Below are 231,053 nucleotides of genomic sequence, written 5' to 3' on the forward strand. Positions count from 1 at the left end.
CCATGTCTAATTGTCTGGCCTTGATTTCTTGTGCTTGCTGTGATTTTCCACATCACCAAAAGAGAATGGAGTGGCCTGTGAACTCCTGTTTGGTCTTTTTTGGGCATCAGGCCGTTGTGTTATACGCAGTAAATTACTTATCATCTCAGGGGGAAACTCTTATTTGGATTTTGATCTTGGCCCCAAACTGAGATTTCTGCTTTTACATGGATTTGGAACATTTGGAGTTAGCAGGAAAGTGATTTCCCTCTCTGGGACCAAAGCGTGGTGCCAGACAGGGAAGTTTCTGATCTAAGTTTTTGATCTAACAGGGGAAGACTTTGATCTGAGAAGCTGTACATTCTTAGATCAAATCCTTATAAAATCAGGCAGCTGGATGCTGCAAAATTAGAAAAAAAAAAAAAGTGGGTTTTTTTTGTTTGTTTGGGGTTTTTTTTTTGTGGTTTGTTTTATTTTTTCTTTTTGTTTGTTTGTTTTGCTTTGGTTTTGGGTTTTGTTTTTTGTTTTTTTGTTTGTTTGTTTGTTTTTATCCCTGTACTCTTTCTATAAAAAGATAAAAAGACGGTGCCCCCTTTGTTCGATTTCTGTACGAGCACGACGGGGCCTCCGTAAATTTAACCTAAAAACCACTTGGCCTTGAGAGCTCATGAAAAACTTGCACTCAGATGATCCAGGGAGGATGCAACATAGAAAACACAGAGTTCACCAGCCCTAGATGCTCTCTGGGTAAAACACTATTTTCAGACAAAAAGCAAAATGGTGCCCAAGCTGCAGCACACTCAGGAGAAAGCAGATGATATTTCTGAGTTTTTACAACAGACACGGTTCTTGGTAATTCCTGTGTTCAATTTGCAACACCCAGAACCTTGACCTGAAAGCAGAAGTCAAAATTAAGATAATTAACATTGAAGGGGAGACTGGCTGCAGGACAGTTTAAGGGTGTCTTTATTCCCACTGCTTGCTTTAAATTCTGCTCAGAATTAATCATTTGAACTTCGTTTTTCCAGGTGACATGTGTGTGCCTCGGGCTGACTGTAATTATGAGGAAAATACCTGCTTGGGTTTTCTTTTTCCAAAACCAAGAATGAATAAAAGCATATTATTTTGTTCTTGCTGGAAGGAATCCTGGCAGATATTTCTCTGAGAATTTGCAGCAATCTGAGTGCTGGCAGCAAAACCTCCTTTCACGATGCACTTTTTTTGAAAAGCTTTTATTAATTATAAGCATTTTAAAGAGATTGTTAGTATAACTCTGGAAATTATGGAGATACTTTTCCATGCTGGACCTGGCAAAGCCAAGAACTCAGCAGGACTTCTGTTGGAATTTCACCTCTAATCCTCTATACAGCTGGATTTTGGTTAAACAGATATAAAATTGTATTATATTAATTATTATATATAATTATATCATTATATGCATTATAATATTATATATAATATATTATCATATTATATATAATATATTATTATATTATATATTATATATTATATATTATATATTATATATTATATATTATATATTATATATTATATATTATATATTATATATTATATATTATATATTATATATTATATTATATATTATATATTATATATTATATATTATATATTATATATTATATATTATATATTATATATTATATATTATATATTATATATTATATATTATATATTATATTATATATTATATATTATATATTATATATTATATATTATATATTATACTATATATGATATTATATATTAATATATAATATTTTATTATATATAATATTATATATTAACAAATAATTAGTATATTATTATATATATTATATATTATATGTTATATGTTATATGTTATATATATTTTATTATTCTTGTTATTATTATTATCATTATTATTATTATTATATTCTATACAGAATGATAAAATTAAGGGGAGACTCTCTGCTGTGATTCCTTGATGTGCTTCAGCACTTCCAGGGACTGGTGGATGTGGATGGTGATGTAAAAGTGCAAATAAAAATGTTGATAAGGAGCCCAGGAAGGAGGGGATGGAGTTGGGAAAGTGAAACAGTGAAAGGGAATTGGATCAGGAAGTCAGCGGGTAAGAAGGGATTAGGAAAGGAGTGGGAAAGGTGACTCAGGTCCAGACTGGGCAACAAAAAGGCTGAATCTGCCATGGTATGGAAGGGGAGAAATGTGGATGATGAGGGCCAAAGGCAGATGGAAAACAAAAAAGAATTTAAAAAATCAGGATATGTTATATTTTATATATGTTTTATATATGTTATATTTTATATATATATTTATATATTTTATATATATAGGACATAATATTATGTTATTATTATAGGATATAATAATTGTATATATAATATTATTAATGTGTTTAATATTATTATATATAATATTACATTATATTGTAAGGTATATATTCTATCACAATGTATGGGATAATAATAATAATAATAATAATAATGGTAATAATAGTAAAAATAATAATAATAAATGAGATTATATCATATCATATAACATAACATAACTAACATAACATAACACAACATAACATAACATAACATAACATATAATATAATATAATATAATATAATATAATATAATATAATATAATATATTATATTATATTATATTATATTATATTATATTATATTATATTATATTATATTATATTATGGATAGGTAATAAGTTTTTGATGGTGCAAAGTTGCTTTAAGGACACTAGTATTACTCATAGCATCTTGTATATTATTGTAGATCCTCCTAAACTCAACCTAAGTTGGTGTTACGGTTAAGGAATATGTGAAACCATAATCTTGCTCTAGATAATCAGAGCTGTGAGATTTCTAAAAAAGCCATTTATCTGATGGAAAACTGTAGCACAGAGAGAGGCCCAGTTTTATCAGGGAAAAAACCCCAACATTGTTCACATTAAAGCATTAGTGTGTTACTGTAAAGGCTTACATGTCATGGGGAGGTTGTTACAACTCCATTAATTAAATGCTGAAATAATTAATTTGCCTGACTGGGAAAAAAAAAAAAAAACAACAACAAAAAAAAAAAAAAAAACCAAAAAAAAAAAAAAAAACCAAACCAAACAAAACAAAACAAAACAAAAAAAAAAACAAAAAAAAAAAAACAAAGCAAAGCATCCAACCCAGGGCAGGATCCACAGCCCCACAGCAAGAATTTCAGCTGGAACAGCAAAGGGAAACAGCACTGCTGTCCAATCACTCAGCAAAACTCAGCCCAGGTTAATCCTTACTGTGATTTTCTTTTTTTCTTCTGAAACAGGAAGAGGTTGACTCTGCAGGCTACTCAGATAAAAATTAAATAAATAATACTGATGAAATAAAAATAAAATAAAATAAAATATAAAATAAAATAAAGTGAAGTAAAATAAAAAATAACATAAAATATAAAATAAAATAAAGTAAAATAAAATAAATAATAAAATAAAGTAAAATAAAATAAAGTAAAATAAAATTAAAAATAAAATAATGTAAAATAAAATAAATTTCATTTTATATTTTATTTTATTTTATATGTTATTTGATTTTTAATTTTTTTATAATTTATTTTATAAATAATAAAATAAAATAATAAATTAAAATAATAAAATAATAAAATAATAAAATTTAAAGTAAAATAAAATATAAAAAGTAAAATAATGTAAAATAAAATAAATAATAAAATAAAAAAAAACATAATAAAATATAAAAAAGTAAAATAAAATAAAATAAAATAAAATAAAATAAAATAAAATAAAATAAAATAAAATAAAATAAAATAAAATATACTGATAAAACTGCATGTGCAAGCAGAAAATACCACTCCATTGCCATGGAGATGGGTCTCCTCTGGCCACTTCACCTACTCCTCCCCCTGCTTATTTCTGCTGGTGATAGATATCTGTTTCTCTGGGATTTTTTTGTCACCTACGTCACCAAAGCCACTCATATCTGAAAATCTGGCCTGAAAAATCTCTGTTACCTGTGTCCTGCTGCTCAGCAGACTAAAATACACTAAAGGAAGCCCTACACCCATTAGGGAAAGGAAGGGAGAGAGGGGGCAGAAAAGATTCCTGTCCCCAAATATAAAGCTCAGGAAAAAATGGGCAATATTTTGGGATATTTTGTCTGAAATATCCCAACTTGTTTGTGCTTCCTCCTACCTTGCTCCCAGTCCTCTCAGTCCTCCCCAGCTGCTGCCAGTGCTCAGCACTCAAAATCCAGGCAAGAATTTGGGATAGACTGTCAATGACAGCATTACTTGTCTAGACACCAGTGATTAAATCAAACTGTTAAATGTTCTTGATGGGCTAGGAGGAGTGTAACAAACTTCTCAAAATTAAAGGAAAAAACAAAAAAAAAAACCCACCTCTCCAAACCCAACAAAAACCGTTTGATATCAAAGCAAATTAATCTCGTGGTGGGCCACAGATGAAACGAGCAAATTTAATTTGTGGGGGAAAAACCCAAATGACACAATTTCACTTTGTTTTGCCTGCCATGGCCTCAGTGGGACCATTCCCTTTTTCCAGGGACCACCAGAAGAGACCACTGGTTTCCTCATCAAGCCTGTGCTGTGAATCTGACTCCCCGAGTGGCTCCTGAGAGTCACTGGCAGTTGTCTGCCTCAATAAATCTCTGGAAAAGGAAAACAAAGATGCATTGTTTGAACATGCACTGTCACCAAGGAGTAAATAAGCACGATTAATGCTTTACTTTAGAAAACGTCTGGTTTCTGTACCCAGGGAGAAAAAAAAAAAAAAACACCAAAACCTGGAGTGTATCTGTTGTTCAGCTGAAATGTAATAATACAAATTGGTTATAAAGAAAGCTGTTTATACAGCTTTCTTTCTGCCATTATTCCTTTCCTCTCTTCTCTGCTGTTATTTATTTTAAATTCCAGTTTAAGTGGATTACGTTTCATCCGTAACCAGTATGTGACTACGTGCTGCCACAATGCCAGCTCCTGCTAGGACCTCACTGAAAACAGCAGCTCCCCACGCTCCTTCTGGATCTACAAGAGGCTTTCCAGGGTTTTCCTTTCTAAAAATGATTAGGAAGGCGTTCTGGTTTCATTACACTGAATTTCTAAAGGGGTATTTCGCAACCAGTATCAAATCACCTGTGCATTGCACAAACCTGCTGTAAAATAACATCAGCCAGGTTTTGTGCTCAAAGGTGGGCAAAAGAAGGGTTCATTTACACAGTCTGAGCCTCTGATTAGAGGCATAATTAATATCAGCATTCTATCCCCACTCTCCAAGAAGAACTTCTGATGAGGCTCAGACCTGGGGAGGAAAATCAAGTTTGAAACATGACATCCCTCCTCTGTGTGAGTGAGTCACTGCGCTGGGGCCTTTCCAGCCCCTGAGCTGCCTGCCTTGCCCTGCAGCTCAGCCTCTCCCTTCCCACCCTCTTTGTCATCACAGCTTTCCACTCCCGGAATAAGACATAATATATATTATATATGTATTTTATTATTTTGTATATATTTTTATTCATTATTATATATTTATTATTATATATTGTATTGTTTATTATAAATTATATTACATTATATATTATATTATATTATATTAATACATTATATATAATGTATTATATATATTATATATAATATATAGAATATATAGAATATATTCTATATATAATATATATTATATAATTATATATAACATAATTATAATTAAATAATATAATTATAAATTATATATAATTTATAATTCTATATTATAAAATATTATATTATTATATAATATTTTTCATCATATATAAATATTATTTATGCACAATAATAAAACCAAACAATGCTTTATAAAAGAAGCCTTTTTCTGGATGGAAGACCAAAAGCATTGGTCTTCATGTGCATTACCTGCAAAGCAAAAGGAGAAAAAATTTGGCCCTCAGGCAATTTTCTGTAGAAAAACACTGCTAGCAAAGTATGAATAAGCCAATTACAATAATTAAAATACTTTAATTTTGAATTTTTTCTTTACAAAAATAAAGAGAAATAAACCAATAATTTTTATGTGTTACAGTATTCCCTAAAACTGCTGTTGCCTATAGAGAGAATTTGAAATTAGTTCACTTTTCACACAGAACAGCACTCAAAGCCTAGTGTTAACAATGAATTTTTTATGTTTTAAATTCTTCTGAGCTGTGGTGAAATGACTGACAGACCCTACTGGTATGGCTGCAACCCTGGAAATATTTTGTTTTATTTTCCCCTGAATCACATGCAGAGAGGAGTTACTTTCACTCCCTCCCACGTTAGCCCAAATAAACTTTAAGAGCTTCCTGTTCTGATACTGTGAGCTGCTTGGGCTAAGTCCTGGGTAACATTTATCTGGTTTGGAGCTTTTTCTGAAGGCTCTTAAATGCTAAATCTCGGGTCCTATTTCATGTATTTAATTTTAGGGTGTTCCCTGGGCCTCAGGAGCCTGACAGTGGAATTTTTAGTCACTGTGAGAGTAATCAGGAATTGTATAATCACTTTTTATTGCAATTTATATTGTATGTCACTTTATATTATGTTATATAAAGTGATATCATATATCCCTTTATATAATATATATTTTATATTATTTTATATTATGTTTTATAATAACTATTTTATATAATATTTTAAATTAAAATTGCAATAACTTTATATTATATATTTTTCTAATAACTTTATATTTATATTACTTTATATTATATGGTCTCTATTTGGCCATGCCTCTTTTATCTCAGCTGAGTGGCACCCAACAGCTCCCCATCTTTAATTTCGTTTGGTAGGCTGGCACAAGGGAATTCAAACCAAAACTGAATTAATTTGGCTTGGCAGCTTGGATTTGGATTGTTAGGAGTAATAAAAGGAAGTAATAAAGAAAGTAAAGTAATAAAGTCAGTAAAAAAGGAAGTAAAGTAATAAAAGGGAGTGACAAAAAGGAACGATTGTCTGTGGGGCTGGAAGATCCATGGGATCCATGGGATTGCCATGGAATCTGAGGGTCCTGTTTGGATGCAAAAGTTCTAAAAAAGCCATTTTGTACGTCCAGTCATAAATAACTTCACAGGGTTGTAAGTGTTTACTATAAATTCACTCTATGTAACTGATTCTTCTGGAGATCTGTGGGATTTAATCCTCATTGTTTTGTAACCTGGGACAGCAATATTCGAAACCTAATTGTTCTGTTTTTGTTATAACCAGGGTGCAGGGAGAGGTAAAACACTCCTATATCCACATCCAATTCTTCCCCTTGATCTGTGTGTGAATATTTTCCTTAAGTCCTTAGGACTGAACCTGGTGCCTCTCATGACACCAATTTTGCAAGAGGAATTTTCATTTGTGATTTTAGGGGCACACATTTAAGAGGAAGAATTTATTTTTCATACATTTATATATTTTTAATATGCATATTTTGGTTCTTGATACAGTCATGATTATTCCCTGCCTCAATCAATAATGAATACACACAGTAAATCAGTAATTTATTTAATGGTTTTATAAACGCTTTGATTAGCTCAGCACTGCCTTGCAAAATAAAGTTCATGCTTGTGGTGGATGGAATGGGATAAGGGATAAATTTCACAGTAAAATTGATACTTTTTATCCTAAAGGTAGCATAACCATCAAAATTCTTGGTGCCAAATTGTTTCCTTTGCATAAAGAACTTCAGGATAGTTATTTGCAGAGGGACAAAAGCCAGTGATGGGTGAAGGGACCTATTTATTCCACAAATATCAATAAAATTACCCAATGTCTTGTGGGACTGCACCATTTTGGTCACTCTGACTGCAGAATTCCTGTTGGTTTAAACTTATTTTAGGTTTGCCAAGGGGAATACAACACAGATGAGGATGGGGTGTGAAGGGCCCAGCAGTCTCCCTCCTGCAAAACATTTCCATTTTAAAACCTGTGAAAAGGACAGTGCTCACATATTTCAAAAAACTATAGGAAAAATGGTGAGGGTTTTCTTGGTTTGTTTAGTTTGTTTTAGTTTGGCTTGGTTTTTTTGATGGTTGTTGTTTTGTTGTTGCAGTTTGGTTGGGTTTTTTTCCCCAAACTGTACACTAGAGTGCGATTATTGCAGGAAATGGTACTAAAGCTCATCCAAAATTATTCTGGAGGGGTTTGATGCAGGCAGAGCACGCTGGCTCACCTGGAGCCACCTCACAGAGCAGCAGAGCAGGAGCTTTTCCCAAGCAGGGAATTCTCACCTGGATATTGATGCTGGAAAGGCCAGGGGGGAAGTGGGTTAGGGCTCCATGTGCTGCCTCTGCTGTGTGTGGGTGTCAGCTGGGACACCAGAGACAGGGTCTGATATCTGTCAAAAATAAAAATAAAAAAGCTAAGTTTTAAGATGGGATTGTGCTGGTGTCACTTTATAGACACATCTTTGGGAACCTGCTGTGTCAGGTTGAAAATTTTAGCTGGGGGTGTGTTTTTATTTTATTTTGTTTTGTTTTATTTTATTTTATTTTATTTTATTTTATTTTATTTTATTTTATTTTATTTTATTTTATTTTATTTTATTTTATTTTATTTTATTTTATTTTACTTTTTGTTATTTTATTTTGTATTTGTCACCCGCCAGAGCTGGGGCAGTTCTCTGCTGTCCATGGGGCAGTGTTCTCTATCTCTCCCACAGCCAATCCTCCCTCCAGGAGCTCTCTGCTGTCCACGGCCCATTCATCATTAATCACCTTCTGTCCACGGCCCATTCATCATTAATCACCGTCTGTCCACGGCCAGGGAGTGTCCCTGCAGGGCTGATCCAATCCCAGCATCCCATGGGGAGATGCCCCGCCCAGGGGAGGAGCCAAGCATTCCTGCCTGGATCCAATCTGAGCTTTGGGACAGCCCAGCAGCCTCTGCCCCCTGCCCTGCCAGAGGAGCAGCTTTCTGCTGCCCTGCACGGCCAGAGGGAGCCCAGGCCCATCTGCAGCAGCCCTGGAGCTGCAGAGGAAAACTCCCCCCTGGTGCAGGATCCCTGCTGCAGCAGAGCCACAGCTGGCACTGCAGGAGGGCTGAGCCCCCGTGGCATGGGGCTGGGGCACCGCCCTGGCACTCAGGGGCAGGGACTGTCATCACTCTGGCTGTGGGTTGTTTTTTGTTGTTTGTACTATTTCATTTTTATTTTATTTTTTCCTAGTACAGAACTGTTATTCTCACTCCCATATCTTTGCCTGAGAGCCCCTTAATTTCAAAATTACAGTCACTCAGGGGGAGGGGGTTTGCATTTTCTATTTCAGGGGAGGCTCCTGCCTTCCTTAGCAGACACCTGGCTTTTCAAACCTGCTCAGCTGAGATCACTCAGGGCCCAGCCCTGGGTCCCTGCTCTGCTGGAGCTGCCTGGAGGTCACCCTATTCCCATTCCCATCCCCATTCCCGTTCCCATTCCCATTCCCATTCCCACATCAGGGAATATCTCTGCAGACAAGGCAGATATTTGCAGTGGAAATGTTATTTTGAGCAGATACCCTAATTACCACTGATGGGCTTAGCCCCAACCAATCCCTCTAATCCCTCCTAAAACTGCTCCTGCTCTTGGTCTCTGTGACATCCTGTGGCAGCCAGTACCACAAATATAACACCATGTGACAAAACCAGAACAGACAAAAATCTTGTCATTGTGTTTGGGTTTTTTGGGGTTTTTTTTTTTAGCTCTTCTGAGAAGCTTTACATTTTTTTTCCCTGAAAAATTCCCTAGGTGACCTATCTAACAACTTTCATTTGTGACATGTCCCTCAGCAAACACTTCTTTCCCAGGGATTTTAAAGCTAAAAAATTACAGCAAATCTTTAGATGCTCATCCTTAAATGTCACAGTTTGCTGGTGAGCACAACAGTGCTGGGTTCACAGTGGTGGACTCAAAGACCTTAGAGGTATTTTTCCATCTTAACAGTTATATTATTAAATAATATATTAAACAATAATATAATTAATATTATTTAATTAAATAATAATATAATTAATAACAATACAATCAAAGTTAAAATATTAATATTAATGCAATATTTAATACATTAATATTAATAGTATAATAAACTAAAATTATATATGTATAATAATGTTATGAAATTAGCATTAATTGCTAGATTAGCAGCTCATATAGATGATTTCTAGGTTTTAATAAAGCTTTTTGCAAGATGATTGTTTCTGCAAGGAGCCCTCCATGTAGTTGTCACTTTAAGTAACATTTTGAGGACTTAATAACACACTTTGAAAGAATCAGTTTTGAGCTATCCCAGAATTCATTCTGTGGCTTATAAACATTTAATCTTGCTTTCCAGCTTTTCCTTCTCTTGGGAGTTTATTAAAAACAATGAGACATGCCAAGCTCTCCCATTACAAAGTCAGTAATAAAATGTTGCATGTCCATTGTTGTCACTCCCAAATAATTCAGTAAAATGGGAAAGGAAAGCACTTTATTTTTTGATGAATTTCACTTGTCAATGCTTTGGAGACACTGCTTTTCTAAAAAGAAATTAAACTGGACTAATGACTATAACTGAGATTGCATTTCTCATCAAACAAAAAAGAATCAGAACAGGAGGAGATACAAAGAAATCAAGGTTCCAGCCAGGTTTTCCTGCCTGTGGTGGTTTTTAGCTCCACAGATCCCTTCTTGTACAACAACCTGTGCTTAGGTAAAGCAAATCATCATGATTTGGGCAGAGAAAAATGGAAATTTTCTGTAAAAAAAAAAAAGAAAATGGGAAATTTCTGCCTGTAATGACATCTTATGTTCAAACTTATGGGCACTTTTGCCTCAGAAGAGCTGCCTGGAAAACAACTGCAATGAAAAAAACCCTGCAATTCATATTCAGCGAGAGATGGTACCTGGAAATATTCCAGTTCGTTGCTTGCTATCTACCCCACTACAGGAGGAGAGTAGATATTCCCTTTTTTCCTCATGTATTAGAAAAAGAATTTTTAAATATTCCATTATTTTCCCTGTGATCTTAAAAACAAATAAATGTGTTATAAACAAATTTGCATGCAAATTTCAAGAAACCCATTCTTGCTTGTCTTTTTTTAAAAAGTGCTCAGATAAAACCATTTTGGAGTTTTGAGTGATAATCAGTGAATAGATATTTCTAGGTAAAGGTTCATTTTTGCTGTCATTTGGTGTTAAAACTTCCTGCATTTCCCTGGAGTCCAAAGATTATTTCTTTTCTGTCCTTCCCTTTGACAATTTTTCCTTGGGCTGATGTTGCATAACTACATCATCATGGGGCTAAACAGCATCACAGGCTTTTCAAAATTTGTTTTTCTGTATGTCTTTGTTGGGTTTTTTGTTTTGTTTTTTTTTTTTTTTTTTTTTTTGCTTTTTTGTTTTTTAATAGCAGTAATATACTTTAGGTTTGAAAGCATAGTCTCCTTTTTTAGAAAAAGAGGCAGGAAGTGTTTCAAAAGTAAAACAAACAGAAGAATCTATACGCTATTATCTGCCAGATACATGGGGTTTTTAACCCTTATTGTTGTGCTGTTTTGGAGATGAACAATTTAAGTTTTCTGCCATGAGCAGTGAGCTGGGAGCTGGGGAAATTTGCCCTGATTTTGGTTCCAGTTGGGGTAAAGAGGCTCCCATTCCTGCTGTGCATAAAATAAAGAGCTCAGGACCTCTCCTGTGAAGATTTCAGAGCAGGCCCAGAGTGGCTGCATTTTCAATATCTGAGCCTTGCATTTCAGTGAGAGGTTCAAAGGACACTGATTTTTTTTTTTTTTTAATATAGGTTTTAATGTAGAGTTTGGATTTTCCTTTTGGAGCATCTCTGGGCAGGACTTGGACTGCGAGGCCTGAATATGCAAAATCCCACCTGGGATGGTGATAGGTGAATTAATGCAAAAGACATAAGCAAGGAGTGACAGGAAACATGAGCAAGGTTTCACGTGTGGACCTCCCCAGTACGCCCAAGAAATGAGCTCAAGCTGTGGGCTTGATATGGATTCATATTTCAGCCCTGCAACAGTCCAAAGGCCTTCAGCTCCAGGGATTCCATTTGTGCTGTATCAAAGGCAGAAGTCAATTGAAAAAAAAAAAAAAAAAAAAAGAAAAAGCTAGATCTGGGCTAAAGTTTAAATCTAAACAGTCACACAGTTGAATGGGGCTGGAATTGGGAGCTGTGGCTGGAGGCAGCGTTCACCTCTAAATACAAATTCACTTTCAGTACAACACACACACACACAAAAAGTGAGACACAGCTGAGAAAGAAGCTGCAGCTGAATGAGAAACAGATTTGCAGCTAGCACAAATGAAATTAAGGGGATATGGGTGCAAGCCAGCCAGTGTATTCTGTTGTGAGACAAAATGTTTAATTTCCCATTTGTGGTAACACCGAGGAGCTGAGCAGGGCTGTGCCATGAATGTTCCTTCACGCAGCACTGATTGCCAGGAGCTGGCAGTGCATGAAGCCTTCCCACTGCAGGCTGCTTTCCCCAAAAACCTCCTACCCCTCTGCCTTGACATTGCAGCAGCCCTCTTGAAAACTGCCAGATATGCCTTGAAAAAAAGGGGTCTGAAAGAGAAAATACTGGGATTTTTGTATTTCTGTGTATTTAGGATGCCAGCCACAACATGTGGGCAATTTGCAGTAAGAGTTCTGCATCTCTTTTAGCAGTGGGTGCCTTGAAGTTTCAGATTGCGAAGAGCAGAAGTAAAAATATTTGTCCTAAATGAAAACATTGTTGGACTTTCAAACTGGTAATTTTTAAGTGGTAGAGATTTACCTGACCCTCATTAAGGAGATAATCAGCTTTCAAGCCATAACCAAGAACAAAGGGTGATATTTACTTCATTTTCTTACTCTTGTTTTCTACCCCTCCTTCCATGTTACTCCAACTATTTTTTTTTAATTACTTTTTTTAAACCAGTGATTAGACCAATTGGACTCGATACTTAAACCGCACAGGGTTAAAAGTATAGCTTCCCTTATATTTCTGAACTTTCTTCCATCAAAACCTTGAGGAAGATGATCTCTAATTTCACTTCCTCAGCATGAAAAGCAAAACATCTGCTTGTCTTAGTTTCCCAGCCCTGGCAGCTGACTTTCAAGACAGCGAGTAAGCAATGACATGCCTAAGATTAAAACACAGAAATCTGCTGTGTTCACGCTGGCACGGGAGAGCAGCAGTGCAACAGGGGGGAAAGCACCGAGTTTCTATCACACTCATAATTACAGAGCACAGATAACAGCCTGCACTTAGCACTTTAATATATCCTGGCCCCTGCTCTGTTTTTTCTGGCCATTGCCAGTGGGAAGGGGATGGAAGCAGCTGGTTTGGGATTCCCCTGCAGTGAGCAGAGCCCAGCTGCTGCTCAGGGGTTTTTGTGTCCCCCCCTTTTCACACACACAGACCCCAGACACCTGCCCAGAGCCATGGGGATGGTCAGGATGGAGCCACCAGAAGGGGATTTCAGCAGGAATTTGGCCAGAATTCTCTGGAAATGAACTTTTTAGTGTCCATAGAGCCCTAAAAAAAAGGGAGCTTGGGATGAAGCTCCATGTCTTCCATGCTTTCCACATCTTAGCCAATATCTGGGCCCAGCAGAGGATATTTTCATTGAGAAAAACTGTGAAAATGACAGAATGTGTACTCACATATTTGAAAAAACTATAGGAAGAAATGGTGAGGGTGTTCTTGGTTTTTTAGTTTGTTTTAGTCAATTTCCCCCCTTCATTTTTTGGTTGAAAGTTGGACCTGATGTTCTTGGAGGTCTCAATAATTCTATGATTCTTTTCTATTACCTGTTCCACTCACTTGCACAGTGAAATTGAGCATTTTTCCCTTTCTTATTAATTTTCCATGTTCTCTTCAATGGCCAATATTATTGTGATGATAGATATAAGAGGATGATCTTTCTATTTCAAGTTATTTATTTGTAATGAAGTTCAGCCATACTTCACCTGTGTTCAAAGCCTTTCAGACAGAAATTAGGGATGGAATAGTGGTACAGCTGTTCCATTTCTTTTGTGCAATGGCTGTTAATTTTAAAAAAATAAGTTGAGCTGGGATCCTCTCAGTGGTGTCTTCTGAGCTATTCCTTGCTGACTAAAAAAGTCCTTCTGGTCTCTTCTGGAGTGGAGAATATTCCTCCACTCCTAAGGGGCCTCTCTCAGTTTCCAAGAGCTCTCAAACATGACAGAGAGCAGCCTCAGGAGGGCATTGACTTGGATGAATGTGCTGTCACCCATCCCTTCTCCAGCTCCCCCCTTCACCAGGGAATTAATACAGGCAGGGGCTGGTCTTCATGCTCCACAATACAGCCAAAGAGCCTGCACTTATCCATCATAAAACTCTGTATTTCAAGAGCGTTGAGTGGCACCAGGAATAAATTTGTCTACCCTGCTCTGGTTTATTTCCTTATCTTGCTTATATGTGTGATAATCCAGTCACTCTGGAATTCTACAGGGTCAAGCAAGTAATTTATTAATTGTTTTGCTCTTCCTCCTTTCCCACGTGAATGGTTTCTTAGTTATAAAAATGAGACTTGAAGGCTTTTCTGGTTTTGCACTAATTTCTGCAGGTTCTTACCTCCACAGCTGATGGTATTAGCAGTGATAATAAGATTATTACTAATGATTTTGGTAGCTTTAACATTATGCATCCTCCTGGATCTGCCAGTACACACCAGCATGCTTTGTACTGCATAACTAACCTAGAATGTAGGAAAAATATATTTTAAACTCAGAGATTTTCCTCTTTACTTGTGTTATCTCCTCTGTTTTGATCAAAACCAGAAGCCACCATCAGTCTGAAAGGGAAACTGCAATTACCTATGCTAATTTGTAGCTGAATTGGAAAGTTTGGGGTTTTTTCTTATTATTCCACCATTTTCAATATGCAGGGTGGGTTTGGTGACATAAGTATTGTTCCTCTTCAGTCCAATAAAAATTCTTGATTTATGCAGCCATGCAGTGGGTTTAACATAATGATGGAATTGTAATAAATCCACAGAATAATTTCTTTGTCATTGCTGTCACATTACCTCTAGCCTTCTTATCCAGAGTAAAAATAGACTAATCATGTGAGAAAAGTTGATCTCTGAATTTTTTTTTTTTGTTTTTTTGCAAACCCAGAAATTAAAAACTATGGATTTACTATATCCTCACAGGCTAAAACCCTTTGAATTCATGAGTGTTTTGGCTCAGTTTGCCTAGGCAACAAAACTTTCAGTCCTGACCTAAGCCAGTCTTTCCCTCCCATTGTGATTTGCCATCCCTAATGATAATGTGAGTAGACAATCTAGGACAAAACAGGTTTAAATCCTCTTAAGCTGTAAAAAAGAAAGAGAACCCAGGGATGTCTGGGCTGGTTTCTTCATCAGAGACAGAAGGTACACACCCATCACACAGCAAAACATCTGGACAGCATCAAACTATCTGGGTGGAGGGGGCAAAAGTCTCTGCTGAAGTCTTTCATGAAAGATTAAATCTCTGCCTGGTTTTTTCAAATACAGTTGTTCAAAGGTGCCTTAATTTCATGTTTCCAATTAGTCTGAAAACTTAAGTTACCCATTTTTAGACACGGCTATAAAACACAGATTTGGTTTGGCAACAACATAAAGAAGAGGTTTCAATATTTCATTTTCACTTTGAGGGGGAATGAATTCTAATCTTGAATATCGTGTTGTAGAAAAGCAGGTCTGCAAAAAAACTCATGTCCCCATTGTGATGGCTTCACAAATGGCAAAAACAGAGGTAGGAACAAACGGAGCAATTTGATTTCTGTGAATGAAGAGGGTTTGACCATTATCCTGCTGTACTCAGAATTACACTTTCTTACATTTCTGCTCTGGTCTGTGATGTGGTTTCAGGTGTGGTTTCCCCTGGGGTGGTTTTATTTGGAGTGATTTGGGGTAGCAAGGAGAAAGGGAAGGCTCTGGGGTAGGGGTGACACCCAAGGCACACCCTGGGCTGCTCCCTTCTCTCCCAGGGACGTTCCAAGGATTCATCCCAGCCATCCTAACACACTCTGGCTTTTCCACTGATGGTGAGCAGCACTGGCAATGTGAGTAATGAGGCAAAATAAACCATCTGCCCAGGTCTGGTGTGCTGAGACCTCAGGATTTTGCCTTTTGACCCAAAGATGATTCTGTGTGCTGTAGGGTACCCTCCACGAGTGGCCCAATTTTTCTCAAATAATTTCAGTGCTCCTGCTTCCTGCTTCCTGTGTGGGTGTAAGCCCTGCCTATCAAAGGTTTTCCCAGCTGTGAAGAGGCTTTGCTGCTCCTCCAGGAGGACCTGGACACAGCAGAAGAAATGACCAACCTGGCCATGCTTCCAGTGTGACCTTGGCTTGGGATGTTTAATCTCAGAGAGTTTCCTCTCTCCCCCACAGCCCCAAAAAAAGGGGATAATAATAGCTGCCCATATCATCAGGGGGGTGTGAGGATTAATGAGTTAATGCCTTTAGGGCTCTCTGCTGACAAGGAGCTGCCTGAGTGCCATGACAGAGCACAGGAGCTGGCAGGGCAGGAGTTGTTCATCCACAGTGTTGATTAGGGGGGCAAAAAAACATCCAGGGCAGAGCAGACAGCAGTCATAAAAGCTGAAGGAGCTGCAGAGGCCCAGCAAGGCTAGGAAACGGATTGTGGCCCACTAGATGAAGAGGTTTGTGTTAAAAGTTTCATCCCACACCCAAGGGGGAGGCCTTTGGCACACCCATGTGGCATCCTGCATGGGACAGGAGCAACTCAAGGCAGATCATCCAGGGAAAAGGGGCCAAAACGGTGAGAGGAAAGGGGATGGACTAGCAGAAGGAAAAAAGAGACACATTCTCAAAGTCTGTAGCAACAGGAGTCCCCCAAGGGTTGTGCCTGTATATGCCCAGCCCTCATAAGGGATTTTGGATGCTGAGAAGGTACCAGGGTCAGTTTAGGTCCTGGATTAGAGGCTGTGATTCCTACAGGCACAACCATGTGTCTTTCATTGGCCCACTGTGATTCCCTTTATTTCTTCTGCCAATTAACCCGCTTTTTCTGCTTGAAGTTTTTTTTTCCTTCTTACCTCCTCCCCAGTAACTGATCCTAAAGGGAAAACAAGAACTGAATCCATTAGCAATCAGCAGCATGGAATAATAGTTTAAACTTCATGAGAAATTATTTATATGAAAAATCTCATCTGTCAGAGCATTTGATGTGAATTTCAGCTTTCGCAGTAGGCTTCTGTTGCTCAATTCTCGCAGTTACTGACACATTATTGTATCTGTGTGAGCATGGTCAGGACTTGAGTGAGGTTCTGAGTGATCTAAAGGAGAACATTTGAGAGGTTCTCCTAATGAGGGCACAGACTTCGAGATAGACAGGAGGGTTGGCAAATCTTTATGCTGATAAAAACCCTCGGAATAAGCTGGTAGTGTGTGCTGGGACCCCAAAGCTCCATGCCGGGCCCAGAGCCCGGAGCCCAGAGCCCAGAGCCCAGAGCCCCGTGCCAGGCCCAGAGCCCAGAGCCCCGAGCCCCGAGCCCAGAGCCCCGAGCCCCGAGCCCCGAGCCCCGTGCCCGGCCCAGCCCAGCGGGGGCAGCAGGGCAGGGGCCATTCTGCCCCTCTGCCCCTCAGGCAGAGCCCACCTGCAGAGCTGCCCCAGCCCCGGCCCAGCCCAGCAAGGAGCTGCAGCTGCTGCAGCCGGGCCAGAGGAGGCTCCGGCGCGGGCACGGGGATGGAGCGGCTCCGCCGGCACCAAAGGCTGCCACGGCTGCCGTCGCTCACCCGGGCACCAGAAGCTTTGGCCCGAGCTCGGGGCGGCCTCGCGGGGCCCGAAGGGGCCGCGGCAAAGATGGACACGGACGATTGCCGAGGGCCGCGGGGACGGCGGCCGGGGAACGGCTCCCGGCGCCGGAGGGCAGGGCCGGCCGGGATCTTGGAATCAATGAGGAATTGTGCCCTGGCAGGGTGGGCAGGCCCCGGCACAGGGTGCCCAGAGCAGCTGGGGCTGCCCCTGCATCCCCGGCACTGCCCGAGGCCAGGCTGGACACTGGGACAGTGGGAGATGACCCTGCCATGGCTGGACGGTTTGACAGAGCTGAGCTTTAAGGCCCCTTTCAACCCAAACCCTTCCATGATTCTTCAATACCATTAGATTGTCATTATTAGCTTCTCCAGGTGTTCTTTTCCTGCTCCTTGACAATTTTTTCTGTAACTGCTCAGTAGGATGATGTCCTACTGCTTTTACTATGCTTAGTAAAATCCAGCTTGACCCAGGTGGGACTCAAAGGCATTTTTACAAAAAAACCAAAACAAAACCCAAAAAATTTTTTTAAAAAGCCCCCCCCCCCAAAAAAAAAAAAAAAAACACAAAGAAAAACCAATTAAAAAAACCCCCCAAACAACCCCAAAAATCTCCAAAAAACCAAACCCAACCAAACTAACAAACCAAATACAAAATCAACCAGAAACAACCAAACAATAAAAAACAGCCAAAAAAACCCTCCAAAACCAATCCCCAATGAAAACCAAAAGAAAGAGAGACAAGTTTTAGCATTTAGCTTTAATGACAAATGGCAATTAGACAACTAGTACACTTACTCTCTTTCTAAAGCCTATAAAGATTTTATTTAGAAGGTAACACATTTTAAGGAAACTGTCCATGCTTTCCCTGTGTTCTTGGTTTTGAACATCACTGTAGAAATGCCTCTGCCTCAAGGCAGGGATTGGCTACATCCATCCTGTTGCAATAAAAAACCCTTCTGACTGCAAGTAGGGCAATACCTGTACTTCCCTCAGAAATTCTGCTGCACAAACAAGCTCATTTTATTGTAGAAACAAGGCAGAGCAAACCTTACTTCTTGTAGAACTGCCAAATCTCAGGTGAGTCCCCCACTTTTCATGCCTGAGACTTTATGTCACAACCAAGACCTTTCAAAAGGAAAAGTATTTGTGCAAAGGATACACATCTTCATGGCACGTACCACCACCAAGTGTAATTGCCCATTTTTGTGACTTTCTTCATCTGCTTTACAGCTCTGCGATTCATATCTCCAGGGATATGTATAAATTGCTTCTATCTCTAAAAAAACCAGCCATATGCATTTCAGCATTGCTATCTTTTTGCTCTGGAGACTTCATAATGCAAATAACTCATCAACAGTTGGGTTCCTTCCCATGTAAAGTGTGATAAGAAATTATTAATTCTTATGCCAGAGTCTTCTTTTACTCACATCACAATTTTACAGAAGTTTTGAAAATAATTTTTTTAGCTGAAGCGGTACAGGAACTTAAATACAACATATAGACTGAAGATTAGCATTCTGCCTTCACAGAATTAAGGTTGGAAAACACATTTAAGGTCACCAAACCAAACCACACACCCCAGTAATTGCAGGGGGAGATGTCACAAAGCTACAACTTATTTGGTGGGAATTACTGTCCTTATAGAGGAAAATAAACTCAGGAGGATCCATCCTAATTCACAATGCACCCCACAGGTGTTTGGGAAGCAAAAGCAACAGAAGATATCTTATCTGCACCCTTCTTCAGGGGCTTGGCATGACCATCCCAATGCCCAAAGGTTTTGTGGTAAAAACCTGTGGATTTGTGGATTTTTCCTTTTTTTTTTTTGAGGAAAAATCCCCTCACTCCCATTTCTGTGTTGAGGGGGTGGGGGGTCACTTTTGGGGCAGCAGAGCCCCAAATGCAGAGTGGGTGCTGGAAGATGGGGCGATCAGCAAAGCTGGGGATAAAAGAAAGGAGAAGAGTTGTGACAGGGGAGGGGAGTGGCACCGTTGGTGTGACACAGGACACACTGAGCCAGCCAGGAGCAAGGTCTGGAGACCCTCTGGCCTGCAGCCAGCCTGGAGTTCTCCTGGGTGAGGCCTTTTCTGGCTCATCTAAAAACAGAGGCCAGACAGAACTAAGAGAATAAAAATGGATATATTTAATGAAGGGCCTTCAGGTACACTAAGGGCAGATGAAGCCTCCACAGGGTTACGCTCAAAAATGGACAACAGTCACAAGTTTTTTACACAATTATGAGTTTGGTCCATTTACATATCAGGAGTTAATCCTCCAATTACAGATTCAGGTTATGAAGTCATTTACCCCCAGTTTGCTCCCCCAAGTTCACTTTTGTTTATACTGTCAGGGCCTGAGGCTGTAGGGTATCCTTGGACCACAGGCCCAGAGGAATTGTTTTGTCTGTGAAGAGAGTAACTAACACTCCATACGGAGTTTAGAGTTATACCCTAAAGCAGCACAGGATTTGAAAAATATAAAAACCAAAACCCTAAGGCATCGAGGGGGCTGCTGGCAGCCTGGGGGCACCTGTTGGACACAGCAGGGAAAGGAGCCACGGTGGCAACTGCCAGGGGCTGATCCCCAGCACAGAGCATCCCTTGTAACCCTCACACCCTCGGCCCCATGGAGTGTCCAGCCCCTCCAAATAAGCAGGGCTTGGCCACAGGCACGAGAGTCCCAAAACCTGATCTGTGTGAGAGTGGCCGGCCGCTGGCTGGAGGGCTGCCAGCCCTTCCTGGGATGCTGACCCTGGGTCAGGCTGGGTTTGCAGCCACCACCCCAGCCCTCCAATAAATCCCCCCCTCGGCCAGCAGAGCCTCCCTGGCAGGGTGACAGCCCTGAAATCCCTCTGCCCATCTCCTAACAGCCGTGATGAGGTGCTGAAACACGGGAGCCAAAATCCCGGCGTTATTGTTCTCCAGCCTTGCAAGGGAACACGCATTGGGAACATCTGGTGCTGGGCTGGGAATTAGGAGCAGATATGGGTTTACAATGGCCAGATTATTGCACATGACACCACTGCCTGCAACAGGGAAATCCTTGTTTTAGCTCCTCCAAAAACAAAACAAAAAGCACGTTAATTTATTTCTTTATTTTCCTAGCAAATGCGCGCCTTTGTCTGCATCCCATTCTGGATAAACTGGGGAAAGAATCAATTTTCCGTGATAAGCCTGGAATAAAAATACATTAGGATTTCCTATATCCTGCAGAAATTACATGGCTATGAATGCCAGGGTAGCAGTTAACATTTGCAGTTCTCCCTCCTTCCAAGGCTGGGTCTCTTTACCACCAACAGCTGGGAATGGGAAAGATGACACACACAGAGCTTTCCTCTATTCTGCTTAATGAGTGAGTCTCTAATGAGAACAATTACTCTAACGAGTATCAATGGTCCCTACAGGAAGGAAAGTACTGATTCCTCTTCTCTGTGCTACTACTTCTCAAATAAATAGGGTTAATAGAGAATCTACGTAATACTCTGCACTCTTCCTAAATGGATTTGCACCTTTTTCTTTTAGGTTTCTTCTCTCCTCTCCTCTCCTCTCCTCTCCTCTCCTCTCCTCTCCTCTCCTCTCCTCTCCTCTCCTCTCCTCTCCTCTCCTCTCCTCTCCTCTCCTCTCCTCTCCTCTCCTCTCCTCTCCTCTCCTCTCCTCTCCTCTCCTCTCCTCTCCTCTCCTCTCCTCTCCTCTCCTCTCCTCTCCTCTCCTCTCCTCTCCTCTCCTCTCCTCTCCTCTCCTCTCCTCTCCTCTCCTCTCCTCTCCTCTCCTCTCCTCTCCTCTCCTCTCCTCTCCTCTCCTCTCCTCTCCTCTCCTCTCCTCTCCTCTCCTCTCCTCTCCTCTCCTCTCCTCTCCTCTCCTCTCCTCTCCTCTCCTCTCCTCTCCTCTCCTCTCCTCTCCTCTCCTCTCCTCTCCTCTTCTCTTCTCTTCTCTTCCCTTCCCTTTTCTGTCAGGGAGATTTCTGAGTATTGGAGAATTTTCTTTTGTGGGGATGAATTTTTTTTTTAATATTTTTGAGTTTTTTACAGGCATCATCAGCCTTGCTCTGCACAAAGACTGAATCTCTAAACTCTTCAGAATTGACGTCCTTTAGGTGCTTGGATCTTCCCCCTGCCAAGACCTTATCTGATGTTGGGAAAGACTGTCTGACTCTGAGCAAGAAGTTTTCTTTGGAACAAAGGACCTGATATTTATCCTGGAATTATTTTCTGCCTCTGCCTGGTGATTAGCTCATCTACCTCAAACTTTCCCAGTTTTTCCACCTCCTTTCTTGACAGCCTCCCTTGCCCAGCCAGCCTTTCCCACTCCCAACTCTTCCCAGAACCCCAGGGCTCAGGGAGGGATGGTGTTGGGAAACGGGAGTGAGTTGCCAAGGCAAAGTTCTTGTCACATAACACGTGTTAGATGTTCCCAGAACTGGGAAATGCATTGGTGCTGAGGAGCTCAGGAGCTGCACTGAGGCCTGAAATGAGGTGTCTCCCCTTTCAGTGACCATCTGGCCCTGAGAGAAATTAAGAATTCTCCCTGAATTAAATTAGCTGGGATTTGTCTAGGAGCCTGTGGGAGACACCAGGGTACAGCTGATACCTGTGGAGGTAATGCCTGTCAAGCCATGAAGGTTTAATGGAAGCAGTGAAATGCTCTGTGGCCAAGCTGAGCCTATTTATATGAATAAATATGAATAAAACAATACAGTATATGCAATATGAAAACCTCAACCCTTTTAAGAGAAGGGTCAGATGAAAGCTGACTCATTTTTGCTCAGTTTTAATTGCTTTGTTCCAATCATGCTACTATCCCATTTATCCTTGCATTACCCGGTCCAAAATTCACCAACAGAGGATTAACAGTAAAATAAAATTCCCATTCTCACTGTCAGTAAAACCTGTGCCACAAAGAGTTTTCGTGCTGACTGAATCAGAACAAAATTCCTCATGTGTGAACTCAGTGATCACAATTAACTCATAGCAGGCCCATCTTCCACCAAGGACAGTGAGCTGATGGGAAGAAATGTCATAAAAAATTCCAAACAATGCATACCTTATGAAAAGGATCACATGCTTTGGGTGAAACCCTGGTTTTTTCCATGAAAATGCCTCTCCTTCTCCCACTCCAGGATTTTACGCTTTAGGAATAAAGGTGAGTTAATTTTTGAATGTTCAGATCAATTTCTGCTCAGGATCAGGTGAAATGGTGAAGAAAAGGGGTGTTGTGGAGGATGACTGTGGATGGGAAAGAAATTTAATTTGTTTATCTTGACTCATGGTGACCATCTACCAATAAAGGCTTCACCCACCGGGAGTGGCACGGAGCAGAATTTGGATTTTGGATTGTGGCACTGGAAAGAATCTCCACAATCCATGAGTGCAACTCCAAAATCAAGGGGGTTTTACAGCAAGCAATTATTCTTCAGAAAAGCTGTGATCAAAGCTGCACACCATACCTCTTCATTTTTTTACTGCATTTTAGTGACAATAAATTGTACAGTACAATTTGATGAGGAGGCAGGGATTTTCCAAGCACACAATGTCTGTGAGTGGCACTACTTCCCATGACATTTCTGTGGGAGTCTTCCAATTCCATCATGATCCTTTATTTTTAACTTTCAGAAACCTGATTTGAAGACACTTTGTAGTGCACTGCTCTATTCCAGTACAATACAAAACGGAGATAAAGAAGTTATAATGTCATTTTAGTTTTGTCTCCAGATTTCTTGTCAAGCATTATTATGCTAAGGAAGAAAAAGAAGACAAAGAAAGAATTAAAAAAAAAAAAGCCCTCAAGAAACTGCTTTTATATGTAATAATACAAAACTTTGATAAAAGATGAAATGAAGTTTCTGTTCAGGGAATAATTTTTAGAAATTACTACTTGGGTATTACATATTGCACAAAATATTAAGAAGCTCAAAGGTGGAATATTTCTCACATGTTTTGGCCTACATGGAGGAACTTTCTTGAGCAAAGTTGGTTAAAATGAGCAAAATAATAATAATTTTTTGGGTTAGGACAAGTTTAAACTGCCAGAGGGCAGGGCTGGATGGGATCTTGGGAATTGGGAATTGTTCCCTGGCAGTGGGAGGTGTCCCTGCCATGGCAGGGGGTAGCACTGGATGGGATTTAGGGTCCCTTCCAGCCCAAACCAGCCTGGGATTCTGAGATTCTTTCATGGCCATAAACTGCTTGAAGACCCAGAGTGGACTTCTGGGAGTTGTTTCGGGGAAAGAAATTTCCTAAATGCAGAAGGCTTCACCCCTGCTGTAAAGTATGGCTGATGTTGAAAAGAAGGTGGTAGTTTTAAGCTTATATTTCTTTAGGCTGCATTGAGATAAAATAGATGAAGATGCATTAAATTTTTTTCACCGTCTTTTCTGAGATGTACCTATACATGAAACCTTGAAGACACAGCAGCTTTTGTAACCCTGAATTAAATGCACATAGTGTTTAGATGAAAAGCAGGCATGCTGCAAGCTTCCCATTTAATTTGTGCAGAGCCTTCACTCCACCAGCTGGGTTTCTTTTCCTGAACATTATAATACTCACTAATGGGAGGGCTGGAGCCAAGAACAGGAAAAATAACTGGCCCAAACAAGCAAGTTATTTAGGCTGAGAAAGGGAAGATATAAATACCTTTTACTGCTGGGTGAGAATCAAGTCAGAGCTGCCTGGGATTGTCCAAGTGTACCACGAATTGACGGCCAAAATTTTATTTCTTTTACCATGTGCATGCCAAAGTTCACCTGTAGGGTTTGGAACCTTTCAGGGGCTCAGGAGTTAGGGAAGGACTGGTGATGTGGATGTAATTCCTGTGGCAAAGGAAGCTCTGGAAGGGCTCAGCCTCCTCTCTCTCTGAACTTTCTGGCGAGCAGCTCAGGTCACGCCTCCCAGCACACCTTTTACTGCTCGTGCACTTGGCCCGCCTGAACCCTTCTGCAGGCACACCAGTGGTTTTAACGGGGGCAAAACTGAGGTAACTCAGTGTGTTTTATCTCCTGCCTGGCTCTGGTGGCACCAGGGGAACTGACCCTGTCACTTTCTATCGCTGGTGCCTGCGGATGCTCGCGCGTCTCCGTCCCTGACCCATGGCCCTGCTGTGCCCTTCCCCTCGTGCCCACGGGGGTCTTATCAGCAGCCTCTTATGAGGGGTCCTGTGAAAGAGCTTCTGACAGTCCAAACAAAAAAACAAAAAAAAATTCCCAGCTAAAACTCCTTTAGGACTTTTTCTGTGCACGAGAAAATGAGTTTCGCCTTTAAAGATGGCGATTTTTCGCTCGCTGTTATGTTTGGAATATTGGAATGTTTTAAGGGCTGTTTCAATTTGCTTGCAGCAATAAGGTAAATCCTGGCACAACATTACTTAATTTCAGACATTTTCTTAGAATCTAAGGCTGAGTCATGTTTTTTAAGTGAGGAAAACCATGCAATTGCCTGTGCTAGTGTGACATCATGGGTGTCAGAGTTAAGAGAACAAAGCTTCATGAAATATCTTTTTTTCCCCTTAAGAGTTTGATTTAAGGGAATTTATTAGGTCTTGCCTAGAAAAAGGTTAGATCTGGACTTGAATTAGACTCTGACTTAGAGTCTTGGCATGGTCTTTTCTCAAACCCTCTCATGAGAGCAGTCCAGTTGACATGGTGGCCACAACAATAATGCAAGTTGCTGAGACACCCTTCTCTGATCAGATGCTAAAAAAACCATGTATCTATTGCTCAGTGAGGAGTTTGGAGCTAGTTGTTTCCACTAACACCTTGTCATTAATTAATAAATGCTCCATACATGACTGAGAAAGCTGTGTCACTGCTGAGAAAGCCAAGAATTATCTCATGAGCCAAAGCCTGAACTCATGCCAAACACATTTGCCTGTAGACTGTAGTAATTTAGGGCAGAAAATTTAAATATTCTAGACATGAAATTCTCCAAAGTAGTTTTTTCCATCTCATACCAGCTAACAATATATTAAAAATCAGTTTATTCACTGACTCAGAGGATCACTGTGCACATGCTAAGAGGTTTCACTGAAAGTAGGCTGGAGAAATCGTGATTAAACTCCCTGTTCCTGCTCCCAAATTGTCTTTTAGATAGAGGGGTTATCTGTTTTCTTCACCAGGAAATATGCTTCATAACAGACAGCCCAAGAACACCATAAAGCAGGTTCAGGCTGCAGATACCTCTGTTTACATCTGATTCATTGCTTTGTACATTTCTGCCCCTTTATTTTTTGAGGCAAACGCTTTAATAAGGCAGATAGAGGTAGTAAGAAAGTAGAGATAGGTTGCAGTTTTAATGAGGACCTGGAATAAGAACAAATAAAAGAATGTAAGCCATGTTTTGTGGTTTTAAGGGGCTGATGAACTTGACAAGAGTAACAAAGAGTAGGTTTTCTTGATAGTTAAGAGTAACTAAATAGTGAAGTTGAGTGTGTGAATAAAAGTTCATCTGCACTGTAAATAAATGGACTTTCAGTGCTGGTATATGAGACTGACACCTTTGTCATCTGACATTACCATTGGCATGAACTTGCATTCTTTTGGGAAAGCTTAAAAAAAATTTTTTTTTGGACACATAAACCTCTGGTAATGTGTCCTAGCGGTGGCTTCACACAATTTTTCACTTTAACTCATACGAAAACATCTCCTCAGACTTTTCCCCAACCAGCAGTTCTGTGGTGGGTTCACTCTAAAGCTCCATATCCTGAAGCTTGCTATAGTGATTTACACTCCAGAATGCTTTTCCTATTGTTTGGAATGGGATTTACTGTAGGAAAATAATTGAGAAAACAATCCACTGCTATAAAAATGGCCATGAAAATGCTGGCAATAGAACAGTGTTAAATTCTGCAGTTTGGGATTACCTGAAGGTTTGTTACACAAGGGGGTTTTTTCCAGTCTTGCTGTGTGCATGTCCTTAAAAGGAAAGGAAAAAGGAAAGGAAAAAAAGCACAAAGTATTCTGGAATTTTCTTTTTTCTTCAAGTGCAGTGTGATCCCAATCCTACCTTATTTCCCTGCACCAGAAATGCCTCTGCTCGACAAAACAGAATTGAAATGGGAATCAAAACTCTGGTTTCACACCACGATTATTGGTATGTTTAGATTTAATATGTCAGCAACTCAGGGCTGAAGCTTGGCTGTCCTGTGGCAAAATCCCACCACAGTAAAACTGAAAAAAAAACCAAAACTGAAAGGTTTTATGATGCAGGTACGGCTCAGATGCTCAATTTCAGTGCTGCTGCCTTGCTCAGGCTGGTTCTGAATGGCAGCTTTCATTCCTGGAGCTCAGCTCCCTGGATATCTGGAATTTCCTGCCAGCCCCGTGCTGCGGGGAGGAAAGGGGCTGTTAGGCACTCTTAGGTGGGGATTCTTTTATGTCAGCAGCATAAATCAGAGCAGCTTTGTTTGTGCTCCTGTATGGATTTGCTGTCCCAAGAAAAGCTGGAGTTTTACCTGTCGCTTTCATTCCTGTTGTTTCCCTTCCCCAGGCACAGGTCTGCATTTTGCAGCTGGGGCAAAAAGTCTGAATTTGATTTTCCTGCAGTCACCCAGACTTTGGGCAATGGCATTTATGAAAAATTACTCTCAAATGTGTGAAAGGTGTCTGAGAGTTCCCCATAAATTTTCTGGAAGTTCTTTTAGGCTTCACTGTGCACCAAGATAAAGCACAGGTGTGACTTCCTGCTGTTCCTCTCCTTCTGCTGAGGACTTGGACCTTGTTCCTCACCACATTCCCCATCAAGACACTCTGCCTTGGGTAATCGAGGTCAAACTAAGGTTTAATTTCAGTGGGATTATTTTTCCTGACTGCTACCTCACCGAAACAGAAGTGGCTTTTCCACTAAAATTCTGTTTTCTCCTTGAAACATTGACCCTGGGAGACTTCCCTATGATTATCCACTTTCCACCCAAAATTGCCAGGTCTCTGGCTTTGTCTGTCTCTTCAGCTGTTCAGATTTTTTTTTTCAGATTATTCCAGTAAACTAACAATTGTATTATAAAAAGGTATTTTTGAACTTTTATTATTACTATAATAAATAAAAGGTTTTTTTCCCAAACTGTTGTTCTACCTCAGAACAAAATACACTTTAGAACACAACTTTTTCCACAGGAAAAGGAAGAAATGTAGTTCTTGTCACCTTAACCATAAATAGTGTTTCATCAGCACCTGCCCTGGTTTGGGACACCTTGTGTGGCTTGTGTTACCCAAATTCCATGTCTTCCCCAGGTTTATTAAGTGGCAGTGGGATTAATTGCTCCCCTTCTATGGAAACCTCTTCTGCTGAAGACTTTCTCTATATCTTTTGCAGTTTATATTGATCTATATTTTCTAGCTGGTCTAACTAGCATTTTCTAAAAATTTTTTACCATTTCCACTATCCCAGGTTGCTCCAACCTGGCCTTGGGCACTTCCAGGGATGGGAATGTTTCTCTGTAGAATCCAGCATTAGCAATTCTACTGGAAACATTTCAGGTTTAAAATATTTCCTAGATACAAAATTCATGGAGGGTTTATGCCAGTTTTGCAGGGTGAGAAACCCTAAAGGAGGGCAGAGTCCTGCTGTAGCTGAGATCTGTGGGAGTTTGGTGAAAATTCTGGGTTTTGTGGTTCCTAATCTGCTGAAACACTTAATCCAAAGTTTTGGTATAATTGTACCTAGTGAAGAACTAGTGGTTTAAGAACTGTGTACTTTGGAAATATGTATGAACTCTTATCTCTGAAATTGTTTGTCCTAATGCCCAGACATCCAGAAAAATGCCTATTATAAGTAAATGTGATATCAATCATAGAACCCCAGAATGGTTTGGGTTGGAAAGGACCCTGAAGATCACCCAGTGCCACCCCTGCCATGGGCAGGGACCCCTTCCACTACCCCAGGGTGCTCCAAGCCCCATCCTACTTGGCCTGGAAAATGTCAAGGCATGTTTTAACTTAAAAATGTGAGGATTGAGGCATCTCTAAAATGACAATTCGCGCTTTTCCCCGAGGGACAGCTGGGGACTTGCCTTCTGAGCTCTCCATGGGAACACCACCATTTGCACATCCTTCATCATTCCGGGGGCAGGTGATGAAAGCTGCTGGCAGCAAAAGGACAAGGTGGCTTGTGTATGGAGAGCAAATCTAAGATTTTTGTCCTGGTTGTGCGCAATGTGGCAGCCAGTTTGCTCTTTGAAAAGAGCCTGGGGCTGGAGAACCAGGGCGAGCCACATTCCCTCTCTCTAAGTGGTGCAAAAGCACCCAGAGCAGCAGAAATTAGATGTTTTTCCTGGGAAAAATATCCTGGCTGTGCCTCTTAACTTTTGCTGTCTTAACTGAAAAAAATGGATGTTTTTTTGCCCTGTGCATGGGCAAGGAAGATGTGCAGAGGTGGCGCTTGGGGGACAGAATTTAGTGCTGCCCTTGGTGGTGCTGTGCTCGTCCTTGAGCTTGATGAGCCTGGAGTCTTTTCCAGCCCGGATGACTCCATGGTTCTTCTGTGGATCACAGAAGCCCCAGTGAGGGAGGAGCTGCTCACTCCAGCCAGGAGTGTGGCCCTGTCAGACTCTGATCAGGGACAAACAGCCTGTGGTGTTTCTTCTCCTGCGTGACTGAATTCTGACAATCAGCCATAACATTTGTGCAGGTTGGCAGCAGCTTTTCCTCATTCGATTCATTCCCTACTACTTCCATAATCATAATCAACCTGGGGTTTTTTTGGTTTTGGTTTTTTTGTTTTTAGTGGAGAACTCCTCTTTCATCTTCATTTTCATGCTTGCCTAGAAAAACATACTCTTTTAAAACCAGATGTGATAGAAAAGAGAAATATCCTCCTGTTTCTAGTTTCTTCACTTTTCTTACCATTACGAAACGGATCTACTTGACTTCTGCAGAACTGACTAGTGATGGATTTAATTAATCCTAGCATTTAAATCACCAAAGCTTTAGAAATGTAAACAGCCTGAGGAAGGGAAGACACTCATTTACTGCTTTGTGTCACTTGCAATGATTCCATTTGATTTCCCTGGTGGCCCCAGAGCCTCCCTGGACTCTTTCTCCCAGGCTGCTTGTGGAAAGGAGCCACCAAGCAGGAGCCAGAAGAACAAGAAAAAACGGTCAAGAAAAACTAACCCTTGAGAAAACAGACCTTTTCTCCAGTTTCTTTTCCCAGAGAACCAAACAGGTTGAGCGTCTATCCACTTTATGCATTTCAACTGCTGACTGGGTTTGGGGTTTTTTTTCCTCAGAAAGGGAGGAAAAATCACTGGGCAAATCACCTGGTAGGTGTGACAATTCTAGGTGAGGTGCTATTTCTGTTAGACTTAGCAGAAATAGTGTTATGTGAGCTATCCTGCAGGAGCAAATGGGCGACAATCCAGTGTCTGAGGAAAAGGGAGTTGTAAGTGAAAAAGAAATTGTGAGGGAACAGAGGCTTCCAAGCTTAAGCATAATGGGCAATTACTATCACAAAATAGAGCACTGTTGTGACAAAATAGCATGAATGATGTTGGGGCAATTTTGGATCAGTTGAAAACAGCCAAGTATGAGGCAATATTAAGACCCAAACAGGGCAAACCATTTTTGTCCTGTTTGGGTCTTAATATTATAAACATTTTTTAGATTAGTTCTCAGTGCCAGTAAGTCTAATTTATGTAGTCCCCAATGGATATAAAGCACCACGGAGGAAACCCCAGAATGTTTTAATTCTGTTTGTGTGTTTTCCATTGACAGGATCCTTCTCCCCTTCAGCAAACACATCCTCTCCCTCCAGTGTGGGATATTTCTCCCTCTCCCTGGTGCACATGCTCTTGCTTGCCAGAAAATGTTGCTAAACTGCTTCCATTAGTGATGCTGTAAATCACAAGGACAGCTGAGATTAGTCTGCACTTTTGGAACAGGGATAATGTCCAGTTGGACACACATCTATTGTCATTCCCTATGAGTATCATCTGGTAGCATCATACACATTAGTGAATTGTAAATTTTGTAGACATTCTGAGGCATTATTCTTTACATTTACATAGAAATCTTTATTTTCCCTCCAAAACAAGAACATTTTATGTTGAAATGGGGGCTAATCATGTCTTTTCTGAGATAGAAAGTTTTGATAAGAGTCTTATTTCTAAGAATAAAGCTTTCAAGAGAATAAAACAGCAGTCTGTTGGAACAGAGGTTTTTGGAAGTAAAGATTATTTAGTCATCCCAAGTGACTTTGTTCCAGGTGGGCATGCAATAGAGAAATAATAGTTTGGAAGGTGGAGAGGGCCAAAATCTGTATCAGCAGCACAGCAGACTTGCACAGGCCTGAGAATTTCAGTTATAATTTGTGATAAATTGATGAAACATCATAGAGATGCTGGAGTTATAGTTATTTATACGACTGAGATCTGGATTGCAGTTTAAATCACTTGGCTGATTTAAAGTCTGAGTAGGTCCCACTCTTTCTGCCTCTACATACAATTTAGTGAACATCCTTCACTATAATTAATAGTTCATCAATAGTCTTGGTTCTCTCAGAACACAAACAGGATAAGGTTTTCCTTATCTGCCCTGAGCTTTTCTCACGTGCTGAATGCTGCTCCCCATAAAGCTGCTGGGTGTTCTGGCATGGTGGAAAGAGACAAGGTCTGTGTTCTCGTCTGGGACATGTCCACAGCTCCATTAGTGAGCAGCTGAGCTGCCCAAGTACCAACAGCATGGTATGCTCTGACCAGGAGTGTTTTTATGCTGAATAATTCTGTCTTCAAAATGCTCTGTATTTCTGTATATCCATTGGTGAGTGCATAAATTACTGGCACTGAGAACTAATCTAAAAAAGGGATGTGACAGACTTAGCAGAACTTATCATTATATCTTGCCTAGATATATTTTTTCCTGGTATTTGCTCTTCATGTTTGAAAGAGATGATTTGACTATGAATGAACAAAAAAAATGCATCCCTGGCAGTGCCCAAGGCCAGGCTGGACACTGGGACAGTGGGAGGTGTCCCTGCCATGGTGGCACTGGATGGGCTTTGGGGTCCCTTCCAGCCCAAACCAGTCTGTGATTATATGAAAGTGAAGGTGATCAAACCAACCAGCCAAGATATGACCTGAAAGCAGCTGCATTTCAAAGGACTTGCTCTTCCTGGTGAGAAGAAGAGGAGGAAACAGTTTTTATTACTTCCAGAAGCCAGGGTGAACTCAGAGATGAAAATCTTTTCCATGCCTCCGGTCTGTGCAGGAGGGGTATCATTAAGTGATCAGACTGATGCCAGAATGTGTCCCTGGGCAGGCAGAAGCATGTTTTCTGCAGGGCAGAGGTTGCGGGGAGAACTCACTGAATCTTTGAGTGTGCTCAAAAACCCCTCTGGAGCAGGGAGCCCCAGCCCCAGGCAGGTCTCCAAGTGATGATGATAATTTCAAGTGCTATCTTTGGTATCAGGGTTTTATGTCCTTAGTAAACGACAAACAATTCAAATGTCAAGAATGCCTTATCACTGGGAAGTTTGTGTTTTTTGGTTTTTTTTTCCTTGTCTCCTGGAGTTTTACCAATCCAATGATCCAAGTTGTCTGAATCAATCGTGAGAATTTGGAGGTAATTTGTTCCAAAGAGACAAGGATCAGTGCATTCCCTTGGCTCCTTATTAGCTGGAAAGGGTGGGGGAAAGAAAATGAGCATGTAGCTTAGTAGGAAATCAAAAATGGTCTGTGAGTGTGTGTCTGGACTGGCTTATTCATGACTGTGATACACTTGTAAAATATGCTGGTGGTGCTGCACAGTCGAGAACACAGCTTGCCAATGCTGTCAAATTACTATTTATTTCCTCTTAATTCCACTGGGTGTGACATTTATACATCCAAATGTCCAAATACATCTATCATTTGGTCGGAGGTTTTGTTAGCCCTGCTACAGCTCTGAAAGGTTATTTAAGTTTTTGCATGTGGGAATGACCAGCTGTGGAGGTTTTGGAATTGAAAAGGGTATTTCTATTTTTTGACCTGACTTGACTTCTTCTCTTTAAAACAAGTCTTTTGTGTTTTAAAACAAGCCCCTACCTTTTCTTTTTCTCCTGGAATAAACAAAGCCATATATAATTTTTCCCTTTTAAAACCTCCGGGTCTTCCTTTGGGGGAAAATACAGTATTTTAACCATTGAGTTTATCAAAGGTAAGAAAATACAGTATTTTAACCACTGAGTTTGTCAAAGCTAAGTGTGGTGTGAATGATGTGATAGGCTACATGAGACAGGGAACAGCTCCTGGAATTTAGGCAAAACCTCTGGACACGGGTGATATCCTGACTGACTAAAACCCACAGGTTTTTCAGTGCCTTGGGCCACACGAGCCCTTCAGGTTTGAAATGGAGTAAAAAAACTTACCACAGAGTACAGGTTAGCTGTGGGACACTGGTCATGTTGCACCTGGGGAGGATTTTCCCCAGTTTTTAGATCCTGCAGAATGAGTATTCCTCCGCACCTTTTGCCTTATGGCCTGGAGGTGTCATGAAAAGAGGTGCTATTTATAAAATAGCCGGGTAAACAATTGAGGCCTCATGCTCAAAACCTGTTTTTCAGCGTGGATCTCCCATGCCTGGCATGCTGATTTCACTGCAGTACAGGAGCTGAGGGGAAACTGCTTCTCCAGGCAGCCAAGTGCCATCAAACACATGTGAAGCCCTCTGACAGATGCTGGGAGAACTCCCCAAACGTGTCTGGAATGAGTAAAAAACAAGAGAAAAGGGGAGGGAAAAGAAACCTGGCTGGAAAACTTTTCTTTGCTGGGAATGTTTGGACTAAATAATGTAAAGTTGCTGCCTGAGTATGAGAAGCAGGTTTACATCACACTTTCCTGGCTTCTGGTGGGTTTCACCATGTTCAGCATTTTAAATCATTAGGAAGATGCTGGTTTTGTTTCCTTTTCTATAAAGATGATTATCAAAGGGAAAAGGAAGGAAGGAATCAATCACGATGAGCCTTCCTAGGCTTCAGAGAGTGGGCGCTGCCCCAGATGCCAGTGGGACAGAACTGGAGACAAACTGGAATAGTAACAGCCTCAGAGCACTAACAGAGCATTTATTCCCTCCATCGCAGAGCAGCCTCACCTCTTGGTGACACTGTATTTCCACTGCTCACTGCTGTGGTCACGGAGGTGGAAAGGGCATTCACAGAACAAGGACATTGTTCCAAGAACAGGAAATCTTCCTGTCATCCTTGGACTCCACTTTGTCTTTCCTCCTCCACCAGCCACGTCTGCCCAGCTGCTTATCAGTCCCTCCAGAGCATCAGACCTTCACTGTGATCCCATCTCTTACTCATGCTTTACTCATTTCCCAACATGGCAATTACTGCTGCTCCATTCAGCCTCCCTAAATCCCTGCTTTGAATATGAGGCCATTTAAAGTGCAGATGTGGATGGAAATTAATATAGTATTAATCCATACCAAGTACATGCAAAGGTATAAAATACTCTGAGTGTTCCAGGAGCAGCACATTGTGTTTCAGATGTTTGGGCATCAACAACATCCACGATGCTGTTTAGGAAAAAAGGATGAAGTCCCAATGTGGAAATACTTTTCAACAGTAGCAGGCACAACTACAGCTTCAGTCACATTTAATCACTGTTCCTTTTGCACAAAGAAATGTGTACAGACCTGCTGTGGGTGCAAACCCTTTTGCAGGACAAAAACAAAGCCAAGAAAGCAAAATGGTTTTAAGATTCTAACCTGGGAAACCAATATTTACTCTATAACTTACTAAAAGACATGAGGTATCAATCCCTTCAAAGCTAAAAACCAAAGACCCTAGTCCTGAGGCAAACACCTGCCTGAAGCAGCAATTTCAGAACTGCCGTTTATCAGTTTAAAGATCTTGTTTCCAGACAGTTTTGTTGAGCAGCCATGCAGTTAGCACCTAATGAACAGCCTGAAGATGTCATTTATGGGGAAAATTTAAAAAAAAAATTCCAACTAAGAAGTATCCATCACCCACATTTAGGCCAAGAGGATGAGATGCCATATAACAAATAAAGTCTGAACAACAAATAACAGCCAGGAAGAGGCCTGTCTGAGTTTCTTGGATGATAAAACCTTAACAGAGAAGGTTTTTGCAACACAGTTCCTCCATATTATTAATTTCAGGCACTCAGAACAAAAAATTTCATTGGGTTCTTTCCTACCTGCAGCTAAACCCCAGGGACTATTAAGAATTCACCTGGCAATTAGAACATCTTGGATGACTAGGAAATGTGTGAGTATCATAAAAATGCCATTATTTATTAAAAGCAGTAATAACTGGAATATAAGTGCTCAACATAAAAAGTTTCCAGATGATTCTCTGCATATTTTGAACAGTCAAAACCCAAGACTTTTTAGGAATCTCCCTTACCCCTCTTGAGGAACAGCTCCTTTGAAACCCAAACCCGAGTTGCTTTGATGCCCTGTTTGGAGCAGCACCCACATGTAAAGTTACAGAGCAGCAGATTGTGCACTCCCCACATCCCCTGCCCAGTCCAGGCTTCTGTGTGTGCACAGCACAGTTACTGTCCTACAGTTCTGCACTGCCAGCGGCATTTACTGGCCCAAATTGGAGAAATCTATCTTTCCCGAACCCAGAATACAAAAGTTTGGATGGCTACTTCTGATGGTGATTTAGATTCGCAGACAACACAAAGGTCATAACTCAAAATCACTTTTTTGCCTAGTTGCAGGATAATTTGGATTGATGAAAATAGGGTTTTCAAACAAGAATGACAACAGGTAACATACCTTTAAGTGTGTTTTACTGTTCAGCTTTGTTCCTTCTGATCACAAGCCTTTCCAGAACACAAATACTGCAAACACACAACTCTCCCACATCCAACCAGTATGAAGTCACACAGGTGTCTGATACAACACACACCTGTCAAGCATTATTGAAGAAGTCGCTAGATCACTGAAAGTGTGCAAAATTAAGAAATATGTGCTAATGGGAGGTATCATTAAAAGTAATTAATCTTGACTACTGGTGAGCATAATTTAGTTGCTTCAACCTTTGTATTATGACATGCAACTTCCTTATCTGCAGCTAACTGTTCATTCTGATAACTGAGAAATCTTTCCATGCATGCAACAGCAGCAGCAGAGCGTTTTCAATCCTTTTCTCAACATTTTGGAATCTCTAAAAATGAATACATGTGGTTTTTTACAGAGAACAATCCAGGTGTCTCAGATCCCCATCTCTGCCTTATCAGCAGCTAATCACACATCACTACAATTATGGTCCCTGCCTTTATTTCACATCTTAACAACAGAAATATTAAGAGTTTATTTGAGAAATTACAAGTTTAGAAACAAATAGCTGAGTGTTACTTAGGTCAGAGGTCATATTTTTAGGATGAGAGTGGAGACATCACTTACAAATCAAGAGGAATTATTTAGGCAGCAAGAACTAAAAATACTTTGATAAACATCCCCTAGAGTCAAAACACTCTTTATTCTTCAAAGGGTGGTCTTATTGCTGTGGCTGATTTACCATTTCAGTGTTTCATTCAACAGGTCTACTGGACAAGAAATTTTGAAGAATTAGAAACAGCAAGCCTTTTCAACTGCATGGTGCTTAAAAAGGAACAAACACAAAGAGCTTCCCTGAAGCTCAGACACACACCAGACACCCTTCCATGAATTACTGCAGGAGTGTCTGTGCTGACCTGGCTGAACAAGCACATCTCATCTGGGTTGTGATCACTAATGCTGGTCCATCTGCAGGGGTGCCCACCAGGAGAGAGGTTATCCATCGTGTGAGAGGAGACTTGCTGAGGCTTCCCATCCTTTCTTGACACAGGATCTGCTGTTGGCTACCCGGGGACACTCTCCAGCTGCTACTGCACAAACAGGATGCTGAAGGCCATCACCACACAGCACACGGCCACGTAGGGGCTCTTCCTCTCACCTGCCAGGAGGGGAGAGAACCCAGAGCAAACAGAAATTCAGGCGTGGTTAAACAGGTTAAACAGACACACCTGCTTCTAGTCCAGTGTAATTCTGCCACAGCACGTGCAAACTAGTATTGAACATTTTCCAGCTGGAGGAAGGCAGGCAGAAGTACAGCTGTGTATTCACAAAGAAATGCAAGGGCAGTGGGGAAACTCGGATGCAGGACACGTTGTTTGATACATAAAAACAGAGTTGGGGCTCTTGGCTTTAAGAGAGGGACTTGTAAACATGGCAGGGAGTGACAGGACTATGGGGAATGGGCTCCGGCTGAAGGAAGGCAGCACTGGATGGGATCTTGGCAATGAGGAATTGTTCCCTGGCAGGGTGGGCAGGCCCCGGCACAGGGTGCCCAGAGCAGCTGGGGCTGCCCCTGCATCCCCGGCACTGCCCGAGGCCAGGCTGGACACTGGGACAGTGGGAGGGGTCCCTGCCATGGCAGGGGTGGCACTGGGTGATTCTGGGTCTCTGTGCCAGGCCCACGTAAAGGCTTCCATCTCACTACAACCCACCTTTTCTGAGGTGCAGTTTTATGCTGCTGCTACCTCCTAGTGCCAAAGTCAGGGGGCAGGCAGTGGAAGGTTGCCAAGGCACCCCATTTTTGCTGGTTCTGCTGTTGTGTGTCAGCTGAGGTGCAGCTGGTGCTGCCTGGTCCCGGTACCTGCCACTTGCAGTGTGAATCTTCTGTGCAGGGCGTCAGGCAGCAGCCAGAGCTGTGAGCTCACAGCTGCCCAGACAGAGCCAGACGCCTTTTTTTACTTTTTTAAGAAGACATAACATTGTTAGCATGTGGAGAGGGTCTGGTCCACAGATTTCCATGATAAAAATTGTCACAGAAGCTGCACAGACACCTCTATTTTCTGACTCTTTCAATTGGTGTCAGAGTTTCCCAGGCCAAACTGTGAAAGAAAGTTAATTTTACTCCACTAATATACTTTTATCTGTGGATGGAAATACACATTAATATACTTTTATCTGGTGGCAAAGGCAATCATGAGAGATCTATTTCCACCCATTTGGTCCAGGACAGAACTTTACAGAGGTCTATTTTTCTTGTTTTTTCAAGAAAAAAAAAAAAATCTTCTCAGGTGGGAAACTGTAACACAACCAGGGGAACATCAGTAATGTTAATCACACTGGTACATGCTTACATGAGCACTTTCTACATTAATTAGCAAGATGTTCTTACACTTAAACTTTATTCTTCATGGTTCCACTGAATTCTGCTTGGAAAATTCAGCCTACAGAACTGCCAGGGAGTGTTAACACTGAAATGTGTCTTTCAAGTGAGAAGATCCCTGTTTCTACACACCCAGGAGTATAAAGACAGAGCTGGGGCTGTTTGGTTTAAGCAAAGTTCAATTTCCCTTTGCTGTGTGAGGTCTTTTGTCTTTACAAACCACCTTATCAGAGACAGTTTTCAGAGAAACATTAAAGAAAAAACCACCAAGGCTCCCAAGTCTAGCATGGTGCAATTTTTATGAAAAAAAGCCTTTTCCTTTACCAGCAGGACCTTTAAACACACAGGGAACAAACTTTCCACAGTAAAAGAAAAATAAAATACTTGCAGTGACACCTCCCATACACAGGATTGACTGTCCAGTGACATTACAAGATTCTGTCATGATCTGGCATATATTTAATTAAACTTCAAATAACTGAACGAATTAATGTCTGCAGTTTCACATCTGTTTAAAATAAATTTTGAGGAAGTCCAACTCCTACGGTTCAGGGTATTACAATTTTCATATGGGTTATGCTTTTCTGCTCTTTATTTTCTTAAAAGAAAAATCACCATGTGGCAGGATTAAACATTATTTTGCACAACTTTGTAAATATGTAACCACTTGCCGGTGATTAAGATCTTATGTACATGTGAAAAGGTTGTTTAAACATACCAGGGATGTGAAATGTAAAGGAAGCCAGTAGACATTTTCATTTTTAAAACCTACACTTTCTACTTGCCTTTGTGACTAACACACATAAAAGGAATCATGTCCAAAGCCCTTTCTTAGTCTACAAGAAAGTCAAAGTGGTCCACTCTAGATTCAAGTTGCAAAAGAAACATAGCTAACTGAAAAAAAATATCCTTGCACTTAACTACAAAGAAGATGGCAATGTAAGGTGAGGTGCTCTCTTCAGCTCTGAACAAACCCTAATGCAGCTGAGTTTTTTACATTTGTTTGCACTGGTATAGCTCAAAATTCATTTCTGACAGCTGCCACCTTCCCAGTATCTTTCAATTACAGCACTGAAATTGGTTCTGCAATGTCTATTATCTAAATAGGACAATATCTGCAATCATTTTAACAACCACTCTTCACCAAAACCCTGTTTTTTGTGTCAATGCTTTTCTGACATCCTGTAAAATGTTCTGCCTGGGAATGCAGAAAGGGAATCATAAAGGCTTTCTTTAGGTTCAGTGACAAGTAGGAAGCTCTAGAATTACAATTTCAAAGTTTCTGCTCTGAATTAACAATGCAATTTGAACACTGATGACGGGTAAGTAGTTTGGTTGTTTTTTTCCTAAATTGTGGATATACCTTAATGTTAAGACTAAACTTCTGTTGCATATTCCAATTTCCTTCTCAAAATAAATTCAGGATAAGGATTAAAATAAATATAAAACCAATGTTATGGGAAAATGTCAAGAATCAGATAGAGCTGATCAGCCTGTGTGCAGATGTCACTTGACACGAACAGCTTTGTGTAACTCAAAAGTGCACAGAAGCTGAGCAAAGAAGGGAAAGGAAGAAAACCACATTTATGCTTAAAGAGAACCTTAATGCATTATGAACTCCACGTTGTTTTATTACTGTAAGGTAAATATCTGGGTTTTTTTAAACAGTCCATTGCAATTTCAAACAGACTGCAGTTTATAAGAAATCATTGACTTCTTTGCATGTTATAAATGCACCCTTGGTTGCTTCACCTGGCAAAAAGTGCAAAAGACTTTTGAAAATGTAACATTGGATATATGAACTGACATGAGAAGATGCAGGATTTCCATTATGCTAATCTAAGAAGGCAATATCCTGCCCTTTATTTCATGGAGGTAAAAACTTGCATTTTTGAAGACAAAGGATGTGTATGGTTTTCATTGCTACATGGCAACATAATCCTAATAAACTGTGGTAGAAATAGGATTGATCTTAAGGATTTTGAAGGAAAAAAAGCCAAAAAACAATTACCAATCCTGGCGCATTTCCAGAATATCCCCAACAGTCTGTAAAGATAAAAATAAATTCATTAGGGTCTTGGTTTAATACATCCAAGTCAACTGATTCTCTTTATGTTAAAATAATCTGAATTGACAGTAATTTGTCAATGTGGTTCCCTCCTGAACACCACAAAACAGCAGATACCTGCACATAAGGGTACAGAGTATGAATTACAGAAGTGGCAAAGTTGTAAGTCTAGCAGAGGTCTTTTTGCATGAAAAAATCCATTTAACTTGTTCTGTGTTCCAGATCTAAAGACTTCACCAGAACCCCATATTTATCTACAATACAGTATCCCAGATAGAAAGTTTTGTGAAGAAAAAAATCTTCCCAATTTTTCTGGTTCTTTCTTATTCCTTTACCAATGTTTACCTTGCTCACATCTCTGCAGTGCTGCTTGCCCAGGACTTTACCTCTCGCAAGTGAAACAGCAGCAGAGAAAAGCAGAATTCAACCCAGGGAACACCCAAAGGGATGTCACAAACCTGTAATTTCTCTGTGTAACTAAAATGATCTCCTGCTGACAGCTCCAGAGGAGCAGGGACTGCTTTAGGGTCTGAGGAAGACAAGGGGAACAACACCGAGGTGTCCTGTGTGAGCAGACAGATTTCAGCCCTTCAACGCTTGTCTGCAGGAAGGTTTCCTTCACACATGGCACAGAACACTGTGGGAGCATGTGGAGAGCTGCCATCCCCCAGGTAGTAAATACAAGCCCACAAATAATGTTCGGAACTCACACCCACAAAGGTTTGATTGTCTTTGCCCTTTTTTGGGCTCTGAGAGCGCCTTACTTCTAACACATCTAAATGCAGACAGGTAGGCTTGGGCCACTTGCCCCTGCATGCTTGAGCAGTCAACATATCTTTTATTTCATTTCTACTTCCATTTTATGTGCTGTTTTATGGTCTTGCTTTACTTCACATCTCTCTGTCCATTTAGCAGCCTCCTCTATTTCTGAGACAAAGACTCAGGCCTGGGCAGGTGAAGACCAAGGGTGGCAGCAAGTGATCGAGGTGTTCAAACTCAAAGTGAAATGCTTTTTGACTTATGTACCCCTTGCTGACCAGTTCATCATGAACAGCATTCCAATTCCATTTTTAGAAAGCAGGCATTTCCATCTGTGCTTCAGATTTTAGTTTTATCTCAAGCAAAATACATATACACACATACATATTTAGGTTTGACTGTATTTCTGTACTGCCACAGCTCTTTTTTTCCTGCTTTTATGCAGCTCCAGAAGCAGAAGTAATGATCCCTGCATATAGAGCACCACACTTTTCCAGGCTAAGAGGTCATACAATAAAGTAACCTGAAGACATTTATGCACTTTTTGAAGATGTGTGCAGGTAGAAAGGCATTCATGTGTAATTCTTAAGTGATCCACTGATAGCACCTCAGGTTCCCAGAACTGTTGTTCACTCTCTGTAAAATTACAATTTACTGATTGCATGCTGCAAAACCAACAGGAAAACTTCCACAGCCCTGCTTGTCATTTTGCCATCTCTCAAAAGCTTCCCCAGGAGCTCAAAGAAACAAAACACTAACATTCTGTCCATATGCTTTTGAAGAATCTTGCATGGGAAAAAGAATATTAACCATTTCAGGCAGCCTAGAAGTCTGTTGAATTTGCCTCACCATCTCAGCAAGGGTATTTTTTCATCTTCTCAGGGATTTGAAGCCACTACTGCACATTTCCCTACAAAGCCCCCTTGGTGAAAACAGAAATTTTTCTGATGTGCCAGTTACAAAACAGAGGATGGGTTTCACCAGCTGTCCTTCACAACTGCAATTAACAATTTATGAGCACTGACCAGCCTTCCCATGATGACACCAGAACATCTTAAGAGGCTTTTGTGCTACTGGAACAGCTCATTACCTCTGTTTGCTCACACAAGCTGCTGCTGAGCAGAAGCAGACTGAATTCTGGACCTTCTGATAATGCACCCTCTGGAAGAACTGGGGAGCTCTCACTGCAGGAAAAGCCTGTGCAGAGCTCCTAACTGCTCCTCTGGTTTTTCCATTAGTGCCCATCTCAGGTCCACAAGAAGGACCTATTCAAATCAAAACCTGCTTATTACAGAAGTGATGCTGCCTTGAGTAACTCTGCTCCAAAACAATTCCTCCTGCAGCAGCTCCTTGGTGTAACTGCACCCTTTGTTCTTCACCCTTTGTGTTCTGCTCCATCCTTGCTTGGAAGCAGGTGAAGGTGTGGATCTGGCTTGGATCCCTGCTCTTTCTGGCACCCACAGCCCAAAAGTGCAGGTCCTGGCTCTCAGTGCTAAATGCTAAAAGCACTCATTGTGAAAAGTGGATGCGGTTACCTGGAGGACAAAAAACCCAAATAAATGGAACCTCTTAAGCAAAGGAGGAGTTGGTGGAGCCTGAGACAACGACTGCTAAGGCTGTGTGTGCTGCAAAATGCCATGTGTTCACCAGGAGAAGCCCAGTGCCACTGCAGGATGGAGTGTGAGACATCCCCAGTGCAACGCTGATGGAAAATCAAAGGGGATCTCTGCTGCACATGAGCTGACACATCCTTCTGGTTAGCAGGGAGGAGAGAATTACATTGTGGTGCACATTCTCCTCTAGTCAGCATGAAACAGTAAATCTCCACTTGCTTTCCCAGCCTTTAACACTGTTGCTCAGGACTAAGCACATGGAAACATTCAGGGAAAATGAAGGTTTAAGATTCTGTTTGGCTTGGTAGGAAAAGACACACTTTGGCAGAAATGAGGGGGAGGAAATACAGGGTTATGAGGATGGGTGACATCACTGTGCAACAGCATCTCTCAAACAACAGAAATACGTTTCTTCACTTATTATTAACAGATCTAAATCCCCAGCAAAGTTACCATTCGCTTAGAAATACAGTGAATAACTATCAACATTCCTCCTCTCCGTCACTTTGGTATTTTATTGCTACTTTTTTATGCCTTTTATTTGGAGCAGGAATGATGAGGTAACAGCATCTCTGCGGCAAAATGAAACATCACTAGAATTTGCTTCATCCCACATGTCCAGACATTTCCACTGGAGCATGGAGTACATTAGAAGAGAGAGAAAGGGGTTTTAGCACCACATGAGCTCCATGTAAACATCTACCATACAGGAAACAACTTTCATTGCTTCCAGGCCAAGGTTTTATTCTTCAGTACAAAGTAGTCTACAGATACATATATATATATAAAACAAAATGGCATGTCCTAGATCTACATAAATACAAACCTACACATCAAACGCTCAACTCCTCCACAGTGTCAGCACCCCTTGGAAACGTTTTATGAAGAGAGTTCTATTGTACTCCAGACAGATTTGCCTCAAGAATAAACAGAGTAGCTCCAGATTAAAGGAAACACTCCTTGCCAAGAACAGCACTAAAATTTTAATCAGTAAAATAAACATTCTTACTTCTTACTGTGTATACCTCATTGACTATTGTGTTATCTTCCACCAGCAGACACCCAAACTCCCCTGGTCCCCCCACTCCCTGTCCTTCATGAAGTCATCCTTTCTTCCATCTTTACTTCCATCCAAAGAAACCTCTCATGTCAGTGACAATTTTGTGGCCTCATATAAAAGGACACAAGTGTTTTCATGATAGTACTCCAAATTAAAAAAAAAAAAAGCTGGTGTAATTTGGGTACCTTACACTGCTAAAATTAAAAAACATGAATAAAACAGCAACCCCAGAGGTTAACTACAAAGAAGGTTTCCAGAAAACAAACACTCAGGTGTTTGGTGTTCTTGGTCACAACACTATTTAAAACTGGACACTTCTGAATTTAAATGCCAAAGTGATGGAAGACACTGAGGGAAGAAGAACATTTTATTTAACAGGAAATGACCTAATGGCAAAAGTGGAGAAGTCAAACACTCATTATACAAAAGCCTGTCTGTTTTTCCACCTAGAATTACCTCCTGCTTCTACAAATATCATCTTCTTTGCACTAACCTGAGGTGACAGCATTACTGAAGTTCTGGGGACAGCCCCAGACATTTCTGTGTCACAAGTGCCCAATGGTTACTCAAAACCCACCACACTTAAATCAGTTCTGCTGATCACTGCTAGCATCCATAAGACTAAAAACCAAAACGTTAGGTTTTAGAAGTTTTCAAAAACTCTTCTAGACATTCCCTCACCTTAGAGAAACACAAAACCATGATTTGAACAGACCACACAAGAGGACTGCGTTGCTTATTTTAAGAAGTATTTTTAGTTTTATTTTAGTTACAGATTATTGCTAAAGCTGTGTTTCAAACTTCTATCTGCAAAACACCTATCTTGAAAACAAGCAAAAAGCCAGTTTCTGCAGGCTCCTTACGCATCCTAGGAATCAAAAATAAATCATTGCAGCAACAGCCACACGTAGGAGAATGTTTTATTTCTGTCTCTCATTTCTATATCTCTAATGAGCATCTAACAACAGAGCTACAAATCTAGAAGATTAATAACACAGTATTAGCAAGGTTAGCAAGCCAATAAATTCTTTCAATAAAATTTCAACTAAGTGCTTGCCAATACCTTATTGCACTCTGTTGTGAGGTACAAAATTAAGATTTTTATCTTTAAAGAGAGAAAATTTTCAAAGCAGGATCTGCATAATCACAGACCTCATCAGGAGATGCTGAAAAGCTGCAGTTGAACGCACACAGCTTGTGGATGTTAGAAATGAATGATCAGGCCACATACCCGGATTTATTTTTGTCCAGCAAGCTGGGAGCCAAGGATCTGATGTAGGCACAGGTACATATGAGCAGCAGGATCACAGTCAGCAGACTCTGGAAGTTGAAGATGGCAGACTGTGGAAGAGAATCAGGGAAAAACAAAGAATTACATCTCTGCAGTGCAGGAACTCCTCTCGGAGTGGAAATTCTGGAAAAAACAGGTGACCCCTCAGACAACACCAAAAATGAAGCCTACAACGAGCCAGAAAACCTTTCCATCGATGGAATAGGGTGGTGGTAGTGAAAATAGAGGTGAGGACTGAGTGGCAAGGAAACCAGTGGTAGCCAAGACAAAAAATTAACACAAAATGTGCAGTAGGTTTGTTAATATACCACTTTTTAAAAGCTACAGGCCAAATTCAACAGATTTGTACAAAGTTAAGCCCACCTGAACTACGATAACTGATTATTTTATTTTCAAACAACGTTCTGATTGTAAATTGAAAACATCTTTACTGTAAATACACTTTCAGAACTGCTAGTTCTTTGGTAAATTCTGAAGAAATTTATGAAATTGCCTTAAGAAAGTTCTGTTGTTGACAGCAAACACTGATCAGCCTAGTGGCAGTGAGAAGAGACAATTCTTGAGAAACTGCTGCAATATCTGGCAATTTACTGAAGTGTGAAATAACACTAATAAGCAGAAACTGCAACCCATAAACTTTTTTTTTTAACCTTTTATTCTTGTTTTTTTTTTTACGGTTTTTGGGTTTCTCTGAAGTGTCTCAACTGACATTCTGGTCAGTGTAACAGCACCAGGTGGTGTAAGAGGCAACTGCTTATTATAAAAAGCTTTATTTTACCTTCATGCTGCTACGCTCATTTGCAAATCTGATTTAGTGTGAGCTCAAAAAAAAAAAAAAACAAACAAAAAAATGTCAAGACAAATGCAAGAAATTCACTCTTTGTTGTTCTGGAATTCTGATGAACTTCTCTCTCCTGTGTTCGTACTGCTCAACCCAGCTCGCCGAGCAGTGGTATTTAATTAAAGGTAAATATTTAGCACTTAGGAAAGGGTAATACATTGGCATTTCCTTCTCCAAGCACATTTTAGGGCACATCGGAGCCTTCATTTCCATGCAGCCTGAGGCACATCTCTGTCGGTGTGCACGTGCTTTCTTCCTATGTCACAAAATTAGAATGTTTTGAATCTATGATGGTCAAATCTATCTAGCTAATGAGAATTATAAAAGAAAACCACACTATTCCAGTTCAGTATGGCACTAATGGAAATTAGGAGAGAAAAATGACAAGTTCTAGTAGAAGGAAAACCACTGGAAGACACACAATTGCTCCAATACTGAGATCAAAACCTGGTGACCAAAACCCACCAAAATCAACAGCAAAACAGAATAAAATACTTTATCTTATTTAGAAGTCTCCATGGATCATATGGACTCCAGAACACGGACAGAGCTGCCAGTCTGAACACATGCTTTAGGTAGGGTTAGCTACCTAAAGCAGTTTAACTTAATCGGGTCCAACAGGCCACTCTGTGAAGAAGAATCATTAGAGGTGCTCTTACTCTGCACCCTGTATAGGAGGGATTTCAGCATCCCTGAAACCCACCCTTTCTGTGATGAGGGAACAGCAATCCCACACCCAGAGCCAGCCTTCCTGTCCCAGCCACGAGGCTGTGCTCGGGTTCCTCCTGCACCACAGCCTTTTGTCAATCAGATTTAATTTAGCATTTCAGCCCAACCAGCCACCCCTTCTTGTGCCCCATCAGGTCACAAATAATGGACAGACCCTTCACCAAGGACAACACGCTGCCATGCCCAGCCTCTGGAGCCTTTGTGCTCAGCAGAAGTTTCTGCCAGCTCCAGCAACCAGGCAAGTCTCAATTCCCTGTGGCTCCTGCGGGTCTAGGAACGCGGCGGGGCCGGATCCAGGAGCGGCTGCTCTCAGCACAGCCAGATACTGCCTATCAACTGATTAACTCCATCAGTCCTGCGGGACAGACAGACAGCTGCTCTGACAGCTCACAGCCCCGCGTTCCCAGGGATGCCTGCAGCTGCTTCCCGAGGCGGCACCGCGCGCTCCGGCACCACAAAATGGCACAAGGGCACACTGCTTCCTCCAAAGCAGGGGCTGTAAACGTATACTCATGAAATGTGCTATCAGCCAGCCAACTGGGGCAGTATATAATTGTATATAATTGTTCTTTGTTGGGGTCTTCACGTGTTTCCCCAGATATTTGTGGCTGTAATTGCATCTGCCCTTCCACGGAAACGCGCTCTGAATGACACGTTTATCTGCACACCCGCTTTCAAAGGGCAGATGTGAGCGTTCCAAAATTTGCCTACAATTTCTGGAAATGAGAATTTATCCCTGAATTAGACGGCTTCGCTCTCCACATCTGAAGTAATTCTCATAGCCCAGCTGAATTCACACAGAGCAGCAACCTACATCTGGCTGCTCCAACTGACGTAATTAAAAGCTGCTGCAAGAATTATACATCACTCAGAATCCTTTTAAAAAACTGCATTCACATAGCAAGCTACTTGCACAATGTAGATGTGATGCTGTTCATTCGTTTAGACTGGGTTGCTCTGATGAAAATGTATTAATTTCAATTTTTGACTTGTGTTGACTGGCCTAGATCCTGTGAGCCTCACTCCCACTACAAAGAGATCTCAGCACATGGAGAAATTGGTGCTCTCTCTTAGGCTGTGTCCCCATGAGGGGGAAATGACAACTAACTTCATCAGACCTATGCTGCAATGCCAAAAAGAACCAGCACTGGCATTTTATTCTGGTTTTAGACAGTGCAAGCTTTAATTCCACACGCTGAAATTTTCTACATCTGCATTTCTGACATAGTGGGGACACCTCAGTTGCTCCATTCTGTCTCATTCCCCCAACGTCCCCTCCTGTGTGGAGCATCACCACATCACCTGCAGCACCAATGAGGTATTGTATTCACCTGAACTTGAAAAAGACAATTTTTTACCAATGTCTTTGGAAATTTAAGACTGTGGACTTCAGCTTTGAGACCTACATGCCCAAAGGCTGTTTTAAATCCTTTCCAAAACCAGGCCTTTAAAAAAAGCCTCAATATTATTTCCTGATCATAACATATCTCAGTAAAAACTACATATAATAAACCATAAAGAATTAGTACTCCTGAAATTTTTATTGTGTTGGGATTAACAGCAGTGGCTTGTACTAAAATAAATACTCATGGGAATATACAGTAGTTGGAAATCCAGTGGTACAGCTAGAGTTGTCTGAATGTACTCTCATCTGAGTATAAACTGAAGTGTTGATTGAAAGTTAAAAGTTACCTGTGTGGCTGTGACAGGGAATCATGACAACAACTGCACAGGTCCTGCAAATCTCATCATAGACAATGCTGTCCCTCAGCATTAAATTTACTACACTTGGGCAGAAGAAGAGGAAAAAAAGCAGCAGCTCAGAGTTGTGGTTAGCAACAGTTCTTGCACTTCACAGGAGTATTTTACTCAATATGCACAAATAACCATAAGAAATGCACTAATTCCAAGCACTTTGCTGCACCGACAGCACCCATAGACAAGACACTGTAATTTATCCATTTCTGCAGTTCTCACTCACTCCCTCAGCCCCATATCCTCTGCTTCAGACACGTTGTTGCTCCCTGTCCTTGCAGGCAGCACCACACTCACAAACCACCTCAGTTACTGACGCAAGCCCTGGGTAGCACAGCAATAAATCACACCCTAGGTTTTGATGAAACTGTCAGTGTCATGAAGGACCTGCTGATTTTCCCCTTATCTAACTGACTTTTGTTTAAAATAAACCACCCTGTATCGTGGTTCCAGGGAAAATGAAACGTGCAGGAGGAGAACACAAACCCTATGCTGCTATCCTTTCAGGCTGGTAGAAAGCCTAACACAAAAGCTCTCTGAGTTTATCTCCGCAGACTTAGCACTGAAACCAAAGCTTAACCTTCCCTAGACTTAAAAAGTATTTACAAAATGATTATTTTATCTCTGATTGCAGCGTGACCATGATGATTTCATCCATCTGTGCTATAAAAGCAAAGACCATTGTAGTGCGAGCAAGCTGCAAAACTTTGCCCTGTGGTTACTATTATAACAACCAATTTATGTAGGCAAACACAGATAAATAACTGGAATATTTTAAAGAAAGTACAATCTCTGTGTAATATGCTTCAGAATATTCAGTCTTTCTACAATGTTTTTTTTTTTTCTCTCCCCAGTATAATAAAATTGATGAATAATTATGTTTTCTGTAATCAAATATGGATACCCAATCATTCAGCTGCCTTCCTCATACTGGAATATGAGCAAGAGCATACATCCTGAAGTTAAACTTTAGTTAGGCAAGAGGTGATAAAAATTTGATCACAGAAAAGTTAAATCAAGCTATGAAATTTTAACGAAGAGGTCCTTACAAAGCTGAAAGAGAAAATGCTTATTATCTACGGTTTCCAATAGACCCTGCAATTCTTATTTTGTCAGTAAAATCAAATTTTTCAGAATACTGAGAAAAATAATAAGATATAAATCACCTAGTACTACTCCCAACCTGAAGGCCAAACCAACTGCTAAAAATTAATTAAAACATGCATCAAACTGTATTATTTTCCAATCTATTAAAAAAATAATTACTTTTCCCACTGCTGCCAAATGCAATCTGATCCAAACAAATGGAAAACAAGCATTTGTAAAACAGGCATGCTAATTAGCATCATAAAAAAATTACAAAAAGTGCAAATTAGTGAAGTTTGTAGCAATTATTGCCAAAAGTACACAACAAAACTAAGCAAGGGCTATTAGTAAGTATCCCAATACCAGCCAGATGCAGTCGTTCCAGCACAAATATGGCTTTTTACTTTGGATTTACAGCATGTTCTCCTCAGTATTTCGTTTCCAAAGAATTTAAGTACTCTATTTAATGTTCATTCAGATTTCTGTCTGTTGTATTTTTGCACTCATGGAATGTAAGCTAAGGCTTGATTAGAGAAATAGGGAATTTTTTTCCCAGTCATTTTCGGGAGAAGCACATTGTCAAGTTTAAATGGCAAGTACAACTAACATGTATGCTTTCCAGTCAACTGAAGATTAATAATACATCTATTTAAACCAATCTCCTTGAGCAATTAAACACTTAATTAAACATATGGACACAGCTGCCCTCCCCTATAAAAAGCTCATTTGACTTTAGCACATTTAGGATTTTTACTGTAATTCAAATCCACAGAACAGCAGTGAGAATACACCTCCAGGCAATGATGCTGAAATTTCACACTTGCTTGAATTCCTCCCTCTTTGCCCCAGTATCTAGTTTGAAAACTGAACTTTTGCTGCAAGCAGCTAGCTGATGCAGCATTTCACCAAAATATCTTACCATAAAAAACAAAGTGACTACTGAAGTCTTTTACTGGGGTCACTGTAGCGCAAAGGTGGGTACGTCCACATATTTACTAAACAATCAAAGAATAATGGTGGATATGTCAGTAAAATCTTAAAATACCTTTACCCCCAGGCCTTCTCTGTACAGTACAGTTTTAAATTTTACAGAGATATTTTTCCTCTTCTGTCTTTCCCCATTAGATAAACGCAGTATTTTAAATAGCCCCTTTTTTTTAAAGAAACTCTCCTGTCTGAAGTTGCACATCACACTGTTTAGTTCACCATAAATTTAGTACTGAAACTGTAAAAAACAGTAAAACCTCTGTGTGTGAATGGAAGAGGCAAGAGTCATACTAAAGCACACTTTGAATCAGGTGACATCCTTACTATAATAAAAGGTGCATGTAAAAATCGGGAGTTTGGAACAGAAGTGCTACAGGAATGTGAACATGGCCATAGAAAGAAGTCTAACGTCTCAAAAAGTAAGATATACTCTAATTTACCTCAAAACTACAAAACAGATCTGTAAATATTTTATGTATACTGTTTACCAAATTTTTTTTTTTTTTCATTCATAGTCAAACCATCTCTTTCAAACATGAAGAACAAATACCAGGAAAAAATATACTTAGTTAAAAAACAATGACAAGTTCTGCTAAGTCTGTCACGTCCCTTGGCCCTGGCAGGTCCACAGCACCTCTGCAAGTCTCTTGTTTGGCAGAGGTTCAGGCGCATGGTTTGAGTATTTAGCATCTGGAAGACAGGTAGTATTTTTCACAGCTGTTCCCACCTTGTTTCCACAGTCACCAGGTTGAAAATCAAAAACTTTTGTTGAGTTTGAACGCCTGGCTCTGCGTATTAGCAGAAAAACATATTCAGAGCTGCAGCTGTTACAGTGAATGTGTGTGGTGTCTAACCAAAAAATTAAATTGTGGCATTCACTTTCTTATGGCACTCAGCTAAGAAATGGTTTCTCATAACCAGCATCATTCTGGGTAAATCTCTTAAAGCAGAGTCACTGCATCCTGCTCTTCCAAAAAGAGACCATCTTACCTTGCCAGAATAATTTCCTCAGTTCAATAATCACAGAAATAAAACACTTACAATGTATTTTCACTTCATCCTCCAAGATGACAGAAGTATCAATACTAAACACTTCAGGTGAAATAAATTCACAATACAAAGATACTTTAAGACTGTAATACAACCTAGAAGATGTTTTTAAACCTATGTACCTTTAGGTCATGATAAATACAAAGCTGCTAGCAAATCTGAATGAGGATGGATTCATTCTTATAATTTTGAATAAGACAAACATAAAAATTAGTACTTGAAGACTCCTGAAAGCTCCTTTTTCAGAGCAGTGTCTTGGGTTCTGGTGTGTTTATATCCGACAGCTTGGTTGAAATAATATTTACTAATGAATGTTTTTACATTTGGCTCTATGAGCAACTCCCTTTCCTTCTATAAACACCACACTAAGAGAGCAACAAAGATTATGACAGAAATGTTTGTCCTCGTGGAAAGTTCCCAAACTAATTTTTGTGCAGTAATGTGGGGCCAGGATCAGCCCCAACCAGAGGGTGACAGGGAAGAAGCCGTTTTTGTCAAGTTTCCTGCGCTTTTTGAAAATAATCTCCATCACCAAATTCTGAGTGTAACTTCACATTTCTGCTATGAAGGAAAGGAGGGGAGAACCCTTCAGGAGGGGAGAACCTCTTCACTCGTTTTAATATTACCTTTGGCTTCTTCCCTCCTTCCTACCAGGCACGTGGAAAACTTTTCAAGCCCACCAGGAAAACTTCTGTCGAACTTCCAGATGCAAAATCCCAAAAGCTGTCAGGACAAACTGACTTGTGGAAGCCAGCAAACAACACACCTTCTCCTAAATAAATGAGGGAGCTGTGCATCCCTTCCATTCCCAGCAAGTTTGGAATCCACTGAGAAGCTTCTGCTGGATTCCATAGATGATTAAAGTTAAAATAGTGAAGGGCTTACATGTATATAAATATATAAATATACATATATATATGTAAATTTTTTTTTCTGCTTGGCAGCAGCTGGCCATTCACCCAGCACAAGTTCTCATCTGCTTAGCCAGGAAGGACATGGTAAGGGATCCTGGAAAACAATGGGATGAAAAGTTTCCAAGGGATAAAGTCCTCTGGAAATCATATTCAGAATAATATAGAATATTCAGAGTGCTGCTAACTTTCCAGAACTGCAGCTCTTACTCTTTGGACAAGGAGAATAAAGTGGAGATGTAGCTCTAATCTTTCCATTTCATGACACACAGACAGCAGTTGTTGCCTCTTTCACAGACAAATGTGAGCTCAAAAATTATCCTTTTTTCCCCTAAAGTGCCTTGACACCAGAGGTGGCATCATGGAGGACCCAAGGTCCTGGAGGGCTGCTGCTCTCTTGAAGAAATTCAAACATCACAGTAAGGCTGAAAGAAACTTATTTTCAACATGAAATCATAAGCAAACCATCCTTACAAGAATGTCTTGCTTCACACAAAGTAAGCAACAGGGACAAGTGGAGAAGATAATCCTGACAGAATCTCATACACTTGCCACAATCTTCTTAAATTTAAACATTAGCTTTGTTTTTAAGTTACCGTTATGTGTTTCTTACATATCTGTAAGAAAATATATAAAATATAAATGTCATAGTGATATAATACTAAATAATTAGTTTCATTTAATCATTACACTGAGCAACCCCAATGTCCCACCAAGTTCTCTTGCCTTTTTCTATCACCTCAAACCCTTTTAAGTACAATAAAAAAGAGTGAGGTTCTGCTGTAATTCTCTATATTCACCTTTCCATGGCACTGATTAGAGATCTCTTGCTTTCTGCACATGTGTTTTAGATCTCCTGAGATAATTTATGCCTCTCATTAATGAAAAAACCTCCTTTGTTTTGTGCTCGGAGCCCCAGACTGAAGCAGGTTGCTCTGAAAGATCTGCCAAGGAATGCTCAGGTGAGCAACTCCCAGCAATTTCCTGCTGGTGACAAGATCTGGAGCCTGGGAACCCTTTTTTGAACTGAGCCATAAGGAACTTCAAGTGATATTGATCTTTTCTGTAAATGCACAGGAAATACAGCAATATTCCATTAAGCTGCACAGCAACCCTGCTGTGATGGATGATCTCTCCATGCTCATGGGAAAGGGGGAACCCAGGTGATCTTCAAAGGTCCTTTCAACCTAAACCACATTCTGATTATTAGAAAAATGCCAAAAATTCCCATCTTAAAAGAAGCTCTGTGCTGAACTTATGGACAAACATGTACTTTGTACAGGAAAAATTTATGTTAATTCAGTAATTCTTTTGGTTTTCCTTTTAATTTTAAGTTCGTGTATCTGCCCTGCTCATACAAATGTCATTGATATATAAATATTTAATGTACAAACCCTGACTAAGAAAAAGCATTTCACTGCTTAGCTTTAACTCTGACAGAATGCAAAACCTTATTTTGTATTACCTGCACAGACTGTAAAAATGGGAAGAAAACAAGAAAAGAAAAAAAAAATGAAACCCCCAATTTGCCTCTTGATAAAGAATGTATATATTAATACACATGTATTATATATATATATATCTAAGCACAGTCTTTATGTGTGTGGTATATAGAAAAAGTATGCTATTAATATATGACACATAATTATTAAAATATTCAATTAAATATTTGCATACACCCATAAAAAATAAGTATCTTTATATCCACAGATATTGGTAATACACATAATATATTCAAACATAGGCCCAGATATTCTATTCCAGATGTACTTACCTGCCTTTTACACATTTATAAAACTAGAAATAAATTTTAAAATACGTATTTATATGGTAAGTTATATTTCATATACTTCTATATTCTTAAAAATTAGAACACGTTGTGAATGTATGAACCTCTAAAAAGACAGGGAAAAGGTAATATATATGTAGACATACATATCAATTTTTCTATACACATACATATCTATAATTTATATATACACATGCATATATATAATTTACATATATGCACACATATATATATGCATCTGTATAATATGTAGTTTTTAATATAATCCAGTTTTCACGAGTAAATGGACCTGGGCCTCTGATGACACCCCTGAAAAGTAGCCAATGACGCGGCTCAGCGCACTGCTCTGAGCATGACGTCGCCTAACACCACCGTGACGTCACGCAACACAGAAATGACGTCAGGAAGCCGTGAGAGAACCGCACAGCACCTGACCGACCTCGCACCAGCTGCTGATGCCCCGCACAGCCACAAAACGAGGCTTTTTTCCTGCCACCAAACACGTGACGCAAACGCGCCCCGCACTACTCCCACCAAAGCCCTGAGGCGGCTCCGCTCCCGCGGCCCGCGGCTTATGGCGTGAGCGACCTCTGTGGGCACCGCCCGGGCCGAGAGGCGCCGCTGGGGACCGTTCCGGGCGGCGGAGGGGCAGGGGAGCGGGGAGGGCCCGGTCCCGGCGCGGCAGGGCCGTGCGGGCCCCGCGCTTACCATCGCGCCGCGCTCCGCCACATCACCTTCCGGCCGCTGCCACGGGCGGAAGCGCGCACCGCGCGCCCTCAGAGCGCGGGGGCGCGGGCACGGCCGCCATTGGCTGGCGACGCCGCAGCGCGTCTCGATTAGTCGGCGGTGCCGGCGCGGGGCGGGACGGAGGGGCGGACGTGGCGCGGATTGGCCGGCGCGGCGCAGGCGGAAGTGGCGGCGCGGGAGGTAGGTCGGGCGGCCTGCCCTGCGCCCGCCGGCACGGCCGGGACTGAGGGGAGCGTGGACGGAGCGGAGGGGCTGTGTCCCGCTGTGGGGATAACGGGATAACGGGATAACCGGGATCGGCCTTGCTCTGACCCCGCCCCGGCACTGAGGGGAGCGTGGACGGAGCGGAGGGGCTGTGTCCCGCTGTGGGGATAACGGGATAACGGGATAACCGGGATCGGCCCTGCTCTGACCCCGCCCGGGCACTGAGGGGAGCGACGTGGGGCTCGTGTCCCGGTGTGGGGATAACGGGATAACCGGGATCGGCCCTGCTCTGACCCCGCCCGGGCACTGAGGGGAGCGACGTGGGGCTCGTGTCCCGGTGTGGGGATAACGGGATAACCGGGATCGGCCCTGCTCTGACCCCGCCCGGGCACTGAGGGGAGCGGCGTGGGGCTCGTGTCCCGCTGTGAGGGCAGCCGGGATAACCGGGGTTCACCCCTTCAGTGGCGGCTCAGTGGGACTGAGGGGAACGAGAGAAGTCCCTGCCGTGTCCCGGTGTGGGGATAACTAGGATAACCGGGATAGCCGGGATCAGCCGTTCAGTGATCCCCTCAGCGGCTCTGAGGGGAGTGAGGGAAACCCCCCGGTCGTGTCCCAGTGCGGGGACAGCCGGGATCACCGGGATAACAGGGATCAGCCCTTCAGTAACCCCCTCTGGGACTGAGGGGAGCCCCGACCGTGTCCCGGTGTGGGGACAGCCGGCATGACCGGGACATCCGGGATCACCGGGATCAATCCCTGGCTGGCCCCGCACCAGCAGTGAGGGGACCTGAGGGGAACTCGTTCCTGGCCTGGTTTGAGGACAATCGGGACAACCAGGATGACCGGGATCAGCCCTTCATTGACCCTGCACCGGGCCATGGGGGCCGCGTGTCTTATTGAGACCAAAAAAAAAAAAAAAAAAACAAAGGCAAAAACAACCAAAAAAACAACAACAACAAAAAAAAAAAACCCCAAAAAAACAACCAAAAGAAAAAAAGAAAAAAGAAAAAAAAAAAAAAACAAAAAACGAGAAAAGCCCCCACAAAGAAACAAAAACATACAAAACCCCCCCACAACAATTGGTTCTTTTGGTGTGTTTTTTAGGTGTTTTTTTCTTGGTTCATTGTTATTCGGCTCCCAGCGCTGTTGCCTCACCCTTGTGTCCCTGAAGTGCGAGCCACCAGCTACCGAAGCCTTAATAACATAAAAAACGCCTTAATAACATCATGAATGCCTTAATGAGGCTATTTCTTAATTAGGGCCCTCTTATTTGTGTAGTTGTATAGGGAGAACCCAGGCTGTCATCCCCTGGTCTATTGTATTTTGGATTTTGTGCTACGGTTTCTCTTGGGGCTTGTCATCATCTTTTCTGTAGCTGCACCTGCCCCAGAATTTCCAACTTTTTTTTTTCCTCCAGGAGATTTTTTTTTTGTTTATTTATTTTGTTTTGTTCATGTGTTTTTTACGGAGTAATCTTTGATGCTGTGAGAGCTCAGTAAAAGGAAGAAGTTGTCACTGTAGAAGAACTTCACAGTGATAACTTTTAGTGTTTAGGTGCCTGTTACTGTAATAACAAACACCTGAACCTGTTTCTCCTTATAAATGTGGTTTTAAAAGCATCACCCCTTCACGAGGTGGTGCCTTGGTTTTTGGGGTCTGTGTCATTTTCTGTGTTTCAGCACCAAATTCGTGCCCTCTGCTGAGTGTGGGACAGTTTCTGCTTTTTTTTCTTTGGTGAGGGTAAACAGATTTTTATTTTTTTTTTCTCTAAAATGACATTTTGAGGTAACATTTGACATGCCTTGTGCAGCTAATGTGGGAGGCTGAGGATTGATGTACGTGTATGAAATGCATTTATCCCATGGAACTGAGGCCATGATTTACTGAAGGAGTTTGGGCTGAATGAGACCTACACAGCCCACTTAAAATGCTGTTTATGTCTTCTACAGAGCAGCTTCCTTAGCAGTAGTAGATTTGGTGACTGTAAATTGACAGATCTCTGTGAAATCGTGGTTTCAGATTCATAATCACCAAAATTTACCAGAATTTACTGGGATGTCACCAGCACGATCAGGTGTAGGGTTTGAGGTGGGTTCTCTTGTGTGACTGTTTTCTATGCTGTGCACTCCAGGCACTGTGTTGATTCTGGATTTGCTCTGATTCTTCTCTAGATTGTTTAGTGCTATAAAGGTTCTTTCCATTGCAGATTTATCCATCTGTCTAACAGGTAGTGTGCTCATTTTCTCACATTCATGCATTATTCCTGTCACTGAATTAAATTTGTTGGATTGGTTTCTTTCCATCACGTGTCCAAGTTTTGGATTTAGAAAAAAAACATTACATTCATAAAGACAATTCTAAAAATAGCCTTTATTACCTAGGATAGCTTCACTTTGAAGTGTTTGAATGATATTACATTGAAGTATGTTTGTAAAGAGAGGTAAATAGTTAGTATAATCACTGACTGGTTCAGCCTCTGATGGTCAACATGATTGAAGATTTTAAAGGCAGGAATACTTTTGAACTTTTCTTTTTTGGAATGCCCGAGATAGAAAGCAAAAACTGGGTTCTTTTGCCTGCTTGGACTCATTTCTGGATGCTCAATATGAATTAGAAACTCAAATTGAAAATACTCTGTAAGGTCCAGGCAGACTCTAGCTGTCAGTCCTTGTTCACACCATAGCCAAGCCTGGTTTCAGGTGGTCATCTAGCTTCCTCTAGTGTAGTTTTGTTTGCAAACATGCCATTTTATGATGGATTTATTACAATTTTTCTACTTTGACAGTTTCTGGCAGGCTCCCACCTGAAACCCATTGGAGATCTTTGCAAAAAATGCTCTTTGTTTACCCTAAACATTTAATTTCCCAGTGAGGTTTCCAGCAGTCTCAGCTATTCAAAAGGGAATTTTTACTGATCATGTGCTGTATTAAAATGATTTCAGGTGAACAATTTGCTGTGGTGGGAAAAATGCCATTTACAGACTTTGTGGGACCCTTGGTGGCATAACTGAAAATATTGGTGCACCTGGCCTGGAAGTGTTTTCTGGGATACTGTGGGATAGGCGTGGGATGTGGACTGGAATATCAGCTTTCAGATGGTGGTGTTCCAGTTTCCCTTGTACTATTTTCCTCCTCCCAACTGATATCTTGTCATGGAGCTGGGCCAGACTGGTTGGTGTTGTCTGCAGGAATGGGCTGGGTGAAAATCAAAAACTAAATCACAAGTTTAAACAGCTACATTGATCTACATAGCAATATTCTACATAGATATTTAAATAAAAGCTTAGGATGAAGACTGGATTTTTTGTTGTTGTTGTTAGGTCTCTTAAGAGCAGTTTTATGGTCATGGCTGTGTTTCCTGGTGTTGAGAAATATTTTAGTGGTGAAAGGTTTTCATACTGCTCTGTAGAGTAGAGCACACCAAGGAATTTGTGTCTACAGTGAAAGGTAAAAAAGGTTTAACCTCTAGGCTGTTCCCACATGCAGGAAGAATTACCACAAAACAATGACAATTGCATGTGGAAGCCTGGTTTTTATCTTCTGTGTGTTTCACCTTTTATCAGGAGGAGGATTGGAGGGAATGGTTTTAAAAATATCACAGGCGGGTGACTGGCAGGTACATCCATATAAATAAGTTTTTCTGCTTAACACATCCATGTGTGTGTATGAGGTGGAAAAAACATTTGAAAATAAGCTATAAATGCAGTCATTTGGGGTTTTTTGAGAAATGCTGGTTTGAGTGACTGGCAAAAAGCTGATACTGCTTTTCTTTTCTTTGGCTTCTGTGTGGTGCCCACATCTGTTATTCCCAGGATCTTCAAACACGGGCGTGAATACTTACAAACTTATTTGCATTTTTGCTACTGCTACAATTTTTTTTTTGCTACTGCTGCAAATTTGCTGTGCTCTCGGTCTGGAGTGAAGAGGCGGTGGAACACGAAGGGTTTGCATTTGGCAGGCAAGCCTGCTGTGGGTAGGTGGTGTTCCCTTTGCTGACAGTGGCAATTGGAGCGTGGTGTTTTGTTTGCTAACATCGTTTTGAAAGGAAAAAAACCCAAAAAACAAACCCAACAACAAGCAAAAGACAATCCCCCATCTACATGTAGGTTTGGCTTCTCTTCATTTCTGCGCCTCTGCCTGTCACCTAGCAGAAGTGCAGGTGATATTCACTGTGGTAGGATGGGTCTCAGTAGCTGTGAAAGGCTTGGAATTTGCAGCTGTTCTGAGCAGGAATGAACCTCATTCTTCATGTCAGGGGTGCTTTGGCCTGGTGTTTCAACCATACATTTAACACAAAGTTATGCACAGGGTGATGCATGTTGGGGAGTGTTCCTACTGCACTGGGAATTCCCGCACCTTAAAATTTCTGCTTTTTGTGGCAGATTTCATGTGTATACAACTGATGGGCTGATGCAAAGGGTACGCCATCACTTAGAAAGATAATCCACATTACAAAAGCACTCAAGGTGAGGTGGCCTTGATGCAGAAATAGTGATGCTGTGCCTGACATGGGTGGCCTCAGTGCCCCTCTGACAGAGACAATCCCTGCTGCTGGTGTAGAGCAACACTGGATGTCTTGCAGTGCTCTGTTTTGACCAAAACCCACCCATTTCTGTACAGATGAGATAATGTAGGTGGTTTTCTATGCTGCACGTTGGCTTCATTAAAGCAGTATAGCAAATATTTGTGCTATGTGCTGTGGGTGTGCCGTGGGCCTTGCAGGGTCACTTGCTGTTTTGTCTCAATGCCTGTTTCTGATGTGCTCGTTATCTTGCAGTGCTGCCACTTGAGGATGAGAAATTTTAATCCCTAACTCTTGTCACCTAGGGCTTAGCAGGAGGTGGAGAATGTTTTTCAGGGGTTGTGTTAGAGCTCGGGAGCCCCAGATGAAAAAGCAGCACACGTCCTTGAGTGAGTGGAACCACCCATAGCTGAGGGTCAGATTTTTCAAGGACTCAAAACCATTATCTGATTCTTCAAGGTTAGTGGGATGCAGCTGTGATTTCTTCACTGTTACATTTGGCAGAAATGCAACACAGTGCTTGCTGATGTGGGGAATGCATAAAATTGTGCATAAATTCTGAACCAACATCACTAAATTACCAAGATTCCACTTTAGACAGCTGTTGTCAAATAGCATTAAATGGTTCTTAAAATCACTTCTTTTTCCACCAAAATGAATATTTTCTCTAGTTGTATCCCTGACTTGAGCTGTGGCCCTTTCCTGGGTCAGGAAACAACGGCCTTCATCTCCTGCTCTTTGTCATCAATGTCTTGTGGATCTCAGTCTTCCCCACATCCTTTCCCTCTGTTTATGAGATGGAAAAAAGGGAAAGGTGGCAGAAACCTCCTGTGAATTTGAATATTATTCATAGAACATAGTATCAGATAGTGCAAATGGTAAGGACTGCTCTCCAAGATATGTCAAGGTACAAAACACTCACTGAATTATGTATGGTGTCATTGTTGACACAAGCTAAGGTGAAATTTAGGAGATAATTACTAAAGAAATTGCTGCTGTTTGCTAATCTAACACAGTCAAATCTGATCAGCGCAAAAGAACATGTCTTATAGTAAAAGTTCCAATTGGAAAAAAAAAAAATCATGCTCAAGTGTGTGTCTTGAGCAAAGGCCTCTGGTGCTACTGCTTTCTAAGGTGTACTGGTGATTGCATAAAACATTTTTTTATTAAATTGTCCAAATTTACAGAGCTTGGAAAAGCCTTGGAATATTTCTGCATCTGCTCTGCAGACTGTTAGGTGGCCTTTCTGGGCAGGGATGTCCTGCAGCAGAGCAGACAGCTAGAGTACAGATTGTAAATAAACAGAAAAAAAAGGAGACTGATCAGATGTGACTTTTAGGAGTGCAGAGACTGAGAACTTTTGTGCCCTTGATCTAGACATCAGCCAAATTGCTTGCTATCTTGGGACAGAAAAATTAATGGAACTAGAGGAAGAGTGAGGCTATATATCCTATCACAGGCTCCGCTTGTTTCTTTTTTGTGCGTGTTTTTTTTTTTTTTTTTTTTTTTTTTTAATAAATGATTCAAATAATTATGAAAGGGATTGTTTGTTAACAGGTCTACAAAGGGGTTTTAGAGGCCACCCTGTTCAGTACAGAAGCTGGACAGGATAGAGGGAGCCTGGGGCTTTCCAAACGCTGTCAGCTGAGTCGGGCTTGGGGTGAAACCTCACAAAATCCCGGGGAGAGATTTGTGCTGGCTGAGCCAAGCAGGGGAGCATCAGACTCTGGTGTGGAGGCTTGTATTAAATTACTCCGGCTGAGAAAATTAACCTTAATTTTCAGAGTCCAGCACACAGCAGGCACGGACTGGGAGATGGGGCAGAAATGGTAATTTCTCTGAAAGCTGACGTGGAGGATAATTGTTTTAGGAAGCAAGAGGCAGGGAACTAACATCTTGTGTGTCATGGAAATACAGTACTTGAGTAATGTTTTATGGTCTCCTGAAGGCAGTATTAGAGGGAAGGGGTTTTTCTCCCTGTGCCTTGGTCAGACAAGTCTATAGATTAAAAATGTGCCTTATATGTTATAAATTTTTTACTCTTGTCTGTTGCAGGGATTTGTTTTATTTGCCCTGATTGTCCTCAAACTAGATGTTTATTTTCCTTTTCTTTAAGTAAAGAGGTAGGGGAGGAATTTTTTAGTATGTAGTCTTAATTTGAGGTTATTGTTTTGAGGGTGCAAAATAAAAGTACTCAAAATCCAATAAAATAATACTGCAAAATCAAAATACTTTTGAAGGTGCAAAATAAATAAGGGCATTTGTAGTGCTGAAAGAGAGGAAGATGCAGAGGCAGGTTCTTTATCTAAAACTGCACTGGAACAGGTTGTTGGAGCTGTGGAGAGGAGACTCCTGTGTTCAAAGGCTGTTTTTGTAATAATCATGTATTTGCATTATTTCAGGGCCGTTGTGTTTGCTCACTGTTGTGTTTCAGGTACTGATGTGCAGCTGCAGTTGGGAGCAAGAAACACAAAGGTGAAGTGCCCCCCTACATAAACTGAGACCTGTTTTTAAAATATTTATCCCTTCTCTGCTGTTTCTGTGCCCCACTCCCCGTGTTTTATGTCGTCATTAACTTACCTGGGAAAGCAACAATTTACCCTGAGACCTCTGTGGTGTTTCACATCTCTGCTTTGTTGCAATCTGAGTGTTAAGATCTCCAGCTTGTGTCTGACTGGTTCAGTGCCAAAGCAGTTCTGTGCTGTATTTTCCTAATGAGTTCTTAATTGCCCTCTCAGCTCAAGTCCCAGTGGCATTTTTGCACTGGTCTGCCCCTGCTGTGCCCTCATCTCAGCCTGCAGGTTTCCTTTCACGCCTGTGCAAGCATTCTTTAGGAGTTGTAAGGGAACACTAATAGTGAAAAGCTGCTTTCCTAGAGCGGACCCCCTGCCTGGCATCAAGTGTCTTGGGTAAGGGTTAAATTTTCCAGTACGGTTTTGTTCTGGTTTTTATTTTGTTTCCAGTCCATAGTAAGAACCAAACCAAAACAAAAAAAAAACAACAAAAAAACCCCCAAAAAAACCCAGAAAACCCCACATGAAAAGAGTCAAGTAAATTGCTTAGAAAAGCAGTGAGCTGATGAGTCTTGAGAGGCTTTTTTTTTTTTTTAATGTACAAAACTTGTGATGCTGAACATAAAAGTGACTCCTGTGAAGGTCTTTGTGCCCTTTTCCCTTTCCAAATGTGGTTTGTAGCACAAACCAGTATATTTGTAAGTGCTGGCTGAGGGTGTAGAGTGAGTGGCTTCAGAATTTTGGGTGGAACTGTGTCCTCATTTATTTTATCTATTTTTTTTTCTTTTTTTTTTTTTAAACAAATCTACTTGCTTGCTCAGAGCTTGGTGAGGTTGTGGGATTTGTGCCCTCCTTGTTAAAATCTTGTCACATGCCATGATAGGAACTAGTGCTTCTGCCCTGCTTTGATTTGTCAGATGTGGATTATCACAAAGCCTGAGCTAAACCCAAGCTGAACCTGTGCCCATGTGTGGAAACAGCTGAAATTGGTGCTCAATATTGGTCTTTTTGCCTTATCTTCAAGCTCAGCCTAATCCATCAGCAGAGTAATTACTGTTGAATGCCAAGTAATAAACATAGCTGGATAAAGAGCTGCAAAATTGAAATTTGGCTGCATTGAAAGTGAATGTCTCAGTTCCTTGGGAATTGTTCTTGTTTTATGAATTATTTTTATGTGAGGGTCAGGTGAAGCAAAATTAATTACAATTCTTAAATTAATAAATTCAAGCCATATGAGCTCTTTGTTTTCAGGGATTTTGGTGTTGCATTTTCTAATAGATAAACAGCAGATGGAAAGAAAAAACATAATAAAACTTGGGTTAAGTGAAGACTGGGTAATGCAGGAATTTTCTTCAAAGAAAATGCCTGAGGAAACTGTTTAGTAAGATAAAGCAATTTGGAGCCTAGGCCTATTTTTTATTATTAATTTGACAGGGACGGGAAATTAAAATAATCCATCTCTTTGAAAAGTCTTGGGTGTAGAGGTGGGAGGAGAGAAAGATATGTAAGCCTTCATATTTATACCTGCCCTTGTCCCACTGAAGTGGCAACATTTGGTGAAACTTGTTTCTCCAGGTTACTGGGCTCAATTTTTCAAAACTCCTCAGAAAATCCTACACACAGAATTACATCCATCCGTATCTACCTGACACTGATTTCTTCGTTTCACTTATCTTTGTGTCAGACTGGGCGCTCTTGCCTGTGGATCTCTTGTGGATTTGACAGTACTAAATTTATTTGACTTTAAAAAGAAGAAAAAAGGGGAAAAGGAGCAAAAAAACCCAACAAACTTAGTGGAATCCGTTGCTCAGTGATGTCAAGTCAGACATTTAGAGAAACACATCAGACTGAGTGGAATTGCATAGGTCTGTGTGGGGACTGAAAAATAGAAAACAAAGGAAATCTGTGCGACAGATTTGTATTGAATATCCTGATAATATTTAATCCTAAAGAAGGCAGTGTTTTGGAAAACAGATGATACCTCAGCCAGACTACGTTGTTATCCAAATATACATCAAAAACACATATGTATTGGGGTATTTTTGGATGGACGAAGGGTAATTAAAACATGCTGCTTTTTTTTTTTGTTTGTTTGTTTGTCCTCCCCCCAGAAATGTCCTCAACTTTACTGTCCTCAAAGGGATGATACTAAGGTACTGAAAACTGCAGAGATGCTTTTAAAAATATGACTAAGAGACTTGGAATTCCCAAATCTTTGTTCTCACTGGCTGTATACATTGGGCTCAAAGGTTGTGGCTGGCACAACTTCTGTTTTCTGTTTTATATCTGCAAAACATACAGCAATTTTAGTGCTGTCTTTTCAGAGAAATTACGTGGAAAATGATATATATTCGGAATGTGTGTCTTTTTTTTTTTTTTTTTTTTTCATTTTTTTGAGGAGGAAGTGAATTATTTTTCTTAATAAGTACCCTGTGGTTTTCAAGTGAAGGCACTGTGCCACCACTGGCTTTGGTAGGACCTTGTAAAGCCAGGGTGTTCTGCTGCCAAGTTGGAATTACAAAGTATTTGTTGGGACTTGCATCTTCCAGGAGCAGCAGAGAAAGGGAGTCTGGGTCTCTGAGACACGCCTTGCTGACTTTTCATCCCAGATCTATCCTCTGCAGGCTGGGCTGGTTGTTGCCTTTGATCTTTGCTGCCTTCCATATGCACTTTTTGGTAAAACTTCACTACTAAAATTCACTTTTTCAACAGGAAACATGACAGTTGCATGACTTATTTTTATTTTATTCTTTTGCAGGTTTGTAACATTCAGTTGGTGTAAGCTGGCTTATCCATGCATCTTGGAAAGTGAGGATTTGCTGTTAGTTTTGGGAAGAATTGTTACAAAAAGGGTGAGAAAAAAAGGGTCTGCCCCTTTTATAAATCTGTCTGCTTACTTGCCAGTATATACTAGTATAATTGCCCACTTTGGTGTTTATTTTAATACACTGAAGGCCTTTTTTTTTAACCTTATTACAGCTTAATGTAGATGGTTGTAAGTGAGCTTGGCAAGGCTAGATGCCTGCAGTGGGTAGTGGGTTAGGCCTGAGACTTCAAGGGGATGAAAGACACCAGGGTGGGCTTTGCCTCCAGGCTACAATTAAGATCAAGGCTTGTTAGTAAGATTCCTACTATAAAGGTTGTTGACTGTCTGCTTCCTTCTGTTTCTCCTCATTTTTCAGCTGGTGACTGTAGTAAATAAGCCTGACAAGGGTTGTTCCTTATCGTGGATTCCAGATCTCCTGTGGCAAATCTTCCATATACTATTGTCCCCATGGAGCCTGACAAGCTCAGAACTAATTTGTTTTTGGTTTTTTGGCTTGGGGTTTCTGTTGTTTCGGGGGGTGACACACACAATTGCACAAAAAGCATGTGCATGTTTCCAATCGTGCTGTGGCTGCCATGAAGCAGTGAGAAGGCAGCAGTGCAAATGGGAGCCATGTGAGCCTCCTCTCTGCACTTGGGCCCATGATCTCCTCATCAAATGTTGCCATGGAGCACTGAATTTCTTAAAAGGCCCACTTACCCCTCTGCGCAGAGTTAGAAAATCATTCAGTCTCTTGCTCATATCCAAGTGCTAGTTTTTTTTTCATTTCTTTTATCTCTAAGACAAAATTGCATTATTGGTGAAATTGTAACCTGTGTGCTTTTAGGACAGAGTAAAGTTAAACAAAAGAGCAAGTAAATATTACTCAGGGTGCATGTAATACAAAAATGTCTTAGGTCCCTAAGTTGCGTTAGGGAACAAAGCTCTTTCTAATTTTTTTTTCTTCTTTGGCTTCCAGATTTATCTGTAAGTTCCACATGAAGGTTATTATTGAACCATGCTTCATTGTCAAACAAGTATTGTGGCCAGAAGAGTGGGAGGATTATTGTGAGATGGGACAGGAAAGATTCTGTGTTATTTGTCTTCATGTTTGTTGGCCCAGTCATGTTCCTCCAAAAAGAAATGAGAAAAGAGGAACTCCCTATTGGATCAGTAGTAGTTCTAAGATTAATGGACTGAGAGTTGAGGTTTTTGTCAGGTATTTTAATGTTCTTACTCCTGAAGTATAGGAGTTAATGGAATTTTAAATTAACACGAGAGAATATCAATTTGTATGAAATATATCACTGGAAATATGCATAAATATAGGCATTATCTTATTTCCTTCTGTTAGAAAATGTGGTAATAGCTAGTTTTAATCTTTGAAAGCAATCTTGAGCTTTTCTTGAGTGGTTTAAATCTCCAATTATCTACTTATGAGAACATGTAGCATCTCCTGAATAGTACCTCTTCCTTGATTATGAATTTACTATTAACTGTCTTCTGATTATTAGGTTATGATCTGTAGTTTGGGCAGTGTCAGAAGGAAGCAAACTGCAGACTATAATAGCAGTGTGTGGTCTTCTATTCTGAACTCCCTGTGGATAGCTCCCATTTTTCCTCAGTAAGAAAGCACTTAGGTTAATTGCTTCATTTCAAAGACATAGTGGCTCTTTCTGGTCTGTAAGTAGCCTTCCAAGCATAGCTGCTGAAGTTTGGAGCACCTGCAGTCCGACCAATTTGGGGAAAAAAAAATAAAAGCCATTAATCTGCATGGGGAAAAAAAGAAAAAAACGAAGTGGTGAAATTCAGAATATTATCAATGATGCTGTGTTGGAGCAGCCTGAAAGATTTGGCTTTTGGTGTATGCCTGGTGCTATCCAAAACAACATATAAAATTCTTTGTGGGCCCATTTTAAGAGTGTCTTGTTCATTCAGAAGGGCCTGTGTGCGCTGTTTGTTCCGAGGGCAGAGGCACCAGCCAACAGCCGATTCCTCCTCAGAGGGAAACATTGCCTAATGGCGCTCACGGGAGCCAGAGAGCACGGGGACAGAGTGCTAAAGATAGACAGCTCAATCCCCGACTGTTCAAAGGCCTCAATGAAGCCTCTGATTTACACATTTGGGGTGGGACCCTGCTGTCCCCACCTGCAGGCTGGCCCCGGGGCCCTGGCGTGGAGAGGGACGGAACACTGCCTTTCTGTGGCCCCAACCCCTGAACTTGCCTGCGGCTTTGCTTTGTCACAACGATGGCAGGGAGAAAGAGCCGGCTGCTCTCGTTTTGTGGAGGTGGTGAATGGGAAGAGCCCACAGGGGCTGGGTGCTGAATGGGACTTGAGGGTGCTCCTGTGGTCTGATGGACTCTGAGGGGCTTTTTAGGCTGCCGTAGTGAGAGGCTGCTTCCAGTAGTTTGGGTAGCAATAAAAATACAGTCTACTTTTGTGCAATGATTGTATTTTACTTTGTTTTAACAAGCTTCACCAACAGCTGGACTGCTGAATTGTGACACTTCAAAAATTCAGGGGGCTGTTTTAACCTTTCTGAGCAGAAACACAGTTCCTACCTTTCTACCCCAAAGATGTGAAAGAGAAAATAAGGTTTCACCTCTTTTATAGTTTTGTCTTTCTTATATAATGAAATTTTTGTCTGGCAGAAGTATTGTGAAAGGTACATAAGCTTGACACATGAATTTAGTGAGTAGGTGGGTGCACTGAGACAGGTTAGTTTGAGGCGATTGTTTTATTTCATCTCTTGAAATACAGAGCAGTGCATCTTTTTTTGGAAATACAGTGCTGTACATCTTTATTAAGATTTGCCTTTAGAATGAATGAAGTGCATGCAGTCACCTTATAGTGAATGAATAAGGAATACGCCCTCGTTTATTGTCTGTATTTTCAATTTCTTTAGTGGTAACTGGTAGTTGTTAAATAAGTAGGGATCTCCTTTGGTCTATTTTGCTGTGTTTATGCTTGAACTGTGTGGGGTTATCCATTTACTGAACACTGCAGTCAAGCCTCTGTTCTCAGGACATGAAAGGGATGAGGGGAAAAGGGATTTGGATTTTTAGTTAGTTGTTGTTGCAGTTGTTTTGCTTTCAAAAAAGCAGTAAGGTACAACATTACTGTTTGCAGTGATGTTTTTTTGTGCTGTGTAGGTCAGACTAATTTTCATGGAGGTGGTTTTCCCCTCCTCTTGAAGAGAAGCATATAATAGGCATTGTACACAGCCAGGAGTCCTTGAGCTTTTGCTGATGGGTTGGAGGAGTTGAGTGCTTTGGAGATGGAGTCCGGCTGAGCTCTTCCAGAGGCACATCCTAAACGTGGACTAATAAGTAATACACTCCTTTGAAAAGGACAGCGAGCACTGTGGAGGAGATGAAAGCTGGGAGAAAAAGCATCTTCATTTTATGCTTCCTTTGAAAATGCTGTTTCTCAGAGCTGCACAATAAAATGTGGAAAAGCAGGAAAACTGTATTTTCCATTTGTTTTGAAGTTCAGGGTATTATTCTTGGTTGTGTCTCCTCGTTCTGTTGAGGTTGTGTTTTACCACAGGGGTACCAATAGTGCTGTCTAAACAGAACTTTCATTTTTAGCTGTGCTACATCACTGTAATGAAATACTGATGCGTGCATGGGAAACTAGCATCACTATATCAAATGAATTTAGTCTCAGGCCTCAGAGACCTTGTTAGTGCATCTTTAAATGCATAAACAGGCTTCTTTCCTCTGCTACTCTTGACCTCGCTTTTTCTGACTCACACTTCATTCGCTTCATCGTTACATAAATAAAAACTGTAATTCTCTTGCTTTGTTTTTCGTTATAAAAAGTCTGGGTTGATAAGAAAGCCTCTAGTGCATGTATTTTTCACTGAATGCTGCTCTACTTTGTGATAAAAATCACATAAAATAAGGAAAACGTTCCTGGTGAACTATACATATATGTGTCAGTACCCTATGTGCTGTCTGTTTGGGTTGTCTGGTACTGCTTTACAGTCTTTAACTGAAATATTTTTAAAAAAATTGTCTTTCTGAGGAGGAATTCTTTGAAAATATTTCACGAGAGACTGTGTTTTACCATAATTAACAAGCAGCAAAAGGGAATCTGGCAGGCAGAGGAGAGTGCATGTATGTGTGCTTGAGCATGCATTGCTTGTGTTTCCTGCTCTGTGCTCATTACTGACCCATGGCCAGGCAGTTAGTGCCCCACAAATATTTAAAATGCCTTAATTTCTGGAGTCACTAATCGCAGAGGCGTTGTTCTAGCTGTCCACACTCAAATATTTAATTTTTTTGTTCTTGCTTACAGGTGCACAGACACACTGTAGATTTTCAGAAATGGCCAGCTGGTTAGTGATGGAACTAGAAAACTTTTTTTTTTTTTTAACTGAGATTAATTTTTCAATGTATGTTTTGGTAACGTTTTCATTTCTGTTGCATTTTCAGGGAATAGAAAGGTGGAGTGTGACATCTGTAACAGTAAACACCATTGTGGTTTAGAGATGTAAATATTAAAGCTTTATGCTTGAAAACCAACACTTAAATTCATATATTTTGCTGCTTTTGAATAGGCATTTTGAAATGTTACGGAGTGCAGAGTTGAGCAAGGGTTAGGAACAGTTCAGTCAACTGCAGTTAAAGCTGCTTCTCCTAACCTTAAAATGCCAATTTTTGGGGAAGCCAAGGTAGTAAAATCTGTTCCTAGATTTATTTCTCCATGTCCAGGAGCAAAGAAAAAGCTTCCTTTTACTCCTGCTTGGAGAGCAGAGTCCCTTCAGGGCCTGAACTGATCCTGGTCAAGATTATTTACTGCTGCACTTGAGATGGAAACCTCCACAGAGCATTTAATCCCTGCCCAAGCACCATTGTACCATTGTACTCAGTGCATGTAGTTTAAATTTAAATGCCTCATCTGGGTTTTTCTTCCTTTTACATGCTATTTTTAGTCTGTGGGTGACCATGTGGCCTTTTCTCAGTCACTTCACTTAGGTTATGTATAAATACATGGGATTCTTGAGAAGATCTTAAGTCAAACACAAGTTGCCAAGTTGCTTTCCCATAGAGCAAAAATATTCCCTGTAACATCATGAATTTTGTTCTCTGCAGAATCCAGTGCTTAAGATACTTACGTTGAGTTGCTGGCATTTGCTGTACCCTCTGCTTTGCTGTGAAGCTTAGTAGCAGCTTTCACGTGGGAGTCTTCCAGATGAATATTGATTATTTTGAATTATGTTAAATATTCTGTACTTTGGGTGATAGCAAGCATTGCGTTAAAAACATGGGGAAGAGCTTGTGTGTAGTAATTTCATGTCCCCCAGCTTCCTGACAGCTTCTTAATTTGAGACGATTCAAATATTTTTAATTGTTGACACTGAAACCTTACGTATTATAATCCAGTTTCCTGTTTGCAAGTATCACCAGTTCTCTGACAAAGTGAATTTGGGGAGGAAAGCAGAATAAAATTACAAGCATGCTTGTATTTGTATATTCCCCACACACAGAAGCCCCAAGCTAGTTATGCAAAGCTGTTAATCACCCCAGTGGTTATAACAAGATTATCTTGCTTTTTAAACAGGTGTTGGGAAGATGGAGAAGGCTTTGAACAGAATTCATCCAGTTTCTGATCCAGAAGCAACCTATTTTGTACAGGTGTCATGGGAAAAGGATTTAGGCACTGGCTTTGGTTTACTTCTCAGTGACTGTCAGTGTGCCTGGACTGGGACAGGTAATGGAAAGAAAAATGCTTTAATTTAAATTATTGCTGCTCTTAATTGCTCCTTTTCAAACTTTCTAAGCTGTGTCCTACAGCTTGTGTGGAAATTCCAGGGGCGTTTTGTCCCCAGTGATGGAGGAGGTGGGGTTCATGATCTTCTGGGATGCGGCCAGAGAACTTTGAAATCTGGAGAGATTGTGTGTCAAAGCTAAAACTAATCCATTCAGCACATGGATATGCAATGTTTTGTTCTTTCTCAAGAATGTATAATTTCTTGGAGTGATGCTGAAGTAACACTTTTTTGTGTTCTCCAGATTCTCAAACAAATGTGTACACAAGTTCCATTTGCAAATTGGAGTCCATAAAGCCTTTAATTGCAGATGTTTTTTAAATATTTTCATGCAGTTCAAATAGACAAAGGTAGCTGTATTTTGTGGTGAAGTGAATTTTTGGGAAGGAAAAGGGACAATAAATTATCAGTAGGAAAAACTCAGCCTGTGGGATTTTTGCCCCCCCCCCCCGAAACCTCCATAAGAGGATGGGTCTTTGCATATGTGCCTGATTCCCCAGTTAGATTTGTGTGTTTCTTGAGAAGTGTCAAATACTTGATCAAAATCCCTTCTCTCAGTAGCAAAAATATTTCAGAGGGAGAAGAGATTGATGTATTTTAAGCAAATTGTAGGCAAAGCTATTTTCTGGACTCCTTGTCTGAATGATAAGAAGTATCTATGTAGCTCCTTTCCTCCTTCCTTCTCCTTACCCAGTGGGTGTTGTTCTTCCTCAGTTCCTGCACAAGCCAAGTTTTCATACAGGTCTGACATTAGATAAATGTAAATTAAAATCAGCACATAAATTAAATCTGCTCTTCCATATTCCTGTTAGCATTTCAAATGCTCCATTGATCAGGGCTTCCTGCACGAAGCACATACATGTATTACAATACTGATTCCTGGAAATGAAAGATTTTTCTTTCTTGCCTTGGCAGGAGTAAAGTCAAGTTATTTTGAAAACAAAAAAAAAAAGGTTGTTAACACTGACAAATATTGTTTTTTTCTGTTTGAAGGATCTTCTCATTCTTACGTGACTTCAGAAATCCCCAGCTTAGAATTCACAAAAAGATGATTCTTATTTCTGCAAGTGAAGGCTTTACCACTGTAGCTGGTAGTGTATAGAAAAAAATAGGTGGACACAGTTCTCATTTTGTTGAGTTCCTGCATCTGGTAGAATGGAGGATAATGATTTCTCAAAACAGAGGGGCAGTGAAAGCAGGATGACCTCACTCCATTACCAAGGAAAGAAAGAAGCCCACAATAGTTCTGCTGTGAGCATTGGATGCTCATCCAAAGTAAAGTTTTTTTCTCTTCTGGAAGAATCTGATCCCTTTCTAATAAATTATTACTGAATTTCTATTTCTATTTTTACTGAATTTCTGAATTCTTACTGAATTTCTTCTATTCAGTCCCTTGAATAATTTCATTGGGTTTGAGGTTGTTGTGCATGAGGCTTTCCTACTGTACTGATCTGTGCTTTCGTTCAACAAAACATTTTGGTCACTTTCTAAAGTTATCACATCATTTTTGAGACTGCTTCCATTTTAAATTCAAAACCTGGAGGGAGGGAAAGCAATGGTCAGAATATTCCTGCTGTGGGAAATCCCTTTCGGGTTTCTCATGCTGTGGATTATTTTCCTTGGCAAGACCTACCAGGGAGAGAGTGAGAGCTGCTGATGGAGTTGTCTTTCATGGGTTTTGTATGTTTAATGTGATGATGAAATGTGTTAGGAGTCATGTTTAAGGAGAGAGGGAAAACAGTGAATGTTGGAGGGGAGGAGAAGCACACAAATACACAATGTAATCTAGTGTGTTACCTTGGTATTGGGTTAAAGAAATACATCTGTGAGGATTTATGCATATCATATTTCCCTAATGATTGATCAGTTCTACTGGTTTTAAATCATAAAGGAACATGCAGCATATACAGGAAAAAAACCCCAAAACCCAACAAACCCACAGTGCTCTGTTGCAATATTTTAGTGTCTTTCTTTTTATTACTTTCTTACTGTTATTAGAAGTTTATCTTCTCAGTATTGAAATTACTGTTCCAGACAAGTGCTTCCTTTATAAATACTTCAGACTTTTCTTTTTCTACTCCTTTTTGTCTTTTTGCTGCAAGGGATTCCACATTTCACTCTGTACTGTTTTGGGTGATTTTAGGCAACTAGAATTGTGGATCAGTAGAATAAGGAAATAATCAATTTTCAAATGGGGAAAAAAGGAGACAGAACTTCTGAAAACCCCAGTATTCCTGCTACATTTCCACCAGTGGAAACGACACACCAATGTGTGTTCAATGGAAAAATAATCTTGTAATATTCCACGAAATCACAGAATTATAGAATGCCTTGGGTTGGAATGGAACTTTAAGGTCATCTAGTCAGTGTGTGTCTGTATATACATATATATATATGTAAATATTTTCTTAAATTATATATATCAATATATATATATATACTTTAGGATATATATATCTTGCACTATGTCTGTGTGTGTATATATATATATATATAGAGTAAATATATAAATAGAGAATTTTATATATATATATATATATATATATGTATGTAAAAGTATATTAATCTATGCTTTGTATGTAATGCATAATGTACATGTTCCCACACATATGGGTATTTGTTCCTCACATGTTTTTTTCTGGTAGTGTCTGAATCAGACATTTCTAGGGAGGCTGCTGACATAGAAATGGACAGAGAAAAATATGTGGAAGAGCTGAGGAAAGCGCTGATAGCTGGAGAAGAGTCAGCTGGCAAATACAACTTTGTGATTTCGAGGGATGAGCAGAATAAGGCCTGTCACTTCTCCTATGAAAGGAACCTGAAAGACGGCTCTGTAAGTAGATAAATGTTTAAATTTAACTGTTAAACCATGAGAATGAAATACATTTTTGTATTTTATTGTGGTCTTTAAAATCAGATGTGCGATACTCACTCCACATTGAATGAGTGTTGTGAGCTCTTGCATGGGCCAAGCTAGAAAGAAAGTGAGTGATTTGTGGTGGATGCTGCCCTTTTCAAATTGTATCCTCCCGTGCACTTTTGTTTTCCTTGTTTCTTTATCCTCTCTGTCTACTACTCACCTAAATTAGAAAAAAAAAAAAAATTCAGGCAAGATTATTTTGAAATGCTCAAACATAATTTTAAAATTAACATAATTTTAAAACTAATGCCTACAAATAAAATTGCCAAAGCAGTTGTAGAGAATTAAATAGTAAAATTAAGTATCAGAAATAGCTTTCAGGTGTGTAATAGAATATGTTCCAAACATTTTGCAAACTCTCTGTGGAAGTATTTGTGATCTCTCTCTTTCAGCACCACATTAGGAAATTAATCTTCCTGGGCTCTGTACATCCAGAGGGCTGATATTCAGCTAAATGTAAATTTAGTGCAGAGGAAGCCTGGAGAAACTCCTCTGCAGCTTAAACGCGACTTAAACTCAGTGCTTATCTATTATCAGTTTAATAATTAACAGTTTTTAGTTTTAAAAAAATGGAAAAACTTCTGAAATGCATTGTCACACTTTGTGGTATAAAATGTTTATTAATCCATGTAAGTAAAAGTTACTGCAAAATCTTTTCATGAAATTGGTATATGGGTGCCTGAGAGTAAATTTTGTAGTCTTAGAAAATCAGTAACATGCCTTGCCTTATTTTTTAGAAACATATGCATGCTTATATACACAAATTTGATTATTTTAATTATTTTTAATGGGACCTGCCTAGAACATGATGCTGATCACCAGCAGTCACCTGTGCCCAGTGATTTCCAGAGCTGAGCTCTGTCATAGTTCTCCATCCCACGTGGGACTAATGACTGGCCAATCTCTGATCTAGATCCTGATTTATTGTTTTCATGGTTGTACCAAACCGTGGTATTTGAAATAAGTTTTACCTTCTTTGTAGCATCTTGCTAAAGCTCTGCTTCCATAAAGTCTAATGATGTGCCAAAACTGTGTTGGGTGGTCTGTAGGAGTGCAAATGAAAATAGTGTGGTGATGTTAAGCAAAGGAAAACATAGGCATATTACTGGGAAATGCTTTCTGATATGGTAATTTGTTTTACTGCCCAGGTGTTTTCTGGCAGAATTGGTGGCAGCCCCAGTGTGCCCCTTGCTTTGAAAGGGACTGGAATGAAAAATGCACTGTAATTATCTGTATTGCCAGTGTAGTACATTTGATAACTTAACAAGGTGTTTGATTCACCTGTTGTTCAGGTAATGAGCAAAGAGGTTCCTTCCATGAACTGTAAAAGGATGTTACACCTACTCCTGCTTTGATGGAATGAAACCAAACCTGTATCTTCATATAATTTAAAATGTGTTTATAATAGTCTGTATATAATAATGATGTGTATGTAAGGTTTATGTAAGGGATGAGTGCTGGTGGTTTGGGTTTTGAATGGATGGAAAACTTCCCCAAGTCATGAAGAATTCCTGTCTGATTTAAAGGGAGCATTGTGTAACATGTTTGTTTTGTAGTGCCCTGTCTGCCTGTAATTCTTAGAAGTAGGAGAATAAGAAAAATAATTTATCTTAAGGAATGTTCATAAGGGTTTTACTACTTATTTATCTTGAAGTGTTGGTCGGGAGAGATAGTGATGCCTGAGCTTTAGAAACACTGGTTCTGGCTGTGCCTCAGGATGTGCAGCTGAGCCTGAGAAGCTGTGCCTTCAAAAATCCCCATGCCTTTGGTGAAAATCCCGACGGGTCCAGTGAAAATCCCGATGTGTTTTTGTGAGAATCCCGGCGCACTGGGTGAAAATCCCGGCGTGTTTGCGATTTACCTCCCTCGGGACGGGTGGGAGCCGTGTCTGGGGTGCCTGGCGTGTCGGGAAGGACCCTGGAATAACAATGTCCGTGGAGCACAGCGGGAATTGAGTGCGGATCCAGCTGCAGCCCCGGCCGGGCCACACACACACACACGGAGACCCCGGCGAGGCTGGTCCAGCTCAGCTGCTGCCACCTAAACAAACACCAGCCGCAGAGGCAGTGATTTACTGCTTGATCTAAGTAGGTGACCACTGGGAAGTAAATCTTTCCAAGTGCTTCAGCGAGTCACTCCACATATAATAAATAATGGAAATCCGGCAAGCTCTTTCTTTTTTTTCTTTTCTTCAGGGCTGGCAATTAAATAGACTAAATAGCCTTTGATAAACAATTATTTGAGTGCTAGCAGTCTCTTTTTTTACAGTAATGTGACAGGCTCTGAGGTTTTTTTTTCCCTTGCCTTTTGCTTAAGTTTGTAAACAGGGAGGGTAAGAGCTTAACAAATTCCACCTTAGATGCAGCACTGTTGCTAATTAGGATGGTGGAAGAGATGCTGTTATTTGTCTCCCCCATTTCCTGTGGCTGCATTTCTCTGGTCAGGCTGTGAGTTCATTGTAAGTTTAGTAAAAGTTGAAAAAAAAAAGCTGGAGAAGCTTGTGCTAACCAAAACTTTTCGCAGCATGCTAACTGAGAGAAATGCAGTTGGTAGAGCTCTTTGTGCTGTCCAAACTATCTTGGTTCAAGGTCTGAGTAGCTACTTTGCTCCAAACCACTGAGGATGTGTTGTTTGGTTTGCAAAGGTCACTGAGAGTTCAGGTTGTTTCCCAGGCAATTCCACCAGCTGAGGAGAGAGGAGGATGAAATGATTAATCCCTGGGTCAGTGTGAAAGTAATGACTCTCATATCACTTCTGTCACTTAATGTCTGTGTACTTCAGGACCCGAGAGTGGACACTTGAATGGATTTCTTGGAAGCCCATTTTAGAAATAGCTGGCTTCTGATGTGCCTTATGTAATAGAAACATTAAGTGTTATCTTGTAAGTAATCTCAGAATTCTGAGTGCCACATGATTTTCCCCATCTCACCTCGGGTGTTCCTTCAGGTATTTCAAGTACACTGGAAATCCAGTGCATCATTTCTGTAGCCTTAAGGTAAGAAAAACAATTTCTGAAAGTGATTCCCTACCATATTAGTAGGTGTGCAATTCACCTACAAGGTGTATCTGTACAAGGTGTGACTGACAGAAGGTGATGAGCTATTTTCCTTGCTTAGCTATTAGATTATGTATTTGATTGCTGCTTCTGATAAGCAGTAGTTTGGAGAAATTAATTTAAAATACTGGCAATTTATGCCTTTAAAACTGGTATTGTTGAAAAAGGAGGAATCAAACACTGTGATGTATAAATTCTCTTCATTTTTTTCTCAACAGGTTAGGATCTGTGTATTTCACTAGACCTATCCAATTGGAGAAAAATGGTAGTTTAAGTGCATTAAGGTGTACTGTAAATTACACTATAAAGGACATCTTTGTATTTCTTGAGTACAATGAGAATCTAAACGTATTTCAAGTATACTTAACGTGTTCATAAAACAACAGATTTGGATTTGTGCAAGAAAAATTGTCAGTTATTCTTTCTCCCTCTTTGTATTATTGTGTCATCTCCCCTCCCTTCTTCTCCTCTCAATTTTTTCAGATTTTCCCTTTTTGGAATACCTGCTGAGCATTTCAAATCCCTGTGAGGACATCAAGACTTGCTTTCATTTGCAAATGCTTTCCTTTTAGGACAAAGAAATCTGTAAATCACAGAATATTGGCAAGCTTTAGTTTCCCAAACACAAATTACAGAGGACAGTAGGTGCTCTGGAAAAGAGATTACTGTGTGTGGGCTGTAAACCTTCACTGCAAGACCCCAGTCCTGTATTTTCTGCGAGGATGAGCAGCAGCCAGGGCCTGGAAACCAATGGGAATCTCACCAGTGGTTTCTCTTCAGAAACTCTCTCACCTCTCACAGCTCTAGAGGAAGCATTCATCTTTCTACCTGCAAAGGCACAGGAGAGCTCTCAACCTCATGTTAACTCTTAGGTTCACTAAAATAACACCTTTTCCACTATATAATATTGAATGGATATGTTTAAACTCAGAGTAACTTCAACACCTCTATTACTTCTGCTGCAGTTACAGAAAATGTCTTTAAATGTAAAAAAAGGGCAAATTCAGGATGTCCTGCATTTTTTAAAAAGTGAAAAATATGGAAATAATGTGAGGTGATGGGATGAAGAAATAAGGGAGCTGCAGAATGTGCAGTGAGGAAAGTGCTGCACTTCCTGTTGATTTCTTTCCTTTTGCTGCAGTGATTTAAAATACACATATCTTTGGTTTTCCACTGTGAAGTCAGTATGTATTAGTAGACACAGATAAAAATGAAATGTTCTTTTAACAGTGAAGACAAGTCTCTAATTTCTGTGTCCAGTGAGGAGAGCAAGATCAGCTCTTTTTCTGGTGGAACTACCAGCACTACCATAAGTTTAGTATGGTAAGCTTACCATACTAACTTTGGTAAGTTTAAAAAACCTAAAAACCCTGTGAGGTGTTGTGCCTGCCCATAGGATCTGAAAAAATGCTAATTACTGCCTGTTACGCGTCAGTATGTGGAATGAGTGTTCTTTATCATGAGGACAAAGTCTAAGCATCTTTGTGTTTTAAACTTTAAACACCAGATTGCACATGGATTTGGAGCTGGTGAGTAGAAGATTCAGTTAGAATTGTTCTGAAATATTTTAGTCTCACTGGAAAATGTGGTTCTCTTGCAAAAAATATGTTTCCTAGAAAGGCAGGTACATCACACAATTTTGAGGGTATGTTTCTGTGTAGTATCATTCCAGGAAAAAGCTCTTCCATAGAAGATTATTTGTTTCATTCTCTTTTCTTGTTCCTCTCAGGTACCTCTGCAAATAATGCCTGACATTTCATTAAAAATTAGATGTCAACCGCTTTGTTGGGTACAAAGTGTAACTGTTTTCTTCTTATTTTTGGAACCCAAATCCTAGTCCTTCTGCATGTGTTTTTCTCAGATAAGTCCCAAGCTTTGGGGTTTTTTAAGAGTTTGAGGTACTGTTTTTTGTTCCATTCATAAAAGCACATTGTCTTTTCAGTTCGTGAATAATACCTGTAGGTTATTCGCTTAACACAGATTTTTAACAGAACATTGTCACTACTCTTAGGGGCTGCAGAGGTGCCAAACACTGGGATTTGGAAGCAGTCAAGTTTTTTTTTTATACCAGTTCTTTGCTCATTTAATTGATGGCTGTACATCTTGAAAAACAATGGGAGATTCATTTCCATTAATTTACACTGAACTTGTTGCCTTGCAGTTGTGTTTTGTACGTGTTCAATTCCAGCTGGAAGGAGAATCTGTTGTTCTATATAGATAATCCATCCCAGGAACATCAGGGATGAATTTTGCTATTTAGTTGGAATAAACCTGACTGTACTCTTTCAGTGTATCCTGAATCCATATTCTCCTCTCAGCTGAATCACTCTCAGGAAAGGGAAGAGAAAAAAAAAAAACAACAAGAAAAGGATTTATCTAATGTAGCTTTTAGAGACTAACTTGAGCTGCTGATTAGCAAGTTCTGATTTAGGTGAGTGGTCTAAGCCTGAGGTGATGTGGGGAAGATACGCAGTTATGAGAAAATGTGAACTTGTCTAGCCTTCACAAGCACTGTTTTATTTCCAGTTTTGGTGAGGTTTTCTTTGCTAATAATTGAAAACAGAAGAATTCACTGTCATCTTTTACTTCCATGGGCTCACAAAGGAGTTAAAATTGTAGTCTTGTTACCTGCTGGGATTTTATAAATCAGCCATTCACCACTGCAGTTTTGGTTGTGCCAGTGTTACTGACTTGGTGGACTGGAATACATTGAGCAATGCAGGTTTCATCTCATTAAGAACTAGTGAGACATTGCCTAGGACATGGGTCAAAACTCAGGAATTAAAATAAGGACTGCATTAATACATACAGTATTTATTTTGGTTTTATATGCACTGATTTGTATGCAAGAAAACTGTTAGGTTTCTGAGACCACCTGAAGGTTTTGCTAGCTGTGATGAGGGGCAAACCCCCATGTTTTCCTTGATGTAAATAACTAAATATGAGTTGTCTCTTCAAGAGATCAGAGAAATAATGAGCCTGCTCTTATGTGGGTGTGCTAGCTTGAAAAGTCAGTAAACTACTATAACTAAGATGTTTTGTTCCAAAAAATCCTTGCAGGCCGTGGGTAAATCACTAAAGATGTTTGGGAAAGGGATTTTAATAGGGCCCTTATGTGGACATGTGGTAGCAGAAATGCTCTGCCAACCAGTGGAAGGGGGGCTGTTATCTCTGTTGGTTACCTGACATAATTACAGTTTAGCAGTTCTCTTTTCAGGGATGTAATCTGGGGATAAAACCAGCATGACTGCAAAAAGGACATTCTTTCTGTGGAAAAGAACTTGCAGATACCAGTCCTTTAATTTTTCCTGTTTGAATGTGGTCCTCCAGGACGTTTTAAAATCAATTTTTCTAAAACAACTATTTTCTTTTGTTGAATGCCAAGATGTAAACTTACAGAGGATAAGACTCACCTTATCCACTATCAGTAAGGGTCTTCATTTGTAGGAAATAATCGGTACAGATAAAATGTGGCGAGAATAAGATAATAAAATAGTATTTTTTTGGATCAGGGTCTAGTAAAAACTGAGCACTCCCCCACTGAAAAACCCAAACACGAGATGAAAGACAGATAACCAGATACTTAATTTTGGGTTTAATTTCTGTGAGACAGGCTAATACCTAAGACTGAGGAGTGTGACATCTATTCACACACCGTTATTACCAACTGTTTTCAGGCCTGGGAGCGGGGAGCTGCTGCCTTTGCCCCTCGTGGCTGAGCTGTGTGTTTTATCTCAAGTTTGTCAGGCCAGGCTTGCAGAACACAAGCTGGGGCTCTGCCAGGGCTGCATGTGCTCATCAAACATTGTTTAGTCACTGCAGCATGTTTATGCCATCTGCAAATGCATGTGCTCCCCTTCCTGAACAATGCTCTTTAATCAAGACCACTATTGTGGAGAGGCTAGCAGGAGCAGTATACATAATCAGCAGGATGCCAAAATTAGAGTTACACGTGCATTCTGCCTAACCCCACCATGTCAGCTCTGGGTAACAAGCTTCCAGAGGGTGCCACTTCTCTGGAATTAGTACCTTTATCCATAATCTCTCCTACTTCTGTGTATATTATTCAGAGTCCAAGTTGTTTAAAGAGCTTTGCGGTAATAATAACAAATCAAGAGTCGTTGTGGAGAATTGTTAAGCCTGTAGGAATTGCCTGCTATCTTTTATTTGTTAGGAGACTCCATTTTCCAGGTCTGTCTAAACAGAAACATCCACTAAACCATTTCACATCTGTTGTGCTCCTTTCTTCATATTACAAAAGCATGAGCTTTTTGTTCCACGTATTTTTCTGAAAAATTTCTTCATTGTGTTAAAGCTTCTGTAACTTCTTGCTGGTCCTTTTTGCTGGGTACGAAAAGAGCTCTTAGAGAAGGCAAATGTGTTTAAGATGGTGTTAATTCCCCCTGGTAAGAGCCAGGTGAAGTGTGCCAGGCAATGGTCTGAGCAAGTGTGTGCTCAGAGATGATGGTCATGCTATTTGAATGATTTAGATATAATTCATGTGTGTATAATGATATATATTCATAAATAACACTCAATTTTATCTTTTTCATTTCTTGCAAAATAATAGAATAATTAGGGCTGGTATGGACCTTAAACACAACTTCTGTTAAATTCTTGTAAATTTTTAATGGCAATTATTAAAGGTGTTTGGCTTTAACAATAACTTGTCTTCTCTTGACGGCTTAATGGTTTGTTGTGGGTTTGCTTGTGGTTTCTTTTTCCTATGAAAGTCAGTAGTGTAGCAGGAGGAAATATCTCTTCTGACAGTGCTGAAGTGCTTGACAAAGCTGAGCTAGTTAATCCCAGTATCCCTAGTGGTGGTGAGACAACCACCCTGGACTTTTCTTCCTTCTCAAACCAATTTTTTTCTTATAAAATATTTTTAGATTTTAAATTTAATCTTTAAATTTTTCTTAATTGCAATTTTAAGGGTTGAAACTAGATTTGGACAAAATATATCTATCTAAACTCAGAGTTTCTCTGCTCCTTCAGGAGTGTTAGAGTTTCCTTATGGAAAAAGAGAAGCTTAAAACTGAGTCAGTGACGTGTCTGTCTGTCTCTCGTAGGTTAAAATTTCACGACACCATCATTTTGTAGTGGAGGCTCTCTCTGTGATTGCACAGCTAATGCAGAGGTCAGCAAAATTCTGCAACTGCTTTTTCTTTCATTTACCACATCTGACATACTTGGTTTTGATTCATCAAAACTGGGTGCAGTGTAACATTTCTCAATTATCCACCAGTTTTGGACTTTAGTCAATTAATTTTCAGTTCTCTGCTGCCTTTACCTGAAGAAACTCTTGTATTTCATGGTGTGTGAGTGACTCGGCAGGTTTTGCTCAGTGACAGTTACAAAACTGGGTATTTTATGTACTTGAGCATGGAAAATGATGTCATTCAACAAATGGCAGCTACTTTAATTAAAAAAGAAATTAAAGTCCCTACATGTCAGATCACATGGTTTAGGAAAATAACATCAATTCCATGACACAGGAGTGTTTTCCTTTCAGCTGCAACTTTAAACCTGATCCAGACCATGACATTGGAAAGAAATATATTTCCATATGGTAAAAGAAATGTAGTAATTCTTGTTGAAAAATTCATGCGGGTTTCTTCATAATGCTGTTAATGCTTCAGTAGTCTGGTGGGTGACAAAAACCCTTTGTTCCTTATTGTTTTAATGCTTTGGAAGAGAAAATGGCAATCGGGGGAGAGTGGTCTTTATCATAGACACTCTTTTTAAAATTAGATATGAAATGTTACAACTTATTGGTATACGATGGCAACCTCAGGTTCTCTAGGCTATATTGAACTCTCTGTAGCCTTAGATTAGGGGGGTGTGCATTGATTTGAAAAGGAAATTTGTATTTTGCTCTAAGGCTACAACAGCAGCTAAGAAAAAATATTCTGAAATTGGTTTTTGAACATTGGGATATGCTGTGGGAAATGCAGGGGAAAATGTGGGAAAGCATTTTTCTTTTTGTGTTTCTTAGAAATCAGCAAAGTAGATTTATAGTGCAGGGGTAACATATAAGTGGTGTCAGTCTGTGATATTTGCTTGAATCCATCATGAGTGTTGTGTAATTACTGTTTTCTGAGTACTGTGTGACAAGATGGAGACTCTATTTGTTCTTAAAACTTTTGGGTAGTACTCAAAAACAGCTTATTGCTGACAAATGGCATAAATTGGCTGCTGCTAACACCCAAGCTACAGAATTTTGGTAGTTTAGGAAATAACCCTGTCTCTTACATTAACACAACTTGGATTGCACAATGACCTTATTAGCTGAAATGTTCTGGTATTTCTACAGGAACCCCACTGGAAACTCACAGCAAGTTTTGAAAAAGTACATTTAACCTGTTAATTGGCTTACATGGCCTTTGTTGAAGGAACATGCCTTCTGAGAAGTGAACATGCATTTTTACTTTAGAAAAAGAAGGTGCCAATAACACCTGAAGTTGTAGGTAAGACATAGTTGACATAGGGCTTTTTTTTGTTTTGTTTTTTTCAGTAATTAGGGATTTCCCAAATGATGTCTGAATGGACTCTTGGTTTTTGCCCTGAAGTTGGGCATTTAATTGGGAGCTCATTCTGTTACAGGTCCCAGCTGCTTTCCTTAGTGAAGAAGAGTGAGTATTCATAGCCCTGGGCTAAGGAGGGTTGTTTGAGAGATAGGATCTGGTTTCCTTCAGTGTTTGTTTTCCAAGGATTATCTTCTGGTTGCAGTAGATGCCCAGCTGTTTAGCAGGTCCTAAATTTTCCATTCATTATCAACTTGACACCTATGGAAGATAGGCAAGATCTTGAGTTTCCATCAGGTCTTTCCCATGGGCATGGAAGCTAATTTTAAAACATTCTGTAGATAAAGCCTTCAAATGATTGTTTCAGAGCATTTTAGGTCATAGAATTCTTTTATTTTACTGTGTGCACCATTGTAATTGGTGGGGATGGTAGCAGTTACAATGGCACTGGCATGGATACTGGATAATTTTATAGTAGGGCTGTTGTAGATATTTCAGTTTGGACACTTCTGTCCAAATAAAATTATCATTTTTTCTGGAAGTTGCACGGGGATTAACACTATGAAAATGCTGGTTTTTCCTGAAATCAGTTTTTCATAGTCCTCTCTCGAAAGTGGTCACTTTAAAAGCTGATCTGTCTGTCTGTTGGCCTTCTCGGAGATTTTGTGTACGTATTCTCTGAAGAATTTCAGCTGTCTTTTTTGTTGTTTTACCTTTTCCAAGTGTTACACGAGCAAGTTCTCACTGCTGAGAGAGAGTGATGTGCAGCACTTAAGTCAGCAGTACAATGGATAGCCAAGAAAAAGAACCTGGAACTTTTAATTTATTTGTCAAACACAATTACAAGTGAGTTTGGGTTTCAGAAATACTATTTATTGTTCAGTCCATTAGCTGGATCCTGTTGGAGCAAACAATCAAACACAGCTGAAGCAGCAGCTTTTCAGTTTGAAGCTTCTAAATTTTGATCATTTCAGCTATGTGGCGTCCTCGTAAGTTGAAAATTATTTCTCAGTGCAACTCAGAAATTTCATTTGTTGAAAGGGGAAGTGTGAGATGTCAAGGGAGGGCTCAGTTCTCATATTTGTGCTAAGCCTTAAAAACTGGCTACTAGGTCAGCCAATTTATGTCTCAATAGCTTTGGGCTTGTACAGCAGTCATTCTTTACTGTGCCTTCACAGTGACTCAGCCCAGGCAGATTTCCATCCCCCTTTTCCACCCCACTCCCCTGGATTAGTCATATGCAATTTAGGAGTATTAGAGAAGCTGTTTCTGGGCTCTCTCTGCAGACAGTTCTTGATTATCATATGACAAAAGGACTTAATTCACAGATAGCTTGGAACTTGGAGACTTCATTCTGAACGGAAGTGAAAGCCCATTCCTTTCCTTAAAAAAAAAAAAAAAGTCACTGTGATAAAATCAGTGTCTGGATTTGTAAAGAAAAACATGATTACATTTTTGCACTAAATTCTGTTAGCACAAAAAACCAGCTAAAAAAATCTCAAAACTGATTCTGTCTCTCATGGTCTGTTTCTAACTTTCATCTTTTTTGCCGTGTTTTCGCTTTAATTTTCTGTCACTTTGCTTTTTTGATTCACTTCCCTGAAGCTTATTGCTGAGTACAGCTATAAAATTATCAAGATGAAGATTAAAACTGCTAAAACGCCGAGTTTGGTGCATGTTACACCTTGGAACTGCACGAGTACATTACAAGCAAAGAATTTCCATGGCTCCCCTTCAGCACCACGGTCTCAGCTGCTCATATGGCATCCATCTGTGGTCTTTTGGCAGCAGCCTGGGCTGCTGCATGGGAGTTTTTGGAGTTCAGAGCTAACCTCATATCTGTCTTCCCATCACTCTGGAAGTCATGAAAATCCTTCATGGCTGCCCTGAAGTGAGGTATTAAAATATTACAGAAACATGAGATGGAATTAATAATGCTGCGAGTTAATAATGGGAATGTAGGCTTGGGGTTTGGTTGGTTTTCTGCTATTTTTTTTTTAAATAACAAAGCCAGTATCTTTGATTTAGCTTCTTTAGCTGTGTGTTCTCTATGTGCAGATTATGGTGGATTTCCTATACACAGATGTAAAGGGTGATTGATTCTTTGTTTGATTAATTTACTTTATGCTGCCTTGCTTTAGAAAAGGTAATAAAGACCATACAGATGGTTGAATTAAGTACATAGATCTATATCAACAAGATTTAAAACATTTAAAGGATCAAAAGTCTCACTGTTTCTTTCTTAAGAAAGCACATTTAAATGAGGCTTTTCCTGCTTAAGTGGGAGTGTCAAAGTACAAAAGACTAGATATAAAAAAGTGAGTTTACAAAAGATAATCAGAATAATATAATGAAAAAAACCTGCAACTGATAAAATTAAGAGAATAAATGCTTTCTTTTTGAAAAACATTCTGCGAATTGTGCTAGGCTTATATTGTTGTTAGGCTTATTGGGTTTCTGAATAATGCTGAAAAAAGTTGCCATCACTTCAGAGCAGACCAAGATGTTCCATTAGTATTTCTCCTCTGAATCTGAGAAGCAAAAATATTTGTGTGTCACAAAGACAATCCATTAGTTACTAGGGAAGATATTACATAGATGAAAACATTTAAATTACCATTCTCCTCAAATAAATTGTGTCCAAGAGAGCAAAAAGAATTGGCTGAACTGACTTCTGGCTTGCTCAAGTCTGGTTTTAATGCTAAATCCATGGGAAGTTATGGAAGACTTGAAAATGTGCTACTGTTCTGTCAGCATGCAGTGGGTATCCTATCCCACTTGTTGGTGTTGAAATCTGAAGCTGCCTGTGCTGTAGTCAGTCTGGAATTAAAGTAATAGGCAAGTCTGCTAAAATACTAAAGGGATTACAGAATGAAAATGTAATTCTGGCTGGTAAATTTCCTTTACAAAAAAAAAAATCCCTCTGCAGGACAGGATCAAGGCTTGCATCCCTATAGTTACTCATGTCCAAAGAAGAGAATGTCAGGATCACTTAGACTGACCTAAAAGTGAAAAAAAAAAAAAAGATGGCATCTGTGGATGAAGAATATCACAGTAGATTTTTTTGAGGTAATGTTGCAGAGGTTTCCATATTCTACATGAAAGCTGGATTTAATTATTTCTATTGAAATGTCTGAGGATTTGAGACTCAGTGAAATAAGTAATGGCTGTGGTTCTTACATCTGTACTTGTTGTTTAAGCCTAAAATAAATGTGGTACGTGTTTCATGTCTACTGTAGATAGAAAGTCTCCATGAAATCTGAGGATTTAATCCCTGCACGTTGTGTCCTTGAGCTATCCACTACTGTGTTTTCATGAGTTCAGAGAATAAAATGTCAGTGAATTCCTACAGTAATTTTTTATATCTTGTGTTATTCTTTGTCTTGGTTCTTGCATTGCTCTGAAATGAGAATCTGCCGTGCAAGTTCTGCATTTCATTCCCCTGTTTTGGTGAGTTAGGTAAGGCAGAATAAAATCCAGGAATGCAAGTTGTATCAGAAACCAAAGATTTTCAGAAGTGCCAGGGCAGTGATGTGGCTCTTGATTCATGTATCTGTGTTTGGGCTTATCATCTGCAGAGTGAAGAAATGAGGTGTCACTTTGAGATGGAGAGCAAAAAAAAAAGTGTCTGAGTGCATTTTCCAAGTGGTGGAAATGGTTATCATGAGGAAACCAGGCAGCTTCTTGATTTTTTTAATAAAAGCGAGTTGAAAGATGTGATCTCTTCAAACCAAAACATGAGAACAACCTTAGAACCTTAGAATTTAGCAGGAAGAGTTGCTGGAAATTGGAGAAATATTTTAAAATGTCTTCAGAGGAACCCTCTTTAAAGGGTTTGAGGGGAGTTTGGGCTCGCAGCTTTTGCCAGCAATTTTCCATATTGGAGAGACTTGAGCAAAGGTCAAAACTTAGACACTGGAAGTGAAATGGGTATGTTTGATGTCTTGAATTTAGTGCTTTTTGAGACTAGGAAACGCAAGTTACTGTTTTCTCCCTGTAAACTTTTGGTGGTGGCAGTTCTGTGAATGAATAAGAATAGTTGTGAGGTTGTAAAATCATGTGAAACATTTTTTTTTTTTTTGATGAAGTGGTTTGTGCCTGTGTGGAGGCTGGAGATGGAGGTGAGAAAAGAAGGACACAAAGCAGGAGACCTCTGGGTGAGATTCATACATTTGGTGAGATAAACTGACACAGGGTCATCAGCCTCTCTCAGGGGGAGATGGGGAGAAGGAGTGGGTTAAGCTGGGCAGTTTATTAAGGCAGAACAGCTGTAACTTGACATTTTGGTGCTCTAAAACTGGGATTGGCCTGAGTTCATTTTGGATCCTTTCGGGTTTTGTGCATTCGGAGTCCTGCGTCTCCTTTGGCCCAGGACCATCAGTGCACATACAGTATAAAGCTGAGAAAATAGTGCCTTGAACAAATGTGCTCTCCATGTCATGTTCAAAACAAACAGGCAGTGTATTGCTGTGGAAACCAGACAATAAACAAGTGAAAAAAGAGTCAATCTCCCTTAAATTCACAGTGTGCGAGCAGTTGGTTCATTTAACAGGATTATCTTCTGCAGCGTGTGATCACCACTTTGTAGCAACACTGAGTATCTGTATAAGTTGTCTGATGTTTCTCAGCCTGCTTTTTATCCCTACAAGTTTATATTTTAATAAAGCTTAAGAAATATTGTGTGAATATTTAGGATGATTGCATAATTAAAGAACAACTCAGCACGAGGTTGGCTCTGATGGTCTTAGAAACTGAACAGAGAATGGTGTCTTGTTTCATTTTTGTTCATTTTTTTTCCCCCTCCAGACATCACTCCAGGTTCACAAACAAGCAAACAAAGGGAGTTCAGCTCAGTCTTTACTCTCTGCCTATGTACCTTAGCAGTGGATTTTGGAGCTGCTGTGGAGCCTGAGCTGGCAGGCGGGGAGGCAGCGCCGGTCCAGGACAGGGTGGTTCCTGCTGGTTACTCACCCACTGGACAATATGCTGGAAAAGCTTGCAGCACTGCTCTTTTCACCAAGTTCCTGAGTTATGAAGGGCTTCTGTTCAGCCCTGCTTGCAGCCCATCACTTTTATTGTGTCTCATTTGTTTCTGGAAGCATCTTTCAGAACTCGCATTGGTGGGTATGCAGTTACTGTAGTGGTCTAATGCAGACTGCTTTGGAAATACTCTGTGGCAATCTTTAAAATAATTTCCTGGGTATTTTTAAGTCTTCTAGCAAATCTTTAGACATCTAAGACTGATCCGTTTCCTCTTCTGAATCTGAAAAGCAAAAATATTTGTATCACGACGACAGTCCATTAGTTACTAAGGAAGATATTACATAGATGAGCGCACTTAAGTTTGTAACGTGTTGAATTTTATCATGGAATCAAGATTATTAGATCAATATGATTTCATCATAATTTTGTTGGCACCTTGTTTTATATAGTAAAAATTATGTTCGCTTCTCAAAAGGAGAAGTGAATGGGTGTATTCACTTCACTTCTCTTTTGTTCCTTCAAAAAAGGCCACATAAGTTGATTAAAACGTTACATATAACTTTTTAAAATTGGTTACAAATTGGTAATATCCTTGCAATGTTCATTAACCTTCCTGGCTCTGTTCCTGCTGATCTGGGTAATGAAGAGAGAAACTTTGAGTGCTCCTTGGGTTGTATTTGCACCAGCTTTATTTATTTGTGAATAAAAGCACAGCAAGGCCTGTGACAGCCCTGTGCTGTAGATGTGGTGTTTCCTCAGCACTGCCAGGCACAGGGTGGGATTGTGGGGGCTGTCCTATGAGGGCCAGAACCAGGACTTGGAAGGGACCCATCAGGATCATCAATCTTGGGATATTCCATGATTCTAATAAAGTCCCAGATGTGGTAGCCCTCCTGGGCCCCTTGCTGTAAGCATGCAGTTCATTTAGGAGTATTGGGTCACTGAATTAATTAGGAAGTAGTCTCAGCTCCATACCCAGACTGTTTTCTCCCTCCTGAGTTGTATGACAAGTGCACAATCTTATGACCCGCAGGAAGGCAACTGTTTTAAATATTAAAAATCGTTATGTAGTTGGTCCAGATTGGAATTGCTTTAAGGCCTTGCCCTCCAGCTATTTCAGTTTCAGGTTGGCAGTCTGAGTGAATAAAACTTCCAGTCTTCCCTTGAAAGGAGTTTCTTTTGACTCTGGTACTAAGGCTCATATAAACTTACATTTTATTTCTTTCTTGGCTCGACTGGAGAACCACAGAGACAGGACTGTGCTCTGAGCCTCAGTGGGGCTGAAATGGGGTGTAACTCCTGAAACCTAACTGCTGTAAATAACAGCTCCAATATAAAGACATTGCTAGTTGTGCGTGAACAATGGAAGCATTGTGTATTTACATCAGTTTTGAAACAGCAACCAAAAAAAACCCCCACACGCAGGAGCGCCATTTTGGTAAGCACAAACATCAAAGTGATGGCTGTATATGGCTTGCTAACAGAAGTGCACATCCCCTGAGCTCACTTCATCAAGAAAGTTGATAATTTTTTTACAGGTATCTGGAATTTTAGGCTGACAGTTGTTTTCCAGCTCAGCCCTGCAAGGACAGCAGTCTCAGTATCTGTGGGCAAATGGAAAGGAGATGTAAAAATAACAGATGCCTTCTGAATAATGACAAGTCTGGACTTGCTGAGGCTTCTTCCACAACCCTACTGGGCAGGAGGTGATTTCTCAGAAGAGTGATTCTGCCAGTCAGGGAGGAGCTGACCCACTGGGAGGGGCAGAGAAAGCTGAGGGGAAGGTCTCAGCTGCATCACAAAAGTTCCACTTTTACAAATCCAGTGATTCACTGGCGCTGCCTGCTGACCTGACTCAGAGCGGGTGGTGACAGCAGCCAGCCCCATAAAAGGCCATTAATTAGCTAATTGCTACTAAAAAGAAAACTGTTAATAGCTCTCACTTTTCATTCAGCCCTACTAAGTGCAGAGAATAATGCAGGCTGAGTAGGAATATTGAGGAAAAATTAATTAATTTTTTGGTTTTTCCGATGTTATTTACAAATTGGATTAAAGCTGCTCAGTGCCACCATATTGTGATGGAAAGGCAAGTAATGGACTTAGGATAAGTTTTCTGATGTTGGTAACTGGATTATTATACAGGAAAAATAGGTTTCAGGCTGTTCTAAGGGGTGAGGATGAATTTAGCTTTACTGGGCTGGCATATGATTGTTGGCACTGAAACTTGTTCTGAAATGAAATGCTACAGAGAAGGAAAAAACTATGAAAAATAATGCTAATTGTAGGGCTTCACTTCCTATAGTTTATAGATTACTTCCTGTATTTGTTCATCCAATATAATTTTAATTACATTTCACATTTTTTGCATGGAGATTCTGTATATATCAGTAGCATCTAGACCCATTTAGGTCATGTCCTTAAGAAAAATAAGTGGTGGTATGGGAAACATCCAATCTAAACAGTAATATACAAGATTTGAAGGCTAAGTGGATGCATTTTACTGATTTTTGAAAAATTATTATTTATTTGATACCTACCACAGTTGTCTAGCTGAGTCAGAATTTTAGCTTTCAGTCAAGTTTTGGCAGTGCCCATTGTGAACATTAGAGGAAAAGCTTAAAAATGCATGGTTTAAAAGCTTAAAAATATCAAAAACCCTATGGAACAGAAGATAACAGTTAATGTATTTTAACCCTATATTATGATTTTGGGACAATGAAAGAGCTTATGATTTTTTTGTGGATGAGTCATTAGAGTTGGAATTTAACTTGACAAAAGCAAACAAGTATTTGTTCTCCTAGTGCCATTACTGACCCCTTCCTTTACATTCCTTTCTGAATGACAGCAGTTTGAAATGTTTAAATTAGAAAGGACAAACCTTAATGACAAATCCTTAAGAGATTGAGGATTTCTGAGTCCAGCGTGTGCAGAATGTGAGTAAAAGCTGGAGAAGTGCTCATTAGCCAAAGGCCAGGAGAAGTGGATGCTGTGCTTTGTTAATATCCCTTTTCAGCAGTGGCTGAGATTGTCTAATCCAATTTTGTGTTATTGGAGGAAAATCTGAAGGCGTGTGAATCGTGGGCCATCTGCACTCAGGAAATGTAGCTTTTAAGTTAAATAATCGTGATTTCTATGTCTCTGGAAAGGAAATGGTGTAAACAACTGATTTGTCACTCAACTGTATACTGCAAAAAAGTGTCTAGCTTCAGGTTGAAATGGATTTGTTCTTGTGTATTGCCACTTTTGCAGGTGTTAGAAAAGAACAAACAGAAGTTGAGAACTACACTTATTTTTTTATTAAATTCTGTTTCTCTGTTCACTTTTCTTTAAAAAAAAAATGAAGTGGCTTCAATTTGAACAATGCTTCAGACAAGTAATCTGAGTTAAAAGAACTACTCTCAACGTTGGACATCCCTCTGTACTGATACAAAAAAATTGATGAAAAATGGGTGGAAGGGAAACAGTCTGTGGCAAAAGGGGTTGAGTTTTGAAGGAAAGGAGAAAAACAGTGGAATAGTGGAAAGGAAAACAGAAGGCAAACTCCTCATTTTTGTGTCTCAGTTCACAGTGAAGTGATTTGTAGCAAAAAGGCACAATGAAGCTCACACTTGGAGAAGAGCATTTGAGTTTTCTGAAGCTTTGTGAGGCCTAGGAAATAGCTGAAGGATGAGAGTTTTATCCATTACAAGATATTTAAACCCACTGAAATTGTGCTGAAATTTGTCATTTGCTGTTTTCTGTTTTATTTTTGCTGAAGACAGAGTTGGCAACTCAGAATACAAGAGGAAAATGTTTTGGGATAGGTGTGATGATGCTGAAAATGAAGTATTTCAATGGGCAGACAAAATGCATTTGTAATGCTCTGACATTAATTTCTGCTCAGTCTGACATTAATTTCTGCTCTGCCATCTTACCAGTTAACACCCTAATAGCTGAAACAGTGTAAGAAAACACAATAACAACTGTCAGTGTGTGACCACACCATTGTCTGGTCACAAATTCAGTAAAACAAAGACAAAACAGTGAAAAACTAAAATTTCCTCATACTAGATGTGAACTTGTAGGCAGTGGTTCTGCTTTTCAAAGCATTGGCCAATACAGACATTGGACTATTCAAAGAAAAGAAAAGGTCAAATGAAGAATAGTTTTTAAATTTGCATTTTATTCCCATTTTCAGAGGATACACTGTAATCCAATTTCCAGTGTTCATCCTTATCAAAATTCTCCTCATACTAATTTCCCCAACCTTTCAATTAACACAGGCAGATGCATAGTTTTTCATCTGTTTCTTCATAGTCCTTTTGGTTGGACAATATGCAAGTGAAAAGGGAAAACACATTTTTTGTTTGTTTTAAAGAAATTGTCACGTTACAGTCAAACAAGAATAGAAACCCTGAGCTGGAGGGTAAAACCACCTTGACATCATTGGAGATCAGTACTATTTAGTCTTTTGAGTGTTATGTAATTGCTTTTAAATTTTTTTTTAATTCACAAGTTTATTTTTTATTTTCCATTAGCAGGAAATATGAAAAAAACAGCTCTGTTAATGGGAAAGAAAAATAAAGGTAAAATGCTGGGTTTGCACAGGTAGTTATACTGTATTTAAAAGGTGCTGTAAGCTTACATGAATGATTAAAAAGAGAGCTTACAGAACTTGAGTATTTGCTGATACTTTGAGTTGTCTGTGAATTGGAGTAGTGCTTGAATTGGAGTAGTGCTTGAATAGTATTCCTTTATTTTCTGTCCATGGTAACCATGACAAATTAACCCAAAACATTCACTGTCACTAGAGAACATAAATCTTTCTTTTCTAACATTTTTGCTGTATGCAATTAAAATAAACAGCTTTATTTCCTGTAAGCCCTTGTGAAATAGCCATTATGAATCAAACATTGAGAGTTTCACTCTCAAGCATGAAAGTCTCTGAACAATGTATATTTTGGTACATATTGAACATTTTCTGTAAGCTCCCATAAATAAATCCAGGAAATGTCGGTCCCTTGAGTACTACCTTCATTAAATCTGGAGCAGCTGTTGTTGAACTTCCACCCAAACATATAATGGAGTCCTTGACATCAAAAACTCTTCCATGGCTGGCATATTATTGTAAGTCTTTGTAAACACGCATTTGTTCTGAAAGAGGGCTGATTCTATCGAAACTACCAACTGGTTCATGCTGTGGAAAATGGAACTCTAAATCCGTAAACCCATTATGCTCTGGAAAATGATTAATGGTAAACAAACTTGAATTAATTGTTTATTTGGGTTTTTTTGTTTGTTTGCTGGGCTGGTTTTTAAATGTTTGTTTGTAGGGATTTTTTTGTTTCTTTTTTTGTTTTTTGTTGTTGTTTGTTTGGTTTGGGTTTTTTTTGTGGGGGGGGTTTTTGGGGTTTGAGGGTTTTTTTTTTTTTTTTTTTTTTTTTTCCTGGTTGTATGGTTTTCTTGGTGATTTTTTGGGTCTTTTGGGGTTTTTTTGTTTGTTTGTTTATTTGGTTTTTTTTTCTTGTTTTGTTTTGAGTTCATTTTTGTTGGTTTTGGGGTGGAAAGGTTTGTTGCCTCAGCATTCTCCAAGATGAGAGAGTGGCAGAGAACCTTGGTGTGATAATGGACAGTGTTAGAAGAGCTTTAAGATACCCAGTTTAGAATTGTAGAGGTAGAAAGTCTTCCCCTGAACTCAGAAGTGTTTTATTTATCACTAGGCAGAAGTTCTCATGTTAGGAGGGATTGTTTCATCTGCTCCAACACTGCAACTTCCCAACTTTTCTGCCAGGAAGTGGCTGCTTTCTGGACAAGTCAGCCATCACGGTTGATTTGTGTTACTGTTTGTTTTACTTACAGCTTATTTAAATACAATATTATATTTAAATATTGCTCCCTATTTATCAAGGAGAAAAGTGAGAGGAGTCATCCTGTTTGGCTTTTGCTTTTCAGTTGCTATTTTTTAACTTGAGAACCAGTGGAAAGGAAAAGGAAGCTTGTGTACATGACTTATGTTACTGGTTTAAAGAAGAGAGGCAATAATCATGGCATGATAGACAACTTATATTTACAAATAAATCCATCCTTAGCTACAATTAATGAACTGAAGTAGAGGAGCACTAAGTATCCTGACCTCTTGCACAATGGGCTCCTCCCAGTGGGTTTTGAAATACAGTATTTGTTTACATAGTAGTTAGGATTCCTCCTCATTTTGACGTGAATTATCTTGCAGCTCTGCAGAGAGCTGTCTTTCCTCTTGGGAGGGGTATGACAAAAGTGTTTTGTTCTCCATTGATGAGATCTGCCTCACTATGTGTGGGGGGAAGAGAATGATGTCCCTAAAAACAGTTTTGCAATTGCACGGTTTAGTCCTATTATTTGTGTAGAAGGCTACCCTAAATTACTAATCTGTGCAATTTATATAAAATAAGACATCAGTTAATTGTTGTAGAATACTGCCCTAAGTTATCAATCTATGAAATTTGTATTAATTAATTCATGAGACTTTGTTAAGATGATAACAGAAGCCTGATTTCCTGGACATGTTTTTTTATAATCTGTAATCTCTAGAGACACAGAGAGTTTATTCAGTTGGTGGTGCATCTTCTTTTCTGGAAGGAGCTCTGTGAATCTCATTCAGACATGACACAGGTGGTCATGACTGTGATATTTTGTGGTAAACTACCTTTAACTTCAGATTTAAGAAAGAGAAATCGTGATTGCTGCAAGCTGTAGCTGCTTAATTCTGCACAGAATAGATGATTCTATGCACACCAGTGTTGGTTCTTGAGATATCTGATAAGATACCTATCTCATAAGATTCTGCTCAAATTTATTTAGAGAGAGGTGAAATAGATTGATTTGCTGCTCTTTGTTTTGTTTTCCCTCACAATCTTCCAAATATAAGTACTCAGATGTGTGAGATACAACCTTTCTGCTAAGAGTGTAAAAACTTGGAGAGGCAACGTCCATTTTCCAGTAACTTTTTAACACCCTTCTCCATTCCATGCATTTTGGAAGTAGCTGATCTGTAGTTCTTGGTGCAGGAATTTTGCATTTTGGGTTAGTCCACTCACTATCTCTGAGCAACCCCAACTTGCTGGAAGTTGGGTTGGGCAGATGGTGGAAGAATCACACTTATTTTTAAAGTTGAACTTCTGGATTTTGAAGACCCAAGTATTTCCAATGTATTTTTAAAGGCTTAACAGTGGAGGTTCCTGCATCTGCTGTGGAAGGCTGTGTTTCTGGTAGATCACAACACATAAAGGTGATGAAATTATTATCAGATCTCTTTTGCTTCTTGGAAATTTCATCCCCACATTCAGTTAGAATGGCCTCATTTTTGTTTTAGTTTCCAGCATATTTGAATTGCTACACTCCAGCAGATAAAAGCAAAATGTAGAGACAATAAACATGCTGCTTTTGCAAGTTTCAGTGTGCTCTGACATAATTAATGTGAACAGAAATTTGCATGGTACTTACCTGTTTTCTTTTGTTCCTTGGTACTATTTGCAAGCAACATTTGCTGGGATTACCATCACCACTTTCCAATGGCTCAAAGTAAAGTGAAAGAAATTATTTAGTAATGTTGAGCATCCTTACTTAACTTTTATTAATTTTAATGATTGTTTAAATGTTAACAAGCCAGAAAAAATCCGGTGAGCTCTGACGTTGGTCTGAGTGGTGTTGGCTACTGGCTGCAGCACTCTGGTCTTGCAAAACATGGAATAATATTCTTAACTCTGCAAGTCAGGCACAGCATAGCGATGTCTCCTGTTGTTTTTTTCCTAATGAACACATCCCAGCATGAATAATCACATCTCATGTTAAGTTTAAACCAGCTGTCCTGGAGCGTGGGATGGTTTCTTTTCAAAAGTCTTCTCGTGCGTTTCCGTGGGCTTTGCGTGCCACAAGGTGGGATTTGCTCACAGGAGCATTTTCCTTGTACGTCCCTAAGGAAACCCTTGTGTCACTCTGGTGGGAAGCAACTCTAGTGATCAATTTTGTAGCTTCAGAAATGGTGGTGGGTCTCTCCTGTTTGCTCAGGCAGGGATGGTTTTAGATGTTATTTGGGGCCAGGTTTTTGCAGGTCTGTGGCTGAGCATGCAGTGCAGGAGGCTGCTGAGAACCCCAGTGAAGTTATATTTAGCAAAGTGCAGATAACTGCTTGCCCGAGGACAGCTCAGACCATGCAAGTAGTTGTTTTATCCTCATCAAAAAAGGAACCTACATGAACATGTCAGGCCTGTTTAGCACTGGACATGCCATTGTCTCACCAAGCACTGTCTGTTTGACAGTGAAATATTGATACAAATTCAGAAAAATGGTAAAATTGTACTTCTCACCACTCTGTCTGTGTACAGGGCTCTCTGTAGGGTGGTCTTGCAGTCAGGTATTGCATCAGGGCTTCCCCAAACCACCAGAACCAGAACCTGCCCTTCAGAATGGCTTCCTGACAGACACATCCCTTTAGATCTTATTTGGCCCATCATTTTAGAATAGTGGGTGTTTTTTTTTTTTTTTTTTTTTTTTTTTTTTTTAATGCTGATAACTGGTGGTTGACGTTTGGCACTGAGACATTTTGTGCTTTAAAGGAAAAGTTATCTCTCTATCTTTACCTTATATTTGCTGTTGTGTATCTTCTTTCCCAGCTTGTTGCTGACAGGAATATATGTTTATTGATTTTTGCCTTTTTTATCATCTCAATTTATGCATTGTTCTCTGGTTGTTGGTTTTTTCATGGGCTTGTTTGTTTGTTTGTTTGTTGGGTTGTTCTTTGCTTTTTGGGTTTTTTTTTGGTTGGTTGGTGGGATTTTTTCTTCTTATCAGTTGTGTTAAACAGCACTAGCTCAACCAGATGTTCTTTAAGGTGATCACACTGCTAGTATTTTATTATTCTGTAGTAAATAAGATAGCAATATTAATATCTTAATATTATATTATTATCCTAATAAGATAATATGAATGTTTAAAAATTGAATGAGCACAAAGCAGAAACCAAAGCCAAACAAAACCACAAAATCCCAGCATTTTCTGGTTCATAAGAAACTTTTAGTTCTACTGCTATAGATTTCAGAAAATCCACAGATTCTCCCTTTTGGGCTGGTTTGCTGGCAAGTAAAAATTAAGAAAATAAAACACGAACAATGATGTTCTCCCTCCACTGAAATGACTGCAAAGATGAAATTAAATTCTGAGGTTCTTTGCCATTTCTATGATAAGTGTTCTGCTCTTGGCCTCTGACAATCTCCTGGGGCCTTCCAGAGGAAGCCTGTCCCTGCCTCTGTGCTGGGAGACTGCAAAATTAAGGACACTTCACTCATTTCACTTGATTCCTTGGAAATTTTTGCCACTGTTTTGTGGCTTTTTGGTGCCTCGTCTGAGCACCTCATGTTCTAACACATGATCCCATGAAGTCTCCAGTTGTGCTCTATAGGATCCTAATGGTGAGAGGAAAAAATGCTTTCCTTCATCCAAGGTTGGCCTGGCTTAAGAAAACATTAATTCTTTAAATACTTCATCACAGAAACTTTTGAAAACGGTATTGTGCAGAAAAGAAAGTCAACGTTTTGTTTGTGTTGCTAGCAACCAGTTTAGTCTAACTGTTTTATCTATGAACTATATTTCTTTTGCAGATGAGAATTATAAGATTTCAGGGAAAAATATTTTCTAATTGAATCCATTCCAGCTTTTCATCTGAGTTGAAACTTCCATTGTAAGAAGACATATTACAATTGTGTTCATTTAAAGCATTAAGTAAGAGATTTAAGAGATTTAAGATAGGAAAGTTTTTTTGTCTTCAGATAGATTCAGGTGATTTGAATTTTCAGAAAATCTATTTTTATTAGAACTATTATTAGAACTTAATATGGGTTTCTTGAAAGCAAGGATTTTGATGCCTTTTATCATTATAATAATCCATATAGAAAAAATTTAAGGCTGCAGTTGAATTTGTAGTGCCCATGAATGAGTCTGACATACAGCTTAATAATCATATTATTCAAGATGAAGTGGCATTTGATCACTCAGGAATGACCTATGATCAGTTAATGCTCTGAAATGGCCTTTACCTATGGAATAAAAATGTCATATTTTAATTATTCTTAAATGATAGAATGTGTAGCTCTGACTGGGGTCCGATAATGGTTCCTCCAGACATTTTTGGGGAAAATGGCCCCGTGGACAATCAGTTTAGAGTTCAAGATGTTCTCCTGCTCCTGCCGAACCTGGGAATGGCTCAAGTTGGAGCTGCCCCCCTGTGTCATTAATTCCATGTTGGGACCACTGTGGTCACAAACACTTCACTAATAACTGTTCTTCAAGGGGTTATTCTTGTGACATAAGAAGGGGCAAAATGCATCCCTCAACCCACCTCCCACCAAATAAGAATCTCTGTTAGCTGTAAAAATATCCATCCTGCTTATTACCAGAGTGTGTAGGCTAGAACAAATGTTTCTTGTCAAATTTCTGCCTCTCTGACAGTGAAACAAAGTGAAGTACTCCTTGATTTTTAAAAATACTCCTTTCATTCTTATTTATCTTAAAGCTTACTTAAAGAGTTCCCTAAGGGGTGGGGGGGATCTTTTTCTGCTGGTGAAATTGAACAATAAGAATAGGGATGTAACAGTAGGGAGAGAGAAATCAGTAAAGTTTTTTTCACCTGCATTGCATTCCTGAAGCTGAAGTTGCACTGATTTCTTTCTATGCAAATAAGAAACTAATGAAAATAAGATTTGGGTTTTCTATGAAAATAAGATTTTGGCCTTTTTTTTTTTCTTTGTAGGTTTCTTTTGGTTCTTGAATGGAAAGAAATGTTCTATTCGTGTCTTGACAATTTATAGAAGTGTTTATGTCCTTCTATGAACTCAGCGCTGCTTGGAATTTTGGCTTTGCTGGAATTTTTTCATACTCAGTACATATTTCTCATGATGCATTGAGTTATTTCCACATTTGTGGGTGGGGCACAGCACACACAGATGTTCAGATTGCTCAGGTTAGGTGAACAGTCTTCAGTATGTTCCTTTTTTTTTTTTTCTGAATGGGATAGAATAACTTCATTCAATGAAGTTTTTATTAAGTAGTTAGGTGTTTGGATATTGAAAGCTTCAGCAAGTGGCTGTCAACATTCTGAAGGGATTTTTTTTTTTCCAAACAAAGGGTAAAATACCATCCTGAAAACAGTCAATGGTTGTTCTAAATGAGTGCAGTGTTATTACTCACACTGGAAAATTATTTGCAGCGCTTAGCTGGGAACACTTTTATATTTTGCCTCGGTCTAGGCATTATCTCATGCTTATTCACGTGGTTATACATTTACTTTCCAAAGACGGGGGGAGAAAGAAAAAAAAGTCATGTGCAATCCTGGAGCTGTTCACTGCCAGCATATTCAGGGGGAATCAGACCCAGATTACTGCAGAATGTTGGCACGTCAGCTCCAAGGGTGTATTCACCCAGCACTTTATAGTTTCCATTACTTCCCAAAGCCTAAAGGTCAAGTGTTTGAAGGGAAGCAGCTCCCAAGACAAGTTGTCTTCATATCTGACAGTTATTACTCCAGACATTTCAGTTGTGCTTTATTATATTTTTTTAAAGGAAAGCTGCAGTCTGGGCTTCACATGTAGGAATAGGATCAGTTGACAGGTAGAATTAAAATACTCCTATTATGCAGCACGTAATGTGGTGGTGTTTTTTTTAATCTTGGAAGTATTAATCATTTATATTTTGTTACCTTGGAACCTTTACTGACAGTAATATCACCAGCACTCCTGCAAGTCTTGCTTTTATTTTGTAGATTTTTGGCTGAAAGCACATATATATGGGTCTACCTTTCAAAATGTTTGTAGAAACTTCTCTGGAGGTTTTTAAAGGCTTGCATGGTGCTTTTTGCAGTGTTTCAGGTTCATACCACATATGCTTTGTGACTGTTCAGAAAAAGAGCTTCACACTGCTCCTTCAAGCATTTTGCTTAAGTTTTTTTAAAAAGCACCAAAATAAGTGGGTTTTTTTCTGGATTAATTTTTTATTTGGAAACCTGAATATAAGTGAAGAAAACAAACAAAACAAACAAACAAAAATGCCATCAAATTAAATTAAAAATCCTTGGCAGGAATCCTTTCATACTTTCAGGGAGGCTCAAGCCTCAAAGTGAAGGAAGGTGCTGTGTGATAAGTTTGTGTGGCAGTTGTTTTATGGTAATGGGCCTATGTTCTGTTCTTTGCCTCTAGGAAATAAATCCTGATAAAAGCTATCTCAGAGGGCTTTCCCTCTGAAATCTAAATTAACACAATTGGGAACTGCTCATGCATTTTAGCCCTGAGATCTGAATCCAGATGTTATGTCTAGAGTCTATTGTATTATTGCCACACTATAAATAACATGAAAAACAAGGAAGAAAACAAGTTTAGATCTGTAAGTAAAGCTGATTTCCTAATTAATTTCGGGCAGGTTTTAAAAATAATAGAAACTGCAAGTGTTTTACCCTGCTTCCCAAGGAAACAAAGCTTACGTGGTCATGCTGTGTGCCTCTGCTGACTGCCAGCCTCTTGCCTCCTCCCTTTCCCCCCAATAACTTCTGAAACTCCTGGACAATTTCAAACAGATTTGACAGGAGTAAAGGTCTCAGAGATATCAGGTTCCTACTAGTTTCATGGAAATAGGTGCCTGGATGGAGAAAAAGAGACCCTATTCATGTGCCTGCTTTGGAAAAAGCTGTGGAATGAGATCAACTGTATTATTAGACACTAGCAAATCCTCATGGGGGAGGAGAGAAGTTATGAATGCATTAAATAAGGGAAAAGCTTTGACTTAATTTCTCACCTTTTTAGACATTAGGGGATCCAGGACAAGAGTCATAGCCGTAGGAAACCAGCCTTCAGCAGTTCCATTGCTCACAGACATTGCTCCTGCTCGGCGAGGTGGGAACACATCTGATCCTGCCTGGAGCCGTGGAATTAATGAGGGAAAAGGTGAAAAAAAATAAAATAAAGGTCCTTTAAGGGTGTGCTGCTTCACTCGTCTTTGTTAGCTCCCTTCAGAGGCAGAGGGGTAGCAGGGAGGTGAATGATGTACAGTATTGCCTGAAGTACAGAAGGGAATGATAAAAAGAGGGGAAGCATACAAGAGGAATGAAAGCATTTGGGGTGCATGCATAAAGTGCAAACCTGATGGTTTTTGCGTGGTGAAATAGTAATTTCAGACCAAATCTAACAAAGTGCTGGAATTGTTGGTTCTTCACAGAATCATGCCATCACTGTTTGTGGAATTATAAGGTATACTTGCCCGTTCCATATTTATTGTTCTAAAAAGTAACTTCTGCACCTGATTTTTATAGATTTTTGCCTCTGGCTTTTTTACTCCTATTGCTTTGATTTTTTTTTTCTTGGTGAAGGGAAACAATTTATGTGATTACCATTGGGGAAAAAAAAAGGAAAAAAGTGGAAGAAATACCTGATGTTACAAGTGCTGAGTATTACCACTGCAGTTCATTTTAGTATTCAGTGTATTTCTAATTTTTAGGGATTCACTTGCACTGTGGTCAAAAAATGGGTGAGTGGGGTGGGGGGAGATTAGGGGCAACTTTCTGTGGCTTAGCACCTTGAGAGATGAGCATTTCTGTGGTGCAAATGCTCTGCAACTTTATTCAGTTCATGCCTTTTTTGGAAATGCATCTCACTTTTGACAAAGATACGATTTGGGTCTTGCAGATATATATACATATATATTTATCTCTGTGTGTGTGTGTGTGTGTGTATAGGTTTAAGGTCAGTTAAGAGGAAGTGCTCTCGAGCAATATTTTTTAGAGTAAGACTGAAAGAAATGGTTCCAGAGCCCTTTGAGGCAGTGGAATCCCAGCCTGGGTAGATCCTGACCAGACCATGCCACAGCTGTCAAAATTCAGTAGCTAAAGACCGTTTCAGCCTGGGTGGGATTAAGCTTCACAGAAGTAGCTGATGGTACAGATATGTGAAATATGGTGTTTCTGAGGAGTGTAGAGATTAAACAAGGAAGTTTTCCAAAGGCTTTAAGGAAAGACATATAGATACAATGTTTTTTATGGAAGACATCCACTAGTTACTTACTCAGTACATGTTTTTGGTACTCTTAACCTATGTACATGGCTTTCTTTTTTTCTTGGAGGGGGGTATTTAAGAATTATCTGATGTTCTTACTATTTTAATTTATCGTTTTTAATTCCAAGACTATCTGGAGAACCAGACATCCTAAAATGTAGGTAATTCCTATATCCTGATGATTCTTACACAGGATACATGTGGCAGAGTTAAAGGAAAGAAATGAAACATTCAAATTGATTTGTGTGACATTTGAACACTATCAGTATTAAAGTCTATGCCTGTTTTCTGTGGATTTTCACTCTCTACTTCAACATAGTTTATATTTGAAATCAAGTGTACAGTTCTGGTCATTCACAGTCAAGAAATGCAACCTGAACTTGAGAGGAAGGTTGTGTGGTATGAGGGATAGAGAAAGTAACGTGTATGTAGCCAAAGCTACATGGAGCTTTAGTCCAACAGAAAAAAATACTGGCTGAGAAATTTATTTATCTATAAGTTATGGAGTCTGAACATGACAGAGGGAAAAGAACACTCTAAGCCAGGGAATAGAGTATGTCCTGGAACAAATGGATACAAATTGGGCATGTGTGTATGTGTTTAGGAGACAAATTAGGAAAAAATATGCAAGCTACACTAAAGAGATGAAGAAAACCTTGTGAAAAGTTATATTCCTCTATGAGGGGGTTTATGTGACACTGTTTGTTGTGATTGCACAGAGCTGCAGGTCCCATGAAAATGATGTTCACACCTCCAGTGCTCCTTCCCAGTCAGTAACTCCATCAAGAGCTTTCAGGATCAGAGCCTGCTGCCCCCGCTGAGCACGGGCTGGATGAGGGGTGGAAGAAGGAACAGAGCCTTCCTTGTCCTTGTGGGGATGGCTATCAGTGTGTTTGAGCACCTGGGGATGCTCCCAATTTCTCTGTGGTTTCCCTCCTTGCACCCCAATCCTTACAGGGCCCGCAGCGCCATGGATGTGTGAGGAACAGTGGAGCACTCTCCAGAAAGTACTTGGGAGCTGCTCCCATGCAAAACAGTGAATCCAGAAAGAATTTAATTTCCAGTGGACATGGAGCTAATAGGATGGCAATTCTGAAGGTTTCTGCAGCGTGTGGTAAAAACCTGAGAGAAATCTCAAATCACGTCAGCTGTTTTGCTCTAACAGTAGATGCAATGCCTTCGTCAGGGGGCAAGTTTGTTGCAGGCAGAGTTTTTGTGTTAAACTTGTTTTTTTGGAGTTGGTGATCATAGTTTTACACCGTCTGATGTAACCTGACAGATTTCCTGGCTTCCATGGTGCCGTGTAATTTTTTCTAGCTTCCTAGAGTCTGCTGTTACAAAAGCAACTTCTGCTTTCACGTTGTCATCACTGTATTGTGCAAGTCTAGTGTACTCGTTTTATTACCACACCCAGGGATGTCATAGTTACTGCTGAATGATTTCCCTTGAGATAATAGTGGCACAGCTTTAAAAAATCAAGACCACTCACTGATTGACTTAAGAAATAAAAATGGTATAATGCTTTCCAGATTCAAGCTTGTAACAATACTTTCTTTGTGTAAGTGTCAGCATCATTCATTTGTAGGTCATATTCTTTAACCCTGTACATGAATTTTCATTAACATTTTTCTCTTTTAAATTCTTAGGTATTTTCATAGTGAAAGCTTATTTTTATTCAGGTGTTGATTCTACCTTATTTCAGAGCTGTGGAGTAGGAGAGGTAGCTGATATTTAACAGGGAATCACAGCCTGTCTGTCTTGCAAGAGCTCCAGTTCTCAACAGAGAAAAGGAAAGTTGCTGTATCTCACAGGCAAGGCACAACTTCCTTTTGTAACAATTCCTCTGGAAATCAATTAATTCCAGTTTAATTATCAGACTCTGTAGTAAAGAATTTGCTTTCAGCACCAGCAGTACACAAAGGTGTTGTAGGGGTTTCAGGGTAGCTCACCTGTACAGCTTTTAACAGCTTCTCTAGCAGCATTTTTCTAGCTGGCCAACAGAGCTGGCGAGCAGGACTGGGGCACCTCTGCTATGAAAACAGGCTGAGAAAATTGAGTTTGTTCACCCTGTGAAGGAGCAGGTTGTGTGGAGACCTGAGAGCACCTTCCAGGACGTGAAGGGGCTGCAGGGAAAGGGCTCTGCGTCGGGAGCTGGAGGGACAGGACAGGGGGCAACGGGTAGAAATTTAAATAGGGGAAATCTAGCTGAGATATTAGGCAGAAATTGTTCCCTGGGATGTCCTGGCACAGGTTCCCAGAGCAGCTGTGGCTGTCCCTGCATCCAAAGCCAGGCTGGACATTGGGTCTTGGAGCAGCCTGGGACGGTGGACGATATCTCTGCCATGGCAGGGGTGGCATTCAGGGTCCCCTCCAACCCTTCACATTCTCTGATTCCGTGATTCTGTGCTCGGAGCAGGGCGGTGACAGAAGGATTTGTTGTTGTGTGGATCTGCAGGGCTTTCCTGCTGCAGCACAGGGGTCACAGCTGCTTCCACAGGCTCCAAGCAGCCGGACAGGGACTGCACAGCTGCTCCACAAATTCCTCTTTGATATTTCCCCGGGGAAAGGACATTGCTTGGGCAATACCTTGCAGGAGGCAGCGTCTGTGTGTGAGGATGTGCTAGCTCAGTCTGAAATGCTGTTTTAGGGGCAGAGCATGGGGGTCTCTGGAATAGGAATAGGAGAAGTTCTCTCTGTCTCACTCAGAAGCAGGAGAAGTGGAAGCTGGGTGAGCTGAGTTAGAGCCTGTAACAGCCTGTGCAAGGTTGGCTTGTGTGATTAAACCTCTGTCATTCAGCTCACACTCTGGGAATATTTTCATTTCAAAATCAGACCTAAGTATCTGTGAAGTGTGCTCTCTCCAAAAATTACTTGTTAAATATTTTTTGAAACAGAGAAGGAAAAATTGAAATACTGTGGGTTAAGATTTAATAGGAGAGAGATATCGCACAAATATAACATATATATCTATCCATACATCTATATCTATATATCTGCTATAACCTGCCAGGACAACAAGCACAGAATCTATCTAATTTCGTGGTAGTACAGAATTCCTTAAATATACTGTGGGTAAAAAAATATTGTTAGAAAAGGTTGTTAGAATATTTTACTAATACAGAGAGAAATCCCAACCAGCAAAGCAGATGTAATGAGAGTTTCCAGAATGATTTCTTTTTTCAAATAGACACAGTGAAAAGTTGTTGTTATTTGAAGTAAACTCACTGTTAGTGTTTAGTTTCAGATTCTGACTTAGAAAAGAGGCATTGCTGTGTGAATGTCTCCTTTCAGTGCATAACTTTTGATAATTATTGCTTTAGATATCATAACTCTCATATTTAGTGAAGTAATGCAAAGATTAAATAGCACATTATGTGTTACTTAATAAAAAATTAAAATTCACTGTCTCTATACAATAATGAAACTTTCAGTTTTGGAATATTGTATGAAAAATGTGTTGTATTATTTTTTAATACCTGTTATTTCCTTATGTGAAGCACATCTTCCCATAAGCATTAGCACCTAGAAGAAAAACTGAGAAACTTTTCAGTTATTTCTGAAATATTTTGTCTTATCATGATGATAATTTCTTTCTTCATCCCTAGAAGGGAAATAGTGGGCAGGGTGAGTGGTCAGGGGAAAATGGGATTTTTTTCATAAGCTTCTAATTCTTGTTTTTATTTCTTAAGCTCAAAATACAAGGTCTGGTGGATACATGATGACTGATTTTTGATTAAGACAACACAGTTTTCTAAATGCTTGTGTCTTCATCTTCTTACACCTTTAAAAAAAAAGATTGAAAAAATAAAATCCCAACAAACAGTAGAACAGATATTGAAAAAATAAAATCCCAACAAACAGTAGAACAGATATTGAAGGGCAGCAGTGTATCAGTCACAGTCAGTCTGTTGTCCCCTGGGACCTCTTCCAGGCCTGCTCCCTCTCTGTATAAATGAAGTGTTTAGTGCTTCAGTGTTTTACATAATGTTTTCTTGAATGATCTGAAAGGGGAAGTAGAAAGCACATTAGTTACATCTGCAGATGATGCAGAGCCAGAGAGCTACAGCAGCTGTAAGGATGGTGAGAAATTTAAATTCATCGGGGGAGCGGCAAAGTGCAGGAATTTACAAAGCTAACAAAAAGAAAAAATTTAAAATTCACCCTTACAAATTTACCAGATCACCTCGGAAACGTGATCCAAACCAAAGACACGTTGCTTGTCAAATTAGCTTAGTGAGGTGTTAATGATGTTTTCTTTCACTCCTGCAGTAAGCAAGAGCTGTTTATCTCGACGTGCCACCCGGTTAACTGTTTGTTGTGGCGTCCTGATCTTTAACCGCTTCCACCGCCTCTCCCTGGAGCTGCTTGCATCTCCCCTGCCGTGGCTTCGGCGGCGAAGGACAAATAACTGGACTGATTGTTGCTTGAGCTGCAAGGAAAGTCTTAGCAGTGTGTGGGGAAAACGAACATCTCCTTTTTAATGATAAACTTTTTCCCCCCACAACACTTAATTTTAATAGAATTTTGTCTGCAATTCACACGCCCGTCCCAAATTCAGAATCCTTGGATGTAAAATAGTGTTATTTGGTCATTTTCTCCTCTACCAGTCCACTTTCCAGTTCAGGATGCCAGCAGGACTCTAGAGCAGAACTGCCTTGAGATTTCTTTTTTTCCTGACGTTGTTTTAGCGCTGCTTTGGGAATTCCGGGGGGCCTTTTTGGCTTATCAGCCTCTCAGCACCGGGCTCCTGGTGGGGCATACACCACTCAGCTGTAATTTGCCGAGATAGCAGCGTTGCTATTGTTAGTGCTGACGTCCCTGCCTGTTAAAGAGCTGGTGTGAAACAATTCCTCGCTGGAAGAACGGCCTCAGGGAAGGGGATTTTGGTGCACTTTGTGTGAGGGAGGCAGAGCACGACCACACAATCCGGGATCACAAGGCACCATAACGCCCATCTCATTCCACTCCTTTCCACGAGCAGGGACACCTTCCACTATTCCAGGCTGTCGCATTAGTTTTGTTTTAATCAGGGCTGCATCCAAACATTCTGTGTTTTCCTGGAGGTAGCTGGATAATGTGCTCCCCACAGCTATCCTAAATTAAGATTAGATGGCTACTGGAGGAGGAGAGATAGAGAAGAACGCTTGTTTTGCAGAAAACCTTACTATTTTTTTTCCTTTTTTTAGTTGATTTGTCAGCACCTGCATGATAAATTTAGGCCTCCTGCTGATGGGCTTGCTCTGCTCACCTTTGTGGTCTTCATGGAAATGGTCCACAGGTTTCAGTGTCCAAGACAGGAGGACAGTAAATTTTATAGTGAGAGAGGAGGTTATAGTCAGTTGCTTCACATGAAGCCTGAGCTCAAGGCTAAATTAAAGATTTAAATGTCAGTTCAAGTCAGTTTAGAAGTCAGTTAAAGTCAAATTAAAGTCAGTGTTGGACTTCAACCCCTACAAAGATGGACACATACTCTGTGTCCCTGTAGCAGTGTTGGGCTTTTTTTTTTATCATTGCAATTGCATTTGCAGTGTCTGCTGTGATTTTGGTTGTGCAGGTTTTCAGAATAATTCAACTGCTACTCTAACTTATTTCAGGATTATGCATTTTTTATTCTTTCTGTGCAGTGAAAACTGCAATTTGTTTATCCTGATCAAATAGATTTGCCTATACCTGATCTCAGTTGAATGTATTAAGGCAGAAGACAAGGATGATGTGCTCTCCTTGCTATTTCCTTCACGGTAAAAGGTTGTGATGCTATTTATCTGTGCTACCGTGCCTCTCTATCTCTGTGAATTCTTTATCCAAATAGCATGGTGGTGGCTTGCAAGTGATGAAAAACAGTTTCCTTTACACAAACGTGCATCTTTGTTACTGCTGTCAGACAGCAAGTGTGATATTCAGGGGGTGCACGCCAATCTGCGGGCTACTGATAGCGTAATCTAATTTCCAAAAATAAATTAAAAGCATCTTTTCATCTGTAGCCATCAGATGCATGCCTGCTAAAGACAACAACGCTTTAGAGACAGCACATGTGAATTTGGTGGCTAATTGGAAATTAAACCTTCGTGTTTTCCACGTTTTCTGATAGGCTGACCTTGCTGAAGGAGGTCAGGGTGGTATCGTGTGTTGGGGCAGAGACTTCCACAGATAAAAGGTCCACGTGGAAGGGCTGTTGCTTGTTTCAAACAATGTCTTTGATAGCTTTGTGAGCAGCTCTTACCGGGCCTTTTTCAGCCAAAACTTATGCATGACGTTAGTGAAACTTGCACTTTAAAAGGGTAACAAGCAATAGGCATTTTTAAATAGGTGTCTTTTATGTAATTTTCCATCCCCTCCCAAGTAAAATAGGGGGAAAATCAAATCAAACTGCATTTCTGTTTTTCATAGGTGAGGTGCCACAACACAGAGTGAACACTTCCCTAGTGTGTACCACTTATATTTCTGCCTTTTTTAAGATGTTATAGCTATGTATTCAAGTTGGAGAGAAGGGTAATATTTCCCTCCATAGGGAAATGCCATAAAATATATGTCAGTCTTTTTGAAGATGAGAGACAACCCCTCCTCCTTCTTCTACTCCCTCAAACTGTTGTGTTGGATATTAATGGGTCTTCACCCAGGCTTGCATGGTTATAGCTCAGCTGGCACTGGTTTCTATGCATGGCTGAGCTATTCTTCCTTTAATATGACTAAAACAACAGTTTTCTGTTGTTTGTCCCAGGCAAAACAAATGTGTTCAGACCTCCTGTATATCCTGTACAGCATCCCCACTGCTGTCACAGTGGTTCATTACAGATCCTTTCACCTCACTGGCTTGATGAGGCTGCCTGTTTAACTGGGGGAGTCCTTTTAAGACTAAGAACTTGCTGTCTGAACCCCGGAGGTGACAATTTACTGGCTAGATTTTTCAGATTAGCTGCATAAATTGCAGACTAACAGAATCCCAGGATATTTGGGATTGGAAGGGGTGTCTGGAGATGATCTGGTGCATCCCACAGGAAGGTTTTCTCCACACAGGGACACTCCAGGGAAATAATTCCCATGTAGATTATTCCACATATTCCTCCATTCTCTGCATGACAAAAGTATTATCTCCCTTTAAACTGGAGAACTGTAAGGTATTTCTTATGCTTATTAAAGGTGTATTCAAGTTTACTGGGAGGAAGCCTCAGTGAAGTTTCTTGTTCAGCTGAAATAATTCGTTCTTTCTTTGTGTCTCAGTTCAGACTTGGATCTCTGAAGCTGCAGGAAGTCCCAAACCCAGCAGAGGTGATCAAAGAACTCATTGGTTACTGCCTGGACAGCCTGGGGAAGCTGCAGGCCAAAACTGAGCATCTGCAGAGGGAAAATGAAAAGCTTTTGAGCAACTGGAGCAAGGCGGAGAAGAGGTGAGTTCCCAGGTAGATTCACAGGTGACACCTGAGAAGCTCAGCAGCAGTGGTCAGAAATTTTTATTCATTTGAGACATGTTTTGAGCTCAGGTAACCACAGCCCATGTGGTTGTAGATCTCCTTCCTTTGATAAAGATGCAACTGATGCAAAAAATTTGCAATTAAAGGTGGTTTTAGCTTCTGTGTTAGAAAAAAGCCCCAAACACCTCAAAATCTGTGGAATTAGCTCCACTTTCCTTAGGAAGCCTTTTCATTAATATTATTTCCTATGAATCTTAGGACTGGCAGTGTAAATTATTTACATTTTTGAGTGGGGAATAAATTACTGTTTCTTTCATCTCTTTTCTTTGTTGAGGAAGCCAGAATTGAAAGATGAGTGCAGCATTATAGGAAAAAGCACCATTATTTTTCAAGAGATTTTTGTAATTGCTGCAGCATTTACAATCTGAGTTGTCTATCATTCTGTAGTGAAATAATCTGTGCTTGTTTCAGTAAGCATATAACTCTTTGAGGGAGATTTGTCTTGCTTTTCTCTAGCTTTACCTGAAAAAATGCACAATCTAGGAAGACTGATGAAAGAATGCAGCTAATTTGCGTTAATTTACCTTGAAAAAGAAAGCCAGCTTTTTGGGAGGAGTTAGTTTTGTTTCCCTCTCATTAAAATGAGTAACAGTTTCTCCTGACAGTCTCCCTGACAAGCAAAGGGCCTCCCTAAGTAGTGTTTTAGTGCTTAACAGTGTAATTGAACAATAGTGTATTGTATAACCTGTGTTCTCTGCTGCATTACATGCTGATGGGTAAGAGGCATTAGTGCTTGTATCAATTTCCATGGTGGGGTGGCAGAGTAACCCCAAAGAAAAGGAGGAATAAGGAAAAAAAAAAAGTCAGAGTTGTGTGACTTTGTTCTCAGTGCAAGCTGGTGGATTTCTTTAGCATGTTTATAGTTTTGAGTAGATGAAAAATTATTTTTCAGAATATACACTGAAGGTTTTATGGTCACCAGTCTTTAGTCATGTCTGTTAAATGCAGAATAAAAATAATCCAGAAATCATTTTCATTCAAGAAGTATTGGGCTTTTTCATTTGGTTCTTTGGGGGTTTTGGGGGATGGTTTTTTGTTTTGTTTGGGAGATCTTTGGTTTTATTTTTTGGTTTTATTTTTTTGTTTTATTTTTTGACTTTTTTTGTTTTATTGTTTGTTTGTTTGTTTGTTTGTTTTGTTGTTTTTTTGTTTTATTTTGATTTTTTAAATTTTTGGTGTGTTTTTTTTTATTCTTTTTCCCACAACCCCGTTCTACCCTGCTGCCTCCCTTTGCTGTTTGAGCTCCAAACACTGCGAGTTGCCCCGAGCTGTACAAAGCTGTGCTTGTCTTTGTTCAGGAGGCAGGAATTCAGGATTTACATCCTGCACCACTCACGGTGCTGAGTGCTGGAACATCAAATACAGAGCACGTGGTGTGCAGAACTGCAGCCAGGGCACACCAGCCCCACAGCCCCTGCAGCTCCCTCTGCTCACAGCCTCTCTCCTCAGGGCTTGGTTAGAATTAAAACATAGCAGGCAGGCTTCTGAGAGCTGCTCCTGTGCCCCTCAGTCGTGGGGCACTGGGTGGAATTATTCAATAATCCCCTTTCCATTTCCCTGTTTGAATTCTGTTGACCATCACGGAGGTTTTGGTGAGCAAGTGGCTGCCTGGATTTGAGTGTGTGTGTCTGTGTGTGTACGACTCAGGGATGGAAGAGTTAAAATATCAGAGCACAACAGCTGTTTTCTTTATTTCTTATAGAAAATTCAAGGCCAATAGCTATTTTCTTTACTTCTTATAGAAAATTCAAGGCAAATTATTTCCAGGCCAAGTTGGACACTGGGGCTTGGAGCAACTTGGGACAGTGGAAGGTGTCCCTGTCCATGGCAGGGTGGGACTGGCTGGAGTTTAAGGCCCTCCAACCCAAACCAGTCTGTGATTCCATGATAATGGAGGTGGCAAATATTAAGTAATAATAACCCGTAGCAAAATAATTCCTTGAACAATACAAATCCAATTTCTGGTTTGGGCGCGGGGTACGCATTTTGGTTTTGGGCGTCCAAAATTTGAGAGACAAGCCAAATTAAAAATAGCTGCCAGTTTATGTTGTGGTCATCTGCTGTGACAGTATATTTAAACCACAAGCAGATTATAAAAATGCAAGCTAGGTACTTTGGGCTTGAAACTGAGTCTTCAGCATTAGCTCATCAACATTCCATACCATTTCCAATGCTGGGGGAAGGGTGAATCTGAAATGCAAGGGAGAGGTGCCGTGGGATCCAGGAATTATTTCAGAGCACTGGCAACAGGGATGAATACCAGAGATGCTGAATTACTTCCTTCATAGTGTTGGACTGTGAAGGTTGCCACTAATAATTAAAGAAAAGCCTTTAAGTTTCATAGCTCACGTTCACCTCTGTAGAGCACATGTGATTGTTCTGTGTTGGGTCAGCACCAGAAATCTTGTTTTTTATAATTAATTTCTCAGTTTGTCATAGTTTGTTTGTCATAGTCCCTAGCAGTGGCTGTTTGACCATTGCCTTTTACTGGTCTCTGCTAAACTATCAGATACGCCATATAAAAGTGTATTTTAAAGGCATATAAGCTGCAAGTACAGCATTAATGTGAAGCTTTTGTAATATTCTGTGTTCTGCCAAATTAATGCCATTCTGTGTGTGGAGAATGTATTTGGATGTGGACAGCTTTGAATAATGGGAGAGAAAAATTAAAAAAAGGTGTTCATGTAAATGAAAACAATCATATAAGATTAACTGATGGCCTACTACTAATTGGTTCTGCCCAGAGGGAAAAGTTAATATTCTAATTCTAATATTCAAGATGCTAATTTTTTTCTCATGAGACTGAAGAAATTGGCTAGTCTTGCAGTTGGTTTCTCCACTGTACTACTCACAGCCCAGGCAGCATCAGCTTCACTTCACTGAAGTTTCCTTTTAAGTGGTTTTTCATCAGGGGATGTCTTTGCAGCACTCAAGGACGTCACTGAAGTTATCTTAAATGGCATTTTTTTGGCCAAGTCAGCCACATTTCTCAATATTTGGACCAGCCTCAACTCCTCCACCACAAACCAGTGCCTTGTCAAAGCAAAGGCAGAGAGCAACCACTTTCCCTGGTTTATGTGTGGGAGAGGGGATTATTCTAAGGGATTTGATACAGACAAGATTAGCATATTTTAGACAAAATCCTTTTCCCCCCCATTTTTATGTATACAGAAATAATTAGTATCAAGCATGTCCAGGCTCTTCTGGGCCTTGCATTAGGGTTTATGGTTCTTTGTGAATTGTCTATTTATTCCCCACTAAACAGTTAACTTCCCTTTTGTAGGTGGGAAGTCTCCTGGTAGTTGATTAGTACCTATGATCTTTCATTTAGGAATTATTGAACTGATCTGTATGGTAATGATGTTCTGCTATTTGCATTTAAATTAGATGAATTATTTATCAACTATCAAGCATATCCCTAAAGCATTGAACAATAGGCTTAATACTTCATGAGATTTCATACATTTCACCGCAACATAAAAATTGTGAGATTTTTTTTTTTTGCTATTGTCTTGCTTCCTACATCATGTATGGTTTTGATCTGTGAACAAAATAATTAGTATTTATGTAGGAAGTCTGTTGAAATCTCTTGCCTTATACATTAATATTTTTAAAGTCTGTTACATGTCTGGGTTTAATAGCATAACAAGCATTCTAAACTTTTTTACAGCCTTGCACAGGCTGGTGAAAAATATGATTTTGACATGACTACTATACTTACTATGATCAGTAAAATTATCAAGATACTTATTTGCTTATTGTGTACACAGCTAATAAAATGTTTGTGGTTCAACCCAAGGACTGAAAGGTTATGAAATACAATAATTAAATACAGAATTACATTTGCCACAAATCACTTGATTTGCTGTGCTCGGGTTTGCTTGTATTCCAGTTTTGCTTATGAGAGTTCAAACACCCATATTCTTAATTTAATACTCCCATTGTGCTTCCTTTTATTGACATTAATCTACCCACGTAGATCAATACTAAATTTTTTTAAAAACCTGAAGTATATTTTCCTCTGAAGATATTAAGAGCTTCTAGGCATTTTTTATATTTTGAAATTTTCTTTTCCTCTTCAAATATATTTCACACCAATGTGTGGCACAGATTTGAAGCCTGTCTAGGTGAATCATATCTGTTTATAATCTCATTATGTGTTTCCTCCTAAGGTGTATGTCCACTGTTGTGATTCAGCATTGAAAATAAAGAACATTTGCCTGTTTAAATTTTAGTTGTCTCGGGTGGAGGTGTGCAAGAACATACCAAAAATAAAAAAAAAGTTCATGAAAAGAAAGGTTCACATCGGGGAACTTCTCCCTTTTGGAAGCAGAGCTCATTGCACTTCTCTGTGGAAAAACAACCAAAAAAAAGCTTATTCAGGCCTGTTTCAGACACAAGGGGCTGGACCAGTCCTGCGTGGTTTGGAGTGGGGATTCCAGGCTGGCCTCAGGACAGAATTGTCTTCTAGGAAACAGAGGAACTGGTGTAACAGTTAATTTTGTGCTGCAGGCTGGAAAAATGCGTGGAAGCCAAAGAGGAGCTGGAGGCAGACCTTTACAAGAGGTTTGTTTTGGTGCTGAATGAAAAGAAGGCAAAGATAAGGAACTTGCAGAAGCTGTTGAGTGAAGCTGAAGAATCCACAGCGGATGCCAAGTGCACCAGGTATTTAATTTCCCTGGGTTTCTTGGTGTGGTGCACATGTGAGTTTATTAGCTCAGTTTCCATCTCCCTGGCCCTGACAGTGAGTGACAGTTCTTCCTGGCTGAGTGCTGGCTTGTCCAAACCAATCCTGCAAGTCAGGGGAGAGGAGGATTCTTCCTGGCATCCCTGCAAGCAGCAGCAGATTGCTGTGGGCGCTGTAGCCAAGAAGTGAGTGTTTGATGGAGCTCTCCTGCTTTCTGCTGGGCTGCAGTTGATTTTCCAATAGGATCATGTCCCTGCCCTTTCCATAGGTGGTGATTTCATACATATTCTCCCTGAATTATTTAATCCCTTTGAGAAACAAAAATACCTTCATTTCTTTCCCTTTCTTTTGTTGTTTTTAGGGATATTATAGCTGCTGCTCAGGTGGTTGTAAAGATGGAAAACAACTATGATGCCCGCACTGATAAGGAAACTGAAAATCCAGCATGGGCCTCGTTGCCATCAAGTAAGACAGAAAGCATTGTCTTTGTGTTATATCACAGACAGGCTTTGTGTGAATAAACCTTAAGGAAGGCAAAATGCTACCTGACAGATTGCTTTGAGCCAGCAAGCCTCAAAAATACCTCTCCTGGAGCAGAGTACAATACTGGCATTTTCAAATCAGGGAGAGGGGAGGTTTAAAAGCATGTTGCACGAGTGAAGGCACTGTCATTTCTTGCAAAGTGACAAATTACACACTTTGCAGAACTAATGACAGTCTAACAGTATCCGAACCATCAACAATTCCATTTTAAATTCTAGGAATCATGATGTGTGTGCCGTGATTGATAAAGTGTAAAAGGTAGCTCCTGACAGTTTCAATAGTGTTTAAAAAGGGGAAAGAGGGGAGGTTTAACAGCTATAAAAAGAGCTGTGTGCATAAATGGAATGAAAGTGTATTTATAGCAGAATCCACTTATTTGTCAGAGAATTTTTGGCCTTGTGAAGATGCTCATGAAACTTAATCTGATGAATTCTTCCAGGACTAGAGCCTTGTAAAGTGTGTGGGATGCAGTGATGGCACATTATACAGTACAAAATATTTAACTGTGAATCAGAATTTTGGCATGTTTGTGATAAACTAGTGGGAATACCCAGGGCAAATGCTATCAAAGTTTCAAAACTGCATTGATAGTTGTAATATCGTTCGTTTATATATATGTATAGATATATACACATATGTGTATAAAAATAGATACAAAAACTTCCCTTAAGGTCTTCAAAGGTTGCTGTGCGTTCTCTCACTGGAGCTTTTTATTTCCACCGCAGGTAAAGGTAATCCAGACAGCAATGTTTTCCTGTAAAATAGCAATTTTGTGTGCTTCCCATTGGGAGCTGGAAGTGTTTGGGACCCTGGTGCCAGTGGCCAACACCGTGGTCACTCATGGGGGTCTGTTTGCAGAGGAATTTCTGGCTTTATATAAAGTGGGCAGAGCTTCAGACAAGTGGAGGAAATTGTGATCACAGAAAGAAATAATTTAATGCTGCACTGGGGTCTCCAGAAGTCTTTGCTGTCAGGCGCTAATTGTTCAGTTCAGGTAACAAGATGAGAAATTTGTTTTGCGAAAAGGCAGGGAAAAGTGGAAGGTGTGGAGTCTTCTTCTAAATTCAGTGGGGCCTAACTAGCTCAGAGGGAGTTTTGAGACAGAGATATGTATTTAATAATGAAAACAACAACTACTGCCCTGCTCAGGCAACCACGAGGGACTGGACTGGAAAATACACCAGCTGTGTTTTTATTTTAGGTGCAAACAAAAAATGTACTTTCTTTTGTCTTTGAGGGATGCAGTCCTCAGGGTTTTGGTCCTGACTGGAAGAGTTCCGATGCAAAATTTGCAGATAACATGAAAAGAACATAAAGTTAATGCTCTGGGTAACACAGTTGAGTTTTTCAAGGCAATGGCACTGCTGGGCCCTCACAGTGAATATCCCTGAGGTCAGTTGCTGCTCCTCCTGTGTGCACAGCTTTCTCTCCCAGTGAACAATGGGAAAGCACAGCTGGGTGATGAATATCTAAAGTCTGTCCTAGAATTTTCACACTCAAAAAGAAGCAGATCATGTCTTTATGCGGAAAACAGCAATTCAGGGATGAATGGAATGAGTGGATAGTGAAGCTCAAAGCTACATGAAGCATCAAGGACTTTTATGTAAGACATAAAAGATAAGACAGATAATATTTGGGATTTTTTTTATGTTTATCTTAGTTTTCCTATATTCTACTTCATCACTGTATTTCTTTCCCTTTTGGACTTGAAATGTCATTGTAGGAGTCAATGAGAATTAGAAGATTATTGAGGTAGTTTCAGTAGATATTGGTGAAACCCACAAAAGAGAGGTCATAATTAAAAAACTTCTTTGAAGGAAAGTGAAAGCATGTGTGTGTATGCACACATAGATGCACAGTAAAAGTGCATTTGTATATGTGCATGTCTAAATAATTCACTATTAATTGAAAAAGCAGCAGTGCTCAGCAAGTGATTGGGTTTGTGTTGGGAGGGGAAAACTTGTGGTGGTTCCATCACAAGATAACTTTGTTCTAGCAGCTCACAGGAATGTTACACAGAAGCTATGAAATTCAGACAAAATAATTTTCAAAATCATGATCGTTTGCAAAATCAGCAAAAAAAAGATCAGGATTTGTTGAACTGCAGAGTTTAAAACTCTGACAGTTTTTCTTAACACCAATAATTGTTCTTCTCCTTGAATTTTTGGGGCATTCAAATGCCAGGGTATTTCAGTGGATATGGAGGAAAAACCTGCTGATGTTTATTGCAAGAAAATTGAATACCTTATTTAGTTATCAGTCTGGTGTTAATCTGATGGAAATACTGTAACAAGATGCACTGAAGAAAAATATTAAGAAAATTAGTAAGAATGATTAATTGCAATCTTTGTAAAAGGTAAGAATCTGGAGCCTAAAAGTTTACCTAAAATTTCTTCTTTTTTTGGCATTTCCGGTGTGATTTGTATGTTTGATTTATGGTTTGCTTTCTCACAACAATTTCCGCTTCCTAGCCTAAAGCAAAGATGAACTGAAACATGGTAGTTTTTGTCTTGCTTACACACTAATGTAGTTAATGCTTGCTAGTGCAAAGGGAGAAATTAAAATGGAATTAGTAAGTATTTTAAAGCACTCAGAAATAAGGCTGATGATAATTACACTCCTTATAAATAGTACAATGTTTATAAATAATAATACATTTATAAATAACACTGTGTGTGATTCTTCACAAGAGCTTTGCCTGCCATGCCATGAGCACGGGAGGAATTTATTTGAAACCTTGCTTAGGGCTGTGAATGTGAGGATGGGACAGGCACAGAGCTCCAGCTCTCACTGCAGTTCAATAAATTCTGAAGCAGCAGCTACAGATGCTGTGCCAGGTCCTTGAAATGCCCGTGAGCTCCTGCTTGAGAGAGGAAGGAGGAGATGAGGGAAATGCTGCTGCTGCTCCTCGTGGATGGAGTGCCAGGAATGTTTCTGGGGAGCAGGACAGGCTTGGTTTGGCTTTGGCTGGTTGAGGTTTTGCTCCGGGGCTGGTGAGATTCCCAAAGTTACCAAATCCAGGTGTTTTCTGTAGTGGTGCTTCAGCAAAGTTCCCCCATCTGGAGCAGAGCTGGAAATCTCTCAGAAGGTGTGGAGTGGGGTAAGGCTGTGATTCCCTTGGTGCGCTGGTGCCAGCTGGACACAATTGTTCTTTAAGGGGGAAAAACCAAACCACAACCCCCAGAAATCACCAGCCTGAGTTCCTCCTGGCCCACAGGAGCGAGTGGGTGACTCAGCAGGATGCTACAAGATGTTTCTGTCATTGTAGGATACAGAAACGCCCATTCTGGTTAGGGACAGCCCAGTTGTTAGAGATTCCTCTTTCTTCCCCTCTGCACTGAGTTATACTGGTTTTGTTTACTGAGCCCTTCCTCCTCGGATCCTGAAATCACAATAGCAGTCTGATAAATCATAATTTGATATCACGGTTGGAAGTAATGGCTTTGCCCTGGAAATCAGCTCCTGTTATTAACTGAAAAATGTTTTAGTGGTTCACCTATCAGGAGGCTTTTAAAACATGAGCAAGGATGGGATAAATGTTCCCCCTCTCTGCTGCCTTCCCAGGAGTTTGAAAGGGAGATGGAGGGTAACAGTTTACTCCTCACAGTGCCTGGAAAGTCACCAGAAAGGAGAATATTATCCCTCCTCCCAGGTATATGACAAAACTGCAGGGAAAGATTTAATTATTTCAATCTATTGTAGATTAGAAGGATAACATAGCAGGTGGGATGTAGGAAGAAATTGTTTAATGATTTATTGTTGTTATTTTATTTTATAAATGCCATTATATGTGTCTGCCTCTGGACAGAACAAGGCTGCTGTGCACCAATTTACAGTCAGCTTGCATCTCGTTTTATTTTCCTTAGTTATATTTCACATTATAATTGGTAGGAGTTACCTCTCCTTAGGGTAAGGAGGGATGTCATGATCTGCCCTGTTGGATCAAATAAAATTTTACGATCTGTGTTTCTTGCCGAGTTGTGTGGAAATATCCCACATTTCCCCAGACATTTAGTGCCCACACTTTTCTGCGTGTTTGATGATGAGGACAGGTTCAGAACTGGTCCTACTAAAATCTCTGCAGAGCGCACAGTAAATAAGAGCGAGCACCTTGCCATCTCCCACTGCCTCACCATGCAAATGTTCTCACCTCTTCCATCCAAGCTCCTGCCTTGGGCATTGTGTGTTATGCCCTCAGGACTTAGTGGCTCTTTAAATTTAATTAGCTCTCCTGTGTAGTCCAAGCCACTGATGGCTCGGTGCTGCTGGTTAATAAGCTTTGATCAAAGTTAATAATAATAAAAAAAGCCTGTTGTAACAGCACCCGGCTGTGCTGTGCAGTTAAAATTCCATCTGTGATGGCCTCTCTTTAAAAGTCTGTTTTTTAGGAGTTTTAGTACTTAGCCATCTTAATTTACCACAGGTTTAAATTATTTCTCTTTTTGTCAGGCTGTAATTGAAAATGGTTCATCCTGAGGAATAATCTCATTCCCCTTTCCCTTAAAGCTGTAGATACCTTTTCTTTTCTTCTCCCTGAAACTTGATACTGATTTTTCCCCTACAACCTGATGGTTTTGTGCCTCTGAAATAGTTGTGGTGGCCAAACTGGTTTCCCTCTGTGTTACAGCAGGTGTCATGGTCAAAATGCATTTGCAGTAAAAGTATCATAATGTTCCATGCCCCTTTAAAAATCCTCTGTGAGTATTGCGCTAAGAGGGATTTACAACACATTACCTTGACATATTTCTATGAAAATTATCAAAATTGCTTCTATCTCTGCATATTCTCTACACACCTTCTTTCTGTTCCTTCTTCAGTATTTACAGTGATGCAGCTGAATGTGGTTTCACCAAAATGAGTCATTATTTGATGAAATTCTGTAATTGACAGAGTCAGATTTATACTTTGTTAAGGCTGTTGAAAGTTTGGTGATTGATCAAAAAAAATTAGAGCAGCTAATGATCACACTGCGCAGTTAGGTGCAACAATATTGATTAATGTAAAATTTAAAAATGATTGTTGTTGTGTAATCCACATACTAATTAATATCACACATGAAGGACCTTTTATTTCCTTGGTGAGTTGTAAAATGTTTTTCAGTGCTATTTAATTTCTGCATAAATCGTCAAATTAACTGCCTTTAGTAGATTTAAGTTAAATTGTAACAGCCTTATTTTAGAATCATTTTGAGACCAAGCTGTTGATTACAATCTTGATGCACATCCATGAATCCAGTGTTGTTTTTTTTCCTGTCCTCAACTGAAAAACCAGGTTAATTTCAACAGTTCAGCAATGTGCACTTTGAACAGAGGTGGAATTATTTCATTTTTGGGGGGGAGGGAGTTAATATGGTCGCGCAAAGGAGAATAAGTGACATAAAGTTCTTGAGTAAATAATTCACAATTAAATCCATCAATGAAGCAGTGCCTTATCGCCTTCCATGAATAATGGAATCATTTCTCAAGCCTATTTTGACGCCTGTTGGTAGAGAATTTAGCTCCCCAGTTGTGAAACTGCAACTTGAGTGGAGCTGGAGCTGTGCCCTGCTCTGCCTCATCCTCCTCCAATGCCCAGCTGAAGAGCCACTGCTCCTCAGGTGAGCAGGAAACTCCTGCCAGGGGCAATCCCCATTCCAGCTTCTGTCTCTGCTTTACTCCACAGTCCCTGCATTTGTTTAGCACCCAGGGTAATGCTCCTTTTGGGATCTGGTGCAATTAAAGGACCTGGCAGGGATTATTTTTATTACACCAAATTATTCTTCAATACTTGTATTATGGACCACAGCAGTGACTGAATTCAGTGCACAGTGAAATGCAAGCCTGCCCAGGAAACCTCTGTCACACAGTTTCATTTTGAACTTTGTCCTCCCGCTGTGCCAGGCTGCCCCAAGCCTTGTCCAGCCTGGCCTTGGGCATTCCCAGGGATCCAGGGGCAGCCCCAGCTTCCCTGGGAATTCCACCCCGTCCCCTGCCCCCCCTTGAGGGGAACAATTCCTTCCCAATTTCCCATCTGATCCTGCCCCCAGCCAGTTGTAATTCAGAAGAAACAGCATCAAAAATATTTTGGCATATTTCATGATATATTGAAAACCAGATAATTGACATGCAGAAAACACAGTGGATTTGCGTTCAGTTTTTGAGGACACTGTCACTTCAGAAGAGTTGACATTTGGTTTAGCACTGTTGGGGGATCCTTTCAACAAGGAGAAGTATTCATTCTTGAGGAAGAAAGGTTCCTGAAAGGGTGGTGATCCTGAACACGGGGATGAAAACCCTTATTTTCAGCTGGGGCTGTCTGTCCGTGGCAGCCAGCAAGCCCTGGACGCTGCAGGTGCTGGCACACCAGGGAGCAGCACATTCCAGCAGAGTCTGCTGTCACCTGTGGCTGTTCCAAGGTCTGTAGCAGCTCCTCTGATGCAGAGCTGGGTGTTTTGCAGGCTGCCTTCTCAAGCTGCCCATTTCTGTGTGTTTTGGGTGGGGAGTCAGGCAGTGGGCAGTTCCCCAGCGCTGGGTGCACACACCAGCTTGTTTTTTATTTGGACTGTGGGGGCATTTGCTCTGGCCACCTGTGCAACACTCACTGCCATAATTACCTTAATGACTTCCCAGCTGCATTACGGTGTCTCATCCCAGCAAACAGCCTGTCTTGATCAAAAGCTGGGTTGCTCAGGATTGCTCTAAGCCTTGTGGCTGTTCCCTTGATTTATTGCTTTTCCAGGTTAAAGCACACATCCCTGTTTTTAAGTGGAAGTTTTCTCAGCCAGGCTGCACCTTGTGAGTCTGGTGGGTCTTGGCTGGATTTGAGAGTTGGTTTCCCTGTTTGGTTCTTTATTGTGTCTTTAAGCCCAGTGGAAACTTGGTGGGAAACAGATTTTACACCTAAGGAAATGTCAAAGTCATCACACTATCTAAAACAAGAATAGACAAAAATGTTTTATTTCAGTGCTTTAAAACACCTTTGAGTAAGAAGAAGGAAATCTCATTGCTTCATCAAAAAATCATGAATGTAATGCACCTGTAAACTTTTTTTTTTAACTTATTCCCTCCTCCTCTTCTCTACTGTCCTGCTTTTACTGGACATTTTTGTTATTTGTGTCCATCTCAGGTAAAAGGTAGTGTCCTAAAGTCACCTTCCCACCTTAAGCTTTTATTTTTAAGGTGGCACATAGATCAATCTAAAAGACACTGAGAATGAGGTGATAAAATTGCACTAGAAAAATTTGCTTTACTCAGTGGAAACCATAAACGATGGCACTAAACTGATACACAAATTCCACATAAATCACTTGGCATGTTGCCATACTTCCTGAAAAGCAGGGTTTTGGTTTTGGGGTTTTTTTTGTTTGTTTGTTTGTTTTTGTTTGTTTGTTTTTGTTTTTTTTGTTTTGTTTTGGTTTTTTTTTTTTTTTTTGGTCAGTCATTGTATTGAAAGGCTGAGAAGTTCCTTTTCATCTTTAGGATGAAAGGCTCTTCTTGAGGACCCTTTTCCTCAATATCCATGATGCTGCATACATCACATGCACAGATTTAATGCAGAATATTAGAAATCTGTGAAACTTGGAAGGGGGAAAATGGCTTCAAAGGGGAAAAATGGCTTCAAAATAATCCAGGCACAATAGGCAAATGCCATCAGTAGTTATTGTTCCAGATTTTGTTGTGCATTTTGCTGCATTCTGCTTGGTTTTGAAGCCTCACCTGAACTTGCTGGTTTATGTACACCAGGCCAGGTGACCTCATAAAGGAGCTCTCGGTTACATATGCTGTGTCCAGGCAGGTCAAACACCAAATCTCACACTCTAAAAGAGAACTTTCACATGTGGCAACTGATAAAGGGGGGATATTTTCACATCTGGAGCTGTCAGCAGCATCTTATCAGCTTGGTTTTTTTTTTGTTTTTTTTTTTCTTTGCTTACTATATAAATTAAAAGGAATAAAGGAAATGATGCCAAAGCAAAAATATTGTAAACTCTGAGTTTTGTTTTTTTTAATTAAGTGCAGAGAGAACTCCAGTATACATGAAACACAGTGTGCATTTCCTCATACAAATATCTCATTTATTATTTACTGGTTTTTTCTTTTTAATATCGGATTAGTTTTATTCTCTTAAGACACACAAAACATGACACTTGATAACCTTACAGAGAGAGTAAAATCCATGAGGTTCACAGCTTTATATTTTTATTTGGAAAAACAGGTGCAAAACCATACTCTGCGCATTCTGAGTATGACGCCCCTATCTTAGAAACAAAGTAGCTAATTTTTGTTTTAGAAAGGTAGATTTAAATAAAAAGAAGCTCGCAGGTGGATTCATTTTCATCTCCATCTCCATTTCACAAGGCTTTACCTAGCTTTGCTCCTGTTCCTGTGAGTTAATAGGTGTGATTGTGATCACCTGGGACCAATCGCACTGAAATCATTGGGCCCTCTTTGAAATTCTTCCCAAATTTAAACCAAATAATTCACTTTTCCAGAAAAGGTATCCCTGTAGTCAAGCTACAAACCTCTTCTTCCGTTGTAGCTTATAAAAATATTAATAATAACTCATTTATAACTCATTACCAATTCTGTCATGTGCAAAGAGGCATAATATCACTCTTGATGCAAACAGAAATTTGGATGCTCTGTGAACAGTTCAGAACATACTGTTCTGGAAATCTGGATATTTAAATGTAAATTAAAAAGAGTGACCATCTTTAATTATCTTTTTTTTTCTCATAGAATAGGGGGTAAAATTTAAACCTTTTTGTGTAGATATCAATTATGTCCAAATTCATCATAAATAAAATGAAACAAAAAAGGTACATTACCATACATATATATGTACCAATATTTTTAAATATTATGAGAATATAATAAGAATTAAAACTTGGCATTGATTCCATGATAGTTTTTCTTAGTCTCTCTTAGGTAGTAACTCCCTCAATCATTTGAAAGCCACAATCAAAATAAATTAATGTTCAGTGTTGATGTGCATGGCAGAAAACCAGTTTACTATGCCTATGTCAAATGGCTTCCAGGGCATTCCTTTGTTCAGTTTGAGAGCAGAGTTTTTGGAGTTTGTGTATTTAATAAGGATATAAAACTTCCTCAACAAAAAAGTGAATAGGCAACTCTTAGGTGACTGTGCTGATAGTTAAAAATCTCAGCTTTCAAGAGTGCCAAAGTAATTTTCATTATTTAATGGGTTAATCCATCAGTAGCTTGGAAGGAAATTTGATGCAACTAGTTCAGGCAAGACCAAAAGTCTTAATTTTTGTCTCTGTAATGAACCTGGTTGTTTCAGGTGGAGAAATAAACTCAGCTTGTAGGAGAACACCTTGGAGCAGGGTTTTGTCTCAGCTGAGACTGGGTCTCACAGGTGTGCTCACCTGGCTGCAACGTTGTCCCAGCTTACACAGCCCCCAGATTTCCCATTGCTGATCCTGCAACTGTCTCCAATTCCATACAGGAAAAGCAGGGTTTATTTGGGATTAGCCATACTGTGAGCTGCTGTCTGAGTCAGGAGAAAAACATCTCTTTAATCTATAGCCAGGTGTTGGATTCTCACAAGGATATTCATTACCTGGGTTCCTGGGAGAGGAGGGTCAGGTCAGGAGTATCTGATTGCCAGCAATTTCCTTGAGACCTTGCCTGGTTAACCTGTCTGTAATCCCCAGGGGTTCTTTCAGGGGCTGATGGTGGCATTCTGGCACTCTCCATGGGTTATTTGAATTTTGTCCCACCATCTTCACGTGGCGTTAATGCACTTCATCTGCTCTAAGCTTCAAAGTAATTAAAAAAAAAAAAAAAAGAGAAATTTCAAATATAAAAAAAAAAGCTGTTTTATACTCCCTACTTGATTGTTTACTTCATTACACCTCAACAAATATTAACTACTTTAGTTAGGCATGAAATCTGGTCTACTTTGGGAACAGTATCATTAACTGAATGGCTCATTAGTATAGCTTGTTGCTCCTTCAGGAAGCATCAAAACACTTTGGGTGCAATCTTTGAATTCTAGCAAGACTCGGAAAATTTTGATGGAGGTGAAATTTTCTTTTGTTGTTTTTGTTGGATTTGTTTTTTCTTTTGTTTTGTTCTAGAGGTGAGGAGAAGAAAGCCAAAAGCAATGCCTTCACTCCATGGAGCTGCCGTGCGGCCCAGGGGAGAGGGAAGGAATATGTGATAGGATTTGGGACACATCTCCCTGAAGGGAGGCAGTGGCTTCTTGCATCATTGAGCAGTGTGTGAGTGAGGGGAATGAGGATGGAGGAGGTGCCAAAATGTGTGTGTTTGTGTTGGAAACAGCATGCACGCAGGGTGTCACCTGACAGAGCCCCTAACACATGCATGGGGTGCAGTAAGCAGCCTTGAGGAAATCTCCTGGGAATGCTGATTTTTCCAAAGCAGTTGCATGTTGTGAACCCATGAATATCACTTGTTAGGTAAGACACTTTGTGCTTGGTTACCAGTGACTCCTGTTTTCCATGTGTGGAAGACTCACAGTGTTTTTTGTTGGGATTTGCAGGAATACCCCCTTGGTGTGGGAAGGAAAAGAAAAAAAACAAAAAAGGAAAAAAATTGATGTGCAAAATGACAAGGATATTTGGTATATAAGTAATTTTCTTGGCCAGTCTCTAAAAGTCCCACATAATCCATGAGATTCACGCAGGGTTGAGTGTAGACCACACAGACTGGTTTGTGTTGGAAGGGACCTTGAGGAGCACCCAGTTCCTTGGCAGGGACACCCTCCACTGCCCCAGGGTGCTCAAAGCCCCAGTGTCCAGCCTGCCAGGGATCCAGGGGCAGCCCCAGCTTCTGTGGGCACCCTGTGCCAGGGTCTCCTCACCCTTCCAGCACCCATGCTTTTCACCTGACTGCTTTTATTGCCATGAATTTCCTCATGGCACATAACAAGCAGTTCATTTTGTGTTCAGTCCTCGTGCTGAACAGAGCCTTTCCTTAGATCAGAATCAGCTTCTCTCCATTTCCTGTGAGACACTGCTTGCCATCAGCTTCCATCTGTGTCCAGAGGTGAATCCTCATTCTCACTCCAGCACTGCTCCTAAGAGCACTGGGCTCATTACCTGTCCTCCACAAAGTCTGTGCCTTGCTCAGCCCTGGCTCTACCCAGCACTGCCTGAAGACAGAGTTCCCCCATTCCCTCACTTGACAACAACAAATCTGAGTCACAATTCCCAGCCATGTCTCCAGGTGTGCTGAGCAAACCTCCCCACAGAACTGGGCTGCCTGTTTGTGTGGCTGCTGCCTGCAAAACGAGCCTTTGTGCAGCAGGTTCAAAACATGTTGATGCTCCAGTGGAGGCTGCTTGTAAACTGCACCTGGGTTGATTTCAGTTCTGTAGAGCAAACAGGTCAATTCCAATATCATCACCTACCTTGGCTGGTGAAGGAAAACAAAATCTGGGGATTGATGTGAAATGTAGATGGACTTTTAGGTTAAATGGATTTTCAATCATTTCACTATACTGTCATTCATTTTTGATGTGAGCTGCTCTATTTTTACTTCACCGTGCTGTTTTTCTGTCCCTCCCATGTCTAAAACTATGTCATTAACCAGTGAAATTTAGGAACATGTTCTGCCAAGCTTCTGTAACTTCTGAGGACATTAACAAATCACTAACCAAGCACAAAATGCCATCAAGATGCAGAAGAAATTTAAATACACCTCCTCTCTGCATGCCCAGGAGGGATAAGCTCCTATTGTGCACTTAGCTTAACTTTTCATCAAAGCAGAGAACAGAGAACTATTTTCTTTCTGGAAATTGTAGTTTAAACTTCCCAGAAATGATTGAGTCTCATAGCTTTTAGGGAAATGTAAAAAGTGCTTCTGCCCACCAAGGACTTCATAACCATTTTTGGCACTTGTGACATGAATGCACCTGTCTTTTCCTTGTGATCGGAAACGGAGGCAGGCTGTGACTGATGGAAATGTGATTTCCAATTCCCCACTTCCCTCTGCCTAAACTGAGTTTTTTTGGGGGTTTTTTTGAGAGACAGAAAAATGAAAGATGTTGCACAGGTAGCCACCAGACTGAGCAGCTGCCCTCAATTATTGCAGGCTGATGACACTGACCACATCACACCAAAGGTAAAATCAGATTTCTGCCATGAGTCCTAACATCTTGGGCGCCTTCCCCATGAAGCAGGGCAGGAATTAGAAGGTTCCCAACAGAGGATTTTTGAGGGCTATGAGTGCTTTCAAGCTATCCTTACGATATTTGAATAATAGGATAGATGGCAGTAATTTCCATGAAGCATCATCAGCAAGCTCAAAGCTGTAATTAGCCTTTGGTTTGTGAGTGAATTATGTCACTTTCTAGGCTACTGAGCTGCTTCCTGATGCTTTATTCTTTACTTGGTTGCAACACTTGGTTCAGGAGCTGCCAAATGAAAAAATCTACTCTCTTTCTAGGCATATGAGCACCAAAAAGCTGTTTCAATAGCTGAAAACCTCCTGGTTAGCTGCATAGCATAGCTGAATTTTGATAATCTGAGGAAAAAATAGGCAGAAAATCACTGGAATCAGGCATCATTCACACTGCACCCTGAGAGAAGGAGGGTCTTGTCCACCTCACAGAAACATGGAATTGCAGATTCATTGATTCCCTAAGATTGGGTGAAACATTGAGTCAGATGGTGAAGCCAGCACTGCCACATCCCTAAACACCACATCCTCACATTTACTGAACACTTTAAAGGATGATTCCACCACTACCCCAGTCAGCCCATCCACCATTTGAAAACTCTTTGTCTGAATAAATTATTCCTAATACCCAAACTAATCCTCCCCTGGTGCAACCTGAGGCCATTTCCTCTTGTCCTGTCTCTTGTCAGGGGACAGAAGAGATCAACCCCCATGTTGTCAACCTCTGAGTTTTGGAGAGCCAAGGAGAGGAGATGGTTTATTTTGGATAAACTAAGGATGGAAGACATGCAGCCATCCCACTGTAGGCACCTTTATGTGCACTGGAGGTATTTCATATGCAGGGGGAGGCCAGCTGTGCCACTGAAGTGTCACAGACACTGGAGGGCTGCACAGAGCATCCAGACAAGCCAGCACTTTCAGGAGATACTTATATTTTATGGCTAAAAGACATTAAATAGTTTCCTAAAGCCCCAGCCCTATTAAGGATGTGTCTGTAGCCTACTGAGGAGAATTTTTACGGCATGAATGATGGAAAATTGCCTTAAAATAAATCACTGGTGAGTTCCCCCTGTTGAGCTTGAGGGAAAGGAATAGGCACAGGAGATGAGCCTTGGTGGGGTAAGGGGATATAATCACAGTTCCTGTCTTCTGATGGGAGAAAAGCTGTTAAATTCATGGTACAGATTAGGGATTTTGCAGCTCTAACGTGGGAACAATGTCTGTTTCACTCTGTGCCGCTCCATCCTTCTGCAGCAATGAGTAGTAGCAGTAAAGGACATAACAAGATGCATTTTCTTTTAATCTTTTTTTCTTTACTTTTTGAAAAATGGGACATCAGACAGGAAGAAGTGGCACTGCATTTTGGTGAGATTAAGGTATTTCCCTCACTTCATTCTCCTCGCTGTGGCTTGCTGGAATTACTGCAGGAGAGATGTGACATTTATTAATGGCAGCCAGTGGCTCAGTCAGTTGGTGACCCTTATCCATATTGCAGTGAATTAACCGTGCTGTGTATCCATGTCCTTAGTCTGGGGTGGGAAACTGGAAGGGAAAGCAGCCCCCAAATCCTTCCTTGCATCAGCCTGGTGTTTCAGAGCTGAGCTTCCCCCAGTGGCCCAGGCTGCTGTTCCCATTCAGGACAACACTGACATTTTTAATTCACGTCTGCTTCTCAGAACAAATCATCCCTTTGTTGCTTATGGGCCTGAGGAACTTTAAAATCCCTGTCTGGCAGACAGGAGGTGGCTTTATTTTCCTTAGATATCCTTGGATAACTAGATCAACACAGTTCTTGTTATCAGCTGGAATAGTTGTTATTAGTGAAAACAGTGTTAGAGGAAATAACAGGTATTTTTGTAGCGAGGGTTCCTGAGGGTAAATAGTGAAGGCACAGAACATTTTCCTTTTTTAAACCACCAAAACAAGAGGCTCTGATGTGTGAGCATGCAGGCTAGCATTAGTGTGTCAGCAGTTTAAAAATGGATGTTTTAGTCATGGTAGTGCTTTTTTCCTGCTACTTCAGGGGAAAGAAAGCAGCAATGGACCTTAAGCTCTTTCATATAATTTAACAAAAAAGAACAAAGCTGCTGTGTGCAGGTTTTGTGGGAGAGGGAATGGTCAAGAAGGATTCTAGGTGTTTCTCAGGTAATGGTATTACTCAGCTGCCTTTTCAGGAAATACAATTTGAAGTGACTGCGTTCATGCCCAGCATGCAATTAGCCTTTTTCTTTGTTTTGTGCATTTCACCAGCAAGCTCCATCCCAGAATAATACCCTGAATTCTCAATTGGTGTAATTCATGATGGTTCCATTAACTTCCAGAGAGGCTGCTCTGGCTTATTCTGGCCCAAAGTGTTCAGTTCTGAACGTGCAATAAAAGTGTTACTCATCTGAGCAGCCGCTATTCACACCAGCACTCTGTGCCCAGTCCTGGAGGTTTTAATGTGTTTTTTGTTGGTCAACAAAGAGGGTGTTGTGTGCACAGGCAAAGATGAGATGTATCTTTCTCTGCTTTTGAGCTCTGCTCTGACGCTTTTCACTCTTCTGCACAGTGCTCTCCTCCACGAGGAGTCAGACCAGACTGGCCTTCCTGGGAGGCAGGCTGCCAAAATAACACCCAGTGCCAGCAACCGTGGGACTGAGGGCAGCACTGTGGGACTCCAACTGGAGCACACTAGGAAAATATTTTTTTAAAAGTCTGATTTGGAACTCTGTGTGATTTCTTTTTTTTTTTTTTTTTTTTTCCCTCCCTCCTCCTTTTTTTTAATTTATTTTTTTTATTTTAGGTATACCAATATAATAATGATTAATCCATTCCGACAAAAGAAAATCGCAGGTTCTCAAACATCTTTTTGGACAAGTATTATGATGGTTAGAAACAATGTTAGTTAAAGGCAAAAATTCTAGCTTTAAATAATATCTGCATTGTTTTTTTCTAAGGATCAGGCTGTCAAACACAGCACTACTCAGGACAGCTGGAGTACTTCTAAGATGGAACCTTTCATTTGGGAAAATGTGATATGAAGATTCTCTGTTGTACTTTTTTTTTTCTGGAAAGAGTGGAAGAAAATCAAATTATGTAATATTTTCTGCTTATAGAACCTTGATATGCCTTTATATCATCCCACACATCACCTGCCTAACCTAGTGACTTTATTCTGCTTTTACTGTTAGTGAGCTTAATCCTTCATGTCTTTGTAGCCTGCCACATCTTTTTTCCTCTTGGTTCTCTAGAAAAATTCACAAAGTAATTCATACTTTCCAACATCTTCAGCAAATTTCTCTGGAAATAACCCACTGACATTCTTCCTTTGACGACATTGTGTTTTTACAGTATTTCATCACTAGGGTTTAGCATGTGGTTTATATCACAGTGATCATCCCTTGATATTTTTTCTGAAGCAAGGTGCCAGAGGAAAAACTCTTTTCAGTCTAAACCAGTCTGTTTTGTTGTGGTGGGAAAAGGAGTGTGTGTTTACACACCCTTTGTATTTAAATCCCATTTTCTCTAAGCTTTATTTAGTTAGAGGGAGACTGTATTACTTTTTGTAATCAAACCTTACCATTACAGTAACTGTTGTTTTGGAGAAATGTCAGGAAGTGTTTAAAATTTCCACAGGGCCTTAATAATTTAAATGAATTTTTGATGGTAAAGGGGCATGAGAATTGCCCAGTGTAATGAAGTTACAAAAGTACATTAAATATAGAAAAGCATTTTCTTCTTGCGTATAGATATTTTGAGCTCGCATGAAATATTAAGCAACCATAAATTATCCCTATATATAGATATATTTTTTTTTAGAATTACAGCACTTTGATGGAGGGGTAGAGGAATTGCATCAAGCTTTGCCAGTCCAGGCTGTGTTTCACCCTTCAGTAATCCCTCAAGCAGCTGATACTCTGCAAATTTCAGCAAAACCTATTGGGGAGACTCTTTATCAGAAGAAAATACCATGTTTCCTGAGCTTGGGTGTTTGGGGCTTGTGTTTCCAAGTGGGTTTGGGGGTTTGGGTGATCAAGCCCCTGTCATTCCCATGTCAATAAACAATTCTCCCGGTGCCTCCTGGCCCTGGAGGCTCGCAGGGACGTGTGCTGGGGGAGGATCTGTGCAACATGAGCACAGCCCAGGGCGTGATCCTGTTTTTTCTCCTGCAGCTTTTGCCATATGGAAAGACTATCCCAGAGTTAGTGGTTCCCAGGGGAGCAGGGCCAGTCCTGTGAGGAGTCTGGCCATCACACACGCTGACCTCACCCTGCATCCTGGCTCTGCAGCCCTGCTGTCTGGCTGACTTGTTTGCCATGGTTTTCTGCCGTCCATCTCCTCCACAGCCCTCCAAAAAATCCCTGAGGATGTCCCAGCTTGTCCATTCCCTGTGCACCACAGGTGTTTTTGAGGTCCTGAAGCTGAGCTCCTTCCTGACTGTGCCCTGTTAATGCTGGGCTTTGCTCATGGTCACAGCCCAGCCCAACCAGGAGAGCCCTGCAGATGTCCAAGGGAAGAAAAACAGCCCAGGTCAGGGTACAAACACAGCTCTGGGCTCCTGCCACAGTCCATTCACAATCAATAATTAACGGTGGCTGTGTGAGTGTTTAAGAGCATCTAAACAGAGGTTGTTACAGTTTAAACCAGCTTCTCCATTCTGATTGAGACCTGGTGATTGATAATTTTCTGTTCGTCGTGTATCAACGCCCGGGCTTCACGTTCATTGTTCAGTAAGTGTTGTAATGAATATTAATGTGTTGCTGCTCTCAAAGTACTTACTGAGATCTTTAAAATTCTTTAAATATGCCCTCAGAGCCTCTTAGGGCAACCAGAATTACCTGTAGCATTTTCCAAAGCAGAATTATCCCGTGATGTTGATTGAGATTGTGCCAGTGCATCTGCCATAAAAACATTAATGTCATGTCTGACTGAGGCACCTTCCATGTTCATCATTTCTGAATCCATTTACAAAGACCTTAGTGGCAGCTGTATATAAAGACATGCCATAATGACATCTTAAATGCTGTCTTTAAATTCACAGCATGAAAAGCCTTTTAGGAATACGGTATGAGAAAAAAAAAAAAAAAAGAAAAAAAAAAAAAGCAGAGAGCTGACAGCAATTTGTAGATAATACTCATGGTATGTCTTTTATTTAGTGGAGGTTTTATATTGATTTCAAGAGAAATAAATGGGTCCAGAAAGGTAATAGTGTAAATAGAACTTTGTTCCTAGTGAATGACATGTGAGACTTCAGTTCAGCTTCCACATTTCACAGGAAATACACGAAAATGCATGGCAGAGTATGGAACTGTATCAGCTGGTTATACAAAATTAAAAAATACACAGTAGAAGTAAAAGATCTAGAGCTTGTTACATTCAGGGGAAAAAAATGTCTATACGTACAAAAAGCACAATATAAATATACCAAAAATCACTTCTACAGCAAAGGTTATTTCGAAAGGGCATGAGCTTCTCATGGAACAGTCTTTGAGAAGGAAGGGGTTTGAAATAATTCTGTCACTTTCTGGGCAATGATCTGCTTTTGCCAGTCACCACAGTCTCCTCAGTTTGTCTCAAAGTTTGCTAAAGGCAGGGAAAGAAAAGGAGAATGGATATAAAAGAAGGCAGTACAAAATCTCACAGGCTTCACACCAATTTTTTGATGTTCGTCACTGAAGAGTGGAGGATGCTGGGGCAAAGTTTGGCCTCCCTGAGGCTGTCATGTTGAACTTCCCGATTTTTCACTTCATTTTTCAAGACATTGAATACTTCGGGCAGTGGTTTAATCTTTAAAATACTTAAAAATTTTGAAAAGGCCAGATCACATTTATGTCTAAATTTGCTTCCTTAATTAGGTCACAATGTCGACGTCACCTTTGGTCCTGTCAGAAGCTCTGTTTGGGGCATGAACTGGGGTTTTCACTTTCAGCATTGGCTGAAGGGTGATGGGCAGGCACACTTTATAATCTTTTGCATGCTGAAGAATCACGTTGGCCATCAGAGTGGCTCGTGGGCCATTAGATCCCAGATTTTCTTGTGTCTGAGCCTTGCTCAACAGCACTGGCCTTCTCCTCGTGCCTACCCACCCCAGGAATCACCACTTCCCTTTTACTCATCCCAACTTTTGTCCTCTGACAATGACATTTTGAGTGGTTGGGCTCTGTGCTGTCATTAATTCTGTGTGTTCACATGTAAGGACAGTTTTAAAGTCGCTGGTTTGTGTTCCAAGGTTAAAGCTGTGTGTTGTTTTGCAGGGGGCACAGGTCTTGTGTCACCGACTTATTTTACAGTGGGTTACTTTAAAGCTTTAAATCTGTCTTTTTCTCTAAAAGATGTAGTGCCACATATTTATGTTGCTATTTTATCTCTAAAATAGCACCACGTATTTATGTTGCTGTATAAATAAGTAGCAAAATCCCTTCTGTTCTGAATGTAGTATTTGTTTAAATATTTTTGTGCTTCCTTACAAATACAGAGTGAAATACAGGCAACCAAAGTTCCTGTTTAAATAGGTTTCTACTTTAGATTTCTTTCATTATTTTAGATTTTTCCACCTGAAATGTTTTCTCTACCTAAAGAAATACCTATAATGCAAAAAACTGTAATGTGTAATACAAGTGAAAAAAATCTTAGGCTTATAAGTACAACATGATCAAATTATTGGTAAAGGTTACAAATTTATCTGCCAAAAAATGCCACATTATGAAAACATAAATTTTCCAGAGTTGTGGCCTCCCTTGAGTTGTATTGATTTCCTCAATGGTTGTTTAATGGGGAAAGAAATCATTCTTGTGGCAGAGGAGTCTGACCTCCAAGGCCCTGGTGGGGATGTCCCGAGTGCAGCTCACACCTGGGTTTTAAGGCTGCCTTTGGTACACAGGGGGAAAGCTCCCAGTCCATTCTCTAGGAATCCCCTGGGGTTCCCAGGGAATTTACTGTCTGTCTGGATAGTGATTCTCCAAACAAGCTCTAATCAGGGAGACCAGGTAGTGCAAAGCCTGCTGAAGCACCAGGGCGACCCAGTGCCTTATCCAAAGGAATAAGAAAATAAATTTAACAAGTGGTGGAATCACAGAATCATTTATTCAGGCTGGAAAATCCCTCCCAGCCCATGGAGTCCCAGCTGCGCCCAGTCCCCACCTTGTCCCCAGCCCAGAGCTCCGAGTGCCACCTCCAGGTGCCACCTGCAGGGCTGGGCACTCCAAACCCCCCCGGGCAGTGCCAAGGCAGCTCCCGAGCCCCCTTTCCATGGGGAAATTCCTGCTGTGCCCACCCTGAGCCGCCCTGGCCCAGCCTGAGGCCGTTCCCTCTGCTCCTGTCCCCGCTCCCCCCGGCTGTGCCCTCCTGGCAGGAGCTGTGCAGAGCCACGAGGGCCCCCTGAGCCTCCTTTGCTCCAGGCTGAGCCCCTTCCCAGCTCCCTCAGCCCCTCCTGGGGCTCCGTTCCCTTCCCAGCTCCGTTCCCCGCCCCGGCCACGCCGCAGCCCCTCCATTGCCCGTGTGAGGGCCCGGAGGTGCCGCAGCCCTCGAGGCGCGGCCTCAGCAGGGCCGGCCCAGGGACGGGCCCTGCCCCGCTCCCGCTGCCGCCCCAGGCCGGCACAGCCCCGGGGCCATCGGCCTCTGGGCACTCTGTGGGCTCAGAAAGTCAAAATAAATAAAGTCAATAGGCTTTCTTGCCTACAGATCTTGCAGCGGCTGTTGTGTGATTCTCTATTCAGGAGAATCACAGCAGCTCTCACTACATGCATGAGGGGTTTGAGGCTTAATTCAGAAGTGTTACACTGTTTATTTTTTAAATAGTGGTCATGAACAAATATGTTACTTACTTTAACATTCCTTATAGCCGCACAGGTGACTGTTACCTGCAGAGGTTGTGGAATCCCCAAAAGGGTCCCAGGCCAGGCTGGACAGGGCTTGGAGCACCCTGGGACAGTGGAAGGTGTCCCTGTCCATGGCAGGGGTGGCACTGGATGAGCTTTAAGATCCATTCCAACCCAAACCATTCCACAATTCTGTGGTTTCATGACTACATAAAGGTTAACAAAATAATCACTTACTGGCTTGAAATCAGTAAATAATGATGATTATTCACGTTCTTCTTTAGGACTGACTTTCAGACCTTGGACTCCACATCCACACAGCCTGAGGTTAGGGATAATACCGATTTCTGACATGTGGGTCAGAAATCTTTAGAGGTGATCATTGGAAGCCCTACAATTGCTGGTGCCAGGGCCTGGATCAGCTGGGTGGGCCAGAGCCACATCAGCTCAGACACCAGAAAATCCAAGTCGAGCAAAAAATGATGGAATTCCAGGCACGAGGTTTATGCTTTACGAGCCTGGTGAGGAATTACTCTGGGCTCCACTACCTCACGTTGAATTGAGACATCACAGCCCAGAAATCTTTCCCAAAGCGGCCTCATGATTTCAGCCCTTGTGTCTGCCTGCTTTGTTGTTTTGCTTACTCGACCTGCGTGGTGCTTCATGCCTCCTGGGAATTATGTCCAGAAGCCTCCTACCTCCACCCTGGGTGGTACAGATGATCCAAACGGGACATCCCGGGAGCCCAGAGGATGACTCCAGCAAACAGGCACACCCGGGACACTGAGCTCATCCAAACCTCTTCAAACCACGACCTTTCTGGTGCTGATGCCTGAGCTTGGATGTGCTTGTGTGCTGGATGACTGCATCCAGCCATGGTGCACAGAAAATTAGCCTTAATTCAGAGGTTTGAGGAGATTCGAGGGCCAGAGAGGGAGGAAAGGTCCGTGCAGTAAATCGGGAATTGCAGTGGATTGTTGAAAAGCTGTTGCTGAGCGGCCCAAAGCTTTGTCCCCAAACAGCCCCTGGCCAAGCCTAAAAGCACCACAGCATCTGAGCCACCAGCTTTGGTGCTGCCTCTGTCAAGCACCCATGGAAAATAAAGCAGGGAAGAAATTGCTAGATTTTTATTAGGGGATTTAGACTGGTAAGGAGATTTTTAGGTGTCAAAATTGAAACTGCAAAATGTTGCCTGCCTGATACACACAAGGAATGATCTGAGCATATCCCAAAGCTTTCTCTTTGTGCTCTGAGTGAGGTGCTAACTTCCAGGAGCTACAGGCACTATAAATTTGTAGTATTTTCAAACAAAATCATAACCTTTAGCAATGCTTGTAAGCAGGGAATTTTTTTTAGAATTATAGTAGTGCTGCATTACTTTTTGGCAAAACACATTGATATGGATTATTGAAAATTAGTATCTCTCCTCCTCAATGTGGTTCATTGAAATTTCCCTTCTTAAGGTATTTTGTAAAAGAGGAATTTCTATGACAGATCATAGTTTTGATGATTAAAATTAATGAGCTCCCTCAGAGTCTCTTGGATATGTGTAAAATGCATTATGTTTTTATCCTCATGTGTTTTGATAGATGGAAAGAGACTTTTTCATGCTTCATGACCAAACCTATTATTTGTGTGTCAAATTTACCCAAATTTTTTTTCCCAATGTAGTTTCAAGACAATCTGAGATGGCAACAGATGAGCGCCTGAGTTATCCCAAATAAATAAGCAATGAGAAGGAAACATTATGGCAAACAGATTTTACCATAACTTGATTGGTTTCCCTGCAGGTGTGAAATGAGGGTGTTTTGTGGGGGATTTTTGTTTGGTTTGTTGTTTATTTGGTTTTATTTATTTTTTTTTTAATAAAACAGTCGTATTTAAAAATATTTTAGAAAAGGGTGATGTCAGGAAAGGAATAGACTTTGCAAATCGAAAACTCAGTGGTAATACAGCCTAGAATGGTGAAATGTAAACTTCCTTACTCAGCTGAATACAATTTATAAATTTTGTATAGCTGGAGCTAAACTTATTGCTGGAGTTGTTTTAAAATGTGTCTTCATAAACACTTCTCATGGAGGTATTCTTTGTAAAAATAAATGTTAATAACCAGCTGACAGAGAATTTATGGAACCTTGGTCTCAGCTGCCTCTTGGCCCCAGGGGATTATGGTACAGTAAACCCAAATTTATACAAAGAATTAAATATACAGTAGGGCAGGACAAAAGGAACAAGGAATGCCTTTCACTATTTTCCTAAAATTAATATAGTGACATATTCCTGTTGCTTTCACTGCAGCAGATGCATGGACTGTAAATAGCAGTGTTTAATATCTCTGAGTGATCTAAACAAGTCAATTTCCCATGAGAAATGCCAGGATCTGTGCACACGGGGTAACTTCAGAGTAGGTAGGAATGGTGTTTCCTCAGCTGCCTGTCAGGAACGACTTCATCCTGCTCTGCAGATATTGCCTCTGCATCCCTGGGATGTGTTAATTTCCATACCCGTTCATTTAGAAGGCTCTGCTGAGACTGTCAGAGAGATGCTAATTATCGTCAGCCACGGTGATCCCTGGGGAATTATGCTGGGATTGAGGAAGCAGGGAACGGCTGGAGTTACAGTCAGGGATTAAAGTGATGAGTTTTGCTTCCTCTCTGCTTTTGCTTTTCTCTGGTGGCTTGGGGGGACAGCTCTCCAGGTGACTCTCAGCCCATTTTGTCTAATATTGGTGCTGATTTTAGGTTAAATCTGCAGCTTTATTAAGGAGCAGAACGTGGGAGTCCAGTTGATTAATTCCATGGAGCAACGCATGCTGCCTGGAGTAAGGCAGAATTCAGCCAGGGAGTTCTGCTCTGCTAACAGGAGGGCTCTAGGAGGAATTTAGGGGAGTTACAATAGTGTTAATGTCTGAAAATCTGAGCAAATTCTCCTAAGTCTGATGAAAAAGCTGAATTTTCATTCAGAAGATTTAAAAAATTGTCAGAATTCTGTGCTGCTGTTGATGAAATCTCCAGGATAGGAGATAATTTTAAATGAAGGTTTTTCTTCAGGATAAATGCCCGTCCTTTAAAAATATTTCCTGTTCTGTACCAATCTGTAGAAGCCCTTTTTCTTTTCTTTTTTTTTTATTTAATAACTGCAAGTTCTTTATTGTGATCAAACTAAGTAATTTCACTTAGTGATGCAGGCTGAAAATGTGAATGTCCTTTGAATCCATTTAATCATTTGTTATATCTTGACTATATAACAGCAAAGTGAGGAGAAGTAATGCCTGTGATTGAGTTTCCTGTAGGTAAAATCAGATTAATTGCAGCTTTTTTTTCTTGCTTGTGGTCCATCACTCATAATTTGAACATCAGGGCTGTGTATTCTGTCTGTGTGAAGTTAGGTCATTGTAGGCAAACAAATTCCTCAATTTTGAAAAACTTCTGCGTGCTTTTTGCTTGCTTTGGTCCCTGTTTATATTTTTTATGGCAAAACAAAGCTTTTGGTGCTGATTTTAGCCCTTTATTGCTGTACTGAGAGGATCTGGATCCTGTTTTCTCAGTGACACTCTCATGAATAATTAGGCAAGGCAAAGCTGTAGGATTTTGCATTAGAGGTGATGGTGTACTCAAATGAAGATTCACAGAGTTATTGCTTTTCTCACACTGAAAGGTGGATATGGCAGATTGGAAGGTTTTTTTTTAAACAATTGACTTCTGTATATAAAAATGAAGTAATGCATAAGTGTATTGTAGAATCTAACAGGACTGCCTGCCTATAACTAGGCTGCAGAAGTTAATTTCTGTACTTTCAGAGATCCTTATGCTGTATTTCCAAATGTCTTATGAGTCCTGACATTTTTCTCTATTAAAGGTATTTTCTGTTTCCTGGTCCCCAGCATTGTGGGGCTGCATTGATTTAATTTCATCCTGGCTCTTCCAAACCAATGACAGCTATTTTTACTTTTCAGTTATTCTCTAGAATGCCCTATTGAAAAACTCCTTCAACCCACCAAATAATATCACTTTTCAAAATTACAAAAAAAGAACCCCCAAAACAACATAAAACCCTCCAACCAGCAGGAGTTTTTATTTAAAGCCTTTTATCTTCTGGGCACAAATATTCTTCTAGTACTTGAACAATCGTTCCCTTCTTGCTCTCTTTATCAATCTCATTTCTTGCAGTTACTCACCTGCAGGAAATGTGTTATCTATTGGGAATATTTTCTTTTCTTAATCAATGTTTGGTGTAGGAGGTTTTATTACTATTTTTCATCTAGCAGTACTCTAGTCTGTGTTTAAATTGCTACCATTCCTCTCAAAGGTATAATCATTCATATTGAATTACATAATATAAAAGTAAGAAATTTAATTTCACAAGGAGTCAAGGAACTTTCCTTCCTTAAAACATTGCTTAAATTTGGACAGAAAATATTTTCAGGATGAAAAGCAAGGCTTGTGCCTAAGACTGTCTCTCATTTTTCCAAAAGATTTTTACACTGAGCAATGAATAACATTTTGCTGAAGCTTTCTTTGGCTTTTAGTCAAGTGCTATAAATGAATTCATTAATGGGAATTATTTTTGGGTAGCAGTAGTGGGTGTGTGTTTAAAGTCCAGTGGTGATGCATGGTACTGTGAGAGTCAAGTGCATTCCATCTTTTCTCCAGCAATTCTGAGAGTTTTAGCTTGGAGGAAAGAAACAAACACAACAAAAATGTGATGGTCAACCCTCACCCATGAGCCAATCTGCTGCTCTTTGTGAGATTGAATTCTGGCCTACTTGAATTCAGTCTTTAAGCCTTTCTTTTGGTATAATTAAAATAAATTGTTTATTTAGAAACAGAAAGAAATTAAGTACTTTTAAAATTAATTTTAGACCCAGAAGAGTTCTGTGTCTCAATAGCAAAAGAACTGCTGAGCACGAGGGCTGTGCTCACCAGTGCACATTGTGCAGGTGAAAACCCAGAGACATTTCTTTACTATGCTAGGAAAATTTAGGTTTTGTATATGAGGCTCACCTCTGGGTCTACTTTTTGGCCAAAATAGAGGGTATGGGAGGAAAACAGCAGAAAGGAAGGACAGGAGTTATGATAGTAAATTTATTCCAATTTGTTGGGTTCTTGACAGAAAACTGTTCTGTGTGTATTCATGATGAAGAGGCCAACTTTGAATAGTGATGTTGAAATATATAAAATAATGTTTATGGAAATGTTGGACACACTGCCCTAGACAGGTAAAGAGTAACTATCATAAATATATTTTCAGCATTTAGCACTGGAAAAGCATGCATATCTGGTTAAAGTTTAGTGTGGAGCTTTAGAATGTCATTTCACCCTTCTCAGCATTTATTGTAGGAATGTATCCTGTTTGTGCTGGACTTTGGAACTTGTTAATTACCTTGTGGCTTGGAAATATGTCAGCTAATACCTGTTGTCACCCTGCAAGTATCTGCAAGTCTGTGATGTGGTGTAGTGCATTCTGGTGAATATTTAATATTAATAAATGTTAGGTTTGTGCTTCACTGAGGGCAGAGGCTCTAGGGAGCCTCTGATTAATTTATCAGTGTTCTTGGCCAGAAACACATATTTCTTTGAGAAATGGTGAAAATGCCACTTGTGGGCTGTGTGTTACCTCCCCGCTTCATTTTCAGTACGCGTGGGTAAGAATTCTGAAAGGAATGGGGAAAAAGGATTCGTTATTTACTTTCTGTGAAAAATGTTTGTCTTGAATCTCAAATTATGGCATCTTTCATCTACGTGAGGATTAAACCACCCTAAAATGCACAGAAATGTAATAAACAGGAAAGTTACCCTAACAGCTTCAGCCTCAGTTACCACATTGTTATTGAATATATTCCAGCTATTTGTGCTGTTCTGGATATCCTTGTCTTGAAAATTATAGGTAATTTATGATTTCATTTTGAAAGCAGGCATACCAAGTGAAAATACACTGCAGGATGTTGATAGCTGGAATTAAAATGTCTGCATAACTTCTGAATGCATTAATAGGGGACTTTTTTTTTCTGTTTTATCCTTCCTTTAGCTTAAGGAAGGATCTGCTTGTCTTGACATTTGAGTTTTGAGTATGTAGTTGTCAAAGTGGAGAGAGGTTTGTTGTTTAAGGGTAGCTAAAGCATATTTTATGAATTTACATGGCAATTTAAATAGTAGATGAACCTGGACAGAGCCTGCTTCACTCAACTTCCGCAAAAGAGGCAGTGAAATTCCAGACAGATTGTCCAGTTTAAGGTTGATGGTGTTTCTCTCCACTGGTTACAAAGGGATGCAGAGGGAAGATTATCTTTCTAGTCTAAATTAAGTCGTTTTGAACATGCCTTTATGTCACAAACTTCACCCAATTCTGAGGCCATTTTGTGACTACAGACATTTTCATAAGAAAGGCACAGAAAATAAATATTTTGAGGCTTGTCTTGAAACACTTCAAATGTCAGATTCCCTTTGACCTTGGCTGTTTTTCCTCTTGGCAGCTCCGGAACGAAGTGATTCCTCCCTGCTGGGCATCCCAGACATTGTGTGCCTAGCTCCCAGGAGAAAACGAAGGCAAAGGATGACAAAACCTGCAGGGACAGGAGCTAAGGTGGCTGCTTGCAAGGCAGAGCAGCCAGCCCAGGAAAAGTAAGTGGGTTTTAAATGTATTGGAATGTTTTTATGCTCACACACCTCATCGGGGTCATGGGACTCCAAACCCATTTTGGCATGGACAGCCTCTGGTTGAGGAGGTTCCAAGCTCACCACCCTGAGATTCTGCCTTTGGGATTCCAGTGCAAAGAAATTACCTCTCAATTCCATCTTTAATAGATTATTTTTTTTCAGGACGTGGAGTCTCCAGGCAGCAAAAAGTTTGCTCTTACAACACAAAGTGGGTCAGGATTTGTAACACTTAAAAGTATTTTTCTTATGTCCATTTCAACTTCTGGAAATCTTTCCAGGTGTTCTGGGAGGTGCTTATAGCTATGCATAGAGTCGCCTCAGAGCTCTGATGGGATTGATAGCATTTTCTTCAAAAACCTGGTTATTTTTCCTAAATACATGGTAAATTACATTTGAAAATACATATTTTCCATTTTTATCTGTAATATTTCATGGATTGTAAACTCCTTGAACAGCCATGGACAGAAGTAGATTACAAAGACGTTTCTCATGATTAGCAAAGATTTCTGTTTAAATCAGCAGGAAAATTATCTTATTTTGACGTAAAAGTTGTGGTTTGACGCCAGCTAGGAATGTTTGAATTTACAATCCTGTTTTATTAGGTTAAAAATTGCATTTTTTTAGGATGGTTTAGAAATATGTCAGGCCTTGCTTTTTTTGTTCTTTTACATCCCAGTCCATTGCAATGGAAAATCCCCTTTCCCCATTGTATTTGGTCAGTTTGATTTTGACAGCCTGCCTGTGCTTGCCTGAAATTCAGGTTCATTTTTTTTCATATTGATTGTTGAAGGAAAACCTATGGAGGCAAAGTATTGCAAATATACAGAGGCCTTGGACTGAGTAATTATCTTTTTATGATATCTGAGTCCTGTGTGTAGGAGGACTAAGAATATAGTGATATTTTTGTTTTAATTCTTTGAAATAAGGGCAAATTGAAGTAGAAACAGAGCAGCATTATGATTTTCATATGTGCGAAGAATTTCTACTCTGCTTACAGTTTGAGTCAAGGTTGAATCTAAAGAGTGGCTCTTCTTATTGGCAACAACATAATTAGTTATATTTTGATACTGGGCATATGGAGCATCCATTCTATCAGTCTCTATCTCCGTTTTTCTTTCCTGCACTTCGTGTGGCGGTGGCAATTCTTGGATTAGATAGGAGCATAGGAAATATTCCTGTTTACCAGCAACCTTACAAAATCTGAGCTGAAATAATTTCCACTTTGCTGGGTATTTTTCTCAACGTCACTGAAGTTTTTGAGCTTCACCTGAAGTCTTTTGCCAGCTGCTAATCAAGTTTTCAGTCAATTTGCTTGGCTAATAATTTTCAGTTGTCTTCAGCCTGTCAAAAGTGGGGAGGTGGAGAATTAGCACGGCCATCCAGTTCACAAATATAGGTGTTCTTTTTGTGGAGTAATTTGTAATTACTCCAGTAATTTGTGCTGATGGAATGCCAAATCCTTGGTGCTGCAAAGGGCTTTATCTTAAGTTGACAGCACATTGGGGTCCTGCCCAAAATGTTTTCCAGTACTGTGTCACTGAGCAAAAACAAAACAAAACAAAAAATTGAAACTTATTTATCCAAGAAGAAGGGGTGTCAGTGGGGGAAGTTAACTTGGAAATTCCTTCAGCTCTGGAAGTGCTCCATCACAAACAGGAGATGGGGAGCATGTTCTGGGATCACGTCTGCAAATGCACCAATGAGTCCTCCCTCCTTCCTGGGCGCTGCTGCTCAGACCTGCAGCCAGGGCTGGCTCCTTAATGCAAATAAAAATGTAAGTGCTTCGAGGCCAAGTCGCACAAAACCCTTCTCCCTCAGTTCTTGCTGTATCAAACAGAGCTTGTTTAGGGTTGTTTCCCATGTGGAATTTCTGGTGACATCAGCAGCGCTCTCCGGGCCAGGGAAGGGCTGCCACAAACCCAACACCTCCAGCCTGATGCTGCCCTAAAGCTGCTGCATCCTGAGTTCCTCGGTGCAAGATCTTAAAACAAAAGACTTAAAAATGTCTCTGCAGCAAAGGAAATCACCCAAGGTTTCATTCTCCCTTTGTCTTTCAGATTGTTTTTTGATAATAAAGTGTTTTTCAGTGTTTTCACGTAAGAAAAGTTGTGTCTTAACTTCCATCTATTTTTCATAAAACTTTACAGTGTGCTAAGAAAGTAGCATTTATCCTAAACTCAAGAACATTAAGTCATCAAAACCTAAAGGATTCTATTTCTGCAAATATTTCAGATTTATGGATGTCGGGGCTAGTTGTGTGGCAATTCTCTGCTCCTTGTAATGAAAATATATTCTTGGATATGACCAAAAATACTCAGAAGAATGCAAATAAAAATCTGTTTGACACAGAAATTAGAGCAGAAGGAGTGCTGCCTTTCTCATGCTTTGTGTGTGGGTGCAGTGGCAGGAAAAGGAGTTGAATTGTATTTATCCATATAGACATCTAGTATTACTGTGGCAATTTATTCAAGGGCTAAATCAACATTTTTAATGAAACTTGGCAATGTGCTTTGGATAATATTAAGCTTAGTGAAAGTAGCCATGAGAGCAGCAAGGAACTGAACTAGGATTTGTGGAACAAGGTCTCTAAATGATCTGTTTAATTATTTGCTGAAATAAAGATGTACTTTAGGATAAAGTAGAAATTTAGAATAATTAGTGGGTTAGCCAACTGCCAAGAATGAGGTTTATCCAGCTCTCTAGGAGGTTGTTCTTAAATCAGAGATATCCAGTGGAAGGAAATGCTTCTTTGGGCAGACAGATGTTACTTTCAATGAATAACATCTGACCTATGGCTCTTAATTTACACATTTTAAAAATACGTAAGGACAAAAAGTAAATCTTACTTTTCAAAACACAATTGAGCCAGGAAGTAAAATAAAATTATTCTGATTCCAATACACCGTGATGGTTTTGGTGCAGCTTTAACTATAACGTAATATCTGGCAATTTCCTAAGGTGCAAGGCAGAGATAATATATAAGTCAAGTTAAGATGCAAATTCTGCTTTTCACAATTTGCATTTCGTAATTGGAGGAGAAAAAAAAAATTAATAAGAGCATTCTCAATCCACAGTTAGAAGTTATGGTTATTGAGGCATTACCCAAATCTCTTTGGGGGCTGCACATGAATGTCACTAATAGCTGTGTGGAATATGCATTCAATATAGAGGCTTAGCTCTATGGCCTGTCAGCCTGAATCCTGTAAATAACTGGATGTTTCCTTAATATTTTCAGTTTAAAAGTGCTGGAACCTACTTGAGAGCAGATAGTACCTACTGAAGAAGGCAATTTTTAAAATATAATTTTAAAAATGGAGTGTAGTCATTGAACAAAACCTGCAGTCAGAGACTACTATGTAACAGAGATGGGGTCTCTATAGCTAAAATAAAAATAAATCAGGAAAAAGCTTCCATTTCTAGTGCAAGTTACATCTTTCCACTTTGATTTATCAAAATTGAGGGGGTGGTTTTTTAATGAGTTAAGACTAACAAAACCTTTTCATTTCTGTCTTTCATTTTTTTCTAATAAAGGATCTTTTATGATCCTCATTCACACATGTGTTTCCTAGGAGAAAGGCTTTGCTGGATAAGGCTCAAAATATCCATAAGTTATTCTGTATATTTCAAAATATAATCCATTCCTGCTGCTCGAGGGTATTCATAATTTCTGTGCTATTTAATGCATGCCTGCTGTTGAGTGGATGTACAATTACAGTAGTGGTTTGGGGAAAGGCATCTTAAATACAGGAAAAACATTCTTATGGATGCAAATACGCTGGATTCTCCTGAGAAAAAGACCAGAAAAATAATTTCAAGAAAAGTTCTTACAAAGGAAGTGTTCCATAATTCTGAGAAGCAAGTGTTAAGAGATACTCTTAATCCAGCTGAGAAGTAACATGTATTTTTTTTTTAAAGAGGAATCCCCTGTTTACAACTAGCATTGTGACTCTGACTTACTAGTTGTTCTGTGTGCCAAAAATTTCAGTTTCATAAGTCTAGCTCAGTCCATTTGATGTCACTGTTACTGCCTTTATTATTTATTTTTTTTTCAATTGAAATTTGACTTTTGCTGGCTTAGTACCTCCTGCTTGAGTGATAGAATGGAGTAACTGTCAGAATCAGGCCTACATTTAAATTGGAGGAAAGAGATATGTTACCTCATTATGTTTGACTTTGCTGAAATTTCAAGGTACAGGTCAATTTGATGGGACCTTTGCTACCAGTAATGAAATTATTTCTTTTTTTTTTTTTTTTTGACACATAAACACTGCTTCTTCAGAGAGCTCTCAGGAACACCCAGAGAAATGTAATCAGGTTTCTGAGAGTGTGTTTGAGGGTCCCAGGAGCTGCTTGTGCCACCTGCCTTGCCATCCCTTGCCCCACCAGAGGCCAAGCAGGGAATGTAATTTTTACTTTAAACACAATTTAAAGTTACGGTGCTCACACTCCCTGTTTGTTCCTGGCTTCAGGGCCCGATTAAACTTAGTCATGTGTGTAATTGTGGGTAGAATGAGCTGCTGCATGGCTTTTACTTGTTAATGATAAATGTGGATTTTTTTATTTTTTTCTTGCCCATTCTTCATGCTCTCCTCCCTTCAAAAGTTTTTTTTCGAGTCTTTGCAGGTATATGTAATTTATTTGGAAAGAAATCCTCCAGCATTGTATCCCAACACTGTAATAAGCTGGACTTGTCTTTTCTTTTGATAAACTTCCACCACCTTAAAAGTTCTTGGAGCCTGTGGTGAGCCCAGGGCTCCCTGGGGATCCTCTCTCTGCATTTGTTTGATTCATTGCTTGCGGTTCACATTTTTTGGAGCTCTAATGCAAAGTTTATTTAAAGTGTGGTCTGCCACCACCAGTGACTCAGGTAGGAGAAACCACAGATCTGTCCTGGAATCTGGCATTCTCAGAGGGTGACAAACCAGACTTTGGGTTTTCTGTCTCACACAACAACTCTTTCTTCTCGTAAAAGTTCAACCAGGCAAAAATTGTCATTTTTCTGCTGAAATTGACACCAGAACCTTCCAGAGGGAGTATGAAGTTCTCACCACAGTTATCTTTTTTAGGGAAAGATGTACTTAAGAGCTCAGGATGACCTGTCACTTTTGTATTCTCCTAAGTGCATTTATTTAATACAATAGGAGAGAACTTTCCTGGACTGGCAAACACTGTGATCACTGTGATCTTCCAGTCAGTCAGTGCAGTGAATGTGTACAGCAGTGAGAAGCTCATTCCTGCCATCATAAATTTATGGAAAGCAATGTTTGGAAAGTTTTTGATGATTACTCGTTCAGGCTAAAATGTAAACAAGTTAAGAAATCTCTTAGAAGTTGATGGTTGGGTTGTATGAGCCTTTAATGTATTACACCAAAAAAATTTAAATACTGAGATAAGACATCTTTGTGATTCATACATGCTTAACATTATCTTCCTTCCTTCCTTCCTTCCTTCCTTCCTTCCTTCCTTCCTTCCTTCCTTCCTTCCTTCCTTCCTTCCTTCCTTCCTTCCTTCCTTCCTTCCTTCCTTCCTTCCTTCCTTCCTTCCTTCCTTCCTTCCTTCCTTCCTTCCTTCCTTCCTTCCTTCCTTCCTTCCTTCCTTCCTTCCTTCCTTCCTTCCTTCCTTCCTTCCTTCCTTCCTTCCTTCCTTCCTTCCTTCCTTCCTTCCTTCCTTCCTTCCTTCCTTCCTTCCTTCCTTCCTTCCTTCCTTCCTTCCTTCCTTCCTTCCTTCCTTCCTTCCTTCCTTCCTTCCTTCCTTCCTTCCTTCCTTCCTTCCTTCCTTCCTTCCTTCCTTCCTTCCTTCCTTCCTTCCTTCCTTCCTTCCTTCCTTCCTTCCTTCCTTCCTTCCTTCCTTCCTTCCTTCCTTCCTTCCTTCCTTCCTCCCTCCCTCCCTCCCTCCCTCCCTCCCTCCCTCCCTCCCTCCCTCCCTCCCTCCCTCCCTCCCTCCCTCCCTCCCTCCCTCCCTTTCTCTCCTTCTTTCTCTCTTTCTCTCTCTCCTTTTCTTTCTTTTCCCTTCCCTAACTTCGCTGAATTTCCCTTCCCTTTCTCCTTTTCCCATCTATTTTTGCTCCTCTCTCCCCTCCTTTGCTGTGACACTGGCAGCTGCAGTGTCCCATCACTCACACCAGACAGGTTTTCCCCACCTGAGCCAACATCAGAAATGTCCCAGCCCCTTTCTGTGCCCAGGGGGAGCTTTGATAAGTGACCCTCATCACCTGAACACTCACCTGCCACTGTTCCAGGCTGGGCTGGGAGGGAGAGCTGTGCTGTGTGACCTGTGCAACAATGGGGGGCTGCCAGAGCAAAGGAAAAAAAATTACACATATATATATATATATATATAAAGGCTTTGATGATAAAATTGCAAAAACTGTATAAGACGTGGATCACTGGGGGGAAAATGTCGTAGCAAAAGATCTAGAGTAATTCTTTCTGCTCAAATGAATAAGGCAGAAATAAATGCAACAAAGCACAGCTGGTTTTCCCTGGTGTTGGTACCTGTGCAATGTCTTTTTAGATAGTAGATCAGTGGATAATTAGGCTTCTGCATCCACGTGGGAAGGGGTGATTTATTTCCATGGGAAGTGGAGGGAATTGGGATCCACCGTTTCTCCCAGCTCCCCAGGGAAGGGTGGGATAATGTGAAGGCTGAAGGGCCAGGGCAGGGAAAAAAATGAGCATTGTCTGCTGACCTCAGAGGCTGCCATTTCTCCCGGGAAAAGTCTCTCAGCTCTCCAGTTGGGAGCACATCTCACAGGTTTTGTCACTGGTAATAGCCCAGTAATTGACTGCTGATGGAGGAGTTATTACTCAGTGAGACTGACAGGACTCTACCCTCTGCTGTCTCAGGGCATGTTCCTTAGGTCAGGGTTTTATTGCTGTGACAAATCTGGTGAGATATGTGTCTCCAGTGATTCATCTATAATGCATTTTGCTGAAACGCTTCCAGAACATTTATTTCATATTTCGGGCTGTGAGATTACAAGAGAAGAGCTTAAAAAATAGAAATACCTTCTTCCTCCATTACCTTTCTGGTAAACTTTTTTTTTATGCTTTTCCCTTGCCTGTTCAAGAAAGGTTTTAACTGGAGTTGTGTTTTACCTGAGCTTTTTTAAAAAGGCCCTCTTAGGTAGGCTGTGGGTTGGAATAGTTTAATTTATCAAACTATGCATTAGTTTTGTTAAATACTGGGAACCTCAATGGGGTGTTTTAATGTGGGAGGCCAAAGAATTTCTCCTCAGAGGTAAATTACACTGAGAAGGAGGGAAGATTGTGTGTGGTTGAGGCAACCAGCAGTGCTGGAACACTTGTTGGCTTTTGAAGTAGACCATGCTCCAACATTTTCAGCCTTTGAGGGTGAAGGGTGGGAAGCTGAGAAAAGGAGACTGTGTTAAAAGCAACAAAGAAGGCAATATTTGAAATTCCACATGCATCCTTGTGATCAGGCTGCAGGAGCAAACGTGCACTTTCTGTGTGAGCGCTTCTGCAAGGGGCTCTTGATGGTGCCATTAAACCTCAATTTCCCAAAGCAGCTTTTCAGGCAGAATTATTTGCACATTATTTGTGATAGGAAGGAGCAGGTACTGCAGGGGCCTGAGATTTTGGTCAGGTGTTGGCAGAAGATTGAGATTAGGCTGATGGATGGCACCTCAGCCCTGGTGTTGAAAATAGCATGGCAGAGAAAAAGAGGAAAGCTTGGCTGTATTAATGACGTAAAGCTGCCTCAAATACCTGTTTCTGCTGTTCTTTGGACTGAACATGAAGTCAAGTCTTCTTTACTGCACTGAATTGGGGTATTCTGTGTAGCTGAACTGTCTGGGAAGGCCAGTAATCCCTGAAATCATAATGGACCCCAGGAAACCTGCTGGAGAAAAACCCTGTGCACAGAAATACACCAAAACTCATGGTCTGGAAATGGATTTCCCCAACTCTTGCAAATGCTGCTTGCTCTGCTGAGGTGAAGTCTCAGTTCAGTGCACTTTTCAAAATTCACGTTTGCTGCACGAAGCTATTAATCTTTCTATTTTTATTTGTCTTCTTCCTTTTTCCTTTACTTAATTTTTTACTTTTTTTTTCCTCCCAGAAATGTCCCACCTCAGCAAAGCAGGGCTAAAAAGCTGCCATTTAGATTGAGCAAGACTTTCTTGAATTTCTTAATGCTAAAAAAACAGTGCTTAATCCTCTGCTTAAAATCCATAGGACTAAATGCATGGGAATTATTTTTCCAGTGGTGAATGTACTGCTCTAGCAGTGATGGCTGTGTCTGTTTTTCTTCACCTGCTTAATTTCACTGATTATTGTTGATTGTGAAGACCTAGGTCCAGCCAATGAGAAATATTTTTTCATATTTGGGTGTCCTTCTAGACCTCTTGTGTGTGATGCATAAGGATGCTCCTGACACTGAAAAGGATACAGATTTTCTATTCCAGAATACTTGAATTCTGTTGGCAAAAACTGAGGAAAAGGGAGAAAAAGGACTTGTACTGAATTTGTTTTAATCCTGCTCCTGCCTCAGGATGGCTTGGAGAAGGAGCAGGGGGAGGTCTGGAGCTCAGAAATGGGTGAGATGTGGCGCTGGACACGTCTGTGAGCAGAGACAGGAGAGGGAATGTGGTGAGAGGCACTGATGGTGCATTTGTTTTCCCATTTACCATGTACCTATGTCTCCCCAAAATCAGTAAATCAAGCCCTTGATGTCCATGGCAATGAATTTCTGATGATATTTAGAGCATCCCCAGATCTGGTCAGAGGGGATAAATATTCATAAATTTATGCACTGTGACTAATACATACGGCCTGAGCAAATGCACTTTCATGGTTGGGTGAGGGGACTCATCTGTTTCTGTCAGGCTGTGTCAGAATTCCTGTGGCATTAATCGGGACCCCTTCCTGATGAGTTCTGCCATCTGTGGCAGGGCACAGAGCCCATACTCATGCATCAGTCCAAAAACTTTGAGAATTAGAGACAGAGTTGCACAAAACAGGTCTCTCTTAAAATTATTTGACTACCTTTCACTCTCCTTGAGCATAAATAAAAATGCCCTTATTAGAAGCTGCAGGAGGTGCAGCATTAGATTAACATGAGCCTTGTTAACACAGAATTTGCTGTCACACTCCCTTGATTGCTTAATAACACTTAAAATAATTCCTTACTTCATTCATCTGTCAAACCATTCATAACAATTGTCATGGAGCTGTTGCATCACTCAAGCTTGAACATACAACCAGCAATTTGGAAGCTAATTGCATGCTTGTGTTTTCCTCAGATGGTTTTCTGCTTATCAGCTGTTATAAGTGGACTGGGTGTAAAACTGAGGGAAAATGGTCAATATTCAAAAATGATCAGCAGCAGAGTCAGTGTTGTACTGAATGCTAAATAGCAGAAGTGAAATAAAATGAAAGGTTCTTTTCAAAATTGTTTTGATGATTCAAAGTACTGAGGTGAATTCAAATCTAACATTGGTGTAGCCACTGGCATCAGTGTTTCATCCTGTACATTCAGAATGAGCAGAATAATAATGACTAAAACTGAGGAAATGGGACAAATGTGCAAGAAAACTCCCCTGTTGGTGAGGGTGAGTTTCATTCCAGGTCTCATGCCAGAAAGAGATGAGATTTCTCATGTGCTTCTTTAAAAGGTGTTAATTATTCAAGAGCATAGAAATAAATATTTTATGTTCCACTTATATAGATCCCCCAAGGAGTATTTGACATCAAAGTAAGAGACCTGTCTGTTAAGTTAAAAAATGGTACCTCTGGCCTTGTGTTTACCTTGAAAAGATAAAGAAGGTATTTAACTTGAGAAAATAATTTATGAGAGGGTTGAAACCTTTGTTGGAAAAGGTGCTAATTGTAGAAAAAGGTTGAAAGAAATTTGTTTTATGTTGTAGAAGCTCACAGAGATGTGATTTTCTAAAGCCATCACAGAGCACAGAGAATATTCACTGAATTCAGCAGGAATATTAAAAATGAGGGGGTTTTTTGTTGGTTTTTTGGGGTTTTTTTACATATTGAGAAGTTCTCCACATAGTAATTAAAATCACCAGGTTCTGAACTATGATTTGGCCACAGGAATAGACTTTCATCACCACCTCGTTCATATTGGGATCTTCCCCACTCCCCAGATTCCTGAGCAACTCTATAAAACATTTTCACAGGGGTTATTTTTTGTTCACAGAGGAAAGTGGTTCATTACTCATCACTTCAGTGTTTTGCCACAACTAAACCTTGAAGTTGCACAAGTGTAAAAACTGGAGTAAAGTGGTGATAAATAATTTGGCTTCTGCTGTGGATGTGAACCATTCAAAGAGTTTCTGCTTTATTCCTTCTGGAGCTGATCCTTGGGTAACTACTGAACTACCTGAACAAAATTCTGCTTTTATTAAGCTATCCTGAAAAAATATATACTTTTACAAAGAAAACCTTAAATCCTTTAGGCTAAAACTCACCCCTGAATAGGAAAACATTTCTCTAAGGAGTGAACCTCCTGGATTTGCTGTATGTCACAAATACAAAATTGTTTTTCTGTTCAAGTGCTGTGTCAGTGTCAAGCTGTTCTGCAGCACCAGGTTAGGAAAGAATATCTTGGTATTAAAACTCCTCTCTAGTTGTATATCTGTGTAGCTGCAGCAGTGACTAAAAATGTTAAATGAAAAAAAAACCAAACAGAAAAACAGATTATACCCAGTTGTGTTGATAAAACTGCTCAGAACCTGAGCAAGTGTTTCAATTGAAGTAAAAACAGATTTGAAGACACAAACCAGAAGGTGTCCAAGTAACAATAAGACATTGTCAGGTTGTGTTGAGTTGCCTGTTGGCTCTTTAAGTGCTTCAGAATATTTTGTGAGCTCCAAAGTTGTAAAAAGAAGCAAAACCATCAAATTGTTATCAATGATACTGAGAGCCATCCTGGAGCAAAATGTGTAAGCAAAATGTCCAGGCAAAATGTCCAAACCAGTGTCCCCCAGGCAGTGATGGTGGTGAGGGAGAGGAGCAAGGGCAAGAACAGGAGGGCAGGAGAGAAAAGCATTTTTTTTTTAGAGATACATGAGGTTTGTGCAGCTTCCCTTTGTGGTGAGTGTTGTCCTTGCCACATCTGGGAACGCCTGGGGTCGTTTGGGAGAACGAGCTCTGCCCGTGGGAGAGCTGAACATAGGGAATGACACAGCAGGAGCTTTGGGAACATTCATGTCAAGGCACCCCTGGAATGAGCAGGGCTGGGACTGTAAGAGCTGGAGGCTTTGAGGTGGTGTGAAATTCAGCTTCGGAGGGATGTGCTGCTGCCCAAGTGAGTCTTCATCCGCTCTTTGGTGTGACCTCTCAGCCTCCTGTTTGCCGTGCCGCTTTCTGCCCTCCAGCACAACGCTTGAGAGGCACAGAACTGAGGCCCCTGCATGCCCGGTGTGCATTTACACCTTTTCTGCTCTAACTGACACCAAATCAGCCATCACATCTCAGGGCAGGGCGAGGAAGGCTCGTCAGGCTGTTTGCTCAGCATGACAGGGCGCAGGATGCTGCCAGAGACCACAGTCCTGCCTCCACAGCTTTCTCTCATGCAATGGTTTGCAAGGTTGAGGTGTTCCTGATGCTGTTATAACCTTTCATTGAGCTAGATTTACAGAAAAAAAGCCATTTTTTCGTGTTACCCTGAGGCAGTGTTAGCCAGACACTCCCCTTCTTCATGGTTTTGTTCACACCACTCCCAGCTCTGCACCAACTCCTGTTTCTTGACGTGTTCTCATTTTGCCAAGCTGAAAATACAGATTCGTTATTTCTGACTTTTCTATTTCTCAGGTCCCTTTGCAAAACCAGCCCACAACTGGGTAGGTCACATTGAAAATGGTGACACTTGTAATTTTCAGACACCACTGGAGTTTCGTGATGCATCAACCAAAATACGTATTTCTATTCCAAAGAGAAATATGCAAGTGAAAGAAAAAAAAATAAGGGAGATTTCTACTACTGAAGTTTCATTACTTAGATGACAGACAGTAAACAGGCTTGGATGTTGTTGGACAGGTGGGTATGCATGTCCTATCCAAGCCTTCCCAATTGCTTGAATCACCCTGAATCTAAGCTGGCTATTCATATTTTTATTTCTCATCTTCCCTTTTGCTTTTAACCAGGTATTCCTGTCTTCAGTAGTATTTGGTGTTTATTTTTAAGCATTTGCTTGATATTTATTTAAACGTCATTACCTTGGCATCAGAAAGTTGAGTCTCAGTTAGGGCTTCCAAATCATTAACCTCAAAACTTGTGTCACACCTGAAATTGCTGTTCCCTAGCAGGGCACCAACATTCCAAATGTAATTGAGTTCTCTGCTTTTACATATATTTCTTGGCTGGATCATGTTGACAAGTGCTTTTCATCTTGAAAACCTTCCAGTTGTTAAGGCTTAGCTAATTTGAGCTGGAATTCAGAAAATGAATCCAGGTAGAGCCCGGTGCTGCCTGCATAGAGGTGCACCTGTGTGGAGGTTCACCTGCCACCGCCTGACATCTCCAAATATTATTCTTCCATTGTGTGTTCTCACAAAAGTAGGTTTTCTCATGTAACAACGTCTCCATTGTCCCCTGGAGCAGAAACGTGACTGCCTCAATGTAGGTGAAGAAAAGAGGAAGAAAAGAGAAATCAGATTGTTTCTTCTGAGCAATTTCACCCAAGCATTTAGACAGAAACATAGGGCCCACAGCTGTAGCGTTTTTTTTTTTTCCCTTGAGGCAATTCACAACCATGGCAGCAGCATCCTGGAATGGGTTTTGGGATGCTCGTGTGGTGTCTAATTCAGGTAATTCCCTCAGCCCAGGTTTGGGTCTGGCAGAGGTGCCGACCTCAGGGTGCTGCAGGACACAACAATTGCAGACATTAATTTGTAGGTTATTGGTTCCAGTGCTGCTTGTGTCACAACAGCCCTGAACTACAAAATTCCAAATGAATAGTGGGGATTATTTGTAAGCTATGGCAAGATCTACAGTCTTGAAAGCCTGGTGCTCTGCCTGCTTAAAAACTCTGTAGCGTAGAAGTTAATTAAGGGCAAGAGAGTGACAGGACATAATCAGGGTCCTCAGTCTTTAATAATTTCTTACAGGCATTATTAACATGTCATTCCTCATTTGTGTTTTTGTGGATCTGTTAATGGAGAAGGATTGGCAATTCTTAGATGGGAAGGTAGATTGTGGGGTTTTGTTTTGTTTTGTTTTGTTTTGTTTTGCTGGGGTTTGTTTTCCAAAGACAGTTTTGCACTATGCAAAATTAATTTTCAGTGAGCCAAGGAAGTAATCAGTGCTTCAGGACAGGATATTACAGGGATATAATTGAAAAATTAAACTTTTATTATAAATGTTCAAGCAAGACACCTCCATAGACTTCTGTCTTTTTCTTCTCAGCAACAGGAAAATTTTAATGTATACTGGTTTTTCTCTTTCCTTATTTTACGTTGTTTTCAATGTGGTGCTATATATTTTTTTTCATTTTCCATCTTTCAGCAAAATGAATTTTCCTGCCACTAACCAAGCTGTCAGATAAATGATAATAAAATTTATTTATTAACCCGAGAAAGAAACCAAAGGAGTAATCCATATTAAAGTAGACAGTAGCAATTCCATATTCCATCTGTATATGAAGCTTATGTGAGAATTCCTTGATAATACCAACTCTGAAGTTACTGTTTTTTTATTTTAACACTCCTTGATTTAACAAGCATTTTGCTGTGGATATTATTGCACAGAAATTAAATGAAACAGTACTTCTCCACTGGGCACATACTGAAGAAAAAATGTAATATGTTGACAATAAATGCCTTTTTAATTAGATAAATAAGACAAGCTCGTGGATGAATGATGACTGATAGGTGATAAAGCTTTCTGGTGTTTAATTATAGATGAACCAACACCATGAGGATAGAGCAGATGTATGAGAAGGGCTTAGGCAGCAGCTTCAGTTTTATTAAAAAGCGCTTCAGAAGAAAGCTTAATTATACACAGGCAGTGGATGGATATAGGCAGGGGACAGAAAAATTCCTGGTCTGTCGAGAGATGGCATTAAGCAAAGTGGCAGCAGGGAAAAGGTTTGGAGAATGATGGTTTTCTGCTCCTTTCCCGCAGCTCAGCATGGAGCTCTCCATCCCTCTCTTCCCACCAGTCCCTGGCACACCTTCCAAAACAAGGCTGTCAATGTTCCACCTCACTGTGAGGCTTCCAAAGTCACAGTTTGTGACAAAATCTGAGAGGTGTCCCCCTTGTACAACCTCATGTTTTCTGGTGCTGTGAAGAGAGCAGGAATATCAGCCCCATCCCCCTTTTCCCAACAGAATTCCTTCTTCTCCCTGCCTGTTTCAGGCAGTATAAATTATATTTATGAATAAACAAACAAATAAATAAATAAATACTCTGTATCAGCTGTAGGCTGTGCTCTGGATTTCTTTGGAGGGCAGGATGATGAGTTTTGTCTGGTTGACAGAAGCCAAGGAACGAGGACTGAGCCGAGCTGTGGCTTGATCTTCTCCCTGCTTGCCAGATCAACTCGAGCTTGGGTGATTTTGGGGCTGAGGAGGTTGGGGCCGTTCAGCCCGGAGAGGACAAATTTGTGTGGAGACCTCACTTGTCCCTTCCAGGACCTGGAGGGCCTGCAGGGGAGATGGAGAGGGGACTCTTCATCTGCAAGTGGAGTGACAGGACCGGCGAGAATGGGGCAGGACCAGAGGGCAGGGCTGGGTGGGATATTGGGAGCTGGCAATGAGGAATTGTGCCCTGGCAGGGTGGGCAGGCCCTGGCACAGGGTGCCCAGAGCAGCTGGGGCTGCCCCTGCATCCCTGGCACTGCCCGAGGCCGGGCACTGGGACAGTGGGAGGGGTCCCTGCCTGTGGAACACATATCCCAACAGGAACTGCATGGATTTGAGGGTCCTTTCCTACCCAGACCACTCTGGGAGTCTGTGATTCTGTGAACTGTAGGGAAATAATCCACTCCATCTTTTTTGTCTTTACCTTTGGCCAGTCAAACCCTCCATCCATCCTGCTAGAGTAGTTCTTAATTCTGAATTAAACTTTATTTTTAAACTGTGAGGCAGTCACTGGAATATTTATGCATTTTCCTTTTTGGCTCATGATCTATTAATTAACAGCATGCACTTTGAAATAGACACTTTTTTTCTTGATTTTCTATTTTAATCCTTATCTCTTCTTCCTCATACCTCCAGCCTGCTGCGTACGCCCACTGCTTCCCCCTGAAGCTAATGTGAGAATTTAAATTTCAAATTACTGACAGAAGTGGATTGCTGTTCAAACAAGGCATCTCAATGTTCTCAAACACCTTGATGAATTATGCATTCAGAGGGCGTTTGATCAATGAAATCTTTAGTGTGTTTTTATTTATAGTCCCTTTCCTATCAGTGGAGTTGCCTTCTACTTAATTGCTGGAAGCCCAGCCTGACAATTGCTGTGGTTGTTGCAGGTATTTTATGCACTTACCTCTGAAATACAAAGAACAGATTAATAAATATTGCATGATAACAGTGGTCCCTGGACTTATTAATCAATATGGAAGGTTAACTGCTTGCATTCAGGAAAACACAGATATTTTCCCTGACAGGCACTGAAGATATCTTAGATTTTATTGTACCATCTATTCAAGTACTCTGTGCAGCTAATTGTGATATTAAATGATGAAAAGCTGTTTTAAAGGTGTCTTTATAGCTTTAAGCAGAAAGATAGATTTCTTAGGCGTCAATTTGATATATTAGTAATGAAAAAAACCCAACCCAACACATTTAGCTCATTATCTGAATAAAATATATACTTAACAGAGTTCTAAGCATAAAAGAATGAGTCTGTAGAAAGGGGATCACTTCGATTGGGGAATAAGTTCTTTATAATGGACATATGATCAATACAGTGTGATTACATGGATGAGTGTAGATATCTACTGAGTCTGAAATAAATATTTTCAGGTGTATGGGCCCAGCCTCCACACTTAGTCTCGTCAATTGCAAAAATCATTTGGAAGTGGGATGGTTTTTTAGCCTTTGAATGGCTTGTTTATGCACTCATCAGTCAGGAGGTACTACAGAGGGCTCACCTGCCAGAGTCCTTCCTCAGGGCCTCCAATTTCCTGCTTTTTTAATCACCCTGTGTCATTGTGTGTGTGGCTTCCTGAGGATTTCAGAAAGAAAGCATGTGAGACTCAAAACTCTAATTGTGGCAGACTGAATTCCCTGGTATTTCAGAAGGCAGCTCTGATGTTGGGCAGCACCTTAGGTACATGGAGCTGCTGTATTTTCACTTTTGTGGGTTAAAAGATAAATTTCCTATTGTACATTCCTCAGGGATTACTTTTGGCAGGTGGCTGTGCCGTGTAAGAAAACATCTGACCAAAACTGTAAATTTGCAGTTCTTGGACAATCTGCAGGGTTTTTGTAAAGATCTCCTTTGATTAGGAATTACAGAATATCCTGAGCTGGGAGAGACCCATCAGGATCATCCAGCCCAACCCCTGCCCCTGCACAGACCTCCCAAAAATCCCACCTTGTGCCTGAGAGCATTGTCCAAACCCTCCTGGGAGCTCTGGCAGTCTTTGCCCTGTTCAAATTCTAAGCAAAATTGCATCTGTTGTTTCTTTTGCATAGCATGAAATTTTTTGTTTGGGAAATAAAAGAAGGCAATTTGGTCTCCAACGTGAAAGAATAATGATGGAAAATGGAATTACTGATCTCCCTTCCTGTTGTCACAGCAATGATCAGGGCTTGCATCAGAAGATAACTTTGTAAAAAGGCAGTCTGCAAAAGCTTAAAGCCGACCCAAAAGGCAGTGGCAACAACATAAATTCATCCCAATCTGGAATTTGGCCTATGGCATCCCTTCAGGTGGGTGGGAAGATGGGAAGTCCCTGTAGGACTGTGAGGGCCCAGGGATGGTGCAGGTTCTGTCTGTGAACAATTGTCTCCATTTCTCTGAAGGCTGATCTGGGCAAGAACGTGTCTCCTCTCCAAGGGAAAGGTTTTGATGGCACAAATATTGAGGCACAGGCTGTGTTTTTGGTGTGGATGGGAGCAGCTGTGGTGACATCCAGGGCAGGAGGATGGGGTGGTGCACGGCGAGGACATCAGCACCCCTGTGATGCTCTGCTGGACCCACCAGCTGGAACTAAACTGGGCTTAAACATTTGCATTGCTGCCTTGGGTCCGTGGAAGCAGAACAAGAAATGCACAAAACATGCTGGTGACAGGCAGGCAATGCTTGTGGTGCAGCTGTGGGGAAGCACTGAGTTCTCAAATATGGATTATCCTTGAATTTGTGCTCGCTGGTAATCCACTGTAATTCCCATTAAACAAGCATTGTGAGCAGCCTGTTGTTTTTAGAGGAGTTAAATTAGGGTTTTAATGAATTAAAAATATACCACATTTATCTGTGGTGGAAAAGCTTTCATCTTCACTCCCTCAGGTCCCAGTGCCCTCTTGGGGGGAATGGTCACCTGCTGAATTGACCAGAATAAAGTGCTGAAAATTGCTTTATAGGAGGAGAAGCAAATTTCGCTAATCTGTTTCAGGCTTGCCAGAGGTGATTTCTCAATCTGAGCTGTGGCTGCTGGAGCTCAGGGGGATGGCAAGCAGAGATGGGCAGGTGGAATTATTCAGCACAAAGCCTGCTTGCCAGGAGCTGCTGCCTTCCTAGCAGGGAGGTCTTGGAAGGCAAAAGTGCTGCTCAGGCTTTTATCTCCCCTTGGCTATCTGTGGAAGGAAGATGTGTAATCACCCATGACTGGCAAATTTAAAAAAAAAAAAAAAAAAAAAAAAACCGAAAAAAAAAAAACCAACAAAACCTCTCTTCCTTCACCTTCCAAACAAACTGTCGGAATAGGAAGTTTGAATTTCAGCAGAGTGAATATAATGAGGTCAGGGCAGCTGCAGAGCACTAATCATTCTTCAGAAAAAGGCCACTCTGTGCTCTCAGTGTGAAACATTTCCCGTCCTCAGACATGCATTTTATCCCCTTTTTGTCTGGCTTTTGCAAGTGGACGGCTTAGTCACCCTGGTATTAACAGTTCTTGTATTCTAGGCCTTGCTATAAGCTTGATTACATAGGCAAATTTTTGCAAAATAAGCTGTTTGTTTAATCAGTGAATTTAAAGGGCAATGGTATTGCACAAGTTCCTGAATTACACTCTGACTCCACAATTATCCCTTTTTATCCTCCCCAGCTCGAGAGGAGGCAAACCCGGACCCTGTGGATCCTCCCTTAGCACAGGGGTCTCCATCTGAGGAATTGTTCTCCTCTTGCTCTTCCTGTGTGTTTGAAAAATGGAAAAGTCTTGACTGTCTCAAGACCTTAGAAAAATGTTATTTTATCCAGTGCATGTCCTGCTCCATTAGCTTTCCAATACTGTTAATTTCTGGGGGGTAGTTCAGCCTGATCAGTTTTGAGAAAAATTGCCTCTGGAACAGAGAAACTTGATAATTTTTCTTGTTGGGAGCCATAGTAATCCGATTTCAACTTTGCTTTATTTCACGGGCTGGGTAACATTAGTAAATTCATCTGGGTTTTGAGTAAACTGTTAGCATGTTTGGCATTCAGCTGTCTGATTCTGTGCTTTTTAATAGTTCTGCAGCTTAGCCCACAGGGTTGTAGCAGCAGCTGAAAGCGAGCAGCAATGTGAAAGGGCAGGATTTGTGGTGCTGCTCAGCCCGTGCGCAGCACAGCTGGAAAATAAAGCGAAAAGTATTGAAATTATTATGGAAAACACGAAGAGCTCTTATGGGAACTGCAGGCTGCTGGAGCACGAGAGGCTGTATCACATGTGGGGCTGGCAGAGAGAGGTTTTTGGGGGAATGTAGCCCTTGGAGGAGCTAATACTGACAGTTTATCAAAGGCATAAAGCGAGACAAACTGGGAAAAGTCAACAGAGCGACAGAGCCGCCTTTGTCGGAACAGGTTTGGGATACAATGGCTGGTGTTGTTGTTGCTTCCTGAGTGATCCTGCCCCATCCCTGCCAGCCAAGAGCTTTTAGTGTGCCTGATTACCCCTCTTTCATCTCGCTGCCCCTCTCCTCCGGTGGGGCACGAAATAACAGAGTCCCGCCCGGAGCCGAGGCTGCTGCGCTGAAAGCTTTTCCATAAATCGCCCATTTTCTGTGCCTGTCTCACAGATGTACCAGAATTCTGGTCAGGACCAGTAAAGCAGGAGGTTCACCAGCCCCTTAAGACTGGCGGTTTAATGGTGTTCCAGTCCTGTGGATGCAAGGAGATGTTTTCTGGGATAGTTGAGTGTGCCTTGGCATGCGAGGCCCCGGGGGGATGATTTGCTGTGCTCACTCAGCCTAGAAGGAAAGAAATAAACCTGCAACATCTGCAGAGTCGTAAACATCTTGAATTTTTAAAAAAAAAATTGTGTTGCTGAGTATCAGGAGTGAAGGTTTCCTTCGCTCCTGTAGGCCTCATCTCACACAGAAATGACTGCAAAGCCTCACATGCCCCCAGAAATGTGCCTGTGGTCCTTTCCAGCCTCTGCACACACATTCTGTAATGGTATCCATTATTACAAATGTTCTGTTCTCGATATAGAAAAGTCCTTTAAAAGGCAGAAAAGAGCAAATTTAGATAAGTGGAAAAAGCCAGCATACATTACATATCATTTACAGATCATCTGGAACATCTTTGCTCACTCCAGCAGGAGTTAAGAAATTTTCTTCCAAATAATTTTGCTGTTGTAAGAATTCTTTCAGGCCATAAAAACCTTGAAAAGCTGCTTGTTCCTATTCTGCCTGCAGGCAAATTACAAAACTTGTTGCTCTGAAGAGAAAGAGGACCTGACACTTTTATACTTTCATGGCTTTGGTAATGGATTGTGTGTGGGGTATGCAGGGAGGATAAAAGGAAGAGGTGCATTTCCATATTTTCTTGTAGAGTTGAAGAGTTGAAAGCAAAAATCTAACATTCTGAGAGTCTGCAAGGCAGAAAGAAAATTTAAATTTTCATTATATTATTAATTTACTTTATTACAAGCTGCAAGAATTGTGGCAAATCCAAAATTCATAAAAAAATCTTGTGCCAAAACGGTTTGCTAGGAGAGCAGGGAGTGCAAGTACTCACAAACTGTAACCTTTGTTTTCTCTGTGGAAAGGTGCTTTGTTTTAGGTTTTTTTGTTTTTAATCTATTGCCTTGAATGTTACCAGCTACTTATAATTAGAAACTCGTATTTGCACAAGCAGTAAATTGAGTGCAACCAGAAAGTGCAGCTCTGGAGGGAGCACCAAGCAAGCAGCAGAATGGAGGTGGGTGATGCTCCAGAGCCCTGTTCTGTTTCCTGGCAGTGCAGGTGGAGGCTGGGAGCTGCCTGCTGCTCCTCTGCCTCCCCAAAGTGCAGCAGCGAGCTGTAAAACCCATCCACTGAAAGCCCTGGAGCTCTGCTGGGCAATCACCAAAACAAAAGGTGCAGTTTTCTTTCAGCACAGCCGGCACAACGTTTCTTTGATTAGACAGCTGAACCTCCGAGTAAATAAAGGAAGAAGATCATCACTTGCTCTTACTTTGGGAGCAATTAATAGTCCTTTGATAACAGACTATTTCCTTTTTTCCGGCTTTTGCATTGCCCTTCCTTTCCTTCTGCTGGTTAAGCACTCTCAATAGAGTTTCCTCTAAAATTGTGGGCAGTTGAAGTCCTGATGGTTTATATCTTTTCCAGGTGATTAATTTTGTTTAGTTTGGTTGGGGTTTTTTTCCTTTTGGTTTTTTCTTTTTTTTCTTTTTTTTTTTTTTTTTTTTTGTGGGACACAAAGGTTACCTTTCTAAAGCAAAAAATATGAAAGGTTTTCTCATGATATTTTTTGTTTTCCTCCCAGACTAACACAATTAGGCTGAAACGTCTTGTATATCCCGGATGGAATATTCAATAATTTCATTTTGTTCCATTAAGCATTTATTTTTATTTCTTTTGACTGTTAGAAAGCTCCTGTGTATCTCAGTTGATTAAGAAAAAAGGAGGGAGGGGGTGAAGGAAGAGAAAATTCCAAGTGGATACGTTTCTGGAATCAAGAATCATTCTGGAAACTACATGTTTTTTCTTTCCAATTGAATGATGGGGTTTTTTTCCTTCAAATTGTGCTTCATATCATGCATTAGAGAATTTCATAATTGCAAGCACCATAAAATTAGATAAATTGTTGTTCTCCTTATTACTGGTGATGACACTACTTTAGCAACAAAATTGATAGTTAGCAATCATGCATAATTAAATTTGTAAGTTTCACTCTGCAGCTGTGCATTTGTTTCCAGTCTTCCTGTCCCATTTAGATACCCATTCCGGGACTATTTTTTTTTTTCCCTTGGAAACATGGGAAATTTTTTTTTCAATGTTTCAAATAACTCTAGAACTGACAAGGTTCTAATCCATTTGCCTACAGCTTAAATTGACTTGGGTGATTTAGACCTGGCATAAGGGCTATTTTCCTCTCATGGTAATGGTGTAGAGTTATAAGCTTTTAATTTATTTCATTGGTTCATTATTTTCCTAACCTTTTTTAATTTTTTGTTAAGGCAGATAGCTCTGAATCTGTAATTCCATGCGGGATACATTTATAAAGTCTTTCTGTTATGTATTTTTATTAAGAGGGAACCATGGAGCAGCCATACACTAACTCTCAGGTTTGTGTCCATGTTGGAACAACGTCAGAAGTGGCAGCTTGTTATTGGTGAGAGGGAAATGCAAGTAAACAAGTCTCTTCAGAGGCAAATTAAACTGTGCTCCTGCCAAAATCCTGAAATTATGCACAGCAGAGCAGCCCTTGGGCTGCAAATGGGCATTTTGTAACCATTTTTGCTCCATTTTGCCATCTTTTTCCTGTGAATTTGTGAATTTTTGGCCATTCTCTCAGTGAGGTGCGCTCCAAGAGTGGAATGTGGTTCCCCCACCACCCTCCTGCAGTTCTTACCTTGCCTGAAGACATGAAGTCACAGAAGCAGTCTGGTTTTCCAAATCAGTAAATATCCATGCTGCAGTGACAAGGCTTTTCACCCAGGGGTCTGGGGTCTGTCCCAGGAGCCAGCTGATGATGCTGAATTTAGCACAAAGTGTGGGGCTTTGGGCTGGCAGGTGATCCAGGTGTGGCTCAAGGCCTGTGCTCAGGTTTGGAGGTGTCCCCTGCCCACTGTTTTTGTGTGCAGGGGCCAAGCAGCTTTTTGAAAAGGTTCACGTCACTCAAGAACATCCACATTGTTCCTCCTCCTTTGCTCATTTATATATATATATTTTTATTTTTTTTTTTTTAATTCCTGTTTCTTAGGCTTTCTGCCTTTACGGCAAAGGGTTTTTAATGTTGCACGGGTTTATTGCTGTGGGATGACTAATGCTGGAGCAGGGCAGGGACCAGATCACCCACTTTGAGGGTAAAGCAGAAGGTGCCTCTCAGTGTCCCCTGCGCCGGCGTGACGGGGCTTTGAGTCACCCTGACTCATCCTTCACCCCCTCAGAAAGCCCAGACCTACAGCACAGGACAGGCAGAATCCCTCGTTTGTTCTATTCCTTCATTACTGATCAGGCCCTGGAGTTACTGGTCCCATAAAAGTAATAATTATAAACAGATTTGTTCCTTCCCGCGGTGAGTGCAGCAAGCCCTGCTGCTGCCGCCCTCGCCTTGTGGCAGGGGTTTAAAACAAAAAAAAAAAAAATCAACACTGAATCCTTCTGGTTTTGGGGGGGGGGGGGGTGACTCCCACCCTGTCTCCTTCTTTCACTAGGACGGAACACAAGCTCTTGCTGATAGCCTTTATCAACTTCATTAGAAGCCTTTCCAAGCAGCTTGCCTTTTTTCCCCCCCTTTTTTTCTTCATTTTTCCCCCCTTTCTTCCTTCCTTTTTCCCCCCCTTTTTTTTTCTTTTTTTTCTTCTTCTTTTTTTTTTTTTTTTTTTTTTTTTTTTTTTATTTTTTTTATTTTGCATGTGTATGTGTGTGTTGGTTTTGCTGTTTCCTGGATTAAACCCCAGCCAGCAGCTTTTAACCAAAAGCCCTGCTTCCCAAACACCATAATTCACCAGCTCATTGCAGTGACACACCGATTTTTGTCGTGTGTTTTTTAATATTTCTTCTGCGAAACAAGGCTCAATTCTTGTCTCTGTTCCTGACAGGTAACATCTGATACCTTCAGGGGATTAAATGGTTCCCTTAATCAAGTGGAAGGAACATTTTTTTAACCGCTGCCACAAAAACTGGGTCTTTAAAAGGATTGAATGCTTCAGGGAAATGCTGGAGCTGGAGGCATATATTTGAATGCCTGATGATATTGAGTTACTGCTGGATGTTATAAATAGCATTTGTTTCAGTGTCCCAAGGTGTTACCCAGCAGCAGTTTTGGTGAGGAAAATTACTGTTTTCTTTAAAACACTGAGCATTTATGAAGCAACTCACAAAGATCAGTGTTGGAGAATTAATTAATTGCGAAGTTTTAAAACTCAAAATTCTGGCAAGGAGTTGATTGTGTGTGTTAATAAGGTCCTGGGGGTGCTGCTTAATTAATATTTCTGAATTTAGGCAGACTGAGGTTTTGTCGCTACTGCGGTGTTTTGATGCTTTCCAGGAAAGACACAACCTGTAAAGATAAGGACTATTCTTGTGTTCCAAAATTCTGTGAAATAAATACAGCACCCTGAGAAAAAACCTATCTTAGCAACTGAGAGGGCATGTTTCACTTGAGATATTCTTCTTCCTTATGGTGGTATCAATAAAATCACCACAAGATCTCCACAATAATATTATATTATCTTTATATGACTGCTTTTCTCTCAATTCTCTGGGTTATTCCCCAGTTTCACATTCAAAAGTTAAGAAGAACATGCTTTCCTAGTCCATAAAAAGGGCAAAGTACACCCAAAATTTTGGTTTTATTTGGTTTTTTGTTTATTTTTCAGGAAATCAGTAGGACTTAGTCCAATCTAAGATTATTTAAAAAAAACCAATAACACTTGTACGGGGTGGGCTTTCTGCACATTCACTGTATCATTTAACATTAATAAGGCTGTCGAGAATATTTAAATTACAGCATGCAATTTATGTACAATCAGCATGGCAGACCTCTAAATGCATCTTGGTTTGGTGGAAGTTTGGTTCTTGCTTGGCACTTTTTATCTCACTTTTCAGCAGGCAAGAAATTTCCCTCTTCTGTTCTTCCTGGGAAGGGACTCCACAGCTCCAGCCCTCCCACTTATCAAATGTGATATCAACATCAGGGAATGTTATTCCCATCTATATTAGGAGCCTTATCAGCAGCTTGTAGTTCTGCTTTTGTCATCATTGATATCTATTTTTTTCTCCAAGTTTTTATTACTGGAAAAGCCTGCAAAAGTAGGTCACTCCTTAGTTTCACAATAAAAACTTTTTCATGAGTGTATAAGAATTTGAAGTAGCTTTGCACTTTTCTAACAATGCCTTTACATGTAAAGTGCTGAGGATTAGTGTAACAGTGGTGGTTCATGCCAGTATTTTGTATTTTCATGCTGAAAGATGAGAAGTATGGAGTGCCTAGAAAGGTGAAATGAAGGTGTTAACAAAACTCATGTCAGTCTGCGCAGGTAATTTGATTTTCAGAGCTGCCATGTTGGTAATACAGGACATTTTTACTTAAATATATTAAAAGAAAGGTCTGTTTTATTTCTATGCCCTCACTGGATCTGATACTTCAGCTGATGTTAATGAGTGGAGCTGACAAGTATATTAATTAGTATCAAATGAATGCCCTAATGTGAATCTTCAAATGAATTAAAAAAAAAAAATACTGGACTAATGAGGCAAGCAGGTAACACAACTTCCAGGCCATTTTATTTTATTTTTTAATATATGGCAAATGGAGACCCCTCCCATGGCAGGGCCTTCAACTGAATAACTAGAATAAAACTCCATTCCAGCCCCAACCATTCCCTAATTCTGTGATAAGTTATTCACAATATTGCACACCTGGCAGCCAGTCAAAACAGATACAGGCATTAATTCCCTCCCTTTTTCTGCTGTACTGTTTTATTTCTTTGATCATCACCCTGCAGGACATTATTAAAATTGCATTTCTTCAATTTGTGTGTTCAATATCTGTGATAAAACTTGGCTTCTTCGTGGTAACTTTCCATCAGTGATGCAGCTGAGGTGCAACACTGAATTTTGGGGCAGTGCACCACATTTTGTATATTATCCCCATCTTTGGGGATAATATAAAGGGAAAATGAAACTTAAATTTCAAGTGAGCAGTATGGTCAGTGACTGTGACTGACAACAGAAATTTCTCTGGTTTCTCATAAGAGTGGAAATACAATTAATCAGGTCACATTACGTATTATAAGGAATTATTGTGTTGCAATCTTCATTGTCTCAGGTTAATGCCATTTACTGTCTGCAGATGTTTTTGAGCATCATTTCCATCCCTCTGAGACCAAAATGTCTATTTCAGTGTGAACAAAGCCCACATCCAGTATAAAAATGCTGTTTAAGGAGAAATTGCCAGTCGTGTTGGTTTGGATAGTTTGTTTTTTTGTTTTTTTTTTGATCTTTAATTTCAATTACCATTGTGCTTTCAATTGACATTTTTTGTAGCATGGAAATATTCAACCATGCTTTCTAGGGTCATGAAGCTTGTATTTAGTAGCAGCACCTCTGGGATTGGGATGAGTGACAGCTCATAAAATTCAGAGTCACTGGAGACCTCTGTGTATGATTGACATGAAAAGCATTGGATTGGTTGATTTTTAAGAGTGTTTTCAGAGGCCCAAGGCACGAGGCTGTGCATTTTTAAACTGGGTTCTCTGATAGACTGTGTGAAAATACTCTTATTTTCATTTCGCTTTACATCACAATCATCTGTATCCCTTGAAATAACTAATGGAAGGGATAAAAGGGGTGTAGACTGCACATATTTCCAGGGGGAGGGGAAGGGGGGAAAAAAAGAAGTGAAAGAAAGAAACTCCCTTGTGGAAGGTGCTTTTTTGTTGTTTTTATTATTCTGGAGTGGGTAATTGTTTCATTACCTGAATTCTGCAACTTCTGTGCTTTGCTGGGCTGTTTTTCCTGGGAGTGACACCTGAGGGGCCTCTGTCCCCCCATCAGAGGCACAGCCTTGGGGAGAAAGAGGTGCTGATGCCTTGGGATTTTCGCTTTTGTAATTTTGTAATTTTATGATTTTGTAATCCTGCGGTTCTTTGGTGCATAACTCCAAACTCCACATTCAGTGTCAGCTGCTGCTGTCCCATTCTGGGCAGACACAACAATTCCTCTCCAGGCCTGGCAGCCAAGGGCACCTCACTGCCCCAGGGCCCAGAAATGCAAACAAAAGTGAGTTGGGTGGGCAAACTTGGGGTAAATGACTTCATTACCTGAGGCTGTCAATGTTAGATTAACCCCCAATGTGCAGGTGGACCAAACTTACAAAAGTCGAAAAAACTTGTCACTGATTGCTCATTTTGGGTGTAGCCTCTGGATGGGCGTTGCCTGCCCAAAATGTACCTGAAGGCCCTTCAGTAAATATAATCAAACACTTTTTATTCCTTTAATTTTGTCTGGCCTTTGTTTTTAGGTGGCCCAAAAAGGTCTGTGTGGATGGAGAGCCTTGGCTGTCTCTGAGCACCCACTGTGCCCAAACCTTCTCCCTCCACCACTTCCTGCAGGACTTTGGGCTGATTCTTCCCTTTTTTTCCCCCCCCAAAATGTGTTCCCACCCTGCTCATGGTTTCCTGACTGTCACAGTGAGCAGTGAGAATCGTGGAAGATGTGCTGCTAAAATAATTTCCAGGTTGAAGGGTCATGGCCAGCTGCTTAAAAACGTCAGCCCTCGTAAGCAAACCCCTGTTTTATGGAGTTTGTCATCCACTGAAATGTCAACAGCAGCAATTCTCATTAGAGACTGTAATGACAGAGACCTGGAAATGTGGTTTTGAGGTTTTTTTTTTTTTTTACTGTCATGGTTCTGTTTTGGTTAGTCTGGATTTGTTGCAGATGCTAAACGTTTGAAAATAAATAAATGCCATGTATTGTCTCACCTGGCCATGTGAAATCTGAGCTGCAGGACACTGCAAAGCTGGCTGTTTATAAAGCCTTTGCCTTAAAATTCTGTGAGAATATCCCCCTTTATCCATGGGTCTTCAGAAATGCAGTGTTTATTCTAAATACTAATATGACAGCAGCTGAATATGTAACAGATCTGTATTGCAGAGCATGTCAGCAGTGGAATTAGTGGGAAAACAGCAACATTTATTTATGTTTGACTCTTCAGAGCTGATATTTGTGAAGGGGGCTGCTGCATTTTGACCCAGCACTGAATTTTCCTCTCTTGGTTGACAAAACCCACTGCCACTGCTGGTCAGGACAGCGCAACGCCAACAAAACTGGGACTTAATTGAGGTGCAGACCACAGCACAGGGAAGAGGAGGATGAAGGAACTCACACTGCCCTTTATTAACTGTGTTTGTTCATTTCAAGTCACTTCACATCTCGAAAAGTTGGGTGGTAGTATAAGGGAAGAAGTTCATCATGTGCAGGAAAGGCTGTTTTGGATTTTGATGGGGTTTTTTTGCTTCATGTAGTACAGAAATTTATGCTTTTTGGAATTTGAAATGGTTTATGATCTATCCTGCCAAGTTACTTTACGGAAAGATACCATCCTAACTACAGCGTGATATCTCAATTTTTTATGTTTTGGACTTTAAAAATCCACCATGTGTTACCTCTATATTAATGATACTTTCCTAGTAGGTGTAAGCAAATTATAAAATCTGTTCCTACAGGGTTTGTGCTTATCAGAAAACAAAATGCAAGAAAATGCATTGTTCCTTTATGCTGGAAACTCAGAGTTTTGTGTAGTTGCTGTTCAGTAAAAGTGCTATAATAAATTTGTGAGGGGAAAAAGCAGAATTGAGGTGAGAATATCAACTTCTGTGGCTACCACATATTCATCTTCCACTTTGGTGAAGTCTTGCTTTCCTGGCCACAGAAATGTTGCAACTAAATCTAGTTTTGTTTGATATGAAAATGAAACAAGTGGAAGAGCCAGAGGTGGGAGAAATACTAAAGCTGCATTTACATGTCCATAGCAAAGTATTTATAACAAAAGATAAATTCACCCCCAAACAGACACCCCATCAATCTTTCTGTATTCCATGCAGTTTCCCATTTTCACATCCCAATATCACTGCAGTCCTGTGGGGAAAATTCAGCTTACTGTGGCACCACAGTAAACTCCAGCTCCATAAAAAGACTTCCAATTCAATGCATTCCTCTTTCAAACATGTTCCATGTCATTTCATGTCATTGCCAAAAGGGAAAAAAAAAAAAGTGAATTAGACCTGCCTGAATGTGTGCTGAAAATGGTTATGTGGCAAAAATTTTGGGTTTTTTTGGTTTGGTTGGTTTGGGTTTTTATTCTTCTAGTTTGTTTTCATTGTTTTTATCACTTAGCTAACAAAAAGAAGCTGTTGAAGAGGAGTTTGCAGGTTGCATTGTGCACCAAAAGCCATTTTGCTGTGAAATTCTGAAATCACTGTCAAGCCCAAAGACAAGCAAACAATTTTGCACAGGTTTTACTGCATTAATACAATCCAGCTGATACACAAACATGAAAATATATTTGCTCTTCAAACCACGGCATAAAAAATAGCCATTTTCAAGACTCTCACCAATTGCCAACATGATGATGCTCCTGCATGTATTATTTCAATTTGTCTGTAGAGGGAAAAAGAGAAAATTGAAGCAAGTTTTAAATAATATTAAATCAGAGTGGTGTAAGTCTTTTGTTTGCAGTGCAGGGAACTACATATAAATGTCTCAGCTTTTTGCAGTTTATGCTGAATATTCCTGCTGCTCCCCTGTTGCTTTCAGGTTTAGCATGGATAAACCTTGCTGTGTGCAGTCTTGACAGGCCTAAATAAACTAATGTTCAATATCAGGTAAATATCAGGTAAAATAATGTTCAATATCACGTGATTCAGCCAGTATAAAAGTTTTTTTTTTTTGCCCCCCAGCGCTGTGCACCCAGTTCATTTTAGGGCATGGGGGAAGGACACCAGTGACCTTAAATAAATAATAAATCAATTACTTCAATCAGGATGAAATTAAGATGTTAGTGCTTCCTATTTGCATGGAAATTACTCAGCCATGAAGGCCACAACATTAATGAGATACGAGACTGTGGCTAATGGTGCCACTGGAATTTATTGTGCTTCCCTTTGTCCAAACTCTCTGATTTTATCCTCATTCTTGTTCTGCAGTGCCTGGAGCAGGGTCAGAGACAACCTGCTCCCACCTGCTCATGGTTCAGATCCCAGCCCACAAATGAGCTATCACTTCTCATTTCTTTAATTTCTCATTCTCATTTATCATTATGACTATCATTTTTCACTTATCGAAACCTTTGCTATTTCTGAACTGCCTCATGAGTGCAGGAAATAAAGGGATTTCTTCCTCATTGCTTTTCTGCAGTAACTTCTTGTTTTCACATCATCTGAGGAAGTTACACAATCACATCTGGTATCAACCACGTAGGGTTCAAAAGGGACAAAAACCATCAAGCAAAAATGTATTGAAATGTCCTACTTGGACTATTTTTTTCCAATTTATGATTGTATTTTATTATCTTTGCTCCTGTATAATCTGATTTTGGAGGGACACATATGAGTTTTAAAATAGTCAGTGGATGAGGCTGCTCCACAGTCTCGCCATCAGTATCTTTTATTTGATTTCAAAAAATGCATTTTTGCGTTTTTAAAAAAATTTACATTTAAATTTTTTTTTTTTTAAAAATACATTTACGTTTTACACTTTTAAAAAATTCTTTAGCACTGGCTGTGAGATCCTCAGAGATTGGTTCTTGAGTGTTTGGCTGGGCAGGATCCCCTGGGCTGGTACAAATAAAGTCCCAGTTCCAATCTGCCTTGCTGAAGTGTCTCTGAGAAACCCCTTGTGACACAGGAGGCAGAAATCAGAGGCACAGCCCAGGAGAAATGAGGTTTTTTTAATAACTTGTGGGGACTTCCTTTGCAAAGATGGCAGGACGAGATGGTTGGATTGCTTCTGGAGCTGCCTTAGGAGAGATCAATATGTGAGCGCCGTTCCCACGACGACTGCAAGGAAAAGTCTTGTAATTAATAATAAAGAAACATTGATTTTTGTGATGGTGGTGGTGGTTTCACACCACAGCTTTCAGGCTGCCCTGTAGGAATAAAGCACTGCAGTGTTTGGTGAGAAAGTCCAGTATTGATTCAGTTTGATAAAATATTTTTCTTTATCTTTGAAATAGGTTTCTCTTGTTGTAGGTAGACGGGAGAGGTAGTGATACAAGGAATTACAATTTCCCATTAACAAACAAACAAAACCCAAAAAACCCAAACAAAACAAAACAAAAAATCCAAAAAAAAACCCTAAAAACCCCCAGAAAGATCTCCTGTAATGCATGTGAAGAGATGCTGGCATGTGTGGTCTGGAATTGTGATTACCTGGATTAATGAGTTTGGAGTTTGAAAACAGAACAAACTTAGCCAAAAAGACACCAAACTGCACTGGTGTTTTTAAACTATATAATCTGAGTTATGGAGACTGATGAAAAGAATCTCCTTGGTGTATGACAGCAAAGATTAGCATGAAAATCACAGATCTGTTTTTATTATCACATTGCAGGATAATATTGGTTTCATCTTAGGGATATTTAGCCCTGTACTTTGGTTCTTGCAGGGAATATTGTTACAGTTTGGGTTTTTTTTCATTTTTTTTAAGAAAAACCATAACTTGGTTATGGGTGGATGTTTAAGTGTTATACAATATGGCTTTAAACTTTTCCTGCAATTAAAGCCTAATCCAAAACACTGAGGCACATTATTAATTTTATGCTTAACTGGAGCATTTTTTTCAACAGGCCTATTCATCTACTTAAAACTAAGCACATGCTTAAGTGCATTGTTGAACTGGGGCCAGAGTTGTTATGCTGAAGCAAAAGAGAGAAAAAAAGGATAAAAAATAAGGCAACACCCCACACACACACGAAAATTACGCCTAGCAGATAATATTCACTTAAACCAGCTCACAGGCAATTTTTTTTTTTTTTTTTTTTTTTTTTTTTTTTTTTTTGCATATGAAGTTCAGCCACATGGGATAAAATTGCTGATTTTAGGGCTTCTTTGTTGTTGTTGTGGACAGGTAGTGACACCAGCAGCAGCAAGAGCACCATGGTGGTAAAATTATTCATGGAATTGGGTTGGGAAGACCTTAAAGCTCATCCCATTCCACCTGCCACCTTTCCACTGCCCCACGTTGCTTTTAGTCAAGAGCTGTAAATTAATTCATTAATGGGAATTATTTTTAGGTAGCAGTAGTGGGTGTGTGTTTAAAGTCCAGTGGTGATGCGTGGTACTGTGAGAGTCAAGTGCATTCCATCTTTTCTCCAGCAATTCTGAGAGTTTTAGCTTGGAGGAAAGAAACAAACACAACAAAAATGTGATGGTCAACCCTCACCCATGAGCCAATCTGCTGCTCTTTGTGAGATTGAATTCTGGCCTACTTGAATTCAGTCTTTAAGCCTTTCATTTGGTATAATTAAAATAAATTGTTCATTTAGAAACAGAAGGAAATTAAGTACTTTTTTTAAATTAATTTTAGACCCAGAAGAGTTCTGTGTCTCAATAGCAAAAGAACTGCTGCGAACACGAGGGCTGTGCTCCCCAGTGCGCGTGTCCAGCCTGGCCCTGGTGGTGGCAGATGCAGAATAAAACGCTGATCGCCGATATTTGTGGGAGCTGAGTGCAGCCCTGAGCAGAGCCCGGCTCCGGAGGAGCAGGATTCCTGCAGGAAACACTGAAAATCAAACCTTTTATTGTAATAGAAGCGCAGTCTGGGAAAGGAGGGCCACCCCAAGCAAACAGATGTTCCTTTTTCGTTTTTACTTTTCCTTCTGTGTTCTCTCCCCTCTTTGTCCCTGGGTTGAGCAGGACACACACAGCGGTCCCCAGCACTGCTTTGGGGCCCCCCAGCTTTAAAGGGAAGGAGGTGTTGAAGTGGTTTGGAGCATCAGGGAGCCCGGGCAAGAGGAGGAAGAGGCTGTTGTGTTGTAAACAGTGCGGTCGCTATGGAAACTGGTGATTCTCAGAAAAATGGAGGGAGGGCAGGGAAGAAAATAGAATTATTACTATTATTATTATTATTTTCCTTTCCTTAATATTTAAATCATATCTGTGATTACTGACCATGCTTCCTGTATTTGTTTGGGTAACGTGGTGGGCAAATATAATTGTTTTGGGAGTGCCAGGAGTCCTTGTGTGTTGTTGCATGCCTTGTCTGTGAGGCAGGGATGCTTGTGCTCAACAATTATCTACTGAAAACAGTTGACCTCATGCTCGTGTATCCTGAGCTATTCTGCAGATTGCCACGGTTCTCATACGGAGCAATGTATGCTGTCTAATGATTTGTTAACTTTTCACTTCTTGGCCCAGGTTTGGCTGTAAAACCACAGTCCTGCTAATTACAAAGAATCCATGTCTGTGTTTTCTTTACTTGGCCGTGTAGGGGAGAAAGAAAAAATTAAATGTTAGGGAGAGGAGTTAGGGTTTTTCAATTTTTTTTTTCTTATTCATATAAAATGTTAAGTGACCTGTGGCAATTTCCAAAGTATTTCAGTGTGTTCTCTGATGTTTAAATTAAACTTTACATCATTTGTTATAGTGACACCTGCTGCCCTTGTAATGGTTAAGTGTATGTGAGTACACAGAACCCACTTTTCAAAAAAATTTATAACTCCACTGTAAAGATTTTATTCTGTGCTGAAACTTGGCACACAGGCTTTTTGACTAGGAACAAATTATTCTTTTTAAAAATGTGTTGGGGAGAAGTTGGTTATTCACAAGAGCTTACTGTGCAGTAAAAGCAAGCTGATTTTACTGACACATTTATCTGTTTGTGCCTCTGTAACTTGAAATATGAGGCTGAAATAGTGCATTTGTCCAGTTTTTCTGTCTTTAAACCTCAATTCAGGCTACTGCCTAGGTCCCTGGTGGAAATAGACCTGATTTTTTTTTTCCTTAGTATTCTTCTTAATATTTCTCTCTGTCGCAGACAATTTGATTAAAGATTGCTCAGCAAGGAGCCCAGATGGTTTTCAGCCAAAGAGGCATTCCTGGATGAAATCTTGGAAAATTCCTTTAAGGCTGTCCCAGTTTCTAGGTCTCTCAAACCTGCTGCTTGTGGAAACAGCAACAGGTGATGTTCTTTCATGTTAAGGCCGGATTTTTAATTTATTTTTTTAATAAATGTTTCCCCCAGTGCTGAAACACCTGGGAAGGTAATCACTGATGATAGGAACGTTTGTTTTATGTAGCATTTTCACCTTTCTAAAATGGCTGTTTGCTGGAGTCACCTCCAACGTGTCTCTGACAAAAATCCCTTGCACACCAACCTCATTGTCTTTCTGGTTGTGTTTTACTGGGAATAGCAATGGGAATAACAACTGCTTTTTTTTGTTTGGGCAATCATGTGAATACAGGAAACATTTCTTTCCAAAGCAGCACTCTATTAGTTTATCTACACAGTGCCAGGAAACAAAACCTGAAGCAAACACATGGGGGGTAATAGTCCAGGACAAGCATTGTATCAGTGTGTAGAAAATGGAGCAAATTGCATTTGTGCAATCAAGGCAATAGAGTGGAACTACAACAGAGCACACTGCACTCCTGAAATTGGCTGCCTGCACCCAGTGAAATGTGCACTTTACATTTTGTGGGTTCACCTAAGTTTCCCTTGTTTCAGTGAAGGAAATCAGGAATTCTGTCCTGAATTACTGCCTTTGCGTCCTGCTGCCGAGGAGATTGGTGTTTTAACACCAATAAAACAGCAATAGCAACAGAGGTGATGCAAACCCTCCCGGTGCTCCAGCTGCCCCTCAGAGGTGAGAAATGCCCAAGGGAACCCCAAGGGAATCTGTGCTGAGATCAGCTGCAGCACCTGCAGGGTGTGAGGGTGCAGCGGATGGATGATCCCTGGGCAAAGATTATCCCAGGGCTTCTCTCAGAGCTGCTCCTCATCCCTGAGCATGGCTGGCATCAATCTGCAGCCCTGTCCCCGTGGTAACTCAGTAACCAGCAGCAGCACCAGCACTGGTGACTGTTTATCCAGAGTCTAGACATTTTATACAAGGTTAAGGGCTCTGTTCTATGTTTTATAAGGGAGGCAAACACAACTTTTTTTTTCTTTTTTTTTTTTTTCCTGGTCTTGTGGTAGCATGACGGGTGCTTTGGCTGTGTGCTGTGCTGCCCAGACCATCTCCAAAGTCAACAACCTGCTGGCTTTTTGGTTTGGGAAACCTGCAGAGTGTGCCCTCCTCCACCTGTGGAAGGGGAGAGTGGAAACTCACCTTGCACCGGGAGCTCAGCATCACCTCTGAGAGCTCAGCAAATGCCATGCAGAAGCATCAGGTGCTTGGATGGAATGGCTTTTTTAAGGTCTTTAGGGGATCAATCTTCTGCTTTGGTGTGATGTTTGTAGAGGGACTCTAGTTCAGATAAAGAGGGAATATGGGAAAATGCCTTGTAGTGAACAGGCTTGTTGGAAAACAGGACAGGTGGCAGTGAAGATCTCCCATCCCCACTGCTCTGGGGCAATTCTGCAGAGAATTTATCACAGAATTTCCTGAGTCCAGGTCGGTACATTTAAAAAAAACAAACTGGGTTAAGTGGTAGGTGAATCCTGGTAGATGCTGATTGTGCTGATCACAACAACAAACAAACATGTAAACGCAGAGATTTAACTTCCATATCTCTGCATAACTCCTCAGAGTTCTGAGGAGTTCTGCAGTGAGTGATTTATTGGACCAGATCCAAGAATGCAGCCTTTTGGAAGAATAAACCTTGCCAGCCTATTTACTGCCTGCTTTAACCAATTATCCGGGTTGGTTTCCTTCCTTTGTGTGCCCCGTGCTCATCGGCCCCTCGGGCTGGTGCTCTGGGACAGAAACCCAAGGGGTTAAAGTGTGCACAAACGTGTTCCACTCCTGTGTGGGACGGAGCGTTGGGAGTGACACCCGGCAGAGTCAAATTTAGGAAATAAGGGCTTTTGTGTTAGTTTTGTTCTTCTGAATGATTAATAGCCAAGCTGCCTGAGCTCACCAAACCTCGTTTCATTCAGTATTGAACAATCCCCCTGCACCAGGGCTTGCTGGGCAGCCAATAACTCAGTGAGACAGTGTTTATACAGCAAAAAAATGGGTGTAAAATACACAGGCAAAGCTGCAAAATGTTCTGAGTTTCTGTTTACATTCAATTCATAAACACCAGAGTGGCTCGGGCCGTGTTTTGTGCGTGCAACACCCACATTGCAGGGCCCAGCTCTTGTGTGTACACAGCCCACACATAAATATTTCCCATTATTGCACCCAGTCAGCAGGGCATTGTCGGAAATCAAGTGCCCATGACCAAGGGCCGTGCACAGAGTGTGTTGATGTGAAGTTTATGTGACAACAGGAATGGGCCACGTTTCCCCATCACAGATAAGGACACTTAATATTTATACAGCTCTTTCCACTTTAAAAGTGTTTTGGAAACATTAATTAGCACCGGGGAATTATTATAGGTTATTATCGGGGGAAAAATTATCCGAGCCACGGATTCCTGAGGGTGAGGGGAACCTTGGAAAGCAGCAACGCCAAAAGGGACTTACAAAAAGTAGTAACTGACAGCAAATTGGGCATGAATTTGGAATGCTGATTTGCCAGCGATGAGGACCAATCCAATTTCAGCCCAATCAGCAGAGGTCCCCTGTCGCTGGGGATGCTGAGGTCTCGTTAGCAGGGAGGCCCTGACAGCTTCAGGGATGGAGGGAACAACTCACTCCGTGCACAGGAAAGGAATTTGGAGCCCGGATTTATGAGGGATGGGTTCAGGTTAAACACATGCAGGCTGGCTGCAGGACAACAAAGGGAAACTTTTGATAAGGCTTGAAGAGTATCAGCGCGGAGCAGAGGATGTAATATGAGAAACGGGATTAGGGAAGATGACTTGAAATGAGAAAGAGCTTTTGGGCAGTATATTAAGGAATTGTCAGTTATATTTATTGGCTTGCAAAATGGTGTTTCCAGAGGAAAAAATGAAGCAGCATCTCTGGCTGAATTTAACAGTGTGCTGCAGAAATGCTAATAATGAGGAGGAGTTCTGGGGAAAATAGATCAGTTTGAGAAACTCCACAGAGCTTGTTTCTCTTCACAGTCCTTTATAAGGTAAATAAAGACCCCGCATCTAATTCTGTACTCTGGAAAACCAGTGTAATTATTTTGTGCATGCAGGAATGCCAGTGCAACCCTAGATCTGTGTACAGATAGATGAGCACTGAATTCTGGTGAATTGCTCTTTATTATCAGGGCATCCTGACTCCTTGTTGAGCACCTTGTTTTCTCAGGAGTTATTTCTATGGATGAAAGGCATGTTTTCCACTGGCATCACCTCATTTTCCCCGTGCCTCTTCCAATCAGGCTTTTATGTCCTGAGATGAGCTGAACGTGCTGCAAGTTGGGATTTCATTAAGGATACCAAGGCAACCAGTTCAAGGGACGCTTATTTTGCTGAGGGATGTCCCCAGCCACACTGAGGAGCAGTTTCAGCTGCAGTGACCTGCTGTGATGGGAGAGCTCATCCTTGGGCTGTGGAGAGGAGCCCTGCAGCGTTCCCAGTGCAGAGCACCTGCTACAGGAATTCTCCACTTGCAGCCACAGCATCTCTGTAGGAGAGCACATTTTGCAAAGCAGGCTGCTTATTTCTTTGAATCTGAGCATTCTGTTTAATTGATTATTCAGATTTTTAGCCATATCTGAGGCAGCGACGTGCTGTGGGGTTCAGATTTCCAGCTCCTGGGTGTTTTTATAAGAGGATCTGGGCTGTGCAGCATCTGTGGGCTGGGCAGGCTGCAGAAGGGAGCACGGCCAGGGATGCCATCGACGCCCCCCAACATCGCAGGGGCTGCCGGAGCACGGGCCGGGCTCTGCTCGGTGCTGCCGGTGCCAGCAGCAGCAGCAGCGGCCATCGAAGAAAGGGCAGCGAGGGGCAGGGCAGCGGGAGGGAGAACTTGTGTGCGTGGAGGGACGGCAGAGCCCTGGAACAGCTGCCCAGGGAGGGCCTGGAGTGTCCCTGTGTGGAGAAAACCTTCCTGTGGGATGCACCAGATCATACCCAGACATCCCCCCAGCCCCAAATATTCCATGGTTTGCAGCTCTTTATGGTGTTACACCCACTGCTTTTACCTCTTTGAACCTCTACAGGTTCCTGCTACCAGGAGTGTTTCTTCCAGCAGGATTGTGATAGTCAAGTCAGGACTAGCAGAATGAGATTCCATCCAAAGTAATTTCTGTTTTATTTTTTCTTCAATGCACAAGATCCTGTTTTGCAGAATTACTTGGATAAAGTCTTGACTTGAAGCGAGTGCTGTAATAAAAGGCTCCGAAGTTGGAGACCTGTTAGTGTGAGGGACCCCACTGACAACACACAAGTGTAATAAAGTAAATAAATGAGAAGAAAAAGAGGAAAAAATTTTGTCCTTCCATGACACAAAAGAACAGGGGGGAAAAAGCCCAAAACAACAAAACAAAGAAACATAGAAGCCAAAGGGAAAAAACCCAGCTGGGTTGCTATTCTGTTTTGGTTTCCTCAGAACAGGTATTTTTCCATCCCTCCGCCCAGGACAGGAGCATTGCTTGGAGAGATACTGGAGGGCTCGCTCAGCCTTGTCACAATTACCAGGGGAAGCTGCTCTGCAGCCATGGCTTGGTCTTGCCTGAGCTCCTCCTGAGGCTCAGCTCTGCTGGAAAGCGCCCAGAGATTCTTTCCTTTCTCAAGTGCCTTCTATGAAAGAGAAAAAAAAAAAAAAAAAAAAAGCTGTGTCTGATGGCAGCAGCAAAATTCCACAAACTCATCCATTCCAGCATCACTCCTGCCAAGCCAGGCACGAGTTTGTGCCTTTCCTGCTTCCAGGGCCTTCAACAATGCACCCACGGGATGCGGGGTGGAAAGCAGCAGCGAGAGCCGAGCGCTGCTGGCAGAGTCCTCGTGTGCCCCGTGCCACGTGCAGCCCCTTGGCTGATTTACTGCCCTCACCTTTCCCTCCTGGAGTCAGCCTGAGTCAATATCTCCCCAGCGAGGGGGCTTCTTCCCGTGTGAGGTGTTGTTTCTTCCCTAACGCCTCGTGGCTGAATGCACAAGAGATTTAGTGGTGGGTTTGACGTGGAAGTGAATTCCTCGCCGTGGTTTGACAATCCCTCGCAGATCCTGCAGTAGCTTTCATTCGTTTAATTGTAAAATCCCATTACAAATACTTTTCATTATCTAGGAAAATATATGTTCTGTGGTTGATTGCCAGAGTTTAAGGCTTTGGGGACAGGAGTTAACTTTTCAAAACTTTTCCTAATTTTTTTTTTTCCTAATAGCCTGAAGAAAATGCGTTGTCCTATTACTTGGCTAATTTCCTTGAAATGTGGAATTGTGGAATGAGGTCTTGTTTAAACAGCTTCAGACTGTGCATTGTGTTAATGCAGAAGATTTTAGGAGGAATAAACTCTGTTCCAGTAAAAACACAGCAATAAAATTTGCAACCTACGACTCCCCTTTGATCACTTGCATTCTTTGGGATTTGATTCCCAGCATTGCAGATTGGGTCAGTAGTTGACAATTCATTGCGCTGCCATATAATTCGTGGGGTTTTGGTTGGATTTTTTTCTTGTTTGTTTTTTTGGGTTTTTTTTTGTTTTTTGTTTTGTTGGTTTTTTTTTTTTTTTGTTTTTGGTTTTTTTTGGGTTTTTTTTTGTTTTTTTTTTGCAAAACCACAGCAGAGGCAGGACTGCCTCCTGGCCAGGGTGAAAGGACTGATTAGGCAACAGGAACTTGGATCCCTGAGCTGCTTCTTCACGCTGGGCTCTCACACTCTTGGCAGGGCCTGGGCTTTGTAATCCTGGCTCAGCTGTCTGAGCAGGGCTGGGATGTGGAAAGCAGCATCAAAGGGGAGGACACTGGGGGAAGGCAGGAATTGGGCAAAAAAAACCCAAATCAGGCTTTTATTTCTTATTTTTGAAGTAAGAAATGAAACCGTCACGATGCCTTTATGGAAAATTAACCAATCCAAGCAAGCTACGAGGGCAATCTGTCTTTATTTCAGTGATAATTCCTTCAATTAAAAACAGGCATTGATTACCATGCCATCAATGCAATGAGACTCTGTGGGCTGCTCTGAGGAAATAGTTATGTCGTTAGAATATGGGTTGGTTTTTGGGTTTGTTTGGTGCTTTTATATTTTTTGGGGTTTTGGGGATTTTTCATTTTGCTTTGCGGTTTTTTTGGCTTTGTTTTTAGTTCTTTTTTGTTTTTCTTTTTTGTTGTTGTTGGTTTTGGAGTTTTTTGAGGGGGAGGGATGTTGGTTTTTTGGTTTTGTTTTTTTTTTGGTGGGGCAAATCTGCCACAGTCTCATTAAAGTATTATTCCACAGAGCTGTAGACAAAGAAATAGCTCATGGTTCAGATCAAATCTGGTAAATCCCAACCTGGAATTACTCATCATTAGCTGTGTTAGCGAGTGCTCGTTTTCCAAAATCAATTCTGTCGTTCTGGATTATTTTCTGTGCACTGTGTGTCACAAGTGTTTATCTCGACAGAAGGCAAGATACACTCCTCTCTGTTCTAAAATTAACTGTTTGAGTTGAAAAATAGCATGTAAGCATGAATTGCTATGATAAATGTATGTGAAGTTATTTTTCCATGTCTTTTGTGGAGGGAACTGTAGACTTGTTGGAAATTTCCATTAAACTTGAAGCCATGGCTGTCCAGATGAGAGGAATTAATATTCATTAAATACCCCTTTGACACCCAAGCATAGAGAGAAAGGCATGTTGGATCATTTGGTTTTAAGGGATTCTTTTAGTGACTTTCTGTCAGAAATTCAGGCCTAAACAATCACTGAACAGAAACAATTATCTTAAAGAAAAGGATTGTCTGGGAAAATGCTCTTTTTCACCTTGCTGTTACTGGTTTAATATTTACCCCTGGACCGTTTTAAGTGTATTCACCCAGAAACAGGAGTTCAGATGAGGGGCAGAAACTGGAAAAGCTGGAAATTCACACTGTCCTGTCCCAGGACTCTTCTCTTCCCCTCACTGGCAAAACCTCTTCAAAAACAAATTTAAATTGGTGCTTAATACTTAACCTTCATACTTAATGCTTAATTTAAATTGGTGCTTGCTATTTTGCCTGGCAAGCACACAAACTAAATGCCTGTCTTTCTACCAAGTGTTAGACAAACCCCAAAACCCAGCTGTGTATCTGGTGTGTCTTAAAAAGGGAAATATAAATATGTTTTCCTGTGGTGGGGAGGACACCTTCAAAAACTCAGGTGCAAAGGGGAACGTAATCTGAATTTCAGGTGGAGTATGTTGCAATATATTATTATATGAATAGAATAGAATTAATATAACATAATATAACTAATATAATATAATATAATATAATATAATATAATATAATATAATATAATATAGAGGTATATATGAATTTCAGGTGGAGTGTGTTGCAATATATTAATATATATATATTATATATAATATATATTATATATTATATATATATAATATATATTATATATATAATAATATATATTAATTTCAGGTGGAGTGTGTTGCAGTATATTAATATATGAATATTCACAAACATATGAATATTTATTAATATTGGATGCAAGGCTTATGCTGGACATACCATTCCATTTTGCAAGCCTTTTATTTTTCCTCTCCCTTCCCAAAAGCGTGTGATGGAAGCTGGAGGGAGCTCCCTGGCCATGTGTGTGGTTTTCCCTGTGGAACAGTCACATCTAAGGCAGAGCAGAGCAGCGCTGGTGACAGGAACATTGCACAACAAATTTCAGGAAGGGCAGCGGGGGTTGCTGAAGCGTTTTATCTGCTGGGAGTAGGAAAAATGCTGTGTGGGGATGAGTGCAATTAGGTCATTGCTTTGTGTGCCCAAAGCCCCAGTTTCTCAATGTTTCTTAGAATTAACGAGGATGTATATTTAAATGTGTGCCTTTTATTTGGCTGAAGAGCACAGCCAGGCAATCCCCCTGCTGCCTGTACGTAATTGTGTGTATATATTTATGTACAGATCTTCACAGACAGAGATTATTCCAAGAACACCTCCTCAACACTCTCCAGTTTCCGATAAAATCAGATTTCCAGGCTCTGGAGCACCTTTGGTGCTGCACACCTCCCTGAATATCTGTCATTTAAGGGACAAGCTCAGGGGGTCTATGGGCCACGGTTGTTTCCTTGGGTTTCTTGTGGAGGTGGGATAATCTGGCCTTGCAAAACAGCCGTGAGCACGTCATGCTTTATTTCTTTGTGCTTTTTGCAGTAACAGCAGCCTCGCCAGCACTCTCTGTGTGGTTTCTCTTGGTGGTGGTGGCACCCCTGGCATGGCAGATGAGGGGTGAGGAGCCCACCTGCGATGTCCTTGCCCTCCTCAGGTGAGGATTGGGGTGCCAGGGCAGCTTTGGTATCCAGCCAGGATCGTGCCACAGCATTCTTACTTCCACACTGTATTTTTTCCTTTTCCTTTCCTTTTTCCCCACTCTTCGTTCCCCGTTGCACAAAGGAGCGCTTGTGAACGCACCAGCTCAGCAGACCCTGGAGCTCACTTCTCCATTTAGGGAGCTCACCTTTGGCAAGGGCAGCAATGCATCACCACTGGGGGTTCTGCAGGAGTGGGGCGTGCTTAACTCCTCAAAAAACCCATTCCTTGTTTTTGGCACTGTTTTGGGACGGGCAGCTCAGTCACACCCTGACCAAGGCCAGGGAACTTTGTGAGGTGTGCTGCGACCCCTTCACCCTGCCAGCAACAGCCTCTCCAGAAATGGGATTTTTGTCCAAATTTGGATTGCTCTGCAAGGTCCCCAGCAGTCCCACATCTTCCTCTCCTACACGCAGCTTTGTAAAACTTAAATTTTTGATCGTTCTGCAGGTATTACTTTAATTAATTCATTTAATCACCATTGAGGCATTTTCAGCATCACCGTGGCCCCTCAGCTTGGAGCTGTGTGGAGAACAGTCAGCCCTGGTGAGGCAGGACAGTGTCTGTGAGGGAATTTGAGTCATCTGGCCTTTCTGCTTTGAGGAGAAGTGTCTTCAGGTTCATTATTCCCTTCATTGATTTAATTCCAGCCGCTCGCCTCGTATCGATCTGCACTGGCCATCAGAGACAGTTTCACTGGAGTTTTTGTCTTTTCAGGCAAATGCTGGAAGGAAAAACCCACTCCTTTGAATGAAGCATCATCTGCTGGGAATGTTTTCTAGGAATGTCAGTTTTTATCACCCTCCTGTTGCCTAATTTGTGATTTCTGACACGTAATGGATGCACAGAAGTGCTCAAGATGAATGACTCTATGTGATAGAGCAGCAACTTCCCTTCCCCTGCCCCTGAGGCTTCATTCCTTTTTTTTGGGGTGGGTTTTTTTTTTTTTTTTTTTGATCCAAACTTCAAAAGGATTGTCCTGGATGTTTATGCTATCCCATTTTTCATCCCCCCTGCGCTGTTTTCATCCCCTCTCATTTTTGAAAGCAGCAGTACAGAAATCTTACAGGGGGCGTTTCCCTTTCTTGATTTTCTGCTGCTTAAAGCCTTGGGGAGAAAGAACTGTGTGGTTTTGATAAGCCCCCAGTCCCCTTCCAAACCTCCTGAACCTGCTGAATTTTGTAATGCTGGGATCAGGTCTGGGATGCTCAGAGGAAGAGAAGCACCTCACTGCATCAATTCTGCCTGGGAGCACGAGCACTGCTTGCTGCTCTGGCTTTGTACAGCTTTAGCAAACAAATAAGAGGGTTTTTCATCTTTTTATCTTTTCTCCTGCCTGTTGAGCTGTTGCTTTATCAAGAGTCAGTTAAAGGCACCTGGTCCTGAAAATGTTGAGAGGGAAGGGCAGGAGGAGTTTAGGTTTGAGCAGCCTCCTTTCTGTAAATGCAGAAATCAGAAACATCACCACTGAAACTTCCCTCACCCCACCAAGGGCCTCGAGATCCCTGTCATATTTTTTCACCAGTAATATCAAACTTATTCGTCACATTTATAATTTTATTGGTGGTTTATGGAGCGTTGTGGTGTTCTGCAGTTAAAATCTCTTTCCTTGCATTCCCACCAGAAATTCTCCTCCTTCTAGGACAGGGAAAGTGTGGGCTCCAAAGAATTATGTTAGGCTTGAAACTTGAATTTTGGCAGCGCCAAATCTTGTCTAAAATGGCTCCTGTTGGGTCTCACCAGGTTTAGAATGAGCTTCTGTTACGCTTGTCTGAATATTTCATTACAATTAGTAATACTGAGGATGGAAATGTAGAAAGGATTGGAAACCTGGCTGGTAAATTGTTTTAAAAGTGATGTTGGTTATTTACCAAGTTAAGCTGAGCTCAAACTGAAAACCTGTGCTTCAGACTAAGTTCTGAATTTTTCCTCCCCCCTAATGATACCAGAAATGTCTTTGGTCTGCCAGATTTATTGGGAAACTTTTGAAACAACCATTTTTATTTATAATAATGCTTTAAAATTAATTCCAAAAAGGCTCTTTGAACAACTTTAAATTTTAAATTTTTTTGCATCTTTTTGTACTTTTTTAACTGCCTACTCTGAACATGAGACTTTATCCCAGATTTTTAATTTATTTTATTTGGATCTGCTCTTTTAGATGGGAATTCCTGTGTCTTGCTCTTTCACCTTCCTCTCCTCCCTGTCCTGTGCAAAGGTGCCCATTTCAGACAGAATCAGGATTCAGGATGCTCAATCTGTCACAATCTCCATTAACAGCAGGCAGTGTCTTCCCTGTGCTTGTGGGCCATGGACTGACTATTGATTCTGATTTATTTTCCTCTGGAAAGAAAACAATTGAGACATCAGGCGAGGAGGTGCACTTGAAAAATGTGCATTATTCTCCCCCTTTTTCCCAGTGCCACAGGGTGGATAAAAACCACGTGGGCTCCCAGTGAGAGGACCTGCTCCCAGTGCCTCAAGATCCAGCTTCAACTCCATTTTCAGTGCTATTTCTGAGTTGTTTTACCCAGTCAGAAGCACCTATTTAATATGTGAACCATGATTATTCTCCTCTGATTGACACCTGCCTTCTCCTAATAAAGTCCCAGTTGCATGGTGTTCCCTTTTCTCCTAATGCTTTTAATGTCAGATGAAAAATTCCTTTACAGCACTGTGCTGAAACTCAACAGAAAGGCAAACTATTTAAATTTTTCAGTGGTGGTGCAGCACTGGGACCTTTTTCAAGGCTCTCTGTGGATTAAAACTGTGTAATGTTTGTGGTTTGGCTGCTGCTTTGAAACAGAGCAGCACAAGAAAATTTTCTGGACGTGCTTTAGGTTTGTGCTAATATGTCAGAGCTGAAGGTAAAAATCTGGCTTGGGCTGGACTTGGGGCAGCTGTGTATAGAAAATTACTGCACAGTGATATCTAATGAATTTTGTCGCATTTTCGTTGCATTCTGTGCTTTCTGCTGCGGTTTTCCTGTTCCTGCACATTTTGTGTGGGGTGTCTTCAGGGCTCTGGGAGGTTCCCCTGGCCCTGAGAGGACACAGGGCCACGACAGAGAAATTCACTCCAGTTGCTGAACACACCAAAAGCAGCCTGGGCTGACCCAAGGACGGCTGTTCCCACATTGTGGACAGCTGGTGGGTCATCCCTTAATTTCCTTTTGTTTTTTTGGTTTTTTGTTTTTTTTTTTGAGCCTGACACAGCCTCTTTCCTCCTCACTGGAAGGTGCTGATTCCACCCCAAAGTGACCCAAAATTGCTGAGTGATTTTTGCAATGTGTGAGATGGGACCTGCAGGTGTCCATGCAGGTGCTGAGCAGGCTGGCAGGGCACGGTGGCTTTGGGACACCAGTGTCACACCTTCCTTTGTGGGTTAATGCTCCTGAGGAGCCTCACAGCTCACCCTCAAATGCCTGAATTTTATCCCAAACCCGTTCTTAATGTCCTCATTCATGTCTCTGAAAACCTGGGGCCTGAGAAGGAGCATCTGGTAGAGGGGACATGAGGAGCATGGGCTCCCTGAAGCTGTGCCTTGATCTTCGGAGAGGTGGAAATGAGAAATTTCTGTTTAAAATGTCGCTTTTTTGGTTTGTGTCTCACAGTTCCTTGGTTCCTTTCCCAAAAGGTGGCTCATGGATGCAGAGCCTGGTGCCCCTCCTGGGCTCCTCTCCTCTCCACATTTGGGGCTGATTGCCATCCCAGCTGGGCTCTCACTGCTTTCTGTGATTTTGGCCATTTACAGGAATAAAAACCAGAGTGGCTCATGAAGAAGAAAACCCCTCATTTTATGGCAATTTTCACCAAGGAAACACACAAAGGAAAAACCCATCCTCTTGTTTTGCTGGGGTTTTGTTGTTTATTTGGAGGTGGCACAACCTTTCTTAAAATTCTCAATCTCCAGACTCTTTAGCAGCATTTACCCAGCAAGTAATGAGCTTGTGTGTTTGGTCTAAATACACTCTGTCCCCTTATTTTTATTTTTTTTTTTAATTATTTTTAGTTTTTCCTTTCCTGTGTGTTTGAACAGGTTTCAGCTCTCACAGGTGTCACTGCAGACAATTGTTTGATCTTCATTACCAAAGCTTTGATCTCATTTCAGAAAAGTATGAATGGATTCAGCTCTGTGGCTGGGGAGGGGTCAGCAGGAACACAGGGAGAGACTGGATGGGAGTTAAGAGGCAGCAGAGAGGAAAGCACAGCTCTGAGATCCAAAAACAATCTTATATTCAATAGAGACCTGTTAGAGGGGGGGAAAAAACCCAGCTGCACTTCATCTGCTCTGCCTTAGGTTGTAAATTGAATTCTGCTCCCAGATTTATTAAGAGCTCGCCGCTGCTCTGTGTTACTGAGTGCATTTTGTCATTAGAAAACACCTACAGGAGTGGCACATCCAAATGCTCCACTGATCCAAAGTGTTTTTCTGCAATAAGCTGATTAAAGTGAACGATCCCAAACCTGCTGAGCAGATCTGTGCAAAATAGGTGATCTGGGCAGAAATGGGCTCCTCGTGGTGCCCAGGTGTGTGTGCACAAATTGTTCAGCAGGGAGGAGGAATGTGCTTAATTTGGTTGTGGGAGGTTTTAAAAGAGTCCGTGGATTCTCCTTGTAGTGGTTTTGGTTTGGGAATTTAAGATTTTTTTAATTTTAAAATTTCCTGAAACAAGACCAACCCCACAACACTCCCTCTTTTACCCAATAATCAATAAAAGAACCAACAAACACGCCCAGGAAGACAAACAAACAAACAAACAAACAACAACAAAAAACCCAAAAACCAAAAAAAAAAAACACAAGGGTTTTTTTTGTCATTTAACATATATCTTCCATAAAAACATATCCAATTTCTTAATAATTCCACAAACTATTAATAATACAAAAACTTTTGATATTACTTCCCCAAATTCCACCCGTGTCAAACCACAACACTCCTAAATCAGAGCACCCCAGTCTGGCGCTGAGAGGGGAAATTTTCATCGCACAGATGCTGAACTGGTGCATTTTTGTTCATTCAGAACACTCTGAATGTTGTTAATTTGTGGAGGGGGTGGTTCCACCCTTCACCAGGCAGTGCAGAGGGTGGGCCTGTGCTTCAGGGAGGCTCTGCAAGCTCAGACTCCACACCAACTCCTGCTTTTCCCCAGTTAAACACTCTTTTGTTCTTTGTTTCAGTTGTGGCTGCCGTGTGCAGCCACCAGATTTTGGGGTGGAAAACTCCATCCCTGCACACTCCACCCCTTCAGGGATTCAGGCAGAGGAACGCCAGGGCACAAGAAATCAAACCTGGGTTTTTTGATTTGCCCTCTGAGATCTCTGTGGTTGCCCTGAGGGGTAGGAAAAGGTTATGGATACCCTGCATTTCCAGAATCTGGCAGCCTGGAGCAGGATTATGGCACAGCTTAGCCAGATTTGGTGTTGTGTAAATGTATATGTGATATAAATAGTGCTTGATGATTTTGAGAAATGTCTCCCGGCATTTGCCAGTGGATTTGCAATGCTCTGGATTTATGAAAGGCCTTGACAAAATTCCCAAACAAACCAAGTTTTTCCCTTTGCTCTGTGCTTTTGTAGCTGTGATGGAGAGGTTTGTGTTTTTTCCCCAGCGAGTGCAGTGGTGCTGGGGTGTTCCTCAAAGTGCATGTGGTGTAGTTTATTTAAGCAGGAAGGAGTTTAAGTGGAAATGAGCCACAGAAATGTGTGCCACTTGTCTAAAACAAACATGGTCTAGGCCTTTTCCTTGTAAGTGACATCTATTATTACATTTTTAAGTAGATCTTTGTTAGTGAGCATCTGTAAGCGTGTTTGATCATATGGAAAGATCCAAGGCTGTATTTATATTGCTAAACCAGAATGTTCTCTTGACATAAGGACCTGCACCAGTGCCAGCTGAAGTTCATTGGGAATTTGCAACTCAAAGGATAGAAGTTTCCCTAAAAAAGTTTCTGCTTTGTAGGACTAAATAAATGCAGTGGATGAATATGAATGTTGAGAACTGATCTAGACCAATGACTCGAAATCAGATCAGATATTGAAAGTTATGTCATTAAGAGATAAATATGAGCATCTTCTCAATATGTAGATATATATTTGTTTGCTCTTGCTGTAGTCAGTGTGGATATATAGGATATTTGAGGGATTCCAAGTTGGCTTTCCTCCCTCTGGAGGATTTCAAGGATGTGTGAACTAAAACAAACCCCACGCAACTTGTGCAAGCATCGAACAAAATCATCCCACATTTGATGGTTTCCAGTCCCAGAGGAGGAAGAGCATCCTTCAGAGGAGCTGACGACAAAATTTAAAATCATCCTGGGTTTGAAAGTTTGGCTTTAAGTTGTGTTTCACTGAGGGAACTGCAGGCTTGCCCTGCACTGCAGAGGTGGTGATGGGTGCAGGTGCGGGTTGGCCTCAAGCCAGAGGTGGAAGCTGATGAAGGAACATTTGATTCCCTGGTTGAACATTAATTTTGTGGTTGCTGCATTGAAAATATTCTTCATTAGCTGTGAAATTGACCAAGATACTATTTTATTATTATTAATCCTAATAATATAATAATTTCTAATTTTTTATAATTATTATAATCAAATAGTATAATATTTTATTATAATAGTTATTAATTATTTTTATTTTTATTTTTATTTTTATTTTTATTTTTATTTTTATTTTTATTTTTATTTTTATTTTTATTTTTATTTTTATTGGTGCTGTTGTCATTGTCTGTCTGGTGACCTCAGTGGAGACTGGACTTGCTCGCCACACTGAGCTTAGGGGAATGCCAGGCATGGAATTGTTCCACTCAGCTGTTTCCTGAGTATTTTTCTCTACTTTCTATGAATTTGTCTTGGGGCCAGGCATGGATTGGGCTCTGATGATCTCTGACACCACTGCTCTCTGCAGATGCACACAAAAAAATCTCTGTTTCTTCACTACATTAGGGAAAAATCCCTCAACTCCAATTTCAAGTCATGAAGTTGAATGTACCCAGCAAGTTCTTCAGGACTTGGAGGGATTCACATTTTGCAGGATTATTTCGAAGTATATGGGCCTGCTTTCATATCATTTCTAGGAATACATGCCAGCAAAAACTATATCTGGAAGCTGAATACTCTTACTACTGCCAAAATATAAAACATTTTTTTTCTTTTTCCATTCTACATTGAATTAAAAAAGAAAAATGCCTCTACAATTTAGCTTATAGTGACTCTAGCATATCTCTGAGGGGGAATACCATCATAAATTTAATCACATGTAGCTCCCATTTAGCCTACACACATTTTTAATATTCTGTTTTAAAGACGTCTGTCTACATGGAGTGTTCTCAGTGCATCACTTCATGTGAGAGGTTTTCCCCCCCTCCTCCATGACAGCATTTATTTTTCTTTTTATGGTTAACTTTCCTTTTTTTCCCAGTAACCACGGGCAGACAGGATTTCCCTGAGCACCACGGGGCATTGGTGCTTCCAGGCCAAGATTTCAGCTGCACCCCTGAGCTTTAGTGGGGGCCTCAAAAATTCGAGATATCTGTGTTAGTGCTGTAATAATTCTCTGCCTATGAGCTGCTGCTGACACCTATTTTTATGACACTGGAAAAAGTGTGTATCAGGTTTTATCCTGTTATTATCTACTCATGGTATTAAGATTTTATTAAGATTCATGTCCAAATGAAGCAGAGAACCAAACCAAGCTGGGGAAGGATGAACACACTGAGAAACTCAGATGGTGAGAGCTGAGATCCCCTCTCTTGGTAAAATGCCAGCTCAGGGTTGGAAGCAATTATTTTAATTACTAAAACAATTAAGGAAATAATGCAGTGGTTCAGAGGCACAATCCTGGATTACTCAAGTTTCTTAGGAAACCTTTCCATCCACATGGCTGTGATGGTTTTTCTCTTTCCAAATCCCATGAGAGTTGCTCAAGGACAAAAGCTTGAGTGGAATCATAACCACAGCATGCCGGGCTGGCTCTGGAGGCAAAGCCATGTGCAGGGACCCTTCTCATTCCAGAAAATAAAGTGGTTTTTGGTGAGCTCTGAGCTCCCGTAAGGAGAGCGTGTCTCCTGCTCCTCAGGAGCCCTGCTCAGCTCTGGAAGGAAATATCAAGTCATGTAAACCACTTTCTTCCAGTTTTGGGGCCAGCATCTCAGCTGGTGTAAGTCAGCAGAGCTGCAGTGACATTATTAGTGCTGCAGTGATTCACACCAGCTGTGGGTCTGCTTCTTCTGCCTTAATTTATGAACTAAATGTCAGGAAATATGAAATGATCTCTTATAGTCAGCAGTTCTCCAGATGTGTTAATGGAGTTTAAGTTTACCAAAAGGCAAGACTTCAAAAAGGGATCCAGCAGAGGGATAAACTTTGGGGGAGAATGCCTTGCTTACAGGCTTCCTGGCAAGAGGGGGCTGTGCAACTCACTGAAATTTACAGAAATTAACTCAGTTACGTTTCAGGACAGGGCAATGCAGCCTCCCTGAGAAACCCAAAATAATTTCACAGCACAGAGCAGGCTGCTGGCGTTGTGCAAGTGGGAATCACCAAGCCCTAAAAGCAGAATGGAGCTGCTGATGAGCTTGGTGTGAAGAGCCCAGTGCCTCCCCTCTGCCAGCATCGCATTTATTCAGGGCTGGGTTCATTCAGAGGCAGCTTTTTGGAGATGCAATGAGGACCGTGTTGTTACAAGGACACAGAAGCTTAATAGTTGTCACAGTGCAATGTGAAAACTCAACAGTGGCTTGGCTTAAGGATGTGCTCTCGTGGATTGTGCTGAAAACTGTTATTTTAGCCAATGAGGAGGGAATGGTTGTTGACGTTGCTTAAGCCCTGTCAGGCTTCCTTGTCTAAATCAGAAAACTCTGGAACTGCTGAAACCCCACAGACAACAAATGTGGGGTCTCAGAGGACTTTTAATTCTTTTATGCCTGAATAATATATGAGCAAATGCTCCATAAAAAAAAAAACAAAAAACCAAAAACAAAAAAAACCCACCAACTATACCTGAAATATCCTGTGGTGGCACAAAGGCCTCCACAGCCCAATTTATTTGCTAATGAGACCTTTCAGAATTAATTTAAATGATCAGTGGGTGGCTCTACACTGTGTGGTTCACTGGGGATGGACTCACAGAGGTAAAAGGACAACACACCTTCAGTGATTGAATCTGAAATCCCTCTGCTGGGGCTTGGTGCCTGTATTTTATTTTTAAATAAGTTGATTTCTATCCACCAGAGCAGTGGGGGATGCTCTGATGTCACTGGTGAAGGGCCGAGATCTGTTCCACAGCTAATCCCAGTGACTTTTTGGTGAGGCAAATATCTGCTTAGGTGTCACTGCGTGCCAAAAGGAATACAAAAGATGCTTGGCACAATTTATTCAGGCCTGAAGAAGAGTGTTTTGGAAGAGTTCTCAGAGAAAGCTCGTTAGACTTTCAGAGAAAGTAATTACCATACTCCGAATATAGCAATATATTGAATTTAGAGGGGTTTGCAGAGCTGGAGTGGTGAGGAAACCCTTCTGGATCAGCATCCAACACTCAGCATGCACAGGGCTTCTGCTGATGGCCATGGAGCACCACAGGGATGGAGTGGAGCTCATTTCCCACCGCCAGGAAACACAGAATGTTCAGAGCCCTGAGCCTCCAGGGGCCTCAGCAGCTGCAAGTGGGAGCCCCACAGTGCCTGCTGTCTTAGAGAGCTCATTCCCCTTTGGAATTGGCATTTTTTTATAGAGATTTCAGCTCCCCAGAGATTCCTGGGTGGGAGTTATGGAAAAATTTGGTTCTGAAAATCGGAAAATTCATTAATTTGACCAACAGTGCTGACTGTACCACACGGAGCAGCTGAAGGCAGATGCTTGAATCAGTCTGAAAATGAAGAATTCATTGTGTGCCTCATTTCCCTGAGTCCTTACAGGGCAGCACTGGAGGGTAGAACTCTCCACCACTTCCCTCCAGCTTTTCCCATCCTGGGCAATACATTAAATTTTCACTTTTTTTGTCAGCATTGCAGGAGTGTAATAAACCTGGGCATGAACGCTGTGAAGCTGCAGCCACGTCCTGAGCCAAGCTTAGGAGATCACATCCTCTGTTCAAGGCAGGGACTGATGCTGGTCCCTGGAATTCCTCGTCACTGGGAACTCACAGCCCTGGGATTGATAAATCCCCTCTAAACACACAGGATAAAAAGTTTCTCTGCAGGATTCAGTTGTTTTTGGGGGGTTTTTTGGGTTTTTTTTGTGGATTCAGCCTATATAAGTGTAATTCCTATAGGCACCAAAAGCTGTTGGAAATGCCACTTTTTTTGTGTTTTTTGGAGACACAGGATACATCACCTTCCCAAGGCACAAGGGCAGAGCTGTCTGTACTTGAATCATGTCCTGGAGAGAGACCAGAAATAGGGAATATGATTACCATGATTCCTGCATCTGGGCTGCTCTGCCCAGCTCTCCATGTGGGAATTGGGGGTGAAATGGTCATTCTCAGGGTGTTCCAACAACTTCTGATGGTTCATTTATAAAATCTTTTAAAATATGATTTTATATAAATATAAAACTATAAATATAAATATATTCTATTTATATATGTACTTATTTTATATAGTTATATATAAAATATATATTTTTATATATTTGTATAAAATATTATAACAAACTATATTAATAAATAATTATATTTTATAAATATATAAGAAATATTTATGTTTTTAAAATAAAAATTTATACTCTTTTAATATAACTTTTTTATAAATATGAAACCATAAATATAATATATATTATATATTTATATAAAATATAAATTATTTATATAAATTCTAAATATAAAGTATAATAATGAATATAAATATATGCTGTATATAAGTATAAATGTATAAACTTTTAAATATAAATTTTTATATAAATATAAAACTATAAATATATTCTATTTATATATTTACATATAACATATAAAATATAAATTATTTATATAGTTATATAAAATGGGAAAATAAATATATTAATAAATATAAATGTAAATATATACTTTATATAAATACAATTTTATCAACTTGTAATAGAAATTATAATATAAATATAAAACTATAATTCTATTTATTCATAGGTATATGAAAAATATGTATGTATTTGTATAAGATATAAATATAAATATGCCTATAATTATAAAAAATTGTATATTTTTTTACATAAGTATAAATGTCTAAACTGTTTTTATATAGAATTTTATATAAATATTGTGATGGTTTGACACTGGCACAATGCTGGTGCCCCCACGAAAATACCCTCTCCCTGGTGTCTGCTGTGAGATGTGACCAGGAATAAGCAAAGCAGGCTCCCGCTTAGAAATAAAGAAAACTTTATTAACTAAACTACAAGGGAAAAGAAAAAAATCACACAAGGAAAATAAAAACTTCACAAATACATCTCATCCCCACCGGATTCCCAATACAATACATTCCCCCAAATCACCAACGCTCAGTCCAGCACCACCCTTTAGAATACTCAATCCTCAAGTCATCAAGAGGAGAGGAGTCCTTCTTGCACCACGGGCTTCCCTGGAAACACGCTGAACCCTCGTGTGCTTCCACGTCACTCAGCACCGCCCGGAAAGTCCTTTGCCATCGTGACACCTTCCTTCCGTGCCCAGCGCTCTCACCACTGCGCATGGACCAGAGCTGCTTCTAGGGTTCTCTTTGAAGGATGCCTTGTCTCACTCCAAAAAAGGCACAGTCTCTCCTTCGGGACATCTGTCCCCCCAAATTTCACCCCCTGGGGCCGAGGGGTACCCACACTGAACCCTCCTGGTTCTGAGGCACTGCCTCTCCCTAAATGCAGCCTCTGTGTCACAGGAATAAAACCGGGTCAGTCTATGGCCACACAAGAAAAGTCCAGCCAAAAGGCCACTCCGTCATCTCTCCCCCACTCAAGAGCCTTCTGCACTTCCCTAGTGGCCCATCCCCTCCTATCTCATCTCTTCTCTCTCTTCTCATTCAGCTCCAGGAGGATCAGCATTTGCAAGGTTTCTATCATGCAAGAAAAGGGTTAAATATCTCAGTCTCTGCCTGTCCGGAGCTCTGGAGCTCCCTCACTGCCCTGCCGGGCACCTTCTCGCCGCTCTGCCCCCTTTTCCTCCTGGGCCGGCCGCTATCAAATCCAGACACCGGCTCTCCCTCTCTCTCTCCCCTTGGGGGGGTGGCTGCCCGATGTCTCTTGGGGCTCCTCCACCCTTCCGTCCTCAAGGGCCTCCTCACCTCCCATCTCTGCCCAGGCCCAGGCCTGCCGCGGGGCTGCCCTGCCCTGCCCAGCCGCAGCTGGACGGGGAGGGAGATCCGACCTCTTTGCCTGGAAGTCCCAAGAGAGCCTCCCGGGGCAGCAGCTCTGCTTTTAACCCCTGGGTGTTCTCGGAGGCGTATCCAAACCTCAGTGGCTAAACCAGGCGGCAATATTAAAATCTGAGCACCCATTGGTTTGACCACAACCTCCCAGAAAACCTGTTTCCTGTCCATGTCAAACCACCACAAATATATAAATTATAAATTTATAAATTTATGCGATTTACAAACTGAATGTCCTCTGCCTGCTTTGCCACTGCCGCCCCAGCGAGTGATTAGGTCTGGAATAACCCCAAAATGAATTGGAATTACTGATATTTGTTTCTAACCTTGTGTGACATCGCTCTGTTTGTTCCAGGGCCGGCCCGGCCTCCTCGGGGTATTGCTGCCCGGAGTGGGATCTCGGAACCCTGGAGAACTCGTGTAGGCCAGAGGAGCTCTTCGAGGACATGTAGCCACTGTGGGCCGGGCACAGGGACACTGCTGCTCCCTCCAGGGATGAGTTATCAACTAAAAGGGTTTTTGTTACAGAAAAAAGCGGCAACCTTTGCTCTGAGGCTCTGAACCCTCCAAGAAGCACCACACTTCTTGCAGACCTTGGCCTGCTGCACCTCATTTGTGGCTGTCCAAAATTGAGTTCAGCCCCTGTGTGGAGCTTTTCTCACCCGCATGGGGGAATTGAGGGCACTGTGGATGTGTTTTTTCAACCTCACAGCCTCTGGTTGTGCTCAGGATCAACCATTTCCCAAGCACCAGGCCTGGGGTGATGCTAGACATGCGCTGAGCTCAGCCTTTCCCCAGGCTTGGATGGATAACTCAGCTTTATTTGCCAGGCTTGGATGGATAAATCAGCTTTATTCGAGGTGCAGGTGTGACTTTAGATTGGTTCTGAGTCAAAGCAAAAGGTCCTTTTACTTGTGGCACTCCAGCTTTTGGGAGTAAAGTGCTACTAAGGTTGATATTGACTCTATTTTAGCTTTCTGTAGAAACCCACAGCATTTAAAATTGTGATTTTTGATACTTCAGCTTTTTCCTTATGGCAATTTCTTTAAAAAAAACCAAGAAAATTAAAATGCATTTGAAAAAATAAATCAAATTTGTCTTTGTTTGTTAGACATAATGAATAAAGGTAATAGTTACCAAAGTGTTTTAATGCCTGAGCTTGTCTTGTCCCAAACTGATGCATTAATTTAGATTTAAATCTTCACCAAAAAGACAAAGTTAACATGCATTTACCTTTCAGTGGCCAAAATTAAGAGCTCGAGGTGGACCTCAGGATTCTGCTTTACATTTTTAGGACCTGAATCCATCCTTGCTTGAGACTGAAGGATCCAATTCTTTCTGCAGAAGGAATCCCACTGAAGTGAGTCCTTGAAATCATCTGTGGGTTGCAAAGTTCTTTGGTAAAATACTTGATATTTTTGAAGTGGCTCTGATTCTGCCAGAATTCCATCCTATACCCAATTAAAAGCATCCCTGTCAGTACTTACAGGCTTCACACAAGAACATGGGGATCTGGGAATATTATATTTAACCATTTCTCTCTGAAAATAAAACACAGTTACAGCGTTTTAAATTCACAAAGGGCTTTGGGACAGTGCTATAAATCACACAGCAAAAATAAGAATGGCCAAAATATTTTGCTTGCTAAAAAGGCTTTGTGCCTGGGAAGTGGCAGGGCCACAAAAGGGCCATTCATGCACCCATTCATAGGCACAGCCTGATTTAAAATCTTCCAGTGCTGATCTGACAATGCTTTCAGCAGAAGCTTGTATATGGTTTCAGTTTTAGAGTGAAAATGTTCCATGACTCAACCCAGAGCGCCAGAGCTTGGCTTGATGGTGCCTGCAGCAGAGAATGGAGCTGGACATCCCACAGAACTGCCCCCTTCCAGGAAACTGTTGGGTTTCTAATAGTAAAATGTTGTTGTTGAAAAAAGGAAATGTTACACGCTGTTGGCATGTGTAATAAAGTCCATGAGGGCATTTACTTTTTTTTTTTTTTTTTTTTTTTTTTTTTTGTTGTTCTTGGAGGGTTTTTTGGGGGGTTTTTTGTTCGGTTGGTTTTGAGGTGCTTTTTGTATGTGTGGTTTTGAGGTTTATTTTTTTTGTTGTTGTTTCTTGTGGGTTTTTGTTTTGGTAGGTTTTTTTTGGTTTTGTCTTGGTTTGAGTTTCTTTGGGGGTTTTGGGTTTTTTGTTTTTGGGGTGTTTTTGTATGTGTGGTTTTGGGGTGTTTTTGTTTTTTGGGGTTTTTATGTTGGGGTTTTTAGTGGCATTTTGTTTTTCATTTTTTGGCTTATTTTGTTGGTTTGTTTTTGGGGTTTTTTTGTGTAGGGTTTTCTTGGATGCATTTTTTGTTGATTTTTAAATTTTTTGTCTTTTTTGGGTTTTATTATTTTTTTGGTTTTTTGGGTTTTTTGTTTGGTTTTTGTTCAGTGTTGTTGGTTTTGTTGTTGTTTTTTGGGATTTTTTTTGTTTGCTTGTGGTTTTTGGGGGTTTTTTTGGTTTTTTGTTTTGGTTTGGGTTTTTTTGTTTTTGTTTGGTTTGGTTTTGGGGTTTTTGTTTGTTGTTTTGTTTTGTTTGTTTGTTTGTTTTGTTTTGTTTTGCACACTCAGACACCTCCTCTCCCCTCCTGGCAGTGTCCCCAGCCTGGGGAAATCATTTCTCAAGATTTATTTGAGAAACTACTGGTTTTTTGGGTTGTTTTTATAAGTTTCCATTTTCCTCTCGACTTTGACTGGGAAAAATCCACCAATCTCCAAATCAGTTCAGATCAGCATGGGTCTTTCATTGTGTGAGAACAGAGGTAATTTTTTCCTGCAAAGACTGGAGGAAATCAGTGAAAATCCCTCAGGAATTTGTCTGTGAGAGAAGTGGGGATCTCTGCTTTGTGCTCCAATTAATTCCTCCCTGTGCACGGAGATGTGGCCCGACCCACCCAGACAGGTGAAACCTATTTCAAATATTTCAAATCAACTCCTGCTCTTTGGGAAGGGAGCCCTGTGGAAATGCCTCAGAAAAGGATTTTTTAAAGCTTACTAAATTAACACTTCATGTTGCTTGGTTGTCTCTGAGAAAAGCCAAGGTTTTTGCCATCCCTGCACAAGCAGTTCTGGATTTAATCCTGACTCCACTCACCCTCCTCTTTGGCAGATTTACCAAACTTCTGCTTGTTTTGGTTTGTGGACAGGTTCTATAACTCGGTGTTTATAAGACAAATTTTTCCAGGTGTGCCAGTGAGATGTCAGATCACTCAATTTCTTCTCCCCTACACTAAATCACAGGAGACAAAATAGAGAAAAATGCCCAGAAATGGGTTTTTAAAGGCAGGAACTTAACCAAAGTTAGGAATGACAGATCAAATTCCAAAGATTCTTCTTTATTTATCCTTGATATTGATCTACAAATCAATACAAATTAATTTCCAAAGTAATTTTTTTTCCCACCAGCTTAAACTGTATTTTGGGAGAAGACAAAACATGGAGTTGTCTTGCAGAAGGAAAAAACATGTTTTCTTTAAAGGTTTGGACTCATCTAGAGTTTTATACGTGAAATGTAACTGCTTGAACAGAATGTGTATTTTCATGGAAAACAAATTATTATTTGAGGTCTGAGTTCATCCAGCAAATTTTGAAAAGCACACCTCAAAAATATTTATTTTCAAGAGCGAAAAAAGAAAGTTCTGGACCAAAAAAAAATCACCCAAAATACCCCATCAGTTCTTGAGAAAGTGCTGCATAAAGTGTTGCCTTTGGCATGATAATGCTAATTTGATTTTGAGAAAATGTTTTGACTATCTGTATCACTATTTTAACTCCCTTCTCACCATTTTTCCTCAGAGCAGACACTCGTGTGTGTGACTGTGTGTGCATCAGAATCTCCCCCTCTTTGTGCCTGTGATGTATAAATGATATTTATGTGTGGATAAATGTGATTCTCAGCAAATGCTTAGTGTAGTATCAGTGTTTAGAGCTGGCTCTGACAGCTCCTGCAGTTTGATCCACCAGCCTGGAGGTGCTCGAGGAAAGGAAAAGTCTTCACGCGTGGGGATCCAGGTGCTGATGAATGCTTAAGGCAAAGCTTTTTTTGTTTTCTTCCTGTTTTTGTGTGAAAAATAAAAGATGAGAGCGATGAAGTCAAAATGGAAGGAAAACAAGGTGTTTGTTTAGAGTGAAAGCATGTCCAGGGTGCTTAAGAGACAGGAGGTGACACTCCTGAACTTCTCCTGAGCAATCCTGACTGAGAGAAATGCCCAGGATTTGGTGACCCCGCTGAGAGAGGACGAGCCACCGATCCTCTCAGCCAGGGCTGCCCCACTGTGCTACTGAATATTCTCCTGCTCGAATCTTGTTCTCATTCCCTTCACAAAGTCTGCCTGCTCATCAAATAAATCTTACTCCCAAAGTTCCTTTGGGTGAGCTCTCGTCCTCCAGCTCATCTTTTTGTTTTTCCTTGTAATGTTGGTCAAATCTGAATTTTCATCCTTTGCTGACCATTAAATGATTTCACTGCTGTTATAATTATGCTCCGGAATCAATTCAGTTCATACATGTCCTCAGGATTAATCTGCTACTGTTAGGAAAATGAAACCATATTTTTATTTTTATTTTTATTTTTATTTTTATTTTTATTTTTATTTTTATTTTTATTTTTATTTTTATTTTTATTTTATCTTGTATTTTTATTTTTATTTTTATTTTTATTTTTATTTTTATCTTGTATTTTCATTTTTAATGTTAGTGTTATTGTTATTGTTGTTGTTTTATTGTTATTTTTACTTTGATTTTTATTTTATTTTATTTTTATTTTTATTATTTTTATTGTTGTTGTTATTGTTATTTTTACTTTGATTTTTATTTTTATTCTTTTTTATTTTTACTTTTTTTTTTTTAATTTTTTTTTTTTTTTTAATTTTTTTTTTTTTTTTAAGAAGGAAAACACTGAGCTGGAGGAAGATACTGTCTGGAGATCCTTAGGGATCAGTCCTGGGGTCAGTCTCATTGGGCATTTTCACCAGTGGCATTGAAATAAAAAGTAAGAATTGCAGTGAAACCTCTGGAAGATGTGGATCTTGGAAGCCTGGCACTGGGTGGTATTGAATTTCATGCTGTCCCACTGGGCAGATGTGACAACAGCAACCAGAAATTACCTTTTTCTTTTTTTTTTTTTTTTTTTTTTTTTCCTTTTTTTCTATTTTTCCCCCCCTGAATTCTAATATCATCCAAGCTGATGTTTGTGCAAGCCCTGGATTAGAAGGATGACCATTCCACTGTAAGGCTTCTTCTTGGGAAGGAAACAAAACTCAGATTTGGTTTGTTTTTTTTTTTTAATGGCTCTGTTTTCCTGATGCAGAAATATTTAACTGAGGAAAATCCTCCCAGAGTCACTGGACAGGTGATTTTGGAAAGGGACTATGAGAATAATCTCTGTAAATGTTTTCTTGTGAGCCTCAGCTTTTTGGGAGTCCAACCAGTGGCTCCTTACCCTTCCTGGGTAGGAAACAAACATGAAACCACTTGAATACTTTCAGTGTTAAATGAAAAATGATTAAAAATGCTGTCCTCGTTATCTTCCTCTCACACACAGAGCTGCTGTTCATGGGAGAGAGTCTGAAGGGAATATTTGATGGTAAAATTCATGTCCAGAGGTAGACATCCACCCTGTGAGGGGCATGAAGCCAGGAAGTGTTTAAATATCTGTTTTTATGCAGCTATTACTGTAGAATTCATTTAATAATCATCAGTTCAGCATGTAGCACCCATGTTGCTCTGAGTAAATGATGTAATACCATATTGTCCTCCTTTTCCTGCTTAATTAACCATGACTTCAAAGCCCTGCATCTCATTCCTAGTGCATGGTTCTGATTCCTGTTGGTTCAGAGGCCAGGCTTGAGCTCTGTGTTTAATCAGTTTAATCACCTACCTCAACATCCTCCTGCAGCCCTTTCTTTCTGAGATGTTGCCAGGTCTTCTTGGGCTCCCAAGGTAGCGGACAGATGATGTTAAAACTCAATTTTAACCAAAAGCCAGAGCTCTAGGCAGAAAAGGCTGGAGAAAAGTCTGTCCTCCAGACTCACATCCACGTAAAGACAGAGAAAGGCAAAAAAATATATTTACAGGACTATTCACAAGCCTGCTCAGCTCAAGTTTATAAAGACACTGGGAGAGCTTTTTATGCAGCAAAGAAACGAGGACATGGGGAAGCACAGCAGTTCTTACATTAAATAGTGCTTGAGAATTTATCAAAATGTGCAATATTGTGCTCAAGGTTTTTCATTCCTGCTGTATTGGGAAGGCAGGTATTGACAATACTCTGACAGCATTTCCTCACAGTGACCATATAGTTATTTCCCTTTCTGGGGAGGGGAGAAAATCATCTTTACCCTTCCTGGTACCTGGCAGGCCCTGATCAGGCAGAAACCATCACCTGATATCCTGTGAGGATGAATGAATAAATTATTTACATTAATTATCCATCAATTATTCACATGAGAGCAGAGAAAGCTCAGCAGCACCAGTCTGGCTCAGACCAGGCCATTCCCAGCTCCTCTGCCCAGGAAATTGCAGTGGGATGATTCTGAACCCAGGAGAAAAATTCTGGGTAAAATTCTGGTGATAAAAGCTAAAACCCACCTTGGTGTGGATCCTTTCTGCCCCTGAGCTGAAGGCATCCCTGCACTCTGATTTTTTTCAGCCTGTCTTAGCTCAGCTTTGATTCAGCTGGTGATGTTCCAGCCTTGCCTGGCTAACCACACTCATTCCAATTTATTTTATTTCACGGGCTGTGGGGGGAGAGCAGCCCAGGGTCTGGTCCTGAGCAGCTCCTCGTGCTGGAGGAGACAAAACCCCGAGTGCTGCTCGCTGTGTCTGCCTTGTTTCAGCCCCATGACTCCATCCTTCCCTGCTCAGAGCCAAAACCCAGAGAGATGGGAAATGAAATCAGCTCTCTATGAGCTGCACTAATAAATATCCATAAAAAACAAGAGCGTCCTCCCCAGAACAAAGGAGCAATTGAGACGTTTTAACCCAAAACTCCGCAATAAATTAATCAGAGCTGATTCGGGGCGAGAAATTTTTTTTTTTTTTTTTTTTTTTTTTTTTGCTGCAGAGGCATGGAGGAAGTGAAATAATTTCTGCCTAGCACTTGGCCTCTTGCAGCTTGTCCTGCAAGCCTTGGAAAGATGGGGCAGGGCTCCTCGTGACAGCTCCCAGGAATGCTGTGTCTCCCACTTTGCCTTCAGCTGAGCTCCAGGGCCAAACGGGACGATGATTTATTTACTGCAACTGCTCCATAGCGAGCTGCTGTGAGCCCAGAATGAGCTGCTGTTTTGCAATGCTGGTTTTTTTTTTTTTTTTTTCTCCTTCTTAAACCTTGATTTTGCTTTCAGTTGTGCAGGAACAAGCTGGCAATCTTCTCCAAGTGGGGCTGCTGCACCACTGCCACCAGCCTCAATGGGTGGCTCAGCTGCCCTCAGGGCAGGCTTTTTCATCTTTCAGGAGGTGCGTTTGCCGAGTGAAGCCTAACCAGGGGTGTGCGTGGACCTGTGTTCCTCCTGAGCAGCACCATGGCCTCACCATGGAACCTTCAGGCTCGCTCAGGACTGCTGAGGAGGGAAACTTCTCAAGTCAAACATGCCAAAATAGAGAGCCCAAAGCAAAGTTTTGTGCACAAAAACCACTGGGCAAGGTCTGAAAACAATGAGATGTTTGAAAACGGCCCCGTCTGATTTTATCACTCCAGTTCAAGAGCCTAAAATGAGAAATTTAACTTAAGCAGCACAAGAGGATGCACAACCCCCCGTCCAAAAAAAAAACCAAAAAAGCCCCCACCATCAACAACAATTAAAAAAAAACCAAAAAAAAAACCCCAAAAAACCAAAAACAACAAAACAACAACAAAAACAAACAAACAAACAAAAACAAAAAAAGAAAATAAAAGAAAAAAAAAAAACAACAACCCCCCAAAAAACAAAACCACCCCAAAAATATAAAGATGCAGTCTCTGGTTTCACAAAAAATATACATAGGTTCCACACCGCAACAGGTTCTTCATATCTTTTCCCTTTCTCCTCTGTGCAAAAGTGATCTGGAGGGAAATTTTAAAAACACCAGGCTGGGCACATTCTGGCCAGCTTTTTACTGTTTTTCAGTGATTTCTGTTTCCCAGCTCAGGGGAAAATTCTCAAATGGATGCTCACACCTCACAGGCCTGGCCCAGCCCCTTTGTTCCCCCGTTGCCTGTGACTGTGGCACCCTCACCCTGCCCCTCACCAGCACTGAGCTGCCAAATAAGCTCCTCCACACCCAGCCCTGAAATTACAATTTGAATAGCAAACTGACACGAAACGAAATCCCTCTGAGGCCCTCGAAAAATGTCTCTATAAATTCTACTGACAGGGGTGGTTTTTTTTCTTTATTTGCCTGGCTAGATTTTTGCTGTAGCCCCTCTTGTTATAAATTGCTTTCCATTGTGGAGAGAGTTTTGCTGGGGAGGGGGATGAGTGAATCAGGTCCTCACCACACTGCAGCCAGCCCCAACCCCTGTGCAAGGGAAGCAAAGTTTGGAGCTGTGCGCTCTCTTAAGTAAAAAATGGCACTTTTAAAGTGCATAAAACTGGTCACAGTGGCAGGTTAGGGTGGCTGGGTGATGACCAGGTAGCAGTGAACTGGTTCACATGTATAAAGACACAGGGAGAGCTTTTGTGCAGCAAAGAAATGAGCACACAGAGAAGCACAGGAGTTTTTGTGATAAATAATCGTTAAAAATATATCAAAATGTGCAATACTGCTCTCAAGATCTTGTTTTCTTGCTGTCTTAGGAAGGAGGGGCTCTGGGGACAGGAGGGCTCTGATGTTCAGGGAAAAGGGATCTCACTTGGCTGTGCTCTGGAGGATTGGGGTAATCCTTGCAAAGCAGGAGGTTGATGTTTTTATTTATGGGTTGATGTTTCTGTTTACCAGCCCTTGAAATGGACACAGCTCAGGAGATCCTCCCTCCTGTTTCTGATGGCTGAAAACTTGGAGCTTTCTGAATTCAAGGGTGCCAGCCCTGCAGTAAACACCTCATTTGAGCTGAGACCTTGGAAAAGGCTTCAGGAATTGAGTGATGATAGCACAGAAACAGTATGTGTGTGGTTTGGGTAGCGTTGTGTGATCTCACAGGGTGAAAAAACATTGATTTGGGGTTTTAGTATATGGGAGTCAAGATGGAGAATTTTGGGTGTGGATTGGGTTTCTTTTTTGCATCTTCTTCTTCCTCCTTCACAAATCTGGGTGTTTTTCTCTAGTTGGGTGAAAGATGTCCACATTGCAGGTTTAGGGTGATCATAATTGGGTTAGAAGCATAAATAATTGAGATGTCAACTGTTTATTGGGTAACTGGGACTTAAACAGCCTTGAACAGACCCCATTTTACCTCATTTTCTCAACTTGTTAGGAAGACCTCACATCTTGTGGGTTTATAATAGATCAGTATAATAAACTTCAGAGTGAGACTGCAAAACCAACATTTCCTGAGTATTATTCACCCTGACCTTGGAGCAGGGAAGAGCCTGACATTCCAACACCCCCCTCCTGACCTCACTGCTGAGGGATGCTCTGCCTTGCCCAGGTGTGAGCTCACCTCTCAATGCATTTAATGTAATATGAGTTGTGTCCCAGCCAGAGCCAGAAAGCTGATATTTAAATATTCTGATATTTAAATGTGACATTTTCAGGAGACCATATCATCCTTTTTACAATAATATGTGTGTATATTTCCCACTGCAGCAGCAGAAAAGCCTTTGCTGTACAAGTGAACACCTGGGCAGCTGCTGCATGGGCAGGTTTCAGCCCAAAAAAGGTGATTATAGGCACAGGTGCAGGTTCTGAGAGCATCCTTAGGCTTCTTGTTGCTGGTCAGCAGAAGGAAAATTTGGTTTTTATTCCAAGAGCTGCAACCTTACAGCTGGACAAGGTCTCACTTGTGCTACAGCCTCTTGTCTAACAGTGTGTCTTGTAAAACATCTTGGTCTCCACTTACCTGTTTACACATTTGCACCACATTGTCTGGCGCAAAAAACATTTCTTGTGTTTCAGCCTGAGAGAAACATTGCACTGCTTGTGTTTGGTTTGTGTGGACAAGTGCTTTTGTGTGGCATTCACATCCTCTGGAAAAATCCCTTCAACCAGGGTTTTCCTCCTGGGAAGCTGAGAAGCCTCAGAGAAAAGGAAAACAATTCTTATCTCATTTGCTTCTCCTGTGTTGTGCTCATGTGGAACGTGTTTGGCGATTGTTTACCCACAGGTGATTGTTCCATTGGATTCTGCTGTGAGTTGTTTTCACTCTTTGGCCAGTCAGGGCCAAGCTGTGTCGGGACTCTGGAGAGAGTCAGGGGTTTCCATTGTTATCTTTTTAGCATTCTGTAAGTATCCTTTCTGTATTCTTTAGTATAGTATATTATTCTTTAATATAATATAGTATCATAAAATAATAAATTAGCCTTCTGAGAACATGGAGTCAGATTCTTCATTCCTGCCTTCATTGGGGCACCCTGCAAATACAATATTTTTGGACTGCAGCACAGTGTTCTTGAGATTTTGTTATTATGGCTGTTGATTTAATCACAGATGGGTAATAACAAGGCTGGTCCCAGGGAATCAGCCCCAGTAGCTGCCTGCTCCCTCTCAGAATCAGAGAATCACAGAGGCTGGAAAATCCCTTCCAGCCCATGGAGTCCCAGCTAGGCCCCATGCCCACCTTGTCCCCAGCCCAGAGCTCTGAGTGCCATCTCCAGGTGCCACCTGCAGGGCTGGGCACTCCAAGCCCCCCGGGCAGTGCCAAGGCAGCTCCCGAGCCCCCTTTCCATGGGGAAATTCCTGCTGTGCCCACCCTGAGCCGCCCTGGCCCAGCCTGAGGCCGTTCCCTCTGCTCCTGTCCCCGCTCCCCCCGGCTGTGCCCTCCTGGCAGGAGCTGTGCAGAGCCACGAGGGCCCCCTGAGCCTCCTTTGCTCCAGGCTGAGCCCCTTCCCAGCTCCCTCAGCCCCTCCTGGGGCTCCATTCCCTTCCCAGCCCCATTCCTGGCACTCCCCGTGCCCTCCCCGTTGTCCCATCAGTGGGGAAGGTGTTTGCTGAGCAGCTGCTTTCTGACTCCACTGACATTCCAGAGCCAGCAGCTCAGGGAGGGGGAGGATTGGTCACGGTGCCTTGCTCTCCCCTTCGTATCTCACACGAGTTCATTAAAATTATGAACGTGTTGTGAAATGAAAATAAATATAATTCCGGCTTATCCGGTGTGAAACTAGCTTAGTCATGCCGAGATAGGGTCTGTCTGCATGTGTTAATTACACCCTGACAGGCCTCAGCTTGAGACTCCTGAGACATCACAGGGTTTCCTGAGATCCCCTGATAGAAACCTTTTTCTCCAGAGTGCAGGAGCAAAGGGGCAGGAGGATTTTTGTTTGTTCTTCAGCAGAAACAGAATTGTTGTTGGGTCTGTCAGCTGCTGGGTGAGTTACACCTGACCACTGGTTTCTGTGCCAGACAAGTCACAGAACCTTGTGCAACCCTCAGTCCTAACTCTGAGGGGAGTTTTCTTTGCAGAAACTCTGTGAAATAATATTATAATTTAATGCTTTTCTGCTGTTTTGATTTTTAAAAAGCTGTAGAGAGTCCAACAAGTGTTAAACCTTCTGTAAGAGACACATATGGGAGAGGATCTGCAAAGCACAAGCCAATGCTGGATACCTAAAGCCCAGAGAGAGAACAGATGTTTTACCACCTGCCCACTCTTTCCTACCAGAAAATAATTCAGATTTGGATGCTCCACATTGGATGAATTTTTATTCCTTATTTTTCCCTTTTTTTTTTTTTTTTTTTTTTGTTTTGTTTTGTTTTGTTTTTGTTTTTGTTTTTTTTTAACTGACTTACCATCTCCTTATACTTAAAGTGTAAGCAGAGGGGGTGAAAAAAAAGACACAGGAAAATGTTAAAATAAAGTTTGGATCTCCTGGGGTTAAGAATGTATGGTTAGTGCAGGGTTGTTATGAAAAGAACATAGTTACAGTGAGAGAGCATATGGCCAAATAAAAGAAGGAATCCAGCCTTTTGGAGATGCTGTTCTCATGGAGTGGGAAAGGCATGGAAATGCTGCAAGCTGCTTCTTTTCCTCACAGAATATTAGGGTTCTGCTTCAGTTGTGGTTTTTGGTGGGGTGCAGATTTCAGTGAGAGTTTTTAGGGAAGCCTGAGGGATGTGGAAGCAGGGAAACACAAAATCTCTGATCGGGATTTTGCTAAAGGGGTAAGGAGCAATTTAGGCTGGGGTGAAATCACACACAAGTGTGCCTGCTCTGGGGGGCAGGAGGTGATGGAGATGGTTCCAGGGGGATTCCTCTCTGTGTGCTGGTGGAGCAGAGCTCAGGGGAGTGTCAGGAAAGCCAGACACAGAGAGACTGAATGAAGGGACCTGTTAAGTTTACCGGGGCACAATCTCTGTGTGTTGATCCAGGCGAACGAGCAAAATTAAATTTAAATTTCCGCAGAGCCACAGAATGATCCAGATGGGAAGGGACCTTAAAGGTCACCTGCTCCAGTCCCTTGGGGTGGTCAGGGACACCTTCCTGCCCGGCCCAGGACAGCCCAGCCCTGCCTCCCAGGGCACAGAGCTGCAGAATTCTCCCACTCCCAAACCACCAGAAGAGAGTTTACTTTACTGACAGAGATGAGCAGAGGGAGGCAGCTGTTGGGAGAATTCCATAGACCTTGTAGCTTTCCCTAAAAATGCTGGCAGGATAAGTAGGACATTTAGATTCTGCGAAAATCCTCTAATATTAATTAATTCTGGGGGGTTGGTGCGAGGGCGGTGTGTGGGATGGGGAAAGGGTCCCTGGATTTCCAGGGTGAGCCACCACACTCTCCAGTATTATTATGTGGACAACTCTGTTTTCCCAAACGAGCCCAGAGCAGATGCCCTGCCTGCTGCTGACTGTTCAAGGACTTCCTAAAGACAAATTCTAACTCTGGCATCAGAAAACAAGCCCAGACCACGCAGAGTAGGAAGATCCCATTTCAATGCCTTCAATAATTTAAAGTCTTACTGGCACAGCAGTAGTCTGGAAATACTGAGAAATGCATGTAAGAAAACCAAACACGGAACTAATCCTTATTTTATTGATTTTTTGGGGAGGGATTGGTGTTTTTTTAGCTTGATTTAGATCAGTTTTGATATATACTTAAGACAATTGTATGGGAGGGTGTGTAAGTGGTTGCCCTTTTAGTCAATTCTGGTTTTCACTTGTAGAGACCACAAATTAATTTAGTGATGCCTGCAGTTAATATGTGGAAATTCAACTGATAAAATAGAGCTGATCTGTGCCTTTACAGCTAATAAAAGTAGTGGTTTTTTAAAATTTTGATCCTCCCAAAACACCTTCTCAGCAACAAGTACCTGAATTCAAACAAACTTCTTTTTTGGGTTATTAGGCTGATAAATGGCAGATATCTTGGGCATTGGAGAAGATGCTGCCCTACAACCACAAAGGGAAATTGTTTTTATTTCTCCTTCCAGCTGCTGGGTTCATTATTAATGGGAAATAACCCCTTTCTGAGCTGTGTTTACTACAGCTGCCCACAGGGCATGATTTAGTTGGTTAGAACTGGCTACAAACTTTTTCTATGAAACACAGAGTTGTAGTGAAATCGTAGCATTGTTGAAACTCAAATTCAGTTTTTTCCAAGTCATTTGTCCTACCAAAAAAAAATTTAAAAAAATTCACAGAAAGTCCAGGAAAAGGTGGAAGCAGGAACAAAAAGGAAATCCAAGCATTACTTCAGATTATTTTGGGGATTTCCATTTAGGCAGGATTTTTGTTCCACATTTCCTTTAAGTTAAGAATCTGATTCCAAAGCAAAGTCATCTTTTAGGAATGAGAACATATTGCTTAATCCCAAAGTAATTTTTTGAGCTGACTACAAATGCCAGAATTCGGATCTGCCTTAAATGAAGATTTTTGTTGTCATTGCTTTTGTTGTTATTTTGTTTGGTTTGGTTTGGTTTTTAATTCGTCCTTTATTTTATTTGTTTCAAAGCACCAGGTAAACCCCAATGATCTGCTCTCTCTTCATCTCTGGTGGGAAGTGCCACTGGAGGTGCTGGGATTTACCCAAATGGAGCAGTGAGGAGAGGCTGATTTTCCCCATCCTCCCCAGCCACCCTGACTCTCCTGCCCTTGGGGACCTATGAACGCACTCAGGAAAGGTGAAGCACCAAAACTGCTGCAGAAGTTGAGGTCATCCTTGAGAAAGAGTTGCCTTAAAAGCTGCATCTTTCACCTCCAGCTTTAATAAGTTTTTTCACAGTAATATTTTATTTTATTATTTTTATACATGAAAAAAGTTTGGTTTTGGGTTGGGGTTTTTTTGGGTTTGTTTTGGTTTTTTTTTTTTTGTTTTTGTTTTTGTTTTTTATATCCTGAAGTATACCTTGCATTGACTAACATCCACTGATGGATATGCCATGCTTGTTGCATCAGGTAAAATAGGACCTGCCTGGACGCTTCTTGGTGGCAAAACATCAGATTTTTGGGACTTGACTTCCATCTGGTTTGGCTCAGCAAGGACCCCTTTGGGACCCCCCTTTTCATACCTTTCTTTAACTGAGCAGAGCTACAGAACTTTGGCTGGCACTATGCATACCTTTTCCACTGGAGAAAAAATATATCATCATGAAAATTAAAAAAAAAAAAAAAGAATTCCAATGCTGCCATATAATCCAGAGGCATTTTTGTTACTTGTTAGTAAGCTGGGTTTGCTTGGAGTTCCTTGAGGGTTTTTTGGGGTTTTTTTCCATAATAATTCAGTCCCAAAGTGGCTGATGAATACTACAGTTGCTTTCAAAACATGGAACAAATGGATTCTACAAACATCGGCCAACAGCTACACTCTGGTATTTGTTTTAAATGCAAGAGACAAGTGTGAGCTGAGAAATTAAAGCCCATAAATCTACTCTGCTCACATTGCCAGTTTATTTAAGTGATACACTGTTATGTTAGTTGAAGTGATCATAGGAGAGTGCTAATAGCAAGTGATTAGTTGCCCAGGCATATTTATTTAAGAAATATAATGGATTAAAAGTCTTCTGGTCAGAGTAGATACTCCATCATCTTTACAGTAAAATAATTCCTGCAATTTATGGCTCCTTTTGTCATAATTTGGGCTTTAAACCCATGAATCATGACTGAATTGCTGTTGACTGGGCTGTAGGCAGAGAAATTTCTAATGACGATAAAAAGAAAAGGGAAATTTATGATTCCTGAGCCTATTTTCCTCTGCAGGTTTGAAAAGAGAACACTGAAATGTTCATTTCTAATGTCCCCCTGCCTGGCTCTGACATTTTCAAATTTAAAATTACTCTTCACCAACTGAAAGTGCTACAGCACTTTATGTAGAAAAACCATTTACTTTGCATTTTCAAGTAACTCAGTGGAAATTGATACACATTAAAGAGGCAGCAGTACCATTTCTGTAAGCAGTGTGCATTAAACTCTTTTTTGCTGCTTTGACATTCTACTTGAGGGTCATGAATGTAATTCTTGACCATAAAGTGGTGTGTGTGAGACTAATTATAACAGCAGAGATAAAAGGGAAGAGAACAGAAATTGCAGGTGTTGTATGCTGGTGTTTCAGCACCCAAAGCCTGCAGAAATGGGGTCACTAAGGGATGGCTTTGGTCACCAGGAATTCAAGTATTTCCCTCATGTTTCTCATGGCAGCCTTTTTCACTTCTTTGCCATGACATGCCGTGGAAATGGCACCTTCACAAGGTTTATTATTTAATGTAGTTCTCACCAGACACGGAGCTCCATCAAGCTCCAAATGGTTCTGTTTGATAATTGTGGAATCATGGAATGGTTTGGGCTGGACAGGATCTTAGAGCCCATCCAGTGTCACCCTGCCATGGCAGGGACTCCTCCCACTGTCCCAGTGTCCAGCCTGGCCTCGGGCAGTGCCGGGGATGCAGGGGCAGCCCCAGCTGCTCTGGGCACCCTGTGCCGGGGCCTGCCCACCCTGCCAGGGCACAATTCCTCATCGCCAAGATCCCGGCCGGCCCTGCCCTCCGGCACCGGGAGCCGTTCCCCGGCCGCCGTCCCCGCGGCCCTCGGCAATCGTCCGTGTCCATCTTTGCCGCGGCCCCTTCGGGCCCCGCGAGGCCGCCCCGAGCTCGGGCCAAAGCTTCTGGTGCCCGGGTGAGCGACGGCAGCCGTGGCAGCCTTTGGTGCCGGCGGAGCCGCTCCATCCCCGTGCCCGCGCCGGAGCCTCCTCTGGCCCGGCTGCAGCAGCTGCAGCTCCTTGCTGGGCTGGGCCGGGGCTGGGGCAGCTCTGCAGGTGGGCTCTGCCTGAGGGGCAGAGGGGCAGAATGGCCCCTGCCCTGCTGCCCCCGCTGGGCTGGGCCGGGCACGGGGCTCGGGGCTCGGGGCTCGGGGCTCGGGGCTCTGGGCTCGGGGCTCGGGGCTCGGGGCTCGGGGCTCGGGGCTCTGGGCTCTGGGCTCTGGGCTCTGGGCTCTGGGCTCGGGGCTCGGGGCTCTGGGCTCTGGGCCTGGCACGGGGCTCTGGGGTCCCAGCCCAGCCCAGGCTTTGGGGTCCCAGCCCTGCCCCACAGCACCCCCAGGGCTCCTCTGCAGGGATCCCAAGAAGGCAGAGAAAAGCAGGAGGAGGAGGAGGAGGAGGAGCCCTCCTCGCTATCTACCCATACTGGTTTGGTGGAGGCCAGGATGTTTGGGGCCTTCTGGGCCGTGAGCACACACTGTTGGCTCAAATCCAACTTTTCACTCACAGGAACCCCCAAGTCCTTCTCTGCCCTCACTGAATTCTTCCCCCAGGCTGCGCTCATGTGTGGGATTGCCCCAGCCCAGGGGCAGCACCAGCCCTGGCCTGCTTAAAACCTCCTGAGATCCCCATAGTCACTTCTGGAGCGTGCCCAGGTCCCTCTGGATGCCACCATGTCCCTCAGGAGTGTCACTGCACCCTCAGCTCGGTGTCATCTGCAAACTGCTGGGGGTGTGCTCCATTCATCTCCTTTGGTGCTGAGGGCCAAGGCAGAGCCCTGAGGACTCCCCTGGACACAGAAGCCACCCTGGCTGTCTCAAATCAAATCTCAAATCACCTCCTTCTCTTGCACGTACCCTAACATTGCTGCCATGAGGATATTTCCACGTCCTCTCCAGGCACAGAGGGGAGGCTCACTGCTCTGCAGCTCCCCAGGTCTTCCTTTCCCCCCTTTTCAAAGGCAGGAGTGATTTTGTCTGAGTGCTGTGACTTTTCAGATGTAATGGTGATGCCTTGGGAAGGCTGAGCTAGAGCAGAAGCTGGACAGAGTTGAATAAAGCTTGGATTTATTCAAAGGATCTCCTCCATGGATGCACCTTAGGCAGCACCAGAGCCCAGCCAGGGCTGCACCCAAGATGAACCAAAATGGCCCCAAAATGCACGAGCGGGCACGGGCTCTGTCCCTGGGATCAGTTCTGCTCCATTTGCACCTTGCAGTTCATTGTCCCATTCCAGCTTTAGCCCTGCAGTCCCACTCTGCTTGTTTTTCCCTCTCCAGCCCACGGTGTTTGTGCTCCTGGGCTGAGATTTGGGTCATTTGTTCCCCAGCTGGAGCAGGAATTGTTTTGTCTCCCTGCTCTGTGCACAGAGCTCACCATCCCCTGATATGAAGCTCACACACTAAAGCAGCACAGAACCTGAAAAATATAAAAGCTAAAACCTGAGGGAACCATGGAAGATGGCTTGGCAACACCAGCCATCTCCCTCAGGGTGCTGGGGTGTGTTTCACCAGGCCACAGAGATGTTGTCACTGTTCAGTTTCATCAAGCGATGCCCAAATTCTCTCTGCTAGCAGTGGCAGGGGCTTTGTTCTTTCCTTGGCCTTTCTTTCTGACCTGCGCACTGACAGAATCTCACCTTGTTATTCTTCACATTCCTTGCCAAATCCCGTTCCACCTGTGCCTGGGCTCTCCTGGCTCCATCCCTACACACCTGAGCCATGCTCCTGTTTTCTTCCCCATCTCCCTGCTCCCACTGGCTCTGCATTTCATTCTCACTCCTCAGTCTGAGGGGTTTAGAAAAATTAAATTACAGTTGTTGTGGTCTTGATTTCTTTGTGTTGGAGTGGTGAGCTGTGTTTCGTGCCACATCCACCTCTGTGTTTCCACATGATACTGAATATTTACCACTTATGTTTTGTCCCTGGAGATGGGTCACCCTTCCAGTGCCAGTGTGGGTGTAGGTTAGGGGTGCTTTCCAGTTTCCCACTGGAAGGGCTTTTAGGAATGAATGATAAGATTGATTGGACAATGCCTCAAGCCAGGAAATGGCTGCAATATTAAAATATCTGCTCTTTTTTCATTTGTCTGGCTGCTGATAGAGTGTCTGTTGCTCTGAAAAAAGGGCTGGATGTACAAGTTTTAATCTGAATAGGTCATTGTGTGAGTCTCCCTCTGTAAGAGCTTTCATTTGCTATCTGGGACCCAATAATGGAAGTGCTCTGTGTGTGGGAGCACTTCTGGAAGTCAGGAGTATGAAAAACACTCTTGTCTGCCTTGCTGCACAGCGGTGTAAATGTTAATATACGGGCAATATGTGAGGAGAAGGTCTCTAATATCAAATCCTCCTGGATCCACGTGATCTGTGGTGGAACTAAAGCTCCTTTATGCTGAGCACCAGCAGGAGATGTGGTCATAGCTCCTCAATTTTGATCCCACCCATGTCAGCCCTTTGCTGGAGCCTGTGGAAACTTGTGGGACCTCTCCAGAGGACAATGCACAGCCCAATCTCCCAGCATGAAGACTGCAGTCCAAAACTGATCATGCCACTGAAGTAGTAATCAGCAAAATTCCCACAAAACTGCATTCCTGTTAGCTTCCCTCCATAAATCCTCCACTCAAAAAACACCTCACCTGTACACACAAAAGTGTGTTTGTAGGGCTACCTATGCCTCCCCTAACCACAAAAACTTGTTGGGGTTATCAAGGAATTATTAAATAGGGCTGTGTATTCTTGTGTGTTTAAAATAGTACCTATTTTTCCTGTCACAGGGACAAAAAAAAAAAAAGGAAAAAATCAGATTTTGTAGAAGCAGCAAAGGCACCTCCTGCTCATTCTGACAGGCTATTGTACACAAGCTATTAACACACTGATTTGTGGCCCGATAGGATGAATGCCCAGGTGGTCTCTGGCCTCCCAAAGGAGCTCCAGCTCCCTCCCTTCAGGCAAAAAGAACCACTCACTTAGATTAATGCTGCCTTATCTCGGCCTCCTTCAAAGACAGCCCGAGTCAGAGCCGGGCTCAGCTTTCAGTGGCAAACCCTGAGCCCCTGGACTGGATGTGAATGCAGTTTTTTCTGGTTAATGCAGTTTTTTTGGGTTTTTTTTGCCGAGGGTAATGTCACGGTGTGTGGTGAAGGCCTGCATGGGCGCGGGTGCATGAACTCACACAATCCCCCTGTCCCGGTTGAGCCCTGTTAAATTAATTGTGACATTAAACGAGGAGCTTACTGCCGGCTTCTGGGGAGTCTTAAACGTCTGGCCTTGGAAACAGGCGTTGCAGAAAGATAGCATTTTTCTATTTTAAATGCTTGCAGGTTTCCTTTTATAGAAGCCCGGGCAGAGTCAACATATTCCTTTTGTCTGACCTTTCTGCAGAGCATAAAGCTCTTCAAAGTCAGTGGAAGATTCCTGAGAAAATTCAAAACGCTTCGGATTAAGACCTAGATATATGTTCCAAAAAGAAACAAGAGATAAAAATACCTCCAATGTTTTCTTCTTTTAAAGAATTAGGCTGTTCTAATATTAAAGTCTAATACTAAGGTCTAATAATAAAATCTAATAATAACCAATACGACAGCAATGAAAACAGTGAAAATGTGGTAAAAGTGTAAGTTCTAACTGTGTGGTTACATATACACATCCCACAAGCAAAAAATTGCAAAATTAAATCTTAGGAATCCCTTTGGCTTCTTGGGAAATGAAAAAAATTGAAGTCAAGACATTGATGGCTCCTTGGCAGTAGTAGAGGGAGCACCCTCCTATGAACCAATGAATACTGAAAAATACAAGAAATAATCTTTTTTCTTGATTTAAAACTTTGCTGTCACTTTTCTGCACGAACCACTAACTCTCCTGCAAAAATTATGTCAAAGTGTCCGAGAAAGGTATTTCTATCCCTGTTATGAAGGTTGTCTTATCAGTCCTAAAAGTCAATGAGTATCTTTGTATCTTTTCAGCACCCAAGGATTCATTGGGTAATGAATACATTCCAGCAGCAGGACAGGAGCTCCCATGGATGACACTTATATATCCCACAGGCATTTTAATTGTGACCCAAACTACAGCAAACAGCTTATTATTACTTTATATCTTAGGGGGAATTTTTAAGCTATCTCCTAAATTTATCTTTATTATCTGTGCACCAGTTTAAAGACTTCCTCACCCTCCCTACCTAAGAAAAGAGCTTTATTGTGCTCAGCTTTCTTTGCTGAGGCGGAATTAACCCCGTGCTGGCGTCAAAACAAACATTTTCAGCACGAGGCAAGGAAAGTGCAAATCTCTCCTTCCTCTGTTTGCCCTGCCCAACCGTCCCCTCACATTTGCTGAATCCAGTGAGGGGGAGCAAGGGCTGTGGAGCAGACACCAGCAGGGGTTTCAGCACCCGTGAGTCCGTGCCCCTCGTGCTGATGGAAGCAGTGATGAGGCCAGAGGCAGGGTCAGTGCTGCTGAGTGCTCCTCGGACACAATCAGCCCCTGGGGGAATTTGGGGAACAGATGTTGGCAAGACCTGAGGTGCTGCTCTCCATCAGCACCTGGAGATACCGCAGGGGTTGGTGTGTGTGGGACCTCAAACTCTGCCCAAAAGCCAGGGTTTTCTCAGCTTTTGGGTCAAAATAGGAGGAGTGTTTGCCCAAGAGAGGGAGAGGCCCTGGCAGGAAGCAGGGGTGTTGCACATTCGAGAAGGACGTGCATGAACAGAAGGGGCTGGGCAAACTCTGCAAGGAGAAGCAAAGCCCCATGGAAGGATTTCCACAGCTGCTGCTGACAAAGGCAGCAGGTTTTCCAGGGACTGACAGGGCTCCAGGACCTTCACTGGCCCCAAAGCACCTCTCCAGAGGTCTGCTGATGCAGTTCTGCATCCCCACAACCCTCTCAGGCACCCAGCGTCCCACTGCCTGCCCAGGGAACGATCACAATCACAACCATAACCACAAACAAATCCAAGCCTTCAGACCCAGAGCCCTTCCCAGGGACCTCACCTGTGTTACAGCCCTTGGTTTCAGCCCCATATTCACAATCTGGAACTCACTTTTTCTCCCCAGCTTTCAAATATTGTAGGGGATAAAAACGCCCTCACCTTTTATCCACCCAGCATTTTGCACCAGGCTTTTATTCCTTTTTTATTTCTCGCACACCTGGGTTGCATATAAGGCCATTATTGCAGAGTGTGGCTGCCGTGACATAATTAGAGTTTGCTAATAAGGCACAGGACCTGCAGTACAAAGTGGCTGCAGTGAAAGTCCTCAGCGAGATGCTGAAAGCAGCAGAATGGGCTGGAATATGTTAGGAAGTTTTAACAGGCATTAATCCTGGGGGATACTCAAGGGCAGAAACAATCCAGGCTTCTGTGAATCGGAGTGAAATGATTGCAAGGGAGCAGAGGTTACACTGCGTGGAGGGTTTAGCTAGAAACCACTCAGACTTTCAGAGAGCATGGAAAACAAAATTGCAGCAAAATGAGCAAGACCTGAGAGGAAATTTTCAAGCCTCTCTTTGTGTTGCTTTAAGCCTGTGAGAATTTATTAAATGGTTCCACAAGTGGGAAATTATCTTGTTCCGTTTTTTTTTTAATTAAAAAACACACAAACATCTCTGTGAAACTGAGCATCTCAGGGCACTCAACAGAAAATCATGCAGACCCTGCTCTGAAAACAAAGGTCTCAATCCTCATGAGACGGCACGAGAATATCTAACAGAGCTGAACACGGAGGAAAAGGGCTGGGCACAAAAAACCATGCAAGACTTGGCAAATTCAAGTGTTGCAAAGTCTAAAGCTACAATTTCACAAAAAAAAAAAAAAATGAAAAGAAAAAAATTGGAGCTAGCAAAGATGGATGGGATAAAAAGTGAAAGGGGCAATGGGAGTGTGCAGGTAGGAGTGGATATCTGGTTGCATCACAGATGATAAAGTATAAACACAGTTGTGCACACTTAAAAAAAAAAAAGGGGGAAAAAGAAGTAAAAATCCCCTCTCATGCCCTTTTCCCATTTGCATCCCACATGCTTCCGCTGAGCCACTCGGGGCTGTGTAAAAGAACCCACTGTTCAGCAGCAACTGGGGAGCCAGGGGCGGCTCCTGGGCCTGGAAAAAGCCACATTTCACTTATCTTTCCTCCCCTCCTCGCGCCCAGATGCTTTGCAAAACAAACAAACTACATATCTACATATCATAGCCAAAACTGCGTATCAGACTACATCCACTGAAAGCCTCACTGTCTGGGGCTGTGGGGTTCAGCAAACCTTGGCTGGGCTGTCCTTTGAGCCTGCTGCTTGATTTATGTTTTCAGATGGAAACTATATGAAGCTCTTAGTTATGCCTGGTTTTCTGCCAAAAAATCAGTTTGACCTAAACTGGGCTTTACAGAAACCTAAAGTGCAAGGTGAAGTGTCACACAATCCACAGTAAAAATTGGGTCTTTTTTTTTTTTTAATAAAGAAAGCGTACATTTTCTTAGACTGAACTGTGAAGTTTTCATTCATTTTTAGAATTTCTCTGTGGCTGCTGTGAGAGGAGTAGCTGGAAGACCCAAATCGGCTTTCCTGTCCTGTCTTTTTTTCGTGTCCCGTTGGTGGAGTCTGATACCAAGGCAACAAAGAGGGAATGAAATGGGACCAAAAATCGTCTGTTTTCAGTAACAAGCACTGTCTCTAGAGGGAAGGACCCAACTTTACACACGTGTAGGAGACTAAGGAATTCTAACAGAGGCAAAGAAATCACTGTGAGGCTCAGAGCATCTTTAAAAAACAACAAAGAAAAAGCAGTGGGGAGAAGATAAACTGAGACAGAGAATATTCACTAGTCAGTCGCGCCTTTAAAAAAAAATATTGTGCATCAGGTCCCGTGCCCTGCGGCCGATGAAACAGAGCGGGCGATGCTCATTAGCGGCGGCAGACGTGCGTTAATTACTGTAATTTGTAGGATGGGAAGTGCCACCTAGTGGCAAGGAGCGCGCCGCCGCGGGAGCGCGTCCCGCACCCCGCATCCCACACTCTGCATCCCGCATCCCGCATCTCACATCTCACATTCCGCATCCCACATCCTGCACCCTGCATCCCACATCCCATTCCATGTCCTGCATCCTGAATACTGCACCCTGCATGCCGCATCTCACATCCCGCAGCCTGCATCCCTCATTCCGCATTCCCCACCCTGCATCCCTCATCCCACATCCCACTTCCCACTCCCTGCATCCCACACCCTGCACCGTGCATCCTGCACCCCACAACCTGCATCTCCTACCCCGCATCCCGCACCCTGCATCCCACATCCTGCACCCTGCATTCCCAAACCCTGCATTCCACGTCCCGCATCCTTCATCCCACGCCCACATCCTGCCTCCTACACCCCACATCCCACATCCTGCATCCCGCAGCCCGCACCCTAAATCCCACACCCTGCACCCCACATCCCGCATCCTGCATCCCTCATCCTGCACCCTGCATCCCATATCCCGCATCCCACACCCAGGATCCCGCATCCCGCGCTGCCAGGAGTGCCCCAAATGTGCCAAGGCCTCCCGACTAACGCAGGCTGTTAATGGTTTATCAAGTGCCAGTGGGAATCCCGGCTCCGGGCAAACACAAGAGGCCTCCTGGTCTAATTTAGCTGGGACAATGGGTCCCAGAGACCCAAGATGGATATCCCCGGTGCAGATGCATTCCTTTTGATTATGTTTGGTTTACCAAATAGGAATTCCTCTAGGAAACCTCAACAAAGAAGTGGATTAATGAGAACCCTAGCAGAGAGTGTTTGCTGTATAAGCAATTCCGAGCCTAAGTAAAGCAAGGGGCAAAGTCTGATCAGCGTTCAGTACCAAACTCAAATAAATTCTGACAGAAGTGGGTGAAAAATGCGCCAGCTGCAGGTCAGCAAGAAATGCTAACAACCCTCAAACACTCGCCTGCCTACTTTCATTAAAAAGCAAACAGGGAGAAAAATAAACACTTATTTTCCCCCTGCCTTTTGTTGCTCTGTGGAGTTTGTTTTGACACTCGTCCTCCCTCAGCTGTAGTGTCTCCTGGTTTTCCTTGTTCTCATGGCATCTTGCTGTTCCTCAACCCCCTTTTCCTCTCCCTCTGCCAGCTCCATTCCCTGTCTCTGATGTTCCAAAGGCTCCTCAAATTCCCTGTTTTGTTGTCATGCACAGAGGAAGGAAGACCCTTCCATCCGAACCTGCTTCCCTGGAGTCTGGCAGGGAGATCCTCTCTCTTCCTGGCCTGTCCTGGGTCTAAAACTTGCTGTGTGGAAAGATGGAGGTTGTTGTGCTTCAGAGAGCTTTGTTGTAGCAGCTTGGCCACGACCATCTTGAATAAAAAAAAATGGCAAAGCTGTTTGTTCACTGGGCACAAAAAAAAAAAAAAAAAAAAAAGAGATATCCTGCAGTGCTGGTGGTGCTGAAGCTGTGAAACAGGGGAAACTGGGCACTATTACCACTGGTTCCAGTAGAAACGTTTTAATCCCACAGCTTTCCCCATGCCTGGTGCATTTGAACCAGGGGAGGAAAAAGACAGGAAGGTGATCAAACAGCTCCTTCCTGGAGTGGGGGAAAGGAGGTACCGAAGGCCAACAACAAGAAAATTAAATACATCACCTCCCCATCTGAGCAGACCCCTTCTCACCCTTCAAAATCGAACACCAGGCTGGTGGTGTTATCCATATTTATGGTTTCTTGGCTCATAGGACCATTGGGAAGGACCATGACAAAACTTCCACATGGCAGAAGCTTTTGCAGAGTCTCAGGGAGACCTCATGCCCCCAGCCCCTTATGTGCTCCTCAGCAGCCCCATGTGCAGACTCACCACCCCAAAGAGACATCAGAGGCTGCTCTCTGAGCACTCGTGGGCATGGAAATGTCCAAAGCTCCTGGACTGTAGTGCTGAAGAGTTGTGCTCAGCCCAGGGATGGGAGAACCCCTCTGTTGCACTCACAGCAAGAGTAGGTCCACTTGCATTACTATGGGGAAAGAATCTCACAAAAGTTTGTGATATTTCTGTCTGCTTTTATGCTAAAAATGGCATCTTTTAGCTCCTACAGCCAATGCTATGAATGCTAACATTGTTCCCGTTTTCCCTCATCCTGGGAGACCCAACTTGCTGCAACAGAGAAAACCTTTCACTGAATGTCTGGATACCAGAAACACTTCTTTTTATCCTTCCTTTAGCAGATAGAGGATAAAAATGGCATGTGTCTCACCAAAACTTGGTGAGAAACCCTTGATGGCAGCCAAGTCCGAGTTATAGCAGAGGCCTGGGAATGGTGTGGGGAGAACATGGAGCTTGAAGCTCTTGGAGTACATCACAAATCAGTTCTCATTCACTGACAGTCCTGGGCTTCCCAAAGCACTGGGCACCTCTTCCTCACAAACAGTATGATTATTTGGCAAAGCACTTTTTTTTTTTTAATTTTCTGTCTCTGATTATTTTTATTTGGTGTTTAGGTCTTCAGGGCAAAGTCACTTCCCCTTTCCAAACCTTTCTCTGCTCCCACCACGATTCACGTTCTGTGTAAAACTCAAACGAGTTTCAAGAATGTTACATTTCCTTAGCTGAGGTCTTCTAAAAACTAAAAAAAAAAAAAAAAAAAAAATCATTAAAAATCAGAGAATATTCAACAAAGTAGGGTAGCTCCCAACAGCGAGGGACTGAATTTTTCTCTCTGCTCTCATACCCATTCTTTCCCCACTGAACAAAAAAAGTTACCATTTCCTTTGTATGAACTAATAAGTTTTTTGCGGGGGGCAAATGTTTACAGCTACCCCAAGAGTATTATAAATCGTGTCAAGACATATTTGCAGACATCCCCAGCCCTTTTATTTTTATTTTTTATTTTGTTTGCTTGTTTTAAATGGCATTATGACAGGCATTATCTTGGACATATCTGAGAGCCAATCAAAAGTTGTGAGATTCCAGGGCAGAATCAGATCTTTCAAACCAAATTTACTCTCTTTTACTCAAGGTGGGCTATGACTCTTCCTGTAGACATGGATGTTTTCATCCTTCCTTGCCTGGTACCAAGATTTCCACCTTTCTATTTCAATCAACAAAAAGGAGTCCCCAAATAAAAGCAGAGATTTTCCAGAATGGTGGGGGAAGGGGCAAGGAAAAAGCCTAAACTCCCTCTTTCCTCCAGTTTTTAGGATGTTCCTGATCTATTTAATTTCTTTGCTTCCCCTTCACACAGAGCCAAGGAGAAGAAACTGTTGACTGACACTTGTGGAGTTAGCAGGATCTTTCCAGTGACTTCAGTAGGTTTTGGATTAATCACATTGTGAATGTTTGTTATTGCTATAGCCAAGGATGAGAAGGCCCAGGAAGAGGAGATTAGTTAAGAAAATCTCTCTTAATCCATTTCAAGAGTTTGCCCTATCAGTGTGGAACCAGACCCAGCGAGTTTATTCTTTGCACAATAGCGGTACCTTCGTATCATAAAGAAGAAAAAAGCGAAAAAACAACAACAAAAAAAAGAGTATGAAAGACTCATTTCTTTTGGTAACAGCAAGAGAACAAACCCACATTTGATTATTCAGGATTACTTCTGCACTCAAGTTTATGATGCAGCCACGGAGTTATCAAAACAAAAATAATGCATGCCCAGGATGGAGTTTATCAGAGGAAGCCCAGGACAGCACGGATTAGCACAACACTTGACTATGGCTCAGGACACCCTGTACTGATAAGTTTCTCAGTTTCTTTCCCCCTTTCTTGCCTTGGCTGCATTTGGTCCTCACAGGGATCAGCCCTGAGAAGGACCTTGGTGGTGACCTGCCCACAGTGACCACTCCCCTCCAAAAATCACAAGGCAGCCATTCTCTGAGGAGCCAGACCCAGCTGTGGGAAGCAGGCTGACCTGGAGACACAGCCTGACACTTACACCAACCAGAACCAAAAACCACCAGCTTCCTGACACAGCTTTTGGGGGGATTAGCCTCGGAAACATAAAACATCCCAGTCTGGCCCCTTGTCCTTAGAGTCAAGGCAGGAACACTGAGTCAGAACAGAAGGCAGCATCAGAACACAGGAAGAAAACATCACTGCCTTTGCCATCATCATCCAGTGCTGCTGAAAGCCTGGACCTTCTCCTGATAAATTCTGTCCTGGAAACCCACTATCTCAGTGCAGATAGTGCCGTGTCTGCATCATTACATTTAATGCAGAAATAATACCTAACCATCAATTGTGGCTTGTTCTGCTACCAAATGAAACACTCTATTCATGGTTTTTCATAGCTGAGTGCTCTCCCCTCTGCTGAAGAAATATGGAGTAAAAATAGGTGGAGAAGGGTTTTGCCACAAAAGAAACATTGACATAAGCCATCAAGTGTTTTGTTTGAGAAAGCGGTTGTGTACACTATGGTTACCACTGCTGCTAAGCCTGACTCCTTTGGAGAGTTTTAGTTTGCCTCTGAAAACATATTTCACTCGAAGCATAGGAAAGAGAAGTACTGGGGGGGTAAAAAAAAAGCTTTTCTTAAACGCGGAATCTGAGAACTTGCAAAAAGTCTATTGTTTCGGGAGATTTTGTGGTTTCTGAAAACACATTGGGGTTTAGATAACTGAATCACTGCAGAATAAGGAAACAGCCTACATATCTGTACCTTTGAGAGGCAAACTGGGGCAAAATGGACTCATTTTCAGCACAGCTGCCAAGGCACAGCCCTTTGCAAGTAGATGGGAGTGGGAAGCTGGACCCTCAGAGCCACTGACCAGGTGGAATAACTTTGAAAGGATCTTTGATTTTGCTCAAACTGACCTTAGTGCTGCTGACATCTAAATTACATGAATTATTTCCCTTACTTTAAGGTAAAGTTGTTTTTCACACACAGCAGCTCAGGAGGAAAAAGAAAAACAACACAGAAGAGACAAAGAAAAGGTGATTGTGAAGCCACAAAAGATAGCTTAAGAGAACCTATGCCAGACAAATTAGATTTTCCTTGAGAGACTGCTTCAGATCCACAATATTCTTTCAAGTGATGGGAAGCGCTTTTTTTCCACAGATGTTCAGTTTGATATTTGCACATTGACTGTAGCCATGGTCTAATTAATTTCAGATATTTGAAAACAATGGTTTCTCATAAAGAACCATTTAGGGCCTGTGTTTCACATTTAAAATGATAATCATTGTTGAGTCAGTAACATAAAACCTGTGCTTAAGAAGTGTGTAATGAAAATAGTATTTTTCCTCATCTCTGGACTACGATGTAGCTGGGAGGATTATTTTTTTTTCTCGAGTGATATTGCTTTAGGATGGAGACAAAGCCTAAACATTTTCCCTTTTGTTGGGTTTTCTCACACAAATCCGAACATCTGAAAACAGTGATTTGTCATGGGAGACTTTGGCAGCCTGAGCAAAGGTTTACTGTTTCTACTTTGCCTAAAATATTTACAAAGAAAAGTATCTGACATTCACAGTAAATCAGACAACGTTTCGGGCCCCTGACATAACCCATGGCGGCAGTTTGCGTGGTCTCCAAGAGGAGGAAAGGAGATCCCCTTTCTGGACATTGATTTTTGGTTCAGCGCAGAAAGCTTGGCTCCCGGAGAAGCTGGGGAGGGTTAAATATTAAATACAATGAGATGAAAACACCGAGGGGCTGCCGCGGTCTGTTTTTCCAGCTTGATCCGCTCCTCACTTTCCCCAGCCATCCCGAAGAGCCCCGAGGGTCTCCGGTGTAGCCCACCCTCCTTGCTCCGGGCTCTTCTCTCCCTGCCGGGCTGGGGATGCCCAGGCGGAGTTCCTCATCCCTCCCTTCGCAGCCCCGCAGGGTCCCTGCGCCCACCCCCGCCCGTGCCTTTGTCTGGCCAGCCCCGAAGCCTGCCCCGAGCCCAGGAACCTCCGTCCCACCCGCGGGAAGGGCCGGGGCAGCGCGGAGCCCCCCGCCCGCCTGCTCTGCCTGCGGAGGGTGAGCAAGGGCAGGCTCCGCTCCTGCAGCCCCGGGACCCCGAGGCTCCGCGGGGGCTCCGGGAGCTCCGCGCCGGGCGGAGAGGAGGAAGAGGAGGAGGAGGAGGAGCTGGGGAGGAGGGGGAAGGGGGTGGGGGGTTCTGCATCCTCCGCTTTCTTCCCAGCTCCGAGACGGAGCGGCTTTGGCCGGCCGGTTCCCATCAGAGCTCCGGCAGCCGGGCGGTGGGAAAGGAAAGGGGAGGGGGGAAGGGGTCTTTTCTCTTTAAAGAAATAATCTATTTTCTTTCCCATCGTGGAAAAGAAAAAAAGAGGTGCCAGCAGCGAGCCGACCCGAGGCTGGTTAGCCCCGGGCTATCACCGCCGGTGCTCGTAGGGCAGGGAGCTGCGCTGCCCCCGGCCCTGCTCCCTGCTCAGAATTCCGGTCAGACCCAGGAGCCCCCCATCCCCTGGAGGGGTGGCCAGTGCTTCAGCTGGACACCAGCGCAGCACAGCGGGAGCAGAAACCTGCAGCTTCCCCTCGTGGAGCTGCGCTGCTGCAGCCACCGCTGCCGGAGGATGCTCCGCGGCAGAGCAGGGGCAGCAGAGTCACCCTCTGCTCTTCGCACCCTTTGCCAGGAGCAGTTGTTCATTCTCCCTGCACTGAAGGGATGAGGAAGAAGCAAGCTCAGGGCTGCAGAAGTGACTCCTGCTCTGTTAAATGTCACCCACTGAAGCCAAGGCAGGGAGCAGAGTAGGAACAGGTGAAGCTGGGAAGTTGGGGCCACTGAAGGCTGGAGAAGCAGCTTGACTGTGGTGCCTGGTCATTTAGAAGCTCCTTGTTTGTCCTGACGGGTGGTCTGGACAAAGGGAGATACCCAGTGCCACTGGGGATGTCCTGGGATGGCAGCAGGATGCTCTCCCACCTCTTCACCTAGAAAAAGGAGTGGGCCAGAGAGATTCCTGCCTTACACATATGGTCTTCAGAGGGCTTGTCTGCAGCCTGGGAAGGCTGAGATTGAGTGGGGAGAGGGAACAGTGCCCTCACCGAGTGTCTCACCCAACCCCCTTAGGTCTGGGGGGCAGAAGAGGCTTGTTTGACCCTGTGTGGGAGAGATTTAATGTCAGTGTCCTCCTTTATCACAACACTGTGCAAAGGAAGCGTGCACTGCCTCAGCAGTGACACTGGTGAGACAGGCAAGGCTGCCAAAAACAGGAACTGTGTGAATTTGCAACAAACACCCTCAAAAAAGAAACGTGACCACAACTGTTTGTAGTGCCTGTTTGAAAACAGAGCGTTGTCGTGTTGTCAACTCTTCTGACGCACGATTTCAAGGATTCAGAAAGTTTCAAGGACTGAGAAACCTCATGCCAGCGTGGGGCAGGTCTGGTGTGTTGAGGTGTGGCAGTGCCCATGCAGGGCTGACCCAGGCACGAGGAACTGGGGGGAACTGGTGCTGCTGGGAGGTGGCACTGGTGGGAGAGAAGCCTCTCTTCGACATCCCAAGTAAGTAATTGTGTATTTACCCCGTGTAAGGAGGGAAAACAAGCAAGCTCTGCAAGCTGAGATAAGGTTTTCAGCCAGCGCTCACCCAGGCCACAGCTCACACAAAGCTGATCTGGCTTAAGCCTCCAGGTCTCCATTTCTGCCTGCTTGGCTGTCATCTCTTCCACCTCCCGCCCCTCCAACTTGGCACCGAGGTCTGTCTTTGGAAACAAGGGCTTTGGGCTTGTCTGAAATCCTCTGTCAGTGTAACTCTGGGGACGCAGCAGCAGCTGGAACAGTAACAGCGAGAGGAGATGAAGGAAAACTCCCTCTGCCTCTTCCTAGCATTCCTACCTGGGGCTGCCAAAAACGTGCCCAGAGCAGTGCAATCAGACACACCTATTTCTCCAGGCTTTTCTTTTCTGGCTCCAGCTTTACACCTTCCTGGAGGAGGGGGACTTCTGGCATCTGCTTCTCAGAGAAGGAGCACGCCAGAGGAGCTGCTCTTGCCAGCATTTTGTGCTTGGTGAGGGTGCCTTAAATGTCTCCCACATTCTGAGATAGGTACGTTTTGGGATGGGGGGCTGCCTGGAGAGCACGCCAGACCCTTTATGAACTGGTGAACATCCCTTGTAAAAGGGTGGTTTAGAGTTCCACTTATGAAGAGTTCCACTTATGACTTCATCTCTGAGAGGTTTGGACAGCAAACGCGGAGTCTAATCTTAAAAAAAAAAAAAAAAAAAAAAAAAAAAAAAAAAAGGAAAAAAACAGAAAAAGAAAGTGGCTGGAGATGCATGGGTGGAGAAGCTTGGCTCGGGCGGCTGCCGATGTGAGGCTGCCTGTCAATTGGCATCGGCAGGGGAAGTTTGGAACCAGCACCGATTTATTCTTTCGTTGCAACCTCCGCTGAGACTGGGGAGGCAAAAGGGGAAAAAGGCATTTCGGTCCCAGTCACTTTCCCCATTTCACCCGGCTTCGGGAGCCAGGGTGGAGGAGGTCTCTCCATTCTCTTCCCGGTTAATTGTCTAATTGGGGAACAATGCGCCTCTCGCACCCGCCTGCCCCTCTCCGGAGGGCTCCGGGCGAGCTCGGACGGAGCCGTCCCGCTGCACCGGGCTGCGGCTCCCCGCTCCGGGTCTGGGGGCCGGAGGGAGCCCCGAGGGGGCGGCCGGACCGAGCCGAGCCGAGCCGAGCCGAGCCGGGCCGGGGGCGGGGGGGCCCCGCTCGCTAGAGGCAGGCGCTGGGGGCTCTCCTGCGCCCAGCAGCTGCGGGAGCTTTGGAAATTGCAAGGAGGCTCTCGCAGAGCTTGTGAACCCTCCTCTCCCCGAGCCAGCGCCCCTCCTCTGCAGCGCTGACGGTACAACGATATAATAATGATGGGTGGCTGAGGCTCGCATTTGAACTTGCAGGCTCGCTCCCTGTGCCCACCGCTCGGTGCCGGCTCCGCCGCTCGGAGTCAGGTGCTCGCCGGCGGGAAGCGAGCGAAGGAGGGACACCGAGCTCCGGCACAAGGGAGAGCCCGGAACCACCGGCTCCTTCCAGCACTAACGAGGGGATTTACTCTTTCATGCGGCCACTGGGATCTCTGGACTAGCCCAGACACCACGTTGTGATTTTTTGCTATCTCTGCAATACGCTACCTTTTAAGGTAACTATAACTCTTTTATTGCGGGTTGGTTTGTAGTGATTTTTTTTTATTCCCCCTCCTTTTTTTTTTTTTTTTTTTTAATAATATGACTGCCAGCAAACACCTAGTCTAAGATTTAAAACAAATGTTTTACTGCTTGCACCAACAAAGAGTTTGAACTGCAAATCTTAAGCGGGGAGGGAATAGTGATGATTGGTGAATTTAAACAACCTGGGGTAAGTTCAACCACACGCGGGGGAAGAGGAGAAGGAGGGATGCTCGGGAACCCACAAAAAGAAAAAAAAAAAGAAAGAAAAAAAAATACAAAAAAAAAAAAAAGAGAAGAAAAAACCGATCCAAAGAGGAGAACAAAGAAAACTAGGGAATAGAAGACTTTGGGGTGGGATGCCTGACAAGAGTGTTCGGTGCTGGTGGCTTTGGATGGCTGGGAAGGTAGAGCCGCACCTTGGCGTGCGACGGGGCTCCGGAGGGAGACGGGAGCAAGCTGTTCCTTACGGGTGTGAAGTACACAAAGCGCCCGTGTGGCAGGAGCGACGAGCACGGACCTTTCCCCCCGGCCACCAGTTTTGTAGCGCTGGGAAAAGCGTGCGCTCTGTGTCCTCCGCTCCTGTGTGTTCCCCACATCCCCCCCTTTTTTTTTCTTTTCTTTTTTTTCCCTCTCCAATCCCTTCCCCTGCTGTTCCTGGAAAGCTGCTCGCAGGGCAGAGCGGCTCTGAGGTGCTCAGCATCTCTCCGGAGGAGCCGGCGAGCAGCGTGCCCCGAACCACATTTTCTCTGCGGGAAGGGGGGCAGTGGGTGAAGTGGAGGAGGAGGATCGCAAGGTCAGTGGAGCAAAACGCCCCCTCTTACACCCACGTCCACTTTCTGGGGCACGGGCTTTGCCTTCCCCCCTCCGCTGCCAGGGATTTCGCCTTTGTGTTACAAAGGAAAAGAAGTGAGAGCGCGGCGGTGGAGGGCAAGCCAGGAGTTCCGACGGCGGGAAGGAGCGGCTCTGTGTGTGTCCGTGTGTCTGTCTGTGTGTCTGTGTGGGACCCGGGCAGCCCGGCCCCGTCCCCACACAAAGGGGCGGCGGGCAGCGGGTGGGGGCCGCCCCTCATTGTCCCCCTGGTCACGTCCTCCCGGCCACCCCCTCTCCCTTCCTCCTTCCCTCCCTCCCTGCACCGGCTCTCGGTGCCGGTGGCTCCTCTATTTTCTCTTTTTTTTTTTTTTGTCTTTTCCTCTTCTTATCACCCGCTTTCCTCGGTTTTTCTCCCTTTCCCCCATTCTCTTCCTTCGTCCTTTTTCCCTTTCCTTTCCTTTCCTTCTTTCTTTACCCCCTTTTCCTCTTTCCCCTTCTTTTTGTTCCGTCTCCCCTCCTCTTTCTTCCTTTTCCCTACCCGTTTTTGCCTCCCTTTCCCCCTTCTTGCCCTGTCCCTCCCTTTCCCTCCCTTCCCCTTTCCCTCCCTTCCCTCCCTTCCCCTTTCCCTCCCTTCCCCTTTTTTTCCCTTTCCCTCCCTTTTCTCCCTTTCCTTCCCCTTTCCCCCTTTTTCTCCTCCTCCCTCCACCTTCCCCTCCCCTTTTCTTTCCCTTTTTTTTTTTTTTTTTTTTTTTTTTTTTTTTTTTTTTTTTTTTTTTTTTTTTGTTAATTGAGGCGTGAGCGTCGAAATGCGCTGCAAAAAAAAACCCCAAAAAACCCAACCCAAATCAAAAAACCCATCCCGGTATGGGAGAGCGTAACCGTTGGGTGGGTTCAGTGATTGCCTTGATTTCCGTGCCTTTTTTCTTTAATCCTTTTCTCCTTTTCTTTCCTGGCCTCTCTCTCTGAGCGAAAATGGGAAGTTTCCTCCCCCACACGGAGCGAGCGAGGCCCGGCGGGGCGAGCCCGGGACGGGGCGGGCGCGGCCCCGCGCTGCCGGGGCGGGGGGATGTTGTGACAGGGCTGGGCTTTGGGGGGCTCTCCGTGCCGCGTGTCCGCCGGGGGGTCACGGGCTGATTGCCGGTTTTGGGGCGGCGGTCTCTGTTCCGTGTTGGGCCCGCGGGTTCGGGCCCGGTTTGGCGTCGCGGGCCCGGGGCCGGCCCGGGGGCGCGGCCGCTGTCGAGGAACGGGGCGGGTGCGGCGGCCCCGCGGCGCCCCCGGGCGGCGAGCGGCGGCACAGCAGCTCCCGCGGGTTTCCCGCCAGAGCGTTCCGGGCACCGTGAGGGAAAAAAGGCCTAACCCCCACAAATCACTGCCGTAATAAAATAATTAAAAATACGCAACACCCCCTCGATAAAAGCCGCTGTCTCCGCTGTTCATCGCACTCCCCATCGAGTGGTATGCACAAGCAGTGGGTACAGAGGAGGCTCCAGCACGGGCATGTGGATGGAGCAGCTCTGCTTGGCAGCAAAGGCTGGGCACCAGAAGCTTTGGCCTGAGCTCAGGGCGGCCTCGCAGGGCCCGAAGGGGCCGCGGCAAAGATGGACACGGACAATTGCCGAGGGCCGCGGGGACGGCGGCCGGGGAACGGCTCCCGGTGCCGGAGGGCAGGGCCGGCCGGGATCTTGGCAATGAGGAATTGTTCCCTGGCAGGGTGGGCAGGCCCCGGCACAGGGTGCCCAGAGCAGCTGGGGCTGCCCCTGCATCCCCGGCACTGCCCGAGGCCAGGCTGGACACTGGGACAGTGGGAGGTGTCCCTGCCATGGCAGAGCTGGCACTGGGTGGCATTTAAGGCCCTTTCCAGCCCAAACCATTCCACGATTCTGTGGTGCTGGAGCAGGCGGTGCCTGATGGACAGTGCTGGACAGCAGGGTGTGACTGGCACATTTCCGACTCTGGGCAGCCCCTCAGTGCCTGGGCTCGAGGCCTGAGGTGGCGCCGGGGCTGTGGGGATGGCAGAGCGAGCTGAGGGCACCCACAGCCTCCCTTGTGCCCAGCAGTGGCACTGGGAGAGCCCCAAGAGGGCTGAGGGACCCCTGTTGGAGCCCACAGCGGGGTCCTGGTGCCTAACCCCACAATGGCTGCACAGGGTGCCATGAGTGACACCTTCACATTGTTTCCACCTCTTGCTCCCTTCAGCAGTGTAGTTGCTGGAGAGAAGTGGCCCTCAGCTCTCCTGGAACCAAGCCTGACAGAGGTCAGTGTGTCTGGGCGATGCTCTCAGGCACGGGGTGGGATTGTCATAGTGTCCTGTGCAGGGCTAGGAGCTGGACTTGCTGATCCCTGTGCGTCCAGCTTGGGATACCCCGTGTTTCTGGAAGGCAGGAGCGACAAGGTGGAGCGGGGGTGATGCAGAAGGAGCAGGGTGTGCTCGCTGCTCCTCCTCGTGCTGCCTCTGGCAGTGTTCCACTGTGTCCATGCGTGGCTGTCCCAGAGCCTGGAGCTGCTCCTGGCACACAAGCACGGCGCTGTGAGGGATGTCCTGCTGCTGCAGCCAGAACACGCTGTGCTCTGGTCACTGCTCCTGTCTGTGCTCCAGCCTGCAGGCAGCACCAAAAGGACTCAGCCTGGAGGAGTTTCCCCTCACAGCTGCTGGGGGTGATGAGGGAGATGATTTGGGGTGATGCAAAGACATTCTCCAAGGCTTTGGGAGGGCATTTCCAAGGGATAACAGGCCAAGCAAGAGCCGCTGGTGAATCGGATGCAGGCTGATGTGCCATGTGTTGGCACAGTGGGTTAATTAATCGCGTGACAGAGAGGTGGTGGGGCTGGCAAAGTTAATTAGGCAGCGCTGATGGTGGGGTGGATACAGGGCAGCAATTAACAGTACCGGGATCAGAGGACTGCAGAAGTCAA

At 41.6% G+C, this 231,053-nt stretch overlaps 2 protein-coding genes across 2 annotated transcripts; one reads left to right on the plus strand and one right to left on the minus strand.

The window, feature by feature from the left end:
* Positions 1-34,927: 34,927 nt before the first annotated feature.
* On the minus strand, positions 34,928-54,559 carry TMEM167A (transmembrane protein 167A). Its single transcript, XM_058823408.1, has 4 exons — positions 54,470-54,559; positions 44,554-44,663; positions 39,834-39,868; positions 34,928-36,601 (listed from the first exon to the last, which is right to left on the minus strand). Exons 1-4 carry the CDS (start codon positions 54,470-54,472, stop codon positions 36,531-36,533), a joined length of 219 nt encoding a protein of 72 aa, XP_058679391.1. The 5' UTR covers positions 54,473-54,559; the 3' UTR covers positions 34,928-36,530.
* A 7,078-nt stretch (positions 54,560-61,637) lies between these two features.
* Positions 61,638-196,134, plus strand: XRCC4 (X-ray repair cross complementing 4). Its single transcript, XM_058823406.1, has 9 exons — positions 61,638-61,708; positions 64,505-64,598; positions 70,123-70,272; positions 72,976-73,163; positions 109,079-109,245; positions 113,842-113,994; positions 114,378-114,481; positions 140,977-141,124; positions 195,352-196,134. Exons 3-9 carry the CDS (start codon positions 70,134-70,136, stop codon positions 195,446-195,448), a joined length of 996 nt encoding a protein of 331 aa, XP_058679389.1. The 5' UTR covers positions 61,638-61,708; positions 64,505-64,598; positions 70,123-70,133; the 3' UTR covers positions 195,449-196,134.
* Positions 196,135-231,053: the final 34,919 nt, after the last annotated feature.

Source organism: Ammospiza caudacuta, chromosome Z (genome assembly GCF_027887145.1).
Source record: "Ammospiza caudacuta isolate bAmmCau1 chromosome Z, bAmmCau1.pri, whole genome shotgun sequence".
NCBI lineage: Eukaryota > Metazoa > Chordata > Aves > Passeriformes > Passerellidae > Ammospiza > Ammospiza caudacuta.

What these genes read in the sequence shown, in the direction of transcription:
- TMEM167A (XM_058823408.1), bottom strand. An exon ending in CTGGACAAAAATAAATCCGG is followed by an intron (nt 39,869 to 44,553) that starts GTATGTGGCCTG and finishes TTATCTTTACAG; the next exon opens with ACTGTTGGGGATATTCTGGA. An exon ending in CTGGAAATGCGCCAGGATTG is followed by an intron (nt 36,602 to 39,833) that starts GTAATTGTTTTT and finishes CCCTCCTGGCAG; the next exon opens with GTGAGAGGAAGAGCCCCTAC.
- XRCC4 (XM_058823406.1), top strand. Translation starts at nt 70,134, where the DNA reads ATGGAGAAGGCTTTGAACAGAATTCATCCAGTTTCTGATCCAGAAGCA. An exon ending in TGGAGCAAGGCGGAGAAGAG is followed by an intron (nt 109,246 to 113,841) that starts GTGAGTTCCCAG and finishes TTTGTGCTGCAG; the next exon opens with GCTGGAAAAATGCGTGGAAG. An exon ending in GCGGATGCCAAGTGCACCAG is followed by an intron (nt 113,995 to 114,377) that starts GTATTTAATTTC and finishes TGTTGTTTTTAG; the next exon opens with GGATATTATAGCTGCTGCTC.